Source organism: Tamandua tetradactyla, chromosome 20, assembly GCF_023851605.1.
Source record: "Tamandua tetradactyla isolate mTamTet1 chromosome 20, mTamTet1.pri, whole genome shotgun sequence".
In the NCBI taxonomy this organism is placed as follows: Eukaryota; Metazoa; Chordata; class Mammalia; order Pilosa; family Myrmecophagidae; genus Tamandua; species Tamandua tetradactyla.
In genome coordinates, this window is record NC_135346.1 from 11,410,168 (window position 1) to 11,651,079 (window position 240,912).

Consider the following 240,912-nt stretch of genomic DNA (forward strand, 5'->3'; position numbering starts at 1 on the left):
TTGAGCCCAGTTCTGGGAAGCATCGTGAGGGGCCACTGTGCAGGGACTTGGGCATCTAAGGGGACGGGGGAGGGCTTATGTTCAGTTTGGGAGTGAAGGGACGAAGCCCCTCACCAGGCACGCGTGAATCAGATTAAAACAGCAGAATGGGCATTGATGAAGAGAACTGACTTTTAATAAGATTGTGGCTCTTTGATCTAATTAGCTGAGGATATATTTAAGTTCCATTTTAAACAGTGACCATTTCTCAGTTGGTGCAGTGTTTCCATTTGGGTTGATGAAGAAGTCTTGGTAACGGACGGGTGACGGCAGCACAGCGCTGTGATCGGATGGACAGCGCTGAACGGTATAACTGAGAGCGGCTAAGGGGAAAGTTTAGGTTGTATATATGTTACCAGTATAAAAGTTTTTAAAATCCTACAGAACTGTACCAAACAAAGCGTGAGCCCTAATGTCAACTGTGACCCACAGCTAATCGCATAACTGGAGTATTGATCCATCAGTTGCAACAGAGGTGTCACTCCAGCGCAGGGAAGGCTGTGTGGACAGGGGTATATGGGAACGCTGTATTTTCTGAATGATTTTTTCTATAAACCCACCATTTCTCTAATAAAAAAAAAAACTAAATAAAAACATAAACAAAGGGAAGGGCAGGAGTCATTTCTGATACGCTGAAATAGACACACCCTGCCTCAGGTGCCCCTATTTTTAAAGAGCTCATGGACCGAGGTGGCCCATCTGATGCACCTGCCCAAAGACCCGGCCCTGGCAGAAAGGCATGCCTGAGCGCCAAGGCAAGAGGGAACTGGGGAAGAACCCCACCTCAGCATTTCCATGATCGGAGAGTTTCTAAGATGCCACCCATACTTGGAAGAAGCCAGGTTACAACACTATTCAAGTCAAACTTTCTTGATATTACTTGATCTTCCCCTAGGAGGGCTGCGCTCCGATGCGGACACCTGTGCTCTCCTCCTTCTACGCAAAGTGAAAAGCCAGCAGCAACCCCAAACTGATAAGATTAATCTAAAGAACAAATTGTGTTGTAATTTCCTATGCTGAAACTTTGTAGTCAATTTAAATAAAGGTTTCATTTTCCTATTGGTCTGATTTCACAGGAAAATTTTACCTGTTTCTGTGAGGCATTTTTTCTCCTGGAAGAGAGGCGCTGATTGGCCCCCAAAGACTGACAACCTGGTGTAACGAAAATTTCCAATGTAAACTCATTTTCCCTTGGTTTCAGCAATTTTAAATCTATATATAGAGATATCTTTGTCAGACTTGCATAGTTAACTTCTCCTGGTAAACTAGTTGTTCGCCTTGTCACTGCAAACAAAGACCTATTAATGGGTCTCACCTTCCAGCTGATCCCCACTCTGCTCTGCCTGCTGGCCTGCGCCGGCGACGGTGCTCACGGACACAGATGCGGTAACCTAAGCTTACGGGAGATCATCAGAACCCTGAACATCCTCACAGAGAAAAAGGTGAGTCACCACAACCTGCGCCCGCTCTGCAGATGCTCTGGTGACACCGGACAGCCCTCAGCCCCTGAGAAGGAGACCACCCGCAGCGGTGGGTAGGCGGTGGTTGGCGGCAGGGCAGGGCACGCTGCCGAGGCTGCCCCCGCTCCCCCGGCCCCTTTCTCTGCGGGAATGTAGGGAGTTTTCTCAGTCTGAGGGGGGCAGAGGGTTACCCTGTGCAGTGGGAGGTTAACGCTGTCTCTCGCTCTTTCGTTCCTGCCTGGGCCAAGCACACGTGCACGGAGAGGACCGTAGCAGACGCCTTTGCTGCCGGGAAGGTAAGACGTTGTCCTGTGTGTGCAGCGGCGGACGGGGGACGGGAGAGAAGAGCCATCCAGTTGAACAAGAAACTTCTTTAATGGAGAAGGAGCAGGCTCAAATCAATTCTAAGGCGTTGAATATTTTCAAAGAATGAGAATTCTGCTCTTTAATCTCAGGCGTGTTATAGTGTTTCTGTTCTCACTCAATTTAAATGTGTACTAGAACTCTTGGGTTATGTCATCCTAATTCAGCTGCCGGTCAGGAAAAGCTATTTAGGATTTTGCCCAGCCTCTGCCAAAGTACCTAGAACACAGGGAGACACTCAGCGAATACCTGTTGAATGAGAGAATTTTTCTGGCCCATACATTTCTGAAAAACCAAATACTCTCACAAAAACAGATATTGAGATTACAGGTTGAAGGAGCTTTCATTTTGTCTAGGAGACTTCCTATGGCAACAGAAAAGGGCCAGAGCCCCTCCTTTCCTACAGCCAGGTCACCTCGCAGCCCACGGGGATCCAGGAGTGTCTGCCCAGGGACCCTCAGCTTGCTCTGTCCTGAACATTCCCCCCAGCCAGGTGCGGAACCAGCCTGCGGGAGGGTCCCCACACCCCTGCTCTGGCTGCACAGCCCGCCCCTCCATCGGCAGTGGGAGGAGATAGATTTGACAGCTGATAGTGCATTTTCTCTGACAAACACATGACACTGGCCATATCAATAGCTTTGTGCACTTCAGTTCCTGTTTTCATGGAAACACACGACTGAGAATGAAAGCCCCAAAGCCTCCATTTACCAGTGGTGTCCTCACCACGTGTACTAGAGGGAGAGGACGGGGCCAGGGGTGGAGCCTGGAGGTAGGGCAGGGACACGCCCAGCACCAAGGCCAAGGGACAGGGACCGTTCCACTTGGGGAGGAAAACTGTTCTCCAGGCCTTAACCTGGGCCATCTGTTTGATCAAAGATGATTCCAGAGATCTGTACAGGATGAAATTCTGAAGGACAAAATGTTATGATACATTTTATATTATATAACACTTTTATGATATAAATATATATTGTGCTTTATATATGTATATGTATGTGTGTATAAAATCTCCAACTCCTTCTCACCCTGGCCACACTTACTAGAAGCCAGGAGGGTGCTGCTCTGCCGTCAGGGCTCTACTGAGTCCAAGGGAAGGGCCCGGCTCACTAGGAACTGGGCCGGAGGAAGTGCCTGGGATCTGGAGATCAGAGAGCACTTTGTTTTAGCCCGTTTTCCCATTAACCTGCTGTACGGTCTCTGCAAGTTCCTGCACTTCTCTGTGCCTCAGTTTCCACTTCTGAAGACATGAAAGTGATTTTGAAGTTTGGAAACCAACTCTTAAGTTAGTGGAAAGTGTTATTTTAAGAAGACACAACTCAAAAAAAAAAAGAAGAAGAAGACACAACTCTTGATTAAAGAAAAAACCTGGTGTAGAGAAGCAGTGATTTTAAGGAGGAAGGGGCTAGTGGTTGGAAATGATCAAACCTTCCAAACCCTGTGGGTGACTCCTGCTGGGCTGTCTCTAGAACAGCCAATTCCCCCATCCCTGTGGTCCCAGGCCAGGGCTCCCATACCCAGCTCACTGCTTCCCTCCCATCCTTGGCCTCCCCCTTCACTCGGCCTCACCACACATGGAAGTCTCCTGTAACAAGTCCCCACTGCCTCCTTTCACTCTTTCCTCTGTCTTGTGCCTTCCCCAGGCTGCTTCTGTTCCTCCTGAATTAACAATCTCACTCTTCCACGCTTTCCTTCCCCTCAAAGACTCAGCACTCGTTACTTTACTGAAATATTTCAGAACTAGAAAAGGTTGTTATTTTTAAATACACACACACACAAAGCTTGTATGTAGAAGGAAAAGGTACCTCTTTGTGTTCCCTAAACAGGAGCATTTTCTGAAATTCAGGTATTAACTTTATTTCTTTTGGGGGACCAAGAATTCCAGTATCTCCAAACTGTTACCCAGGATAGCAAACCGCCCTTGGCAGTCGCTGGGAGGGGCTTGCTGATCTAAATCCTGGGCTTCCTAGGTGGCACCTCCCCGGGCTTCTAGGGAATTAAGGTGTTCTGAGGAAGAGCAAGGAGGAAAGCAAACTTCATGGCTGGCCTATAAAGGATTTCTTGGGTGGACGACTAGTTGGAGGAGGCATTTCCTAGCTACCAAAAGAGACCTAAAGAGCTTAACTTTGCGGAGAGCCCTATACTGACCCTCAAAGAGTTGTTTTGTTAAAAGTAAATGATTTTTCTCAAACACAGCACTGGCTGACCAAATTTGGGCAGAACTGGAGATAAGTACGACACAAATGGAAGTGGATTTTTATTGCCCAAATTAGGCTAGTCAAGAATCATGTTAGAACTCTAAGAGTCACTGAACAGAAGAAACTTCCCAGATGGAGTTCTGCTGTTTCCTGAAATTCCAGTGAGGGGCAGCCTTCCTTCTGGCATGGGCCTGGGTCCCTCTTTTGAGTCTCTATTTCCTAAACAGTTCTGGACTGCGAGGTCCACTAGGCTGTCCAAGTGTGTGCCGAGCCACTGCTAGACACACCCAGGCAGCAAGAGCTGGGCAAGCAGAGGAAAGCAATCTGAGCAAGAGGCAAAGGGTGGTATGGAGTGGCATTCTTTTGCTGCAATATCTATGGAACCAAAATTTAAGGCCATGTACTAAAACTGCTTTTAGAATGAATTCTTAAAAGATTTTCCATTTGATGCAGACTATTCGATTTCTATTGCATCCTAATCACCTCTGGGAAGTCCTCTGAAAATGATCTTCAGAGGGTTATTCCCTCTATATTATATGCCTATATACTGCTCAAAATTAAGAGGCAGTTTAATTTTCAGGCTTCAAGTCAATGTTTCAGAAAAGTATCACTAGGCTTTGCTGGAAAAATAAGCTCTTCTCCTTTTGGCCTCCTTGAATCTCACTGCTCTCTACACAGCAACACAGGTGTACAGGCAGCATGTGCCCTCGAGTTTGTCCTCCACCTCTAACCACCCTCAACCCGAAGAGGGTGGCGATTTGCACAAGGTTTCTTTACTCTCAGGGCCCAGTGAGACAGGCACCTCTCTTAAATTTCCAACTAGAATACAGAACCAGGAGGGACTCCCAGCCACTGCATTAAGTGCCTATCTTTCTGAAGGCCCTGCCTGTGGACCACCAAGCCCCACAGGGGAAAAGGGAACACTTTTGTGGTCTGGGATTCTGATCCCTTGGCCTTGTTCTAGATCCTTCTGGAAAAGCCTTAACATATGAACTATACTTTTAGAACTTAGCCTAAAGAAATGAGATGAACACAAAGGTTTGCATGGGAGAGTAGAGAAATCACTGCAGCATTATTTACAGAAGCAAAAACTGGATGATAGACGAGTACTGAGGTAAACTGTGGTACAAATATGTGATGGGTTTCTATGAAGCTCTAAATACCTTTTTCTTAAATACTATGAAGGACTTGAAAAAATGCTTATCAAATATGTTAAATATGACAAGGTTACAAAACTGTATCTAAAGGTGGTCCCTATTTTGAAAAAAAACTATTTTAAAACCTGGGAAGATATTACCAAGGGTGCACGGGTGGTTCAGTGGTAGAATGCTTGCTTTCCATGTGGGAGACCCAGGTTCAATTCCCAGACCATGCACCCAAAAAATAGAACAAAAATATTAACGGTAGTTATCTCTGGGTGGTAGGATAAGGCATGAATTAATTTTTGTTGAATATATATTGTTTTTGTAACAAACACCTATTACCCTTGTAATAAGAAAAAAAATCTATATAAGAACTTTAAAGCTACCTGGATACTGCTTCTCACAAAGATCCCTGTGGTCTCGATTCAGTAGGAATGCGGAGGAGCCGGAGTTTCTGTATTTCTAACATGGGTGATGCCTGTGCTGCAGATTCACGGACCATACTTTGAGTAGCAAAGACTAGACATATCCCGGCAGAGGCAGGACAGCTTTCTGGGATGGTTAGGGCCCATGCACACTCAGACCATTCTCCCAGCTCCAGGTCTTTGCTCTTCAGTGGAAAATGAGAGGACACAGCGAGCCCGGTTCAAACTGAGACACCAGCCCTCTCCCAGACTCCCCAGCAAGAACTGTTCCCACTTCTGCATTTCCCCTTCCAGACCCACATCTAAGCTGCAAGAATTCCATCTCTTCATCATTTGAGACCAAAAACCATATAGAAGCCTGTCCAAGGCCAAGATCAATGACATCTTCCTGCTGAAACTTCTCCTTGGTGTCCGCAGGCCAGACTCCAAGGGCACCCTGTCCTGATCTGGGCACCCACCTCTAGCTGTAGGGGAAATGTCTCATCTCCACAGAGAGGGCTAAATGGAGAGTGCTGCCTGAAGCAGCAGTGTCCAGGCCAAAGGATGGGCATTTGCTTATTCAACAAGCATGGGTGATTTCCAAGGAAATCTGTATTTCAAAACCTTATAGGAATTAGAGAAAACAGAATCAGACTAAGCTCATGTGAGCACCTTCCATAGAAAGAATAGTAAAAAAAAAATGGACCTGAGCTTCAGAGACGTATGGTTCTGCATTCAAATCCCAACTCAGTCACTTACCTAGTTGGATGTCTTTATTCAGGTATCTTAATCTGTACCTCAGTTTTCTCACCTGTAAAACAAGGATAGTACAACCCACTGTACAGGACTATTGGCAGGTCTGAAAAAGACATGCAGGTTGAACACCTGGGATAATCCTTCACCTCTACAGAGTACATGCTACACAACTGTTAGTGCCTTTTGTCTCTGCTATCTCCAACCTGCTCCCAAATCTAGGACAAACTCATTACTGCTTTATCTAAAATTTATCACTAGTAAAGGAGAGCAAAACCTTTCACTTCCATGTTCAGAAATATATTAGAAGTGGCTAGAGCCCCTTTTGACAAAACCCTTCAAGGGAAAAGAAATTGGGAGGTTCTGAAAAGAAATTGGCAGGTTGCTACATATGCAGGTAACTGGGAGAAGTTGTTTTACAAAGGTGGGCAAACACACTTTCAACTGTCCTTCTGGAAAGAAGAATTAAAAAAGAGAAATCTCCCTCCTGTGTTTTAAACAGAGCTAGCACATGGATATCTGTGGCATTTCTCTTTCTAGAACACAACTGAGAAGGAAACCTTCTGCAGGGCTGCATCTGCGCTTCGGCAGTTTTACAGACAGCACGAGTGCTTCACCACATACCTGAGAGGACTCGACAGGAGTCTCAGCAGCATGAAAAACACGGTAAGCTGCATTATGCCGACAGCTTAACTTTGATGGACCGTAGCCTCATGCCCAAGTATACTTCCTTATTAGTTGTATTACCCTAGATTAAACAATTATTTGGTGAGGTTCTACTAAGTGCCAGGTGCTGTTCTAGGGGATATAGCATTAAAGACAAGCAGGCAGTTGCTGTTCTCATGGAATGTTCTAGTAGGGGAGTTAGAAAACCAAACAAATGCGTAATATAATGTCTAGAAGTGGTAAGTGACAAAAAAAGTCATAACATACAGGAATAAAGGATACAGGGTCATGAGGTTGGGGCTAATTACGGGGTTGGTGACATTGTCTGTATAGATATCCGAAGAAAGGAAACAGTCTTCGGGACTAACCGGGGAAGAGTATTCCAGGCAGAGGGAATGGCCACACAAAGGTCCTAAGGCTGAAAGGAGCTACTTGAGTCCAACAGCAGTAAGAGGGCCAGTGTGACTAGAGTGGAGGAAGGAGGGACAGCTCAGTAGATCAGATCACAGAGAGGCTTTGGATTCTGCCCCATGTATGGTGGGAAACACGTGGAGGGTTCTGAGCTGGGCAGAAAGTATCATCTGATTTATGTGATTTAAAATGATCACTCTAGCTGTGTGGTAAACAGACTGAAGAGGGTTAAGAATTGAAGTAAGACTGCCTGTTGGGAGGCTACCACAGTAATCTGGGTTAGAGAAGGTAGTGGTTTGGACAAGGATAAAAGCAGTTGGAGATGGTTAGATCTGGGATATAACTAAAAACAGATCTAAAAGGACTTGATGAAAGATCACATGTGAGGGGTAAGGGAAAGAGAGGTGCTGCTTATACAGATATGGAAGACCAGGGACAAAATAGGGCTGGAGATTTATGGAAGACTGGGAGTTTAATTTTATACATGATAAATTTGTGGTGCCTATGGAATATCCAAATGAAGATGTTAAGAAGGTGGTTGGAAAATCTGGAGTTTGGGGGAGAGATCAGAGCTTGTGATATAAAATGGAGAGTCCTCTTCTAGATGCTATCTAAAGTCATAGGACTGAAGAAAACAAAGATAGGAAGAAGCCTGAGCCTGGAGGCACTCTAAGAGACAAAGGCAGAAAGAGGAGGCTCTAGAAAGGAGACTGAGAAGGAGTAGCCAGTGAAGTAGGGGGTGACTCAAAAGGCAAGTGAAGAAACTCTTTTAAGGAGGGAGTGATCAACTCAGTCAAATGTACTGAAAGGTCAAGTAAGATGAAGACTGAGACTGGCCACTGGATGTGGAAGATTGAGGTCACTGGGAGTGCTGACATAAATAGTATCCCTGGAGAGGCAGGAGCTGAAAGGATGGCTGGAATGGATTCAACAGAGAACGGGGGTAGGAAGGGTAAAAAATACAGTGACAGTGGCTATAAAAACTCTTGAGGTGTTTTGCTATAAAGTTGCAGAGAAATAGAACAGTGGCTCAAGGGCACATATGGACGGAGAGTTTTTTTTTAAGGTGGGGTATATTTTCAGCATGTTAATATACCAATGGGAGTGATTGAGTAAAGAGGAGAGAATTGTTAATGTAGGAGAGATGAGAATAATTACAGGACAAAAATCGTAGATGAGAGAAGATACCTAATGACAAGTGGGGAAATTGGCCTTAAGAGAGGTGTGGGGACAGTCATCGTCTCCATAAATAACTCATAAATGCCTTATTTATGACACAACACACATTCTCTTTTAATCCTCTTAATTATCTTATAAAGTAGGCACTGTCATACCCATTTTACAAAGGGGGAAACTGAAGCTTTTATAAATTAGGTAGTTGTCCTAAGCAATACAATTAATAAATGATACAGCTGAGATCCAAACTGAAGCAGAGGTCTGTGGTGGGTATGTGGAATCCTTTCCACCTGAAATGCCACCATGCCATCATGTAGCTGTTCATGGGCAGGAGGGCAACATGACTGAATCTCTCTCTCAGCAGTCTAGGTGGCTGTGCAAACAACAGTCCAGTAAGGCAAGGGGTGGGTCTGAGCCTGAACTTTCAGGTTACTCACCCTGGGCAGCATCTAGCTATGGCATACCTCTCCAGAGACCTGGGCACCCCTGGAACACAGACAATTAGTGAGAGGTTGGTAACAATTTTAAGAATATGAGATGTATGCGCCAAAAGCTGGCAAATGCTGTTGACCCAGAGCAGTCAGATTCCCAATCAAGCTAGACAGGAGGCCCTGGCTTGTTACTCGTCCAGGTGGCAAGTACCAGGTTGGGCTTGACACAAGAAGATAGGTACAACAGCAAACCGAAATACTTACCAGTGCAACCTAATGAAATGTTTCTTTTGTAGACCTACTGCCCTATGAATGAAGCTAAGAAGTGCACGCTGAAAAACTTCTTGGAGAGGCTAAAGACAATCATGATGGAGAAATATGCAAATTGTCAAACATGAATATTTTAATTTATGAGTTTTTAATAGCTTTATTTTAAAAATATTTATATATTTATATTGCATCATAAAATAAAATATATGTAGAATCTGATAGTGTGACATCACTTTAACAAACCTTGGCTATGTTTACTTGACAAATGAAGTTATGGTTTGCAACTTTTGGGGTAATCTACTGAGACTACAATTAGTGGAAGTTCCTGGGGAACAAAAATAGGAAAGACCAACTCCCTCTCAAAATGAAAGACTCCTCCCAGCTAAAGAGGAGTTGCCTCTTTAGCTGGGGACATAATGCATGAAATAATTAAAGGATACAAGGCCACATATGATGTAAAGAGAGCTTTCAGAGTGGGTCGAGCAGTCCTACTGATCACCATATATTTCTGAATCCAAAAGGTGACAACTGAAAACTTAGAACATTTAATCCCATTGGCATCAGGGTTATCATATTAAATCTGTAGGAAAAAAAATTAATCCTAGGAAACTATCTGGCTCTGCAGTGAACAATATTTAAAGTCATAATAATGTAAATTCTATTGATTCTCCAGTATTAAAACCAACATAGACAAAGCACAGAAAACTTAATCATAGTTACAGAACAAATAACTATATCTGTGATTGTTATCAACCTGACAATAGAAAAGGTGTAAATGAAAATGGGTGGGAGGTAAAAGCAAAAGTAAAGAAGAAGAGGTAGGTAGAGCACTGAAATCCTCAGATTACATGTGGAGGGGTTCAGTTAAGCAATGGTTGATGGAGTAAGAATGAGATTTAAGGGTTTTTTTAAATGGTAAAGGTAATAGAAGAACTAAAAACAATTTACTATAAAAAATTGGAAGGGGAAGTATAAATGAACTAAGCCCTCATTTTTCAATAGGGAAATCAATAGATAATAAGTAAGGTTGATTATTCAAAAAAAAGTTGGTAAGACTGGTCGTGAGTTGATGATTGTATCTAGAATGGGTCTATGGGAGTTTACGGTACTACTTTTATATATGTTCTGGAAGTTTTCAAAACAAAAAGTGAAAAAAAGAAAAATAATAGTGAGTGAAAAAGAAATCTTTGGAATATTGACGGTAACCACCAGAAAAAATAAAAGTAAAAGAGGTAAAGTGTTTTGCTCTCGGAATGGGACTTCGGATGAGGAGGGGTGAACTTTAGGGCAGGAGATTCTGGGCTTTCCATTTGTGTGTGTTTGCACACGTGCATGTGCACATTACCATGTGCATAAATAATAAAACGTTCTTAATTTCAGGAGAATTAAAATTAAAAAGACAGACATTAACAAGTATGGCAAGGATGTGAAAAAACTGGAACACTCATATGTTGTTGTTGGGACTGTAAAATGCTGCAATCACTTTGGAAAACTATTGGATAGTTCCTCAAAAGGTTAAACATAGTTACCAAGTGATCTGGCATTTCTACTCTTCGGCATATGCCAAAGAACTGAAAACATGTGTCCACACAAAAAGCTCTATACAAATGTTCACAGTAGCATTAGTCATAACAGAAAAAAAAGCAGCAACAATCCAAATGTCCATCAACTGACGAATGGATAAACAACATGTAGTAGAGACATACAATGGAATAGTATTCATCAAAAAAGGTATGAAGTTCTAATACATGCCACAACATGGATGAGTCTTGAAAACATTATGCTAAGTGAAAGTGCTAGTCACAAAATACCACATATGGCATGATTACATTTATATGGAATGTCCAAAATAGGTAAATTTATAGAGACAGAAAGATTAGTGGTTGCCAGGGGCTGAGGGGTAGGGGAGAATGAGTATGGGGGGCTTCTTTTTGGGGAGATGAAAATATTCTGAAATTAGATAATGGTGATAGCTGCGTAAAAACTACTGAATTGTACATTTTAAAGGATGAATTTTACAGTAGGTGGGTTATATCTCAAGAAAGCTCTTTAAAAAAATTGAAGGGGGAATAAACAAAATCGTGTCAAGTCATCAAAACTTGCTTTTTGCAGAAATACATGTGCTCTGAAAGAAAATGGATTTTCTAACAGTGATTGAGTACTCTCTTTTCATCCTTCCTTACACATCTATGACAAAAATTAATACTAGTACTAAAATTACATCAAAGCATGCAACATCTTTTAATTCCTTCCAAAATACAGGAACAAATCAAAAGCTTAACATCTGTCAAAAGCTTCAAGTCTCACTCTGCCCACAGCCAGTTTCGCCCTGCCCACATAAAATACCAGCAAGCCAAGGGCAATAAGTAAGAAAGTCATGGAACCTCCTAAAGTCAATCTGAGATGATCCACACTGGAAATTTCAATTTCCTTTCTTTGATTGAGACTAATTTGCATTCAATGGCTGATGTGAGCTATTTGCCACAGGATATGGGTTCTGAGCTATAGTTCGTATAGGAGACCAGGATGGTAAAGGAAAGGCAAAAGATTTGGAATAGGCCAAAGAAAGGATATATGCAAGCCCCTGAACAAGTTCTGTCCTGAGATAAAATTGGGTGGTTAAGATGCAACTGACATTCCTATTTACTCTGGTGACAGGTGGTTCTGGGATCTGGATGGAGGCATGCAACAATAAGGAAGTGAGAGAACATAAATTGAGGAGGACTTGCATAAAAAGAGAGAAGACAGATCAGGCTAGTGGAAGCTGAGATGCTTGTCATTCTAAGGGCAACTAAAAAGGTATTCTACAGCCTGCTCATCAGGACACAGCCACAGCGAGGCCTGCCTCACGAAGCTGCCCCACACTTGCTCGTCTGCAGAGAGCAAAGCCCCCCAGCTGGAAGGCCCCCCTCCCTGAGATAGGCTATTGGTACCTTTTGCCAGTGAACAGACTGTATCTCTAACTAGCATCAAGTAGGTAACACATATTCATTGAATAAATGAGGAGTGAGAAAAAACATCTTTGGCTCAAATCTGCCTGAATGTCTTTTATCAATGCATTCTTGGGTTGGTTAGAAATGCTGGTCTCTGATGAAAATGCAACAGGGCTCTCTTATTCCTAACGGTCTGCCATGCCAGTGGTCCCACACTCAGTTTTCCTTCATCTTCCTACACAGGTCACCTCGGTTAGCCTCTGAGGGACCCTAAATCTGAGGATGTGGAATCTCAGGAGCAAAGTGCAGCACACAGGTTTCTTATGGAGCCTGGTCTATCAACATACAAGGCCAGCTTCTCAGCCCCTACCAGCTTCCACTGAGAGCAGGGCAGGCACTTTTAGCTTTGGGGCTGATTTTTAGGATCAATTTATCAGATCAAGTTGAAGTTCCAAGCCCAGGAGGAGTACTAAAATTTCCTAATTAGTCACATGTCCAGAATCTCCTAAACTGTTTTTGTTTTTTATTAGAGAAGTCATGGGTTCACAGACCACTCGTGAATAAAACACAGGATTCTCACATACCACCCTATTATTAACACCTTGCATTGCTGTGGAACATTTGCCCTAAACACCCAGACATTCTCTCCTCAGCTAAATGCCTCTCTTCAATCTAATCTGTTCTTTCTGTTAATGTCTTCCCAGTTCAACTTTCCTCAGCCTCTGAGTTGTCTGGATGGAGGCATGCAACAACAAGGAACAGAGAGAACATAAATTGAGGAGGACTTGCATAAAAAGAGAAGAAAGTTCACGTTAGTGGAAGTTGCTCCTTTTTTGTCTAAAGTTCTGAGTAAATGCCACAATGAAACAAAAGGATGCTTTGTGTGCTGACTCCACACCTGAGTACCTGCTAGGCAATTTGAGTAAAGACAGGTGAAGACACATTTGTTCTCTCAGTCTAGGCACACTCATGGGTGCAAGAGAAACAGCTCAGTAGAGAGGGAGGTTAGCTCCTCTGGTTCCTGACCATTTCTGCTCCTTATGGCACAGGTTTGTGCATGGTCTGGTTCCCAGCCATCAATTCTTGCTCCCTCCAATCTAATCCTCCCCAATCTTTCCAATATGAGTGACCCACTTACGTCCTTCCATGCCTTCCCACTGCTTTCACAATGAGATCCTGGCCTAACCCTTTTCTCTTCGGGCCACCTTCACCTCCCTCCACGCCTTGTGCCCTATTACCAATGCACATGTCGACTACACTCCCCACATTACCTTTTCAGGCTGGAATACTGCTCCCCCCTTAATGAAGTGCTTTCCCATATAGCTAAAAGAGCACTTCCTCTAAGAAGCATTTCTGGCCCTTGGGCTAGGCTGCATGTGCCAGGGACCAGGCTAGTTGCCAGGCAGAAAGCTGTGGCCTACAGTTCACCATCACCTTCTTTTACCACAGCCCCCAACGGGCTTCACTGTCATTCTCCATCGACGTGTGCCCCTCTCCCTCTTGACAGGATGCGAGCTTTGCCAGGTCTGGGTGGTTCCGTGTTGCCAAGACCCTTCTCCTCAGCACAGTGCAGTGGGGCCACCAACACAGAAGGGAGGCGCGTGGATAACCCAGGGGGCTAGAGCAGGAGAGTCACAACCAAAATAGGACACCCGGTGACTGAGCAATACAACTCACGGTGGATAGAAATCAAGACCAACATCGTATTTCTGTAATGACTCTATTCTTGTTTTAGGTTGAGTTAGGCAATATCCTCTTGCTGAGATTGGTATCAACTCTGAGAAATATTTTATTCAGTTGTAAAGCCCCAGTCAAATTCCTTTGTACAATTGGAGAAACAAAGCCTTTGGTTAAACACTAAAATTTCCCCAGCCCTCTAAAAAGGGGTGGGGGAGGGTAGCAGGTGTGGAAGAAGTCTGATCTGTCATATTCTTTAGTCAGTGCCATAGATGAGTTTGGGTAAGACAATCTGATGTTCTGATAACATTGCTGATAAAAGTAACTTGAAGATTGGGTCACAGGAAGCCCAAGATAAATACTGAGAGGAAACAGGTTCTTTTTGAAGTAGCCTCTTCATAACCATTTTCCCACACATTGTTCAACTTCCGAAGCAGGACTGAATACTTGATTTGCTTTGCAAATGAAACAGCTTAGGCAGGAGACATTCAGATGTTATAACAAAGTGTTTGGAAGGCTCCTCCCGCTGCCTTCACGTGTAGGCTGTGGCTTCAGGCCAGTGCTGACTGCTCCTGCAAGCATAGGCTACCAGTGATCTTTACTGCTTTTTTATAAACTACCTTGTTGTGAAAATGGATTCAAAGTGATTTATGGAAAAAGACTAAAACAGAAAACAGCAGCACCATTATTAGGATCAAATAAAGAAGAGTGTAGGAAAAGGCAGTCCAGAATACAGATGGGTAGGCTGCTGGATTCTATACGTTCCTGTCAGCCAAAGCAAAATGAAAACACACTCTTTTACCTAGTGCTTGTTGTCCACCATGGGGGGAAATCGTCCCATAGGCTAGTGCTTAGCTTAAGAGTGATTTCTCTTGAGGTCTTCATGAGCAGAGAGGAAGGACAAAGTCCTCAGTAGCACGCCCGACAACACAGGCAGTGGAAGGCTTCCTGAGGGATGCAGTGGGTACTGCTAGATGCAAGTGGACACCATAGCTCCAAAGCTCAACTGGAGAGGAGGGGAAGGCAGCACCGCTTACTGCCTTGCTTATGCCATAGCAGGTCTACAACATTATTTTCAAGTTCTATGCACACACATGATTTTCACATAAACCAGCAATTGGGCAAGGAAGGAAGCACGCCTTGCAAAGAACAAAGGAGTCTCTTCCCTTATGCAAAAAGCACACTTATGTCCTTGAAACTTGTTGACAAATCAAAACTTCTCACTGTCCACTGTGCAATTCCTAATGCTGTCTAGCATGGTGACTAATCAATCAGTATTTGTCCAAAGAACACATGATTAGCAATGGTCCAAGCATGTTACTGTTTCAGAGATACTTTAAGCTCATTAAAAATGTTTGAATGAGATCATGATACTATTACCATTAAGCAACATCGCTTCTTACCTTTTAGTGGGATACATTTCACATACACACGTCAAGTTACAATATGAGAATTGGTTTCTGTCTTAAATATCTAATGAGGAAGATAAGAAAACTTGAATAAAAAGATTTTTGTTGAAAAATTAATTTCATCAATGAGAAGAAGCATATTTAAAAACAAAGTATCTCTCCCAAGTTTCTGTTTCATGATGATTTCTGTTTTAAAGACCCCCCCAACATCTAGGTGTGAAATTACACAGGCCTCTCTTAATGACACGGTTGAGATGCCAAGCACAAAGAACCTGCCTGTTAATATCAGGACGGAAGGACACACCAAAATGGATAACAAAAAAAGCAGATCACTACAGGCATTAGGTAAAGAGTTTTATTTCTTATACAACCATGCTGCATGTATACAGACAATACTGATATAATACAACTTAAATACAGTTTATACATAAAATACAATGAAAATGTGGCTTTTGAAATTAATGCAACAAACTCATTGTACGATTTGTACTTTTGGCCAATCTACAGTACTGTAATGCTACTGAAGTTACTAACGATTAAATTAGTCAGACTACAGCATAAGTTCAAAGGCACTAGGAAGATCTATGATTTCTTCAGCATTCTAAGAACAAAACAGAATTAAAAAGGAAAATGAAGGTACATATTAAGAGATTGGGTAGACACTGGTGTGCTTACATGTAAATCCTACCCATTCCTTTAGTTCACAGCCTTGTAGGACAGAGAGACAGTTTCCTTAAGATAAGAATTAAGAGGAAAGAGACATAAAATAGACTAAAAAGAAAATCAGAATTATAATCTTAAACACATAGGCATAGAACTCCCTTGATTAATCTTATACTTAATGATAATCTAAACAAAACTGGGGAATACTATTTTTGATATTTTAATAATCTAAGTATTAATAAATGCAATTATAGGGTTTATTAAAGAACATATTATAAAACAATAACATTCTACCAATGCTCCTTTTAATAAATAAATATTACTTTTTAAGTTACAGGGAAAAGAGAAGAAATACCCATTCAATAAGTTCTTTCCATGTATGTGCCACTCATTTTAAATCTGCATGTTTATTTCCAATAATGAGCGAGTGTATTTATCTCTATCCTTTTATGAAATTAACACTGAAGTCACAAAACATTTCATTTGTGTACAAAGACAATAAATGTGAAGAAACCACAGAACTGTTATGATGAGTTAAATGAATAGTTTAAACATCAATGTCCAATGTTTCCATATGGATAGTCAGGGCTGGCTTTAATATCTAATTTTGGTATCTCATAAGATGAATATGTAATGTTCCCTGGTATAATCAATACTAACATAAATGCTTTTTAAAAAACTGCTAAAAACAGCCTGTTTTAAAGAATTTCTCAGTGTTTGTCTTTCCATAGATTTCTTCTTGTTACTGCAGTAGGGTGGGATAGGAAAAAAAAAATCCAACATATTGGCTTAAATTTTCTATAGCATTTTAAAGCTTAACTCAAAAGTTATTCCTTTCCTATTAATTAGATTTCTAAAGGCTAGAAAGGTGGATTAAAAAAAAAAAGAAGAAGAAGCATTAACTTTTTTTTCTACTGGTAAATAAGAATTATTAATGTTAAATGTGCATCACCAAAAATATTTTATAACTGCCAAGATATTCTGCTCAAACGAAGCTTTTACAAGACACAAATTCATCTTACGTCTTCACAGCACCAAAACAATGCTCAGAGTAAAGTTACACGTTCATTATTTTACACACTAAAAAGAAAATGCTGATAATTAAATGCAGTTTATATGATCTAGAAAATACTCACCATACACAAGACATTTATTACTCTACCTCTGGAATGTACTTTAAATTACGGGCACATTTTTACCACCACCTCACCAGTTTGCCGTCTTCACACACCCCACCCTATTCACAGCTTTGTCATTATAAACTGATATTTGACCAAACTTATTTAAATAACATTAATTTAATAAATACTAGCTATGACATCTCAAAATATTTGCAATCAAGGTGTCTCAGAACTGACTACATAATTTTAAAACTCATGAAAGACAGATTAAATGGTTTAGGAGCAGCAAAACTTTCAAAAACAGTTGTTAAAGTAGCAAGTGAAAAATAGCAGTTCTACTACAAAATAAATATAAATTTTATTTTTATAGGAATATAGTCTTAACTGGATTAGTCAATAGAAGAAATTCGAGGAAGAGTATTTTTATAGAATGTGAAAAAAAAACAACAAAGTGTTTTAAAGGCAGAGGATAAGAAGATACCTTTTTCACTTAGTTACATTTTCTGAAAAAGGAGACCTTTCTCAACTGGGAGGTCCAGAGCAATTTCCATCAAAATTTAAAATTCAGACACAAGAAAGTGTCCATTAATCACACTTAAAGTGAATTTTTAAAAAATTACACAAAAAGGCAAAGGGAAAATGACAAGCATTTAGATTCTTACTTTTCCACAACTATGGCTCCTTTTATATTCTGATACAATTCAATGTTTCAAGAGAAAATGAAACCAGAATGAAAAAAAAGTATATTTGATTTGAACTCAAAGAAGCAAAAAAGGTCATGAGAAGTTCAGATGAAACTGATTTTTAACTTTTTTTTTAAATATGTACACTTCAAAAATTGAATGCCAAATAAGAAAAATTTCTACAGAAGACCAGTAAGATCAGTCGTTTCATACTTAAAATGCAATGGATGCAGTATAAAAATTAGGATATACTTAAACAGACAGGGCAGGGTGGTGTAAGAATGGAGTCATTTCTTGGATATGCAGCCCATACATTCAAATCTAACAGTGCGACACAGGACAATTCAATCTGCTAGTTTCTGTGTGCAACACAGGACGATTTTTTTTTTCTGTCTTGAAACTCTAGTTATCTAAATATAAAGTAATTGGGTAAATAGCTATAGATCCATGTATAGTTTCAAACCACAACTCTGTAAGATGAGCAGTTTCCCCAACTTCCCTGCACAATACAAACTGAAGAGTAATATGACAATTTGAACAGTCATCAGTTGTACAATTTTAATGTTATATTAACATAATATATAGACTAAACGGTATCAGGTAAATTATTATTTTCAGTCTTACTTCATAATTTACAGCTTCCATTATTCGAAATTACACAGAAGTCTTCACTGTTTTAATTAAAGATAATTTTTACTGTGACTTTAAGTCTGTAATATTTACTGAAGTAAAGAGTCAATTACGGTTTCAGGCTTTGTGGAACGTTTTCTGTTTGGAGAAGGGAAAAAGAAAACATGAACGTTTTCCTAAAAGGCTGAAATGCAAACATCCCTATATTGTATAGTAGATAATAAAGAGAGGCCAAAGAGTCTGGAAATACAGGCCTAATGTCTGACCATGTTAAGTGATCAATTAACGTGCCATCCCCCACCCACCCCCACCCCAGCCCTGCCTTCAGGCTCAGGGAAGGTCAGCCAGAGCAGGTCAAGACGATGGCACACCACCCTCTATGCCAGAGTGATAAGGGATTGAGTGGATGATAATTTCCAAAATTTAGACAACATGGCCAGATGATAGGGCTGTACCGTTGCCAAATGAGAGTCCCTTTTTACATCCTCTAGGATATGTGAAAAGTGCAGGTTTATTGAGTGAAAATCAGAGACACAAACTATCTGAGGCAACACTCCACAGATGTCCACAGATATCTGCGTATGTGCTGGACTGATGGAAATACGACATCAATGTACTGTGTTTGTTGCAATTTTGCTCAACACAGTGAACTCTGTTCATGTGATGAGGAACATCACAATGAACATATTACATAATATAATGTAACAGCAATAAACCATTCATTGTATGTACCTGTTTATGTTTAAGACCACCCTATCATTTATTTAGGGTTTTCATGCTGCATCAGTCTACTTCTGGCACACAGAGATGCTAGGTTTGGCTCACTAATGTTGGGCCCCAATTTTTTTTTGCTTAGGTGAAAACAAAAAAGTTTATATTTTTAAATGAGCATTCTAAAAACTGTATTCTATCTGATGTTTGTTCTAGGTTCTCATAGGTTAAAAAACAAAAGCTGAGTAACAACTGAGATTTCACATAAACAATATAGATTTCTGGCTTCTCTTTAAAATGAGAAGATCCAGATTCTAGTACAAAACTAATTCGTTACAGAGCAGCAGTCAATTGCTTTAGCCAGAACTTCTCTCTAGTTTGTCCTACTCCCCACTCCTCCCTGTTCATCTCTTATACTGAAGCCAGCTGTCTTGCCATTTATCAAATTTGCATTGTTGTTTTTGTTACAGCAGAGTAAAAAGGAAAATATTTCTATCAAAGGTGGAAAGTTGAAAGATAAATCTTGAGAGACTTGTTTTTCTTATTTATTTATTTATTTATTTATTTATTTATTACATGGGAAAGCACCAGAAATCGAACCCGGGACCTCTGGCATCACAGGCAAGCATTCCTGCCTGCTGAGCCACTGTGGCCCACCCTGAGACTTGTTTTTCTTATAACTGATTTGCTTCATTCCTTAACATTATTTGTATGACTCCTGTAGACATATGAAAGTTTTTAATCCCTAGCTTAAATGTTAAAGAATGTAAAACTTTCATACTTTCAATATGCAACTTATCCCCCTACCAAGTTCAGTTATCCCAAATTATTATATTAGGTTTGTGCCTATGAGACCTGTAACACAAAAATATTAAAACCACGCAGCTTCAACTTTACATGTAACTCAAAGCCCATGTTCCCAGAACATGGAAAAAAAGCAGTTTATTTTCTACCTTTTTAGGAGTCCCAAAGCTTTACAATCAATTTAAATAAACTGAACAGTCATGATGTAAGGGAAGGGAAAAAAAGAAACAAGTCCAGTTCAGGGCTTTTGCATCCTGATTTCCCCAAACTTACGCACCCAGACTACCCAATAATCAAAACTAGGGTTCAAAGGAGGGAAACATGGCTGCAAAAGTTTTCTTCAATTGATGACTGAGGAAATTAAGGTTCTTAGGGCAATATTTAGGATAAAAAAATTAAAAGGTTCTTAGGGCAATATTTAGGATAGAAAAATTAACCAACTAAATACCTTGGGAGTCTATCTAGCAAACTAGCATCTCACTAGAGGAATTAAATGCAAGGATTAAGGAATTAAACAAGATAGTAGGTGATCCATTATATATTTGGAAAGAACAAAGTGAGCTATAAAAATAAATTTTGTTACTTAGGAAAACTAAAGAAGCTGGAAGACCTTCATTCTTTAGTGAGATTTTATTTACTCAACTGTAGCTACATAGGGACACTGAGGTTAATTCAGTGTTTCTTAAATAAGCTAATTTTAAATTTAATTTTTGCTTGAATATATATTCAAAATATTTATTATGTTAAAATAAATCTTAATTTCCTTTAAATGTATTTAATGAGAATATCTCAAAACCTTCACTTCATGGGATTCAAGGACAGTGCTTACCTTCTCCCAGTCTTTGGCCTTGCTTTCCCCTTTGAAGTCCGTGGCCTTTCTAATTTCATCAAGGACTGCCGTAGGCTCTCCTCAGTATAGGCAAGATATACATGGGAAAGGTCCACCTCAAAGGGCTAAATAAAAGAAAGAGATACAAGGTTCTCTTATAGGAAAAAGCTAAACCAGATTTGGGTGAAGATATACAATATTAAATAAATTTAAAAGCCCCAATGCATGATAAAACTATACATTTCCTTAGAGGTAAAGAAAAACAATTGTTTGCCTTAAAGCTGCTACCTCTTCTTGCTGTTCTAGGACAAAGGCAGCTTTGAAAAGCTCCATAACCTAGAAAGGTGGTAAAAAGGAACAAATTCCCCAAAATCGACTCCATGCCACTCTTCTCCCGCACACAAAAAGCTTTATTGTTCACACATGGTTCTTGGCTTGTTAGAGGGCTGCAAGGTGCTTGGTTTAAAAAGATGTCTCCTAGCAGGATGGAGGCGCTCAGGCAAAAAAGCCCGGCTGCCAGGGGAATGCATAGAGGTCCCCAAAAGGCCTGTGGGCTCCAGAGGCTCTCTGTCATGCTTGAGAGTAAACCTTTCGAAGAAATACTTGCCCAGCCCAGCTTGTAAGCAGCCTGCAGAGGTTGGTCAGGTGGTCACCCATCTTCCCAATGAGTTTCACCTCCTTATCTAGGAAACAGCTCTCCAGGAAGTCACAGAGATGAGGGTCTGTGTCGGCAGAACCCAGGGCATGCAGATCCAAAAGGACCTGGTTCAGACTCTTCACCAGGGCCATGGCAGCGTCCTTGAAACCAGAGTTTTACCCCATTCATCTTGGGACGGTACCTGTATGTCCTGGAAGAGCGTGCGGCCTAACTGCTGGTTTTGTACCTTCAAGAGATGCTCACTGTTCCGGTACACCTCGAGAACTTCACTAACTCCTAGAAGAAGTGGGCCACATCCTTCAGGGCCACATCCTCACGGGTAAGTAGACGCACAGAGAGAGGGAGGTGTAGAGGACCCACAGATGAGAGACAGTTAATGGAGCCCTCCACTTCAGCAGAATAATTCTGATGGATCTGGGAGCTCATAGTTGACTGACAATGAGGAGCTTACCCCCTAAAATGGTGTCAGCTAGTCCTAGAAGCAGGGATGGCCGAGAAGATGGCCCCAGATATTGTAACTGGAGAGGCCTTTGGAGTATATCCAAGGAGGAAGAGGTGTGGGGTGTAGTCTCTGTTCTGTTTCATCCAAACACAACTGAAGCTAGAGACAGATCCTGCGGTGCACTGTCTGCATGCCATTTTCATGGTAGAAATGATAAAGCCTACCATCACGACGAAGGTGAGCAGAACTGAAGGTAATCACCCCCTCCCAGAGCCTCTATTCCCAAAAGATGAGCCCATTTTTCTATAAAGCTGGTGAACAGAGCTAGGTTGATAACACACTTTAATGACCCACATTCCTACAGAAGAAATAACTGCATTAAAAAATAAAAAGCACTCTTACATCTTTCTCCTTTTTATCAGGTACTGGAGTCTGCTTCCTCATGTTATTTCCTGTGTAGGCAACACATTTCTCAAAAAAGAAAAAAAAGGGGAGAGAGAATTGTCCTAATTAGTAATTAATACTGCAAATAAAGCAAATTATTATGATATGGTGATGTCACACTTGTAAAACATGCTTTGCATTTTTGGAAAGGGTCCCAGAGGTCATTCAGTCCTGTGTAGCTTCTGACCTATACTTTCTCCACTGACTGTTCTGTTTGCTATATTAATTAGAAAAACATTCTATCCTCCTTACTGGATTCTGACCCTATTCATCTTTGGACCACCTTCTTCCCCATGGCAGGCAGCACAATTCCTAGCCCACAGAAAGTACTCCTTAAGTATTTCATGAGAGGATAAAGTAATACTCACTAGCTGCCATTCTCCGATGTCTTCATTCCAATGGACATAATTTTCAATCATTTCCTTTTAAAAGAGTCAAAGATAGTCTACTTTTAATATTTAACAACATTTAAAACACTGAAAAATATTCATGGAACTAAAATCTTTATAATATACTATTAAGTGAAAAAGGTAAATCTCAAAACATTATGTACTGCATGACACCCTTTTAATACATTCAAAAATAACTAGAAATTTAAAATATACACTTTTTAGGAATATGTGGAAACAATTATATTCCTTATTTCAAATATATACATATATATATATATATATATATGTATATATATATGGAAAAGAAGAAAAAGCAAGGGAGTGAGGAACACAAATTCAGGATGATGATTACCTTGGGTTGGAGAGGCAAAGGGGGGATCATTTAGATAGAAGGAGGTTACTGTCAAAGTCCAGGTTTTGTTTTAAGTGACGGGTTCACAAGTCCATCACAAAATAACTAATTAAATAAATAAAAGCAGGCCATCAAAGGACCAATAAGGACAGTCTATCATGAACCAAGGACTAAAATTTATCTAATTCTGTGCACCTGAGGTCCAAAGGTAAAAAAAAATGCTAAGGATTATCTTCATATAAATTCCATAAAGCTGTACTGAGATTCAAAACAAATTTTTTAAAACTCAGTTTGCTAAAGTTTACTAAAATGAACTGGAAAGTAGAAATTTGGGGTAAAAAAGTACAGGCTGAGATTTTAAAAGTATACTGGTATTAAGGATTGACATTCAAAGGAAGGGAGAAAAAGCACCTAGTTTTATGATAAAGGATGTTGAATGAATGAACAGGACCTATACCATGATTTTGACTTCAATAATATGAATATGAGTTCCTCCAAAGGGCTGAGAAACTGTTATTTACATACTTAGATATTCAAGCAGAAAATTATGTCTTAGGAAAAGTTAATAACTGAAGTGAAATGTGATGGTGTCAGTTCAATAAAATGTTACAGTTGGTAAATGAAATATGACTATTTACTATCAGTGAAATTGTAAATTCTATTTCCTTGATGCTTAACCCTGGCCGTGTTACATATCTAATATTTAGATCAGAGAACTTCCCTCTTACCTGATAATCTTGAGGTATAAAGTTATCAATAATGAGCATCTGAAGCCGTAGCTCCCGGCTAAGCTGTCGGATGTTCTCCAGCAGGCCTTCTATCTCTCTCTGATGTTCTTGCTGGAGATCAGCCATCTACAAGAAAGCCCATGAAAACAGTACAAACCAACCACATTGCAAATACAAAACATTCTGTTTAAATAGGGAACTCACCTAAGAAACCTGTGAGAATTTACCCTATTCTTTCACAAAAACAATGCATGGAGTTTCACTCCCTATTACCACCTATTACATGTTATCAGTTATAGAAGTAAAGAAACAATTTCAGCTTAACAGCTAAAGCTAAAAATTGCACATAAAGTGGAAATATTTTGTTTCTTTAAAATTGTAAGTACAAATTATGATTCCTTCAGGATTCTTACTCATACTTAATGAAAGTAATTTTTAAAAAAAATTCTGAGCTACACGAGTAGGTAACTTGTAAGAAACCAACCTCTGACTTTGCAGCCATCAGCATAGTCCAAACTTTCTTTAATTTCTTGGTCTTTCCCTGAGCTTCCTCTTGTAAACTGGTATATTTTTCTTCAATATCCAAGCGTTCTTGCTATGACAAAAATTGGTGAACTTCAGAATAATGCTGTTTGCTAAATCACAAATTTCATTATTTTATAAATGATATAAATGTTCAGCAACTATTATCTTTTAGAGCAATCCATCCTCTGCTTTCAAACTTCATAAAGATTACAAATATTTAGTGTCTCACTAGTAAAGTTAAATATCTTAAGCAAATGTTAAACTAAGAACAAAATATCATATTACCTCTTTTTCCTCAAGTTCTCTGCGAAGTTGCTCTGCTCTTTTCCTCCTTTCTTCCAGTTCCATATTAGATTCTTCAAGAAGTTTCTCTTGTTCCTCAGCTTTTGCTAACAAATCAACACCACCAACAATGACCTTCTTCTCCAGAGCAGATAACTTTTCCAACAAAGACTGATGCTCTTGCCTGATTAAAATGAAAATTTCTCTATATTGGTGGATATTCTACTGTTCTATACTAATATCACTTCCTAAAATTTAACAAGAATTTGGAAGCACAATGTCAAAACAGGAATATCATTATATAACACCTTTACCAAATTATACCACTATGTAGTATTATTTTACGACAATCTACAACTAATTCAAATTTACCGATTATTTTTCCTCCCACACACAGATGAAATAATCAAAACAGACCTATATTTTTAAAATATCTACAACACATTCTATCCAAAAATAGCTACAAAGGAGAAAAAAAATCAAACTATTTAATTACTATTCAATTTTCTTGCTCATACAGCCTATGAAAAATATTAAAACTTTAAATCATGATTCCACATTCATTCCATAATACTCACTGGGCCTTAAGAAGATCCTTTTCCCGTTTCTCTAATTCAGCTCTAGCCTTGTTTCTTTCTTCTTCTTCCATGTCAAGTTTTGTTTCAAGTGCTTTCCTCTCCTCGTCAATTTTTGCTTGCATTTCAACCATCTTATCTGGGGAAACTTTCTTTTTACCTAGTTGAGTTATTTAATTACAACAATCACTAAAATGAATCACACTTAAGACCTGTGTAAATTATCCTCAATACACCACTGCCTAGATTCCTCAGTAATACAAACCCAAATATAAACATGTTAAAGAAATCAAATGAATAATATACTTCACTTCTATTTATGTTCCTCAAAGAACTTTTTAACTAATTATTAAAGTCAAACTGTTGTCTAACTGTAAATTGATAACTAAGAACCAAAGTAAAAGAGAAGCAAAACAGATAAACAGGGGAAAAAAGGAAAAGATTAATAGGAAAGCAAAATAAATTTAAAAAGCAAAGATATGTGTATCTGAAAATAATATATATAGGATCAAACAAGCAGTATTATTCTTTATTTACTTTTTCTGATAAACAGGTACAAAACCAAGTAGATTTTCAAAATAGTACCTCAAAAATCCATTAAATAATGCATAAATAAGTCATATATAAGTACAAAATTTACACATAAAAATATTAGGCGGAATTTATATAAGTAAGTATTTTTCATAGTCCTAAAATTTTTATTTAGTGAAATTACTGGAAAGTATTTTATTTCACAGAATCCTTTTTTTTTCTTTTTCACAGTATTCTTTTTAAGAGAAGAAATTGTAAACTTATCATATAACAATCACATAATAATTAACCCAGCATTTTACAGTTGCTAAGCTGCCATGATACATCATCATATTCTAAAAAAACGACTGAACCAGCTCATTATCACATCATATTCAGGACCACAATAATCCGCCTAAGGTAGATGAGGCATGACAAGTGTCAAATGTAAGCAGAAATGCTATCAAATAATAAAGCTGGAAATACAGCTTCCAATTGATTGTTTTGATTATAATGCTGGTAGAGTGTTTATATACATACACTAGGTGCTCAATAAAACTTCATAGAATGAATTTATTAAGAAAAAGAAAAAAAGAGCAAATAAAAACCAGCTTATAAAACTGGTAATGAAACTAAACTAAAGACAATTCATTTCTGGTAAGACAATTTCTTTGAAACATACTTTCCTTCAGAAAACCGAACAAACTTTTCGTAGAACTGGTCTGTGGCTCTCCTGAAAGCTTTCTTAACTTCCTTCCCAAAGGACTACAGAAGAAGTGTATCAACCAGAAAAATTCATAGATTGTTAATGTTCCTACCCAAAAGCCAAACCCTCCTGGTAACAAGGAAAGAAAACTGAAAAATAATTATGATGGAGATAAATATCTATATACACTCTTTTAGGAACCATGAGACAGAGAACCATCCTCAGATTTTAATTATTTTAAGACAAAATTATATCTAAAAAACTCAAAGGTTTAAAATACATTACCCTTCAATTCTATAGAAATGTAAGTCCGAAGCAAACCTAAGCCACAAAACAAAGAAGTTGAATAAAAGATTAAATAAAAAACACTGATCCAAATTTATGCTCTGGTGTGGTGTGATTCATTGCATTCCAGAAGTCAGGATATAGACCTGATTCTATTGACATTTTTGGCACAGTCACCTGTCTTGAGCTTTCTGGATTATGCTGTATTAAAAATAATTAAAAAAAAAAAAAGTAAGTCCTATTCCCAATGAATTTCTAGAAAGGCTTGCCCATCAGTAATACTATTTCTTAGAAATTTAAACGGGAAAAGCATAAGTTGAGATATAAAGTACATGCATTAAAAAATGAGGCATTTCCTTTCCACTTCAGAATCACAAACATTTAAAGAAAAAAAATGGCAAATATGTTAAGACAAAAAAGTTTGTGTGAAGACATGGATACTAACAGAATGGAGGAAATGATCTGATCAACATATGAACATTCATACTTTTAAACTTGTAGGGTTCCAATCGCTTTGTTAATAGTTGAAAACACAGTTTCAAAACCTATCCAGAGGCAGTGAAATAAAGACAGAATTTATATGTAAAAAATTCAAAAGCATATGGCTGTTGATGGATACTACTGTGCCTGAACTGTAGTAATTCAAAATCCTCAGATAACTTTTTCAAATAGATGTTTTAGCAGCAAAAATCTTCTGTGCTCTCGTAATATTTTCATTAAGATGATCATGCATTCATTTTCATTAGGATGCTCACAGACAGGTTTGGTTTAAGAAATCTCACCTTAAGTAACATACTACTCTAGTCAGAACCATTCTGAAAAATCATTACATTTCTCTCTTAATAATTTAAAGAAAATATAAATAGGTACTAACTTTTGCAACCATGCATTTTAAAAATGTGACATCATTAAAAGTTACTTTTAAACATATTTATTTAAAAGATAACAAAACTGAATTAACCAAACCAAACCAAAAGCCTTCTAATAACGCATGATAGAGTTCAGCACAAAATTTCAGGTAAATTCATCTTTAAAAATCTGAATGCCATAAACAGTATTTAATTAAGCCAAAGAGGAGCAGTACTATTTTAAATTGCCTCTGTCTTTGCCATATGCTCTAACTAAAACTGCAATGGTGAACTCTACCAAGGGAAAGATAAAGAGAAGAATTTCAGGAAACTGTTCATTGAATGAATTTCATTTTCATTATATGAGCATCTATGGGCTTAGATAACCAGGCTCATGATTCCTGGCTACAAAAAGAAGAAAATGTTTGCATGTGAGAACATCTATATGTATCTATATTTTCAAAATTTGGTTTAAGTCTTAAAGAATTTAGGGGAAAAAAAAGCTAAGTTCTCTTTGAAGGATTTCTCGTACTAAGATGAAAACTTACCTTGGAAAAAAATCATTTAATAAAAAAAAATGTAATGCAGTTAAATAGCAAAGTTCTTTATAGGATAAATAATTGTACCATGTGGAGTGCAAATCAATCACACCAACCTGCTTGATCTTTCAATAAGAAGGTGTAAGCAAATCGTAGACAGGAAGCATGTGCACAGAGATGAGGAGGGAAAAAAAAAACAGAAAAATATTATTTTTTTTGTGAAACAAAGAAAAATGTACAATAGCATTCAGTTATAAGTATAGAAACAAATCAAATCATCATCAAAACTGAAAGAGAGTCCATGTAAAAAGAAAGTATATTCAACATGATGAGTGATATAATTTAAGCAAGGATAATCAATTTAGCCTAAGATTACAATTCAAATCTATCTCCAGAGCTCACACTGATTTCCAAACTCCTACAAATATAACAGTTCAGCACTATGAAGTTATACTAATGATAGACATGGAATTGGGAACCTGCTAAGACCTTAGAAGTCATCTAAAAGGGAAAAACAGAAATATAAGCCAATTAAAACGTTAATAAGCTAAAATTAACAAAATTCACACTGTCCATTTCCCAAATTTCCCAATTCAATGTTCCTTCTGGTGTAAGGACCAACTACAGGTGTGCCTCCCTTTAAGAAATTTTATCACAAAAATCTCAACCAACAAAATACATAAATTATAGTAATTTTCACAAATTATTTGATTAATGAAAAGATTTAATGAAGAATTTTTCTTAAACAGCAAGTTGTCCTAATGTACTTATACTGTAATTTGATTTTCCAACTTGATTTATTAGCAATTTTTTCAGAAAAATGTTATATAAAGTGAAGTATACCTGTATAATACTGAACTTACATTGAGTCTATTAGTGGGTTGTTAAGAGTAATTACAAAGATTTTATAGGAGAAAATGACTAACGATTAAAGCAAAGGATACCTAAAAAAAAAAAGGGCTATTTGTGTTTTTAATAAGGGAGAGCACATACAAGTTATAAACAGCAACCACATGCTGGGAAAACCATCTCTCTACTTTCACCAACACACCCATATTACAACAAAACAACAACATTACATGCTAGTTACACTTACAGCAATTAAAACTTTTAGCTCAAACTGAACAATTCATTTCATAACTACCTTCATATAACTAATCTTTTAAAATTAAGGTGAGTTTTAAAACAGCAAATTAAATTAAATTATAATGCCTCTCCCTCAGATATTTTTCTTGTGTTTCTCAGTTTATAATACAAAACAATACCTCTATTTTGTTTCTAAAGAAGTTTCATATAGTATTTGTAAAAATATCCTTTGAAATTAGTTGCTTTGGTAAAATGCCTGTTAATTGTCAAGAGAGAAAAAGATTTCTAACATTCATGGTCTTTTTCCTCCAGGAAGCTAAAAACATAAGAACAATAATCAATTGTTTTTATTATTAGTTTTAGAAAGGATAAGTACATAGATAATGCTTTAAAAAGACAGTAAGCTGCAAACTAGTACAAGAAAGCTTCACCCCCTTTTTTAAAAAAATAAAATGTAAATAGATAAAATTAAATAATATTTTAATTAATTATGGTTTATTAAAAACCCTTAAAATTTGGAATAAGTTCAGACAAATCCTACATAAAACTTCACTTGTAGATCTGAATTCTCTAATCACACCTTAGAAATTTCTATTAAAAAACCTATTAGGTAATTTAGAAAACAGGGATTAATGGCCATTTGAAATAATATATTACTCAATTTCTCTTTACTTGCTACACACTTTACATTTTTCTTTATTTAGAAGTTTTCTATCTTAAGCTACCCTTAAGAACAGGACACCCACCAAAGTATAAAATCCTTATAACTGTAAGACATGTTATAATGGGCACTTGTTTACTTCCAAATGTAATTTATACTTTTAGAAATTCATAAATTGTTATTACATGCTCCTTACCCTGATTAGGATTAAAAAATTATCATCAAAGCATAAAAAGGAACCATAAGAATTACTCTTATATACAGCTTACTAGCTCTCTTTACATTATCTCAACTGCAAAAGCATGAATCTCTCTTCCATTGTCTCAAACATAAGCTTAAGCATATGTTTTAACAATTATGGTTAACTGGAAGCAATGAAGAGGGGGAACAAAGTCATCACATGCTTTGGTCTACTGAGAAATCCAATGTGTATATTTCAAAACAGGGAACAGTGCAGCATTTCTCAAATGAAGTTCATGGGTTATGGAAAAGCCAAAGCTGTGTTAGAGAATTTAAGAGCTACCACTCACTAGGCAAGAACTTATCCAGAGGTTTCTCTATGACAGAACATGTGGAGTCTGAACTACTGCTGCTGCTACTGCCTGGAAGACAAAGAAATGAGCCCACAGGAACCAAAGAAAGAGGAAACAAGAATATGAACACATTCACAGAGAAAAATTCAGTTCCACAAGAAAGAATTTTGAAGGACAAACTTTGCATTAAAGAACCAAAACATTTTTCCCCTTAAAACCAGTCTTGGCAGTTTATCAAATATTCTCTACTTTATTTATAAGGTCATGCAGGGGAATTAGGAAGAGGATTTTTTAAGCATCTGCTGTAAGTAAATCCCACTACTCACCTAAAACAATAATTCAGAGGGTGGAAATAAGTATAAAAGATAAGCATACTATTTGGTGACATTTAAGCCTATTTAAACTATTTAGGTTGACAAATTGAAGGAACTGAGTTTTGAAACATAAAAATAATCATGCATGACTAAAATTATAGGAATGATAAATTATACTTCATTATACCTAGGTTAGTCTGTCTCTAATTTCACTCTCTCCCCTCCAAAATAGCAACCCAACAGATAACATATTAAATAGTAGCATTTTTATCTGTTCAAATTTTGTTTTTAACAAATCTAGTATCTGCTTCAGCTTAGTCTATGAACAAAAAAACTGGTGGGAACACAAAACTATTTCTCTAAATCAAGGGATGGAAAGCTTTTTCTGTAAAGGGTTAGAGAGTAAATTTTATAGGCTTTGCAGGCTATATGGTCTCTATTGCAAAACTAAACCTTGTCACTGCAATATGAAAACAGTCACAGCCTTTACGTTAAGCAATGAGCTTTTTATTATAGAAACAGAGGTAGGCTGTATTTGGCCTGCAGGCTGTACTTCGCAAACTCTCACTCTTAATCATGTTTTCCCTACCTTCTGAAATTATAAAATCTTTATAATTTTAAGATTTGAGACTCCTGATCAAACAGTGATGGGTTTATTTTCAGTAAGATCATTTTAATAAGACAAGCAAAATATGCACCAGCTTGAAAACAATGACCCATGTTAATGGAAGAGAGTTCTTAGATAAGTAAATATTTAGGGTGAAAAGTTTGAAATATAGGCCATTATAAAATGTCTCTCTCTCTTTTGCATGTTATTCTATATCCTTAACACAACAGTATTAATTTACACTTGCAAACAAATGCCCCCACACCAGGATGAGAATGAAAGGACATTTTCTAAAGGAAAAATCAAATTCAAAAATGGTATCTTCATATAAATTTATTATTTAAAAACATAATATTTTCTAAAGATTACTCTTGCTTGAAAAAAGCTCCACAATACATCAATTAACTAGAAATCTAGGTTTCAAACATGGAATGAAAATCCCTACATAAAATTAAAACCCTATATGAAATTTTAAAATGGTGTATGCATGCTCATAAATTTTATGATACTAAACTCTCAAATGGTATTCAGATTCCACTATGAACAGGAGAACAGAATAGGAAAACAAAATAATGCCAAATTAACCACAGTGTGGCCTATTTCCTCTGTTCCAATTGCTACCATCATTAAACATGGCAATATAAAAAAATAGGTGCTCTACTGCCTTAAGGAATGTCAAATCATCAACAGGTAGTAATCCCACTTAATTTGTATAAATTAGAACATTACAAGAAACTTACCCCTTCTTTTTTTCCTTTTCTCTCCATCTTCTCCAATCTCACCCTCTTCATCTTCATCCTCCTCTGACCCACTGATATCAGAGCCTGATATTTCTTCTCCTTGGATGGAAATTTAACACGATGAATGATTTTTATTCTGTACTGATGTCACTGGCTAGTTAAGAAATGCCCATATCAATACTATTTATTAAGTTTCTGTTGCCTCAATCAAATCTTACTTAAATACTTCTAAACAGTATATCAGATATGTTATCCCCAGAAATGGATATGATAGACAGAGATGCTTTCTTTTTAAAGTTCCTAAAGAAAAGTTAAATTCTGATCCACTTAAAATTTCAAATTCTTAGTTAAGTACAGTTCTAAATATATAAAAATTACATGCAAGAGTTATTACTTTTTTGATCATGGTGATGAATATACAACTATGTGATAACACAGTGAACCACCAATTGTACACCATATATGGAATATTTGTATGTTAAGAATGTATGGCTTGTACATTGTTGTATCAATAAAAATTAAAACAAAAAAAGAGTTAATATTTTTTAAACGTAAGCATTTTCTCCCAGTTTTTCTGTTAAGAGTTTAAATTACTCATTCAATCTGTATATTTTTATGAGCCATAAAACAACCATCTAACACAGCAATCCCATTTTTAGGACTATACTGCAAGAAATACACATTTCAAAATTGTAAAAAAGCTTATTTTATACAAATGTGATGATAGCTACATATTAACTTAAGAACAAAGCAAAAATATCCAATGAAAAGGAATGATTAAACTAATGTTCACATAGAGCAGTATTATTTTATCTTTAAAAAAGTTATTTTAAAATAACATCGTCCATATATGAAATGTCTAAGAAAATATATATACTAATCAGAACTAATAATAATTATACCTATAAATGAAGGATAGAAAGAAATCACAGAATCTTGGGAAAAGGAATTAGCTAAAAATATTTTCTTCTTTGGACCTAGAAACAACGACATGCTGGTAGCAATGAGCACACCCACTGCCCAAATGTTGGTCTCTAAATACCATTATTCAATGTAAGAAATAAACGCTCTAATGGCAGGGCAGGGAAAATACAAGATGAACCCAGAACATCTTGTGGTATCAGAAAGTAAAGAAGTGCTCAAAATAAAGATGAGAACATGTTGAAAGGACACAGGAACTACCATGAAGGAGTTCCTAAAGGACAAAGCTAGTACAATTTGAGTAACAAAATAATGATAATAATGGGTTATAACCCACAGAACAAAATAAATATCTATGAGTCAATATTAATATAAGAAAATACTTCAATAAATAAATCAATAGGAACGAAGGGATACATCCTCCTTACAAGAAAATTCCAAATAATAAACATAGAAGGAATGACAGAAATAGAAAATTACCACTGAGCAAAAGTCACAAAACTTTTGATACAGACAAGAATCATTCACAGACGCTAAAATCAGTGGGAGAAAATATGGCGAGAAACAGAACCTTTGCTTAGTCTCAAAGTATCTCCCCACAAAATACACATTAAACACAAAAGAAAAGTAAAATAGTAGCTTTACACTAAAGAAACCTGGCAGACTAATTATGAGAGAACTGTAGACAAACTCAAATTAAGGGACATTCCACGAATTGTCTGACCAATTGTCTGACTATTCAAAAGTGCCATGGTGATAAAAGATAAAAACAGGCTGAGAAATTACAGTGGTCTGGAAAGGATTAAGGAGACATGATAACTAAATGCAATGTGGAATCCCAGATTGGATCCTGGACCAGAAAAACGGCATTAGAAGGAAAACTAGAAAAATTACAATAAGGTTTGTCTATAAGCTAATAGGAACATATCAATATAAATTTCCTAATTTCAATAATTTTACTACGATTATATAAGATGTTAACAAAGCGGCAGTTGGGTACAGGAACACTACATACTATACTTTCAAGTTTTCTATAAACCTAAAATTATTTCAAAATAAAAAGTAAAAAAAAAAAAGATGTTGACAGTTTGGCGGTTCCTCAGAAAGCTAAGTATAGAGTTGCCCTACGACCTGGCAATCCCGCTACTTGGTATATACAAAGAAATGAAAGCAGGGACATGAACAGACATTTGCACACTGATGTTCACATCTGCACAGTGATGTTCACAATGGCATTATTCACAACTGCCCAAAGATGGAAACAACCCAAGTGTCCATTCACCTACAAATGGATAAACAAAATGTGGTATACATATATATATTTGATGGAATATTATTCAGCAGTAAGAAGGAAAGAAGTCCTGAAGCAAGCAACAAATGGATGAACCCTGAGGACAAGTGAAATAAGTCAGACACAAAAGGACATATATTGTATGATCTCACTAATAGGAACTAATTATAATATGCAAACTCACAGACATAGAATCTAGAATATAGACTACCAGGAGATAGAAAAAAGCTAGAGAATGGGGAGCTATTGCTTAAAATGTGCAGCATTTTTAACTGGGTTGAATTTAAATGTGTGGAAATGGACAGAGGTGATCATAGCATATTATTATGAGTATAATTAACAGTGCTGAATTGTATGTGAATGTGGTTGATAGGGGAAGTTTAGAGTCATATGTGCTGTCAGAAGGAAAGCCAGAGATTAAAACATGGACTGTATAACAGTATTATCTTGTGATGGACAATGACTGTGATTAACAGTACAAATATAGAAAGTTTCTTCCATGAACGAGAACAAATATATGAAACTATTACCGAGCTAATAATAGAGAATTAAGTAAATGGGGGAAAAAACTCACCTATTGCAGACTGTGAACTATAGTTAACTGTAATATCTTAATGTTCTTTCATCAACAGTAACAAAATATACCACATCAATGCTAGGGGTCATTGACGGCAGGGGGGGTTAAGGGGTATGGGGTGCTTTGGGTTTTCTCTTTTTGCTTTTTTTTTTGTAGTAATGAAAATGTTCTAAAATTCTGGTGATGAATGCACAATTATGTAATGGTACTGTGAGTCACTGATTGTATACTTTGGATGGATTATATGGTATGTGAATATATCAATAAAATTCCATTAAAAATACATTGTTCTTTTAACGCTTTTGTAGATTTTTATACTGTTTATATGGATCAACTGCATTAACTGGATTATAAAACTGTTAACCAGATTATAAAAACAAATGCCATAAGAGCACAAATGAAATGAACTGTGATATAAATAAAGTCAGCAAAAAAAGAGATATGAACTCAACATTAATATTTCTAAAACATGTAGTCTTTAAAACTTATTAACTATAAATACCACCTAGTGGTCACATTTAAAACAAAAAATTTCATTATGTAAGAGGCAGCTCAATTACTGCTTTTTGTTAATAACTCTTACTCAAGTTTATTGAATCAGTATCTTCTCCAAACATTACTGATATTGGCATCTCTAGATTTCACTCTCACCTACCCAGTCTCTCTGCAGACAGGAAGGGCACAGTTTCAAAGCCTTCTGTTTACCCTGGCATGCAAAGGAGCCCTGTGTCTACCAGAAAGGATCTGTTTCCAGTATGAAGGTGCCAGGAGTCACGAGGTACTTAATGATGGTTGGGAAGTTTTTCACTTCATGACTAAGGTCTGCTCTTCAAAATTGCTTTATAATTTTATTTTATTAGGAAAGAATTCCAAAATAGAATCTCATGTTCGAATTTAAGTCTGAAAATGTATTTCAAGGCCAAGCAATAATTTGTCACTTATAGTAAATTTGGTTTACCCATGACTCTCTGGTATCTTTCATTACTTGAAACAATAGTGATATAATATCTACTACAAAGCCAGGAGTCGTTGTCTCCTAAAGACATAGCTAGAGCTTGTTCTTAAAAAGAAATAAAGAAAAATTCATTATTTAACAAATGGTCATACGAAAGCTACAAAAGGTAATGGGTATGGAGATTTAAATCAAACAAATTTTTTAAAAACCACACATACATTATATAACTTTACTTGAGCTTAATAGAGAAATGCTCAAGTATATAAATACCAAGTTACCTTCTAGAAATATTCCTTTAAATATCAATGTTAAAAGCTCAGAAAAATTTTTAACAGATGACTTTGGTACAGCACTTCATAGTTCAACCAACTGAATACTTCTAGCCAATATTAAGGTTAATATTTTGAGAAAAGTTACCTTCTTCAAGCTTTTTTTTCAGTTCTTCTATTTCTTTCTGGAATTGACGAAGCAAAGCATCCTTTGGATCTTCATTAATTCTAGCTTTATTTTTAATATTTTTAGCACGGTTGGCATACCGTAATGTACTGATAGTTTCATCATAGTTATAATCTGCTGGCCCAATATTTGCACACTGTTGAATTAGGAATACAAAACAAAATATTTTATACTTGATGCAATTAAAATTGATACAACACTACAAATATATCAAAAAGAGAATTTTTAAAGCACATATGTACTCTGGCCATCTTTTAAAATAGAATGTCAACAATCTAGGTTTCCAAATTAGACACATTATAGAACTAGTACACCCAGTGCGCTAGAGAAAGAATAATTAAAAATCAAAAAAACTAAAATAATCCAGTTTAAAGAAATGTTATCCATGTTAATTATTGGCATAAATTGGAATTTTAAATTTGCCTGATGCTAACTGTATCACTGATTATGTCTTACCATCATGGTTTTTGAATTTCCTCCCAAGGAATCTTGAAGAAGACGAGTCAATTTAGAGTTACGATAAGGCACATGAGTGCTTTTTCCATCAACCAAGGCAGAAATTACATTTCCAAGGGTGGAAAGCGAAAGATTGATTTTTGTAGCTTCCTTTAGGCGTTGTCCAGTAGCTCCAGTTTTTGCTTGTCGTTCTGAACCCTAGCAATACAGAGAGAGAGAAATGAAGTGAAATACAAAAATACATAATCTTCTTATCAAGGTAAAAAAAATAATTAAAAAATATATGGTATTTGAATTTACTTCAAAATAATACAGGAGGCAAGAAATGACTGAGAGTAGAGATGAAACAAGATGGGCCATAAGTGATAAGTGTTGAAGCTGCGTCATGGGTGTCATTCTACTATTCTATTTTTGTATATGCTTGAAATTTTCCATAATAAATAAAAAGTTAAACTTACACACAAGTAAAAGCTTAAAAAGTATGTGTAAATCACACCTTTTGACTTTAACTTGTATTCATTTATAAAATAAAAAGATTTTATTTATAAAATAACATTATATATTTTATTTATAAAACAACAAGAAAGAATTACTCCTTAAGTGGTACCCTGTTACTTACAGCAAGATCTACGAGATGGAGCTTCCCCATCCGGACGTGCATGTTCCCGTCCACGCCTTTCTCACTGCACTCTATAGTGATCGTAAAGATGGCGTGGGAACGGGAACTGTGCTCATTCATATTAGTTGCACCAACAGAACCTTTTAATAAAGGAAGGGAACTCTTTAAAATGTATAACAGAGGGTGCCTTTGAATATACTTAAATATCCAGAACAGTTTAAAATATATAGTTTCACATCATAACCAAAAACCTTAGATATGACTAAACCATAAAAGCACAGCTGCATTTCATCATTATTAGAAATTTCTCTGACAATTTGTCGATAACAAAATAATTTGTAATGTTCCTCATATTAAAGAGGAAATTTTAGCACAAAATACTTAATTTCAATCCAAGTTATTACCATCTAAAAATAATAACTCACACAAAAAGCATATACGAAATAATCTGAAGAATTACTGCTAATTCAGCTATCTCTAAAGAGCATTACATTCTAAGACTCTAAAGCACAGAAATACTTGTACATTTACATGAGAAAATACAAGAATATTCAATATTCAGTTGCAGCATTGTTTGCAACAGTGAAAGACCAGAAACAACAAATAGGAGAATGGTTATTCAATTACAGTAGTAATGTTATGAATTACTAAACAGTCATGTAAAAGAATCAGGTAGATCTGCATCAAATGACAAGGAAAGATACCCATGACATGTGAACTTAAAAAAAGCAAGTTTCAGAGGAGTACATACTATGACCCCATCTTGTAACACAAAAACAAAAAGATACTAATTCAAAATATATTAAGATTTATGTTTGTAAATGTATATTTTACATGACTATATTTACATAACCAAAGAAAAAGTCTCTTTTTTTACAAGAGGCATCTATTGTTTTTTCCCTTAAATTCCAAAGTATTTTAAAAGCATCTGTTAATTTTATTCAATGTCAAAGTTATCTTTCTACTATCTTACTTTATATATATTCATGCAGAGCATGCAGGTTTCCATGTAAACCTGGATTTTAAAATTTAAACATTAAAGGAGTGTTTTTTATTAGTATATGGCCATATTAGATGTCATATAACAAGAATATAAATTACACTGAAAAAGATAAGCCCAATGAAAGAAGATAAATGAAAAATCAGTGAAAGAAAACTCAAGGAACAGACTCCATAATAAAGGCCTCAATTTTCTTTTAAATCAATTTATGAATTTAAGATTCTTTTTTCAAAAATATAAAGAACTGCTAAAGTTACATATCACTCCAAATCATCTGATCGTTCAAAATACATATACATATTTCCACAGAGTGTTAGTCTTATTTTACTTTTTTTTTCTATTATTAACATTACCTTCTATATACATTTCCCTGTAAAAACAACTTGGAAATTTTATTATAATTGATTTCACTATTCCATTACTTTGAGACATTTGGATTGTTTCCCACCTCAGGCCCTCATAACTACTAGTGATGTGAGCATCTTTGAACAGATTCTTTTCTTCCTGTTTAGGCTTATTTCCATGGGATACAGTTTTCAAACTAGAATGACCAAGTCAAAAGGTAGGAATAATTTCACAGCTAGGTCATTATCAAATCACACTGTAGCATGTTTTTCAACTTGATGTGGAAGAGAAGATGTAATTTCAAATAACCATATTATTTTAATGCCTATTGTTAAATAATGTAATACCTTATAAGTAAAGCAGGCTATTTATGATTCTGGTTTTTCTGTCTTTCTAGCTATGAAAACAAAGCAATTCAACAGAGGTGCCATTAACAGTGACCTACAGTGAACTTCACAATCCCTGGGTGAGAACAACTTGTGGCCAGTAATGGCTCCAGCCTACTGATACATATCATAATGGAAATAAAAACAAAATAAAGCAAAACAAAAAACTACTTACAACATAAAAATTGTTTCCCTCTAAAATACCACTGCTTTATTTTTTTGTCAAAATACTTATTTTGAAATAAAGAAAATAAAATTTTTAGTTTTTCAAGAAAGGATGGAAAAATGTACCCTCCAAGGCCTAAAGCATACAATGATAGTGACTAAAATGTACAAATTAAAAAATGTTTTTGCATGAGGAAGAACAAAGGAATGTCAATATTGCAGGGTGTTGAAAACAGATGGTAATTTATATTTGAAAACTTTACCTTATATGTGAGACTAAGCAAAAAATGTTTATTTGGTACAAAATTTATATTTTGACTAGTGCATTTCCTAGTATAACTTATTGGGCAGTTTAATTGAACACCATAAGTACATGAAACCTTGAATAGGGCATGAGATTTTGTAGGTTTGTCCAGAGGGATGCCCCAATAAATCCCAGAGTGATTTGAACAGTGAATAAAAAAGTGTTTGCAAAGTCCCCTGGGGGGAATAGTGAGAAAGAGGCAAAATTCAACTTCCCCAAGTGAAGAACTCCTGATATTCTCACAAGCAGCAGGGACAACAAATTCAACAGGCCAAGCCCTCAAGCCTAGGGTTTGTTCATATGAAACTTATTTCTGCAAAGGATAGACTAAGCCTACTTAAAATTAGGCCTAAGAATCATCCCCAGAGAACCTCATCTGTTGCTCAGATGTGGCCTATGTATCTCTCAGCCACTAAGGAAAGCAAACTCACTGCCCACACACTTTCTATGTGGACATGACTCCCAGGTGTGTAAACCTCCCTGACAACATGGGACAGAAATCCTAGAATGAGCTGGGACTCAACATCATGGGAATGAGAAAGGCTTCTCGACCGAAAGGGGGAAGAGAGAAATGAGACAAAATAAAGTATCAGTGGCTGAGAGATTTCAAACAGAGTTGAGAGGTTATCCTGGAGATTATGCTTATGCATTATATAAATATCTCCTTTTTAGATTAAGGTGCAGTATGTTAGAGGGAAGTGCCTGAAAATGTAGAGCTGTGTTCCAGTAGCCATGTTTCTTGAAGGTGATTGTAGAATGATATAGCTTTCACAATGTGACTGTGTGATTGTGAAAATCTTGTGTCTGATGCTCCTTTTATCTACGCTATGAACAGATGAGTAAAACATATGGATTAAAAATAAATAAATAATGGGAGAAAAATGTTAAAATTAAAAAATACATACATTGGATAGATGGAAATACTAGTAGTCAATGAGAGGGAGGGTTAAGGGGTATGGTATGTATGTTTTTTTTCTTTTTCTGGAATGATGCAAATGTTCTAAAATGTGATCATGGTGATGAATATACAACTATGTGATGTAATTGTGAGCCACTGATTGTACACCATATATGGAGTGTATATTAAGAACGTATGTGTTTGTACATTGTTGTATCAATGAAGTTAAAAAAAAATAGTAATAAGCAATTAAAAAAAAATGTATCCTACAAGTACACCTACATATATATAAATTGATGTATATACAAGAACATTTATTTCAGTAATGTTTATAATAGAAGTTAGTTCTTCTGAATGTCAATGTTTTAAAGATTGAAAACAACCCAAAAGCCCATCAATAGAAAATTGGGTAAATAAATTATGGTCATTCATCTAACAAAATGTTATATAGCCATTTAAAAATAACTCATACATGCTAATATGTGTTAAGATGGAATGATCTCCATGAAAATATTAAGTGAATAAAGCACGGTATGCTACTACCTGACTGAAACAGAAAGAGGATGAGTCTCTCTCCAAACACGCACACAAACATATTTATAACACACAGATTATATCAGAAAGGGCACATGAAAAACCTACTGGTTATAGGAAGGACGTGATTGAGACAGAGTAGGAGAGAGACTTGTTTTTTAATGTATACCTTTATGTCTTTTGAATTTTATTACGTTTATGGATTACCTATTCAACAAGGCTTTTTTTTTTTCAGAGAAAAGGATGATGGTTTAAAAGCTGAAAAATACCGCTCTGCAGAAAAATTAGCTAATTTGCAGTGATGCCCACAATGTAAATGTATCCTACTTAAATTTGCATTTTAGTTTCTAGGCAAGCTGTGTATTTATCCATGAGATGACTGACATATATTTCTTAAGTGTAAAATTAACTATTTCCGTACTAGACTACCTATACAAAGTGGGTACTAATCCTATATTTGTATCAATTTTTCATCTATTTACAATAACAGCTTTTACTGTCACACCTTCCCCCTCTAGCTTATTTTCCTCTTGATAGTCATTATATTTCAATAAGATAAAATTTGTATCTTATGTTTGAACTCATCTAACTGAAGATTTATTCTAAATATTTAATTCTTGGATTCGATCTACTTATTAATTTAAGAGTATTTTCATCTTTGCAATCTTAGGTCTTCAAATCCCTTTACCTTCATTTCATTTTTCTCATTAGAATTTTTTAGTTTTCCTTAAACAAATCTCATATACCAAGTTAAATTAATTCTCAGGTAGGTAATGGGAGGTGCTGATCACTAGTGTGAACAGAATCTTCCTGTTAAAAACTTTTAAAAATTATATAAGCAATACATGAATGCATTCCTATCATTAAAAAAAATACAAAAATATACATATACAAAAAGCACAAAGTAAAAGCTCTGCATACTCTTTTTCCCCAATTTTACTTTTCCTCTCCCTAAAGGTAACAACTGTTACCTCTGTCCTTTCATTTCGTATTTTACATCCACACACACATACATACCATGCTCAAATACATGGTTCAATGATTTGCTTTTATTTTGCTTTTACATTTATATAAATGATATCACAAAATACACACTGTTCTGTTATTTACTTTCTTTTTTCATTTAGTGGTATAGCATAAAAATCTTCCAGGTCTCTACATGTAGATTCACCTCATTGTTTTCAACAGCTTCATTACAGTCCATAATATGTTCATACCATAATTTATATAATCAGTATTCTACTGATAGTTATTTAGTTTCTAACCTTCTGCCATTAAGAATAATGTTGCAAAAATGCATATATTTTTGTTTACACTCCCATAAACCGGATATCCTTTCATCCAATCTAATGGGTGAAATATCTCTTGCTGTTTTTTTGTTTTGCATTTTCCTGACTACTTGTAAAGTCGAGCAGCCTTTCATATGCTTATTGCTAAGTACAATTATTCTGAGAATAACATATCAATGCATATCTTTTGCTCACTTTTATGTTAAGATTTGGTCTTTTTCTTTCTATATCTTGGTTTATAGGAATGTAGTGGATTTTTAAAAAAATTTTGTTTTATATTCCTTGGGTTTAATAGCTCTATACAAGTCATAAAACTTTTAAAAATTTCTTCACTTCCAGTGTTCTTATCTTTTACCTCTTTAATCTCTAACTGCTGTTAGCCCTACTATTAGTACTAGGCTCAGGCATCTGTGTCTTAAATATTGCTGAAGTTTTTTATTGTTTAACAAAAACTTGAAACAATTCCTAAAAAGAAGTCATTTTGGGTGGTACAACAGTGGCTCAGTGGCAGAATTCTCGCCTGCCATGCCAGAGAGGTGGGTTGGATTCCCGGAACCTGCCCATGCCAAAAAAAAAAAAAAAAAAAAGCCATTTTATTTAATTCTGTCTTGCTTTACTTGTTAACAAAGAAGAGGTAGAACAGTACTTGGTTAATGCATATTAATGGCCTAAGTTCAAATCCTTCTTCTGCCACTTAATTATATGACCTTGGACAAGTTACTTGAACCAAGCCTCAGTCTCTCCATCAATAAAATAGGAATTTAATAACATCACAGTCTACTGTGAGAATTAAAAGGGATCCTTCTTATAAAGCACTTAGTGCAAGGGCTTATCACACAACAAAAGTGCTTAATAAATATTACTTGTTATTATAGCTAAAAAGGGACAAACTATATGAACATTTCTGGGGGATGTCACTGTTAGTAAGTGTGGTGGATTGAAGCTATTATGTACCCAGAAAAGGCCATGTTCTTTTTTTTTTTTGATTTTATACATTTATTATTCCCCCCAGAGGGGGGTGCACTGTTCCTGGAAGTACTGCAATACCAGGTCAATGCGTGGAGTGGACGGAGCAAGCTCCTATTCCATCTCCTAATTCCAAAAATCCATTTAATATATTGTCCTCGGATAGAGGACATATCAGATATTAAACTGATAAGAACAGATACTACACTTGATCTTAGCCAAAAGCCGAGAAGCAATGGCCATGTTCTTTTAATCCATTCCCATGGGTGAAGACCCGTTGTAGCTGAGACTTTTGGGTTAGCTTACTTCAACTGAGATATGACCCAGCCCATTCAAGGTGGGTTTTAATCTTTTTTTACTGGAGTCCTTTATGAGAGAAAAATCCCAGAAAGAGTTTGGAGAGAAAAGCCCCAGAAATGTTAACAGAGGACCCACAGAGGAACCCACTGGAACCAGAAGCTGAAGGCAATGAAATCTGGGAGCAAAGGACCAGCAGACGCTAGCCATGTGCCTTCCCATTGACAGAGGCATCTTGGATGCCAGTAGACTGTCTTCCTGTTCCAGAGTCTAGGTATCACCCTATTTATGCCTTAATTGGGACGTTTTCACAGCCTAAGAATTGTAAATTGTAAGTTAATAAGTTCCCTTTGTAAAAGCCAATCTATTTCTGCTATATTGCATTCTGGCAGCTTTAGCAAACCAAAACAGTAAGAAATGAAATTCTGTCAGCATGGAAAAAAATCTGTGATGTCTTTCATTGATGTGCTCTCTACATAGTAAAGAACCAAAGGGGAGAGTCTTCAAGACATCTAAAAACCCAGTCTCTAAGGGGTGAACTGTCATCCCAGCTTTGCTTCTAAACAAGCCTACTCAACAAATAAATGTTTAACCACATTAACACATACTCACGATTTTTGTGCCCTAGTGTCATAATTCTATCCATATCATCAGCATTATTTACCACATAAGCTGATAAATCTTTGATATAAACTCCCACATCAGGCCTTTCTTTAACCTAAAAAAGGATAATAAAATACATCATTAAACTTTACACTTAGATCAATAATTTTTTCACAATTACTTATTGAGCATCTACAATGTGTTGGATACTTTGCTGATAGTGGGGATATAGTAATGAATAAGGTAGACAAAGTCCTTTCTTGTGTGGAGGCAACAATCTATGTGGAGATGATACAAACAACTGATGACACTCAATAACTATTTTATTTCAATTGTAATAATGCCATGAATAACTATAAGGCAGTATGAAAACATATATAGAGAAACCTAAGCTAGTCAAGGAAATAGGATAAGTGTCCTGAAATGATGCTTAAGCTAAGGCTTGAAGAAGAAATGCGATGGAGTCAGCCTGAGGCAGGGTAGGGAGAGAGGAGCTCAGGCAAGGATCCTGGGGTGGGAACAAACTAGGCACTTAAAAAAAAAAAAGAAAGACAGAAACAAAATAGGATGGCTGGAGAGAAAAGGAAAGAGGGAAATCTGTGGATACCCAGCTATAGAAGTTGGTAGAGGCGAAATTATGTATACCCTTTGTCTTTACCTTAATAACAATTCAAAGCTACTAGACGATTTAAAGCTTGAGTGAATAAAATACTGAGATCTATGGCATCCGTGTTAAAAACAAATGGTCGCTCTGTGAGTCACCTTATTAAAACTTTCACCAAATCTGAAGGATGAATTTAGGATAGATTGATCTAGATACAGATAAAATCATATATACAAAATTCCCTTTGAAGAGACCTAGGAGGCACCTTCACAAGCCAACAGAATAAAGTAAAACTGAGGCCGAGGCCTGGTAACTGCCAAAGGTGACAGCCATTCCACAGGCAGAAAGAATTCACAGAGAAAGCAGACAAAAGTTTGAAAAATGAGGCCAGAAGCAAAAAACGACAAGGGCAAACACTCCCAATTCCAAGTGTTGATTATTGATAGGTTTCTTTTCACTTGGACAACTATATATAATGTGTTCCAAAGTGAAGACCACCAGCAATTTATTTACTTAATGATGGTGAATGCTTCTCCCACAGAGAAACACAGAGGGGGGTTCAATTGGTATGCTAAAAACATTAACAAGCTCCTGTGAAGAAAAACAACATCCAAACACTCCTACTTAATCTATCAACTACTTGCTTGTTTTTCAGTTGTGGTAGGTGGAACTCACAGAAAATAACTCATATAGGCTGCTAGGACTATACAAATTTTAATGTGTCCTCCTACATGTATCACTCTGCCATCTCCCTCTATAGCATTCAGGCCAATGAGTGCTACTTCAGTTGGAAACTCCAGGGAGCTACAGTGTGAATATTCACACAGCTACCGGCACAGATGGGCAGGCTGCATCAAAAAGGGAACAAAGGGACTGAATCTGTTAAAAAATTTATTCTTATTTCAAGTTCAATTCGAAAGCCACATACAAAAAACAAATAAAAATATATAAATACAACTATAAAAAATACACTTTGGAAACACCGAGAATAGAGAAGCTAATGAGAACAGAAGGCATGGAAGGGTGGTGGTCAGGACAGAGGTGGATGTCATTACAAAAGGACAATATGGAGGATCTTAGCGGTGATGGAACTTTCAGTACTTGAACTGTGGCAGCGGATACAGGAGCCTACACATCAAATAAAACAGTATAGAGTACAAATGAGCATAAGTAAAACTGAGGCTGTATATCTGATTAAGACCTAAAGATTGTATCAATGTCGACATCCTGACTACGGATACTATATTATAGTTTTTAAAATGCTACCATTGAAGAAAATCATGTAAAGGGTACATGGGATCACTGTCTTTGTTCTTATAACTACACGTGAATCTATAATTATCTTAATAGTAATATCAATTAAGAAAAAAAGCAAAGTTAGAACAATGTGTACGGTATATTACCTCTGGTATAAAATAAATTTCATTTTTCCTTACCTCTAACCTCTGCGTCTGATCCTTGCCCAAAAGGTCACGAACTTCTTCATTATAGATTTCCAAATAAGACACTCGAACCAAAAATCTATGAATAAAACATTTTAGAACACACACAAGACAGTCAAATGTTTACAAAAAAAGTTTTTAAATGTGTTTACAAAATGTATACCGTATGTCTTTCCTATGCTTAGACTTCTCAACAGGAGGGGAAAAAATTCTTTTTTACCTTGTATCACCCTCTGCTTTTGCAATATGACCAAATATATGAGCAAATGAATTTGGAATGATTCCTCTAAGTTCAGGAACAGCTCGAACACCTTCCATGGTAAAAGTTTTGCCTGTTCCAGTTTGTCCATATGCAAAAATAGTCCCTGAAAAAATGATGAAGAGAATCAGATCAATGGTTCTAAAAACGAATTCTTTTTGACACTGTCATGCAATTTTTGCCCTGGATTTATAATTTATTCTAGTACAAACTTCACCTTTATTACCAACAAGTACAGTGTGTACTCTGTCCCACATGAGAAAAGCACTATAAAAGTACCAGGGTCAACAGAATATTCTTAATTAATGAATAAAAAGTATCTCAAACCTTAAAAGCAAAATCTTACGCTATAGCAAATTATAGGAACTTTCTTATAATATGTATATTATTTAATATGGACTTTAAATTGGACAAGGTAGTGTAAGTACAGAAAACAAACAAACAAAAAACAGCCTCTAGAGCCAGAAAGATCTCAATCTAAATCCATATCTGCCACTTTTTAGCCATTTTACTTGGCCAAGTTATTCATCCAGAAATTGTCTCCCCAGTGATAAAATGGGAATAACAATAACTTTCCTACATTCATAGTAAGAACCAATTGACACAATTTACTTAAAGCAGCCAATACAATGCCTAATTCAGAGAATCAATAAACGGCAGTTTTTTTCTCTTTAATCCTAAAATAAGATCACTGTTCAATTTTTTTTTCAAACAGAATAGTGCAAAATGAATTTCTTTAGAAGGAAAGACAGACAAGAAAGACTGAGATGGTATAATCTAGGAATGCCTAGAGTGTATAAAAAATGATAGTAATTAAATGTACAAACTAAAAAAGTTTTTGCATGAATAAGAACAAAGGAATGTCAATACTGCAGGGTGTTGAAAATAGATGGTAATCAAGATTTTAAAACTTTAACTTATATGTGAGACTAAAGCAAAAAATATTTGGTACAAAATTTATATTTTGACTAGTGCATTTCCTAATATAACTTATGCAGACAGCTTAATTGAACACCATAATACTTGGAACCTTGAGTAGGGCATGAGATTTTGTAGGTTTGTCCTGAGTGATGCCCCAATAAATCCCAAAGTGATTTGAACAGTGAATAAAAAAGTATTTGCAAAGTCCCCTTGGGGGAATGGGGAGAAAGGGGGATAATTCAACTTCCCAAGTGGAGAATTCTTGATATTCTCACAAGCAGTGGGGAAAACCAAAACAATAGGTTGAGCCCCCAATCTTGGGGTTTCTTCATATGAAATTTAACCCCGCAAAGGATAGGCTAGCCTACTTATAAGTAGGCCTAAGAGAACCTTTTCTGTTGCTCAGATGTGGCCTCTCTCTCTTAGCCAACACGACAAGCAAACTCACTGCCCTCCTCCTCTCTACGTGGGACATGACTCCCAGGGGTGTGGACCTTCCTGGCAATGTGGGACAGAAATCCTAGAATGAGCTGGGACTCAGCACCAAGGGACTGAGAAAACCTTCTCAACCAAAAGGGTGAAAAGTGAAATGAGACAAAATAAAGTGTCAATGGCTGAGAGATTCCAAACAGAGTCGAGAGGTTATCCTGGAGGTTATTGTTAAGTATTAAATATAGATATCACCTATTTAATTAAGGTACAATGGAGAGGTTGGAGGGAACTGTCTGAAAACATGGAGCTGTGTTCCAGTAGCCATGTTTCTTGAAGATGACTGTATAAAGATAGAGCTTTCACAATGTGACTGTGTGATTGTGAAAACCTTGTGTCTGATGCTCCTTTTATCTACCTTATCGACAGACTAGTATAACATATGGATTAAAAATAAATAAATAATAGGGGGAACAAATGTTAAAATAAATTTAGTAGACTGAAATGCTAGTGATCAATGAAAGGGAGAGGTAAGGGGTACGGTATGTATGAATTTTTTTCTGTTTTCTTTTTATTTCTTTTTCTGAATTGATGCAAATGTTCTAAGAAATGATCATGATGATGAATATACAACTATGTGATAATACTGTGAATTACTGATTAGATAACAAGAATGGAATGATCATATGGTAAGAACGTTTGTGTTTGTATGTGGTTATGCATCATAAAAAAATTTTTTTTAAAGATTTAAGATCACCTATGTGTTAAATTGTTATGTAAAAGCCATACTCTTAAGTAAAATGTAAAAAAGAAAAAAAAAAAAGAGAATAGTGCAGTAAGGAAAGGGGAAGTTAAAAAAAAGGCAACAGCAAAATTAGCACAAGTAATTAAAGCTACAATTCAAGCTTTCTAAGCACCTAAATTTGTTCACTAAACAAATATTTCCTGCATACCTGAGTCTGATATTGTGCTAGGCCACAAGGATGCAGTAACAAGTAAAAAAGATGCAATACCTCATCTTGGGGAGTTGATGCTGATATATTAACTATAAGCATGATAAGTGTCACGATGAGAAACATGGAATGCTAGGTGGGAACAAGGGGTATAATCTAGGCGGGGGAATTATGGGAGGAAGCAGGGAAGTGTGGTCAGGAAAGTTGAGATGAAAAGTGAGATTTTAAGACGAGACCCGATAAACTCACTGCCCTCCCCACTTTGTGGGACATGACTCCCAGGGGTATAAATCTCCCTGGCAATGTGGGATATGATCTGGGATGAGCCTGGGCCTGGCATCATGGGATTTTGAAAACCTTCTTGACCAAAAGGGGGAAGAGAGAAATGAGGTAAAATTAAGTTTCAGCGGCTAAGAGATTTCAAATAGAGCTGAGATGTCATCCTGAAGGTTATTCTTACGCAGTATGCAGATATCCCTCTTTAGTTTTCAGTGTGTTAGAATAGCTAGAAGAAAATATCTGAAACTGTTGAACTGTGGTCCAGTAGCCTTGATTCTTGAGAACGACTGTATAATGACATAGCTTTTACAGTGTGACCATATGATTGTGAAAACCTTATGGGCTGGCATTCCCTTTATCCAGTTTATGGAAAAACGAGTAAAAAAATAAGGACAAAAATTAAATAAATAATAGGGGGAGATAAGAGGTATGGGATGTTTATGGGTATTCTTTTAAATTTTTATTTGTATTTTTATTCTTGTTTTTTGGAGTAATGAAAATGTTCAAAAATTGACTGTGGTGATGAATATACTACTATGTGATGATACTGCAAACCACTGACCATACACTTTGGATGATTAAACGGTATGTGAATATATAGCAATAAAATTGCATTAAAAAAAAAGAGAGAGAGAGATGAGACCTGAAATACGAGTAGGGTTAGATGGGCAAAGGGTGGTCAGCAAAGAGTCAAGAAAGAGCATGGATATTTTGAGGATCTGAAATGAGATAAGAGTGAAAGAAGTAGAGATGGAAAAAAGAAGGTGGATGCAATCAGACCTGGAGAAATTGGCAGGGGCCCAGTCACACAGAGCCATGAAGATCATTGTTAGGGCTTTTAGACCTTATCCTAAGAGCAGATCAAGCCATACAAGGATTTTTCTCAGTTCGCACATGATATAACAGGCATTGTGGTTATACTGTAGACAAGAAACTGGAAGACAGTAAGGGTAGGTATAGAGAAACTAGTTAGAAGGCTAGAGTGGTTGGCCAGGTGAGAGATAGTGCTGACAACAGAGGGGAGAAAGAAAAGTGGAAGGATTTCTGAGATATTTGGCAGTCAGAAGGAAAGGGATCTGGGGAATCATTTGTTGTAGGGGGACCAGGGGAAAAGGAGAATCAAGGATGTCTTTCAATTTTCTGGCGTGAATGAGGGGGTATATGGTGATACCATATGTCATGGTTAGGGACAGGTGTCAACTTGGCCAAGTTGTGGTACCTGTTCATCTGATTGGGCAAGCGCTGACCTGTCTGTTGCAATGAGGACATTTCATAGGATTAGGTCATGATCACGTCAGCTACATCCACAGCTGATTCCATTTGTAATCAGCCAAACGGGAGTGTCTTCTGCAATTACTGATGCTAAATCCAATCATGGGAAGCCTTTTAAGGAGGACTCAGAGGAGACAGGTTCCATTCCTGCTTTGGCTGGTGAGCCTCTCCTGTGGAGTTCATCCAGGCCATCCATTGGAGTCATCAGCTTCGCAGCCTGCCCTGTGGATTTTGGACTCTGCATTCCTACGGTCACGTGAGACACTTTCATAAATTTTATATTTGCAAGTGTTCCCTGTTGATTCTGTTTCTCTAGAGAACCCTAACTAATACACCATATATTGAGATGGTGACCACTACCAAAGAAAGAACAAGACTGAAAGAAAAGACCATGAATTCAGTTTGGAACATACTGAGCTTGAACTGCCTATTGTACACCCAAATGGATGTGTCAAGCAGGCAGCTGAATATGTGATTCATTTGCTAACTGAAGCCATGGGAGCAGATGCAATCTTCTCAGAAGACAGCACAGAATAAGAAGATAGCCTAGGAAAAGACAGTATAAATGAAAAAGTTTTTCAACTACTACTACTTCAGTTAACTTTAAATGCCAATTTCATTCTCTTTTTGTGAAAATAAAATAAATTAATGCTACCAGAAGCCATTTTTTACACATGGGTATGAAAGAGTCTCAACTGTTTTCAAACTGACTAAATAGCTTAATATTCACTGTTATAAATACAACTTCTTGCATTCAGAAAGTTTATTAGTTCAGAAAACAGCATGAACTCATAAACTAAAATTGAGAGCAAATACACTGATTCATTAAATAATGAGTCTTATAAGGACAACCACCACCATTTACTGACTGTTGGCTATGTGCTACACAATGTACTTCAAGACATTCTTATTTAATTTTCACCACAATCCTAAGAGATAGGTACTATTTTTATTTTATTTCTATAAGGTACTGTTTTGATGGGTATGCCAGTTTGAATCTATTGTGTAGCCCAGAAAAGCCAAGTCTTTCATCTTCATTCAATATTGCTGTGTGGAATCTTTTTAATTGTTTCCATGGAGATGTGACACACCCAATTATGGGTTGATTATGGCTTCCATGGAGATGTGTCTCTACCCATTCAAGGTGGGACTGCTTACTGGAGTCCTTTAAGAGGGAACCATTTTGGAGAAGCTTCAGAGCCACCAGAACTAACAGGGTCAACAGAACAGACAGAGCCCCAGGGAAGCCATTGAAGAGGAAGCTAGCAGATCTTGCCATGTGCCTTTCCAGCTGAGAGAGAAACCCTGAATGTCATCAGCCTTCTTGTACCAAGGTAACTTGCCCTGGATGCCTTAAATTGGACATTTTATAGCCTTGCTTTATTTTAAACTAGCAATTTATTAAATTCCCCTTTATAAAGCTATAATGCTTTGGTATATCGCATTCTGACAGTTTGTAAACTAAAACAATGGGGAAACAGAAGCTTAGAGAAGTTAACTAACTTGCTCAATGTCATAGTAAGTGTTGGAGACAAGATCCGAACACAACCTTTCTGGCTCCCAAGCCGATACTTTTAACATTATGAAATAGCAAAAAAACAATTTTAATCTCAAAATTAATTCCTATGCAACTTTTATGAATGCAGTTTATACAGGAATATCACTAATTTTAAAAAGATCAATATTCAATTTTAGAGCTCAGAAAGGGGACCAGACATCCCCCAGAGAAGAAAATCTCATCTTATTTTCAGAGACGAGAGTTTAGAATTTCTAGTATTTAAATGTCAAAATCACACTAATGCTATATTTTCTTCAACATCAACTTCTCTCTCTTTTTTTTTTTTGTATGCTGTATGGCAGGGGTCACATTGCATTCTTTTTCCATGTGAGTTTCGCCTTACTGCAGCACCATCTGCTGAATTTTTTTGTTTGTTTTTCGCTTGTGTGCTTTGCTTATTTTTGGAAATGCACAATATCAACATCAACTTCTCTTAAAACTTTACTTTTTAAAAAAATGACCTCAGATTTTACCTAGCTCCCTCATTTCTTGAGCATGTAGGAAACTTCAAAGGGTTAGAACTAAACCACATTTAAAATAATGGAGGGTAAATGAATTACATATTATAGCAATCCTAATTTTTCTCTCCTTTGAAAATGCATTTATTTCTATTTGTCGCTATCCATAATTTTCAAAGTGAGCATATATTGGAAAATAGGTGAAAAGTTTTTTGGCATTCAAATACTACTCGGTAAAACATTTATTTCTAAAAAGTACATAATGCTAATAATTCAAAATTAAACTAGCAACACTTCCACTTCTGACCAAGACAAAGAAAGAGACCAGATTTACCTTCCTACCTGAAATGAAAAAAGAGACAAAATATGTGAACAACAGTTTTCAAGACACTGCTTAGTCAACAAAGGACTGTGATTCCTGAAAGATGGGAAATAGGTGAAGTAGGCCCTAACATTGCCTAGGTTATATCTTGAGAGAGAAGCCAATCTATGGGGCAGAGCGGGGAATCCAGGGAGAGGCCAGAGGATACTCAGGGTGGAGGAGTGGGAGCTTAGAGTCTAGAGAGACCAAAGTGGCTAGAGTTTATAGGATACGGTGCTGGAGAGAAGAGACCTATACTAGCAGAGCTCCAGAGATCTGCACAGGGTCTTCCTCATGTATTTAGCTAAGTATTGTTTAGTGCATGAGAATGAGGAAACTATAAAAATCTGTGGGGAAAACCATTCAAAGAGATTGGAAGGAACAGTGCCTGGCACTCACAAAGACCAGGAATAATACCTGTTCCCTCCAGCCAGACCAGAAAACCTCATGATTCACAGGACCTTACGCACAGTATACAAAACTGTATCAGTAGTGGGGAACAATTATCCTAGACTGAGCACTGTTTTGATCCTCCAACTAACAACCTTAAGAGAAACTGCATCCCAGAAAAAAAGCTCAATATTGGCCCTTGGCTGACATCTGGGAATATGGACTTTGGAAGGCTGCCTGTCCTGAGTTGAAATGTATCTCCCCAAAAGATATGTTCAAGTTCAAACCTCCAGTCCTGTGACTGTGACTTTATTTGGATATAGGACTTTTGAAGATGTGATTACTTAAGATGAGACCAAACTAGATTAGAGTAAGCACTAATCCAATATGACTGGTGTCCCTGAAAGAAAAGAAAATTTGGACACACAGACATAAGACACAGTGGGAGAAGGCCATATGAAGACACACACAGGCAGGGATTTTGAAGTACTACGGCTGCAAGCCAAGGAAAGCCAAAGATTGTTGGCAAAGCAAGAGAACCTAGGAAGAGGCAAGAAAGGATTCTTCCCTGCAGGTTTCAGAGGGAGCATGGCCCTGCCAACACCTTGATTTCAAATTTTAGACTCCAGAATGGTGAAACAGTAAATTTCTATTATTTCAAGGCACCAACTTTGTGGCACTATTTACAGCATCCCTAAAAAACTAATACAGTCCCCATGATTCCCTAACTGATAAAAATGGTTTACTGGGTCTAAACCATTTGTACAAAAATAGTGGTTTATGCTAAACACTTGCTTTCCTCCTTGGAATCTGGAATCACAGAGGGGGCCTCCATGACCAGACCCCAAGAAACACCATGGGCACTGAATCTCTAATGAACATCCCTGGTAGATGGCACTTCACATGTGCTGTCACAATTCGATGCTGGAGGAATTATGCCCATCTTGCATAACCACTGGGAGAGAGGACTCATGGAAGTTTGTACCTGGTTTTCTCAGGACTTCTCTCAGTGCACCTTTTCCCTTTGCTGAGTATGTGGCATCCTTTTGCTATAATAAATCAAATCTATGAGTACAAATATATTCTGAGCCCTGTGAATCCTTCTAGCTGAACAGCAAACCTGAGGGTGATCTTAGGAAACCTGGCACAGCTATTTACCAGAAATGGACTTAAAAGGATAGAAAATATATGCCATGTTAACATTAATCAGAAGAAATTTACGGTAACTATGTTAACATCAGACAAAGTAGATTACTAAGAAGAATATCATCAGGGATAAAGAGGATAAATTCATAATGAAAAATAGGTCAATTCATCAAAAGGACATAATGAACCTAAACATTTATGCACTTTTTCACCGAGTTTCAAAACACAAGAAGCAAAAAATAAAGAACTACAAGAAGAAATAGATAAATCCATAAATACAGTCAAAGAATTCAATACCCCTCTCTAAACAATTGATAAACTAAAAATCTGCAAGGATACAGAGATCTGAACAATATAATCAAAGCAATTGATCTCCACCCAACAAGAGCAAAACACACATTCTTTACAAGTATATATGAAATATTTAATAAATAAACCATGTTCTGGGTCATAAAATAAGTCTCAAAAAAACATGAAAGGATTCAAGTCAAACAAAACATATTCTCTAAGTACAAAAGAATTAAACCCTAAATCAATAACAGAAAGATCTCCAGAAAATCTCCAAATATTTGGAAATGAAATAACACATATCTAAAGAACCCAAGGATCAAAGAACAAAAAGGGAAAGTAAAAAGCATTCTGAGCTTCAAAAAATGAAAATACAGTATGTCAAAATCTGTGGGATGTCATTAAAACAGTAGTGAAGAAAAGTTAATAGCATTAAACCACTATATTAGAAAAGAAGAAAAGTCTAACATCTATGACCTCAGCTTCCACTTTAATAAAGTACAAAAAGAGCAGCAAATTAAACCCAAAGTAAGTAGGAGATAGAAAAATATAAAGTTCAGAAAACAAAAAACATGAAATAGAAAATATAAAAACAATTTAGGAAAACCAATAAAAGCCAATTCTTTCAGAAGATCAGTAAAGTTTAAAAATATCCAACCAAACTAATTAGGAAAAAAACACACACAAATTACCAATCTCAGAAATGAGCAAGGTTATACCACTAAAGATTCTAAATATTAAAAGACAAATAATGGAATATTACCAACAACTTTTGCCAATAAATTCAGCAACTTAGAATGAAATAGCCAAATTCCTTAAAAGACACAAACTACCAATACTAAGGGTCACTCAAAAATATATAATCTGAATAATTCTTGTACTAAGGTGAATACTTCGTGTCATGGTCAGGTTCATGTGTCAACTTGGCCAGGTGGTAGTACCTGTTTGTCTGGTTGGGCAAGTGCTGGCCTGTCTGTTGCTATGAGGACATTTCATAGAATTAAATCATGATCATGTCAGCTATACCTACAGCTGATTTCATTTGTAATCAGCCAAGGGGAAGGTCTTCTTTAATGAGTGATGCTTAATCTAATCACTGGAGGCCTTTTAAGGAGGATTCAGAAGAGTGAGGCTCTCTTCCTGCTTCGACTGGCAAGGCTGTCCTGTGGAGTTCAGCCAGACCCTCCATTGGAATCATCAGCTTCACAGCCTGCCCTACAGATTTTGAATTCTACATTCCCACAGTTATGTGAGACACTTTTATAAATTTTATATTTAAGAATATTTCCTGTTGATTCTGTTTTCTCTAGAGAACCCTAATCCACTTAGTCCCACAAAATTCAAGTCTACCAGAACCTGTGGACTTATTTGTAAACAGGGTCTCTGCAATTTATTTAACTTGAGATGAAGTTATACTGTATTAGGGTAGGCCCTAATCCAATGATTAGTGTCCTTATTAGAAGAGGAAAATTTGGAACAGAGATACAAAGAAGGAAGACAACCACGTGAAGACAGAGATTAGAATGATGCGAACACACACAAAGGAATATCAAAGATTGATGACAACCAACAAAAGCTAAAAGAGACAAAAGCTAAAAAAGCATAGTCCTGCTGGTACTTTGATTTTGGAACTGATTTTAGAACTTGTACCTTCAAAAACTGTGAGAGAACAAATTTCTGTTACTTTAAGCCACTTAATTTGTGGTACTTTGCTACAGTAGCCCTCAAAATCTAATATAGCTTTATATCTATTAAAGAAATGGAATCAATAATTAAAACCTTCCCACAAAGAAAATTCTAGAACCAGATGGTTTCACTGGTAATGTCTACCAAACCCTTTAGAGAAGAAATAATACCAAATCTAAATAAATTCTTCCAGATAATTGAAAAGAAAACCACACACCTATATCCTTCAGGAATATAGATGCAAAATTTTTCAACAAAAGTTTGGCAAGTCAAGCTAACTATATACAAAAAAAAAGATAATATATCATAACCAAGTGGGAATCCAGGAACACAAATTTGGTTTAACATTAAAAAGCAATATGCCACCCCAATCAAGATGGCAGAGTGAGACACACCAGGGCTTGATCCCACCACAGAAATTTAAAAAAAACAGCAAGAACTGGCAGAGATATCTTTCCCCAAATTCCCAAAAACAGTTAAATGATTTCAGTAACAAGGTGAACACTGGATTAAAAAAAAAAGGTAACTTAAAAATAGTAGGGAAACAGAGTGATTCAAACAGTGAATAAAAAAGTCCCCTTCGGGGAATGATGAAAATGGAGGAAAATTCAACTTCCCCAAGTTGAATTCTTGATATTCTCACAAGCAGTGCGGACAATCAATGCTATAGGCTGAGCCCCCAGTCTTGGGGTTTGTTCATATGAAACTTAACCCCACAAAGGATAGGTCAAGCCTACTTAAAATTAGGCCTAAGAGAACTTCTTTTGTTGCTCAGATATGGCCTCTCTCTCCAGCCAACACAACAGGAAAACTCACCACCCTCCCCCTGTCTACGTGTGACATGACTCCCAGGGGTGTGGACCTTCCTGGCAACGTGGGACAGAAATCCTAGAATGAGCTGAGACTCAACATCAAGGGATTGAGAAAACCTTCTCGGCCAAAAGGGGGAAGAGTGAAATGAGACAAATTAAGTATCAATGGCCAAGAGATTCCAAACAGAGTCAAGAGGTTATCCTGGAGGTTACTCTTACGCATTAAACAGATATCACCTTGTTAGTCAAGATGTAGTGGAGAGGCTGGAGGGAACTGCCTGAAAATGTGGAGCTGTGTTCCAGTAGCCATGTTTCTTGAAGATGATTGTATAATGATATAGCTTTCACAAAGTGACTGTGTGATTGTGAAAACCTTGTATCTGATGCTCCTTTTATCTACCTTATCAACAGATGAGTAAAACACATGGAATAAAGATGAATAATAGGGGGAACAAATGTTAAAATAAATTCAGAGGGAAATGCTGATGATCGGTGAGGGGGAGGGGTGGGGGTAATAGTATGTATGAATTTTTTTCTGTTTTCTTTTTATTTCTTTTTCTGAATAGATGAAAATGTTCCAAGAAATTATCATGATGATGAATATCCAACTATGTGATGATATTGTGAATTACTGATTATATATGTAGAACAGAATGATCAAAAGTTATGAATGTTTGCGTTCGTTTGGTGTTTTTTGGTATTTAAAAAAAAGAAAAAATGGTAGGGAAAAAAAAAAGGTAGGAAATCCAGAGTTCTGGGAAGATGGTGGAATACGACAGGTCAAGTTCAACTCTACTCCAAGGAACAGCTAGAGAAGTGACAGAAAAATAACTGGGAGAGGGATTCCAGGTGTAAGTGACCTGGGAGGGTCTTCTACACCACAACAGGGAGGCCCTGGTTGAAAAAGCAGAAGAATTGAGACGCAGAGAACCAGAAACCACCTAGCTAGTGCAAATAGCCTAATGCACTCCCTTCCAAATGGAAGCCCAGAGCCCTCAAGAGTGCACGGACAGGAAGACGGGGACTAGGAAGAAAGCCAAGCCAAATTCCTTGAACACGCTACCCTCACGCCCACGGCCCTAGCTCCTGGACCATGATTTCCCCCGTACTCCATGGAGCTGAACCCTGCCACCCACCCCTTCACTGTGCCCCAAGCACCCCCGCCGAACTTCACTCCCCATCCCACATCCCCTGCCCCCAGCCTATGTGCAAGCCTGTCCCAGCCCAACCCACTTCTCTCGCGCAAGCGCAGTCTTGCCTGCCCTTCCCTTGACCCACCACCTGCGTCCAGTCCCTCTACCTGCACCTCCCCTTCCCTGCCCCCTGTAGCATCTGGGCTACAGACACTCACCTTCATACCAGGGTCACACCCACAACCAACCCACACAGTCACTAAACCCCACCCTGCTCCCCCTGAACTCTGTGCATGCGCACATCAGCATACAGCCCCCTAGGCCCATGCACGGACATGCTCCCACTCACGTCATGCCCCCTCAGCTCTGCGCAAGCGCTGACTGTGCATCCCTGCCACATCTGCCCCCAGGCCATGCAGGCACAATCCAGCCCAGCTGCCCCTGAGTTCTGTGCACAGGCATGCCCAGGTCCTGCCCTCATACCCACCCACACTAGGGCCCCACCGAACAGAGCCACATCCCCCTGCTGGGCACCCACATATCCATGTACTGACCTCTTGACTCCTGCACTCCACCCCCCTTGCCCCAACCCCGGCACAAGTACCCCTTCTTCCACACCTGGCAGTGCTCTCATGCACATGTGTACACATAGCCCCCACCCTGCACACGTGTACCTCTACCCCAACTACCCTGTACCTGTGCACCTGTGCCAGGGTCCTGCCAACCCTACATCCCCTGCGACCTGTGCCCTGACCCTACACAATTGCAAATTAGCATCCCAGCACCCCTAGACCCCTCCCCCTGTACAAGGTCAAATCCCTGCACTGCTATCCCGTGTCCCAACTTCTGTGCCCTGTACCCCACACCATGACGCCCATGACCCACACGCTTCACTTGCCAACCCGCATACTGCCCACATACCAGCCTCAGCCACTCCATCCACCTCCACCATGCCCTATCTCTGGTTCAGCCACGCCACACCTTGCTCCTGCACTCCAAAGCCTGTCTGGGCTGGTCCTCGCCCCTGTGGCCCCAACACTGCACGTCCACAACCCCGTGACCGGCACTCCACACTCACAGGCACCAGCACAGCATCCCCTACCCATGCGTATACCTGTGCCACAACCCATCACCACACTGTTGTGGCCCTCCCCATGCCCCACATCCTGCTCCACACCCATCCCACAAATACAAAACTTAAGAATATTGAAGGAAATCAACTTCCAAAGCAACCCTGTCAAGATATATACATGCCGTGAAGACCACAGAAGATCACTAACCATATGAAGATGCAGACAGATACAGTCCAATCTAACGACCAAATTAAAACACTGAAGGAGACACAGACTTTGGAACAAACAATCAAATATGTTCATATAATATTATCACATAAAACCAGTGGGATAGCTAATGACATAAAGGAGATCAAGAAGACACTGGAAGAGCATAAGGAGGAATTTGAAAGAATATCAATAGAGATTAAAGATGCTGTAGACCAAATCAGAAATATACTAGAGACACACAAAACAGATTTGAAGAGGCAGAAGAAAGAATAAGCGAACTTTCAGAGGACAGGACAACTGATTTTGAAAACAGAAAAGAGCAAATGACAAAAAAAGATGGAAAATTTTGAATTGGATCTCAGTGAAAAGATTGACAAAACAGAGTACATAAATATAAGAATCATCATGTCCCAGAAGGAGAAGAGAAGAGTGAAGGGCTAGGAAGACTAGCAGAAAATATAATGGGGGAAGCTTCCCTACCTTTAAAAAAGACATAAATATGCAAATCAAAGAAGCCTAACAAACTCCAAATAGAATAAATCCAAATAAATCCTAAGACACATAATAATCAGTCAGTCAAATGTTGAAGAGAAGCAGAAAATCCTGAAAGCAGCAAGAGAAAATCTACTACAGACAAGGGAAAACACATAAGACTGAGTTTGGACTACTCACTAAGGAGGAAAGAAGGCAGTGGTATGATTTATTTAATAACATGAAAGACAAAGAATTCCAGCCAAGAATTCTGTACCTAGCCAAACTGTCCTTCAAAAACTGAGGGAGAGATTAAATTTTTCACACACAAAGGCTGAGAGAATATGTCAACAACAGACCAGCTCTACAAGAAATACTAAAGGGAGTTCTGCCAGCTAAAAAAGAAAGAGGGATGTCTGGAGGAGGGAACAGAATTGAAGAGTACCAGTAAGAGTAATCTAAAGGATAAAAAGAGAAAGAGAAAAGAACACATAGATCTGACAAATAAAATCCAAAGGAGGGGGTGCAAGTGGTAGAATTCTCTCCTGCCATGTGAGAGACCTGGGTTCGATTTCTGGCCCATAAACTTTCCAAAAAAACAAGTAAGCAAACAAACAAGCAAAAATTCAACAAATGCAATAAGGGAATACTCACACAGAAAAAGAATGAAATGTGACCCCATCATGCAGCAAACAAAAAAAATCCAAAGGATAAGATGGTAGATTCAAGAAATGCCTTTACACCTCTCTCTCTAAGCCAACACAGCAAGTGAACCCATTCCTCCCTCCCCCTACACGGGACATGACTTCCAGCTGTGTAAATCTCCCTGGCAATGTGGGACAGAAATCCCAGTACGAGCTGGGACCCAGCTTCAAGGGACTGAAAAAAAACCTTCTTGACCAAAAGGGGGAGGACAGAAATGGGAAAAAATAAAGTGTCAGTGGCTGAGAGATTTCAAACAGAGTCAAGAGGTTACCCTGGAGGTTATTTTTATGCATTATACATATATACCTTTTTACTTTAGGGTGTATTTGAATGGCTAAAGGGAAGTACCTGAAACTGTAGAGCTGTGTTCCAGTAGCCTTGTTTCTTGAAGATGACTGTATGAAGATACAACATTTATAATGTGACTGTGTGATGTGAAAACCTTGTGTCTGATGCATCCTTGATCTAGAGTATGGATAGATGAGCAAAAAATATGGATAAAAGATATATAAACAAATAATGGGGGAACAAAAGTTCAAATATATTGGGTAAATAGAAATATTGGTGGTCAATGAGAGGAAGGGGTCAGGGGTATTGCATGTATGAGTTTTTTCTTTTTTCATTTTATTTCCTTTTGTGGAGTGATGCAGATGTTCTAGGAAATTATCACAGTGATGAATATAAAACTATGCAATGATATTGTGAGCCACTGGCTGTACATCATGTATGGGATGTTTGTATGTTAAGAATGTTTGTGTTTGTATGTTGCTTATCAATAAAAATAAAAAAAAAAAAAGAAATGCCTTTACAGAAATAACTTCGAATGTTAATGGACGAAACCTACCAATTAAAAGATACAGATTAGCAGAGTGGATTAAGAAACATAACCCAGCTATATGCTGTTTACAAGAGACTCATTTTAGAAAAAAGGATACAAATAGATTGAAAGTGAAAGGATGTTCCACGCAAGGTGTAACCAAAAGAAACCAGGATAGCTATACTAATAGCAGACAAAAGAGATTTTAAATGTAAAGACATCAAAATAGATAAAGAAGGACACTATATACTAATTAAAGGATCAATTCACCAAGAAGATATAACAATCATAAATGTTTATGCTCCCAATCAAGGAGCTCCAAAGTACATGAGTCAGACATTGGTAAAATTGAAGGGAGCAATAGATGTTTCAACAATAATAGTAGGAGACTTCAATACATCACTCTCCTCTATAGATAGAACAACCAGACAGAAGATTAACAAGGAAATAGAGAAGTTAAATAACTTGATAAATGAATTAGACCGAACAGACATATATAGGTCATTGCCCCCAAAAGCACAAGGTTATACATTCTTCTCTAGTGCTCATGGAACATTCTTCAGGATAGATCATATGCTGGGACATAAAACAGGTCTTTTAAATTTAAAAATATTTAAATTATTCAAAGCACTTTCTCTGATCACAACGGGCTGAAGCTGGATCTCAATAACCACCAAAGAATGAGAATATTCACAAATATATGGAGATTAAATAACACACTCTTAAACAATCAGGGGGCCAAAGAAGAAATTGCTAGAGAAATCAGCAGTTATTTGGAGATGAATAAAAATGAGAATACAACTTATCAGAACTTATGGGATGCGACAAAAGCTGTGCTGAGAGGGAAATTTACTGCCCTAAATGCCTGTATTGAAAAACAAGAAAGAGCAAAAATCAAGAACTTAACAGCACACCTTCATTGAGGAACTTAAGAAAGAACAGCAAACAAACCCCAAAGCAAATAGAAGAAGAAATCAAAAATTAAAGCAGAGAGAACAAAAGAATAGAAGGACAATAAAACCAAAAGTTAATTCTTTGAGAAAATCAATAAAATTGATGGGCCACTAGCAAGACTGCCAAAGAAAAAAAGAGAGAGTATACAAATAAACAAAATCAGAAATGAGAAGGGGGGCATTACCATAGACCATGAAGAAATAAAACAAATAAGGGGCTACTCTGAACAACTATACGTCAACAAACTAGACAACTTAGATGAAATGGACAAATTCCTAGAGATATGCAAACAAGCTACACTGACTCAGGAAGAAACAGAAGATCTCAACAAAGCAATTACCAGTAAAGTGATTCAATCAATCATCAAAAATCTTCCTACAAAGAAAAGTGTAGGACCAGATGGCTTCACAGGGGAATTTTATGAAACATTCCAAAAAGAACTAACACCAATCCTGCTCAAACTTTTCCAAAAAATTGAGGAAAAAGGAATTCCACCTAACTCTTTTATGAAGCTAATATAATAATACCAAATAGTATAATTAATACCAAAACTGGGTCAAGATGCTATAAGAAAGGAAAATTTCAGGCCAATCTCCTCATGAACATAGATGCAAAAATTCTCAATAAAATATTAGCAAATCGAATCCAACAACACATTAAAAGAATTATACAACATGACCAAGTGGGGTTTATACCAGAAATGCAAGGATGATTCAACAGAAGAAAATCAATTAATGTAATACAGCATATTAACAAATCAAAAGGGGAAAATCACATGATCATCTCCAGTGATGCTAAAAAAAAGACATGTGACAAAATTCAGCATCCTTTTCTGATAAAAACACTCTAAAAGACAGAAATCAAAAGCAACTAACTCAATATGATAAAGGGAATATATGCAAAATTGATAGCCAGCATCGTATTCAATGGAGATAGACTGAAAGTCTTCCCACTAAGATCAGGAACAAGACAAGTATGTCCACTGTCACCAGTATTATTCAACATTGTGCTAGAAGTTCTAGCTAGAAGTCCTGCTAGAAGGAAGGACAAATAAAAGGCATCCAAAATGGAAAGGAAGAAGTAAAACTTTCATTATTTGTAGATCATATGATACTATACTTGGAAGATCCTGAGAAATCTACAGCAAAGTTACCTGAGCTAATAAACAAATTCAGCAAGGTGGTAGGATATAAAATGAATGTGCAAAAATCAGTAACATTTCTATACACAAGCAATAAGCTAGCCAAGGAGTCAGTTAAGGAAAAAAAATTCATTCAAAAAAGCAAATAAGAAAATCAAGTGCTTAGGAATGATTTTTACTAGGGATGTAAAGGACTTGTACATAGAAGACTACATAACACTGCTAAAAGAAATCAAAGGAGGTCTAAATAGGTGGAAAGACATTCCCTGCTCATGGATAGGAAGGTTAAATATAGTTAAGATGTCAATTCTCCCCAAATTCATCTACAGCTTCAATGCAGTACCAGTAAAAAATCCAACAACCTACTTTGAAGATGTGGAAAAGCTAATTACCAAATTCATCTGGAAGGGAAAGAGACCCTGAATAGCTGAAAGCATCCTAAAAAAGAAGAACAAAGTGGTAGGATTAACACTCCCTGACTTTAAAATGTATTATAAAGCAACAGTGGTCAAAACAGCATGGTACTGGCACAAAGACAGAAGCATTGACCAATGGAATCAAATTGAGAGTGCAGAAATAGACCACCAAATCTATGGTCAACTGATTTCTGATAAGCCCCCCAAATCCTCTGAATTGGGACAAAATAGTCTTTTCAAAACTTGGGCATGGAAGAACTGGATATCAATAGCCAAAAGTATGAAAGAGGACCCCTATCTTAAAACCCTACCCAAAAATTAACTCAAAGTGGATCAAACACCTAAACATAAGAACTAGCACCATAAAGCTTCTAGAAGAAACTGTAGAGAAACATCTTCAAGATCTAGTAATAGGAGGTAGCTTCCTAAACTTTACACCCAAAGCACAGGCAACAAAAGAGAAAATAGATAAATGGGAACTCCTCAAAATCAAATGCTTATGCACCTCAAAAAGACTTTGTCAAAAAGGTGAAGAGGCAGCCAACTCAATGGGAGAAAATATTTTGAAATCACATATCAGACAAAGGTTTGATTTCCTATATATACAAAGAAATCATACAACTCAACAACAAAAGAACAAACAACCCAATTATAAAATGGGATAAAGTTATGAATAGGCATTTTTCTGAAGAGCAAATACAGATGGCTCAAAAGCACATAAACAGATGCTCATTTTCATTGGCTATAATGGAAATGCAGATCAAGATTATAATGAGATACCACCTCACATCTATAAGAATGGCTGCTATTAAACTAGGAAACTATAAATGTTGGAGAGGATGCGGAGAAACAGGGACACTTATGCACTGCTAGTGGGAATGCATAATGGTGCAGCCACTATGGAAGACTGTTTGGTGGTTCCTCAGGAAACTAAATATCAAATTGCCTATGACCCAGCAATACCATTACTCGGTATATACCCAGAAGAACTGAAAGCAGTAACACAAACAGAGATTTGCACAGCAATGTTCATAGCTGCACTATTCACAATTGCTAAAACATGGAAACAATTCAAGTGCCCATCGTCAGACAAGTGGATTAACAAGATGTGGTAAATATATACGATGGAATATTATACAACAGTAAGACAAGATGATGTCCTGAACCACATAACAAGATAGCCTTGAGGACATAATGCTGAGTGAAACAAGTAAGACACAAAAGGACAAATACTGTATGATTCCACTTTCATGACCATAGTAAAGGTAAAACCAGAGGCTTATAATACAGAATATTGGGGACCTAGAGATACACAGAAGCTTGAGATGGGTGAACAGTTTGCTAATGAGGTTGAGCTTAATTGTAAGGGAATGGAGAGAAGTGAAGGCAGTTCACAAGTGGGTCTATAAGTAATATTACCATATTGGAGGTGAACATGATTGAAAGGGGTTGTACAGATTCATGTGTCCCACCAATTAACACTGCAAATATAAATAAGTTCTTGCATGAACTACTGCAAAGGTATGAATCTTATACAAAGAGTGTAAATTTCAGGGTATATGGGGAAAAATGCTATTGCATGCTCTAGGCAATGTCTAACAGGAAAACATCAACAACCCCTGCGGCTATACTGGGGGAAAATAATGGGGAGAGGGACAAGAGTTAGGGAGAGGCTTGGATTTTCTATTTGGTGAGAGTGTGTTTATTGGTTATCTTTCTTTTGGGAACAATAAATTATCTAAAACTGCAAGTGTTGATGGACTGCTGACTTTGGACATTATACATGAGGCCCAGTAGATAGAGGTGACTGAAAGATGCACTGACTGAGAAGTAGATTGGTAAATGACGGTGTAAACATATGATTGAACATGGTGCTGCTACAAAAAGGAATGAATTTGTGAGGCATGCAATGATTTGAATGAACCTGTGGGACATATGGTGAGGCAAAATATGCCAGAAACAAAAGCAAATATTTAGAAAATACTTATAAGAAGACTGGGGCCTAGATTGTAAGTTTTTATAGCAGTCCCACTTAGTTCAGAGTGGTAATTGTTATTTCGGGATTTTGATGGGCTGTTTTATATATGTAAACCTGGTATTTAGAGATAAGAATGAAGCCAATTGGGTCAGGATTAAGGTAATTCAGAATTCAGGAGGGTAAAGGAGATATTGCCTTTATTTTAGAACTTCACCTACTCTTTGAGACCAAAGGAAGAAAGGTTTAGCATGTCCAGAACCTAGGTTTTCTGTAGCACATAATCTAACTCAACCTTTTAAGGTGTTGTTGGATTCAATTTGCTAATATTTTACTGAGAATTTTTGCATCTATGTTCATTAGGAGATTGACCTGTAATTTTCCTTTCTTATAGCATCTTGACCCAGTTTTGGTATTAATTATATTATTTTGGTATTATTATATTAGCTTTATAAAATTAGTTAGGTGGAATTCCTTTTTCCTCAATTTTTTGGAAAAGTTTGAGCAGGATTGGTGTTAGTGGATACACCCCAGAGTATATTAAGCAGATAATCAAAAAGTACTGGCAAAGTCCCTTGAGGGATGGGAGAAAAATTATGGAACTATTAAACTTTACCATGAGGGAAACCGCGGCTACTGTGCCAAACATTAGGGATACCCAAATCAATAAGCCAAGCCCTTGATCTTAAGGCTTGTTCTTGTGAAGCTTATATATGTAGTGGAGAAGCTTAGCCTACCTATAGGTATGACCTCCGGAGGACCTCTTTTGTTGCTCAGATGTGGCATTCCTCTCTCTAAGCCCAACTCTACAAGTGAAACAACTGCCCTCCCCACATCCTTTGATGGGACATGACATCAAAGGATGAAAGTCTCCCTGGTGGCATGGGAGATGACCCCCAGGGATGAGCCTAGCCCTGGCACCATGGGATCAACAACTCCATCCTGACCAAAAGCGGGAGAAGAGTGTAACAAATAAGGTATCAGTGGCTGAGAAAGTTCAAATAGAGTTGAGAGGCTACACGAGAGGTCACTCTTACACATTTTTCAGTTAAACACTGCTACCTATCATAATTTGCCAAACCCAACCAAAACCATTCCTGCCAATCCTAAAGAGTACCTAGGACATTATATAAGATTTTATAAAGCTTTCATGCACTAGGGTAACTCTCCAAAACCCATAATCTCCAGATGGGTCCCTGGACCAGATAAGTCCTGAAATGCAGAGGGGTCGGCCTCTCTAGAACATCAACTAGCTCCATCTCCCTATCTCATATTATTGACAGCCCCTTCCAACATGAAAAAGTTAGAATGGGCTTAGCCCAAATATTCCTGAACAGTGGGAGAAAGATCAAAGGTGATGGTGGAGTTATATAGAGAAGGTCAGGTTTAACAAATGAGTATGAGTACTGAATCATTACACTGATATTTCTTTTAGCCTTCAGTACCTTAGAACAGCTAGAAATAAAAACCTAAACTTGTGGAATTGTAATGCACACCAAATTCTGAAATTTGTTCTACAACTAATTGTTGCAATGAACTTTGAAATTTATTGCTTTTATGTTCATATGTTATTTAAAGAGAAGGAGGAGTATAATAGAGAAGAGAGGATTTAACAAATGAGTATGACAGCTGAATCATTATATTGATATTTTTGGTTGGTCTCCAGTGCTTTGGAGCAGCTAGAAGAAAAACAAAAAATTATGGAACTGTAACCCATACCAAACTTTAAAATCTGCTCTATAACTACTTGCTAAACTGAACTTGGAAATTTATTGCTTTTTTGTATATATGTTATATTTTACAATTAAAAAAAAAACATTAAAAAAAAGAATGGCTGATATTAAACAAACAGGAAACTACAAATATTGGAGAGGATGCAGAGAAACTGGAACACTTATGTACTACTGGCAGGAATGTATCATGCATAGCACAGCTACTATGGAAGAGAGTTTGGCAATTCCTTAGAAAACTAAATATCAAGTTGTCCTATGACCTGGCAATACCAACACTAGGTATATACCCATTAGAGTTGGAAGTAGACACATGAACAGACATTTGAATACGGATGTTCACAGCAGCACTATTTATGACTGCCAAAAGATGGAAACAATCCAAGTGCCCATCAACCAATGAGTGGATAAACAAAATGTGGTATCTACACACAATGGAATATTATGCATCAGTTAAGACAAAATGAGGTCCTGAAGCATATGACAACAAGGATGAACCTAGAGGATACAATGCTGAGTGAAATAAGTCAGACAGAAAAAGATAGATATAGAATGATTTCACTATTATGATTCTGGCAAAGAAAGCAAACTCCAAATCATTTAGCCCAGGAAGAAAATCTGTACTTAGGTATGAACTTCACAAGCAATGGCTTTCATGTATCACATTTTTAACATTGCCCTTTCATGATAAAGATTTGATAAAACATAAAAAATAAAAAATAAATAAAAATAAATAACCATACCCTCACTTGCCAATTCTTATCTAGAAAGTCATTCATTTCTCAGCATGCCAAAATTTAAGATATTCTCTTATCCTTATATCATATCTTTCTATCTTATTACATGGACACACACACACATACACATACACCCTCAACTTAAAAGCTCCTCTCACAGAACGGGGGAAAATTCAACCTCCCCAAGTTGAATTCTTGATACTCTCACAAGCAGTGTGGACAATCAAAGCTATAGGCTGAGCCCCCAGTCTTGGGGGTTGTTCATATGAAACTTAACCCCACAAAGGATAGGTCAAGCCTACTTAAAATTAGGCCTAAGAGAACCTCTTTTGTTGATCAGATGTGGCCTCTCTCTTCAGCCAACACAACAAGCAGACTCACCACCCTCCCCCGGTCTGTGTGGGACGTGACTCCCAGGGGTGTGGACCTTCCTGGCAACGTGGGACAGAAATCCTAGAATGAGCTGAGACTCAGCATCAAGGGATTGAGAAAAACCCTAGAATGAGCTGAGACTCAGCATCAAAGGATTGAAAAAACCTTCTCAGCCAAAAGGGGAAGAGGGAAATGAGAGAAAGTGTCAATGGCTGAGAGTTTCCAGAGTCAGAAGTTATCCTGGAGGTTATTCTTACGCATTAAGTAGATATCACCTTGTTATTCAAGATGTAATGGAGAGGCTGGAGGGAACTGCCTGAAAATGTAGAGCTGTATTCCAGCAGCCATGTTTCTTGATGATGATTGTATAATGATACAGCTTTCACAATGTGACTTTGTGATTGTGCAAACCTTGTGTCTGATGCTCCTTTTATCTACCTTGTCAACAGACGAGTAGAACATATGGAATAAAAATAAGTAATAGGGGGTAACAAATGTTAAAATAAATTTAGTTTGAAATACTAGTGATCAATGAAAAGGAGGGGTAAGGGGTATGGTATGTACAATTTCTTTTTTCTGTTTTCGTTTTTTTTTCTTTTTCTGTTGTCTTTTTATTCCTTTTTCTGAATTGATACAAATGTTCTAAGAAATGATCATGATATGAATATGCAACTATGTGATGACATTGTGAATTACTGATTATATATGTAGAACAGAATGATCATATGTTAAGAATGGTTGTGTTTGTCATATTTTTTTTAATTTAAAAATTAATAAAAAAAATTTTTTTAATGATCATGACGATGAATATACAACTATATGATAAAAAAGAATGTTCATGTTGTATGTTGATTGGTTTTATTAATAAAAATTTTTTTAAAAAGTATTTGCATTCCAAAAGTAATCTGGGCAGAAGATTAAAAAGTATTTAAAAAGTATTAAAAGGTGTCTCCCTCTTTGAGAGACTGGGGAAAAAGATAGAAATATTAAACTTCCCCACCTGGGAAAGATCTGATATTCTTGCAGTATTTAGGGATTGCCAATTTGATGGGCCAGGCCTTTGATCTTGGAGTTTTCCCTTATGAAACTTATTCCTGCAAAGGAGAAGTTAAACCTACTTATAAGTACACCTAAGCGTCATCCCCAGAGAACCTCTTGCATTGTTCAGATGTGGCCTCTCTCTCTCATAAGCCAACTCAGTAGGTGAACTCACTGCCCTCGCCAATCCACCCTGGAAATACAGGACATGACATCAAGAGGTGAGCCTGGCCTTGGTATTATGGGAATGAAAGCCTTCTTGACCAAAAGGGGGAAGAGAAATGAAACAAAATGTTTCAGTGCCTGAGAGATTTCAAATAGAGTCAACAGGTCATTCTGGAGGATATTCTTACGCAGTCTATAGATATCTCTTTTCAGTTTTTGGTATATTGGAGCAGCTAAAGGGAAATATCTGAAACTGCTGAAATGTAATCTAACAGCCTTGACTCTCAAAGATGATTGAGGCGGGCCGCGGTGGCTCAGCGGGCAAGAGTGCTTGCCTGCCATGCCAGAGGACCTCGGTTCGATTCCCGGCCCCAGCCCATGTAAAAAAAACAAACAAACAAACAAAATATAATAAAATAAGAAAATGTTTAAAGATGTTTCCCTTTCTTCCTCCCTTCCTTCCTTCCTTCTCTGTCTTTCTTTCAAAAAAAAAAAAAAAAAAGATGATCGAAAAACTTGAAAAACTACAGAACTTTGAAGGTCTGATTGTGATTGTGAAAATCTTGTGATTAATACTCCCTCTATCCAATATATGGACAGATGAGTGAGGATAAACAAACAAATAAATAAATAATGGGAGTAGGTGGGATGATTTGGGTGTTCTTTTCTAGTCTTATTTTTATTTTTTTTGGAGTAATGAAAATGTTCAAAAATCAATTGTGATGATGAATGCACACTTATATGATAATACTGTGAACCAGTGATGGTATACTTTGAATTATTAGGTATGTGAATATAAAATATATCTCAATAAAATTGCATTAAAAAAAGGACATTAGGACATACGAAAAACTGGAATATAGACTATAAGCTTTACATTGATGTTAAATTTCTTAAACTTGAAAACTGCACTTAAGTTTACCTAAGTGAATATCCTTATTCTTAGGAAATATAAATGGAAGTATTAAATGCTCAAGGAGTATGATGTATACTCTTAAATGTTCAGAAATAAACAAACAAATAGACTGATAGAAAGACAGACAGATAGAATGATATGGCAAATGTGGCAAAATGTTAAAATTGGTGGATCCAGATATCTGGGGGCTTGAGAGTGTGCTGGAGTTCTCTGCATGGGGTTTGTATTATTTTCACAACTGTCCTAGTAAGTTTGAAAATATCTCAAAATAAAAAGTTTGAAAAATAAATGTAATTATCATATTAACTAGAAAAAAAAAAGATCGGTTCAATAGGTACAAAAACAGCATTACACAAAATCCAATATCCATTCCTGAAAAAAAAAACACCCAACAAATTAGGGACAGAAGTGAATTTCCTCAATCTGGAAAAAGGGTATCTACAAAAAAATCAATAGATAACAACATACTTGCTGGTGAAAAATTAAATGCTTTCTCCCTAAGAACAGGAAAAAGACAAGGATGTCCACTCTAACTTCTTCTACTCTATGTACTGGAGGGTCTAGTCGGTCCAACCAGACAACGATAAGACATAAATGGCATTAGAACAGAAAAAAAAATAAGTAAAAGCTGTTTATTTGCAGATACCTAATTGCATATATAGAAAATCCTGCAGAATTTACCTCCTCTCCCAAAAAAGCCTACCTGACTTAATAAAGCAAGTTTAGCAAGACTGCAGGATACAAAATCAATATTCAAAAATCAACTGTGAACCACACTGAGATAACACTTCATAACCACTAAAATGGCTATAATTAAAAAATGGAAAATAACAAGTGTTGTCAAGAACGTAGAAAAACTGGAACCCTCACACACTGCTGTTGGGAATGTAAAATGGGGCAGTGCTGTGGAAAACCATTTGGCTGTCCTTCAAAAGGTTAAACATAGAACTACCAAATTACCAGGCAATTCCACTCTTAGGTATATACCAAAAGAACTGAAAACATATGTTCTCACAAAAATTTGCCCAAGAATGTTCATAGCAGCATTATTCAAAATACCCAAAAAGTGGAAACAATCCAAATGTCCATCAGCTGATGAAAGATAAACAAAATGCATTGTATTCCATACAGTGGAATATTAGTCAGCAAAAAAAAGAATGAAGTGTTTATTCATGCTACAACATGGATGAATCCCTGAAAGCATTATGTTTAAGTGAACAACCCAGACACAAAAGGCCACATATGAAATGGTTCCATTTATATGAAATATCCAGAATAGGCAAATCCATAGAGAAAGAAAGAGGTTAGTGGTTTCCACAAGCCAGGGAGAGAGGAAATTGGGGACCGCCTACTAACTGGTATGGGGTTTCTTCCTGGGGTGATGGAAATGTTCTGAATTAAAGAGTGGTGATGTTGCACATTACAAACATAATGAAAATTTAAAAAAATGAAATGTTATATTTTTGAAATGGTTAAAATGGTGAATTTTATACTATATACATTTTATCTCAATTTTAAAAACATACCTAAAAAATTAATTGCATTTCTACATATTAGCAATGTACCATCTAAAAATGAAATTATGAAAATAATTCTATTCATGATAGCATAGGAAAAAATTACCCAAAACTGCAAGACCTGTACACTAAAAACTACAAAATACTGATGAGAGAAATTAAAGAGGCCCTAACTGGAGAGATAAAATATGTTCATAGATTAGAAGACTCACTATTATCAAAATAACCATTATCTCTAACCTAATCTACAGATTCAACACAATCCTATCAAAATCCCAGTGGTGGTTCGGGCCCACCCAGGGACGCCAAAAAAAGAAAAAAAAAAAAAAAAAAAATCCCAGTGGACTTTTTTGTAGAAATTGATGAGGTAATCCTAAAATTATATGGAAGTGCAATGGACTGAGATTAGCCAAAACAATTTTGATAAAGAATAGTAAAGTTAGGCAACATACCTTACCTAATTTCAAAACATTATGAAGCTACGGTTATCAAGATGGGACAGATATGGAACAGATGACAGAATCCAAAAAGAAGCCTACACATTTGTAGCCACATGGCTTTTGACAAAGATGCTAAAGATCTTCACTAGAGAAAGAATAGTCTTCTCAACAAATGGGGCTGGAACCACTGTTATATATAGGCCACAAAAAAAAAAAAAAAAAGGGAAGAATGTAGACCCTAACCTCACACTGTACATAAAAATTAACTCAAAATGGATCACATATATAAATGTTTTTAGGTATCACTATACAACTAGAAGACAACATAGGAGAAAATTTTTGTGGCCTTGGTTGAGTAAAAAATTTTTTGGTTATGTCACCAAAAGCATGATCTGTAATGGACAAATTCATTAACACTAAAAAAAAGTTCTCTCTTGAGAAAACACCATCAAGAAAATGAAAAGACAAGCACAGAGTGGGAGAAAATACGTGCAAATCATATATCTGATCAAAGACTTAAATTCAGAATAGAACAAGAACATGATTCAATAATAAGCAGATAGGCAACCCAATTTTAAAATGGACTAAATATTTTGAGACATTGCACCAAAGAAGATATACAAAGGGCTAACAAGGTACATTAAAAGATGTTCAGCATTGTCAGTCATTAGGGAAATACAAAATAATACATAGTGAGATACCACTACAGAGCCTTTAGAATGACTATAATTTAAAAGACTGACAAGCCAAATGCTGGTGAGAACGTGAAATACTATGCTGGTGGAAAATACAAAGTGGTAGAATCACCACTTTGGAAAACAGTTTAATAGTTTCTTCAAAAGACAAGCATTCATTTATTATATGACCCAGCAATTCCTAGCTACCTACCCAAGAGAAATTTTAAAACCTGTCCACACAAAGACTTAAGCATGCATGTTCAGAGCAACAACATTCATAATAGCTCCAAACTGGAAACAATCCAAACTTCTATTAACTGGTAAATGGATCACCAAAATGCAGTTTATCCATACAAAGGAATACAACTTAGCAATAAAAAGAATCAACTACTGATACACACTACAACATGGGTAAACCGCAAAAGCATGTTAAATGAAAGAAGACAGACACAAAAGACTACTGCATGACTCAATTTACAGGAAATTTTGAGAAAAGGCATAAACTACAGAGATGGAAAATGGAACAATGGATGCCTATGGGGCCTACAAACGGGCACAAGGAAACATTTTTGGGTGATGGAAGTGTTCTAAAACTGGAGGGTAGTGATAGTATCACAAACGAAATATTTACTACAACTCAGTAATCTTACAATGGATGAATGTATGAGGTGTTAATTATACCTCGATAAAACTGTTTTTTTTAAAAGTAAACTATGTGAAGTACTCACTCACCATTGTAACCTTCAAGAACAGAATCAATAATAGGCCTCGCGGTTAAGTTATAGACGTCAAGCTGTTTACTCTCTGGTCCAAAAACCGTATCAAAAGTAAAGGTCTTGGGAGGTTCATTGGAAGAATCAGTCTTATGCACAGTGATAGTTCCCCTCATCTCATCCACACCGACCGCCTGCTTGTAGCACATCAACTTCTCTCTCTCATTGAGAGGCCGGCACCTCACAACCACCTTCACATTATCACAGCTTTCCGGTTTCTCTGATTTGTTGATCTGGTGGAGAAAATACTCACAGGTAACAACAAGCACATTTACTTTTACCCTTAAAGATTAATTCATGATTTCAGAGGAGCTACCTTGCCATCTCAGTACCCTGTACATATTAAGCATGCCATAAATATCTTTTAAACGCAATTAAAGATCTTACAGATAAAAAAACATTTACAATTTTGAAAAGTGGCTTCTTTTACAAAAGAGGGGAAAGAAAATCTAATTACACATGTAGTAAACGCTGTTTAAGCAGAAAATGAACCAGTATATTAAAGATCGTCTTTCCTAAAAAAATCCCTGACATCATCTGAGTTCCTGACTGCAGGAAAATGTAAACATGGTTAGCAATTTTAATTTAAGAATATAGTATATGCTTTGAGACTTTGTTTTATTTCCTATGGTGCATGATTAAAATGTTTTTTATCATATAATATATCCGTAAATGGTTTGTCATCTCTACAGTGGACAATAATAAAGGCAGAAAAGAAAGTGTCATGGCAGAGAAAAATGTCTTCGTATGACTCTAATTATGAAAATTGTATATGTAAATTTCCAGTTTTGAAATCTGATATAATTAAGATTCATTAAAACACAGTTCCATTATCGAAGTGCAGAAGTTCAACTGTTTAGTTCAACGGATATCTGTTAAATTCCTGTTTCATCTACTCTTCTAAGCATTAGAGAAACAAATATAAACCATTGTCACTGACGCAGACTTTGTCATCGAGAAGTAACAGATTACATCGATACAACACACTTCTCATCACACTAGTCTAGGTCACTATCATCTCAGCCCTGGATTATTACAAACCTCCTCACTGTACCCCTGCACCTAATTAGGTTCCCCTCAGAATGCTCTTTACATGGCACTCAGAATCAAATAAACCTAATTATCTAATCACTCCCCTACTTAATACTTTTCAATGGTTTCCCAGAGATCATAGGATAAAAATAAAAATCCTTAAGGTCATCGAAAGATCTGGCTCCAGCCCATGCCTGCCTCTCCAGCTTTATCCCACAAGCCGCTCTACCTGGCTCCCTTGGCCACAGCCACACTGGCTTTTTAGGCCTTTTGTATTCACCCACTTTTTCTTATCACAGGCCTTTCCATATACTGTTCCTTCTGCTCAGACATTCCTCACTTCCCTCAGTTAACATCTACTTATCCTTCCAATCTCAGCTCAATAGCTGCTTCATCTGGGAAGGCTTTCCTGACTAGGCCAAATCCTCCTGTTACAGGAACTTATGGCACCCTGTACCTCTCCTTCATCAACTCGGCCAGTTACAGTTTTACTTCTGTTTTTTCCTTACTTGGTTAATGTCTGTCTTTCTTTCGTCCACTAGACAAAAAGATGCAGATGCGAAGCTAGGGGGGCTGAATTCAGGCCACAAATGTCTTTTGTTTGGTTCACAATATTTAATTTTTTTAAAATAAGTTGCTAAGATTTTAAAATTGAGAAATTTGACAAAAACAATCTCTAGATTCTCTTGAAAAATGAGATGATCTGATATTTCTAGGCCAGCATGCATTTCTACATGGCAACACCTCCCAAATCGCCAGAATCCATTAAGGTTAAGTGTCTTGTCTCTGAAAACGTGTGTAGTTTTCACCTCTGCCCAAGAAGGCAGGCTTCCCTCTTTCCAAGTTCAAGAACTGCCTGTTTTGCTCACTATCATCTCCAGTGCCTTGCATGTGGCTGGTGTTTAATATTAGATAACTTGAAAGCAATAACAATTCAATGCTAAATGTCAAGCACTTCAAGTTTTCTTGAGCATTATTTTACTTCATCCTCATAATGACCCATGAGGAAAAGTTTAAATGTGTGGGAACAAAGAGACCAGACAGATTAAATAATTGCCCAAGGCCTCATAACCGGTAATAATCGGACACAGCTCAAGCCTATACTGAATTTACAATGCCCCCTTATTATGTGCCCGCTAACGATCTGTGAAATCCTACAAGATAAGCAGTACCTCTCGCGCCTCCATCCCCACCCCCAAAGACACCAAACGGTAGCATTCTGCACTGCAAGCTAAAGCGCCACTATAGGAATGACAGCTCCAGCCCAGGGGAGTCCGGGTGAGGGGCCTGAAGGAGGGGCAGGCAGCCTTCGCCGTGTCGCCTTCCGGGACTCGGGACTCCGGGACTCGGCTCTTTGGCGCCTAAATGCCACCCGGCGCGGAGCATCCCTGGCATACCAACGCTGCTACCCCAGACCTTTCCAGCAGGCAGGGCTCGAGCGAAAATGCATCCTGGGGCGCAGCGCCTTTATGCCAAGCTGCGCAGGCCCCGCGGGATGCAGCAACGACAAAGGCGACAGAGCCTGCTCTCGGGTCCTTCCCACGGGCGGATGAACCCCCGCGGGTCCCAGGCCCATCCGCCTGACTCCAAAACCGCGTGGACCGCGGCGCTGACCCTGCCCCGCCCCACCCCGGCCACCCGCCGGCTCCGCGCCTCCATGGCAACGGCCGCGCCCCCGGGCCAGGCCGCTGGAAGAAGGAGCAACCCCAGAGGCTGACTGACTCTTCTCACCGGCATCGTGGCCCCCTCCCGTGCCCGACGGACGTTCCCGCCAGCGATGCGGCCCAACGACACAGGGTTTGCGGGAGCGACAGGCCAGAGATTACCGAACCACTTCCACCACGCTCTGGAGACTGCGGCTCTTCAAGCGAGAGCGCATAGTGCGCATGCGCACTCCAACCTCGCCCCACCCCGTCCCCAGACCAGGTTCCTTCGGCCCCTGAATACGCCTGCGCCGAGCCTTTCTGAGTCCATCTCCTAGGACGCCCCGCGGAGGCCGCGCCTGCGCAATGCGGGGAGTCTGCGGCGCTAGCAACCTCGCTTGCACTGGCCAGGGATCCCATACAGCCAAGACATGGGAGGAGGAGTCGCTCTTAGGTTGCATTTTCAGGCGATAGTAAATACTCTCATATTAAAAGCAATAATAGCAATTGTATTTTAGCCTTTATTGTGTCCAGCTCGCGAGCTAAAGAGTTTAAAAAGAGCAGCTTAACTGCTGACTTTTGTATGACTTGTCTCACCGTTAGAAGGTAAAGTCAGGGGCACACAGGTATCTCCAGAGCCTAGAGTATGGCCTGGCACAGAGTAGAATTTCACCGTGTACGGTGAAAGAACGAATTATCCATTTGCTTTCCAGTCTGAACCTCTTCCCTCAACACCAGACTCTTATCCCACTGCCTACTCAACATCTCCCTTAGGGTATATAATAAGCATGTCAAGTTCGTCCAAAATTGAAATCTTAATCTGCCTATCCTCCCCACCCCCAGCACCTGCAAAAACAAAACAAAACAAAACAAAGCACCTCCCCTCTCAGACTCCCCTCATCTCAATATAGCAGCCCCATTCTCACAGTTGGCTCAGGCCAAAAACACAATCTCCCTTCTCTCAAACCCCAAATCCAATCCTTCAGCAGAGCCTGCTGGATCTATCTTCAAAGTAGACCCAAAACCTGACCTCTTACTACCACCACCACCTCTCACCTGCATTTCTTCAACAGCTCAGAACTGGCTTGGTTGCTTCCATCTTGTCACTTTTTCAGTCTATTTTCAGCACAGAGCCAGAATGAAGGTGTTAGACATCATATCGAGTCTTTTCTCTGATTTCCCATCTCACAGAATAAAAGCTACAAGCTGGCTCCCATTTTTTACAATTCTCCCTCTTTGTCATTGTGCACCAACCCCACAGGCCTCCCTGCCTCATCCCGCATTCCAGGCATGCCTCCATGGTAGCGTGCAAGGCTTTTGCACTTGCAGTACAAACTCATGAAAATAGCTATGAAGCATTTTACTTAGTGGCAGGCATGTTCTAAGGGCTTTAAGTACTTTATATTTTTTAATTCATTTACTCCATGTGGTAACTGTTTGAATTGGGTAGTACCATTATCCCTATTTTACAGATAAAGAAACTGAAGCACAATGCAATTAGGTAACATGTTCAAGTCACACAGCCAGACACCAAACCCAGGCAGCCAGACAGCTCTTCCTTTAGATATCTGCCTGACCCACTCCCTCACTGACTTCAGAAGGTCTTTGCTCCAGCATCACCATCTCTACAAGGCCTACCCTATTTAAAATGACAACTTTTACCCCAGCTCTTCTTACCTCCACACCCTATTTTTTATTTCTTCATAGTACTTACCACCATCTAATATATACACACATATATATATGCATATACACTTTGTGCTGGTTTGAAAGGATTATGTACCCTAGAAAAGCCATATTTTAATCCTGATCCATCTTGTTGAAGCAGTCATTTTTAATCCCTATTGAGCACTGTAGGTTGGAAACTTGATTAAATTATCACCACAGAGATGCACCCAATTGTGGGTATTAACCTTTGATTAGAGGCAATTTGACCCCACCCATTCCAGGTGGGTCTTGATTAGTTCACTGGAATCCTTTAAAAGAGGAACCGTTTTGGAGAGAGCCACAAGAACCACGAGAGCCCACGCAGCCAGAGACCTTTGGAGATGGAGAAGGAAAACACCCCTAGGGCAGCTTCATGAAACAAGAAACCTAAAGAGAAAGCTAGGCAGACGTCGCCATGTTCGCCATGTGCCTTTCCAGTGGAGAGAGAAACTCTGAAGATAACAGCCTTTCTTGAGTAAAGGTAACTTCTTGTTGGTGCCTTAATTTGGACATTTTTATAGACTTTCTTTAATTGAGACATTTTCACGGCCTTGGGACTATAAACTTGCAACTTATTTATTGCATTCAGGCAGCTAGCAAACTAGAACAATCACTCCTATATACATATATAAAATGTTTTACTGAGATACAATTCACACACCACATAATTCTCCAATTGAAACAGCATATAATTTGATGGCTTTTAGAATATACACTGAGAAGTGCAACCATCATCACAATAAACTTTAGAACATTTTCATAATTGCAGAGAAGAAACAACCTATACCCATTAGCATCCACTCCCCATTTCCCCCATTTTTAAACTCCATCGCTGCCCCAGGCAACCACTAGTCTACTTTCTGTCTCTAAAGATGTCTGTTCTGGATATTTCTTATAAATGGAATCATACAGTGTGTGGTCCTTTGTGATTGGCTTCTTTCACTTAGCATAATGTTTTCAAAGTTCATACGTGTTGCAACATATATCAGTACTCTATCAATGTTTACAGTTGAATAATATTCCATTGTCTGGATATACTACATTCTGCTTATCCATTCATCAGCTGATGGACGTTAGGGTTGTCACCATATTTGGCTATTATAAATAGTGCTGTTATGAACATTTGTGTACAAGTTTATGTTTAAACATATGTTTCAGTGCTCTTGGGTATATATGTAAAAGTGCAATTACTGGGTCATTCACTAACTATAATATTTAATATTTTAAGGAAATGCCAAAATTTCCCAAAGTGGCTACATCATTTTACATTCCCATCAACAATTAAAAGAGTTTCAATTTCTTCACATTCTCAACACTTCTTATTGTGTATCATTTTTATTGTATCTATGCTAGCAATGTAAAATGATATCTCATTTTGGTTAGGATTTGCATTTCTTTGATGATCAATTATGTTGAACATCTTTTCATGTGCTTATTGGCCATTTGTATATCTTCTTTGGGAAAATGTTTATTCAAATTATTTCTCCATCTGAAAATTAAGTTGTCTTTTTATCATTTGGTTGTAAGAGTTCTTTATATATTCTGGGTAAAAATCCCTAATCAGATATATGATGTGCAAATATTTCCTTATATTCTGTGGATTATCTTTTCATGTTCTTGACAAGGTCCTTAGAAGCACAAACTATTTTAATTTTTATAAGTCCAATTTATTTTTTCATTTGCAGTTTGCATTTTTGATGTCATAGCTAAGAAAGCATTTCCTAACCTAAGTCCATGAAGATTTATTCCTAAATTTTCTTCTAAGAATTTCATAGTTTTAGCACTTTTGTTTTGATTAATGATACATTTTGAGTTATTTTTGTATAGAGCATGAGGTAGAGGTCTTTTGCTTATGTATATCTAATTATCCCAGCACCATCTATTGAGGAGATTATTCATTCCTCTGTTACATTTTCTTTGTTCTAGTCTATTCTGTCTGCTGTTAGTATAGCCAATGAAGCTTCCTTATGATTGCCATTTGCTTGATATATGTTCTTGTACCCTTTTACTTTCAACCAGCAAGCATCTTTGAATCTAAAGTGTGTCTCTGATAGATAGCACATAGTTGGATATTGCCATTTTTATCCAGTTTGAAATCTTTGCCTTTTAGTGGGATTGTGCAATCCACTCACTTTTAATGTTAGTTGTAACATAGCTGGGTTTATATCTGCCATTTTTTTTTGTTTTCTTTGTGGCTTATGTCTTTTTTCTCCCTCTGTTCTTCTTTTACCACTTTCTTTTGCATCAAGTGAATATTTTCTACCTTAATATTTTAATTCCTTTAATGATTTTTTCACTATATTTTTGAATTATTTTCTTAGTGGTTGCTTTAGGGTTTAAAATATAAATCTTAACTTATCAGGATCTACTTCAGATCAATACAGACTAACTCCAGAGTGATATAGAAATGTTAATATTTTATAGCTCTATTCCCACTTCCCCTTTTGTACTCTTATTGGTATACATATTATAGCTATAAATATTACAAACCCAATAATACGTTATTATACTTATTACATTATATAATTTTATGCCTTTAAAGAAGCTGAGAGAAGAAAGGAGAACAAGTTTATATTTACAGACTTTGCTATATTAACCTTCTTATTTAGCATTTCTGGTCCTCTTCATTTCTTCCTGTGGAGTTGAGTTATCATTTGTTGTCATTTCCCTACTGCACTACAGCTTTGCTTACATTTCCCTTCTAAGTGTTCTTATTGTTAAATATATTACCTTTCTACATGTTAGAGGTCTAATAATAACAATTATACATATTGTTTACACAATTTCTTTTAAAACTGCTAATAAAAGAAGGAGAAGAAATATGTAATTATACTGCTTTATAATTACCTACATAATTGCCTTTACCAGTTCTATTCATTTTTTGAATGGATTCAAATTTCCTTCTGGGGTAACTTGCTTTCAGCCTGAAACACTTCCTTTACTATTTCTCTTAAAGTGGTGTGTATTAGTTAGGGTTCTCTAGAGAAACAGAATCAACAGGGAACACTTGCAAATATAAAATTTATGAAAGTGTCTCACGTGACCATAGGAATGCAGAGTCCAAAATCCACAGGGCAGGCTGCGAAGCCGACGACTCCAATGGATGGCCTGGATGAACTCCACAAGAGAGGCTCACCAGCCAAAGCAGGAATGCAACCTGTCTCCTCTGAGTCCTCCTTAAAAGGCTTCCCATGATTGGATTTAGCATCACTAATTGCAGAAGACACTCCCCTTTGGCTGATTACAAATGGAATCAGCTGTGGATGTAGCTGACGTGATCATGACCTAATCCTATGAAATGTCCTCATTGCAACAGACAGGCCAGCACTTGCCCAATCAGATGAACAGGTACCACAACTTGGCCAAGTTGACACCTGTCCCTAACCATGACAGTCCACCCCTTGTCAACTTGGCATATATATATATATATATATATATATCACCTTAGACCATACTTAATTTCCAAATGAAAACAAATAAGCACACATTTTTTCTTTTACCTGACAATACTCAACTGTCCAGCATATAACTGGAAACACATTAAATCTCTCCAGAATAGGGTGCAAATCCTTGGGCAACATTCATTCTTAAACTTGATATCTTACAACTTAAATAGTATAACACAAACAAAACAGCATTACAGTCCTCGTTTCTGTAACTGATCACGTGGTCGAAGTTCATATTTATCACTACCTTCTTCCACTACCCATTCCATGTTCCCTTTCCCCTCAGCAAGCACTTCAGCTGGCCGTGGTTCTTTGCCTGGTGGGGTGACCCAAACCTTCATTCCTGAAGTCTCAGAGCCATTAGTGGTCCTGCCTGGATTGTGTTGTTGCAGTTTTCCATTGATTTTAATCACAGGGCATGGCAGTACTAATAGACGCCCCAGGGGATCTCCTATATTCCAAGAAAACTCTTCTTTACCTCCATTATGTAGTTGCAGTCCTACTTCCTTCTGATAGTCAGGGTCAATTACCCCAGACAATAATGTAATCCCCTTCTTGGTGTGTTGATCCAGAGGCATAAGTAGCCCAAAGTGGCCAGGTGGCAATCTTAACTTCCAGTTCAGTGGTATCACTGTTGTTTCTCCTGGAGAAAGCACACTCTGTTTTGGAACTAAAACCTGTAGACCAGCAGAACTCAGGGTAGCAGGGACAGGAAGCAAAAATTTTCCTAGTGGATCACTAGGAGTAATAGTGAGTGGCACCACACCCATTTCCACCCCTTGGTTCCTGGGCCCATGGATCCTGGCTATGGGAGAAACAGCACCATACAGCGGACGCTGATTCAGAGCATACACAGCTTCCTGGAGAACATTACCCCAGCCTTTCAAGTTTTTGCCACCTAGTTGGCACCGTAATTGAGTTTTCAAAAGGCCATTCCACCGTTCTATCAATCCAGCTGCTTCTGGATGATGGGGAACATGGTAAGACCAGAGAATTCCATGAGCATGTGCCCATTCCCGCACTTCATTTGCTGTGAAGTGTGTTCCTTGATCCGAAGCAATGCTATGTGGAATACCATGACGATGGATAAGGCATTCTGTAAGCCCACGGATAGTAGTTTTGGCAGAAGCATTGCGTGCAGGGAAAGCAAACCCATATCCAGAGTATGTGTCTATTCCAGTTAGAACAAATCGCTGCCCCTTCCATGAAGGGAGTGGTCCAATGTAATCAACCTGCCACCATGTAGCTGGCTGGTCACCTCGGGGAATGGTGCCATATCAGGGGCTGAGTGTGGGTCTCTGCTGCTGGCAGACTGGGCACTCAGCAGTGGCTGTAGCCAGGTCAGCCTTGGTGAGTGGAAGTCCATGTTGCTGAGCCCATGCATAACCTCCATCCCTACCACCATGACCACTTTGTTCATGAGCCCATTGGGCAATAACAGGAGTTGCTGGGGAAAGAGGCTGACTGGTATCCATAGAACGGGTCATCTTATCCACTTGATTATTAAAATCTTCCTCTGCTGAAGTCACCCTCTGGTGTGCATTCACATGGGACACAAATATCTTCATGTTTTTAGCCCATTCAGAAAGGTCTATCCACATACTTCTTCCCCAGACCTCTTTGTCACCAATTTTCCAATTATGGTCTTTCCAAGTCCCTGACCATCCAGCCAAACCATTAGCAACAGCCCATGAGTCAGTATACAAACGCACCTCTGGCCAGTTTTCCTTCCAAGCAAAATGAACAACCAGGTGCACTGCTCGAAGTTCTGCCCACTGGGAGGATTTCCCCTCACCACTGTCCTTCAAGGACACCCCAGAAAGGGGTTGTAATGCTGTAGCTATCCACTTTCGGGTGGTACCTACATATCGTGCTGAACCATCTGTAAACCAGGCCCGAGTTTTCTCTTCCTCAGTCAATTCACTGTAAGGAACACCCCAAGAGGCCATAGCTCTGGTCTGGGAAAGAGAAGGTAATGTGGCAGCAGGAGTGGAAACCATGGGCATTTGTGCCACTTCTTCATGTAACTTACTTGTGCCTTCAGGACCTGCTCTGGCTCTATCTCGTATATACCATTTCCACTTTACAATAGAGTGCTGCTGTGCACGCCCAACTTTATGGCTTGGTGGGTCAGACAACACCCAACTCATGATAGGCAACTCAGGTCTCATGGTAACTTGGTGGCCCATGGTTAAGCGTTCAGTCTCTACTAAGGCCCAGTAGCAGGCCAAAAGCTGTTTCTCAAAAGGAGAGTAGTTATCTGCAGCAGATCGTAAGGCTTTGCTCCAAAATCCTAAGGGTCTGCATTGTGATTCTCCTATAGGGGCCTGCCAAAGGCTCCAGACAGCATCTCTATTTGCCACTGACACTTCCAGCACCATTGGATCTGCTGGATCATATGGCCCAAGTGGCAGAGCAGCTTGCACAGCAGCCTGGACCTGTCGCAGAGCCTCCTCTTGTTCAGGTCCCCACTCAAAATTAGCAGCTTTTCTGGTCACTCGATAAATGGGCCGGAGTAGCACACCCAAATGAGGAATATGTTGTCGCCAAAATCCAAAAAGGCCAACTAGGCGTTGTGCCTCTTTTTTGGATGTGGGAGGGGCCAGATGCAGCAATTTATCCTTCACCTTAGAAGGGATATCTCGACATGCCCCACACCACTGGACACCTAAAAATTTTACTGAGGTGGAAGGCCCCTGTATTTTTGTTGGATTTATCTCCCATCCTCTGACACGCAAATGCCTTACCAGTAAATCTAGAGTAGTTGCTACTTCTTGCTCACTAGGTCCAATCAACATGATATCATCAATATAATGGACCAGTGTGATGTCTTGTGGGAGGGAGAAACGATCAAGTTCTCTGCGAACAAGATTGTGACATAGGGCTGGAGAGTTGATATACCCCTGAGGTAGGACAGTGAAAGTATATTGCTGACCTTGCCAGCTGAAAGCAAACTGCTTCTGGTGGTCCTTACTAATAGCTATTGAGAAAAAAGCATTTGCCAGATCAATAGCTGCATACCAGGTACCAGGGGATGTATTGATTTGCTCAAGCAATGATACTACATCTGGAACAGCAGCTGCAATTGGAGTTACCACCTGGTTGAGTTTACGATAATCCACTGTCATTCTCCAAGACCCATCTGTTTTCTGCACAGGCCAAATAGGAGAGTTGAAAGGGGATGTGGTGGGAATCACCACCCCTGCATCTTTCAAGTCCTTAAGAGTGGCAATAATCTCTGCAGTCCCTCCAGGAATACGGTATTGCTTTTGATTTACTATTTTGCTTGGTAGGGGCAGTTCTAATGGCTTCCACTTGGCCTTTCCCACCATAATAGCCCTCACTGCATGAGTTAGAGAACCAACGTGGGGATTCTGCCAGTTGCTCAGTATGTCTATGCCAATGATACATTCTGGAACTGGGGAAATAACTACAGGATGGGTCCGGGGGCCCACTGGACCCACTGTGAGACGGACCTGAGCTAAAACTCCATTGATCACCTGGCCTCCATAAGCCCCCACTCTGACTGGTGGTCCAGAGTGACGTTTTGGGTCCCCTGGAATTAATGTCACTTCTGAACCAGTGTCTAATAATCCCCAAAATATCTGATCATTTCCTTTTCCCCAATGCACAGTTACCCTGGTAAAAGGCCATCGGTCTCCTTGGGGAAGACTTAGAGGAATGTTAACAGTATAAATTTGTGGCAGTGTAACAGGTTTCTCCCCCATAGGGACCTGGCCTCCCCTTCATTCAAGGGGCTCAGGGTCTGTAAACTGTTTCAAGTCTGGAAATTGGTTAAGGGGCCATGACTCTGTGTTTTTGTAATTCAGGTTAGACTTCTGTTCCCTTGACCTAGAACTCTTTTGTTTATACAGCTCCAACAAGAATTTTGTAGACTGCCCTTCTATTGTATTTCTAGGCACCCCATGATTTACTAGCCAATGCCACAAATCTCTGCGTGTCATATAATTTTGATGCCTCCTTTGAGTTTGTTGTCTATTATAATACCCACGTCTACCCTGTCTTTGGTGATTAAGTGCTGCCACCTGGCTTCTGCCAACTCGGGATCCTGTCATCCCCATTGTGTTTAAGGATTCCAGCTCAGTGACAGCAATTCCTACAGTAATATCTGACCTACAGAGAAGTGCAACCACAGAGCTCTTGAGGGATGATGGTGCTAGTCTCACAAATTTATTTCTCACTGTTCTGGTAAAAGGTGCATCCTCTGGACATTCCTGGGGTGTAAGAGTAGGCTTTGCATGATAAATCCACTCTAACATCCCAATCTCTCTAAGCCTCTGGATCCCCTCATCTACATTATACCAGGGCAGTTCTGGCATTTCAACCTCAGGTAATGTTGGCCACCTTTTGATCCATGTTTCAACCAACCACCCAAACAAGCTGCTAACACCTTTTCTAACTGCTCTAGCCATAACATTGAATGCAGAATCTCTGCTTAGTGGGCTCATATCAATAAATTCAGCTTGATCCAGCCTTATATTCCTCCCACCATTATCCCACACTCTTAAAATCCATTGCCACACATATTCCCCTGATTTCTGTCTATATAAATTGGAAAACTCACACAGTTCTTTTGGAGTATAACGTACCTCCTCATGTGTGATACTTTGTACCTCACCTTTAGGGGCCTGTTGGGACTTTAGTCTAGTTATAGGTCTAGAAGAAATGAGGGGTGGTGGGGGTGGGTCATGAAAAGAATTAGAAATATCTTCCAAGCCATTTGCTTCAGGGCTTTCATTTGCAGTTTCATCTGGTGAAACAGGATTAATAACTCTAGGGCTAATCCCTTCAGGAGGAGGTTGGGTGGCCAATTCCTCAAGGCAGGCTGGAGGTGGGGCGGCTATGTCCTCAGGGCAGACTATTACAGGGTTATCTAAAGAAGGCTCAGCATGGTCTAGGGTTTCAACCTCACCCCCAACATCATTATCAATCCATATGTCACCATCCCATTTTTCAGGGTCCCACTCCTTTCCAATCAATGCCCTCACTTTAATGGCAGACACCATGCAAGACTGAGATTTCAGTTTACGTTGTAAAGTTGCTACTCTAACAATAAGATTCTGAGTCTGATTTTCAGAGATCTCAAGTCTACGGCTACAGGAAATAAAATTTTCCTTCAGGATACTCATAGAAACCTCTACATCTTTCAGACGGCACTTAAGCTTCTTGTTTGAAGCCTTAAGCCCATCCCTTTCACCCTTTAATGTAGACAGTGTATCTAACAACAACCAACCAACATCTCTATAACTCTTATTTCTACAAAACTCTGTAAAGGTGTCAAAAACATTATCCCCCAGAGTCTGGCTTCGTACAAGCGAAGCATTAGAAGAATCGAATGATGATATTTTGACTATCTCCTTTGCCAACTCAGTCCATGGATTGGGAGTGTCATTCTGATTATGGGAATCAGAGTCCTTAGTGTCTCTGAGCCCAGTCAGAGTAGAAAACCATTCATAAAAACCCATTTTTAAGATTCTGTTCCTTAAGAACCACTCCCGATACCAAGATGTATTAGTTAGGGTTCTCTAGAGAAACAGAATCAACAGGGAACACTTGCAAATATAAAATTTATGAAAGTGTCTCACGTGACCATAGGAATGCAGAGTCCAAAATCCACAGGGCAGGCTGCGAAGCCGACGACTCCAATGGATGGCCTGGATGAACTCCACAAGAGAGGCTCACCAGCCAAAGCAGGAATGCAACCTGTCTCCTCTGAGTCCTCCTTAAAAGGCTTCCCATGATTGGATTTAGCATCACTAATTGCAGAAGACACTCCCCTTTGGCTGATTACAAATGGAATCAGCTGTGGATGTAGCTGACGTGATCATGACCTAATCCTATGAAATGTCCTCATTGCAACAGACAGGCCAGCACTTGCCCAGTCAGATGAACAGGTACCGCAACTTGGCCAAGTTGACACCTGTCCCTAACCATGACATGGTGTATTAGTCAGTGTTCTGTAGAGAAACAGAACCAGTGGGAAATATCTGTAAATATCAGATTTATAAAAGTGTCTCATGGAACCGTGGGGATGCATGAGTCCAAAATCCATAGAGCAGGCCGTGGGGCTGGCAATTCTGATGAAGGGTCTCAATGAACTCCACAAGAGAGGCTGGCTGAAAAAGTGAATAGTCTCTCTTCTCCCTTAAAAGTCTTCAACTGATTGGATCAAATCCTACTGACTGGATTCTCTTGTTTGTGGGAGACTATGCTGTTTTGAAAGGATGTATGTCCCCTAGAAAAGCCATGTTTTAATCTAAATCCCATTTCATAAAGGCAGAATAATCCCTACTCAATACTGTATGTTTGAAACTGTAATCAGATCATCTCCCTGGAGATGTGATGTAATTGAGAGTGGATTAGGGGACAACATGTGTCCACCCATTCGGGTGGACTGAAGTCCTGTAAGAGGAGATTCAGAGAAAGCAGAGCAGAATGACATAGCCACGAGAAGCAGAGTTCACCAGCCAGTGACCTTTGGAGATGAAGAAGGAAAATGTCTCCTCGGGAGCTTCATGAAACAGGAAGCCAAGAGAAGAAGCTAGCAGATGACTCCGTGTTTACCATGTTCCCTTCCAGATGAGAGAGGAACTGTGACCGTGTTCACCATGTGCCTTTCCAGATGAGAGAGAAACTCTGACTGTGTTTGCCATGTGCCCTTCCACTTAAGAGAGAAACCCTGAACTTCAGTCAACCTTCTTGAGTCAAGGTATATTTCCCTGGATGCCTTAGATTGTACATTTCTATAGACTCACTTTAACTGGGATATTTTCTCAGCCTTAAAACTGTAAACTAGCATCTGATAAAATTCCCGTTTTTAAAAGCCATTCCATTTCTGGTATATTGCATTCCGGCAGCTAGCAGACTAGAACAGAGACACACCCTTAGTTGATCGTAGATGTAATCAGCCACAGATACAATCAACTAACTATTGATTTAATAAACCAGCCTTCTGGTTTATCAAGCAGCATGAAATATCCTTGTTGTAAAGGTTAGGCAAGTTCTTGTCTGACCAGACAACTGGGCACCATCACCTGGCCAAGTTGACACCTGAACTTAACCATCACAGTCCACCCCTTGTCAACTTGGCAGGTATACACATCACCTTAAACCATACTTAATCTCTAAATAGAACATGATAACAGACACATGTTTTGCCTAACAAAGCTTAACTGACCTGCGTAAAACCAGAAACACGTTAAATCTCCTTTAGGAGAAACATTCACTCTTAAACTTCATATCCTATAACTTAAATGCTATAACATGAACAATACAACTTCTGTCATATGATAAGAAGAAAACAAGAGATTTGTTTTATGTTCAGAAAAAAACATAGTCAAACAAGGAGGAACTATCCATACCATCATAGTACTTGTTTCTGTAACTGGTCATGTGGTTGTAATTCATATTTATCAGTGCTTTCTACTACCCATTTCAGGTTCCCTTCATGTCAGCAAGCACTTCAGCTGGCCATGGTTCTTTGTCTAGTAGAGTGACCCAAACTTTTATTCCTGAAGTTTCTGAGCCATTGGTAGTCCTGCTAGGCTTGAGTTGTTGCAGTTTTTAGTTGACTTTAATCACAGGACATGGTAGTACTAAGAGTTTTCCAGGAAAACTCTTCTTTACCTCCATTATGCAGGTGCAGTACTATTTCCCCTTGATAGTCAGGATTGATCACCTCAGCCAGTATAGTAATCCCCTTCATTGCCTGTTGATTCAAAGGCATGAGAAATCCAAAGTGGCCTGGTGGCAGTCTTCCAGTTCGGTGGAATCATTGTTGTGTCTCCTGGTAGAAGCCCTCCTCCTTTTGGAACTAGAACCTATAGACCAGCAGAGCTCAAGCTTTCAGGGACAGAAAGCAAATTTTTTTCTTGTGGATCACTAGGGGTGATAGTGAATGGTGCCACTTTCATTTCTACCCCTTGATTCCTGGACCTGTGAATCCTGGCTATCTGAGAAACAGCACCATAGAATGGATGCTTATTCAGAGCATACAAAGCCTTCTGGAGAACATTGCCCCAACCCTACAAGATATTGCCACTTAGTTGGCACCATAATTAGGTCTTCAAAAGGCCGTTCCACCATTCTATCAACCCAGCTAGCTCTGGATGATGGGGAAGATGGTAAGACGAGAGAATTCAATGAGCATCTACCCATTCCTGCACTTCATTTACTGTGAAATAGGTTCCTTGATCAGACGCAATGCTGTGTGGAATACTATGACAATGGATAAGGCATTCTGTTAAGTCCATGAGTGGTAGTTCGGGTGGAAGCATTGCATATAGGGAAGGCAAACCCATATCTAGAGTATGTATCTGTTCCAGTTAGAACAATCACTGCCTTTTCTATGATGGGAGCGGTCCAATGTAATCAGCCTGCCATCAGCTAGCAAGCTGATCACCTCTAGGTATGCAGCTATATTGGGGACTGTGTATGGACCTCTGCTGCTAGCAGATTGGGCACTCAGCAGTGGCCATAGCCAGGTTGGCCTTGGTGAGCAGAAATCCATGTTGTTGAGCCCATGCATAATCCACATCCCTATCACCATGACCACTTTATTCATGAACCATTGGGCAATGACAGGAGTGGCTGTGGAAAGAGGATAACTTGCATCCACAGAACAGGTAATTTTATCCACTTGATTATTAAAACCTTCCTCTGCTGAAGTCACCCTATGGTGAGCATTCAATTGGGACACAAATATCTTCAGAAAGGCCCATACACATACCTTTTCCCCAGGCTGCTTTGTCACTAATTTTCCAATCATGCTCCTTCCAAGTCCCTGACCATCCAGCCAAATCATTAGCAACAGCCCACGAGTATACAAATAAATCTCTCAGAGGTGCATGGGTAGTTCAGTGGTAGAGTGCTTGCCTTCTATGTGGGAGACCCAGGTGTGATTCCCAGGCCATGCACCCAAATAAAAAATAAAAATGCATCTCTGACCAGTTCTCCTTCCAAACAAAATGAACAAACAGGCCCACTGCTAGAAGTTCCACACCCTGGAAGGATTTCCCCTTACCACAGTCCTTCCCCTTACCTACATCCCAGAAACAGAATGTAGCGCTACAGCTGTCCATTTCTGGGTGGTACCTGCAATATCATGCAGAACCGTCTGTATACTAGTTCCAAGTTTTCTCTCCCTCAGTCAACTAACTGAATGTAAGGAATTCACCAAGATGCCATCATCCTGGGCTTGGAAAGAGAAGGTAATGTGGCAGGAGTGGGGGCCGTGGGCATTTGAACCCCTTCCTCATGCAATTTACTTGTGTCTTCAGGACCTGCTCAAGTTCTATCTCTTATATACCAATTCCATTTTATGATGGAGTGCTTCTGTGCACACCCCACTTTATGGCTTGGTGAGACAGACAACATCCAGCTCATGATAGGAAACTCGGGTCTCATGGTAACTAGGTGGTCCATGGCTAAGCATTCAGTCTCTACTAAGGCCCAGTAGCAGGCCAAAAGCTGTTTCTCAAAAGGACAGTAGTTATCTGCAGAGGATGGTAAGGCTTTACTTCAAAATTGTAAGGGCCTGCATTGTCATTCTCCTATAGGGGCCTGCCAGAGACTCCAGACAGCATCTCTATTTGCCATTAACACTTCTATCACCATTGGATCTGCTAGATCATATGGCCCAAGTCCACACAGCAGCCTGGACCTGTCATAGAGCCTCCTCTTGTTCTATTCCCCACCCCAAACTACCAGCGCTTCTGGTCACCCAATAAATGGGCCAAAGAAGCACACTCAAATGAGGAATATGATGTCTCCAAAATCCAAAGAGGCCAACTAGGTATTGGGTCTCTTTTTTGGTCATAGGAAAGGCCAGATGCAACAGCTTATCCTTCACCTTAGAAGGGATATCTCGACATGCCCCACACCACTGGACACCTAGAAATTTCACTGAGGCAGAAGCCCTCCTTATTTTTGTTGGATTTATCTCCCATACTCTGACACCCAAATGCCTTACCAATAAGTCTAGAGTAGTTGCTACTTCTTGCTCACTAGGTCCAATCAACATGGTATTATCAATAGAATGGACCAGTGTGATGTCTTATGAGAGGGAGAAATGATCAAGGTCCCTGTGGATAAGATTATGAAATAGGGCTAGAGAGTTGATATACCCCTGAGGTAGGACAGGGAAGGTGTATTGCTGGCCTTGCCAGCTGACTGCAAACTGTTTGTGGTGGCCCTTACTGACAGCCATTGAGAAAAAAAAGCGTTTGCCTGATCAATAGCTGCATAGCAGGTACCAGGGAATGTGTTGATTTACTGAAGCAATGATACCACATCTGGAACCTGATTAAGATTATGATAATCCACTATCATCCTCCAAGACCCATCTATTTTCCACACAGGCCAAATAGGAGGGTTGAATGGTGATGTAGTGGGAATTACCACCCTGCATCCTTCAAGACCTTAAGTGTGACACTAATCTCTGCATTCCCTCCAGAAATCCAGTATTGCTTCTTATTTTCTATTTTGCTAGGTAGGAACAGTTCTAGAGGCTTCCACTTGGCCTTTCCTACCATAATAGCCCTCACTGCACGAGTTAGAAAACCAATGTCAGGTTCTGCCAGTTGCTGAGTATGTCTATTCCAATTATGCGTTCCAAAACAGGGGAAATAACCAGAGAATGGGTCTGGGGACCTGAGCTAAAATTCCATCGATCACCTGACCTCCATAAAGCCCTACGCTGACTAGTGGACCAGAGTGACATTTGGAGTCTCTTGAAATTAGTGTCACTTCTGAGCCAGTGTTTAGTAATGCATGAAATATCTTATCATTTCCTTTTTTCCCAATGTATAGTTACCCTAGTAAAAGGCTGTAGGTCTCCTTGGGGAAGGCTGGGAGAAAAGTTAACAGTATAAATTTTGGGCAGTATAACAGGGTCCTTCCCCAAGGGTACCTGGCCCTCCCCTCATTTAAGGGGCTCTGAATCTATAAACTGTATCAAGGCTGGAAATTGTTTAAGGGGATGTGACTCTGTTGTCGTACTTAAATTAGACTTCTGTTCACTTGACGTAGATTCTTTTGCTCATACAGCTCAAACAAGAATTTAGTAGACTGCTCATCTATTGTATTTCTAGGTACTCCATGATCTACCAGCCAATGCCATAGATCTCTGTGAGACAGATTATTTTTACAGCTGCTTTGAGTCTGCTGTCCATTATGGTGGCCACACCCACCTTGTCTATGGCGATTAACTGTCACCACATGGATTCAGCCAATTCAGTATGCATTCATCGCCATTGTGTTTAAGAATTCCAGCTTAGTGACAGCAGTTCCCACAGTAATATCTGACCTACAGGGAAGGGTGACTAGAGAGCTTTCAGGGATGATGGCACTAGTCTCCCAAATTTATTCCTCACAGTCCTGACGAAAGGTGTGTCCTCTGGACATTCCTGGGGTGTATGAGCAGGTCTTCCTTGATAAACCCACTCTAACATTTCAATTTCTCTAAGCCTTTGGATTCCTTCATCTACATTATTCCAGAGCAGTTCTGGCATTTTGACCTCAGATAATATTGGGCACCTTTTGCTCCATGTTTCAGCCATCCATCCAGACAAACTGCTAATGCCCTTTCTTAACCCCTGAAACTATGACATGGAATGCAGACTCTCTGCTTAGTGGGCCCATATCAATAAATTCAGGTTAATCCAACTTTATATTCCTTCCACCATTATCCCATGCCCCTTAATGTTCATTTCTGCACATATTCCCCTGATTTCTGTCTATATAAATTGGAAAGCTCATGCAGTTCTTTTGAAGTATAGCATACCTCCTCACGGGTCTCACTTTGCACCCCACCTTTCAGGGTCTGTTGGGACTTTATTCTAGCTATAGTTCTTGAAGAAAAGAGGAGTGGTGGGGGTGGGTCATGAAAAGAAATAGAAGTGTCTTACAAGCCAATTACCTCAGGGCATTCTGTTTCAGTTTCATCCATTCAGACAGAGAAGTGAGGGCTATTTCCCCAGAGGAGTGGTTACAGGTTTAGCAAGCACTGAATGGTTAATCTCTTCAAGGAGGTTGGATGGCAGAGTCCTCAGGGCAGACCAGAGGTCAGAAGGTGTTTCCTCAAGGCTTCCATCCTCAAGATGGAAGTCACAAATCTCTTTCTGTAGGGCAGGATGGAGATTGTAGCTGTTACCTCAGGAAAAACCTTTACAGGTCTATCTAGCAAAGACTGAGAAGAATCCAGGGTTTCCGTGTCCCCACTGCCATCACTGTCAACCCATATGTCCCCACCCCAAGTTTAAGGATGCCTTTCTTTTCCAATCAAAGCTTTTTAACAGCAGACACCCTGCAAGTTTGAGAATTTAGTTTACTTTGTAAATCTGCTGCTCACACAGTGAGGCTCTGGGTCTGGTTTTCGGTGATCTCAAGTCTGTGAAATAAGATTTTCACAGAACACACGTAGCATTTAAATGGCAAATTTGAAGACTTCAGCTCATCGTTTTCTCTCATAGCTGTATCTAGTACATCTAAGAACCACCAGCCAACATCATTATACCTCTTAACTCCATGAAACTCCATTAAGGTGTTAAAAACACTCTCACCCAGAGCCTTGCCTCATATAAATGTACAATTATCAGAATCAGATGGTGATATTTTGCATATCTCTACTACCAACTCATGCCATGGATGGTCAGTGCCATCCTGATTATTGAAAATAGAGTCATTAGTGCCTTTGAGTCTAATGAGAAGAGAAGCTGTTTTGGTTTACTAAAGCTGCTGGAATGTAATATACCAGAAATGGAATGGCTTTTAACAAAGGAATTTATTATGTTACATGTTTACGGTTCTAAGGCTGTAAAAATGTCCAAACTAAAACCTTCAGAGGAAGATACCTTGATTCAAGAAAGGCCTGTGGGTTTGGAACACCTGTCAGCTGGGAACACAGGTGACTGGCATCTGCTGGGGTCTTTGGCTTCTGGTTTCAAAACAGCTTTCCTGAGGACATTTATTTTCTATACCTCCAAACATCTGGGTATCATGTTGGCTCTGTAGGCTGTGTCATTTCTGAGTTCTCTCCAAAATGTTCCCCCTTTTAAATACTCACATAAACTAGTCAATGGGTGGAGTCACAGCTCCATCTAATAAAAAAGTTGCAGCCACAATTAGGTGTACCACATCTCCATGGAAACAATCCAATCAAAGTTTCCCACCCTAAACAATAGATCTAGCCTATGATGGTTGTGTTCTGGTATCTACTTGGCCAAGCAATTATACCCAGTTTTCTGCTCAGGCAAACACTGCCTGCAAGGATATTTCATGGCTAGTTGATAAACCGAAAGGCTGATGTATGAAATCATCAGTCTTTTGCGTCTGTGGCTGATTACATCTACAATCAACTAAGGTGTGCCTCCCACAATGAAATAATCCAATCAGTTGAAGATTTTTAAGGAAGAAGAGAGACTCTTTCACTTTTTCCTTTGGCCAGCGAGCCTCTCCTGTGGAGTTTGTCCAGACTCTTCATTGGAGCCACCAGCCTGCCATATGGATTTTGGACTCTTCCATTCCCATGGTTGCGTGAAACACCTTTATAAATCTCATACTTACAGATCTCTCCTGTTGGTTTTGTTTCTCTAAAGAATACTGACTAATACATAGCCCCACAAGATTGGATCAGGATTAAAACATGGATTTTCTGGGGTACAAACCAACACAAAAGCCAATTGCAGAAACCCATTTTTAAGATTCTGTTTCTCAAGAACCACTTCCAGTACCAAACTGTATTAGTCAGGGAATGTCTTTGTCTTTATTTCAGCTTCATATTTGAAAGACAGATTTTCTGAGAATAAGATACTTTACTTCTTGACAGATTTTTTTTCCTTTCAGTGCTTGGAATATGCCATCCCACTGCCTACAGGCCTCCAGGGTTTCTCATGAGAAGTCAGCTCATTAATATGTTGGGGTTCATTTCTACATGATGAGTCATTTTTCTCTTGCTGCTTTCCAAATTTTCTTTGTTGTTGACTTTCAATATTTTCACTATAATGTGTTTGAATGTTGTTCTCGTTGCAGTTATCCTACTTGGACTTCATTGAACTTCTTGAATATGTTAATTGGTTTTCCTCAAATTTGTGACATTTTTAGATATTATTTCTTCAAAAAATTTTTTCTGTCCCTTCCAGTCTCTCTCATTTCCTTCTGGTACTCTCATTACATGTACACTGGTGAGCTTAATGGTGTTCCACAATCCTCAGAGACACTTTCCTTTTTCTTAATTCTTTCTATCTGTTCCTCACATTGAAGAATCTCTATTGCCCTATCTTCAAGTTCACTGATTCTTTCTTTTGCCAGCTCAAATCTACTATTGGACCCCTCTAGTAAAATTTTCATATTGTCTATTGGACTCATCAACTACAAATTTTCATTTGGATCTTTTTATAATTTATTTCTCCTTATTGATATTCTTTATTTGATAAGCCATTGTCAACTTTTTAAAATTTATTTAATCATGCTTTCCTTTAGTTCTTTGGACATATTTATTATAGCTGCTTTGAAGTCTTTTTGTGCTAAGTCCAACATTGGGGCCCTCTCAAAGGCAGTTTCTATTTCCTGCTTTTTTTTTCTGTACATGGGCCATGCTTTCTGTTTCATTACATGTCTCATAATGTTGTTTGAAAACTGGACATTTTAGATAATATATTGTAGCAACTCTGTATTCTGATCTCCCATCCCCCCTACTCTAAATCTCAACATTCATAAAAGAAATGCTTGTTCATTTATTTAGTGACTTAGCTGGGCTATTTCTCCCTGCAATGTATAGCCTCTGATGTCACTCTTCATAGAGCACAGCCTTTGACATGCACTCTGTTATCCTGTGATAACAGTGGTGTTAGCAGGGCTATCTTTGACTATCTCTTATCGTGATCTCTCTGTTAAGTTGTCTGCCTCTATTGGTATCACAACCAGTTGCAGCCTCTACTAAAGAGGTTTGCTCGCACTATTTTTTTTTTCCTTTGAAAAAGAGGAATTTATTAAGTTTCAAATTTACATGCTCTAAGGCTGTGAAAATGTCCAAATCAAAGCAAGGCTATAGAAATATCCAATATAAGGCATCCAGGGAAAGATACCTTGGTTCAAGAAGGCCGATGATGTTCAGAGTTTCTCTCTCAACTGGAGAGGCACATGGTGAACATGGCGACATCTGCTAGCTTTCTCCCCAGGTTTCTTGTTTCATGAAGCTCCCTGGGGGGATGTTTTCCTTCTTCATCTCCAAAGATCTCTGGCTGTGTGGGCTCTAAAGCTTTTTCCAAAATAGTTTCCTCCTAAAGGGCTCCAGTAAGCAACCCCACTTTGAATGAGTGGAGACACATCTCCATGGAAACCATCTAATCAAAAGGTACTACCCACAATTGGGTGGGTCACATCTCCATGGGGACAATCAAAAAGCTCCCACTCAACAATATTGACTGAGGATTAAAGGACATGGCTTTTCTGGGGTACACAACAGATTCAAACTGGCACAGATCTATTTATTGTCTTGTGTCCTTTCCTTTCAACCTGCAGAACTCTCTTTAGCATCACTTGTAGGGCTGGTCCAGTGGTGATGAACCCCTTCAGCTTTTGTTTATCTGAGAGTATCTTGATCTCTCTCTCACTTTAAAGAGACAGTTTTACCTGATATAGAAGTATTGGTTGGCAATTTTTTGCTTTAAGCACTTTAAATATGTCATCTCACTTGCTTTCTTGCCTTGCTGGTTTCTGTTGAAAAGTTAGCACTTAATCTTATTGAGGTTCCCTTGTATGTGATATGTTGATTCTCTCACTTTTTTTTTAGTATAAATTTTTATTTAAAGCAATTGTAGGCTTACATTAAAATCATGTTAAAGCAGCGTTCCCATATATCTTCCCTCTTATTAACACTTTGCATTAGTGTGGTACCTCTGTTACAATTGATGAAAGAATATTTTAATTGCACTATTAACTATAGTCCATAGTTTACGTTAAGGTGTACTTTTACCCATAAACCAGCCTATATTTAACACCTTGCCTTAATGTAATACATTTGTTATAATTCATGAAAGAACATTTTAATAATTGTACAGTTAACTATAATCCATCGTTTACAATATGTTTCACTGTGTCGTACAGTCTTATGTTTTATCTTTCAATTTTTATTCTAGTAACATACACACAACCTAAAATTTCCTCTTTTCACTACATTCACATATATATTTCAGTGCTTTTACATCACGAAGTTGTGCTACAATCACCACCATCCATTTCCAAAACTTTACAATCAACTTAAATAGAAATTCTGTACAATATTAAACATTGACCCACCATTCCTTACCCCAACTTAGCCCCTTGTAACCTACAATTCAGACTCCAGCTGCATGAATTTGTTTATTCCAACTATTTCATATCAGTGAGATCATACAACATTTGTCCTTTTGTGTCTGGCTAATTTCACTCAACATGATGTCTTCAAGGTTCATCCATGCTGTCACATGAACCAGAACTTCACTCCTTTCTAACGCTGAATAATATTCCATTGTATGCTTATACTACATTTTGCTTATCAATTCATTGGTTGATGGACAATTGAGTTGCTTCCATCTTTAGGGTGCCAAGAGCCCCTTCCGCTGTTAAGTAGTCTTTTTCTTGACTGGGCATGTAATCTGTTATTTCAGTCCTTTAACTGTTTCCTGGGGCTTTGAGGAAGATGCTACTGCCAGTTCTATTTTATTGCACTATTTTTTTAATATTGTGAAATATAACACACATACAAAGAAAAGAGAAAAAGCAATAATCTCCAAAGAACACTTCAACAATAGTAACAGAACAGATTCCAAAGTTTGTCATGGGTTACCAATTCACTGTTTCAGATTTTTCCTTCTAGCTGCTCCAAAAGTGGAGGCTAGAAGAAATATCAACATAGTGATTCAGCAGTCATAGTTGCTTGTTAAATCCTATTTTCTTTGTTATAACTCCTCCTTTTCCTTTGATCCTTCTCTTAGTCTATAGGGATCTTTAGGCAATGCCCATTCTGATTTATTCTTGTTGAGAAGGGATGTCTATAAAGGACAGGGGGATGGAATAAATTGGTAATCTTGGAGAGGCTGGTCTTTCTGGGTTTCAGGATTTATCTGGCCTAGGAATCCTCTGGAAATTATAGGTTCCAGGAAAGCAAAAAGTACATGGAACTTTTATGGAATCTCAGCTTCAGCTCTAGGTGTTCTTTTTTTAATTTTATTTTTTAATTTTTTCTTTTAATTTATTTTATTTATTAAACATACTAGCATAGAAACACAAACATTCTTACCATATGATCATTCCATTTTACATATATAATATATATAATCAGTAATTCACAATATCATCACATAGTTGTATATTCATCATCACGATCATTTCTTAGAACATTTGTATCAATCCAGAAAAAGAAATAAAAAGAAAACAAAAAAATTCGTACATACCATACCCCTTACCCCTTTCTTTCAATGATCACTAGCATTTCAATCTACTAAATTTATTTTAACATTTCTTCCCTCTATTATTTACTTTTATTCCGTATGTTTTACTTCTCTGTCGATAAGGTAGATAAAAGGAGCATCAGACACAAGGTTTTCACAATCACACAGTCACAATGTAAATGCTATATCATTATACAATCATCTACAAGAAGCAAGGCTACTGAAATGAGACAAAATGTTTCAGTGGCTGAGAGATTTCAAACAAAGTTGAGAGGATACATAGATATCCCTTTATAGTTTATGGTGTATTGGAACGGGTGGAGGGAAGTACCTGAAACAGGTGAGCTGTGTTCCAGTAGCATCACACTAACCTCGACAAACCAACAAGACCTCACACCCTAGTCAAGATTCCATGTACTTATGGTGTTCAACTAAACTGACCAACCAAGTTAAATTAGGTAATGTGCTACCCAAAATATAAATTTTACACCAAATAAACATCTCTCCCTTTGGTCTCACATAGAACTTGAAATTTTAAAATATGGAGGATGTCATCCATTACCCTGTATTCTGATTTACCTATCCAGATCAGTTTCATTTATATCTCTAGTCAAAGTCTGATTCATTTTCAACTTTTAAACAGTTCCTGATGGGGTACTGCTGACTTTCATAGTTTCAGAGCTCTAACTTTGGGTCTCAGGTGTCACATAAATACCCAAAGTTTCTGGGAAAGACCATGCTATATACAAACAGCTCACTATCTCAGAATTTAGAATTAACAGTTACACCTCCTGAATATATATGACTGCTGTAAGAGCTTACAATCTAGAACCCTTTATAATAATCCCTGTTCTAGTTTGCTAGCTGCTGGAATGCAATATACCAGAAACGGAATGGCTTTTAAAAAGGGGAATTTAATTTGTTCCTAGTTTACAGTTCTAAGGCTGAGAAAATGTCCCAGTTAAAGCAAGTCTATAGAAATGTCCAATCTAAGGCATCCAGTGAAATATACCTTGATTCAAGAAGGATTGATTGAAGTTCAGGGTTTCTCTCTCAGGTGGAAGGGCACAGGGCAAACACAGTCAGAGTTTCTCTCTCATCTGGAAAGGCACATAGTAAACATAGGGTTCCTCTCTCATCTGGAAGGGCACATGGTGAACGCAGAGTCATCTGCTAGCTTCTTCTCCTGGCTTCCTGTTTCATATAGCTCCCTGGGAGGCATTTTCCTTCTTCATCTCCAAAGGTAGCTGGCCAGTGGACTCTGCTTCTCGTGGCTATGTCACTGTGCCCTGCTCTCCCTGAATCACTCTCATTCTCCAAATGTTTCCTCATTTATAGAACTTCAGAAACTAATCAAGATCCACCCAAATGGGTGGAGACATGTCATCACCTAATCCAGTTTAACAACCACTCTTGATTAAATCACATCTCCGGGGAGATGATCTAATTACAGTTTCAAACATACAGCATTGAATAGGGATTAGAAGAAACGTCTGCCTTTAAAAAATGGGATTAGGATTAAAACATGGCTTTTCTAGGGTACATATATCATCTAAAACCAGCACAGGCCCCAACCTGATAACCCATGCTCTTGACTTTAATTCACCGATTTTTTTTATAATATAGTTAGTTCTTATGAGTGAGGTATAATAATATTTGTCTTTTTTGTTTCTGCCATATCATTCAACATACAGTCCTTAAGATTTATTCACCTAGTTGCTTGCTTCACAACTTCGTTCCTTCTTGCAGCCTCTCAGTAGTCTGTTGTATGTATACACCACACTTCCCCCTTCCATTCCTCAGTCGTACCCATAGGCCACCTCCATTCATTGTGAAATATGAACAACACTGCCATAAACACCAGTGTGCAAATGTGCATTTCTGTTCCCACACTCAGTTCCTCCAGTTATATACTGAGCAATGGGGCTGTAGGATCATATGGCAACCCCACCCCAGCCTCCTGTGGAACCACCACACTGCCCTCCAAGGGGCCACACCTCTCATTCCCCTACCTACAGTGAATAGATATGTCTTGTTGTCCACATTTTCTCTAGCCTGTTTCTCTCTGCCTATAGCTTTAATTGTCCGCACTGCTTGTAGAATATCAAGAATTCAATTTGGGGAAGTCGAATTTTCCCCCATTCTCATCAATCCCTGAAGGGGACTTTGCAAATACTTTTTTATTCACTGTTCAAATCACTCTGAGATTTATTGGGGCATCACTTTGGACAAACCAACAAAATCTCATGTCCTACTCAAGTTTCCATGTACTTATAGTGTTCAATTAAGCTGTCTATATAAGTTATGTTAGGAAATGCACTAGTCAAAGTATAAATCTTGTACCAAATAACATTTTTTGCTTTAAACTCACACATAAGTTAAAATTTTTAAATATTAATTACCATCTATTTTCAGCACCCTGCAATAATGACATTCCTTTGTTCTTCCTCATGCAAAAACATTTTTTTTAATTTGTACACTTAGTCACTATCATTATACACTCTAGGCATTCCTAGATTTTGCCATCTCAGTCTTTATCGTCTATCTTTCTTTCTGATTTCATTTGTGTCCCCAGCCCTCCTCCCTCTATCATTCTCACATTCAGCATCATTCAGTGTTTTAAATAACTGTATTACAGTTAGGTAGTATCGTGCTGTCTATTTCTGAGTTTTTACATTCAGTCCTGTTGTACAATCTGTATCTCTTCAGCTCCAAATTCCCAATGTTACCCTATTTCTACCTCCTGATGGTCCCTGTTACCAATGAAATTCTCCAAGTTTATTCACTAATGTCAGTTCATATCAGTTAGACCATACAGTATTTGTCCTTTTGTTTTTGGCTAATCTCACTCAGCATAATGTCCTCAAGGTCCATCCATGTTGTTACATACTTCATAAATTTATTCTGTCTTATGGCTGTATAATATTCCATCATATGTATATACCACAGTTTGTTTAGCCACTCATCTGTTGATGGACATTTTGGCTGCTTCCATCTCTTCACAATTGTAAATAACACTGCTATAAACATTGGTGTGCAAATGTCTGTTTGTGTCCTTGCCCTCATGTCCTCTGAGTAGATACCTAGCAATGGTATTACCAGGTCATATGACAATTTTATATTTAGCGTTTTGAGGAACCGCCAAACTACCTTCCACAGTGGTTGTACCATTTGACATTCCCACCAACAGTGGATAGGTGTGTCTCTTTCTCCACATCCTCTCCAGCACTTGTCGTTTTCTGTTTTTTTTTCTTCATTATGGCCATTCTGGTGGGTGTGAGATGATATCTCATTGTGGTTTTGATTTGCATTTCTCTAATAGCCAGGGAAGCTGAGCATCTCTTCATGTGCCTTTTGGCCATTTGTATTTTCTCTTCTGAGAAGTGTCTGTTCAAGCCTTTTGCCCATTTTGTAATTGGACTGGCTGTCTTTTTGTTGTTGAGTTGAACAATCTCTTTATAAATTCTGGATACTAGACCTTTATCTGATTTATCATTTCCAAATATTGGTTCCCATTGTGTGAGTTGTCTTTTTACTTTCTTGACAAAGTTGTTTGATGTGCAAAAGTATTTAATTTTGAGGAGTTCCATTTATTTATTTATTTCGTCAATGCTCTTGCTTTGGGTGTAAGGTCTATAAAACCACCTCCTAGTATAAGATTTATAAGATATTTCCCTACATTTTCTTCTAACAGTTTTATGGTCTTAGATCTAATGTTTAGGTCTTTAATCCATTTTGAATTAATTTTTGCATAGGGTGTGAGATATGGGTCCTCTTTCATTCTTTTGCATATGGATATCCAGTTCTCTAGGCACTATTTATTGAACAGACTGTTCTGTCCTAGATGAGCTGACTTGACTGCCTTATCAAAGATCAACTGTCCATAGATGAGAGGGTCTATATCTGGACACTCTGTTCTATTCCATTGGTCAGTATATCTATCTTTATGCCAGGACCATGCTGTTTTGACCACTGTAGCTTCATAATATGCCTTAAAGTCAGGTAGCGGTGATCTCGACTTCATTTTTTTTTCTCAGGATACTTTTAGCTATTTGGGGCACCCTGCCCTTCCAGAAAAATTTGGTTATTGGTTTTCTTATTTCTGAAAAGTAAGTTTTTGGGATTTTAATTGGTATTGCATTGAATCTGTAAATCAATTTAGGTAGAACTGACATCTTAACTATATTTAGGCTTCCAATCCATGAACATGGTATGCCCTTCCATCTATTTAGGTCTTCTGTGATTTCTTTTAACAATTTCTTGTAGTTTTCTTTCTAGAGGTCTTTTGTCTCTTTAGTTAAATTTATTCCTAAATATTTTATTCTTTTCATTGCAATTGTAAATGGAATTCTTTTCTTGATTGTTTTTTCCCTCAGATTGTTCATTACTAGTGTATAGAAACACTACAGATTTTTGAGTGTTGATCTTGTAACCTGCCACTCTGCTGTACTCATTTATTAGCTGTAGTAGTTTTGCTGTAGATTTTTCTGGGTTTTCGACATATAGTATCACATCATCTGCAAACAGTGAGAGTTTTACTTCTTCCTTTCCAATTTTGATGCCTTGTATTTCTTTTTCTTGTCTAATTGCTCTGGCTAGAACTTCCAACACAATGCTGAATAACAGTGGTGATAGTGGACATCCTTGTCTTGTTCCTGATCTTAGGGGGAAATTTTTAGTTTTTCCCCGTTGAGGATGATGTTAGCTGTGGGTCTTTCATATAATTCCCTTTATCATTTTGAGGAAGTTCCTTTCTATTCCTATCCTTTGAAGTGTTTTCAACAGGAAAGGATGTTGAATTTTATCAAATGCCTTTTCTACATCAATCTAGATGATCACGTGCTTTTTCTGCTTTGATTTGTTGATATAGTGAATTCATTAATTGATTTTCTTATGTTGAACCATCCTTGCATACCTGGGATGAATCCTACTTGGTCATGATGTATAATCCTTTTAATGTGTCGCTGGATTCGATTTGCTAGAATTTTGTTGAGGATTTTTTGCATCTATATTCATTAGAGAGATTGGTCTGTAGTTTTCTTTTTTTGTAATATCTTTGTCTGGCTTTGGTATGAGGGTGATGTTGGCTTCATAGAATGAGTTAGGTAGCTTTCCCTCCTCTTCAATTTTTTTGAAGTGTTTAAGCAGGATTGGTACTAATTCTTTCTGGAATGTTTGGTAGAATTCACCTGTGAAGCCATCTGATCCCAGACTTTTCTTTTTGGGAAGCTTCTTAATGACTAATTTAATTTCTTTACTTGTGATTGGTTTGTTGAGGTTGTCTATTTCTTCTTGAGTCAAAGTTGGTTGTTCATGTCCTTCTAGAACATTGTCCACTTCATCTACATTGTTGTATTTATTAGCATAAAGTTGTTCATAGTATCCTGTTATTACTTCCTTTATTTCTGTGGGGTCATTGGTTATGTCTTCTCTCCCATTTCTGATCTTATTTATTTGCAACCTCTCTCTTCTTTTTGTCAATTTTGCTAAGGGTCCATTAATCTTATTGATTTTCTCATAGAACCAGATTCTGGTTTTGTTGATTTTCTCAATTGTTTTCATATTCTCAATTTCATTTATTTCTGCTCTAATCTTCATTATTTCTTTCCTTTTGCTTGCTTTGGGGTTAGTTTGCTGTTCTTTCTCTGCTTCTTCCAAGTGGACAGTTAATTCCTTGATTTTTCCCTTTCTTGTTTTTTGATATGGGCATTTAGGGCAATAAATTTCCCTGTTAACACTGCTTTTGCTGCATCCCATAAGTTTTGATATGTTTGTTGTGTTTTCATTTTCATTTGCCTCGATATATTTACTGATTTCTCTTGTAATTTCTTCCTTGAACCACTGGTTGTTTAAGAGTGTGTTGTTGAGCCTCCACATATTTGTGAATTTTCTGGCACTCTGCCTATTATTGATTTCCAACTTCATTCCTTTATGATCTGAGAAAGTGTTTTGTATGATTTCAATCTTTTTTAATTTATTGAGACTTGCTTTGTGACCCAGCATATGGTCTATCCTTGAGAATGATCCATGAGCACTTGAGAAACAGGTGTATTCTGCTGTTGTAGGGTGTAATGTTCTATAAATGTCTGTTAAGTCTAGCTCATTTATTGTATTATTCAAATTCTCTGTTTCTTTATTTATCCTCTGTCTAGATGTTCTGTCCATTGATGAGAGTGTAGAATTGAAGTCTCCAACTATTGTGGTAGATGTGTCTATTTCTCTTTTCTATGTTTGCCTCATATATTTTGGAGGCTTCTGGCTCGGTGCATAAATATTTATGATGTTATGTCTTCTTGTTGAATTGTTCCTTTTATTAATGGATAGTGTCCTTCTTTGTCTCTTTTAACTGTTTTACAGTTAAAATTTTGAAGTCTAATACGTTGGATATTAGTATAGCTACTCCTGCTCTTTTCTGATTATTATTTGCATGAAATATCTTTTCCCAACCTTGCACTTTCAACCTATGTTTATCCTTGCTGTCACAATCTTTATCCTCTATCTTTCCTTCTGGTTTCCCATGTGCCCCCAGCCCTTCTCCTTCAATTATACTCACATTCAGCTTCACTCAGTGTACATATATTGTTATGCTACAATCAAGTAGTATTGTGCTTTCCATTTCTGAGTTTTTAGTCAGTTCTGTTGTACAGCCTGTATTCCTTCAGCACCAAAATACCCAATCTCTACCTTTTTTTCTATCTCCTGTGTTCTTAATTTCAACTCTCAAAGTTCAGTCATTAATGTTAGTTCATAATAGTAAGACCATACAGTATTTGTCTTTTTCTTACTGTCTAATTTCACTCAGCATAATGTACTCAAGTTTCATCGACATTGTTACATGCTTCATGACTTTATTCTGTCTTACAGCTGTGTAATATTCCATTGTATGTATATACTATAGCTTGCTTAGCCACTTGTCCATTAGTGGACATTTGGGCTATTTCCATCTGTTGGCAATTGTAAGTAATGCTGCTATAAACATCAGCGTGGCAAATGTCTGTTTGTGTCCTTGCCTTCATGTCCTCTGTGTATATACCTAGTAATGGGATTGCTGGATCATACGGGAATTCTATACTTAGTTTCCTGAGGAACCACCAAACTGCCTGCCACAGCGGTTAAACCATTTGACATTCCCACCAACAATGGATTGGTGTCTCTTTGTCCTCTCCAGCACTTGTCGTTTTCTGTTTTTTTTTCTTCATTATGGCCATTCTAGTGGGTGTCAGATGATAACTCATTGTGGTTTTGATTTGCATTTTCCTAATAGCCAGTGAAGTTGGGCATCTTTTCACTTGTCTTTTAGCCATTTTTATTTCCTCTTTGAGAAGTGCCTGTTCACATCTTTTGCCCATTTTTTAATCGGGTTTTTTTTTGTTGTTGTTGTTGTTGAGTTGAAGAATCTCTTAATATATTCTGTATACTAAACCCAAATCTAATATGCGATAACAAATATTGTCTCCCATTGCACAGGCTGCCTTTTTACTTTCTTTTGATGCACAAAAGTGTTTAGTTTTGAGGAGAGCCCATTTGTCTATTTCATTTTTTATTGCTCATGCTTTGGGTGTCAGGTCTAGGAAATTCCCTATTACAAAATTTATGAGCTATTTCTCTATATTTTCTTCTTTAAAAGAAAAACTTTTAAGTTTTATGGTCTTAGCTCTAATGTTTAGGTCTTTGATCTGTTTTGTGTTAATTTTTGTATAGGGTTGGAGATATGGGTCTTCCTTCATTCCTTTGCATATGCATTATTGTTTTGGGGAATAAATTGCTTCATTCTGCTTCAATTAAATTGGAGGGTCTTTGCAGGAGTTGTTTTTGAGTCTAATCTTTGAGGTTTGTTTCAACCAAAGGATAACTCTTCTTAGCTTTTGTGCTAGTTTGAAACTGTTATGTGCCCCCGGAAAAGGCCATGTTCTTTTTATCCATTCCTGTGTGCATACTTTTTGTAGGTGGGACCTTTTGGTTAGGTTTTTTAAATTGTGATGTGACCCACCCCACTCAAAGTGAGTCTTAATCTTTCTACTGGAGTCCTTTAAGAGAGATGAAACTAAGAGAAGTTCATAGAGAAAAGCCCAGAGAGTTCAGAGAAACCCCAGAGAAGCTGAGAGACAAGAACACAGCCATGGAAGCTGAAAGAAGAAGCCAATGAAGTGAGAAGCTGAACGCAATGAAACCCTGGAGAGAAGGACCAGCAGATGCCAGACATGTGCCTTCCCCATGTGACAGAGGTGCTCCAGATGCAGCAGCCTTTCTTCAGGAAGGTATCATCCTGGTGATGCCTTGATTTGGACATTTTCATGGCCTTAGAACTATATATTTGTAAGATAATAAATACCCATTGTAAAGGCCAACCCATTTCTGGTGTATAGCATTCCAGCAGCTTTAGCAAATTGAAACAGGTCTCTCTTTCCCCAGCTCTCTCCATTAAAACACAAATTGGTCTACAATCTACCTGTTGCTCTCGTGTTGCTACCAGCCTCCTCTTGATTACTAATTATCAAAATCTCCAGGTTTTTCTAAAGAGCTCCCTTAGGCTTGAACTTCTCCACGCTCTGTTCCAAGTGAAGTCAGGTTTTTTTGTGGGGTGGGGGGAACCGCAGAGCTCTTTGTTCTGCCTCTCCTCCTAGGCAAAAACCTTCTACACCACTGCTCCGGAGCTGGGGGTTGCAACAGTGGCCTGCTTCACTCAGAGTAACACCTCTGCTTTACAAGTGAGGCAGTGACAGGGCAATAGCCTCAGGTCTTTTTAGCTTGCCTCTCTCAGCATGGATTTTCTGCCCCGTGTGTAGCTGGGGCAAGGTGATCTCAGTGCAATATTCTTGGGGAGGAGTTGCTGCTCTAGGAGTGGAGGCTGGTTGGAGAAAGAGAGCCCCAAACCTCTCAGTCTTGTTGCCTAGACTAGAACTCAGAGCTGGCAGGAGGGGGAGGCGGTGAGAAATGCTGGCAGCCTGTTCCCCACCCCCACCCCTCCCCCAACTGGGAGCTGAGTAGACAGGAGTCTTCTTGGCTGCACCCACAGCAATAGAGCTTCCATCATGCTGAGCTAGGGTGTTGGGGAGCATGGAGCAGCAGGTCATCGTATGAAGTCTACAGAGTCTTCCTACTTTTACTGAAATTTAGTATATTCTCTTAAACAAATGTTTCTCTATTGCTGAATGTCCTCAGGACAATTTCCAGAGACTTTAAGTGGTTGTTTTATGGTTTTTTAAAAATAATTTCCACTGTTTTGACTGTTTCACTGAGGAGAGGGTCTGCAGAGCTCATACACCTCCATTTGACGAGTTGCCTTCATGCCATGTATTTAATGTAAAATTTTAATAAAGTATAATTTACATAAGGAAAAGAGCACTGATCGTAAGTATGCAGTTCAGTTTTCACGTGTTGAACATACCTGTGTAATGAGCATTTTATCAAGAAAGGTGACATTACCAATTCCCCAGAAATCCATGTTCCATGCCTGTCTCTACCCCCCCACAAGGGTTAGCACGATCTTGACTCTAACAGTGTATATCAGTTTATACTTGATATATATATGGACTAATACATTATGAACTCTTTTCTATATAGCTTTGAATGTTTGTGAACATTTTCCAAATTGTTCCGTATACCAGTAGGTCACTGTCACACCTTTTCACTGTGGTATAGTAATTCCATTGTGTGAATATACACAATTTGTTTATCTTATTCAATTGTTGATGGACGTTTGAGTTGTATCCAGTGTGGTCCATTACAAATAGTGTCGTTCTGAACACTGGGTGTGTTTTAGTGCACATTATCCATTTCTGTTGGGCACTTGATTAGGGGTAGAACTGTAGCGTTTCCTATACATTTTCGTTCACATTTACTGTCTGTCTCTCCTGATCACAGTGTACGTTCCACGTCTATTTTGTTCAGTGTTATAACCAGCGCCCAACGCACAGTAGGCCTGCAGCAAATGCATGCATGAATAAACTACCTGGGGTGGCAGATGTTACCACTTTTTTAGAGAAAAAACCGAAGCTCTAAGAGGTCAATTCACATGCAAGGGGACACGGCGAGGCAGCAGTGTCACACCGGCCGACTGGAGGCCGGGCACTTAATGCTCTTCTGCCGTCCTCCTGTCTTGGGTCCCCAAATCTGCACAGTGAGGTATGACGGGACCCGGAGCCGGGTGTCCTTCCCTAGGACCAGTGTGGTCGCTCTCCACCCCAGCCCCGGGAGACTCTGTGCTCGGGGTGCGGCTTTAGGGAGGGAAGGGGGTGAACAGCAGGCGGGGTGGGGGGTGGGGGATGGCCCTCACCACCTACGCACCTGCGCACGCTTCCACCTGGCGGGCCCCAGCTCCCACGCTCCCCCCGGGGCGGGCCCCACGCGCGGGAGGCAGCTCTGCGCAGGGGCTGGGAGGTGGGACCCGAGCCGCCCCGCCCCCCGGGTGTCGGCCCCAGCTGCCCCCGACCCGCCGCCCGCTTATAAAAAGCCGGGTTAAGGCAGGACCGGCACCTGCCCGGGTCACGGCCTGGTCCGCGCCATGGCGTCCGGCGCGCGACTCCCGCAGCCTCGGGCTTCGGAGGTCACAGCCGTCGGGGGCCGCGGCGAGCGGCCCGCGCAGAGTCTGGACGAAGCAGCCGTGTGCTCTCCCCTCCCGTCTCCGCCGCGGGCCCGGAGCAGCTTCCCCTGGGCCCGCCAGCCCCGGGCGGCCTCCGTCCCCGCGCGGCCCCCGGGCAGCCGCAGGAGCTCCCCGCCAGGGGCGGCCTTGTTCCCGCCAGCCCGAGACCCGGCCCCCGACGCCGCTCCCGGCCCGCAGCCTGCGGCGCGGTCTCCCCAGCCGAGCCGCCCGTGGCGGCTGTGCGCCCTGAGAGGCTTCATGGACGAGGCCCCCCTGGTCGCCCACCTGGAACTGGCCCTGGGCCGCGAGGCGCGCCTGTGGCGGGGTGGCGACCTCCAGGTAGCGTCCCCCCTACCCCGGCCTCGCGCGCCTCTTTCCCTCCCCCTCTCGCCCGCGGGAAGCCGTGGGCCCCACCTGCACTTGGGCTCAGGTGATCCCACCTCTGGAGGCTGGGACCTTTCCCAGGTGTGACCCCCGCACGAGGTGGGGTTCCTTTGCTTCACTCACTAAGGGAGTGCTTCGGAGAGGGCCTGTTTGGGGGGGGGGGGCTCCGTTTACCATGGGAAGTGGGGGTAGCCGTGGGGTGGATGGTCTGAACAGGTGAGCCCCTGCACAATCAGGCTTTAAGGTGAAGGGGCTTCTCACTGCCCTTCTGGTTACCCCAAAACGGGTGGCTCCTGCCCTTGATGGACTCGGGCTGCCCTCCCCTGCCCACCCCTAACCCCTCTCCAGCAGGTGCAGACCCGCAATGCCTTCCAGGAAGTCGTGCCATGGCTTCTGAGGCTGAACAACGTCTTTAGCTTCCACGAGACCACGTTTAACCTGGCGCTCAGCATCATGACCCGCCTCCTGGTCTCCGCTAAGGTTCGGAGGCCTCTGGGGGATGGTGGGAGAGGGAACCCACCTCTGCTCCCTGCTGCACCCTCAGAGGCAAAGCCGTCATAGGTGCTGCAGCCAAAGCTCATGAGTCAACGACTTGCCTGAAGTGGCAACCCTGGCAGCCCTCGCCTCTTTGTGTTCCTAGCATGTCTGTCTTGCCCAGGGTTGTGTGGTGGCTTGGGCTAGATGCCTGGGAAGCAGGAGAGTACCTCATTGGGAGGGGACTTCGGTGTCATCAAGTAGGATATGTTTGTCTAGACCTATCCAGTGAGGCCTGAGGTTAGAAGGGAACTGTTTTCCCTGAAAAGTACCATATTTCCCACCTCCATTTAGTCCTCTAAGAAAAAACTGGCCATCCAGGGTTCTAAAACCAGGAGCATTTCCACTGGTCAAATCCAAAGATAGCACTAACTTCCTGTCTTGTGAAGGAGTACTATCTTCAAAAAATAAAAATTTTAAAAGAAAATGCTTATTTCCTCAGAGAAAAGACCACAGAAGCTTTACAATCTGTGGATGGCATCCACATTCTGTTCAAATACGTTTGTTCCATGTTGCAGATAAAAGAGAGGTACCTCCGGTGTGCCACAATTACTTCCTTGAGACTTGCTGTAAAAATCAATGAAGAAGAGCAGGTATGCATCCCTGGAAACTCAATGGGCTGCTTTTAGGGTACAGGGGTATGACCCTGAAGCACTCAGGTTTCCTGAAGGGTTTGCGCCCTTGGGAGTGGTGGGTGTTTTGAAAAAGTCACTAACTTCTCAGGATCTCAACTGTTCCTTCCTTAGGTTTGTCAGACTGAGACCCCATAAATGGAGAATTAGAGCAGCTGAATTCTCCTAGCCCAGCCAACTGACCTCCCAGGAGATATATCTTGTCTTGTTGGTTGATGCCAGTTTCCACCTGCAGTAAACAGAGGCATTTGCTAGGAAAAGACTTCCCAGACCATGTGGCTTAATGTCTATCCTGAGAAACTACATCTAAGAAAGCTGCTTAAGACTTAAGGACTTGACTATGTCAAAGGGCCCTCCTCTGAGCTGGGCAGAAAGGCCCTGTGCTCAGGGTAGAGGAGGAGTCTTCACGGTGCTCCAGGCTTGCTGGGCCTTCTGATTTCACTGTGGCTTCTGTTCAGGAAAAACTGTTCTTCCAACATCCTTCCCGGCCTTCCTCCCCACTGCCTCTTCTCCCCCCTGGGGGTGGGGGGCCAATGCCATTTCCACCGAGTCTGTCTTGGCTGATCTCAGGATCTGAGGGGTCAGGGAAAAGCTGCTTGTTCCAAACTTTCAATAAAACTGCTTTAGCCATGGTTTCTTTCAATAGAATTTGTGCCCCCCAAAAGCTGCCTTTGTCCAACTTAAAATCAAGTAAATGAACCTTAAGTATTTCTGGAGATTATAGTAATACTTCATTTGTCTGAGTACAGTAGGGCCAACTCTCTAATGCATTTGGTACTTGAATGTTTACATGTAGATAAACCTCTTTAATCTCTCTGGGAAGAGATCATGGTTTTTCCAGAACTGAATTGCTTTCAACCAAGGTGTTTAAGGGTACATGTTTGCAGCTTGGGCGCTTTCACCAGCGAGCCTGCCTGGCTGGTACAGACCAGGAAGGCATAATTTTTCTCTCTTTCGTTCGAGCAACCATGGTAGGGATGGGGAGCAGGAATGGAGAGGGCCCACAGACCCTAGAAAGCTTTGGTAGAGTTCTCACAGCTGAGTAGAAGCCAGAGCACAGCCCCAGCCTCAAAGCGCTTTTGGGTATGAGTGCCCATGTGACATTCACTATATATATACATATATATATATGTCTCTTTTAAATACACACACACACACACACACACACATATATAGTCACTATCATGTGGCGCCTTGACAGAGAGCCGAGACCTGGCTTGAATCTTCTTTCAGAAGCATGCTCTATGGTCGGTCGCTAGAAGAACACGCTACTAGGGGTCACGAGATGCCCAGTTCCCATGGATAAGAAAACAAAAGCTACCATGACATGATGCAGCGCTTTGGCCTCTTTATTTTCTTATAACAGTTAATTCCACGCGTAAAAGATTTCATAAAGCACTATGGCTCTGCCTACACCCCGAATGAGCTGCTGAGGATGGAGCTGGCTATTCTGGACGTACTGCGGTGGGACCTCTACATCGGGACACCACTGGACTTCTTGACTATAGTGAGTACGAGGAGTTTGTGCCTTCGGATAGGCTGTTCCCAATTGGAGTCCGGCAGAGCACAGGTGTGCACATGTCCTTGCACATGCACCACACTAAAGTGACCCCTAAGGCTCACGACGTACGGAAGAGTGAACACGTATCTTAAATAGACCCAAATCTAACACCGTTCCACCAGACTCCCACTTTTACATTAAAGTAACTTTACAAAGATTTTTAGACGGCACTATTATGGCAAATTTCTCTTTTAAATACACACTGCAAAAATATTTAACTTTCCATTCTATGAATACTGTACATAAAAAAAAGCTGTCTGCTTTTGCTACACTTTACACACATTCGCTCAGCTGTCTTTAACCACCTACACACGATCCTTATTGAAGCTTTAGACCATATTGATCTGGCACTTGAAAAAAATATCATACATTAGTTTGTTTTTGTTTTTAGTTAGGGGAATGATGGTCATCCTTGAGGAAATGATTCTGTTAGTAAGGCAAAATTACGCAATGTGGAAATGTCATTTGGTCTGTTATGAAGCATGAGGATTAAATCACCCAGGGCTGTTTCATTATGAAAACTGACCCTTCCTGCCAAGTTACAGAGTTTCTTCTCGTACCAACCAGATACTTTTCTGCTACCTTAATCTTGAACAGTATGACTCTTTTTCAGAATTGAAACATTGTCATCTAGGTACTTTAGGCTCATGATGTTAATAACCACGACACAGAGCAGACTTTTTGCTCTCCAAGTTTGAAGCTCAGCTCGGCCACAGAATGGGCAGTAAGCCTCAAGCCCCTTGTGGGGCCATGGATGGGGACGAAAAGGGCTGGGCAACCTTTGATGCTCCCTGATGGAAATTTAAATTGCTTGCACTTTTGGTCACTGACATATGAAAAGTATGGGGTTTTCTGTTCTAACATTAAAAACCATGGTCTCCAGTTCCACGCCCTGGTGGTCCTGGGCTGGCCCCACGTGCTCGAGCTGCTGCCTCAGAGGAATCCTTCCCTCCACGTCGCGTCCCTGACCAAGCAGCTGCAGCACTGTATGGCGGGCCACCAGCTGCTGCAGTTCAAGGGCTCCACACTGGCCTTGGTCATCATCACCTTAGAGCTGGAGAGGCTCATGCCCGACTGGTTGACTCCTACATCTGATCTGCTAAAGAAAGCACAGGTAGACATCAGCTTTGCCCCAGACCAGACCCTCAGAGTTGTACCCCCTTAGTTGATGCATTCCGAACCCAAAAGGGTAACTGTGGTCCCTGTTGGCTCATGTGGGCTCCAGAAGATACTCTGGCCACTGGCTCTGGGAAGAGTATGTCTAAGGGCTAGGCTTTCCACGCTTGGCCATGGCCTTTGGACCTCAGGTATGGGACACATGTTCCCTTCACTGAATCAGCAGTGATGGTTTTCTCTGACAGAGATTTACCTCAGTGGCAGCCCTTGTAGCCAAGAGAATACAGGAAATGTCTGAGCTTAAGTTAGTGGGGAGTATAAATTCCAAATCCTTCACCTCCCATGGGAGAGTTTGGTGTCAGGCACCAGGGGAGGGGACACAGAATCCCTCAGGGTGAACAAGTTAGGATGGAATGCTGTTAGGCTGATGCGTTTTATTGAGGTTGGAGATGGATGTCCCTGAGATGGTGGGGTTAATGCTTTTTAAGTTACGTGACTGGACCTTTCTGAAGTTGCTTCATGCTAGTGTTATTCCTTAAAATGTAAGATGGTTTGGCTTAAGGCTGCTGTTTTAATTACAGACCGATATTGACCAGTTCAGCTACTGCAAGAAACTTGCAGAGCAGCATCTAAGAAGTTTCTAGCCATCCTCCCGCACAGACAACTTTGTTTCACTTGTCCACCAGCCTCTCTGCCCTGACTCCAGTGCCTTCAAGAGCATAATGCAGATATGTCTTTGCTTAGATTCCTCTGAGTTATTTGGCTTTACGTATCCTATATCAAACAGAGAAGACGGCATGGAAGAGCCATTGAGGAAAAAATTCCTGACTGAGTCCTTGGAAGAAAATTAGGAGTGGGAGTGGGGAACCAGTCAGGGTCACTAGAGGTATGGGTGGTCTTAACCTGACTAAACATGACCCTGCCTCCCCCTCTCTCTCCTCCCAGGCCTGGGACCAGGGAGAATGAATGCTCCTACTGCAGCTTGCTTCTCCTTCTTTCTCCAGCAAAGCTTGGTATTGGCCCATAACAGTTGGAATACGAGGCCAAAAAAAGGTGGGGTTCCCTCAGGGCTGAAGGGCTGGAGCTGGTTCAGATGACCAGTCTCTGCAGCTCTGGCCACCAGAGCTGGCCAGGTTCTTCTAGCTTCCCAGGCTTCTACCAAACACATGTGCAGTTCCTTCAGGTTCCTCCCACCCTGCCTACCACTGCGAAAATGGGACAATCGCTGCAGATACAGTTACCCTGGCTTGGCCATGACTTATGTTTCCTTTTCACAAGCTGTGAGTTAAGTGGTATGCTTTGTTCAATGTACAGAAACTTGAGCAAGTTTTGCACATATTTTTCCTTTGTTTCTCTTACAGTGGTTCAAATTATTAGTTTAATTAGGGGCATGCTTACACTAATGAATGGGAATTACTGGGTAACACGTGTGTTGGGGAGGCAGCACCAGAGCTCCAAGCTGTTTGTTGGGATGAACAGGCTCTGATGCTGCGTCCGCTCCAACCTCTGTGCCGCAGAGAGGAGGAGATGCTAGCTCAGCTGCCTCTCCGAAACCCTAATACTATAGAGCCATTCTCTGGGAGCCTCTGAGTCCAGCTGGCAGCCACACGCTCAGAGGTGGCTGGTGAAATTTCTCCTCGGCAAACAGTTTTTCTGTACATAGCATTAAGCCATGCTGGTACACGCTATTACAAGGTACGAAGGGCTGAGGACTAGATACTGTAATAATGTCTACGCTGGAATCAGCACACATCTCTACGTCTTCTTGACACAGGCTTACTTATTGTAGCTTTTGTAAAACTAAACTTTAATTACTTTCAACCCCATTTCAATCTGCTTTTACATTTATAGGATAAAGTACATTTATACTTGCTAGAGCTAAATATACTTGGAAGTTAATCTCCTGGGCTGTATCAATAACCACCTAGCCCAGCACCCATTTTACAGATTGGAGACACTTGAGGCAGTGCGCTGCTTGTGGCCACAGCTCCCATCTGCCACCGCAGCTGCCCTCTACCTTCTCCCTTCTGATGTAGGTGGACAGTATAGTGGGAGGGCCAGGGGCTCACACCGAGACCCACAGCAGCTCAGCTGGTCTTGGATTTTGGGGAACTTCTGGGAGGATCTGGACCTCATTACCAGGCAGCTGTAGGTACAAGAGCTATGTGTTCCCAGAGATCACCCACCTCTCAACATCTTAGAGAAAGCAGACCTGCAGACCCGGCCCTGGGTAGGGACAGCGTCATTGTTCCACTTTTCTGTAAACCATGTAACTTGTCTTTTGGAAAGCTAATTTCTTTGTTGCTAAGGAAACAGATGTGAGTTAAAGCCTAATGTGCTGTTCAAGTCGGCCTCTGGGTTCCAGGTCCCAGGCTACCCGCCTCTAATTGCATTTCCACCACTGAGCCTCTCCTTTCTTGCCAGAGCTGACTTTTTTTTTTTCTGCGATTAGGAGCTCAAAGCCCACCTTAGCTCAGAGATAAGGAGATCGTTGTATGAGGAAGAAATGTGGACACAACCCATCTTCCTTTTATCCCCACCTGCAGAAGGGCAGAGTTTGGCTGCCGCAATGGAGATGGGAGAAAGGTCAGAGGCTCATGCTATGGCAGCAGAAAAGGCAGACGGGTGAGAAGGGAGGTGCAGTTTAGGTGAGCATTGTGGACTTTTCCTAAACTTGTGAGCGAGTCGTGCCAAGCTGTCTCAGGCCTTTGGATGGGCCGTGCCCCGGGAAAAGAGGCCTTCCTCCCTCCAGCTCCCTGCAGCGTCTCTGTCCGTCACGGCTGGGTGAAAGCCTGCTTCCCGTGGGCAGAGGTGAGCTACACCCTGTTAGGGATGGCTGGCTGCTCGCCAGCCTCAGCGCCTCGGCTCCTTATCTCTGCCTCCCCAGAGTCCAGCCCGGTGCCCAACAGAGAAAGGTTCTCTACAAATTAACCCACGAGCTTGTCGCTTCCCAGGACCACTACCCCCCCTTCCTCAACTGCTGCCTGCCCAGCAGGGCCTCTCGCCCCCACAAACCCACCTTAGGTCCACACTGTCGGACCGCACACGGTAGCACTGAGTACACTCTACTGCTCTCAAAAAGGAAAAGCTGTAGCTCAGGAATTACAGGTACAGACTAGCACGGTCCAAACCCTAACTACTCACACAACCACCTGTCGGGCCTAGGATAGTTATTTTATCTTTCTGGGCCTCCCCTATAAATCAGGGAGAATAATGATCCCTAATTATAGGATTATCGTGGGGATGAGAAGTTAACACCTGGGAAGCACAGCACGGCACAGGGCAAGCACTCAAACGTTAGCTGTTCTGTGCAGCCTCCCCGACGAGGGTAAGCCCTCCTGGAGGGTGGGGTGTGTCTGCCCTCGGGTCCTGCACAGCACCTGCTCAACCGACCACAGGCTGCGTCTTTTCTAACCATCACTCCCCCCTCCATCCCACATGCATTCACCTGCCTCTTGCAGATGCCTGTAGCAGAATTTACTATTCAAACATAATTCCTGGAGAAGCTGATCAACCCCTAAAAGTCACAGAATAGACAAGCTGTATTTTTACCAGGTTGTAGCAGATTAACAGGCTCAGGGACTTGGTTAAATCCGAAAAGCTACTGCCCAAAAAAGACACCACAAAAACTCAAAATAAATGCAAAATTTAATGAAAATAAATGAGTACAAAGTGAATGGAAAGGAACAAAAACAGTCAATGAATGAAGGAATAAATGAATTAACGAATGAAGCAGTTTTAGAAAAGCATGTTAACGTAACAGACTAGCAAGCCACACTTCCCTCGGGCATCTTATCCAGTCACAGGAGCCCCAGTTAACAGGAAACCCGCACATATACACACACACAGACACAGATGCGGTCTCTGCACAATTACAAACCAGCTAGAGACCAGTTACCCGTAACTGGATGACCACACATCCTGGTTTGCCTGGGATGTTTCTGGTTCACGCTTGCAGACCTGGCATGGTTACTGATCCCGTTCCCTTTCACTCTCAAAAGTGTCCCAGTTTGAACAATAAATGTCATGGTGAGTCTATCCAAAACCAAGATGGCTCATGAAAGACAACATAGTAAACGCCACCATGATCCCATATAACAGTCTTAACAATGCCAACAGATGACATCATGGAGGGGGGGAAGGGTGCCCCTGCAGATGGGTCACGTTCCATGAGGGTAGCAGATTTCAAGCTCACCTGTGATTCATGTGGCCCCAGCCATAGATGACACCATTCCAAACACAACAGCAGGGGGAGAGCGTTGCAGTGAGGTTCCCTGAAGCTGACCGGACCTCTGGGGGGCACCTCGGCCCCCAGAAAATGCTGGTCTGACCAGTCTTACCAGAGATGCTGAGAAGCCTCACGGCTGCAGGCAGGCAGCCAGACACAGTGATGACCTTCCAGCATGTCCTGGGGGCAGCCCCCAGGCCGCAGTGGACGGGTGGCAGAATCTGCCCACCCCAGAGCAAGGAGTGGCACTCAATGCACTAGGAGTCCTCATTTCTCAGAGAACCAGTGACCCTGCTGGGCCACTGACCTCTTCTTCAGAAATACGTCAGCTGAGAGATGCTAGCTTAAAGGGCCTATTTTCCCAAGTGAATATATGCTTTCAGACATATAATTACTTTAAAAACAAGCCACTCGCAGTACACAGCTGTGCTAGATAGGCTGATAAACATTTTTAGATGGCTCCTCTTTCAAACTACATGCGTTGAAACATCAGTTTTCTGGAACCAGAGCTGGGTCCTGTGAAGCTGATGAAGCTTAATCCTCAGGGTCCCTTCCAAGGCCCTGTACCTCATTTCCCATTAATATTCTTGTTTCTAAAGAAGACTTTCCAAATCGTACAGGCTTCCAACCCCACAAAACCTGGATCCACCCCCAGTCATGGCATAATGCTCAGAGAATCTTCACTTTAAGGGTTAATGAAACCTGTTGCAGGCCTGGGACATGGAACCCCTAGCCTGGAAGGCTGTCTTGGCGGCAGTATCTCAGGGGAGCTTGCACAGCTCACCCCGGTGCCCAGTCTACATGGAACACCACCGAAGGATGGCAGGGGGAAGCCAGAGCATAGCCTGGGAATCAGTAACGCTAGAAAAGGCAGACAAGGGGAAACAGTGATGGGGGAAGCCTGAGGGCATGAAACACGAACCTGCAAGCCACCAGTAAGTGAGCCCAGCTTCCAAGGCTCCCAGCCAGGCCAAGCCCTAGACTGCGAGCTCCCTGGGGGCAGGAGCACCCAGTGCCGGGCGCAGGGCTGCTTCAGCATCAGCTGAGTACCTTCCTTTCATGTATTCGTTTTCTGTCACTTGTCTCATTAGGTCATCCCAGTGGCTGGCAAACCAACGGGAACATAAAAGACTCAATGAGTTAGTACGTAAAGTGTTCTCCCTTGGAGTGCAGCTGAAGGGAAAATGCTCCTTTGCTGCTAGTTTTTTTTTCTTAAATTGTTCACATACATCAGACACCTTCATATCTTTGCCAGGAAAAAGGAAACAATTTCAGGATAAAAACCTTCTCCCCTCTGAACACTCTTTGAGCTCGGAATATGCAGTGTGGGTCTGGGGTCCTAACCGGAGTTAGACATTTAACACACACACACATACACAGAGTTGGTCCTTGTGTACAGGTGGCCCCGCTGGGGGCAGCGGGCTGCTGTTCCATTTACATCCACAGTAAAGAACCTGGCCGTTCCGCTTCCATCCATAAAGAAATTCCGAACACTGTCATCGCAGGAAGTTTATTACCCACCTCTCCCTATATATGGGGTACTTTATACATAAGGAAGGTCTGGAGAAATTTTAGTTTAAAAAAAATCAGAGGGATCTGTGTTACTTATGAAAATAACGGGAGAGGATATTATCTGTCTTTATTCTCGTGCCAAAATAAAAATTTAGAAGTGTTTTAGAAGTTATTGAAATTAAGCTCTAGGTTAGAAAAATTAAAATGACAGGGACTCGGGTGAGCTCTGCAGCGCGCACAGCAGGCCGCGCCTAGAGCGCCGCGTCAGGTGCCGTCTTGACGCTGGACATTTAGGCCCAGCACCGCCGGCCGGGCCTTCGCGGGAGCGGCACATAACTGCTCCGTCAAGGGATAGTGACACTGTAAATGGAAGACCAGCCACTGGCTCTGAAAAAAATAAACCTTGTCAGTTTTGGATTCCAGCACTCATGGCTTTTTTTTACGATTGCATAGAGGGGGCGGCCCGTCGGGGCAGGGAAGCAAGTCTGCAAACACTGGCGTCTGTCCCGGCGCCCAGTCCGTCCGCACACCATGTGGGAGAAGGGCCACAGGTGTGACTCGAGCAACTTAACACATGAAAGTCTAAAGTCCGCTCTTGGCATGTAAATCTGTGTGTGCGTTAACTGAAAAATAAAAATAAAACAAACAAAAAGAAACAGACACATTAAAAGGTACACAGACCAAACCAAACAGAAGCAAAAGACAGCAAAATGGACCCGGGGAAAGGGCAGTCAGTTTGGCATTTGTGACGAGCAAAGCAGGGACTTCGCTTTGGTTTGGGGTCCCAGGCTGAGGGTCAAGATCTGCTTGGGAAGTAATTTTGCAAAAGTGGATTAAAATTTGAGGAAGAAGCACCACCAATCAAAGCCACTCAATGACACAGTCATGAAAACGGTACTCCCCACTCACCCCAGTCCCTGACCAGGCAAAGGAGGGGGTGCTCCAGGCCACCCCCCGACCCCACTCCTGGCCTCTACGGGGCCAGCACGGAAAGAGGCTTCTCTCCCAGAGGCCGAACTGACCAAAGCTTTCTGCCATGTCCAGCGAACAGGAAAGACCTATTTTCCAGGCCACGTGGGAAACGCGACCAGCCCCCACCCTGAGCCGCCCCAGTGCCCCCCGGCAGGCCAACATGGGCTCTCTGGGCACTGGCGGCCAGTCTGCGCCCCACGCCACGGACCCTCAGGCCCTGACCTGGCTACAGGCCTCGGGCTTTGGTTTCAGCTTATTCCCTACGGGATCCTGCATGCTGTTCCTTTAAGATGGCCTGAGCCAAGCTCAGGGAGCAGGGCAGGGTCGCTGCAGGTGTGGGAATGCACGTGGGCAGTGGGGTGGGGGTGGGGGGGTGAAGGGGGAGGTAGGGGGCTGACGCTCGAAGCAGGAGTCCAGGGCCACAGCTCATAGGCCTTAACCACTAGGATGCACTGCCACCACGGAAGGCAGGGCTCGGCACACACATTCCCAAACATCCTAGGAGGAAAGGGATTCCGTAGAGCTCAGGTCTGGAAGGGAATACCTACTTAGTTACGGGACTGGCAAGAGGGGGAAGGTACCTGATACAGGCGAGGGGCAGGGAGGAGCAGGGCTGGGTGAGACCCCTACGGTGTGCTGTGACGTGGGACACTGAATGAAGCAACATGGGAGAGAGAGATCCCCGGAAGCTGGGGCACGTGGACTCCAACTAAGGGGGCCGGAACAGGCTATCAGAAGACCAAGGGGACATGACACAGAGTTGCTCCTGCCTGGCCAATAAGTCCTTGAGACTGGGAAGCCTCCGTGCCATTCTCTGTCGCTCTTCCCAGAGTCTACTCTCTGGAGAAAAAACTCCCCTTCCCAGCAGGACCCACAGTGCCCCTACAGGGAGTGTCCTTCCTTCAGCCCCAAGTATACCCAAAACAGCTGGGCAGTGAATCTAGTATCCAGGGGTCAGCGCTGGCTGGGCTTGAGCCGCCACTGCTCTCAGTCACCCCCTGCCAGCCAATATGGACCCCAGGCCCACTGCCTCAGACTGCACAACTGTCTAGGCAGAAACCACAGGAGCACTTGGAATCTGCCTAGAAATGCTGACCATCCCAGGCCCTGTCTTCTCCTGGCCTGGAGGACTTTCCCTGTCTGTCCATCCATGGCCTTTCCCTGCCTGTGTGACCCAGCCTTCACCACGTGGACAGTCCCCAACAGTTGAGGGGCTGCAGGAGAACAAACGAGTGAGAGAGCAAGAGAGTGTGCACAAACACGAGAGAGAGAGTCCCAGACCGTGAGCTCCCGAGACCGCTAGTGGAAGAAAAAGAAAGGTGAGCAAGAAAGAGGTGGAAGAGCAAGTGGAAATGACAGGAGCCAGATGGCCCGCGGGCAGGAGAGCGAGTGAGAGTGAGCAAGACAAAGAGGGCCGGCGGGAGCCGACGGGCAGGGGTGTGAGTGCACACGCGAGAGCGCAGCAAGCTCGGGGTGGGGCCCACCACCTACTTCTTCTTGTCCCTGTCCCTCCTCAGGGGCTGCTGCGAGGTGGCGTGCAGCGCCTGTGACTGCAGGGCCTCCACCGCCGCCTTCCTGCGGCTGAAGGCGTTGGTCTCCTCTTCCAGTTCCCGCCGCTTTTCCTCCACCTTGCGCTTCTCCTCCTGATGGATGCGCTTCAGGTGCTCAAACTTCTCGTGGAGCTGGGAGTGCAAGGCAGGGGGAGTCGGGGCGTGGGTGGGGCGGGTGCCAGGCCCTCCCAGCTCCCAGCCGCCTCCCCAGGCCCAGCCACGCACCTCCCTTTCTTTCTCTTTCAACTCCAGCTCTGTCTCCTTCACTTTGTTGACGAACATCTGCCTCATTTCTTCCTCCTTCCTCTGTAGCTCATTCAGAAACTCCTTTCTCTTGGCCTCGTACGTCTCCTGTAGGCTGTGGAGACCAAGGGAAGAGAGGTCAAAGGCGGAGTTACGGAGGGAGTGGGTACAGGCAGAGCCAGAGAAGTAGAAGCACATGGGTGCCAGGATGGCTGGAGGCTGGAATCCCCGCGGCCCCTCTCTGGGTCACAAAACCCCAGAAGGTGTAGGGGATCTGGCTGTGGAGACGGGGTTGCGCCACACAAAAGCTTTCACCTGAAGGGCTGGCTGTCGCCGTCGCTGTCCTGGAAGCCCATCTCCTCCAGCTTGCAGCGCCGGTAGAGCTCGTAGTGCCTGCTGTGGGTCTGCTCACGGAGGTCCTCCATGTTCACGCGGATGAGCATCTCCCGGAGCTTCCCGAAGTCGCAGTGGTTCTCATTCTCCACTGAAAGCACAGGGCGGTGGAGGCTCAGCACGCCGAGGGGCACGGCGGCAGGGCCCCGGGCCAGATCACACAGGCAGATGCCAGTCAAGGCAAGTAGGCCGAAGGGGATGGGGAGTGCAGCGTCCCGGGCAGGGTGCTGAAGACAAGCTTGCAGAGGAGGGAGAGCCGGGTAGGGCAGGGGACTGAGTCCAGGGCCCCCAGCTACGGCGGCCCTGTCCCCGCACACTCACCCTGCACCACTCCCCAAGGGTACTGCCGTGCTCGGACCAGCTTGTTTCCCACCTTCACCTCCTCGGTGCTGCCAACTACCGCAAAGGGCAGGTGTGCCTGGAAAGGGGCCCAAATATGCATGAGCACTAAGCTGACACATAGGTAGATGGACAGACCCCCTCGCCACCCCCAAACTCAGGGAAGGGTTGACCTGGGGCTGCCCAGCCCAGAACAAAGGCCTGGGGCCAGATTTCCCCTCTTGGCTCTCTCTTGGATCAGTGTCATAGAACCTCTGAACAGAGGAGTAGGCTGAACCCTCGGCCTCCCTTCCTGAGTTCCTGACCCTCTAGGCTTCCTTTCAGCCCTCAGCTTTCCCAGGGGTGATTAAAAGCTCCCTCCGAGGACCTGTGGGCTTGGTCCCCTTCCAAGTTCCTAAGCCCTGGCATCATGCTTGCTTCCTCCTACAGGTTTCAGGTTCCCACCCTAAATCTAAAGCTTGTGAAACTCAAAACATGGGGAAGCTCCAGTGTAAGCCCAATGCTTCGTTCATCCCATCCCCTGTCCACAGGATGCAGGACTGGCTAGTTCCGGGCTGTCCACCCAGGAGAGACTAAGGCCAGAATTCTGGGGAACACGAATCTCTTGGGGCTGTGTCTGAGATCTGTGCCGACTCCCAGCCCTCTGGCTCCAGAGCTCTGGGCCCTTCCCCAGTGCTCACATTCATGACGGCGTTAATCTCTGCCACAGCCTCGTCATCCGTGGGGAACTGGTAGATCTGGACCCCGTTGCTGACCAGCTCACCCATGATCTTGATCTTGAACTTGTGGAGCTCACTCTTGGAGATGGTATCAGCCTTGGCGATGATGGGAATAATGTTCACCTGCCAGGTTCAGGGAGAGGGGGCGGCAGGTTGGCTGGGTATTTGGAGTAAAGCCTCCCTAACCATGGACAACCCTGGCCAGGAAACATACAGGGGAGGAAGCCAGGGAGATGCAGCTGCTCCAAAGGGTAATCCTGCCCTGAACCTACCCACCTGTGGCAGTGCTGATGGGTCATAACAATCAGCTATGGTGCTTCTTATAGCCCTAGTTCCCCAAAACCACCATCCAGCCCCAAAATTAGCCCAGCTTTGACCCAGAGTGCTCTGCAATGCTCAGCTGGCCTGGGACCTGACAGAAGCAGTGGTGGGGGCTGAGCTCCCCCTAAGCAGGTAAGATGACCCCATCAGCAGTGGTCACAGGAAGACTTCAACATCTCCCAGGCCAAGGCCATCCCATTTTTCACAGCGAAGATGAGCTCCTGAGATGCAGGAGGGCAGTCATGTGAGAGCTAACAGGTGACTTGGAGATCCAGGACCCCCTTCCTGTCCCTCTTATGAAGCTGTCCTTTCTTCTCTGCCCTCTCAATGTCGCCTCCTCATTCACACCCCAATTCTGAGGTTTACGTTTCCCCGATGGGAATGGGAGGAACCCAGGAAAATCCACAGCAGGAAGGAAGGGGGAAGTAAAGAGAGCAAAGGAACCAGGAATTGAGAGAGAGAATGAGGAGAGAAGAGCTGAGATGGGATGGAGAATATTCTGGGAAGAGGGTCGGGGTGGGGGAACCGGAGGGAGGGGGGCAGGAGGCTGGAGGCTGGCGGGGCTGAGAATGAGCACTGGTTCAGCTGCAGGAAGCAGATCAGGACCAGACTCAGGTGACAGAACTGCGGAGAAAGAGGGACGCAGAGTAGCAGGAACCTGCCAGAGCACCAGGGATGGATGCGGGAGAAAACACAGCGAGGACGAAGCCAAGGGGACGGTCTGCGAGCCCCTGACCAGGACAGCCCCAACAGCCCCAGGCACGCGTCCCACCCCGGGGAGGGCTGTGGAGCCCACGGGGCAGGGCGGGGTGGCTGCCCACAGACCTTGCTGTCCAGTTTCTTCATGGTCACCAGGTCCAGGGACTTGAGGGAGTGCCCGGTGGGAGTGATGAAGTAGAGGCAGACGTGGATCCTCGTGTCGTGGTAGTCAAAGAGGGAGCGGCGGATCTTCAGCTCTTCCTGCAGGTAGTTTTCAAACTGCGCATCGATGTAGTCGACTATGGGCCTGTAACTAGAGACGGCTCCGTCACCGAGGCGGCGGCGGCTGGGCTGCGGGCGTCGGGCTGGGCAGGCCTGCTGCACGCCCAAGCCAGGCCACCCAGTGGTCTTCTCTCCTTAGACAGCATCTGTCTGTGGATCCCTGACTGTGTCCAAGGGTCTGACCCCCCCCCGACCACCCCCAGGAGTAAGGAATCAGTTAGTGGCCACCGTGCCTCAGTTACTCCCTGAGAGGCCCCCCTGGCCCTCACGGGTGTGGGGACCCAGGGACTCTATGGGGCAGCCGGGAGTGAGCAGTGCGCAGGCAGAGGGTGGGGCCGGGAGGAGAATTCCAGGCCGCCCTGCCCGCCTCTTGCCTCTCGTCCTTGTTGATCTGATCCCCGAAGCCCACAGCGTCCACGATGGTCAGCCTGAGCTGCACGTTGCTCTCCTGGAGGTCGTAGGTCTGCGGCCGCAGGCGCACGCGCTCCTCGTGGTGGCTGGCCTCCTCGGTCTCAAACGCCGTGTTGAAGAGCGTGTTCATCAGCGTGGACTTGCCGATGCCCGTCTCCCCTGAGGGACAGGAGCACGGCGGGGGGGGGGGTGTCCGAGGCTGGAGCCCAGGGCGTCTCCAGGTGGGGCTCGGGCACCGAGGCGGAGGACAGCTCTCCCACTTGGCCCGTGCCAGTCCCACCCTGCAGGAACCATCCCCGCACAAGGGGCCTCGGGAATCTCGTGCCTCCCATCCGGGGCTGCGTGTGTCTGGATGTGTGCTGGGCCCTCGCTACACAGTACTGCAGTGATACGTACTCGGGCACGCTAGATAGTGTGTTTACCACCGTGCCCTGGGTCCACAGTGGGGATGAGTAAATGTTTTCAAAATAAACAAGCCGAGAATGATCTAAATATTTGTGATAAACACCTGAGGGTCACAAACCTGAGGGTTTCATGTGCCTCATCGCACTTACCCCTCAGGACGACTCAAGGGTTAGGCCCTGGCTCCAGCTCTGTTCTTGGCCCCGGCAGAGACCCCAACTGAGTCTTCATGCTGACCCCCCCAGTTTCACTCTCCTTGGGGAGACCCTGTGGCAACAGCCCCTTCTCCCAGAAGCCCTGCTGAGGCGCCCCCCGCCAAGCTGTGACACTCACCCACACAGAGGATGTTGAAGCTGAAGCCCTGCGTGACCGACTTACTGACCAGCTGGTCCGGGAGGCTGTCGAAGCCCACATGACCCCCCAGGGAGAGGTTCCGGGGCTCCGGCTCTGCATTCTGCCAAGAGAGGGACAGAAGGTGGCGGTGAGCCAGCTGCGAAGAGGGCCAAGTTCAGAGAAGGTCACACCTGCGTCAGCCTGGAAGCCCCTGTTTGAATTCTCAGCAAGTTGCAGGACATGCCTGTGAGTGCCCAGGGCTCCAATCCAACTCCAGGCCCAGTGCAGCCCGGGGCCTGAACCCCTTCTCGGGAAGGGCCTTTCACCCATGGCTCTGCTCCAGCGCAGCCGGCCAGGGAGGCCTGGGGCTGGGGTGCCCTGGTGCAGGTGGCCCCAGGACCTGAGGGCTCCCTTGCCCTCCTACTTATGAGGAGGCCTCAGATGGCCCCCGGATCTTAAACAAAGACTCCCATGGGCCAAGACTGGAGAGCGTGCCTGTTCCTGGGGCCAGATCTGAGAGGGGCGATGCTGTTTCCTCTCCCAGACCTCACAGACCCTTCTGTGGGAAGCAGGACTCAAGCCACAGGTGGGCCTGGCCAAACGCCCCCTCCACATTCGTGGTCGGTGGGAGGGCCTGCCCCCACAAGGCTGTGCACATGATTCCCACAGGCACGCTCTGCTCCTCACGCCCCGAGTGTGGAAAGCACACGCAGGCCCTGCTGAAGGATTCAGATGGCCAACCTCAGGTCTCAGAACCAATGCTAAGGGGGCCATGACTCTGAGGCCTACACCTCCCCCCCCCACCACACACACACACACACACACACACACACACTTCTCAGTTCTAGCCAGACACCCTAGGCTCTGGCTCATGCCACCCTCCCACCCCAACCCAGCCCTGGCTGTTCAGACAGAAGCTTCCAGATGAGAATGTGGAGGCTTGACCCTAACAGAGAAGTGGCCAGCAAGTCCCGAGTGAACGGGTCACTGGAGCTGGCCCTCAGCACTATAAAAAGAAACCACGAGGACCCGAAGCAGAGGGCCAAGGTCAGACTGCAGTTTGAGTGGACAGTTTCTCTGGCTTCCCTGGGAAGGAGGAGAAAAGTCTGCCCTCTGAAGGAAAGTTCCCAGGCTCAGCCTTCTCCAGTTTGGTCCCTCTAGAAGGACCCTCCATTCCCTGGTCCCTCTGCCTTGACTGCCAGCGAGAAAGCGCAAGGACAAGGCAGGCCAGTGGGTCTGAAGCCTTACCCTGCCCTCACTGCCCACTGCTCCAAGGGAAGGAAACATGCCCCAACTGAGCAGAGACCCAGGAGCTACTGATTAGGACCGTGGCAGCCCTTCACACACATGTGGCTCCCGCCTGGTGGGGGGCTCGGGACCAGGCGGCAGGGCCCTGTGGCCACCCTCGGAGCTCCCTGCAGACGGCTCTCCTTAGCGCCACATCGCTTCCTAACAATCTGCTGCCTCGGCCCAAACCCCTCTGAGCTTCCTGGCACTCAGACCCAGCCTTCTTTCTCCACTATTTTGCCCACCTGTATCATTGACTCCCAAGCGTGTGTTGGCAGGCTGGACCCCACATGGGCTCTCTGGGCAGTTGCACCATTCCCTCACACAGGTCAGGGTTATCTCTGGATGTGCGTGCATTCTCTACGAACTTTCTCAGTGGGAGCCTCTGTTCTTAGAGCTAACCATTTCTCCCTATCCCTTATCTCCAGAGGATCACATCCCATCCTCTCCTCTCAAGCCCAGGCTCCCCTAGGATGCACACGTAACTGGACAAAGAGGCCCTCACGGCAGCGCCTTCACTGGTGCCACATCCAAAACCGAAAGTGGAGCACAGGTGGACAGGGCCAGGTCCAAACCCCCTTACAGTCTGGGGCCATCCTCGCAAATTCTGTCCCTTCCCTGGAATCCAGAGCTGCCTCTGCCTTTTCCCTGCACCTTCTCTGACCTTGTTGCTGGGTACTTCCATTTCAGACCCCTCACTTGGGGTGGCCCCAGTTCCTTGCACTGTGATGTTTTTTTATGCATCTTGGTTCACCGACTACTCCATAAACTTCTCAAAGCTGGCTACAAAGTTGCAGGGATGGGAGAGCGGCAGCCAGGTTTTCCATCCTCCCCACCGTCCCCTCACTATGCCCAACAAAGCAAGGCACCACCAACATTTATGAAGCACTGAACACTTTCACTGCTACAGCGCCGGGTCCCAGGAGCGCCTGCCCATCTTACACAGAGCTCCGTTATTTAGTTGCTATTCCACCTGCTCATGGCAGCTTGAGGATCAAATGGAGGACAGAACAGTCAGTCTAGAGCTTTTTTCTTTTCAGGCGAGACTAAGAAGCTCCAAAATTGAAGGCGTGCTGTGCTTGCAGAGAAGGCTGTGTGTTTATTCATCCTCTTCTTCCAAGGGTGACACAATCAGGATGCGATCCAACATCCTGTACTCTGCCGCCAAAACCCACCGAGTCAGCTGTGTCTGGAAACCATGCGCATGCACGCGCGCGCGAACACACACACACACACACACACACACACACACACACACACACACACACACTGCTGCAGAGGCCTTGGGAGAGAAACAGAGGCCATCCTATTCCTGAATTTTCCACACTTCTTTACAGTTCCAGGGGACAAGAGCAGCACTCAGGGGTCTCACAGAAGCCCCCCTTATGCACGCTTAGCAACACCCTGCCAGGCCCCTCAGCACTCGGCTCTCCCTACGGCGTGTATGGAATATAGGCAGGTATTTATCCCTGGGTTGTTGCCCAGGCTGGTGTCTGCCATTCCAGGGTCCTCCTACCAGGGGCAGTGTCCACTCGGGAGCCTCAGGGGCCAGTGTAAGTGCTAGTGTGCAGCATGATGCCTACACACACACACACACACACACACACACACACACACACACACAAGAATGACCAAGGGAGGCACTGTTGATCCCAGATCTCAAGAGACTGATGTGACCTCCTGGTTTCTCTAAGGGGTCACTTTCCTGCTAATGCCAAGTTCTCTGATTACATATTTGGCACGAAGGTGTAGTGCTCGCTCCAGGGTGCCTGTCCCAAGTATCTCTACTAACCTGAGAGAGGTCACAGCCCAGGAGGAACCAGTAGCCACAGAAGCATCTATCTCCTGCACTGCTCAGCAATCACTTGACTCAGAAATAAACTTCAGGTCTTCCACTGACCATGAGTCCTGCAATTTGGTGGGTGAGAACCCAGCTCCAATTCCAGGGGTGAGTCCTAAGGGTCCTGAGCCAATAAGCATGACCCCATGATTAGTTCAGCTCAGGAAAATGACTGGGATGAGCTTTGTGACAGTCTTATGACCATTAGGGGAGCTAGGCTGAGACTGAAGTCCATTCACAGAGGATGACAGAGCCAAGAAAATCACAGTGAGGGAGCCACTGTCTGCCCCACCTCTGCGCTTTTCCCTTTATCTCTAGCCATATATCCCTTCACCCCCTTATGCCAGTAAGTAGGGTTAACCATTACTTATAACTGAAAACATCTTGACTGCTACAGTCGCTAAAATGAAACCCTTTGGATGCAGAGGGACAGGGAGAAAGCAAGGCGCACCAAGGAGAGGATACAAGGTGTGGACAACAAAACAGCTCAGTGTTTGCAACTAAAAGTAAGGCACAGATGTTGGTGATGACATCAACAGCTCCCTGAGGACGATTACATGCCGGAACTAAGCTACGTGATGCACACGCAGCCTCTCATTTGGTCCTTTCTCCACCCTGCGAGGCAGATGTCATCATTCTCCTCATTTTATAGGACAAGGTAGCTGAGTTGCACAGAAGCCAGGGATCTCACCAGGGCAGAGCAGGGATTTGAGAATGGGCCACGCCTTTGCTCCCAAATCATTCATTCAGCCACTCAACACACATGCACTGGGCACGTCTACTGCATGCCAAGTACTAGGTGGCTGCCAAGAATAAAAATACGAGCACCAGCCCTCTGACCTCAGGAGCTTTAATTCAGTCTAAACTCAAATGCCCATTGGCACCAGGCAGGTCATATAAAAGGGCGAAGGGGAGCAGTATAGTAGTAGTAGTAATAACTACATTTATTGAGAGCTACTCTCATTGAATTTCATTTAATACAGACATCAACCCTATGAGATGAGCTGTAATATTATCTCCATAGTAAAGATAAGACAGTTGAGGCACCAAGGCACCAAGTAAGTAATTTTCCCAAGATCATACTGCTCAGGAGTGTGAAGCCAGGATCTGAAAGGAGAAGCATGACTGCAAAAGCCACACTTTCAGCCACATGGCTCTGCTGCCTGGTGGATGGAAGGCAGCCGCTGACTTGGCTGAGTGTGGCATCCCACAGGGACAGGGGAACTGGGGAGGGGGACTGCTGCAGAGCCTGTGCTCCATCCAAGGCAGCCACGGTTCCATGACTTCAGCCAATAGTGGGAATGAAGGCACAGTGTTGCCAAATCTTCCAATTTTTCAAGAGGATCCACAAATCTAGACTTTTATGTGAAATCCCCTAGTCGCTAAACGTTGGCAACCAATACAAATTTAGAATACCATGAGGATCCAACACAACATGTCTGAGGGCTGGACTGAGCCCATGGCCTGACAGTCTGCAGGCTGGATCTGGTGGGAGAGGAGTGAGTGGGAAGGACAAAGCATCACTGTCTCTCTTCTCTGGGGCATGGAGACCCACAGGAGACAAGTTCGGAGGAGGAGCCTCCAGGCTGGACAACTTAACTCGGACCCTGGTGAGAGATGGACTTGCTGCTGCTGGTGCTAGCCACACACCCAGCTCCCTGGGGTACCCACTCAGGGGGCTCTAACTGTCCTCAAAGCACCAAGACAGAGTGAATTAGGAGCTCTGAGCTCTACACACACACAATGGGAGACTCCACGGGACCATTAGTCTCTCTCTAATCACCAACAAGCTTTTGACTCCTGAGCCAGGTCCAAGTCTTTGGTGTCATCATTTCTTCGGCACATCAAAGACAAAAACCAAAATAATAACTGCTGAGGCCGACCGCATTCCCTCAGGCCTGGCCGTCCAGAACAAAGCGGAGAACAGTATTTTGTTATGTAGCCCAGTGGATAACTAGGGCGTTCTTTTCCTGATCAGGAAATGCTCTGTCTGAGCTTTTGGAGCAGCCCTAATTGCTGGCCAAGAAGAGCTGCCCCTTTTACCAAGAAGCGAGATGGAATACCCCACCATAAGTGCATTTGGCACCTGAATCCTGGATATATGCAGCCCCTTACCCCAGGCATTCCAGACTTCTCTGGTGCCGGGGATTTCAGAGGCTGCTTTCCACCCAGGCTCCCACACCCAGCACAGTGCTGGCCGTGCACCCTGCCAGGCAGGCAGGAAGCCCACTCCCCAGGAGAGCTCCTGCCCTGGGGACGCCTTATTAAGTTGCTGAGCAATGGACCCAGGAGTCACTGCACCACTGGGAACCCTCCCACCCAAGTTGCTGGCACAAACCACCCAACTCCCAGTTCCAGCTACTCCAAGCAGCTTGGGCCTTAAATAGCCAGAGTAGGGGCCTCTGGCCAGACCCGAGGTCCACATCACAACTGTCCTTGAGCCCAGAGAGGAATCCTAGGAATTTTCCCAGGAAAGGCTTCGGCTCTCATCCCAGGATTCCAGAGCAAGCCTCTAAGCCCAGGTCAGAGGTTACGGGAAATAGCTAATGGGATGTGAATGAAAGGGTGGGGGTGGGGATGCTGCCACTCTGGGCTAGGAGAGAAGAATGGAGGTAAGATATACCTGTCCCATATCAAGAGGGCACCTGGGAACCGAAACATTTCTCCTAAGATGGCAACAGAAAATTTGGGAGAAGACACAGTGGGGATCAACTTTCACGATGCTGGACAATAATGGGGAGATGGCAGCTAGGCCCCAAAAGGGAGACCATCCCCACCCGATCTGGGAAGAGAAGGAACTTTGGGAGCTAAACTCCTCCCATGAGCCCAGGGCTGCCTGCCTTTCCTGATCCTGATACCCCATTCTCTCTGCCTCTCTGTCTCACTAAGAGGCAACCTGACTTCAGAGACCTGAGCCAACTTTCTCCTTCTTTCTGCCTATAGCCAGGCTACATTTTGTTAATTTGGGATGGTGTGTTTCACACTTCTCATGTCAGGTTTCCACTTATTTTGTAGCAGAGAAGCTAAGCCTATCTATAGCCAGGCCCAAGAGTTACTTCCAGAAAACCTCTTTTGTTGCTCAGATGTGGCCTCTCTCTCTCTCAGACCAACTCTGCCAGGAAAATCATTTCCCTCCACACTCTGTGGGACGTGACATACAGGGGTGAGACTCTCCCTGGCAACGTGGGACATGACTCCCACGGATAAGCCCTGACACTGTGGGATCGACAACACCTTCCTGACCAAAAGGTGGAAAAGAATTGTAACAAAATAAGGTATCAGTGGCTAAGAGAGTCCAAATTGAGTCGAGAGGCTAGTCGAGAGGCTACTCTTATGCAAGCTTCAGTTAGATATTGCTAATTACCATGGTTTGCCAAACCCCCAACCAAAACCTTTACTGTCAACCCTAAAGAATGCCTAGAGCTCTATCGGAGATCCTACAAAAGTTGTATGCATTAAGTTTACTTTTCAGAAATCTACAACCTCCAAATGGGTTCCTAGGCCAGATAAATCTTAAAACACAGAGGGGCCAGCCTCTCCAGAACTGCAGCTAGTTCCATCCCCCTGTCCCATGTTGTTGACACCCCTTTCCAACATGAAGAAGTTAGAAAGGGCAGAGCCCAAATACCCCTAAAAATTGGGAGAAGGATCAAATAAGGAGGAGGAGTTATAACAGAAGATATGATTTAAACTATGAGTATGACTATCATTATATTGATATTTTATTTAGTCTCCAGTATCTTGGAGAAGCAGCTAGAAGGAAAAATCTGAAATTGTGGAACTGTAACCCATACCAAATTCTGAAATCAGTTCTATAACTACTTGTTAGAGTGTACTTTGAAATTATTGCTTTTTGTATATGTATTTCACAATTAAAAAATGTTAAAAAATAAAATCAGGTTTCCAAGAAGCCAAGTGCATGGTTGCTTGCCTGAAGTCTAGGACACAGGCACCCTCTGGGACTCTGCTGTGGCACCTGCAAGGGAGAGGTCCAGCCCACGGTGCAGCAGATAGGAAGGCGCTCTGGGCCTTGGCAGTTACTGAAATTCCAGGCATTCAAATCTCCTCACTTGGTTTGGGGCCCCTAGCAGCAGCCACCACTGCCTTGTGGCAGCAAAAACCACAGTGGTCTGGGCCTCGTGCAGGAAGGAGGCAGCCTTTGCACACAGCAAATGAGACACTACCCTTGGAAGGGGGGAGTGGGCCCCAAAGGTGCCCCCTGTACATACCCACCTGCCTTCCCTTCAACCCCAGGATGGACGCTGGTGCTGGAAAAGAGCAGAGAAATGCACGGGCACCAGTGTGGGCTGACAGAGGCTTGGGGCAGTACTGCCATACTTCGTTGTCCACCCTATTCACCCCCTACAACAAGCAGAGTGTCAGGCTCAAACCTATGGCCCCACAGCCATGTCTGGCAAGTGGACTTGAGTCCACTGCCATGGCCCTCCTGGACCTCAGACCCAAGGTGGTCCAAGCCCAGGAGGCCCCTCAGAGACGAGCCAGCCAGCTGTGGTCTGAAGCAGGCCCTAACTCCCTCCTCCTCTGGGTCTATCTCTCTAATTTGGCCTCCAGGAGCCAATAAACACCTTGGAAGCCATGTGCTAGGAAGAAGAGAGTATATACCTTACCCCAAGAGCACTAGAGCAGCAGGAACTACAGTCAAGGTGCCCCTTGCTTCTCCCTCTGCCACCCCTCCCCAGCCGCTATTTCTTACATGAGCCCTGAGGATGCAGATGGCTCCTGAGAAAGCCAGCAAAGAGCACTCAGCTCTACTACAAAGTCATGCTGACCTTCGGAGTTGTTTCTTCCCCAGGCAGACTCCCCCTGTCCTGCATGGCTCCACATATGGCTGTCTAGCAAAACTGGTGCCTTGGGGGCCACAGTGGGGAACCCAAGACCCAAAGTGGCAGGACAGAGGCAGGAAGGCTGGGGGGGACTGCAGGGGGGCAGGCAGAGGCAGGCCAGCCTGCAGGTCTTTGCTCTGTCATCCGGCAGCTGATCACCTCTGGCCGCTGGACCCAAGCCACAGACATTCGTGGTAGTTACTGCCAAATACCCTCCTCAACTAGCCCATCCTAGGGCTTGTTGCTCACAGGGCTCCACACTCTCTGCCATCCCACGGGGTACCCTGGTACTGGAGTGTGAGTCTCACACCCAACTTTTACTGGACAGTGAACAAAATCTGCATCCTCACCCAAATGTGGGCTGTTGGCATGGACAAGGCAATGGGCACAAAGCATCCAGCGTCCTCCCTGCTATCAAAAACTTCTGACAAAAGTCAAGCCCAGGTTCCCAGCCTGCATCCATGCTCTCTTCTTGTTGGCACTGTGCTCAGTCTCCTTTGTGCCACCCTCTCTGTTCCTATCCTGGTCAGTCCCTCATCGTGCATTCCCTTGGATCACCAATACCTGCCCACCAGTCTCCTCGCTCTGACTGATCCCAGGCAAGATCCCAAGCAGACCTTCCTAAAGTCAGCACCCAGACCTGGTACAATGCCCACAAGGGCAGTAGGGAAATACAGACCTACCTCCCAAGTGGTTTTGTAGGAGGTGCACACTCAGCAACTCAACATCACCAAGCACTGAGAGATGCACAGACATCACTTGCTCATCTCTCACGTCTCCTTCAAACAGCTCAGATAGGAGGTTACTGGCCATCTTTACAGGACAGAGAGATCTCACTCTGCGGCAGAGGCCACAAACCCCAACCTGAGTGAAGGGTTGCCTTCCACATCCCTCCTAACCAGCTTGTTTCAGGGAGGGAATCATCCCGCCCCCTGGATAGCCTGCTTCTTGGGGAAGTGTCAAGATTACAGAGGTGACAACGGAAGTGACAGATGGTGCTAGGGCTAAAGTGGAGATGGGAGGAGTGCCTGGCTGGGAGGAATGCCAGGCGTGAAGCTGCCGTGCTGCACGCTTCTTTCCCCTCCCCGTCAGCCCCACTTTCCCAAGTCTAAACCATCCCTCCACGCACAGTATGAAACTGCGCCATAAGACTCAGACAGGAGAAACACAGGAGATGGTCTTTAGGAGTCAGAAGAGGTGGGGCCTCAGAATCAGGATCCCAGAAAGGAGGAGGGACAAAGCAAGAGAGGACAGGAGTCTGGCTGCCCAAGGAGGGTGAGAAGAGAAACTCCCCAGAGGCCCGTCCCAGACATGCGAGTGCAGTAGACATGGACTCCAGTCCCATGGCTGGTCTAGGGTTGAGGACTCAGCCAGGATGTAAAGGCTGCTGGATCTGTGGTGTTCACACCATACTATGTGACCAGGACAAACAGACAGACTGGTGGTGTACTGGGATACACAGGGGAGAGTCTGTGAAAGGACATGGAAACCCAACACACACTGATCTCACAGTACTGAGGGCAACTCTGTATGGACATGTGATCTCCAGGCTGGGAAAGCCCCTGGGCCCTCTGGGGCTGGTCTGACCACTGAGCTCGCCGAAGGAGCAGTGGAGACCTGCCACAGCCTCATGGCCACTGCTTCCCACTGGTCAGTGAGTGGCCCAATGCTCCCTGGAGCTGGCAAGACACCTCAGCATATCTCCAAACATGCCACAGACTGTAATTAACCTGCACACTCTTTGAAAAGCATCAGTCTGATAGTTCTTATTTTATAGCAAGGACAGATAAACCAAGGCCAAGAGAAGAAATGATGATTTTCCCCAGATGACAACCCAGGAGGGAAGAATGGAATCCAGGCCTCTAAATTCAGGCCAAACTCCACCCAAGGTCTCCACCCAAATTCAACCTTGTCCAAGTCCTCCCAGGAGAGTGATGGCCCAGAATGTGGAAGGTGTGGAAGGCGTCCATCTAACCCGGCTTCACCTGGCACAGTAGCCAAGGCCCTGCACTCGGGCTCTACGCCCTTACCTGAGTCAGTCCCCGCTCGGTGCTGCAGCCCTCTTTGGGGATAAGGCCTGTGCTCCTCACAAGAATGGTCCAAGAATGAACACAGAAGGACCCCTCCAGCCAACAGCCTGGCGGTGCAGCCGGGCCTCTCGGCCAAGTCTCTGAGGGCAACCTCTGGACATGCGAGATGGAGGCCCCGGTAGAGGGCATGGCAAAACCCTGCAAACCTACTTCTTACCCGTCTCTGTCTTTACATCCGCCACTGACACGAGGTGTCATGTGTCATTCATTGTGGTCGTCATGTGCCAGACACTGCTCTAAGCACCTGGCCTGGATTATCTCAGTGAATCTTCACAAGAACCCTATGAAGGAAGTAATGTTTTTATCCCATTATACACATGAGAAAACTGATGTATTGAACAATGTGTCTGGGATTCACCCCAGGCAGTGTGGCTCTGATTACTCTCTACACTTGCACCCACCTGCAAGACCAACTGTTAGAGCAAGCTTTGGCCACAGATGAGACCCAAACATAACTTTTTGGCCAGCTGGGCAGAGAAACTGCACCCATTTCATGCACACGCACACGCACAGATACGCATGCTCTCAGGTCTCTCAGTCGCCAGCTAATCGGAAGTTCTATTAAGATTCAAGCGCAGCCCTCCTAAGGTACATAAATTCCAATTTACAGTGCCCAAGTGAGGTGCCTCTCTGATTCACCTCACTTCTGAATCTGCTTCTCCTGTATTTAAACTTAACCAACACACAGACCCTGCCCCACTGAGACTAAAAGACTAGTCTAGAAATGATGAAACCAAGAGCTCCTGCTTTAGTAATGCATATTTCCAAATCAGACCAACGAATGTATTTTCAGATTAAAGGGAAAATTTACATATATAAATTCAGATGGCAGTATTTATAGCATTAATTACATAAGTTCTGGCTTCCTTATTTAGCCCCAGAACCAATCGCTTATCAGTCTCATATTCTGCATTCCCCTCTCTCACCACCACCCCCAACAGCCCGGGGCGCTCCCTCCCCCTCTCCCACCGACCAGGGCCTCACATGCTGGCAGGAGGACACAGTTTCCTTCACGGTCACAGCCCAGCCTCCCAGACACACCCAGCCTCAGACACCGGGGGATTTGCATACACAACCGCCAAAAGGCCTCCCTTCCTCTGAGCGAATTTTTCAAAACCTTTAGAAGTTGTTTTATTGGCCGGCTCGGGCCCAGAGAGACCCCCACAAGGGCCACAAAGGACGTCGGCCCTGCAGAGGGCAGCCCTGGACAGGGGCCCAAGCAAACGCCCGCGAGGCTAAATTTGGAATCTCTCCAGTTCCTGGGGAATGGCTGCCGCAGACCCGACCACTGAGGCCGGACCTACCTGGAGTCGCACCCAGGATCCAGGCGCCAGAGATAAAAGGGGGAAAGAAACAGGCACGGGGGCCTCAGGACCCAAAGTCCGCAACTGCCCAGAGCTCATGTGGTGGGCTCCCTGGGACCCCTCAGGCTTCACCCTCCCAGGCTGCGCCCACCCAACAGCACCTGCGCGGCTAGGCATCTCCGCAGCTGTGCAAGAAGAAATACCCCGGGGATGGGGGCCCGGAGAATCCCGCCCCCTCCTCTCCAGTCCCCGGGCCCAGTCTGTCCTCGCACCTGCCCGGAACCAGTCGGGTCTTCGCTCCTTCCCGCGAGCGGGGGTCTGTCCCCTCTGCGCCTGAGGGGAGCGACCCAAGCCAGCCGCCCAGCAAGGGCTAGCGCGGCCGAGAGCTCGCCCCGGGCGCCCGGAGCCAGTCCGGCGTCGAGGCCCGACCGCCCGGCGCTGACAGTCCGGCTCGCGCGCCCCCCGGCCAGCTGCACGGCGCCCCCGCCCCGCGCCCCCCTCGCGCGCCTCGCGGCCCGGGCGGGCCCTCACCGAGATGCGTTCCAGGTCAGTGGCCGCCATGGCAAGCTGCGCGCCGGGCGGGCGAACCAGGGCGAGCGCCGGGGCCGCGATGGGGACTCGCCGGCTGCGGGACGCACTCCGCCCGGGCGGCTGCGGCTGAATGGATCCAATATGGCCACTTCCTGGAAACTCCCCTTGGCGGCAGCGGCGGGAGAAGCCGCGGAGTCGCCCCCGCCCCCGCCCGAGGGACAGGCCTCCCCGCCCGGCCCGGCCACGCGCGCAGCCGGAGCCCGGCCACTTGGACAGCCGGGGGTCTCCGCGGCGAGACGCGAAGTGCCAGCTGCGCGGACTGCTGGGACTTGTAGTCCGCGAGTTGGGGGGTCTGGAGGGCGGTGCCCGGGGAGACGCGGGCGAAGGCCCGCCAGCTGCCGCGTGTCCCTGCGAGGCGGGGGCCGCGCCGGGGTGGTGTGTCCTGGGGCCGCGCGCTAGGACGCTCGCCCCGCGAGGTCTGGAGTGGGGCGCTGCGTGCGCCCTGGGGGCTTCCGGCACCGAGCCGCCTCTCTGCAGCCTGCAGATGCGCTGGGACCGAGTCGAATGGGGAGCACCCGAGGAAGGCCCGTCGGGTCCGGGAGAGGCCGCCTCAACCTCGTTTGCCTGCACCCTGGGCCCCACCTGATGCTCTCGCCGGAGTCAGGGCAGGAACTGGGGCGGGACCCGCGCATCCGGCCAGGCGGCCTCCCCGGGCAAGGGACCAGCTTTAGGCATCTTGCGCAACAAACATGTAGGATGCGCAGTTCAGGCCCAGATTCGTGCAAGAGAAAAGTGAAGCTCGACGGTCAAGGCATCGGACTGCAAATGACCATCACCCTGTCCACTGCAAGGACTTGGGAAAACTTCATAATGGCGTCCAGCCCTGTGCCCAGGACCGCGACTCCCAATGCGAACCCATTATTACCTTCTCTGCCGAGGACCCAGAATGTGCACAAAACTCAAAACTTACACCTCTGCCAAGTCAGAGATACAGGGGGTTCTGTATCTTTCCCACTATCCACATGAATCTAATCCCAAATTCTATAAAAATTCCCCTTTTCTTTCTCTTCTCTCTGCTTTTCTTTCTGCCCTCTCTTTCGGATTGTAGCAAGGTTTGCCCACTGGCCCTGCATTAGCCTCATCCCAGATCTGTTCACCCTCCATACCTCCCCCCAACCCCAGTATCTGCCTAAGAAACAGTCTACCCACGACCCCACTCACAAATGTGTGCTGTCTGGAGGTGCCCGAAGACCACATCTGGAGTTGGCACATGTAGCTTTAAGAGGAGCCCCCTCCCTCCCCTTCCCAGTGACTTTGCCCTTCTTTCTCTCCCAGGCAAATGTAGCTTGTCATCAAAGAGGCTGACATCCCACAGAATCTTGCTGACTTAACAATTTCACTTTGCTTCTCTCTCTATCATGGGGTTTCACATGCTGTGCTGTAGTTATCTATAAGAGAAGTGGGGCAGAGTAGTGGTTAAGGAAGCTGGATCTGTTGCAAACTGCCTGGCTTGGGATCCTGTCTCCACCCCTTGCTAGCTTGGTAACTTTCAGTTGCCAAGTAACTTACTTAATAGTGTCTCCCTTTCCTCATCCTAAAAATGAGAATAATTATGGTAACTATGTGTGATGGTTTGGTAGCTTTATGGACCCAGAAAATTATGTTCCTAAAAATTAATCCATTTCTGGGTTGCAAGGGTAGTTCAGTGGTAGAATTCTCGCATGCCATGAGGGACAGCCAGGTTCAATTCCCAGCCAGTGGACTCCTCCCACCCCCCCCCACCCCCCCACCCCCAAAAAATCCAACAAATGGTGCTGCAATAACAGGATAGTCAAATGGAAAAGGCATAAAATGTGACCCCCACCGTACAGCATACACACAAAAATCAATCCATTTCTGTGGGCGTGGACCCATCGTAAGGAGGATCTTTAGTGAGCAGGATCTTAACCCAAGATGAGACCCCACCCCATTCAGGGTGGCGCTGAATCCTTTTACTGGAGCCCTTTAAAAGAGGATGAAATTCAGAGATATGGATGAGGGAGAAAGCCGAGAGAGAAACTACTAAAGCCAGAAGCTGGAAGCAGTGAAACTGGAAGAGAAGGCAGAGACCAGTCGACACCACCATGTGCTTTGCCATCTGAGAGTCCAGGTTCGCCTGCAGCTGGTCTTCAGGAAGAAGGGATTAGCTTGATGCCTTGATTTGCACATTTTCATGGCCTCAGAACCGTACGTTTGTTAACTAATACATCCCCAATGTTAAAAGCCATCCCATTTCTGGTATATTACATTTTGGCAGCTTTAGCAAACTAAAACACATGTCACTGGATTAAATGAGATAAAATAAGTAAAGCACTTTAAACTGTTTTTGAAGTGCAGTGTTTAATAAATTACTTCTCTTGATTACAAAGGTCTGAATGGCAGAGCCAAGAGAGAGTAGCCAATCAATTTTGACTTGATCATCCCAAACCATAGCGGCTGTTTCCTTTTTGTTTTCTCATAACTGGCAAGAAATCAGTCTCAACTGACAGCCATTTTCTGCATCATTACCTTTGGAATATGCCCTAAATTATCATTACAATGGTCTTCTCTCCCTTACTTGAGCATGTCTCAAACATCCACTTCTAGCAGCCCCAACCAGCGTATGTGAGAAGGAAAAATCCAGATTAAATTTTACTTCCTTCTCTTGGGATATGCTCATTCTACTAGGAAAAATTATTCTTATTTCTGAAAACTCTAAATTTCTTTTCTCCTCCTCCTTCTTCTCCTTTTTTCAGATACTGCTGCTGATCAGAACTACTGCAGGAGTGAGTTACCTATGGGGATATAAAGGTGAATGCAACAGTCATTCTCACATCAGGCAAAGTTTTATTCCTTATGGTAACATTTCCAAGTACTCCTTTTACATCCAGGGCAAGTTTAGAGATGTTACACACAACGCACACACAGAGTGCACACAAAGAACTGTAAGGAATGCTGAGTTCCATACAGGAAAAGGTTTTTGCAGTAGTCCTCAGAGCTTTTGATAAGCTAATATGCACTGTCACTGTCTGAGAAGAAAATAGAATACACAGCTCAACCCAAACTTATTTGACCAGTGACCACCCCCACCACACAGACACACTAGATGCCACACTGAAAATGACAGGCCTTACTCCAGGGCATGCAGCCCTCCAGGCCTGTTACTTGTCTTTTATATCTTTAAAAAATAATAATTTTGAAATATTTTTAAACTACAAGACAGTTATGAAAATAATACAACTTATGAATGAAGGTTGTGCTGCTACAAAAAGGAACAATGTTGTGAAGCATGCAATGATGTGAATGAACATGTGGGACATTTAGGGAGACAAAATAAGCCAGAAACAAAAGAACAATAATGGTATGGTTATCTTTAGAAAATGCTTATAAGAAAACAGGAGCCTAGATTGCAAGCTTTTAGAGCAGACACATTAAGTCCAGAGTGGTGCTTATTAATTCTGGATTTTGAGAGGCTGTTTACATATATATATATGATATTTAGAGATAAGAATGAAGCCAAACTTGTTGGGGTTAAAGTAATTCAGAACATAGGGATAAGGAAGACAGTGTCTGTATTTTAGAACCACACATATACTAACTATTAAACCTTACCATCAGGGAATCCCCTGATACTGTCAAACTTTAGGGACACCCAAATCAATAGGCCATGCCCTCGATCAGGAGGCTTACTCTTGTGAAGCTTATGTAGGTAGTGGAGAAGCTTAGACTACCTATAGGTATGCCTAAGAGTTACTTCTAGAGGACCTCTGTTGTTGCTCAGATGTGGCCTCAGTCTCTCTAAGCCCAACTCTGCAAGTGAAATCATCGCCCTCCCCCTTACGTGGGACATGACATCCAGGCATGAAAGTCTCCCTGGTGATGTGGGAGAGGACTCCCAGGGATGAATCCAGACCTGGCACTGTGGGATCAATAATTACATCCTGACCAAAAGGAGGAAAAGAAGTATAATTAATAAAGTACCAGTTGCAGAGAGAGTTCAGATACAGTCGAGAGGCTACTCTGGAGGTTGCTCTTACACAAGCTTCAGGTAGACCTTGCTACCTATCATAACCTGCCAACCCCCAACCAGGACTATTCCAGCCAATCCTAAAGAACACCTAGGGCAAGATATAAGATTACAACAAGGGTTCCAGGTACTAGAGTAACTTTTCAAAAACCCACAACCTCCAGATGGGTCCCAGATAAGTCCTGAAACCTAGCCCAGCCTCTCCAGAACATCAGATAGTTCCGTCTCCCTACCCCATATTAGTGACAGACCCTTCCAATATCAAAAATTTAGAATTGCCATAGCTGAAACAACCCCAAAGAGAGGTATGGAAAGATCAAAGGTGGTGGTGGAGTTATACATAGAAAGGACATGGCTTTTCTAGGGTACACAACACTTTCAAACCAGCACACCATCCATCAAACTCTCAATCTATCTATCTATTTCTAATCTTTCTATCTATGTATCAACCCATTATCTGAAGACGTGAGGGTAGGTTGCATATATCACGCTCCTTGAACACTTAATACTTCCATGTACACTTCCTAAGACCAAGGATGGTCCCTTATGTAACCACCTTAAGTGCAGTTATCCAGTTCAAGAAATTTAACATTGACATGAAGCTTGTAGTCTATATTCTAATTTTTTATATGTCCCAATAATATCTTTTTGAGTCTTTTATCCTCCCTTATTAGATCCCATCCAGGACCATTCATTACACTTAATTGTCATGTCTCTTTTGTTGCTCTTTTTTTTTAAGTTCTGGGAATATATATATAAACTAAACTTTCCCTTTCCAGCCATTCCCAAACATACCGTTCAGCAGGACCACTCACATCACAATGTTGTGCCACCCTAGCCACTTTCCAGCACTACAACTTTCCCATCCCTCCAATTAGAAACCCTATACCTGTCATGCATTAACTCCCCATTTTCTGTGCCCCCACCCAACAGCCTGGACCCTCATTTCTGTCTCTATGAATTTACACAGTCTTCAGTATTTCCTTTGTAGTTACAAGGGGCTTAAATTTAGTATCCTAAATCTGTAACAATCTAGTTTGCTTTGATACCACCTTAACTTCAATCTTATGTTCAAACTGTGTTCTTCTATTTCTGTTTCCCCACCTTTATGTGGTTCTTGTCACAAATTGCATATTTACACACTGAGTCCAAAACCACTGGCTTATCATTGTATGCATTTGCCTTTTGGATCCTGTAAGAAGTAAGAAGTGGAGTTACAAGCAAAAATCCAATAGTACTGGCGTTTATCTTTACCACTGCCATTACCTGTACCAGAGACCTTTATTTCTTCATAGAGCTTCGGTCTATTGTGTCCCTCCCTCTCAACCTGCAGGGCTCTCTTTAGCAGCTCTTGTAGACCCCCTCAGCTTTTATCTGGAAATGCCTTCATTTCTTCCTTGTTTTTAAAAGACAGTTTTGCCAGGTATAGAAATCTTATTTGGCAGTTTTTTGCTTTCAGCACTTTAAATATATTATCCCATTGCCTTCTTACCTCCATGGTTTCCCATGAGAAATTAGCACTTAATCTGATTGAAGCTCCCTTTTATGTGACACATTGCTTGTTAGTTGCAGTTGTCAGAATTCTTTATCTTTGGCAGTTGACACTGTAAGTCAAAGCACTATATGTCTATTTGGGTTTATCCCATTTGGAGTTCTTTGAACATCTTAAATATATTCATGTCTTTTGCTAACTTTGGGAAATTTTCAGCCATTGTTTTTTCAGATATTCTCTCTGCCCCTTTCTCTTTCTGGAACTCCCACAATGCATACACTGATTGATGGTGTCCCAGGCTTTTTCCTCATGCTCTGGCCACTTTTCTTCATTTGTTTTTCTTTCCGCTCCTAAGATTGAATGATTTCAGCTGCCTTTTCTTCAAGTTCACTCATTCTTTCATCTGCCAGCTCCAATCTGCTTTTGAACCCCCTCTAAGGAATTAATATCTGTTACTGTTATTTTCAGTTCTGTTTGGCTGCTTTTCATAATTTCCATCTTTCTATTGATATTCTCTTTGTGTTTGACTATGTTTTTTCCTGATTTTCTTTAACTCCATGTTTCTCCTTTAGCTCTTTGAGCATATTTAGGGCCATTTTATTTTTTAAAAACAGATTTTGTTTGCTTTTGTCCCAGGTCTGGTCCTCCTCACCAGTGCTTTCTTTGCCTGGGCCACCGATTGTTTTTTTGTGTGCTTAATAATCTTTTCTTGAAACCTGGAAATTTTGATATTTTAATGTGCTATTGCTGGAATTTAGACTCTGAGACATCTGTTCCTTAAGCTTGTATCGAACTAGTGTTATAACAGAGCTTTCCCTGAATGCCAGGAGCTAACAAAAACAGGAAATAAAGAAAAAAACCTTTCCCAGTCTTTGCAGACTGATGTGTGTGAGAATTCTCCTTCAGGGCTTATCCATACAACTGGTTTAAAGAACAGCTTCAGGCAAAGCATAGGGGCCTCCTTCACTTCTCTGCACACGTCTTATCTTGGGCACGCACCTAGGAATTTCCCTTTTACACAAATACAAGTGGCCCCTCTTTCCTAGGGCACAGTTTCTTCATCGTCCCAGGCACCGCACTGTATGTCCTACCGTCAGGATTTGTAGGAGAGTTTGGGGAACTGCCTTCTATACACAGCGCAAATTCTGGGATGGAAAACCTGAGACAAGTATCCTGCTTCAGTCCCTCGGTCTGCACCAGTAAGATTATGCCAGATATAGGTGTTCCCAGGTGTGCATGAGGGCTCGTCTACTCGCTCAGGAACCAGGACTTGTCCTGGCTGTGGGGCAGCCTCTGCGGAAAGCCGAGAGGGGTTGGGGGAGGGACCAGCCAGGACACCACTAGATCCTACTGCTCTTAAGTAGCCTTTTCCTTGATTTGGCACTCACCTGTTTCTGCAAGCCTTTAGCTGTTTTCTGAAGCTTTGAGAAAGATATTTCTGCCAGTTCTCGCTGATTGTTCAAAGCTTCTGTGGGGGGACAGAGCCCGCATCTTGATCTCGTCTTTTACTTTTGTTATTTCTTTGTCATTCAGAAGTTTAAATTTTTGATGTTCTCTAATTTACCTATACTTTCCCCTTATGGTTTTCACTTTCTGTCCCCTAAAAAATCTTCCCCTACCTCAATTTGACAAAGACATTCTCTTTGTATTTAATGATAAAACTTTTAAAGATGTCTTTTCTACATTTATATCTATTTGTAATTTTTTTACGTGTGGGTGGTGAGGTAGGGGACTACTCCCCCGACTCCCTTTTGCCAAGCTAATTGCTTCATCCTTTTCCTACTGATGTCCAGCTCACAGACTAAATCTGAATATACGTGTGTGTAGGTCTGTAGATGGCTTAGGAGTGGGTTCAGTGGGGATTGACAGAAAACCCAAAATAACAGTTGCTTCAACAAGAGAGCAGTTTCCTTCTTTCTCACGTTGTCGGGTCATGTAATCTAGGGCCGATGAGACACATGACACACAACTTCTGTCTTGTTGCTTTGCTTCAAGTGGTCCTGACCTCAGGGTCCACAATGACAATATCCATATTCCAGGCGGCAGGAAGGAATGAAAAGATAAAATGAAATGAGTAAACACTCTCAAATGATTCTAGAAGCTGCCATGTGGCATTCCCGCCTGCATCCACTGGCCATAGCTGGGAAATGGGGTCTTTCTTCATATCAGTGTGTGCATAGTTAAAAAGATCATAAAATGTTACAGAGGAGAGGGAATGTCCGGTGATAGCAACAATCTCTGTCAAGTCTGTTTCTGGGCTGTTTATTTGAAAATTAAAGCATAAAAAAGCAAGAAAGTAAGCATCATTCAGAATCAACCACCAGATAATTTCTTAACCTATCACCCTTCTTTTAGAAAAATCATGTGATTTTATAAAAATGATATAGGTACACTTTAAATAATTTAAACAAAACAGAAAAGTTTAAATTACTCCATTCCTACTACCCAGAGACAACTATCATGAACGAACATTACATTTACATCATTCCAGAAATCTTTCTATGCATTTTTACAGTCAGAAGGAAAGATGATAGAAATATTTTATAAGGGTTTGACCATTATACAGATGCTATTCTAATCAAAAGTATTAAACTTAATCTTACTGGAAAATTAAAAGAAGAAAAAGAAGTTGAAACTGAAGGAAAGTTGAACCTCAAAGAATATTTCTTGACCACAAAAGATATTACTTCCTAAAAGATCCCTCTGAGGTTAGACAAAAATTGTGAAACATGTTAAGAAGTTAGAGTCATGTATTTTAAAACTACACCTTTCAATTATATATGTGTGTATTTATTGTTTTGAAAATCAGCTCCCGGGATGTCTTTCCATCCTTCGGTCTCCAGGGACCCTCCCTCCTGACTTTGTTACTTATTATTACAATTATTACATAATCCAGGTTAATAACAGTCACATTCTGTTTTGTAACCTCAATTCAATATATTCTTGATATATATTCTAGATTTAAATGAATTGATTCTCCTAACTGGCCCTTTTACCAAGGCTTTTCTCCCTTTGCAAGTTCTTTATTTCACATTGAGCCGTTTAGGGACTGAATTTCATTGTCAGGCTGTTTTTTCAAGATGCATTTTGAGTGTTTAAGAAATGTTGGCTCATGCCTTTCACTGGAAGCACACCTTGACTAGCATAATATTCCTTGCCCTGTTCCCCCTGCCCTGAAAGTGTGTTATATTTTCTATTTGGATGCTGAAAGAAGTCTGTTCTAGTTTGCTAGCTGCTGGAATGCAACACACCAGAGACGGATTGGCTTTTAATAAAAGGGGATTTATTTTGTTGGTTCTTCAGAGGAAAGGCAGCCAACTTTCCACTGAGGTTCTTTCTTACGTGGAAGGCACAGGATGGTCTCTCATTTAAGTACCAGCCAATTAAGTCAAATGTCACTCATTGCAGCAGACACGCCTCCTAGCCGACTGCAGATGTAATTGGCAACAGATGAGGTTCACATACCGTTGGCTCATGTCCGCAGCAACAAGACTAGGTATGCTCCCCTGGCCAAGTTGACAAATGAATCTAACTATCACAAAGTCACTCTTGATAATTTTTTTAGTCCAATAATTTAATTAAGCTATGTCTTAGTGTTTAATTCTGAATCAAGCTTTCCTGAAACATAGTATGTCCTTTTAACCTGCAGTTTTGGTTTCATTTTTTCTGCATTAGAGGATTTCTCTTTGGTGCTATTTTTGGTCTCTCTTCTTCAGGGATATCAATTAATCCTTATGTCAGAGCAGCATCATCTGTCTTCCATGTCTATTAATTCTAATTGCTTTAATCTCATGGCCTTGCTTAGCTACCCCACTTAAGTGGTCTGAGTTTTAGCAGGGTCCATTCTGTTTCTTGTTAGTTCTAATTTATTTGTTCTATAATGATGTTTTTGTCCTGTTTGTTTTCGTTCTGCCTTGTTCTCTTGTTTGATCATCTCCACTTTGAGCCCCTGATGTATTACATTCACATTCTCACTGCATATTTTTAAAATATGAAGCAGTCGTAAGGCATGTCCTTTTTTTTTCTCTTGCCCCACCATGAATGTTTTGCTGCCACATGTTGCCGTTATTGCTCCCCCATTTCTTTGCATCTTGCTCATGCTTTGGTTGCTCTGCCCAGACCTTCCTTCTGTGTCTCAAGCATGGTGGCATGGGAGAGGAACGTACCGCCTCCCCCGCTTGAGGGACCCATATGACGTGTAGTGTGAAGGGAAGGGGGTGGGGGCGGGGGGGGCGGGGAATGCGCACCCGAAGCTGAGAGCAGTCTGTGTTGGACTACCTGGGCCTGCTCCTGGCCTGAGGTTCTGCTCCGTCCTGCACAGCCTCCTACATGGTGGGGGCTGGAGAGGAGGGCGCTCCACCCCTTTTCCAAGCAGGCAGGGTCACCCAGGCTTTGCAGTCGCTTCCCAGTATGAATGTTGTTCTGGAGACTTCACTTCAGTTGGCCAGGCCAGCCCTGTGAACCGTGCTCGTTGTTTCCCCTCGCTCTCCCCCGGCACACTCCTTAACACTGCTCACACAGAGGGACGAGAAGATGGGGTCACAATCTACATCCGCTTCCTTTAGACTCGGGAGCACTAGGAAGAGCCTGCAGGATTCTGTCACCTCCTGGGTGCTGAGGACCGAGAGGGGAGCAGGGATGAGATGGCCACTCCTTCCACTCTGCAACCTTCCATTTTCCCTTTGACACCAGAATGATGTTTTTATATCAGGTCTTTCCTTCTTCGTTGCTGATGGTAATTTTGTCCCCCTGTTTTTATCTACTTTCTTTATTGTGTGAGGAATTGAGAAACAGAAATTCTATGAGGAAGTTCTCATCTACTCTCTGTATCTGGACATGCCCTGAACAGTTTTAAAACAGTAAGAGTTTGCTACCTCTGGTTCTTACATCTGACTTGTATCAATGATTGGTCAAGGCTTTAGAGAGCAAGAGCAGATTTGAGGAGCCTACTGGGTTGCATGGTTTCTAGGTGGCCTCTGCCTTCCAGGTCCACAGTGAGAAATGCCTGCTGCACCTGGGGACAGGAAGCCGCTTGTCAAGATTTAGGATTCCCTGCCCTCCAACAGAGCATTCGGCCTGGATGCCCTGGAGACACAGTACCAGGAGCACCTTGGGAAGCCATGGAGGTGATACCAATCAAAAGTGGTGGATTCTTTTGCCCGATGTGCACAAATGACTAATTCCTGACACATCCAGAGTTTCAGAGAGAGAAAGAGTTTATGATTAGGTGCAAAGCGGGAGATCAGATGGCCTATCAGCCTAAAAATCTGTCTCCCCGATCTACAGTAATTATTATAGTTTTATAGTATCAGAAGATGGGCAGGTTTTAGGATAATGAGCACACTGGCTCCAGATGTAACTAGAGGAGGTGATTTAATTATTGAGCATACACAGATTGATTACATGCTTAGTCACAAACATAATAAAATGGCGCCCTTGATATGATGATGGGTGTGATTTTTAGTGTTGTAATATAAAGTCTAAGCTTCTGTGCATGTCAGACAGGCCCACTTTGGTTAGATCCAGCTTTAGTGATCAAGATAACTTTGGACTTGGTGGGTTAGTGCTGAGCTGACCCAAGACCCTTGGGTCAGCTAATGTTTATTAATTAAAAACTAATGTTTATTAATGTTAATGAATATTTAATTAATAACTAATATTAATAATCTAGGGGATGTCTTTAGTGATTACAAGACTCTAAAGTCGAAAAAACGGGTAGAATGGGTACTGGTGGGGGTTTTACAATCACAAGGGCACAAGATAAGGCCAATACATTCATTATTAGAGATCAAGGCAGCTGGATTACAGTTCAGAGGTTTCAGGTATTTCCCTCTGTCTACTCTAAAATATCAGAATGTAAATAAGGAATATCTATATAATGATTCAGTATCATAGTCATTCCTAAAATCCTGACTTCTTGGTTACTGCGATAAGAGTTTCTTCCTCTATTTCACAAAAGCTCCTCCACTGGCACCTGAGTCCTTTGGTTTTCTGGGAAACCCAGTCCATGAGTCCCAGGGCTACACTCAGGTTTTGCGGGACTTGAAGCTTTATTTTTTACAATTTAGAAGTTTTTCCTAGAGAAAAAATAAAAAGTGTGAATATAAAAGTAGGTATGGAAGTAATCATTTAGAAGGAGAAAAGAACGGGACGAGGAAGGGCCCATGCAGGGGCAAGGCCTGGCGCCGTAAGCTTCGTGGGTTTCCGGGTGCCCGCCTTAAATGGACCACGGAGGCGCCCCTGGCTCCCAGTCTGCAGGGACCCCCTACGGCCACCCCCATATTCCAGAGCTGCCCTCTGGGATGAAACCCCCAAACCTAGCCTGGAGGGCCCCAGCACCTGGATCGTTACCAACTTCACAGGGGCTGCAGGAGACTTGCCAGGCGCTTCAGCCCTGCCGCAGGCGCTTGGGGACCCGGGGCCTTCCCAAGGGGGAAACATTTCTGCTTCTTCAAGGAAGCTGGACCAAAAGAATTCTCTGGGAAAGAATATTCCAGTTGTCTAATTCATCTTAGACGCTCACATCCCGAGGAGGCCGGGTGAGGGACAGCCGGTGCCCAGCCACTCTCAGCTCGGACGCAGCCCTGCAGCCCTGCGCAGTGGGGACACGGGGCGAGAGAAAGCTGGCCAAGGTGCTACAGGAAGCTATCAGGGAAGGAGACAGTTAACTGCAGAGAGGAGAATCGGCTGCCAGACTTGAGGAGGCGGGGTCTGCAGGGCAGAGGGGTTCAAGGCAGGCGCAGGGAGGCAAGCCCGTGGGGGGTGGGGGGGTCTTCCCTCTCCCCAAACGGCTCCATCTATCTGTTTAGGTGCTGGGCTTCCATGTCAGCAAAGGGTCCTTCTGCAGCTCAAAACATGTCTGAAAACCACACCTCTGCCAAGAGTTTATACAGGCAGTCAAAATGGGTCTGCAAAGCGTTGCCACCGGGAGGAATCCCGGGAAAGCGTTGTCTGAGTTTAGTTGGTGCAGAGGTAGTTTTACCTGGAACCAAGGGGTTGGTTCACATACATGGGAAGAAACAATCCAAGGGAGCTGAGAAAAGATACTCTAAGGTGAATGAGGAGCAGAATTGAAAGTAAATTACCAATAAAGAACTCAAGTCATCTGGATTTGAATTCCAGCGCCACCACTTGCCGACGGAGTGACCTCAGCTTCCTCACGTGCAAAATGAAGATGACAATTTCCACTTTATATGGCTATTATGAGGATTACCTGTGAAGTATTTTGGACCATTTCTGACTTAAAAATAAGCTCTTAATGTTAGCTGCTGTTACTGCTTGTATTATTCTTAAATCATCATCACACGATTGATTGTCACCACCCTGCTTTCCTGTTCCCAACCCTGGCCTCAGAAAAGAAAGCTTGATCATAAGACGAAGCATGATTCAGTGCCACAGACGCCAGGGCTGGGCACTGCCACCACTCAGGCGCCCATTCAACCAGGGATTTGCTGAGTTTCTATTATGGCCCAAGTAACATTTCAGATGCTGAAGACACTGCAGGGAGGAATGGGGCAAAGAGATTTTTTCTTGCATTGCTGTTGCCTTTTTTTTTTAAATATGTCTCCCTACATATATTTATTTCTGTGTCTATATATATTCACAAAGAGGTAGATATGTGGTGTGTATACAGCGTGTCTTGTTTTGTTTCATTTTGGGGGGGCGGGGGGCAGTTGCATGGACCAGGAATTGAGCCAGGTCTCCCACATGGCAGGCAAGAAATCTACCCCTGAACTACCCAAACACCCTTTGCTGTTGCCTTTTTTCCCCTTTCATTTATTATTATTATTTTTAAATAGTTTTACTGAGAAATATCCACATACATACAGGCCAGCCATATTATACAATCTATGGCTCTCAATATCATCACATGTTCTGTATTCTTCACCATAATCATTTTTAGAACATTTGCATCACTCCAGAAAAAGAAATAAAAAGAAGAAAAAAGATATCCTATACACCTTACCCTCCCTCTCATTGACCCACAGTATTTCAACCTACCGAATTTTTACCCTTATTCCTCATATTATTTATTTATTTTTTATCCTTTTTTTTTTTTACCCCGTCACCTGTCCATACCCTGGATAAAAGGAGCATCAGACACAAGGCTTTCACAATCACACAGTCGCACTGTAAAAGCTGTATAGTTATACAATCTTCTTCAAGAATCAAGGCTCCTGGAACACAGCTCAATTGCTGTTGCCTTTTAAAAAGTGTTTTAGTTTCCTAGGCTGCTCAAGCGAATACTCTGAAATGGGTCAGGTTAAACAATAGGAATTTATTTGCTCACAGTTTTGAGGCTAAAAGAAAGTCCAAATCAAAGAGTTGTCAGGCAGTGCTTTCTCCCCAAAGACTGATGTTCTGGGTCTGGCTACTGGCCACCCTTGGCAAGGCCCATGGTGGCATCTCTATCCCTTCTCTTCCGGATCCTGTTGATGTTCAACATCTGGTTTATTCCTCTTATGTGTAATTAATTCCATTTATAAAGGACTCCAGTAATAGGATTAAGACCCATCCTGATTGGGCTGCATCACACCTGAACTGAAGTAGCCTCATCAAAAGGTCCTACTGACAAGAGGCTCACACCCACAGGCATGGATTACAGCTCCAAGCCACCTCAATGAGGAAGGAAATCTTCCCCAGATGCCATCCCCTCCCCAGGGGTCTTCCTGGCCAGGACTGTCACACAGAAGTTTGACTACACAGAAGTTTCAAAAAGGTTGGCTGGACTAATATAATGTTTGTTGACTGAATTATTTAAAGACATTTCATTCTGTTGTAGGAGGCAAGCAAAACTAAAACAGTAAGCAAAATTCATGAGATGCATTAAGTTTAGATACTAACGTGGTAACTTGCAAGACGTGCTAGACATAGATAGAATAAACATATGGGTGTTGAATATATATTAACAGGGTAGAACACACAAGAGTGTTACTTACGGATAGAAAGGAATGAAAACACCAAGTCACAAGGCAAGGCGCATGCGAGTTCCAGTCTGAGAGTTGTGCCATCTGCAACACACTCCCCTGGGTGACCCCCACTGTGATCCGTGCTGGCCCTTGTATGTGCTGGCCTAGCGGCTGGCCTACCTGCCCCCATGTCTCTGTAATAGGATGTGTTTGGGCTCCCGACACCCTCCATCTGCTGAGCTACCTTATTCAACCTCAACCCTAGGTCTCATGACCAGGGCTGGAGGGAAGGATGAGGTGACAGAGACAGGACCTGTGCCCCAGGATTCGGGCACTGTGCTCCTTCTACCCTGCTTATACATACCCAAAACGGTCAGCCTGCCCCATCTCTTTCCCCTGTTTTTCACTGTGGGCTTTAAATTGAATCAAGAAGCTGTGTGATTCAAGCTGTTAAACTGTTCTATGAGAATGTCCATTCATAACCTCCAGACCACTTGCCTGAGGCTCCCGTTAACCATCAAGGTCCTTTCCCACATGACACCCAACCACAATTTCTCCTCCCCCAGCACACTGCTACTGAAAAAAAGGAGTCCTGTGAGAAAGGAAAAGGGGAGAAGTCTGGTCTTCTGATTCCTGGTCAGATACACTGAGTTCGCTTTAGGTAGGAGTCAGTTTCTCTCGTGAATTATAGGTTCAGGGGCACTCTCATCTGTGAAGTCCCCACTGGAAGGGATGGGAACGACTACCTCATTTCTTGGGCTTCTACCGACCCAGGCAATTTTGATTAGAGATCAAATTTCTATATCAAATATAGAAGTTCCTGGACTGAGTTAACACTGAGCTCATGAAGTCATCCATGAGCTGTGCATTTATTGCGTGCTGCAGGCATATGGATGAAAAAGGCATGGTTACCACGGCCTTAGTTCAGAGTTTAACAAGAGAGCAAGCATTTAAATGATCAATTACAGTACTTTGCAGTCCAACTGAGCCACCTCTTTAAGTATCTGCCCTCAGCAAAGCAAAGTGTGACTAGAATTCCATGAAAGGGCACAAACACCCAGCATGATTAAGCCAAATCCTGAACCTTCTTGTCCCAGCAACCTGACCCAGGATCGCAATGCCAACCTCGCCTTGTCCTGCCTTCCATCTGTTTCACTTGCCTAGCCTGTAGGCGGTGGCACCTACTTTGGTTTCCTGCTGCCCTCCGCAGCCCTGGGTCCTGGCTAACGCCATTGCTCCTGCTCTCCTTGGCTCAAAAAGTATCGAGTGAAGGCCGGTAGGTGCGTCCTTGCCCTCCCAGCCTGCACTCTGGGTGTGCTGGTGCCACCCAGACAAACACCAATGCTCTCTGACAGTGACTTCAGCCGCCAGGGACCCAGAGAGAGAACGGAGTGGGGGAGCAAGGGAAAAGGCTTCCCTGAGGGTGACATTTGGACTAAGGTTTAACATATGAATTAACTCTGGTCAGCAGCAGCCTCAAACACAAAGGACAAGCCCACCAATGCAAAAACACTCTCCAGGAGTGCAGCCAGGACCTTGGGGAGCTACATTAACTCTCCCAGGCCACCACTGAGAGAATGACAGCAGGTCCACTCACAATACAAAAAACCCATCTGCTTTCTCAGCATGTTCCTGAGCTGCCCAGAGTTCCATGAGAAAAAAAAAATCACAAACCCTGCTGCTTGACAACACTACATCCTGGGGGTTCCAGGTCAACAGGCCTCCCTGAGCTGCTTGGAAATTTTGCATTTGCTTTACTCACCTCCCTGACCTACTCCCCACTGCAGCTGCTCCGAATATTAATCACTTTCCCTGACTCCCTTTGGTCTGAACTGAGGCCTTCACCTCTTTTATTTTAACAAAGAAAATCCATTTATTTGGTCAACAGACATTAGCTAGTGGCCAACTAGCTAATGCTGGCACCATGGCAGTCTCTCAGGCATGGTTTTGCCCTTAGAGTAATATAGGTGTGCTGCAGGGGCAAACGGGCTCAGTGCAACTGAAGCTGGCAGGCATGGGCCCACTTCTAGACTTCTTACTTCCAAATTGTGCTGGTCTGAAAATATTATGTACCCCAGAAGAGCCATGTTCTAATCCTCATTCAATCTTGTGGAGGCAGCTGTTTCTTTTAATCCTGATTCAATAATGTAGGTTAGAATCTTTTGATTAGATTATCTCCATGGAGATGTGACACATCCAGTTGTGAGTATTAACTTTTGATTAACTGGAGATGTAACTCCACCCTCTCCAGGTAGGTCTTGATTTGTTTACTGGAATCTTTTAAAAGAGGAAACATTTGGGAGAAACTTCAGAAATGACAGAAACGACAGAAGCTTCAGAGCAGAGCTGACACAGATGTGGACAGACAGAGAACAGAGACATAGATATTTGGAGATGTTTGGGGCCCAGCAGATGTTGCCATGAAATGTTAAGCAAGACAGAACCTGGAGAGAGCCAAGGGAAGCCAAGAGATGAAAGCCAGCCCCAAAGAAGTAAAGTGAGAAAGCTCCACAGAAACAGAGGCTGAAAGCAATGGAGCCCAGGAGCACAGGACCAGTGTACCTTCCCAGCTGACAGAGGTGTTGCCGATGCATTGGCCTTCCTTGAATTAAAGTATCTCTCCCTGGATGCCTTGGTTTAGACATTTTTATCAACTTTATCAACTCTAAACAGACAAAATGTTGTACTACCATCACAGTAATTCATTACAAAAACGTTTTCGTCCTCCCAAACAGAAACTCTCTACCATTTAAGCATTAGCACCTCAATCTCTACCCCCACCTCAGTCCCTGGTAACCTCTATTCTAGTTTCTGACTCTATGAATTTGCTTATTCTAATTGTTTCTTATCAATGAGATCATACAATATTTGTCCTTCTGTGTCTGGCTTATTTCACTCAACCTGATGTCTTCAAGGTTCATCCATGTTGTCACATGTTTCATTCCTTTTTATGGCTTAGTAATAACCTATTATATATATATATACCATATTTTGTTTATCCATTCATCTGTTGGTAGACAGTTGGGTTGCTTCCATCTTTCGGCAATTGTGAATGATGCAGCTAAGATTATCAGTGTGTTCAAGTCCCTGCTTTAATTCTTCTGTTTCCACAGCACCTGCACTTTATATTTCCACCAACATGAATGACTGTTTCTATTAATTCACATCTTCGCCAACATTTATTTTCCATTTTTTCAACAGTAGCTTTTCTAATGTGTGTGAAATGGTATGTCATGATTTTTTTAAAAAAATAAGAAAAGAAAATTTACTGTTTCTTTGTCACACAAAGAAAATTTAAAGTGGTCACAAGGTATGTTAATCTATTTCCTTTCTGACATAATAAAGACATACAAAATAATGAAAACCTAGATTATGCATCTAGTTCTGGCTCAAGTTTTTCCACTTTAATTACTATCTCAGGAGGTAAAACAGCAATACTGGCTTGTTGGCTCTCTGCCCCCAACTTGGACAACACTTCCGCCTTGATTTCTCCAGGTTTATTACCAGCCTCCCCTTCTTCGTCTGAAGCCTCATCGAGCTCCCATTTGTCACTTATGTCCATCTCAAATACTCTCACATGACAGAGCTTTGAGCTTAATATACAGGACACTTTTTGAAAACCATCCTCAGCAACATACAGTGCTTTCATACTCTCCAACCATCTCCAATGCTTCTCAAACTGCATGACACGTGTGGGACTAGCACTACATTGTTCATCTAGCCTTGCAGAGAAAGTCCCACTGAACGGATAATCTGCAGCATCTTCACGTTACATACTAAAGGCAATGGCAACTGGACCAAGAGTCTGTCTCTTCCTTTACTTCCTACAGCGTCTTTAAGGACTACCATTACAGCTTCACCATCATAAAACTGTGCATCTAAACAGCTGTACGTGTGGGAAATATCAGTATGTCTCCTTAAGATACACATTTTACATGTGAATCTTCTAAAACAGTAAAAAGAAGATAATGTAGATTTGAAGTTTTCTTATTTCACAGACAAGGAAATTTGAACATTTGAAGGGTAGAGTCCACACTTCTAGCATCTTTATATAGTGGAATACAGATTGCTTGATTCATCGGTTTTCCAATTACATCTGCTGGCTTTTGCAAACAATGATTAATAATGTTCTCCGTCCGCCTTTCCACAAAATGCAATGATTTTCAAAACAGAAAAGAACTTTCTTTAAGGTGGCTGCTATTTTGAACAAAGTCGTACCACTGGTTTCCTTCTGTGTTAGGGGATGACACAAGATCATCATCTTCATCTTTCAAGTACTGTCCAAATTTTTCAACATTAAAGTATTTGCCTTTTTTATTACAAATGTCTGAAGCCTCACTGAAATATTCAGTAAGAAAGTCAGCAGCAAAGTGATATCTTTTTGAATCATCTTATTCAGCTCAGGAAGCACACGGTCTTCTGTCATTCTCAACATTGCCACATACAGCCACTGAAAAAATGCTTTGAAGTTTTTCATACTACTATCTATAACTTGAAGAAGTTCATTTGCCTTGAATATGAAAGAACCCACAGCAGTAATCGCATCTTCAATTCCTACAGCATTTAGTCCAAGAGTTTCATATTTTCGCTTTCATGATGCTATGCCTTTCAAGTCACTCAATGGTCTAATAAAGACTCTGAGCCACTCTGTAAGTGCCTTATAACCAATTTTTGTATGCTAGAACATGACGACTCTACAGACTGGCCAAGCTTTTTAAAGCCCCTTACTGTTAACTGGCTCATTAAGAGGATCTGAAGTTCAGCACTTGCTTTCCCCCACAACAGCAGGTACATGGATTCATCTTGCGCTGCGGTAGTTGTTATTTTCCTGCACAAACTTGGTGAGACGAGAATCCATCTGCATCAGTAGTTCTTACCATGCTTCACACACACATGTTAGTGACAAATTTATATACTGTAAAAGAGCTGAAATATGAGTAAATTTTCTGGCCATCCGAGTTACTTCAGGTAAGAAACCAACAGTAGATTGGTTTCAAGCTGAGAGTATGAAACTTCTGAAGCGCCATCGGTAGAAACCTCTGTCACCACTGATAATGATTTCAAATCACTTGATAAACATAATGCAAGACAAGTACCAGCAATCCCTGTGACTCGAGCAATTTTGAACAGTCCATAAGCATAAAGCTCAACAAATCCAGAGCTTCCTCCAAGAACAAGTATATTAAGCCCGACATCTCCCAGGAGCTTAACAATTTCTTCAGAATTTTCTTCACTGAATATTTTTGAGATGTTATTATAATTTTTAGCAAGGTAGATAGTTCAGGAAAGAGAAGACGTGACTCATTCTCAGCATTATAAAAGGATGTTAGGACACTGCTTTCTACAGTCACTTTCATTCAATGCAGACAAGAAACTGGAGCCTCCACAGCAAAAGAATGCAAGCTTTCAGGTTTTTCTACTTTCAGGTTTTTCTACATTACACAAAACAATTATTTTGGAGTCAGCAAGTGCAAAGATCAAAAGTTTGTCATCTGGTCTCCAAAACAGGTAGGTCACTTCTTTTACAGAATTTTCATCTGGTGGAAAAGTCCAAACCTGATGAAAACTTGCAGATCGACAAAGTAAAACCTCGCCTGCTGTATTGGCCAAAGCAATGAGACCTCGTTTGGGAGACCAGATCAAGAAAATGGTCTCCTGCGGCAGCTGCTTCTCTCCCACAAGCTGGAAGTACGGGAAACAGGTCAGAAAACGCAACATGGGGGCGGCTCTTAGTTCAAGAAGGCCGATAATGTTCAGGGTTTCTCTCTAAACTGGAAAGGCACATGGCGAACATGGTGACGTCTGCTAGCTTTCTCTCCAGGCTTCTTGCTTCATGAAGCTTCCCCAGGGGCATTTTCCTTTTTCATCTCCAAACGTTGCTGGCTGTGGGCTCTCATGGTTCTCCTCTTATGATTTTTTATGTGCATTTCCCTAATGGCTAATGATACTGAACATTTTTTCATGTACTTTTTGGCCATTTGTATACCTTCTTTGGAGAAATGTCTATTCAAGTCTTGGCCCATTTCTTTTTTTATTGGGTTTCTTTTTGTTGTTGAGTTGTAGGACTTTCTGAATATATTCAGGCTATTAAACGCCTATCAAATACAGGGTTTCCAAATATTTTCTCCCATTCTTTAGGTTTTTCCATTTTCTTGATAATGTGCAGATGCACAAAAGTTTTTTATTTTGATGAAGTTCTAATTATCTATTTTTTTCTTTTGTTTTCATGCTTTTGGTATAAAACCTAAGAAAACATTGCCTAAAATAAGGACCTGATGATGCTTCACATGTTTTCTTCTAGTTTTATAGTTTCATTTCCTATATTTAGCTTTTTTATCCATTTCAGTTAATTTTTGTACATAGTGTGAAGTAGGGTCCACCTTCATTCTTTTGTATATGGACATCCAGTTTTCCTAACACAATTTGTTGAACAGACTGTTTTTTTCCCAACTGAGTAGGCTTGGCACCCTCATCAAAAATCAGCTGGCGATGGTTAATGATGCATGCCTTGACAGTAGCAGGTGCATTGATACTATAGTTAAGAACCTGGGTTTAAATATTAACTTTTTCACTTTCTAGATGTGTGCCACTCATAAACTAAAATACAGCAAAACAAGAAAAAAAAACAATTCTGCAAAAACTCCTCTAAACAATTGAAGAGAGGGCCATTTCTAACTCATTCTATGAGGCTAACATCACCCTAATACTAAAACCACAAAAGATAAAGATACCACAAGAAAATTGTAGACCAATATCCCTTTTGAATATAGATGCAAAAATCCTCATCAAAGTGCTAAAGAACTGAATATAACAGCACATTAAAATAATTGTATACCATGATCATGCACTATTTATCCAGACATTCAAGGATGGTTCAACATAAGAAAATCACTTAATGCAATACCACATTAATTAATAAAAGGAAGAAAAACACATGTTCCTCTCAGAGAAAAAAGAAGATTGAAGTAGGAGGACTCACTATTCCAATTTTTAAACTTCCTACAAATCTACAGTGGTCAAAACAGCCTGGTGCTGAAAAAGAAAAAAAAAGGCCTCCAATAAATGTAATAATTGGAGTAATTACAAATGCCAGAAGTATTGTATTTTATTTTATGGTATGTAATTTTGCTTCTTCTTATTGGTGCTAAAATGCAAATGAATAAAAATAATCATAAATCTAAAAAAAAAAGTTTTTCTGTTTGGTTCATTTAAATTTGTATTGCATTATTGAGATTCTCATCTTGATCGCTCATTTTTCCCAGACATCCTTTACCTCCTCGAGCATATTGAGGACAAATTTTTTAAAGTCCCTGGATGGTATGTCCAAAGTCTGGTCTTCTTTGATGACTATTTCTGACCTTTTATTTTGTTCTTTGTCTGTCTTGTAATCTTTCGTTGCACATCATTTCCTGTTTCTTTTGTCTGTTCTGTAATATTCTGAAGTATTTACTCTAGGATTTAGACCCTGAGCCACTTGTTCCTTAAGTCTGTATCCAGCTAGTGGTGACAGAGGTTTTTTTGACACCTTCCACGGCCTCTGAACACCGGCTCTGTGTTGGCTAGTGCTCTCCTTCTGGGTTTCACCCTCCAGCTAAGGTCAGCCCAGAGTGATTGTGAGGTACAGGTCCATCCTTCTTGGTCTTCTCTAAGCCTGAGTCTTGTCCTGGACCTTTGCTTGTTCATGGTTTTCAGAATTCCCCTGTTAACAGGAATGCAGATGCCCTCTCTACTCACTATGAAATACACTTTCTCCCCACTTCTGGGTCCTCCACTGTATGATGTAAAGCAGTTATTCTTTGCATCAGGCCACTTTGATGTAATTGTTTCTTAAACTATGTTAGCTGTCTTCAAGGTGCTTCTGCCTGGGTCAAGTTCTGGGAGGGTAATCCCTAGATTAATCTTCTGAGTCAGTCTTTCAGGCTACCACCAGACAGAAAGGCACCAAGGTACAGGCACCCCAGTAAGCATCTAGGGTTATTCTCCAGAACAGGGCCAGAGACCCACAATGGGAGCTCAGGCTGGCTCCATACCATGCTGGGGAGGGACCAGCAAGGGCACCAACAGCTTCTCCTACTGCTTTAAAGCTGCATTCACCCAGTCACTGCAACCCATTAACAGTCTCCTGGAGTTTTGAAGAAGATGGCTCTGCAAGCTCTCACTAGTTGTCCAAAATTCAGGGGGAGAAGAGCACCCTGGAGCCACAGCCTTGGTTGACCAGAATTGTTGTACATTTTTTTACCACAATAAAACTTTTCTAAAATGAGAGGTAAACAGTCTTGTGCTGACCTCTTTCCCTCTCATGCCCCCTTCTTATCTACTTCCCTTTCCTGTCCCACCCACTTGAAAGAGCTGTCTACTTTTCAACTCACTCCTGTGTCTTCTGCCGATCTGTTTTTTATCTCTACAACTCCAATGAAAATGTTCTTCTCAAGGCCACCAATGACCTCTTTTTTTTTTATTAACGGAAAAAAAAAAAAAGAAATTAACACAACATTTAGAAATCATACCATTCTACATATGCAATCAGTAATTCTTAACATCATCACATAGATGCATAATCATCGTTTCTTAGTACATTTGCATCAGTTTAGAGGAACTAGCAACACAACAGAAAAAGATATAGAATGTTAATATAGAGAAAAGAAATAAAAGTAGTAATAATAGTAAAAAAAAAAAACAAAAAAAACCCTATAGCTCAGATGCAGCTTCATTCAGTGTTTTAACATGATTACTTTACAATTAGGTATTATTGTGCTGTCCATTTTTGAGTTTTTGTATCTAGTCCTGTTGCACAGTCTGTATCTCTTCAGCTCCAATTACCCATTATCTTACCCTGTTTCTAACTCCTGCTGGACTCTGTTACCAATGACATATTTCAAGTTTATTCTCGAATGTCCGTTCACATCAGTGGGACCATACAGTATATGTCCTTTAGTTTTTGGCTGGACTCACTCAGCATAATATTCTCTAGGTCCATCCATGTTATTACATGCTTCATAAGTTTATTTTGTCTTAAAGCTGCATAATATTCCATCGTATGTATATACCACAGTTTGTTTAGCCATTCTTCTGTTGATGGACATTTTGGCTGTTTCCATCTCTTTGCAATTGTAAATAACGCTGCTATAAACATTGGTGTGCAAATGTCCGTTTGTGTCTTTGCCCTTAAGTCCTTTGAGTAGATACCTAGCAATGGTATTGCTGGGTTGTATGGCAATTCTATATTCAGCTTTTTGAGGAACCGCCAAACTGCCTTCCACAGTGGTTGCACCATTTGACATTCCCACCAACAGTGGATAAGTGTGCCTCTTTCTCCACATCCTCTCCAGCACTTGTCATTTTCTGTTTTGTTGATAATGGCCATTCTGGTGGGTGTGAGATGATATCTCATTGTGGTTTTGATTTGCATTTCTCTAATGGCCAGGGACATTGAGCATCTCTTCATGTGCCTCTTGGCCATCCGTATTTCCTCTTCTGAGAGGTGTCTGTTCAAGTCTTTTTCCCATTTTGTAATTGGGTTGGCTGTCTTTTTGTTGTTGAGTTGAACAATCTCTTCATAAATTCTGGATACTAGACCTTTATCTGATATGTCATTTCCAAATATTGTCTCCCATTGTGTAGGCTGTCTTTCTACTTTCTTGATGAAGTTCTTTGATGCACAAAAGTGTTTAATTTTGAGGAGCTCCCATTTATTTATTTCTTTCTTCAGTGCTCTTGCTTTAGGTTTAAGGTCCATAAAACCGCCTCCAGTTGTAAGATTCGTAAGATATCTCCCTACATTTTCCTCTAACTGTTTTATGGTCTTAGACCTAATGTTTAGATCTTTGATCCATTTTGAGTTAACTTTTGTATAAGGTGTGAGATATGGGTCTTCTTTCATTCTTTTACATATGGATACTCAGTTCTCTAGGCACCATTTATTGAAGAGACTGTTCTGTCCCAGGTGAGTTGGCTTGACTGCCTTATCAAAGATCAAATGTCCATAGATGAGAGGGTCTATATCTGAGCACTCTATTCGATTCCATTGGTGGATATATTTATCTTTATGCCAATACCATGCTGTTTTGACCACTGTGGCTTCATAATATGCCTTAAAGTCCGGCATCGCAAGACCTCCAGCTTCGTTTTTTTTCCTCAAGATGTTTTTAGCAATTCGGGGCACCCTGCCCTTCCAGATAAATTTGCTTATTGGTTTTTCTAATTCTGAAAAATAAGTTGTTGGGATTTTGATTGGTATTGCATTGAATCTGTAGATCAGTTTAGGTAGGATTGACATCTTAACTATATTTAGTCTTCCAATCCATGAACACGGTATGCCCTTCCATCTGTTTAGGTCTTCTGTGATTTCTTTTAGCAGTTTTTTGTAGTTTTCTTTATATAGGTTTTTTGTCTCTTTAGTTAAATTTATTCCTAGGTATTTTATTCTTTTAGTTGTGATTGTAAATGGGATTCGTTTCTTGATTTCCCCCTCAGCTTGTTCATTGCTAGTGTATAGAAATGCTACAGATTTTTGAATGTTGATCTTGTAGCCTGCTACTTTGCTGTACTCATTTATTAGCTCTAGTAATTTTGTTGTGGATTTTTCCAGGTTTTTGACGTATAGTATCATATCGTCTGCAAACAGTGATAGTTTTACTTCTTCCTTTCCAATTTTGATGCCTTGTATTTCTTTTTCTTGTCTAATTGCTTTGGCACCAATGACCTCTTAATGGTCAAACCCAGTGGCTTCATTCCAATCTTGATCCTACTGTGCCCACAGCTGCACTAGGCTCCTATTACTTTCTCCGTAATATTGTATATATGCGCTGAGAAAAAGGGCCAACTCAGACATATACAAAAGAAAGCCTTCCATGCCACTCCCCAGGATGATGTGTGCCTTTCCAAACATTTGTCCATGCATAAACAAAGGTGGAATTCATACATATTTATTGTTTGAATTTTTACAACAAACCAGAAAAACTATATAATCCCATTCTACCAGTACCCTCCCAATACCCAATTTCCTATAGTGTCCCCTAACTTGTGAGCAGCATTTTTATCCCTAGTCACCTCACAGGAGCCAAATCTGGATGCCTGAATTACATCTTTTTTTTTTGAAACCCCTCAGGCCTGAGACTTGAATCTCAGCCTCCTACTCTGGGTTTATGATCTGTTTCTTGTCCACAGAAATGTTTTATTTTTCTAAAGAATACTTGTGACTTTCAAATTCTCTCTTTTTGAACTTTATCTATCATTACCATGGAGCATCAAAACATAAATTTTCAATGCCAAAGCTCTTGCTCAGTGAATGATTCTGTTAAAGTATAAGTCGGATTCTATCACTGCTAGCAGAGTAAGGCGGTGGGTTCCTTTGCCTGATGTATTCAAATGAGCATTCGTGAGACACCGAGATTTCAACGAGAGAAACAGTTTCCTATAGCAGGAGATCAGATGGCCTATCAGCCCAAAATCTGTCTCCCTGAACTGCAGTAATTCTTATCATTTTATTAGAGAAAAAGATGGGCAGGGTTTAAGATAATGAGCACAGTAGCCCCAGATGAAGTTATTAGAGGTGACCTGATTATTGATCATGTGCAGACTGATCACATACTTAGTTGTTGCTTCCACAGGACTGGGGCGTGAAGGATATTAAGGAATGACGAGAAAGAAAGAGACAGAGGGGATCAGGGGGTCTGAAGATCAGCCATAACAGACAATAGACAACTTTATTCTTAACCAGATCCTGCTTATATACTGCAGGGTGACAAAAGGCATGCATGCATTTCCTGAGGGAACAGAGTGCTTGTCCTTCAGTGCTCTCCTCCTTCACACTTAACATAACCATTTGGGGTAAACATTCCCTTCCTCCCAGACTGCTCTACATAACTATCTCCGCAGTTTACTGCTGCCACACCCTGACGCCAGCTGCTCCCAACAAATTCTGCAGGTCTTGTTTTAACCCTTGCTCCTACACTTAGTCAGAGAAAGTATGTAAGAAAATGGCAGAATGAGGTATAGGTGACTTGCAGGTTAAAGTCTAATTTACTGCGTTATGTCAGGCAGGCCTATTTTGGTTAGATCCAGTCTGTTATCAAGATTACTTTGGATTTGGGGTGGGTTAGTTCTGGGCTAACCCAAGACCCTTCATTAATAGATATTAGGGGCTGTCTTTAGTGATTACAAGTCTCTAAAGTTGAAAAACTGGATACATGGATTCAAATGAAGGTTAGTCACAAGGTTTTTATAATCACAGGGGCAGGAGATAAAGGCTATGCAATCATGATCAGAGATCAAGGCAGCTGGATTAGAATTTAAAGATTTCAGGTATTTCCCGCCAGTAAATTTCTGGTATATTTACTCCAATATACCAGAAAGCAAAAAGGAATATCTATATAAAGATTCGGTAATCAAAATCATCCCTTAAACCCTAATTTATCGGTTACATCACTACCACGCCCATAAGCCTGCAATGGCTCCCATTTGTCTCAGAGTAAGAGCCTAAGTCCTTACTATGGCATGTGCGTCCTTTGGGCCCCCCATTACCTCTCCGACCTCTTCTCTTGCTCTCTCTGCTCCAGCCACACTGGACTCCTTGCTGTCCCTAGAGTACTCCTGACCAATTCCTGCCCCTTCCCAAAATGCTCTTCCCCTAGATATTCGTGTGGCCCTATGTGTAATTTCAACCCTCCCGACATTTCACATTCTTCTTCCCTGCTTTATTTTTCTCCATAGCACTTGTCACTTTCTAACATGCTGTCTGTCCCTTTTAGTTATCTTATTTGTTGTCTGTCTTCTTCACTATATTGTGAGCCTCACAGGACAAGGATTTTTGTCATTTTTGCCCGCTGAGAGTCCCAAGGGCCTGAAACAGTTCCTAACAGTTGGCAGGGCCTCAATAAATATTGGTTGGATGGACAAATTTGCTTTGTTCATTTAACAAATATCATGGACTTTGCCCCTCGTCGGTCCATGCAGATCTCCTTATCTCGTGTTCTAAAGATGTCCACACTGCAGTTCACCCATATATTATTTCCTTGTTTTCTGAAACTCTTTCCTCCCACGGCTTCCCTGTCTCTCTGTGTATTCTTTCCTCTTCCCCTCCCTGGGTTGTTCCTTCATCTACCTTTTCTGTTTCCAGCTTGCAACACCTTCTCCTAGGACAGACTCACCCACAGCATCATGTCATCCACCCTCTAAGAGCTCATGACTCATGTCTCCAGGTGGTTATCTCTTGAGCCCCAGTTTGTCATTTGCAGCTATCTCCCAGGGAACTCTCACAAACACTGCAAACTTAATTTATCTAAAACTCAACTAACTCTTCCCCTTCTTTAATCTTTCCCTTCTCAACAAAAAGTAATACCCTTACTCCTTTTCACAAAAAAGAAACCATGAGGGACAACCAAATCAACTGACCAAGCCCTCGATGTTAGGATTCGTTCTTATGGAACTTATTCCTGCAAAGGATAGGCTCAGCCTACTTAAAATTAGGCCTAAGAGACGCCCCCAGAGAACCTCTTTTGTTGCTCAGATGTGGCCTCTTTCTCTAAGTCAACTCGGCAGGTGAACTCACTGCCCTTCCCCCTATGTGGGACATGACTCCCAGGGGTGTAAATCTCCCTGGCAACATGGAACTCATCCCAGGATGAGCCAGAACCCAGCACCAAAGGATTGAGCAAACCAAAAGCGGGAAGAGAAAAATAAAACAAAATAAAGTTTCAGTGGCTGAGAAATTTCAAACAGAATCGAGAGGATATCCTAGAGTTATTCTTATGCATTATATAGATATCCCTTTTTAGTTTATGGTGTGTTGGAGTGGCTGGAGGGAAGCACCTCAAACTGCTGAGCTGTGTTCCAGCAGCCTTGATTCTTGAAGACAATTGTATAAAGATATACATACTTTATGCAATGCTGTGTGATTGTGTAAACCTTGTGTCTGATGCCCCTTTTATCCAGGGTATGGACAGATGAGTAAAAAAGTATGGATAAAAAAATAAATAAATAATAGGGGGGACAAAGGGTATTGCACTCTACCCAAAATAATTTGGGTAGAGTGCAATACTAGTGATCAATGAGAGGGAGGGATGGGATATACAGGTTTTTCCCTTTTCTTTCTTTTTCTGGAATGATGTAAATGTTCTAAAAAATGATCAAGGTGATGAATACACAACTATGTGATGACACTGAGAGCCACTGATTGTACACCATGTATGGAATGTATGTGTGTGAAGACTTGTCAATAAAAATATTTTTTAAAAAACCAAAACAAAATAAGCCATAGAATCATCTCGGCATACTGTTTTCTTCATCTCCATATGAAGGATCACCAAATTCTGATAATGTCCTCAGAAAACACCTCTTTATCCAGTCTCTCTTTCCCACGCCCTCCTACCACTGCTCTCATCTCATCTAGGCCTTCCTTTCTTTTTCCGTCAGCCCTGCCCGCTCTGCACCGGGACAAAAATCAGCTATCTCCACTTTTACTCAAGGTTCAGCTGAGCTGGGGGCCTATTTTTAGTAGTCAGAATTTGTGAATTAATTCCACAGTTGGGGCTTGGTCGTGCTCAGCCCCTGCTGCTGGTTAAGTCTCTTTCCTTTCCCCTCTGGGAAGCAGCCTGTGGGGGAGGGGCGCCGGCCGCTGCGGCTTGGGGAGCTCACAGTTCTGGGGGGGCTCGCAGCTGGTCCAGCTGGTCCAGACTGGGGTACGCTGTGTGTCTGGTCACTGATGTGGCCCCAGGAGCTGTTCTGTACTGTTCCTGGTTATTTACTAGCTGCTGTGGAGGACGAACTAAATCCCACTCCTTACTAAGCCACCATCTTGGGTCTCCTCATCCAGGCCTTCTACAGCCCCTTCTTGACTTAGCAAAAGTCTCCTAACTGGTGCCCTGACCTGAGGTCTCCAGCCTATCATCCACATTGCACTAGAGAGCTTCCTAGAACGCCACATAACCATGCATCAATTCCTGACTGACCACAAACAATGTCTCTGAAGCAAGGGTATAACCCTGAGCAAGGCAGACAAGGGCTTCCTTTGAGGGCTTGGAGTCTGAAGACAGACACCAAACAAGCAGTTAGAATAGAAGGAGGCTGGTAGCGATGGGAGGAGAAAATAATACGACGGGAGCACAGATGGGGGGACCTGATGTAGCACAGGATGATGGAGACCACCTCAAGAAAGGGGCAGAGACTGGAAGATGAGCAGAAGTTAACCAGGCACAAAATCTGTGCGGGGTTGCAGGTGAAGGCGGAAAAGTAACCCAGATGAAGGAACAGAAATGGAGAAGGTCCCAAGGTAAGAGAAAGCAAGAAGACCCTTTCTGGGTCTTATTTTAACTGAAATAAGGGGAGGGGATGATCACTGAGAGACAAGGTTGGAAGCTTCCAGTTCATATTTATCTTCTCTCTCTCAAAATCTCACTAAAATTGTTGCAAGAAAAATTAAAAAGTATATTCCCTTCTGCTACACTGCAGTAAAAAGAGGAGAGAAAATGTTTGTCTCCAGATAAACAATTTCAACACATGTATAGAAGGCAGAAAGTGGAAGGACGAGTGCTCAGGGATGAAGTATGGTGGAGGAAGCCCAGAACCCTCACAGAGAGGCTGTTTCCACCCACTCGGGCACCTTCCCAAGCTCCGGACTTAGGGACTCCAGGTGCATGGAGGGCAGGCATCAGGAGAGCAGCTAAATGCCAGAGGCTGACCTTCAGAGGCTGACCTTCATGTATATTTAATTTTTCTTACCATCCACCTTCCCAACCAAGTGTGGATTAGGGTTAACTTAACAGACCAACACTTAGACATGTCACCATGAACTGCAGAACTTCAAGGATAAAGAGAACATCCTAAAAACTCCCTTAATTAAAAGTTTATTAAAAAAAAAAAAAGCAAAAGTGAAACTCAGAATGACATTAGACTCTTCCTTAGCAGCATGGTTGCTCCTAGGAAAATGGAGCAACGTTTTCAAAGTTCTCAGGAAAACTATTTCAATTCAGAATTCTATACCAAGTCAAGCTGTCAATTCAGCATAAGGGAAATAGAGAAATTGTCAGACATTTAAAAAGTGACAAAGCTTACCTCATGCAGAGTGTGGGAGACAGGAGAAATGGATGTAGACCCACAGGTAAAAACCCTTGGACCGCAATTTGATTTAGAAGTTTTAGTATGAATTCATCTCATATTTTTTCTTTAAAGAAATGCATTTCTACATCTGTCCACTGAAAAGTTCTAGAGAAATGACCAACCCAGCAACAATGAGGAAGGGTTTACTCCAGGTCTCCAGCAGGAAATGTACATGATGAACCTGGAACCTCTTATCAAGATTATCAAGGAAGATGACTATAGTAAAGGGAAGAGGCCCAGAAACCAACCCAAGGAGGCTTCCACTGGCAAAAGAAGGGACAGTGTGAGCATCGATAAGGGTAATAATTGCGATGGATTGAAACATATCAAATATGTTTAAATCTAGGAGTAAATGCTTTAAAAACCTTACAAATTGTCTTTGGAAGATACTAAGGACTTGGTATTGGTCAGTATTCTTCAGGAAAACAGAACCAACAGGAGATGTGTAAATATTACGAGATTTATTATAGGAATTGGCTCACATGACTGGGGATTAGTAAACCTGAATTCCATAGGGCAGGCCACAAGCTGGCGCTTGATGAAGGCTTTTCAAGAATTCCACGGCAGGGCTGGCTACTGTGGCTCAGCAGGCAGTGCTCTCGCCTGCCATGCTGGAGGCCTATGGTTCAATTCCCAGTGCCTGCCTCTATGCAAATAAAAAAAAAGAATTCCCCAGGGGAAGCTGGCTAGCTCCTGTTGAGATGGAAATTCTTCCTTCTGACTCCTGACATCATCACTTTTCCTTTCAAGGCCTTTAACCAATTGGATGAGACTTCTCTCATTGCTGAAGGCAACTCCTTTGATAACTGTTGATGTCATTGGCCATACACACAATCAATTGATTATTTAAATCTACAAAATAGTAACAATCAGGCCAGTGCTGGCTTGACCAAACAACTGGACACCATAACCTAGGCAAGTTGACACATAACCTTAATGATCACAGGACTCATTATTTTGGAAAATGATAAAGGGAAAGAATCAAGCATTTATCCTAATCTTCCCATAGGAACCTCAAGTTAACTAAATAGTAGATGAAGGGAAACTTCTCTCTAATATCACTTGGGTGGGTCTTGATTAGTTTCTAAAGTCCTATAAAAGAGGAAATATTTTGGAGAAAGCCAGAGATTCAGAGAGAACAGGGCGGAACGACATAGCCACAAGAAACAGAGTCCACCAACCAGCGACCTTTGGAAATGAAGAAGGTAAATGCCTCCCAGGGAGCTTCATGAAACAGTAAACCAGGAGAAGAAGCTAGCAGATGATGCATGGTCATCATGTGCCCTTCCAGATGAGAGAGGAACCCTGACCGTGTTCACCATGTGCCTTTCCAGATGAGAGAGAAACTCTGACTGTGTTTGCCATGTGCCCTTCCATTTGAGAGAGAAACCCTGAACTTCATTGGCCTTCTTGAATCAAGTTATCTTTCCTTGGATGCCTTTGATTGGACATTTCCATAGACTTGTTCTAACTGGGACATTTTCTTGGCCTTAGAACTGTAAACTAGCAACTTATTAAATTCCCCTTTTGTGGTAGTTAGATTCATTTGTCAACTTGGCCAGGTGAAGGCACCTAGTTTTGTTGCTGTGGACATGAGCCAATGGTACGTGAACCTCATCTGTTGCTGATTACGTCTGCAGTCGGCTAGGAGGCATACCTGCTGCAATGAATGATGTTTGACTTAATTGGCTGGTGCTTAAATGAGAGAGCGTAAGGTAGCACAGCACAAGCAGCTCAGCATTCCTCATCTCAGCACTCGCAGCTCAGCCCAGGCCTTTGGAGATGCAGAAAGGAATCACCCCGGGGAAACTTGGAACCCAGAGGCCTGGAGAGAAGGCCAGCAGAGATCGCCCTATGCTTTCCCACGTAAAAAAGAAACTCAGATGAAAGTTAGCTGCCTTTCCTTTTAAGAACTAACAAAATAAATCCTCTTTTATTAAAAGCCAATCCATCTCCGGTGTATTGCATTCCAGCAGCCAGCAAACTAAAACACCTTTTTAAAAGCCATTCTGTTTCTGGTATATTGCATCCTGGCAGCTAGCAAACTAGTATAGAAAGAATGATAGAATTAGAGCTATCGCTATTTTTTAATCCCTAATGAAAGGATGGATGTAAGAAAGGATCATCAATGGCCACTCACATCACAAAAGATAGACAAATAGTCATGATGTGCCTCCTTTTGTAAGCACACAATACCACCTCCGAAGGGTTCTTGCCTCCACTAAGAAAAATCCAACCTGAATTTGATCATGACTCTAGACTTAATTACCAATTCACAGGAAATACAGGAGACAAAGGACAATGTCAAATGTTAAAATAGGACAGATCTGATATATAGACATACATCAACAAAATTGAAACTGTGGGTAACTTCATAAGCAAACTAAAAAAAAAAAAGAAAAAGAAAAACTGATTTTCTTCCCTACAAATTACAAGGAGAAAAAAAGGTGAGGGAAAGCAAAGATTAAAAGAGATTCAACAGGGCCAAGGTGGCTCAACAAGCAGAGTTCTCACTTGCCATGCCAGAGACCCGAGTGTATTTCCAGGTACCGACCCATGCAAATCAAAAAAAAAAGAGAGAGAGACTCAACAGACATATTAAACAACTACAATTGGATTAAATTCAGATGAGCAAACACTTATGTATATCAGGGAAATTTAAATACTGACCAGCTATTTGTTGATGTTTAGAAATACTGTTATTTTCCTGTGTGTTAATGATAAGGCACTGTTTTGGTTTGCGAATGCTGCTGGAATGGAATATACCAGAAATGGGTTGGCTTTTATAAAGGGGATTTATTAAGTTACAAATTTACAGTTCTAAGACCATAAAAATGTCCAAACTAAGGCATCCAGAGGAAGACACCTTGACTCAAGAAAGGCCGATGATGTCAGGAATGCCTCTGTCAGCTGGGAAGGCATGCAGCTGGCATCTGCCAGTCCTTGGCTTCTGGTTTCAAATAGCTTCCCCAAGGGCATTTTCTTTCTGCATCTCCAAATGTCTCTTTCTTTGTCGGCTCTGAGCAATCTGCCTCTCCATGAGCTCTCTTAAAGACTCCCGTAGACTAGTTAAGACCCTCCTTGAATGGGCAGAGACACATCTCATCTAATCAAAAGGTCACACTCACAATTGGGTTTGTCACATCTCCATGGAAATAATCTCATCAAGAGTTCTACCCTACAATATTGAATCAGGATTAAGGAAACATGGCTTTTCTGGGATACATAACAATTTCAAACCAGCACAGACTTTTACCTTTCAAAGATACACACTGAAATATTTACTGATATATGATATCTGGAATTTGCCTCAAAAATAATATGGGAGTGATGATATGAAATAAGTTGATAGTTATTGGAGTTGGCTGATGGGTATACGAAGGGTCATTATATTGTTCTACTTTTACACATGCTTAAAGCTTTGCATAACAAAAAGTTTTAAAATAATGGTAAAATTTATCCCCCAAATACTCTTTTTTAGGAAGTTACTTGGTAACTTGCTTCAGAAGTTACCAAAAATAATAATAATAATAATAAGGAAACTAAGACAGAGAAATACATGCTTTCAGAACAATGGATCCAACTCAGGAAAGCACTTAGGGGAAGTCCCAAGATAAGAAGTGTGCAGCAAACCCCAAGAGCAGCAAACAGGCCAGATTATCTGGAGAGATCTGAGAGATGGACAGAGAGGAAGGGGGTTCAACAGAATAAGTAGTAAGACTGATGGCTTGGAAACTCAAGGATACCATAAAGACACAGAACTGAAAAAAAAAAAAAACAACGGTGGTAGGGCAGGCAATTTCATCCTCCGAAAATGAAATAAGAAAGGCCTGGCTCCAATAAGCAAACTAAAACACAGCACAGAAGTAAGCTTTGGAGAACACTAAGTGTGACGTGAGTTACTGTATGGAACATGGTGGGAACACAGCCTCAGGCACAACAGAGACTCCCAGCAAATGACCATTTATTGCTTGCTCAGCACAAAGGGTCCACAAATCAGGAGAAAAGGTCCCATCTTGGCCAGTCCTCTGGGGAAGCCAACCACTCAGGTCAGGCTTGGTGGATGGCAGCACCACATGCCTCTCTTCTTATCACAGATGAGGTTGAGAGATGGAAGATGTAGGGTGGGAGCTGTAATGTCCTCATCTTACAAAATGGTAAGTCAAAAGATACTGTCCAAGGTGGTGCAACGGTGGCTTAATGGCAAGAGTTTGCACCTGCTGAGCTGGAGACCCGGGTTCGATTTCCAGAACCTGCTCATGCGGAAAAAAAAAAACATATTGTCCAAAAAATTAAGATTAAAGAAGAGGTCTGAAGAGGAACAGAATAGGCTGGGGATGGAGAAGACAGATGGAAGGTAATACAGGTCAACCGAACCTTTATTATAATAGGATATCCAAGGATGATAAATCAAGAAACTGCAGAAGCAGCACAATGTTTCGGATACGGAGGTAACAATTGAAAGTACCAAAACTCAGAACTGACCAAAAAAGATTGCCTGGGAGAAGAAAGTCCAGGGATAGGTCAGGGCACTACCAATTTCCATTATAAGCCCTTCTGAGCATGTAGTAATTTGATCAGAAGCTATACAGTTTAGAGCTTTACACTGACAGCGGGGAGTGATCTGATTAGATCTGTGTTCTAAAAGGATCACTCTAGTCTCAGGTCGAGAATGGCCTGGAGGCAAAGCCAGACTAGAAGCAAGGAGATGGGGGGGCGGGGGGGAGTAGCAGGGAGCATTGCAGATGCCCAGGCTGGAGATGATGATGGCCTGGCCTGCATGACACAGGATGGAGAGCGCTGGATGGGTTCAGGAGGTCCTAAAGAGGGCGAGGAAGAATCGCGTCTGACTCCCAGGTCTCTGTCAGCTCACTGGGTGAGAGTCCCTTTTGTGACCTGGGAAACACCGAGGGGGGGGCAGGCGGGAAGGATAATCAGGCCGGTTTGGACCGTTCAGTTTGCATCATCGAGAATGTGCGAGGCTCTGAACAGTCTGGCCCCAGCCTTCCTCCCCAAGCTTGTTTCTGCAGTCCCCACCCCACCTTCAGCCCTGTGCTGTCACACTGACCCTCTCAGAGGCTCCAAAAGCACATACACCATCTGCCCTTGCATATGCTGATGCCTCTGCCTAGAATGCTTTTCTCTGACTTCTCAGCCTGCAGAGTTCCTGGTCATTATCAGTTCAACTCTCTTGTCTTAGAAAGTTTTCAGACTCTCCCAAGGAGCGGTGCTTCCTCCTCCAGGCGCCCCAGCCCACTAATGGTCTCTGTCTTGCCCTGAACACATCCTCCGGTGGATCTCTGCTGGCTTCCCCACCAGACCATTAGAGGATAGGGCTGCCATTTATTATTTTTGTAGTTTTGTCTTCTAGACTGGAAGGATTTTAAAGAGAGCTCATCTTGTCTCTCATCTCTATCAGCTTGGTGGTGACTACCTGGAATCCCAAGTTGAGGATGATTCCGAAGGGATACAAGCCATACAGGGTGGTGGTGGGTACCTGGGAGCGGCTGAGAGGAGAAAGTGAAATTCTGACATGGTGGAAGAGGAGACAGGGAATGAATTCGCAGAATTACCAAGAAACACCCTTCGCAAGGGCAATAAAAAGCCCCTGTTGACCTGCCATCTCATCATATAAAATACCTTGCGGCACAATGAGCCTTCCTTAGGATCTGGATACCTTTCCACTGTGCGGCAGTTTCTGCTGCCAAAATTTGATGCACACATCAGGATTCTCCAGCATGCAGCCACAGCCAGCGGCTCTGGTTGAGACATGCCTGGGCCAGATCTCCTTCGAACCTTGGGCCACCCGAGACTGGGCTTAAGGAATGACCCCGCATGGTCACACACATTTCAGGGGTTCATTTCCCCACAACTTCCATTCCAGCAAGTTCTGGATAAACGCATCGTTTCCTTCTAATCAGAAAGTGATAAATAGGATGTAGGACTTGTTAACTTGCAACATAAAAGGAGATATAAACAATGCTCTTTAACATGTTAGACTGAATAGTGAAAAAACAACACAAAGCAGCAGCAGCACAAAAGCCCAGTTCCAACCAAACCACATCAACGTGATTGTTTTTGTCCTTGCTGCCACAGCCGCACAGGAGGCTCTGCGCAGACTGTGGTCTCATTGTTTCTCCTCTGGAAAATTTCTGAGGCCCAGTATGTTGAGCTCTTAGGACACTAGAACATTGTAACATTGCGCCAAAACTTTCCACTTCAAAAAGAAGGGATTATTTTGCCCAGGAAATTCTATCATTGTTGCCTAAGAAGAGAAGGAAGAAGAGAGGAGGGAACATGGTGCCATCATGAATAGCCAAGCCACAGCCACCAGCCTCTTTCCACTGAAAGAGAAACCTTCAACCTCAATAGCTGGGCATTCGAGGCTGGGTGGTGAAGCAGAGCGTTTCCTCTTGCCAAGCACTCCCAGCATCATATGTATTTTTGCCCCTTTCTCTTGCTCCAGCTATTCTATGTGAAATTGAAGCCCTATACTGTTTGTGTAGATATCTGAGCCGCTATGTCATGTTTTACTTCCATTCAGTCAATATCTGAGAAGGTATCCAAAAGTTTACATTCAGAAAAGTTCCAGAAAAGCATCCCTCTTATGGCTCTGTTCCAAGCCTATGAAATTATGGGGCTCCTTGACCCCTTTAACCTATTGCAACATATTGAAGTTATTTACTGACTCTCACCCCAGGGACTATTTCATTTTGAAAAAGAAAAATCGAAGTGATAAGAATACTATCATGTGACAAATCATTACTGCTTCATCATTATCAATATTTATTGAACATAAGAGCTATATTCCAAGAGATGAAAATACAATATCTTCCTACCAAGAAGAATGAACCAGCTTTGGAATAGGTAGCTGAACACAAACCTATACACACCTTAGTTTTCAGTTCGCATAGCCAGTATTTCTCCATTTTAATCAAATAAAACCAGTACTGTTAATGACTCCTTCCCCAGACCACAAAGCCTCAGGGACAGACCTCATTGTCTTGTTTCTTGTTCATTGTCAATGTCAAAAATTTTTACTCTGAGGGCTGTTAATAAAACAGTTCAATATTTACTCAGCTGATAGGCTCAAGTGGCAAACAAGCAAATCTTCCGAGGACCTGAACCAGCCTTTTGGCTGCTACCCAGCCCATGCCCCACTTAATCCAGCATCCCCCACTCCAGACCTCACAGAACTCACATGACTCCTCTCCCAAACACATACCCTCCAGTCAATACATGACTTTCAATGTCAGTCTTTTATTACAACTTATTTTGAATGATTTTATTTTGAGCTCTCTGTTAAAACTTACAACCATTGAATAGGAAACTGGATGAGCCAAGGTCTAAGGATCCTTTCTATATTTACCCAAGTTGTTGAGCAGAGGGCTAGTTTAACATGGTATACTAGGGTAAGAGTTTAGGTAAGAGTTGAGCTATCTCTACCTGTCCATCTCCAAAGCCAGAATGGAAAGAATCTTGTTTCAAAGTTGAATGCTGCCGGTGGATTTCATTTGTTCCAACATTTGGTGCTGCAATTTCCAAGCCCATCTTATCAATGATAAACTTCCAAAAAGAATGGAGGTCTGGCCTCTGAGTGTCTTATTTGCCTATCCTAATTAGGGCAGAGAGGAAATGATTAAATTAATACTTTGTAGCTTTCACAAATGAGGCCCTTCCTAATTCAGGTACTCTGACCCAGGTGAAAGGAAAACCGAGTCCAAAAATGTCCCTCTGGGGGGAAAAGTAAATCTCTTAAGTCAAAACTCATATCTAAGAATGAAACAGGCCGATAAGGGATGACTAAAGGTAGCAAAAGGTAATAACTGCCCATGACCCACCAAGACATCTTTCTAAGCCTCTGTGGACCAGGTCTACAGTTCCTACCTAGCAACCAAGCAACATTATGAGAAATCAGAGAAGCAGACTGAAAAAATTAATCACAGACACAAACAGCCTACAACAGCTGAAGGATCTGATATTTGCTGCTAAGTTTTAGAAATAAAGCTCCCTTTGATCCCAGAGAAGACTCAAGTCAACAAGCCACAGGCAAGAGAAAGAAGAGGATCTTCTTGCGCCCCCTAGGCTAGTAAACAAGAACAAAACAGGATTTGTTCTGTAAATTGTGACTGTAAGAGCTTGAGATCGGGCAAAGTCCCTTTATAGCCACTCCTAGGCAGCCCATTCCCCTCACATAGCTGGAGCTCGGTGCTGGTTTGAAGCGCTTATTTACCCCAGAAAAGGCCATATTCTTTTAACCCTTTCTTGCGGGTGCAGACCTACTGTGGGTGGGACCTTCCGGTGAGGTTGTTTCAATTGAAATGTGACCCACCCAGTTCAAGATGGCTCTTAATCCTTTTTACGAGAGTCCTTTATGAGAGAGAGCAGAGAAGGGAAAGCCCCTGGAAAAGTAGCCTTTCTTCAGAGAAGGTATCCTCTTGCTGATGCCTTAATTTGGACATCTTCATGACCTTAGAATTGTAACTTGTAACCTAATAAATTCCCATTGTTAAAAGCCAATCCATTTCTGGTATATTGCATTTTGGCAGATTTAGGAAATCAAAGCAAGCTCCTACCTGCTAAGGCTCCAGACCTCCTCCTTCTCTACCAGTGATGTTTTGTGGGTGAGACTCCAGGAGCAGAGGAGGTGGACCGTGGTGGCCATGTCCAGTGGAAGGAGCCAGTTAGAGGCACTAGCCATCATGACACGGGACAAAACAATTACAAACATAAAGCATCCACTTTACACTCTGTGGGGCCCAGGTACAGGGTCCAGAGGATAATGGGGCTTGGAATAGGCAGTATAATAACATAAATAACAACATAATTCAGATTATGGAGAGGTTTTAATGTTATATTTAATAAGGCAGTTTAAAAAATATCAACTTGGGTCCAGAACAGCTACTAAAGCAGTAGAAATGGTACAGAGCAGCTCCCGGAGCCACAACAGAGACCAAAAAGACAGAGTACCCCATTCTGGAACGGCTGAACCGGCAGGGAGAATCCGCAGCAGTGAGATCACCAAGGGGCGCATGCTTTCCCGGGCCGGGGCGGCTGGCGGCCGGAGTCCCTCCCTCCCTCCTTCCGGGCCGGCTTGGAGAACTGGACAGGTGGTCTCTTCAAGCCACGGCGGCTGGCGCACACCCCCCCACGCGCGGCCCCCTGGACCGGCTGGGAGAATTGAATCGGAGGTCCCCCAAGCCACGGAGACTGGCGACCAGGGTCCCTTCCACACATGTGGCTTCCTGGTCCGGCTAGGAACGTTGGATAGGCACTCCCCCAACCCGCGGAGGCCGGCGACCATCCCCACGCACAGATTCCCGGGCTGGCTGGGAGATTTGGATTGGCACTCCCTCAAGCCATGGCGGCCGGCGCCCCCCCCGATGCGCGGATTCCCAGGCCGGCTGGGAGATTCGGATCGGCACTCCCCCAAGCCGCTTCGGCTGGCGACCCTCCCCCACAGTGAGAGTTTTCCAAAGTTAAAGGAGCCACAGCATCTTTTACTGGTGGGATCTGCAGACAGACGAGCGCCACAAGCGCCACCTACTGGGCAGGATAAGAAAAACAGAACCCAGAGATTTCACAGAAAAATATTTCAACCTGCTGGGTCCCACACCCAGGGAAATCTGATTAAATGCACAGACGCCAGCAGAAAATAACGGATCACGCTCTGAAAATTGAAGATATGGCCCAGTCAAAGAAACAAACCAATAGTTCAAATGAGATACAGGAGCTGAGACAACTAATGCTGAATATATGAACAGAAATGGAAAACCTCTTCAAAAACCAAATCAATAAATTGAGGGAGGACATGAAGAAGACATGGGCTGAACAAAAAGAAGAAAGAGAAAATGTGAAAAAACAAATCACAGAACTTATGGGAGTAAAGGACAAAGTAGAAAAGAGGTAAAAACAAAGGATACCTACAACGGTAGATTTAAAGAGACAGAAGATAGAATTAGTGATTTGGAGGATGGAACATCTGAATTCCAAAAAGAAACAGAAACTATCGGGAAAAGAATGGAAAAATTTGAGCAGGGGATCAGGGAACTGAATGACAATATGAAGCACACAAATATACATGTTGTGGGTGTCCCAGAAGGAGAAGAGAAGGGAAAAGGAGGAGAAAAACTAATGGAAGAAATTATTACTGAAAATTTCCCAACTCTTATGAAAGACCTAAAATTACAGATCCAAGAAGTGCAGCGCACCCCAAAGAAAATAGACCCAAATAGGCGTTCTCCAAGACACTTACTAGTTAGAATGTCAGAGGTCAAAGAGAAAGAGAGGATCTTGAAAGCAGCAAGAGAAAAACAATCCATCACATACAAGGGAAAACCAATAAGACTATGTGTAGATTTCTCAGCAGAAACCATGGAGGCTAGAAGACAGTGGGATGATATATTTAAATTACTAAAAGGGAAAAACTGCCAACCAAGACTCCTATATCCAGCAAAATTGTCCTTCAAAAATGAGGGAGAAATTAAAACATTCTCAGACAAAAAGTCACTGAAAGAATTTGTGACCAAGAGACCAGCTCTGCAAGAAATACTAAAGGGAGCATTAGAGTCAGATACGAAAAGACAGAAGAACGAGGTATGGAGAAGAGTGTAGAAAGAAGGAAAATCAGATATGATATATATAATACAAAAGGCAAAATGGTAGAGGAAAATATTATCCAAACAGTAATAACACTAAATGTTAATGGACTGAATTCCCCAATCAAAAGACATAGACTGGCAGAATGGATTAAAAACAGGATCCTTCTATATGCTGTCTACAGGAAACACATCTTAGACCCAAAGATAAACATAGGTTGAAAGTGAAAGGTTGGGAAAAGATATTTCATGCAAATAACAACCAGAAAAGAGCAGGAGTAGCTATACTAATATCCAACAAATTAGACTTCAAATGTAAAACAGTTAAAAGAGACAAAGAAGGACACTATATACTAATAAAAGGAACAATTAAACAGGAAGACATAACAATCATAAATATTTATGCACCGAACCAGAATGCCCCAAAATACGTGAGGAATACACTGCAAACACTGAAAAGGGAAATAGACACATATACCATAATAGTTGGAGACTTCAATTCACCACTCTCATCAATGGACAGAACATCTAGACAGAGGATCAATAAAGAAATAGAGAATCTGAATATTACTATAAATGAGCTAGACTTAACAGACATTTATAGGACATTACATCCCACAACTGCAGGATACACCTTTTTCTCAAGTGCTCATGGATCATTCTCAAAGATAGACCATATGCTGGGTCACAAAGCAAGTCTTAACAAATTTAAAAATATTGAAATCATACACAACACTTTCTCGGATCGTAAAGGAATGAAGTTGGAAGTCAATAATAGGCGGAGTGCCAGAAAATTCACAAATACGTGGAGGCTCAACAACACACTCTTAAACAACGAGCGGGTCAAGGAAGAAATTGCAAGAGAAATAAGTAAATATCTCAAGGTGAATGAAAATGAAAACACAACATATCAAAACCTATGGGACGCAGCAAGGACAGTGCTAAGAGGGAAATTTATTGCCCTAAATGCCTATATCAGAAAAGAAGAGACCAATGGAATCGAATAGAGTGCTCAGATATAGACCCTCTCATCTATGGACATTTGATCTTTGATAAGGCAGTCAAGCCAACTCACCTGGGACAGAGCAGTCTCTTCAATAAATGGTGCCTAGAGAACTGGATATCCATATGCAAAAGAATGAAAGAAGACCCATCTCTCACACCCTATACAAAAGTTAACTCAAAATGGATCAAAGATCTAAACATTAGGTCTAAGACCATAAAACAGTTAGAGGAAAATGTTGGGAGATATCTTATGGATCTTACAACTGGAGGCGGTTTTATGGACCTTAAACCTAAAGCAAGAGCACTGAAGAAGGAAATAAATAAATGGGAACTCCTCAAAATTAAACACTTTTGTGCATCAAAGAACTTCATCAAGAAAGTAGAAAGACAGCCTTCACAATGGGAGACAATATTTGGAAATGATATATCAGACAAAGGTCTAGTATCCAGAATTTATAAAGAGATTGTTCATCTCAACAACAAAAAGACAGCCAACCCAATTACAAAATGGGAAAAAGACTTGAACAGACACCTCTCAGAAGAGGAAATACGGATGGCCAAGAGGCACATGAAGAGATGCTCAATGTCCCTGGCCATTAGAGAAATGCAAATCAAAACCACAATGAGATATCATCTCACACCCACCAGAATGGCCATTATCAACAAAACAGAAAATGACAAATGCTGGAGAGGATGTGGAGAAAGAGGCACACTTATCCACTGTTGGTGGGAATGTCAAAGGGTGCAACCACTGTGGAAGGCAGTTTGGCGGTTCCTCAAAAAGCTGAATATAGAACTGCCATACGACCCAGCAATACCATTGCTAGGTATCTACTCAAAGGACTTAAGGGCAAAGACACAAACGGACATTTGCACACCAATGTTTATAGCAGCATTATTTACAATTGCAAAGAGATGGAAACAGCCAAAATCTCCATCAACAGAAGAGTGGCTAAACAAACTGTGGTATATACATACGATGGAATATTATGCAGCTTTAAGACAAGATAAACTCATGAACCATGTAATAACATGGATGGACCTAGAGAATATTATGCTGAGTGAATCCAGCCAAAAACTAAAGGACAAATACTGTATGGTCCCACTGATGTGAACGGACATTCGAGAATAAACTTGAAATATGTCATTGGTAACAGAGTTCAGCAGGAGTTAGAAACAGGGTAAGACAATGGGTAATTGAAGCTGAAGGGATACAGACTGTGCAACAGGACTAGATACAAAAACTCAAAAATGGACAGCACAATAATACCTAATTGTAAAGTAATCATGTTAAAACACTGAATGAAGCTGCATCTGAGCTATAGGTTTTTGTTTTGTTTTGTGTTGTTTTGTTTTGATTTTACTATTATTACTTTTATTTTTTTCTCTATATTAACATTCTATATCTTTTTCGGTTATGTGCTAGTTCTTCTAAACCAATGCAAATGTACTAAGAAATGATGATCATGCATCTATGTGATGATGTTAAGAATTAATGATTGCATGTGTAGAATGGTATGATCTCTAAATGTTGGGTTAATTTCTTTTTTTCCGTTAATTAAAAAAAAAAAAAAAAAAGAGAAGGGATAATTGGAGATGAAGGGATACAGACTGTACAACGGGACTGGATATAAAAACTCAGAAATGGACAGCACAATACTACCCAATTGTAATGCAATTATGTTAAAACACTGAATGAAGCTGCATGTGAGGTATAGGTTTTTTGTTTTTTTTTTTCTGTTTTTTTTTTTCTTTTTCTTTCTATTATTGTTTTAATTCTTATTCTGTTGTCTTTTTATTTCTTTTTCTAAATCGATGCAAATGTACTAAGAAATGATGAATATGCAACTATGTGATGTTATTAAGAATTACTGATTGTACATGTAGATTGGAATGACTTCTAATTGTTTTGTTAATTCTTTTTTTAATTAATAAAAAAAAAAAAAAAGAAAAGAAGAACAGGCAAAAATTCAGGAACTAACTGTCCACTTGGAAGAACTGGAGAAAGAACAGCAAACTAACCCCAAAGCAAGCAAAAGGAAAGAAATAACAGATTAGAGCAGAAATAAATGAAATTGAAAACATGAAAACAATAGAGAAAATCAATAAGACCAGAAATTGGTTCTATGAGAAAATCAATAAGATTGATGGGCCCTTAGCAAGATTGACAAAAAGAAGAAGAGAGAGGATGCAAATAAATAAGATCAGAAATGGAAGAGGAGACATAACCACTGACCTCACAGAAATAAAGGAGGTAATAACAGGATACTATGAACAACTTTACGCTAATAAATACAACAATTTAGATGAAATGGACGGGCTCCAGGAAAGGCATAAACAACCAACTTTGACTCAAGAAGAAATAGATGACCTCAACAAACCAATCACAAGTAAAGAAATTGAATCAGTCATTCAAAAGCTTCCTAAAAAGAAAAGTCCAGGACCAGACGGCTTCACATGTGAATTCTATCAAACATTCCAGAAAGAATTAGTACCAACTCTCCTCAAACTCTTCAAAAAAATCGAAGTGGAGAGGGAAAGCTACCTAATTCATTCTATGAAGCCAACATCACCCTCATACCAAAACCAGGCAAAGATATTACAAAAAAAGAAAACTACAGACCAATCTCTCTAATGAATATAGATGCAAAAATCCTCAACAAAATTCTAGCAAATCGAATCCAGTGACACATTAAAAGAATTATACATCATGACCAAGTAGGATTCATCCCAGGTATGCAAGGATGGTTCAACATAAGAAAATCAATTAATGTAATACACCATATCAACAAATCAAAGCAGAAAAATCACATGATCATCTCAATTGATGCAGAGAAGGCATTTGACAAGATTCAACATCCTTTCCTGTTGAAAACACTTCAAAAGATAGGAATACAAGGGAACTTCCTTAAAATGATAGAGGGAATATATGAAAAACCCACAGCTAATATCATCCTCAATGGGGAAAAATTGAAAACTTTCCCCCTAAGATCAGGAACAAGACAAGGATGTCCATTATCACCACAATTATTCAACATCGTATTGGAGATTCTAGCCAGAGCAATTAGACAAGAAAAAGAAATACAAGGCATCAAAATTGAAAAGGAAGAAGTAAAACTATCACTGTCTGCAGACGATATGATACTATACGTAGAAAACCCGGAAAAATCCACAACAAAATTACTAGAGCTAATAAATGAGTACAGCAAAGTAGCAGGTTACAAAATCAACATTCAAAAATCTGTAGCATTTCTATACACTAGTAATGAACAAGCTGAGGGGGAAATCAAGAAACGAATCCCATTTACAATTGCAACTAAAAGAGTAAAATACCTAGGAATAAATTTAACTAAAGAGACAAAAAACCTATACAAAGAAAACTACAAAAAACTGTTAAAAGAAATCACAGAAGACCTAAACAGATGGAAGGGCATACCGTGTTCATGGATTGGAAGACTAAATATAGTTAAGATGTCAATCCTACCTAAATTGATTTACAGATTCAATGCAATACCAATCAAAATCCCAACAACTTATTTTTCAGAAATAGAAAAACCAATAAGCAAATTTATCTGGAAGGGCAGGGTGCCCCGAATTGCTAAAAGTATCTTGAGGAAAAAAAACGAAGCTGGAGGTCTCATGCTGCCGGACTTTAAGGCATATTATGAAGCCACAGTGGTCAAAACAGCATGGTATTGGCATAAAGATAGATATATCGACCAATGGAATCGAATAGAGTGCTCAGATATAGACCCTCTCATCTATGGACATTTGATCTTTGATAAGGCAGTCAAGCCAACTCACCTGGGACAGAACAGTCTCTTCAATAAATGGTGCCTAGAGAACTGGATATCCATATGCAAAAGAATGAAAGAGGACCCGTATCTCACACCCTATACAACAGTTAACTCAAAACGGATCAAAGATCTAAACATTAGGTCTAAGACCATAAAACAGTTAGAGGAAAATGTAGGGAGATATCTTATGAAGCTTACAATTGGAGGCGCTTTTATGGACCTTAAACCTAAAGCAAGAGCACTGAAGAAAGAAAGAAATAAATGGGAGCTCCTCAAAATTAAACACTTTTGTACATCAAAGAACTTCATCAAGAAAGTAGAAAGACAGCCTACACAATGGGAGACAATATTTGGAAACGACATATCAGATAAAGGTCTAGTATCCAGAATTTATAAAGAGATTGTTCAACTCAACAACAAAAAGACAGCCAACCCAATTACAAAATGGGAAAAAGACTTGAACAGACACCTCTCAGAAGAGGAAATACAAATGGCCAAAAGGCACATGAAGAGATGCTCAATGTCCCTGGCCATTAGTGAAATGCAAATCAAAACCACAATGAGATATCATCTCACACCCACCAGAATGGCCATTATCAACAAAACAGAAAATGACAAGTGCTGGAGAGGATGCGGAGAAAGAGGCACACTTATCCACTGTTGGTGGCAATGTCAAATGGTACAACCACTGTGGAAGGCAGTTTGGCGGTTCCTCAAAAAGCTGAATATAGAATTGCCATACAACCCAGTAATACCATTGCTAGGTATCTACTCAAAGGACTTAAGGGCAAAGACAGAAACGGACATTTGCACACCAATGTTTATAGCAGCGTTATTTACAATTGCAAAGAGATGGAAACAGCCAAAATGTCCATCAACAGACGAGTGGCTAAACAAACTGTGGTATATACATACGATGGACTATTATGCAGCTTTAAGACAGAATAAACTTATGAAGCATGTAATAACATGGATGGACCTAGAGAACATTATACTGAGTGAGTCAAGCCAAAAACTAAAGGACAAATACTGTATGGTCCCACTGATGTGAATCGACATTCGAGAATAAACTTGGAATATGCCATTGGCAACAGAGACCAGCAGGAGTTAGAAACAGGGTAAGATAATGGGTAATTGGAGCTGAAGGGATACAGACTGTGCAACAGGACTAGATACAAAAACTCAAAAATGGACAGCATAATAATACCTAATTGTAATGTAATTATGTTAAAACACTGAATGAAGCTGCATCTGAGCTATAGTTTTTTGTTTGTTTGTGTCTTTTGTTTTTTTTTCCTTTTTTATATATATATATTTTTTATTATTTTTATTTTTTTCTCTATATTAACATTCTATATCTTTTTCTGTTGTTTTGCTAGTTCTTTTCCTAAATCGATGCAAATGTACTAAGAAATGATGATCATACATCTATGTGATGATATTAAGAATTACTGATTGCATATGTAGAATGGAATGATTTCTAAATGTTGTGTTAATTTCTTTTTCTTATTTAATTAATAAATATATATATATATATAAAATATATATATATCAACTTGGGCGGGCCACGGTGGCTCAGCAGGCAAGAATGCTTGCCTGCCATGCCCAAGGACCCGGGTTCAATTCCCGGTGCCTGCCCATGTAAAAAAAATATATATATATATCGACTCTTTCACCCTGATATCCTCCTAATTTAAGATCCTGAGATAAGAACAAATAGCTTTCCTATTGCTTTCTTCCATGTTCAACATGCATTAGAGAATTTTACCCTTGCTATAAATATGCATTTTATATTTGATTTTCCTAACATTCATGGGCAAATTGCTGGGTCGCTAGAAGAATTGACTAAACAGCCTCACTTGCAGCAGGGCACCAAAATGAAAATGCAGTCCAGGGAACTGGATGTCATTGGCATCCTTGCCCTAGTGCTTATTCAAATTATAAACTAATTACTTAAAATATTAAAGCAAAATATGTTCAGATACATAAGCATGAAGATTAAGCTGGATTTTTATTTGAGGAATTTTTCACTACCTTATTAAACATTCAGAACATTGCTTTTAATAATAATAGGTGAACCAGCTTTGCACACAGTAAATGAGCACAGGCTTTGGAATCAGAGTGTCTGGGGTTCAAGTTTGGGCTCAGCCAATTATTAACTATGATCTTGGGCTGGTTTCTTTCTGTAGGTCACAGGCTGAAGAGCTGTCAATAAATTTTGCTTGTACCAGTGAATCCTGTTCAATCAGCATTTAATCCCTTGTCTACTTTTAGTGATCAGTATCAAAATAAGTTCAAACCATACAAATCAATGATTTTTAATAAGCAAGTCCTTTGCTTCCCCCTCTTGGAGAAGGTGAGCAGTAATCAAATTGCAAATTAATTGATGTTTAACTACCTATGAGATCACGGAAATGATTCTTCAAGGGACCCACCAATCTACCCTAAAAAAAGTTAAGAAAATAAAATATTAAAATTTGCTGTACTGGTTTGAATCTGTTATTTACCCCAGAAAAGACTGCAGTCTTTTAATCCAGCCTTGTGGACTGTGAGTGTGACTATTTGAGTAGGTTGTTTCCATGGAGATGTGACCCACTCAATTCAAAGTGGGTCTTCATCCTTTTATTGGAGTCATCTCTGAAGAGAATAAAAGACAGAAAATCCAGAGAAAAACAGAGAGCAGAGAGATGAAATGCAGAAAGAAAATGCCCTGGAAGAAACTGAGAGAGAAAGAAACTCCCAGAGATATTTTGGAGACAGCTACTGAAAGCAGAAGCCTGGAGAGAAGGACAGCAGATGTTGCCACGAGCCCTCCCATGTAACAGAGGAACCCAGATGCCAGCAGCCTTTCCTCACAGAAGGTAGCTTCCTCTTGAGGCCTTAATTTGGACATTTTCATGGCCTTAGAGCTGTACATTTGTAACCTAATAAGCCCCCATTGAAAAAGCCAATGCACTTATGGGACACTGCATTCAGCTTTAGCAAACTGAAACAGCTGCTATTGAAATGAAAATCACAACAAAGACAACGTGGCTTAAAAAATGAAAAAAGGCAGTATAATGCAAGTTCTGCCTCTGAAACATTTTTTGTGCATCCATTATCTTTCTGCCTCAATGCTATCACCATTTCTGACAGGGACCCTGCCACACCGTCACCACAAAAGCATTGGTTACAGCAGCCAAGGAAGAACTAACGTGTAGTCTAATCCCATCTGAAGAGAATGGTACATATGGTGCATATATATCTACTCATGGACATGAAAACTACTGACAGAATGAGCCAAAAAATGTTGAGTGGCTTTCTTATGGGTAATCCAGTCTTTTTACATAATGACAAATATTGAGAATTGGGAAATCACCCTTATTACTTTTATAATCAGAAAATAAATAAAACTACAGAAAGAAAGAAGAAAGCAAGAAAGGAAGGAAGGAGGGAATGAGGAAGGAAGGGAGGAAGGAAGGAGAAGAAAAAGGGAAGGGAGGGGAAAAGAGAGGAGAGGAGAGAAAAGGATGGAAGGAAAGGAGGGAGGGAGAGAGGAAGGAAGGAAGGAAGAAAAGCTTTCAATGGCATTCTACTGCAAACAGGATAAAGTCAAAACACAAGCATTTAAGGTCCTCCACCCATGGCCCTAGATTAATTTTCCAATATTATCTTCTGTATCTCTGACACATACCCTTAAATGCAAATCTATTAGTCCAACCTTAACCCTGAACCCAACCTTCAGGACTCAACTCCCAAGCCCTGCCTACCCTGTTCTCACCATCTTCCGTCCTAAAGACTTCCCAGGGCCCGTGGGAATCACCCCCCTGGCAAGTGCTTGAAGAGTTCATTTCATTTTGCTCATCAATTGAATGTTTTTCTCTCCTCCACTAGGTGGTAAGCAACTCAAAGGCAGGCTGTATCTTCTTCCCAGAGTGTCTGGCTCACTAAAATGCCACCAAAGATACTCAGTAGATGTGTGTTGAATGAAATTAAAGAGTGCAGAGGAGGATGACACACCCGGGACAGCTGCGGGAGCTCTACAGGGGTGGGTTTTGAGCTGGATCTTAAAGCTCACCTTTAAATCAAAGCTTTCAAGATTTTAAACTTGCATTTTTAAGCTAAAAGAATACAAAATTATAATTAAAAACTAGTGGTATAAAAAATGAAAGTGTCGGGCGGTAAAACGGTGGCTCAGTGGCAGAATTCTCGCCCTGCCATGCCAGAGACCTGGGTTCAATTCCCGGAGCCTGCCCACGTCACCCCCAAAAAACAAACATTAGAAATTAAAGTGTCATCAGGAAACAAAATTAAAACACAAATGATAAATTAGAAAAATATTTACAACATAATGTAATAAAGGGCTAATGATTACATATCAATGAGAAACATATTAATAAATGAGTAAAGGAAATAGGCAGTTCACAAAAGAATAAATCCAAATAGAAATAAAGAGGAGAGGGGGAGTTTAATTTCACTAGTAATAAAATAAATGCAAATTAGAGGTACAAATTTTTGCCTTTCAAAACAGAAGATTAAAAAAAGAAAAAGATACTGCTCAGCACCAGTGAGGTAAAGATAAGGTCCTGTCACGGAGCTGTAACCTTTTTAAAAAGCGATTTGGTAATATGTTTCAAGAGTCTTAAGAAATATTAATTCCCTTTGACCTAGTAATTCCACTTATAGGATTCGACCCTAAGAAATTAATCAGAGATCTACACAAAGTTTTGTACATATACGCAGCCCCACTCATAAGAATTAAAAACTAGAAACAATATAATCAACAATGTTTCCGTTTGCTAAAGCTGCAAGAATGTACTATATAACAGATGGACTGGCCTTTATAAAAGGGATTTATTAAGGTAAAAGTTACAATTCTAAGGCTGTGAAAATGTCCAAATTAAGGTACCAACAAGAGGATACCTTCTCCAAGGAAAGGCAGCTTCTGGGCTCCTCTGTCACATGGGAGGGCACAAGGCAACATCTGCTGGCCATTCTCTCCTGGGTTGGTTTCAAAATGGCTCTCTCAGCTCCCATGGGTCCTTCTGGGTTCTGCCAGGGAAGCGGGGAGAGGGGAGCGTTCCTTCTGCACCCCCCAAACGTCTGTGTCTAAACATCTGCTCTGTATAGGCTCTGAGCTCTTTCTCCTTTAAGGACTGCAGTAAACTAACAGGACACACCATGAATGGGCAGGGCCACAACTCCATGAAAATAACCTAATCAAAAGGTCACATCCATAACTGGGTGAGTCGCATCTCCATGGAAACAGCCTAATCAAAAGATGCCAGGCTACAGTGTGTATGCCCCCATAAGATCTAATTAGAATTAAAAGAACATGGCTTTTCCAGGGTACAAAACAGTTTCAAACCAGCACAATGAAAAAATTAATGTACAATGCATTTATATGATACAATCATTAAAAATTGTATATATTTTTACAAATAGTTATGGTCATTGGGGAAATGCTCACAATATAATGCAGACTGAGGCAAAAATAAATTTAAATTGTATGTACCCTAGAGACCAGGCTGGAGAGAGAAGTTGCCTCTGGGGAGTAGGATTAGGGAAAGGGAATGCTTCGCATTTTACTGTTCTCTTTTTCTTTTCATTGAGTAATAATAATAGAATGGCTATATTAATAATAATTTGGATGTTTACTGTGAGCCAAGCACTGTTCTAGGTGCTTACTTAATCCTCACAACAAATTGATGAGGTAAGTACTATTATCATCATCCCCACTTTCAAGATAAGAAAACTGAGGCCCAAAGAGATCAAGAAACTTCCCCAAGGTAGAGGTCAGATTCAAATGAAGAATTTTGAACAGAGCCTTGCTCTCTTTACTACAATACACTGCCTCTGGTTATATCTTCGTACTGTGGATTTCACAAATTAAGAAACACATTTGTAAATTAGGAAACAGCCTTGGCTGTTTCCTCTGCTAGGAAAGCTTTTCCTCCACTTGTCTACAGAACTTCTGATCTCCTTCAAGTCCCTGCTTAATTGTCACCTTCACAAGGAGTCCCACCTTGACTACCCTGTTCAAAATGGCAACCTGTCCTCATCTCCTTTACCCGAGTCTATTTTTCCATAGCACTTACGCAGCACATTACAGTCTTCACACTCACTGTATTACTTCTGTTCCAACAGCCCCGCCTCCTGCCGGCCGTGTGAGCTCCACCATGGCAGGGATTTTTGTTCATGCGGCTCACAGACGTATACAACAGGTAGGAAAGGTCCTGGCAACACAGCAGGCACTCAAACATTTGTTAAATAAATGAAGATCGTAAGAATGAGCATGATTCCAGTTTTGCTTTCTCATGTTAAATAATAAACACATATACACGTGGGGGAGGGGGAGAAATATTTAATAACGCTAATGGTGATCTAGGTGATATTTTTCCTTCTTTGTTTCCCAGTGTTCCCCCCCCAAATTATAAGCGAAATGTATTATTTTATCAGAAAAATCCTATTTAAAATATGTTTTCTACACCTCAACTAGCACTCATTGCTACGCCCAGAGAATTTTTTGCTGTAAATTGCATGAAGCCCAGTTTTCCCATATGAAACGCAATAGGACATTGGAGAGACATCGTCTTTAAAGAATAAATTACCGCGTGTAAATCATCAGCCGGCATCTTTTGGGTGGTTAAGTGTTTCTGAAAAGAACAACACCCCTTGCCTCGCCGGTCGGCTGCGGCGTCCCCGGGGAAGACGGCCACCTAGCAACGGGGCTGACGCGCGACGCTGCGCCTTTAACTCCCGGGTGACCGGGAGGCGGGGAGTTTCCGCTCGCTGGCGTGCTCCACGGCGACTGCCACCTGCCAGGGGCGCACCGCGCACTGGGGATGGAGCCCCGCGTCCACTGGCCGGGAGGTAAAGGCAGACACCTATCCCCTGCGGCTGGGGGCCCGGCAGGGTGCGGGCGGAAGGCGCGCGCCGCGGCCCCCGCGCCTCCCGCCCGCAGACACCCCCGCCCCGCGGCGCGGGCGTGACCGAAGTCCTGCTCCGGGGACACGCCCGTCCGTCCTCGGTGGAAGCAATCCCGTGAGCACGGTGAGGCGGACACGACTCCCGGGTCCCCCGCCCGTCCCAGCGAGAGCCGCGGCGTCCCCGCGTCCCCGTGTCCCAGCGGCCGGCCCCGAGGATCAGCGGGAGGGGGCGGCCCGGCCGCGCTCCGCCGCGGGCACCGGCCATGGCCCTGGCCGCCGCCGCCGCCGCCGCGGCCGCCGGGGTGAGCCAGGCGGCAGTGCTGGGCTTCCTGCAGGAGCACGGCGGCAAGGTGCGCAACTCGGAGCTGCTGAGCCGCTTCAAGCCGCTGCTGGATGCCGGCGACCCGCACGGCCGCGCCGCCCGCAGGGACCGCTTCAAGCAGTTCATCAACGACGTGGCGGTGGTGAAGGAATTCGACGGCGTCAAGTTCGTGGTGCTGAGGAAAAGGCCGCGGCTCCCGCAGGGACCGGCGCTCCTGCCCTCCCGCACCCCCGGCGCCCGCGAGGCAGCGGCGCCGCCGTCAGAGATCACGTCTGTCTCACAGGGCGAAACCGCTGCCCCGGAACCCCCGGAGGACCCGGCCCCGCCATTGGAGCCACAGAGCGCCCCCGAGACCCCGGCCTCGCAGCCCACTCACCCGTCTGGAGAGTTGTGCTTAGGCTCGGCCCAGCAGTTCGGGGGACCCTCCGAGCCCCGGGTGCCAGCCTCTGAGCTAGCCCAGCCCGCCGAGGGGCTGTCCGCAGACGTGGCCGCACCGTCCGGGGCACCGTCGGAGGCGACCTCGCCTCAAGCACTGCCACCCCGGGATCCTGAGCCTGGGCCCGGCATGGCGAAAGGGCCGCCGCCACCGAAGCCCTGCATGCTCCCGGTGCGCTGCGTCCCGGGTCCCACTGCACTCCGGATCCGGGCCGAGGAGCAGGGCCTGCGCCGGCAGCTGTCGGAGGAGCCGAGCCCGCGGGACTCCCCGCTGCTGCGGCGGCGGCGGCTGTCGGTGGAGGAGTGCGGCCTGGGCCTGGGCCTCGGCCTGGGCCTGGGCCTGGGCCTGGGCCCGGGCCGTTCCCCGCACCTGAGGCGCCTGTCGCGCGCCGGCCCGCGCCTGCTGAGCCCCGACACCGAGGAGGTGCCCGCCGCGCCGCCGCCGTCTGCCGTGCCCCTGGAACCGGCCGAGCACGAGTGGCTGGTACGTGCGGCATGTGGCCGGTGGACCCACCAGTTGCACGGGCTGCTCCTGCGCGACCGCGCCCTGGCGGCCAAGCGCGACTTCATCTCGGGCTTCACGGCCCTGCACTGGGCCGCCAAGAGCGGCGACAGCGAGATGGCGCTGCAGCTGGTGGAGGTCGCGCGGCGTGGGGGCGCCCCCGTCGACGTGAACGCGCGCTCGCACGGCGGTTACACGCCGCTGCACCTGGCCGCGCTGCACGGCCACGAGGATGCCGCGGTGCTGCTGGTGGAGCAATTGGGCGCGCAGGTGCACGTCCGCGACCACAGCGGGCGGCGCGCCTACCAGTACCTGCGGCCCGGCGCCTCCTACGCGCTGCGCCGCCTCCTCGGAGACCCGGGCCTGCGAGGCGCATCCGAGCTAGACGGCGCTGGCGGGGGGAGCGGCAGCCTTGCGTCCAGGCGCCCGGTACAGGTGGCCGCCACTATCCTCAGCTCCACCACCAGCGCGTTTCTGGGCGTCCTGGCGGACGACCTGATGCTCCAGGACCTAGCCCGAGGCTTGAGAAAATCAGGTTCCTTCAGCAAGTTCTTGGGCGCCTCGCCCATGGCCCCGCACAAAAAGACCAAGACCCGCGGAGGCCTGCCAGCCTTCCCGGAAGTCACTCGTCGATCCATTCCACGGCCATTAGTTGGGCTGGTGCCTAACCTGCCCCCCACAACCTGACAGTCCCTAGTGCCGCGACCTGGTTGATCTAACGGGGCCCCACAGTCTGAGCCTGCCCAAGGCTGACCCTGTTTCCATCTTGGTCCGCAGCCGTCTGGCTTACCCCAGTGGGCCTGTGCCTCCAGCTTATGTCTGAGGCCTGCCTTGTCTCCTGAGATGGGCTTAGAGCTCTCAGCAAGAACCTCCTCTGAGACATTCCGGCAGTCAGTCCTGAACTCTGGAGGAAACTTGAAATTTAGGGTCAAAGGTTAAGGGGCAGCAGCTGGTCTGGCCCCTCGATGAGTTAACCTGAAGCCCGTGCATCTACACACTACCAAGCTAGAGCTAGAGCAAAGGTAGTGGGCTCTTCGAGTATTGGGTGATGTTGGGTTAGTTGTCAGCTTTTAAGATTTGCGGTGGTTTTGTAATTTGATGCTTTTATCCTGTTTTTAAAGTGAAATGAAGTGAAGCAACTTTTGGTCTAACCTTTGAAATTATATTTTTCCAGTTTTAGGTTAAATGCTCAGAGATTTTCAGTCTTTTGCTAAATATTTTGGAATTATATTTTAAAAAAATAGATAATCAAGTTATAAAGGAATTCAGTCCCAATTAAGGAAACCCTTGAAATTTATCTACCTCGATTTAGGCAATCTCTAAAATTCGGGAGAGTCCTGAAAACAGATTAAACCATTGTGGCCATTGTGAATGTAATTAAGTTAGTTGTACTGTGAATATGAAGTATTAGGAAAAAAGGAATAAAGCTGATATAACAGAGGGAAAGGGGACTTTCTGGCAAATATTTTTAACATGTTATCTTTACAGTGAAATATAAACATGTTTGGCACAAGCGGGTGACTATTTTGATTTGGCATGAATATTTAAATATGCTCTTTTTAAAAAGTGTGACTTGTCTGTGATTGCACTTTGTGCCATGCTTCTGAGTCTGTGATTCTTAAATCTGCCGGAGCTTTTCAGTGCAGTAGGTGAATATTCAAAGAAAAAAGAAGTCATAGCATTCCATCAGAAAATTAACTGGTTAAATATTAATGGTACAATTACAGAGCAACTATTTTATATGAAAGTTCTGCATAAACAAAAAGTATGTGATAGCTCTTTTAAAAAGCTGTTTGAACACAACTTCTTATTCCAAAAAAGCACAGTCAGACTGTCTTTACGCAGTGACTTTGGACAGCTGGTTTAATTTCCCTAGACCTTTGTTCCTGATCTATTAATGGAGAAGGTTTGTAGATATTACCAAGATCTCCCAGGTTCAACACCGTGTAATTTTAATGGCACTTACTCTGTTTAGAAGATGTGGAATCTATTTGCTTAACGAATCTTTTTTATATATATACCATGTTGTGATTATGTTCTGCTTTTGCAAATTGTGTTTGCATGTCATTAGTTATATCGAATGGGTTGTGTGTGTGTGTGTGTGGAGCGGGGTAGTGGGGCTTTACTTTCCCCCTTTCTATATGTATCATCGAGGCCTGCGAAATTATTTGTTAAATCCATGAAATGTTTTGTTGTAAGCATTGAAATAAACAGTTCCCCATTTTGTTCCAGCCTTTTTGATGGTGGGCTTCCCTTAGATCCTCTACAGCTTTTGCTACTGTTTTGCTTTTCATTTCTTTTCCTCTATATAAATGCTTCCTTTTTCTCTCATCCTCCTGCCTCTTCCAGGCACTCTACTGTTGGAAGCCTTTGGATTGCTCTGCAGTGTAGAGGAGTGGATCACACCCGGATGAAAGCAGGAACTGTAGTTACATAGAGGCCCTGATCTGACCCCTCCCGTCTTCCCTGCCTGGAACTCTGGCATGTGTCTGTTCAGTCTAGCTAAACTGCATACATTATTGTTAAATGCAAATTAAATCTTCTGCCTCTGCAGAAAAATTGTGGGAGGCAATAATTATAGCTATCTGAGTAGCTGAAGGTCTAGAGAGAGATTAAAATGTTAGAGATTTTCTATGGCAACAGAGGCCTGACTGAGACAGGGTGACAAAGGTCATAGATAGGTGTGACTTGCTTTGAGAAAGACAAAGTCTGAGCTAGCAAGATAGTAATAACAATAAACTGTTTATTGTACGCTTAAACTGGACGAGGGTTATTTAACTGCCAGAAGAGCCTCTGTGTTTCAAAAGGATTTCTGCAAGCTTTCCCAGTGAACTAAAACATTTGACAAGAGCCTGGGATCAATAAGACAAACTCAGATGTTAGAAACCACTGTTGCTTTTTTTTGCATATGGAAGCAAAGACTTTCTGAAACTGGAAGTTAGGTCAGTAGGAAGTTATAGTTTGATATGCATATGGAAAGTTTCCAAGAGCCATATATTGGCAAGCAGAAGGTACACCTGTAAGAAGGGTATTTCCAGCAACTGAAAAAAGTAACTGTGGGTTAAGGCAATTATCTAGTTAGAATTGTCACAGGGAGGAGAATGATTCCTTTTAATGAGGGAGAAGGCGTTAATGTAGATGTGTAAGAGTCACATCCATAGCAGGCTTTTCTAATTTTTTTTGCATGGGCAGGCACCAGGAACCAAACCCAGGTCTCTGGCATGAGCCACCGTGCCTGCCCAATAAGCTTTTAAGTAAAGTTTAACATTCCCTTTAGTGGAGGTTGTAGGCTGTCCTTGAGCATCTCACTTTCTTAATGGAGATTCAAGGTGTGTGCACTGCATACATAACCTGTGTTTACTAAGTGCCAAAGTTGTAAACACTTATCAGGCACTAACCATAATCTTATAAAGTGTGTACTATTAATATCTTGATTTTAAAGTGAGGAAATTGGTGCGTAAGGAGGTTGAAAGTAACTTATCCTGGCTTCACTGCTACTGAGAGGCAGCGCAGGATGGCACCAGGTGCTGTTCTCCACATATGCTGTCTTCTCTTGGGAAAGGAGGTTGGTCTCATCTCAACCCTTTTCTCATTTAGTAACCTTGGGCAAGTCACCTGGTTCTCCAGGTTCCAACCCCCCCGTGGGACACAAGACTGAGATAACTCTCCAGGCTGCTGGGCGGGGGAGCACATGGGCTGAGTAGGTGGAGCTCTCTGTGGACTACCCACCTGAGATGTTGTTACCAGGGATGCTGAGTGGGTCGCATGGGGGTGTCTGGCTGCATTCCAATGCCAAGCAGCACCAGTTTGTGGATTTACTTTACATGATCATCATTCTTTCACCATATTAGTATTTGTGTAGATAAATAACAGTTGATTCTACCAGGAAAATTGTATATTCACACAAAAGGGAATTTATCCTATTCTCTGATTGGTATTACTTAAAATAGAAATACCAATGTCTTAACTTGTGTCCCTTAGCACCCCTGTCCTTACCTTTGGAAGCTGGATTGCTGCCATTCAGCCAGCTGGGCTGGGAGTCCACCCCTCAACAGTTATAAAGCTGGGACCACCCAGACTCCACCTTCTCCTCACCCGCCCCCCTTTTTTTTTGCCTCTTCCTGGAAGAAATTATTTGGCCATTTAAAATAGTTTTATAATAGATCCTCTAGTCCCCACAAGATAGCTTTTTAAAAATTTTAATTAACATCTTTATTGAGACATAATTCCCCTGCCAGATAATTCACCCATTTAAAGTGTATAATACAATGGTTTTTAGTATGGTCAAAGAGTTGCATGTGTTCATCATCCCCAAAAGAAACCCCATACCATGTATATACATTGCGAGAATAAAACTTAACAAAAAAAGAACCATGGGTCAATACAACAGAAAGAGTGAACCTTACTGTAAACTACAGGGCTATAGTTAGTAATATAATACAGTGTCATCAAAATACTGTTTCATCAATTGTAACAAGCAAAATGTCAAATAATAGGGAAAACTGTATGTGTGAAAACTGTGTTCTATAAACCTAGAACTTCTCTAATAAAAAAAGAAAACCCATACCTATTGGCAACCACTCCCTATTTCCCCCAGTACCCAGCTCCTGGCAGCCACTAATCTACTTTCTGTCTCTATGGATTTATTCTAGACATTTCATAGAAATTGAATCATACAATATATGACGTTTTGCATCTGTATATGACCTTTTGCATCTTGTTTCTTTCACTTAGTGTTTCTGTTCGCTTAAGCTGCCAGAATGCAATATTACAGAAATAGATTGGCTTTTATAAAGGGGACTTATTAAGTTACAATTCTAAGGCTATGAAAATGTCAAATTAAGGCACCAACAAGAGGATACCTTCTCGGAGGAAAGGCATTGGGCACCTGTGACACCTCTAAGAGCTGGGAAGACATGTGGCAGATGTCTACTGGTCCTTTGCTCTCCACCTCTGATTCCAGCAGCTCTCTAAGCACCTGGGTGCCTCACTTAGTTTCTCCGGGGCAAACTGTTGCATCTCTTAGCTTAGCATCTACCAACTTCTATGTCTCCTGGTTTCATCTCTCTGCTCTGTGTCGACTATCTCCAGGTTCTGGCTATTTCTGTGAGTCCTTGCTTAGCACCCAGGGTTTCTCTGTCTGGATCTCCAAACATCTGTGTCTAGGCATCTGCTCTTTGTATGGGCTCTGAACTCTCTCTCATGAGCTCTTTTAAGGACTCCAGTGAACTAAGACCCACCTTGAATGGGCGGGTCACATCTCCAAAGAAATAATCTAATCAAAAGGTCCCACCCTCAACAATAGGTCTGCCCCCACAAGATGGGATTAGAAGAATGTGTCTTTACTGGGGTACATAATAGCTTCAAACCAGCACGCTTAGTATAATGTGTTCATGGTTCATTCATGTTGGAGCACATATCAGAACTTCATTCTTTTGTATGGTTGGATATTTCATTGTATGGATATACCACATTTGGGTTTTTCCATTCACCAATGGATGGACATATTTAATTATGATTAGTATTGTTCTGTACATTGGTATTTAAATTTTTTGTGTGGACATAAGTTTTTATTTTTCTTGTATATACCTGGCACACAGCTTTTTTTTTTATTAGAGAAGTTGTAGGCTTACCAAAAAATCATACAGAAAATACAGTGAGAAAAGACATATACTTCTCACAAATAGTTTTCCCTCTTATTAACACTTTGCATTAGCATGGTACCTTTGGTACAATTGGTGAAACAATATATAATTATATGAACTATAGTTACTATAGACATAATTCACATTTGGGGTCATTGTTTGTGTTGTTGTTTAATTTTTATTTAGACACTAAAATTCCCTTTTAACCACATTCGAGTATATAACTCAGCAGTGTTAACAGCATTCCCAGTGTGCCACCATCACCACCATCCATTACGGAAACCACTTCATCACCCACACAGGAACGCTGCACCAGTTTAAGTCTTAACTCCCCAATCCCCATCCCCACCCAGGCCGGGTAACCTATATTCTGACTCTATGAATTTGTTTAATTATTTCATATCAGTGAGGTCACAAAATATTTGTTCTTCTGTGTCTAGAGAGGCTTTTGCCTTGAACTTCAGTCCCAGCCTCACCCTTCTGAACTGCCACACCCTTGGACTTGAGCCTATGACCAGGGGCAGTTCCAGATACGTTTGTAGGGAAGAGGTAAGGAGCATGGGGTGGGAGGAGATATATGGCAGTGAAGGTGGGGGGGGGGGGAGAGGAGGAGAAGGAGGGAGGGAGGGAGGGAGGGACGTCCAGATCTTTCTCCCAAGGGTGTGTGTGGGGTGGGGGGGGAGGCTCCTAGTGGGAAGTGGTTGCTGATTTGCATCTCAATTCAACAGGAAAACACCCACTAGGACCAGTAGCTGGGCTGAGGCTGTCACGCTCTGGGCCCACAGGACTGCTTTGCAGCACTTGCTGCTCCCACGCCCCAAATCCCCCTTTCACCTCCTCTGTCTGCGGTCCTCATCCACATTTGACCTAAATTTCCTACTCTTTAAGCTTCTGGTTTCCGTGCACGTTCACAGCACTTCGATTTGTTCCAGCGAGGATCCCTGAGGTTGCCACCAGCCCCTCCCGGAAGTACGTTCTGTGCCGAGCAGGCTGTTGAGGCAGATTGCGCGCCGTGGGGGCAACACCGCTTCCCTGATCCCTTTCCAATGCACAGTCTGAAGGTAAAAAGTGCACCAATTAAATCCATATTCCGAGGAGCGGCGGGGGCGGCCTGAGGCGAGCGGGGGACGCGGGTTGTGGGTTCTGTTGCCCGGCAACCGCCCAGCCGAAGCCAAGCCCGCGCGGAGGCCGGCGCGTGGCACGGGGGGGAGGGGGGGCGCGGAGGCCGGGCTGCAGGCGACCCTAGGAGGTAGGGACTGAAGCCCCATTGGGGACACGTGCAGCTCTTTTTCACGGAAGGTGCCACCGGTCCCACGTCTCCAGCCTCCCTCCTCCGCACTTCCCATGAACCAACAACTTCCAGCGAAGGCCTGGTGGCAAAGGAGCGCGAGCCAGCCCTCCCCTGCCCGGCCGGCCGCAACCCTTGCGTGGCCGAAGCAAAGGGCTCAGCTCCAGCGCTCAGGCCCGACGGTGCACTGCTCAGCAGCGCGAGGGACAGCCCCGGTGGCTAGCCCAGAGGGTCTGTGACTGGGGGAGGCTGCGGGTGGTGAAGCCTGGTAGGCGCCTGCACCATAAGGGGACAGTGCCCTCTGCTGGCCGGGTCCCGGAGGGCAGCGTTCACGGACTTCAGTTCCCAAAAAGCCTTTCAGCCTGTGGCGCCAGTACTGAACAACTGTGGTGAGCGCATTCTTACCCTCTGAAGGAATGCAAGGAAAGGGCAGGAAGGAGACAGCGAGAGGCAAGATGGAGGGACAGGGGTGCAGGAGATGTGACCTACTTTTGGGGCTCTCTTGATCTTATCATGACAAGCACCGAAGCCTTCTATTTCCCCACTGAAAAACCGAACACAACCAAAATGCAGTTTCAGAGTTTGGCTTCCAGGGCTGGGGGGGGTGCTTTGTCTGAAATATGCCATTTCCACTGGCTCAGTGGAGGACGTTAGTGTGTTTTTAAGAATATCACAATGAGAGACTGCAAAGGTAACTGTACAAAAGATATGGCAAAAAATAAGTCGATTCCATCAGAGTGCGTCTATTAAGGTGAGCTGCAGCACAGGCCGAGGAGTGTGGAGCCGAGGCCAGCCCACGGTGTTCAAAGGAAAGAAGCAAAGCATAATGTTAGAACCCGCTGTGGCCTCCGCAGGAGCCCCATATGTTTTTTATAAAAGGCACAATGTGAGTATTGTTCTGTGTTCAATAGCACAACTGTTATAACTAATGCTTTTGGTATGAATAGGGCCATTTAAAATTCCCAGCCAGTTGCACTTAGTGACAATAAGCATCAGAAAACAAGCCCAAAAGCAGAGATTTCTCACTTTGGGGTCAGTTGGTTTTAAGTACACATATGCATGCCTTAATGTACCCAAGTTCCAAAATAATGATTTGCATGAACAATGTTTTTGCCCCTAGAGTTTGCAGCTACAAACACTGAAGCAGATTTTCACATGCCTATCCGAGAATCTATCATTGATTTGGTCTGTGGACACAGGGCTGGTGCAAACATGGAAGGGACTGTGCCCTCTGTTTCCTTCACTCCAGCCCACCCCAAATTAGTGTCTCTAACACACAACCAGAGCTGCCCCTCCAGGTCCTCAGCCCCTCACCCTCAGGCCTCCTCAGGCCTGGCTGACCCATTGGGGTTTCCAAAGAGGTGAATAAACTCAAAAAAGAGGAATAAAGTTCTTTCTACATCTTGGAATGAATATCCCCCAAATGCCCAAGTACACTGGACATTTGCTGGGGTTTTTAGGCAGCAGAGCATCTGGATCCATTATCAGTTTGGGGGATTCAAACTTGAATCTTAAATGGAGGGAATACCCCACTTCCACAACTGAAGTTGGAGGCTTGGGAAGGTACCAGATAAGGGGAAGTGGACTCAGCCAGTCGGAGCTAGGCTTTTGCAGGAGAGAAGCACAGTCGCAGGAAGTTAGGGATCATTTGTGGCTGTGGAGTTCACGGCCTAACATGCACCTTGCTTCCTCCTTTTTGCAGGCCTGGTTCTCCAGTCTTCCCCAAGACCCCCAGTCCTGACTGAAGTACTGCCATAAATCCCTTTTCTGCTCCATTCAGCCAGGGTTAGTGTCAGCAATTGGTCAACAGAAGCCCCCACCCCACCCCTGGCTGAGCTCTAAGTGGCGCGCGCGCGCACACACACACACACACACACACACACACACACGTCTCCTTCAATTTTTATTGGGGGGGAGGGGGAGGCCCTTTTGCATCTTAAGTAGCGCTCCTCTGGCTTTTCTCTTCTCTTCCTCCACTATGCAGGATCTCCTCTCTCATCACAAAATGGGGGAACTGCAGCTTTTTAAGATCCATAAATTAATTGCTGAATAATCCCCAAGACTTGATTAAGACCACAGACAACACTGAAGGATTATCCTAGGAAGAGAGAATAACCCTGGCCAGGGTCTGCCCCGCCGCCTAAGGTCCTGGAGCCCTCAAGGGAAAAGCACCGAGTAAACCAAGGTCACCCCAGCTGAGGAAGAGGCGGTCCTCACCCCACCACCGGCCACTAAATGAGGGGAGGAGGGAAGGGCGGTTGAGTCTGAGGACGGGTGTCCGGAGGCCAGGCCGGCCTGGGGCACAGGATGCTGTGGCCAAGGTCGCTCCTCACGGCATCGAGCTGGTCCTGCAGGAGGCGGGCCCGCTCGTCCAGGCTGCGCTGCTGGGCCAGGATGGCGGCCTTGCCGGCCAGCAGTGAGCAGTAGGCGCGCAGCCCGTCGGGGGGCAGGGCCCGCTCCAGCACCTCGCGCACCGCCCGCTCGCGCCGCGCCACGTGCTCCTTCAGCTCCTTGGCGTCCTCCTGCTGCCGCTGCAGGAGCCGGAGCCGCTGCAAAAGCGAGGCCTGAGGTCGCGGGGAGAGCGCGCCGTGAGACGGGCGGGGAGCGGCCGCTGCCGGGACGGTTCCAGCGGAGACAGAAGGCCCCTCCCCGCCCCGCCAGCCCCCACCGCCTCCCCGCTTCCCCCCAGCCTGGCTCCTTTTACCCGCTCGTCAGGGTCGCTGTCCGGTCCTGCCCGCGCCAGCGCCCGGTGCACGCGGGCCAGGCGGCTACCCAGCAGCAACAGCAGGCCCAGCACGCGCTCCAGGTCGGCCATGAACCGACTGAATCGCTCTAGTTCGCGGGGTGCACAGGCCTGGCCCACCGCCGTCTCCAGAGCCACCGCGCTCCTGGCCCACGCCTGGGCCACCCTCCGCAGATCCTCCTGCTCGGCATCAAGGTCCCGCAGCATCTTTTGGAGAAGGTCGGCCAGCTCCACCTGCAGGGAGGGCCTGGGTACTTAGGGAGGGGGGTAGGCCCCTGACTTCTCAGCCCAGATTCTAGGTGGCCCCACCTGGCCTCCAAAAGCCCCTTCACACTCACTTTCTTGGCCTGGATGCTATTGGTTGGCTCAGGACACCCCTGGCCACATTGCTGGTCAGGAACAGGGTGGGTGGTGGGGTTTTCTAACCTTGTCCCCTCCTGAGATGTTAGGTGAAGATAGGCGGAACTTAGTAGACAGGACCTGGTGACAAAGCCAGAGCTCCCTGGGTTTTACTGCCCCAGAGTTCAGGGCTTAGAATCTGGAGTCCCTGGTATCCCCCACTCACCGTGGCTCAGAAGTAACAGCAGTCTCCTTTCCAGCCCTCCCACAGGCTGGCCCCATTGCAGCCCGGACCTCGGCTAATGGAATCAGCCCATCCAGCAGGTGCAGGGGTGGTTCTGGGCTGGGGTGTGGGGCAAGGGTGTCACTCAGGGAGGGATCTAGGCTGGCCAGCTCCTGAACCAGCTCTTTGAGGTGCTGACTGGGCCATGTCGGCCTGGAACCAGGCTGGCCTGTGCCCCAGGGCAGGGCGGTGTGGTTAGGGACCCCTGGAGTATCACTGTCTGAAGGTCCCACAGCATTAACTGGGAGAAGTGTGAGAGGATCACTCTCTGCTAATGCAGGGGGATCAGTGGTCAGCTGTCCAGTGGGATCATCCATGGATGGGATGTCACCATTTGCAGCCCCAGGGAGGTTACAGCATGTGGGCCTGGAGACACCCACAGAACCGTTCACTCCCTGACCGCAGTCATCTGCCCCCGTAGTCTCTGGACACTCATGGAGGGAGTACTGCAGGGGAACTGTAGCCTGACCAGCCCTTTGGCCCAGGTTAGCTCCATGCAGGTCAGAGGCATAAGTACTGGAAGTGGAAAAGACACTAGATCAGAAAAGACCATGATCACAAACAAGTGGTGTCGGACTCCAAAGGCCACCTGCCCTTATCCCACCACCTGGACTCCCAGGGTCCAGCTATTCTTCCGTGTCCCTCCAGGATTCTGTGCAGTGTGTGATGGGGGTGTCTCACTCTGCTTGGAAGCAAGAGGGAATGCACCTGGTTGGCAGCCCCTGAGAGGCACAGGAGTCTTGAGATCTCTTTCTGACCAGAGGAGCTTCTTCCAGGAAAACTTCATCATCAGGCAGGGAGGGGAGCCGGGCAGGCACAATGCAGTTCTCTGAGACTCTCTTCTCACAGGTGGCAAAGTCGCTCTGGGGGGCCTCTGTAGGACCCACCACTGCAGCCTCCTTCTGAGTCAGGAGTCTGGAGACAGGGACCTCACAATGACCACAGTGACCAGGAAGGGAGCTCTTGATGCTGCCCCAAGGAAACAGTGTGTGTGTGCATGTGTATGCGTGTATGTGTGTGTGTGTGTGTGTGTTGGGCAAGGGGGGTGTGGTCTGAAAAAGAGTCTGAGGGCTTGGACTTAGAGCAGGGGTGCGGGTGGGGGCTCTGCTTTCTTGAGCAAGAACAATGAAAGCTGCCCCCACCCCCCAATTTTAGTCCCAAGAGTGGCTTATGTCTCTCACCTGGAAAGTCTAGTCTGACGAAATGGTCTGGGGGGTTCTACAACTTGGGGAACAGCCTGGAAAGGTGAATATGGAACAACACTTAGATGAAATGTGGTGAGTTTTCAGTGTTCCAGATGCTCCAGCGCCAACCCCCTCTCCCCGCCCCCCTGCATCCCCAATCTCTCCCATACCTGGACAACAGGCGTGGCCCCTTCTGGGCCTCCCGGGGAGCCCCGGGCATCACCTGAAGCACTCCAACTCTGACCGGCAGACCCATAGGCCTCGCCAAGTTTCAAGGACCGAGGGTCTGAGTCGGCCGGGCCCCGGGGCTGGATACTGGGCAGCCATCCAATCTGCTGCTGCGGCTCCTGGGGCTTGGGCCTGGCTAGGCCAGAGGGGAGGCCGGCCTCGCCGGAGCATTCCCCCGCCGGCCCAGCGCCCCGGCCCACGCGATCCAGCTTCCCCGGCTCCGAGAAGCACCACTTTCGCTGCTGGTTAGCCAGGGGCCCCCGGCCGCCGGTTCCTCTCGCGGGCGGCCCGGGGCGCGCCCGCTCCACCTCCCCGCCGGGGTGGCTGAGCGAGGCGGAGCGCGGGTGCGCCGCGGCGGGCCGCAGGCGGGCGGGGAGGCTCATGCGGAGCTCTTTGCGCTGGAAGGACGTCTCCCGGAGCACCCGCCGCTGCGCGCCCTGCAGCCGCTGGCGGTAGGCGGCCCGCGAGGCCGGTGGGCTGGGCGGCTCGGCGGCCCGCGCTGCGGCCTCGGCCTCGGCCGCCAGCGCGTACAGCAGCGGGGTGGCCTGCCTGCTGAGCGGCCCCGGCGGCCCGCGGACCTGCGGCGGCCGCGGCGCACTGCGAGCGGGGGGCTCGGGCCGGGGCCGCGGGGAGGCGCGCCGCACGGCGGCGGACGCGGGGGCCGGGCCGCCCCACACCACGCGCACGTAGTCCCAGTCTAGGTAAGGGAAGAGGTCGGTCCCGGGAGACGGCGTGCGAGGCTCTGGACCGGAGGCCACCGAGAGAGAGCTATAGGCCGAGTCCCGCCGCAGGTCTAGGCTGCCAGTGGACAGGGCTGGGGAGGTCCGGTCACCCCCAGGCCCCAGGGCCTCCATGCCCACACGGGTGGGCGCTAGCTGGCTCCGACAGACCTGGAGGCACATAGATGGGGGACCCGAGTTGAGGAGCTCCAGGCTGGGGTTAGGACAGCTTGCTGTCCCCTCCTCCACGCAGAGCCAAGCACTGATGTGTCCTTTCCTGGTCCCACTGCCCTGCTGGCATTCCCCCCACGCAGATTTTTAGTAGAACCACCGGGGGCTGGGGGCAGTGATGGCAAGAGCAGTAAGACAAGCCCTGGGAAGCAGATGTGGGGGTCCAGGGCCTCCCGACTAGCCCATTCTGGGCTGCCCCCCCCCCCCCCCCAGACCTGCCGCCCCGGCTTCTACCCTGGCACCTCCTTGGTACTGAGCACAAGAAACACACATGTTCCTTTCTTCTCCAGCCCCATCCCACCCCGGCTGCTTTGTGCAGTCTGTTTCCTTCTCCATGTGATCTTGCCTTCATAAACAGTAATCGAGAACATTCTGAAGTCACAGGAAAGCAAAGAAAGGATGGGGAGGAGACAAAGGTCATGGGGCAGGGGCAGCATCACAGCCTTCCTCCCTCCCCGTGTGCAGGTTATTTTCCAGGCACTTTATATAAATATTTACCTTGACCCTCACGACTGTTATCTCCGTTTTACAGATGCAGACACTGATGCTCTTGAAGGGGGTGGAATGATGTGCCAGGGACACAAAGCTGGTAAGTGGCAGAGCTCTGCCTGCATTCACTGCCGCCAGAATCAATTTCCTAGAAACAAATCCTGCTGAAAGCCTGTTTCCCCTGCCCCCACCCCCACCCTACCCATTGCCAGAAGCCCTCATTAAAGCCTAAACTCTTTTGTGGGAGGTTGTGGTGTGGCCCCACCTCCCTTCAAACAACTGGCAGGTTCCAGAATAATATGGTCCCTGCTTCTGAGACTGCCTTTGTCTAGGAATGGCTGGCTCATCTGCCTCTCTGCCCTCTACTCCTGTTCCTTCTTTGGGAATCCCTACGGGGTCCTGAACTTCCCAGTCGCAGCACTTACCACCCTGCATTGCTGACCTGCTTGTCATTCCTGCCTCCACCCACCCCTGAGCTTCCTGAAGACAGGCCCTGATTTCAGTCATCTCTGTTTCCCAGTACCTGGCACTGTGCCTGGCATGTAATCAGTGTTAAATATTTGGATAATGGCCACGGAGGGAGCAGGCTTGCAGGCAGAACCTGTGGGAGTGGTGCTAGGATAGAAGGAAGAGGACTCCCTCAGCCTCTGCTCCCCCACATCTCCCTCCCTATTGACTTATCTGGGAAAGGGGATAGAACGGGTGAACCAGTTGCCACCATGGACACTGACCATGGTGTTCATGCAGCATTAGGAACAAGCAGAGTGGGCAAGCACAGCTTCAGTCAGGACTGGCCAGAAGTCCATGCCTCCCCAGCCCTGGAGGGAGAGTGAGGGGAGGAATTGAGTCGGAGTGCAGTGCCTGGCCAGGGACCACGGCTGGGGCAGAGGTGAGGCAGCTCTGAGGCATGGAAACCGGGGCTCTCTGTGAGCTGTGCGACTTTGGGAGTAGGGGTGGGTTGCTTCCCTTGAGCTGCTTGGTAGGCAGTACAGAGTAGGGAAGACTAGGTGAGGTAGGAACTGAAAAGCAGGTTCAGCTGAGCCTTCTGGGCACTATTTGGAGCGCAGGGTCACCCTCTACTCCCTGCGGCCCAGGATGCCAGAGGTTCCTAGTCAGGACAGGTAGAGGGGTGAATGGTGAGAGGATATGGTGTTTCCTGCAAGGGAGAGAGAGGCATCAGTTTCAACATTCCCAGAAGGGGCTCTCAGCAGACCTAGTATCAGAACATCTTGGCATCACCCACCAGGAGCATTTTTATGTCCACCAAGCCTAACCCTGCAGGCCAGTCAACATACTTAAAGTTCGGGGACCTCTCTTTCTGCAGTGGGTTTCTACTCTCTGGACTTCAGAAGGTCAAGAAGAAAAGACAGCTTCTCTATGCAGCAGTCCCTGGGAGGTCAGTCACCTCCTCTAGGAAGCCCACCCTGGCTGCCCAGCCACTGGGCACTCTCTCTTCCTAGTCTTTCTGAGCCCAGCCCGGACGCACTGTATACCCTGCTTCATTCCACTCACGCCTGCCCATCTTAGCTTGCTGCACCCACAGACAGGAGTGACATTTACACACAAAGATGTTTCTCAAGAAAGATCTTGAGATACCTATTTTGGGGTTACTCTGTTGATAAAGGTTTCTGAGTTCACCAAATAAAAGCACCCTGAAGTGGGCAATAAAACTGTATACACATCTGCTTTCATATTGAGCCTAACTTGTCTGGCAGATGCCCTTGCAGTGCTAACCCCAGCAAGCTGAGGCCCTTTGCAGAACTTGCTACAGCAGATGGGCCCAGCTGCTGTTTTAGGGCCTCAGCACAACGAGCAAAGAGCCTAACTTGTTGGCTGCCCGGAGCCTCTTGTAGTCCAGCCAGCCTCTGCGTGGGGGTGGGGGGCATGCCTCAGAGACGCCCTAGTCAGGGTCAGCTATGAGCTGGGCTACGGGAGCCAATACCTGGTGTCAAACAGGAGCCCAGAGGCTGGAGCTCAAAGAACTTTGAAGACTTTTTGCCAAGCCTCTCCAGAGTCAAGGGAGCACCGTGCAATCCATGCCAGAAAACAACCAGGTGTGGGGTCCTGGGGAATATTCAATATACATTTGTCAGTGGAATGAAGGAGGGAGGAAGGAAAGGGAGACAAAGATGATTTCAGGGCTCAGAGTTGGAGGCCTGGAAGGTATGGGCGCAGTCTCAGGAAGGAGGGAGGAAGCTGGGAGGGGAGGCCCAGTGGTCAATCAGTGGACTGAGTCTGAGGACTGTGGGTTCACAGTGTCTGTGGCAAGTCTGGCACTCAGTTGGGATTTGGATCTGGAGTTCAGGAGAGGTTTGGACCAGGTAAGCAGGCAGCCCCAGGTTTTCAATGAGAGGCTGTGGGGGAAATAGAGGAGGACAGTTTCTGGTAGATAAAACTACACTAAGGCAATGGGAGGAGACAAGAGAGGTGCAGCCTCAAATGCAACCAGTGATCGGGAATTTAATGGAACGTCTCTTAAAGGCTGCCTCTGTCTGTGCAGGGGTCTCCAGGCTGCCCCTCCAGGCCGGGTCCCCCTCAGTCACACGCGGTCTCCCGGCCACACTGAGCTCGTGCGTCCTGGGCGGCGTCTTGAACCCCAGCACCCTCGTTCTGGCCGGGTGGGCGTTCCGGGGAGGTCTGAGGCTGGCCCTCTCCCCAGGGCCCCGTACTCCGCACTCACCCCGCGCAAACCGAGCTGCTGGCTTCCTGGGCTCGGGAGTGGCTCCGGTCCGGACGCGGCGTCTCCGGACAGCGTCGCTCAGGGCCGGGCGCCACCAACGCTGGGCGCCCGCGGCCGGACCACGTAGCCGGGGGGTCCAGCTCTGGGAGTGGCCGCGCGGGAGGAAGGAGGCCCAGCCCCGGGGCCCGCGGCGGGCGGCGGAGTCACGCGGTGTGGCGGGAGCGCGGGGGCCCCGGGGCCGCTGGGGGTCGGATGGCCGCCGGCCGGCGCGCCGCGCGCTCTTCCCTGCTCAGCTCCCCGCGGGCCGGAGGGCTCGGCTGGGGCAGGGGGCGGCGCTCCCCGGCGGCGGGGGGGCCCGCGAGTCTCCGCCGGCTCCGCGGCCAAGGGCGGGGGCGGGGCCGCAGAGCTCACTTAGCGCTTTGGCGGTACCGAGCGCTCCGCCAGTAGCTCCCGCAGTTGGCGCCGGGCCCGGCTGGACTCGGGGGCGCCGGGGGACCGGGCTGGGCGTGGAGCCGGGCACCTCCGGACCCAACGCACGCCCACCACCGGCGCCCGCGCCCCCGCCCGCAGGCCCCGCGACCCGCCGCGTACCTGAGGCTCCAGCCCCAGCCGCGCGCCTGGGCCGCCACGCGGTGACATCAGAGCCCCGGGCTCGGGTTCCCGTCCCCACCTCCCGGCTCCGACCGCCCCGGGGGAGGCGCCACGACCCGCCGCGGTGGGAGGGGGCGTGGGGGGGGGGCGCTGCCCCTTGGCGATGTCTGCCCGGCGGCCTGGCCCCGGGATGGGCTGGACGCTCGTTCCCCGCCAGGCACGGGCCTCTGCCGCGGGCGGGAGACGCGGCCGCCGGGAAGGGCACGAAAGGGGAGAACACGCCCGCCTTTCTCGGGGGCTGACATCCCCCCTCAGTGGGGAGGCCCAGGCCGGCCTCCCTGGGCACCACCCCCTTTCCTCTCAAGCTCGGCCAAGAAATCAGGCGTGCCCAGTTCTCCGGCCCCCACCTCTGTCCTGAGTTCAGTGTGGACGGTAACGGGCCTTGGGCAACTCTCCCTCCAGAGTCGCCATTTCCCAAAAACTCTTCAACCGTTTGACTCCTATAGCTGGCCCTCGTCTCCCCGCTAGCCTTTTCTATTCTCCAGCTACAGCAGAGTCTAGAACCTTCTGGACTAACACCTGGACCAGGTGGGGGGCCTGAGGACTTGTGTGTTCACCCCAGCTGCCCTCAGCAGGTCCTCCGAGGGCTGGACATATGCGTGTGCCCTGTGTGTGGAGCGAATTCTAGGCTGGAGTCTGTCTCTCCCGCCTTCCTGTTCAGAGACCCCGCCGTTCCCCTCAGAGGGCCCGCACCCCAGCCAGCGAAATACTCTAAAGAATGCTCTGCCTGCATCTGCCACTGTGCTCTCCTCCCAGCTGTGTCCTGAGCCTCCTCTGCCGCCATTTACTAAACCTCTTTCCTTTGACTACCAGCTCTGTGCAGAAATGCTCCATCCCTGGGAGGAGCTAGTGTTGTCTTTCCTGAGCTCCACCAGTGGGCCTCATCACCCCTGGCTGTTAAGGTTTATTGACAGTAACGACCTGGGGCCCAGATGCTGGCCGGGGGTCAAGGCTGCCATTCCCTGGGGACGCTGGGTGCCTGGGGGACTCTCTTCATGGACCTCGCGGGGTGGGGTGGTGCTCTCTTGGCTTTGATTCTTCTTCAGACCCCATCCCTGCCCAGGTAACCAGCTTTGGCTGGAGCTCTGAGCTCTAAGGCAGAGAGTGGGTCCGAACCTCTTGGCTTTGAGGCCCTTTTAAGGCCCTGATGACACGATTGGTCTCAGAGCAATGTCGCAGCAGAAAGAGTACAGCCCAGCAACCAAAAAGCAATTTCAAGATTGCTCAGGTTTTTACTTACACTTGTTGAGAACCATGAAGGGTCGCCAAGTCCACAGACATTCTTCTTAACCACCCCGCCCCCGTCCCTTCCTGTCCTCTTGCTCCTCTTGCACACACTAAAGCACACACTCAATTCTCTTCCCAAATCCAGAAAACTCCTCCTGAAATCCTGCCCACCCACTTCTCTCCCTCTGACTTCTTCTCTTCTGAGAAAGAAAAAAGCAGCCCTGGCATCAAGGAGCTGGTCTGGTACTAACAGCTGACCTTGGATTTCTCTTGTTAAACATAAAACATTGGGTGGGCCACGGTGGCTCAACAGGTAAGAGTGCTTTCCTGCCATGCTCAAGGACCCGGGTTCGATTCCCAGTGTCTGCCCATGTAAAAAAAAAAACACATAAAACATCAACATCAGACAAGGCCATTCTGTGACCATAATGGATCAAGACAAAAACATGACCACTTTATAAACATATCTGAACACAGTCAAAACCATGAACATTGTCTGAGCCACAGAAATAACCAAACATCTTTCTGTCTTGGCTAGTATGAGAGATTGCTGTTGTTTTACCCATTATAGCCTTAGCTTTGCTCTCATCTTTCCTTCTTCTACGTGAGATTTAATAATATACTAAATCATAGAATTATCCCTACTTCCTGAAAGCATCCAGAGAAAAACTTTCTCTAACACAAGGCCAAATCTTTTAAGTCCTTTCTAACACCCTCTTGCCAAGATGCCCTGTGGTTCCCCAAGCTGTGCATTCTCTCTCCCTGCAACAAGCATCCAACCCAACTAACTAGTCAACTCCGCATGTGTTCCTGGTGGTTTTTGACAAGAGGGTGTTGGTAGTTCCTATTGCTTTATTACAAAGGCCAAAGAAACTTGGAAGGGAGGGGAGGGGAAAGGAGGGGAGGGGAGGGGAGAGGAAGAAACTGCAGCAAAGCTGGAATCTTCTTTAGTGGGGGAGGAAGGAGAGCATGGAGAGGATGGAAAGATACATATATTTATAATTTTGTTCTACTACATAATAAGACAGATGCCTGTACCCCCCGTGTATCTCTGGAGGTGAAGCCTAGGATAGTTCTTTTAAAGAAGTCCCCACGTGACTAGGCTTAGCAAGGGTTAGAGCCTTTCTGCTCCCCGCCAGGCCCTTCCTCATGGAGCTGATGGCTGGGGTGGTGGTGGTGGCACCCATCTGCATGATTTGGCACTGTCATCTGTACTGCTGACACTGTGCCAGAACATCCTCCCACCAGATAAGCCCTTGTGGCTTCTCTGTTTTACTGCCCACTCTCTGTTGGATTTGGTTGATGTGATGTGACAATATTAGGGCCACTTCTTTGGTGCCAAGCAGTGTGCTTTACATATCTTTTTTAATCCTGTCATTCTGGAAAGGTAGGGATCATTACAACCTGTTTTGGTTTGCTAAAGCTACTGGAATGCAACATACCAGAAACGGAATGGCTTTTAAAAAGGGAATTTATTGCATTACAAGCTTATAGTTCTAAGGCTATGGAAATGTCCAAATTAAGGCACCAACAAATGGTTACCTTCACTCAAGAAAGGCTGATGCCTTCCAAAGCACCTCTGTCAGCTGGGAAGGCACATGGCGATACCTGCTAGCTTTCTCTCCCAGCTTCTCATTTCCTGAGGCTTCCCAGAGGGCAATTTCTGTCTGTACCTCCAAAGGTCTCTAGCTGTGTGGGCTCTGAGGCTTTTCCAAAATGATTCCCTCTTAAATGTGTCATCTTAAGATGACACATCTCCATGGAAACCACCTAATCAAAAGGTCCCACCCACAATTGTTTGGGTCACATCTCCATGGAAACAACCTAATCAAAAGATCCCACCTAGCAACAGTGAATCAGAGTTAAAGAACATGGCTTTTCTGGGGTACACAATGGTTTCAAACTAGCACACCACCCCACTTTACAAGCAAGATGAGACTTAGAGATTAAATATTCTGTCCAGGTCATGTAGCTTATAAGCCGTAGAGGCAAAATTTAACTTCATGACATCTGGCTCCAGAGGCCGTGCTCTTGTGTGAGCACCACCAGTGAAAAGAGCCACAAGATGTGGGTAACTCTTCCTGGAGGAGCAGGGCTTGGACATACGATGAGCAAGACTAGAAGCGAGTGGGAAAGTAAGTAGCAGCAAGACCCCATCAGGACTTCCTTTTCATTATGGGTCCTCAACAGACTGACTTGTACCTGGGCTAATTTTCATACACGGATTCCAGGGATTTGTTATAAAGAGCTGGTAGCTACATTTCTTTCCATAGGCAACTTTTCAAGGTGTTCTGTACCTTGGTTTTTTTTATTTGATGTAAGGTAGATCTTGGAGCTTATTCAGTATCGGTACATACAACCGTTTCATTCTTTTTAACTGGTGCATAATCATCCATTGCATGGTCATAAGTCGATTGTGTTATTTAACCCGATTCCCTCTTGATGGACATTTAGATTACTCCAGTCTTGTGCTGTTACTAATTCTATAATGAAAATCCCTGGTCACATATATTTGCTCACATATATAAATGTATTTATAGAACAAATTTCTGAAAGGAATTGGTGGGCCAAAGGGTAATGGTAGATTATACTTTCCAAAGATGGCCACAAAGGTATCTCCCATCCTATATGCTCTTCTGCAATGTGACTGTCACATTTCCACCAAGAGGTGGAGTCTATTTCTCCATCCCCTTGAATCTGAAGTTAGGGGTAACTGTGACTGCTCTGACCAACAGAATGTACCAGAAGGTATGCTGACTCAATTCTAGGTATATCTTAACTGGCCTGGCAGCTTCTGCTTCCTGCCTCTTGGCAGTGCAACTGCTTTGAGACCACAATGCCATGAGAAATGCAAGCCACATGGAGAGGCTCTGCAGTGTCAGCTAGCATGTGGGGAGAGAAAGGCGTTAGACAGGAATGTAAGTGAGTCATCCTGGAAGTGGATCTTCTAGCAGCCACCCCAGTTGACACCAAGGAGATTAGAGAAGAACCCCCCACCTGGCCCTTCCTGAATTTTTGACCCTCAAAATTACAAGCAAAATAATTATAAAATTGGATACATTAAGTTTTGGGGTCATTTGGTAGTAGATAACTGTAACAGGGTATCTGAATTTTCAGTTTTATCTTGCTTACCAAGAGGTTATACCAATTTGCATCCCCATCAATTATGTATGAGAGTGCCTATTTTCCTACACTTTTAGTAATACACTGCATTATTAACCTTTTTGATCGCTGAAAATCTAAAAAATAGTATTTCATTTTTTAATTACATTTATTTTACTACAAATGAAATTGGGTACTATTTTGTACATTTAAAAGCCACATGTATTAATTTCTATGATCTGTCCATTTCCCTTGCCTAATTTTCTATTGTATTAATGATCTTTTTTAATTTATAATACCTCTTTATATATTAAGGCAATTTCCTATATATGCTGAATATTTTGACCTTGTGGTAGCAATGTATCTATAGTCCATAGCTGGATCAAAATTTTTCTTTTACACAGCAGCTACGTATCTGCTTCAATAATTCAGAGATGATAAAGTACTGGTTAAAATATTAGAGACCAGAAATCTTTCAACAAAATAATGTTTATATTTTGAAATATAAGAAAGCAGAAATCATTGCTTATATACAAATGTACACTTAAATTATAAATGCCCCCTTCAGGCCAGTTTGTTTGTTTTTAATTGTGCACTGAATTCATCAGATTTTTCCAAAGATAGAACTTGATAGGAAGGCAGTCACAGGAATAAAATGCAGGGGTCATGGAGCTCACTCTCTCCTCGGGGGCTCCTGTAGGCAAGGCCTCTGGATGAGGCTGGGTAGGGGTTGTCCCAGGGACTGAACCAAAGTTCCTTTTCAGATCAGCAGTTCCTGGGAAGAAATACAGGCTGCCCCATTACTCCTGAGCGCACATGCACCACCTTTTCCCTACTGCCCCTGGTGACACCCCTGCCTCTGTTGGCTTTGGTCTCCAGCCCACTTCCAGGCCCCAGGCATGGGGCCCTCCCACCACCTGGTCTGCTCACATTTGGATGGGACCCACGCATCCCTGGGCAAAAGAGGACCAACAGGATAGATGGATACAGGCTTCTCTCCTCTGCTGCCAACTTGCCAAGTATGCTTTTCCACTTTCCTCTTTTGCTCTCCTGGGACCAAGAGGAAAAATATCCCTTAAAGTTCATTTTGGTTTTCAAGAATAGAAACTAACTCAGGCTCTGAAATCTCTGAACAGCATTGCCCAGAGAGGAAATGGGTGGCCCAGGGATGGGGGATGGGATGGTGTCCACAAAGCTCCTGTCCTAAAAATTCCCTTCTGTTCGAGCTAAACCTGCCAGGTCTCTGCTTGCTGGGGAATCTCCTTTTCAGCATTTGCAATGGGAGAATAACCTAAATCTAGAATTCTGGGTCCAGGAAGGCACACAGAAGCCATGTGCTAGAATTGGTGCAGGATGGGGTCACAGAATGCCATGAGCATGTGGGAGGAATTTTGACTGGCTGTTGAGACAGATAACACATGCCCTTAGCATGCATGTAGAAAATCTTGCAATTTTAACTGCTGTATCTGGTTGCTACTAATTTGGAGGAGTCTTTCAGAAGACCAGGGGTTTGCCATCATGGTCCGTACATTATGATTTCAGGACCTTGTCAGTGCTGAATGTCACACACACACACACACACATATGCAGCCTAGTTGAGTTGGCAGCTCTTTCTACTTCAAGGAATGTATGAAGGGGACTAAAATAAACCAAGATAGCAAGTACTTACAACTTTCCTAGCAAATCATCTGGTAAGAGAGTAAGATGAAGGAGGGGTGTCTTTATTATCTGGGTAAGGCCAAAGGAACTGTGGGACAAATAGTAACTGAGCAACTGCCTGGAAGGGACAGAGATGGATTCCCAGACAGGCTTATTGGTGGTCCTGTGATTTCTCACAGTGGATCAGGGGCAGAGAGGAATTCTCCAATTCAATATGTCCCAGGGCTCAGGAAGCCCATGTGGTGAGGAGGAAAGGGTGTGAATTCCGAAGCATGGCGGACCCACGATGGAATGCCCGTAGCTCTGTGACCCTGGAAATACCCTAACCCTGTTGATTCTCCGTTTCCTCATTTGAAAAACCCGGATACTATAACAAATTTGCCAGGTAAAGATTAAGTGAAATTTGACCATGTCTATTTAGGGCCAAGCTGATAGGAGGTGTCCAGTAGCTGGTGGCAGTTATTATTATCCCTTACTCACGCCACTCCTGTGGGCAAATATATTAGTCAGGGCTCTCTAAGGAAACAGAACCAACAGGATATATATGTATAATGGAAATATTATGAGATTTTTTTTTTAATGGGAATTGGCTCACCTGACTATGGGGGTGCACAAGTCCAAATTCCATAGGGCAGGCCGTAAACTGTGCAACTCTGATAAAGGGTTTCTATAAATTCCCAGGAGAAGCTGGCTGGCTGGAGCAGAGATGGAAATTCTCCCTTCTGTGATTGGCTGGGACTTCTCTCATTGCTGACGGCAGTCTCCTCAGTTGACTGCAGATGTTATGAACCACAGATGCAGTCAATTTACTGATGATTTAAATCCAGGAGATATCCTCACAGGAACAGTCAGGTCAGTGCTTCCTTGACCAAACAACTGGACACCATAACCCAGCCAACTACGCATGGACTTAACCATCACAGCCATATAGTCTTGACTAAACCTCACTCGAACTTTCTCTTTAAAGATTGCTTTATACTCCACCGTTCTCCCATAGCTATTGGTAGCTACTCTCCTAAACTTTGCTCACCACTTCCCCAAACAGGGCTAGAGTGAACATTTGAACACTTCCTTCTGGGGAGGGGGCTATTGTATAGGTCTAGGTGAGACAGAGACCCTCCTCCCACCTTAAAAGCCAGAATGGCCCATCCTTCTATCTCTGGAGTCCAGCCTGTGCACAGGCCCGAGACCTGGGCTGGACCAATCTGATGCTCCTGCCAGGACTGGGACTCTGGAGTAACAGAGAGATGTAAGGACAGGTGAAAAACAATCCGTAGCTTGGCAGTGGCAGTCTGAGCCTGTCTTCTACTCTCGCTGCCCAGCCTTTTGTTCTTGTCTATTTTCAGAGCCAGGTTCTTCTACCTTCTCACCAATTCTGTGGTGCCCTCAGACCTCTTTTCAATATATTCCTTTTTCAAACAAGCCAATCAGAGCTGATTGCTACTGCTTGAAACTAAGAAGCCTGCCTAATGCAGAGCCAAGAACTGTCGATACAGGGATGCCAGTGTTAGGCTGGAGGGAAATCTGGCCAGATTTGGGAGATCAGAGCTATGCTTTCCCTGGAAGGAGCAACCATCAGGCAGGAGGGCAAGAGAGATCTCACATAGTTGCCCTGGGGCTCAGGGGAGGCAGCCTCTGCCCCTTGATGGGGCTGGAAACCCTCTAACAAATCTTAACAACCTCAAAGCTAGTGACTCAGGAAACAGGATAAAGCAATACAGAAGAAACACAAGGCCAAAAGGTTCCTAGTTTAAAGTAATAAACATTTGCTATAAAAATGAAAACAAGATATCCTTTGAAAAACATAAAATCAAAGGCAAGAAAATTTGGTGATCAGCTGCTTTTCCTACTCCTGCTCTGAGGAGGGTTGGCCTGCATTCCATTTGGTCTTTTCACATCAGCATGGGCCAAAAGACTAAGCTGATGTCAAGCCAAAGTGGGCTTGCCTGGAGACGAGGAACTTAGGCTCCCAGCCCATAGTTGCCCCCCATACGCTGCTGGCACATGCTGGAGTTTCTTCTTTTTACCCCCTCCCCACTAGCATATATCCCATCAAAATGCAGTTACACAACCCCTGAGCCAAGTAACACCTCCTCAATGAAGCCTTCCTTGATATTTCTAGACAGAGTTAATTATTTCTTGTTCCAGCTAATGCTACATTGTAGAATACATGATCATTTATACGGCTGTGTGTGCCATTAGTCAGATTGTGAGTTCTTTGGGGGATAAAAAAAAAAAAAGGACCTTGCCCGGCATTGCCAGGGTCAGAACTAATACTGGTGTTTGTTGACTACATGCATGTGGGAGACCTGCCTCCGGTGAATGACTGTATCCCTCCTGCATTCTGTGTGTTCACAGCTGGTAGCAACACCCAAAGGATGGCCTTGGCCTCCAAGACCCAGTGATTAGCTTGTGTGTGGGTGTGTGTTATGGGGAGGTGGGAGGGAGAGTTCATACAAGCAACCTTTTAGGAACCATGTGGCCCTATGAAAAAGATTGCATGAAAGGAATCACTTAATCAGCAAGCAATTTATTGAGTTCTCATGGTACCTACCAGCCCATAGCTGAAGGGGAGAGGCAGAGGATGTGTGTTCTGCAGAGAGGAAATCTGCAGCACCAATCCTTCAGCTGAGAGCCATTGTTGGCATCCCCTCTCTACCCTGCATGAGCAGCCCTTGGAGGACCCAGCAGCTCTGCGCATGGCAGACACTGTCACACTTCACCAGGAGAGGTCTGCTGGGAGAGGAGGCACAGGCTTTCAAAGTAACATTAGATCCTTCCTAGACTGGTCATATCCTTTAAATCTCCACAATTCCTGTCTCACTTTCTCCTTTTGGTGATTTAACAAGAAGGACATGACTTACCATATCCAGAGGGGGTGCTGCTTGCAGAGCAGATTGCTTCAACCACTCACTGGGGCACAGAGCCGGGAGGTCTGGGGAGCTGCTGCCATGGGAGGAAGCAAGGGTTTCCAGGAGAGTTCATCTAGGTTTCTAAATCCTCTCCACATATTGTATGATTCCATTTATATTAAATATCCAGAATAATCAAATCCATAGTGATAGAAAGTAGATCAAGTGGTTGCCAGGGGATGGAGGGAGGAGGGAATAGGGAGTAACCGTTAATGAATATTGGATTAATTTATGGGGTAATGGATGTGTCCTGGAGTTAGACAATGTGATGGTTGCACAAATTTGTGAATATACTAAAAGCCACTGAATTGTACACTTTAAAATGGTAAATTTTATGATAAGTGAATTCTCTCTCTAGACACACACACACACACACACACACACACACCAGTTGTTGCTGACATTGGCCCATTCATGCTCAGGTTCTTCATCTGCAAAGCAAGAGATGGCCTCCAAGGGCTCCAACCACTCTGACATCTTAACTGTGTGCCCGGAAAGGCAGAAAGTTCACGCAGTCTCGCACTGCCACCCAGCCGTGCAGAGCCCTGTCTGCCCCCAGACTTAAAAGCATCTGGCAAGCGGTCTCAGGTTTATTTGTTCAGATATTCATATGCATGCAGGTCACATGGTTTTAAAAAAAATGGCTATTGAGGATAAAGTCTACTATTGAAAATAAGAAACTTTAGCAGCCGTACAAAAGGAGTTTGAAAAGCATGCAACCTAGTGCTTCCTGTTGAGCAGTTTTGCTCTAACTTGATGAAGTCAAGATGAGAATACATTGGACAGAGACAGTCAAGGAATGTCACAGCCCTGACACCACTTGCATATCTACAGCAGTTCTCAGATCCATGAGGAAAAGGTACTTTGGCAGAAGGAGGTCTAGCGTCTGCCTGGTTGGCAGAGCCTCCTGGTGCTCTGTCAGGGCCTCTCGCTGGGTAGGGCAGGTTGGGCAGCCTCTGAGCCCCATACTCCAAAGGCAGATGCAGGAAAGTAAAGCATGGTTCACATAATCGCAGTCTGCACCTCTCCCCTCAAATTGTGACTCTGCTTTTTGCCTGCAAGATACAATTCCTCTTTCACCAGTTTTTAACACAGGTTGCACTGTGCTAGGGCAGCTCAGTAGCAGGAAAGAAGTGTATCAGTATATTGTTATTCAAGAGAAAGCTATTACATGGGAGGAGGGAAATGGATTAGATCATGTAATAAACCTATGACATGTATACTTTAAAAGTCTCATAATGTCTGCCTTGGGAGCTGTGTTGGGTGGAGTTTAGCATAGAACCATATGAGGAAGGGACTGTTGTGCTATCCAATAGACATATAGTGAGAGCCATGTATATAGTTTTAAATTTTCTAATAGCCACATTAAGAAGTAAAAGGGAACAGATGAAATTAATTCATATATCTCCAAATAGGTCCAACCTAACACATATATGTATTATATACATATAATGCACATATACACACATAATATGAAAATTGAGCTATTTTACCTTCCCTTTTTTTGTACTAGTTCTTCAAAACCTCATGTGCGTTTTATACTCACAGCACATCTCAATTTGGCTTAGTCACATTAGAAAAAATATTTTTATTGACAAATCTTCAGACACATACATTCCATACATGGCGTACAATCAGTAGCTCACATAGAAAAAAGAAAAGGCTCATACATCCCATACCCTTTACCCTCCTCTCATTGACCGCTAGTATTTTCATCTACCCAATTTATTTTACCCTTTGTCCCTACTATTATTTATTTATTCTTTATCCATATATTTTTTTTACTCACCTGTCCATACTCTGGACAAAGGAGCATCACGCACAAGGTTTCCACAGTCACATTGTAAAAGTTACATGTTTTTGGAGTCGTCTTCGAGAATCAAGGGTCCTAGCCATATTTTAGGTACTCGGCAGCCACATGTGTCTAGTGACTACTGTTTGGTCAGCCCAGCTTCAGAGCATCAGGATATGGTAATAATAACAGCAACTAACCCTTATCAATAATGTCATGTGCTAGGCATTCTCATGTATTAGTGTGTCCTCACAAAACCCTTTGAAATCAGTCACTATTACCCATATTTTACAGAGGAGGAATCCCAGAGAGGTGAACTCGTTTGTACAAAATTACAGCCAGGATGTTGGAGAGCCAGGATTCAAATCCATGGTTCCAGAGCTCATGCTTATAACTTCTCCACTACCCCTCCCGGGGCCTGCATCTCCTTTCTCCTGACGAGTGACAATAAACAAGGGCTGCTCTGTTGGGAACTCTTTTCTTCATCTGCATGGCGGTTTGTTGGAGAAGGATCTGATGAAATAGGGCCATAAGCCTTCAGTTCCAAGAAGTGTTCAATGTGGTGCAGGAACTCAGTGAGTCTCCAAGATTTCCTTAATCTCCACAACCCAGATTCAGCCTCTTAGAAACATTTCACAAACTGGCAATGATTAAGGGCATAAAAACAACAAAACCTTTTGATCTAATCACTTTCTTCTCTAATCATGCAATGATTTGAAAGTTCACAGTACAAATAAGTTCTCCTGGCAAATGGAGTCATGGAAGCTGGGCACACTAACCTTTTGATTTTGATAAACTTTTATACCTGTTTTTTCCTTTTCTAAAGGTACAATTGAATTCGGTTTTCCTACATTTAGACAAAATTTCAGATTGCTTATGGGTAGGTTGTTTGGTCCTGCTAGTCGATACTATCTAATGAGGTTTTTTTTTTCACATTAAATATGGTATGCAGTCCAAATATTGGATATTTTCCTGCTTTAGGAATTCTCCCACTTTCCTTACCCCAAAAATGACTGGATAATGATGAGATGGAGAAGTTTAAGGAAGCCATTACTTAGAGAACATGTAAAAAATTCTTTGTAGATCACAAAGGGATTTCAATTTGCTATAGTCTTTTCTTAACCATTTTCTCTAAGCGAAGGGTTGGATAAGGATTTTACATGGTTCTTACAGAAGTACCTTTTTTTTGACTTGAGAACTGAACACGTACATTAATCTCTACTCCCCACATCGAACATTAGAACAAAATAAATATTAACTATACCCAGACAGACCAAAAAATAGGTGGGGAGACCACAGCAGATGTGTGTGAACAAAATTGCAGAGCTGGAAGGTAGCTGGAAGAGTGAGCAGAGCTAGGGGGAAGAAAATGAAACCTAAACCTCCTGGGGCAGAGTACCAATGAGTTGCTCGCTGAGTTTTGCCATAGAACCCTTGGAAAGCTCAGGAAAGCTCCATGTACCATGGAAAGTAGGGGAGCCAGGTTCAACTATAAGTGGGTATTGGCTGAGTAGATGGAATCTTTGAACCTCAATAGTCCCTCCCCCATCCCAATCAGCTAGGAGACTACCCTTCCCCCAACCCATTAGGAAACTGGGGGTGAATTCCGTGGAAGAGTTGAGTCAAGGAGGTGAACTCCAGGTGTGGTGGGAGCTGGAAGAGGAAGGGTAGTGTTGGAATGAAGAGGGATCAGGCCATGATGGACACTGTGAGTGCTGAGCTCCTCGCCCATTGCATGGCTGGGTTCTAAAACCACCAACAGCTCAGTGTATAGTTCCCCATCCACCCCCACCCAAGAAGATAAGAAAATCCTTCTCTGGAGAAACCTAAAGAAGCTGGTGGAGGCCTCCAGCCAAACAGCTCATTCATTAATATATCCCACCCTCTCCCTCCATGCACTGGTTCCACACAACAGCTTTCCAGGGCCTCACTCTTATATATGGACAACAGACCCTTGGAGAAAAGCCTCCAATGTGAAACGCAGAGACCAAAACAAACAGAAAACAAAACAACTGAAAAAGAGCCTCAAAGGAAACAATTATAAGAAGAAAGAAACTTCAAAAATATATACATAATTAAGAAAGCACCTCATTTTGATTGAAATATGAAGCCAGGAAATAAGATAAGTTTGATCCTTACATTTCACTGTAAGAACATAGGTTTTTTCTTATTAGGAGGTTGCCACCATACAACCTTAGAGAGATAGGCCAGAGAACAAAGAAAAGAGCCACGAAAATAAATGCTGAACATCTGGGAAGATGGCCGGCTGGAGATTAGCCCTGATCCACGAAAAGTTAGAGAAGGGGCAGGAGGGCAACTGAGGCGGTGATGCAGGAGTGCGGCTGACCTAGGAGAGCCTTCCGCACGGCATGGGGCAGCCCTGGTTGCAGAGGCCGAGGCCGAGGAACTGAGAGGCAGAAAGCTGGAGCCTGGCACAGAGGCGCAGAGCCACGGAGCCTGCGGGAGTGCACGGACAGGTACACGGGACTAGGAAGTAATCCAGGCCATGGTTCCCTGGGCGCACTACCCTCACCAGCGCAGCCCCCTGAATGGTGACTCACCCAACACCCCACACCCCACACACCTGAATCCCATCACCCACTTCCATTCCCCGAGCTCCAGGCGCCCCCACCCCACCAGCCCCCAGTGCATGTACCTGCCCCCCACCCCCACCCCAAGTGCAGCCCAACCCACCCCTCCTGCCCCCATCCCGAGCACAGTCTCCCTCTCCCTGTTCCCTGCAGACTGTTGCCAGTGCATAAAGGTTGTGGGCACGACCCTCCACACCTAGACTACCCCAGCCCCCACCCATAGTGTCGCACAGCCTCACCCCGCCTTCCCTGAGCTCAGCGCATCCCTTTATGGCACTCCCAGGCCCACACATGCGCACGGGTCGCAATCATGTCATTAGGATGTGGAAACTGAACTGTACAGCAGTCCTAGAACTGCACATGTGCACAGCAGGATCACATCTCCCCCCAGTCCACATGACACTGACCTGCTGCTGCAGCTCCTCACATGCACACAACGGGCCCCCATGCCTTAGATCAGTGCACACCAGGGTTATGCCTCCCAGACTGGTGCACTCACACAGCTACATCCTCCCTAGCCACTGGGTGCCCACGTTCACAAGCATCAGCATGACATCCCCAACCTGCGCCCATATGTGCCCTGAAACAAATCACCATATTGACTGCTCCACCCCATGCCCTGCTCCCTGCTGTACAACCATTCTGCAAACACAAGACCTTAGACTACTGAAAGAAATCAACTCCCAAAGTAAATCAAGATATTTACATGCCAAAAGACAGCAGATCACTAAACATATCACAATGCAGACAAATATAGCCCTGCCTAGTGACCAAATTAAAACACTAGAGGAGACACAGACGTTGGAACAACTAATCAGGGATGTTCATACAACTCTACTTAAAAAAATAAGTGGTACAGCAAATGACATAAAGGAGATCAAGAAGATAGTAGAAGAGCACAAAGAGGAATTTGAGAGAATAAATAGAAAAATAGCAGAAATCTCTGAGATTAAAGATAACCAAATAAAAAACATAGTAGAGGCACACAACACCAAATTTGAAGAGGCAGAAGAAAGAATAAGTGATATAAAGGACAAGATAATTGACTTTGAAGACTCAAAATAGCAAATGGAAAAAATTGAATGGGAACTCAGGGAAATGATAGACAAAACAAAGCACGCAAATTTAAGAATCACTGGGGTCCCAGTAGGAGAAGAAAGGAGTAAAGGGCTGGGAAGGACAGTTGAGGATATAATGGGGGAAAACTTCCCAACCTTCATAAAGGATATAAATATACAAGTCAAAGAAGCCCAAAGAAATCCAAAGAGAATAAATCCAAATAGGCCTTCCCTGAGGCACATACTACTAAGTCTGTCAATTATTGAAGAGAAGCAGAAAATCCTGAAAGCAGCAAGTGAAAAACAATCTACTACATACAAGGGAAACAGAATAAGACTGAGTTCAGACTACTCAACTAGCACTCTGGAGGCGAGAAGGCAGTGGTATGATACATTCAAGAACTTGAAAGAGAAAGATTTCCAGCCAAGAATTCTGTACCCAGCCAAATTGTCCTTCAAAATTGAGGGAGAGATAGAATTTTCATAGATAAAGAAGTCCTGAAATAATTTGTCAACAAGAGATCGGCCCTACAAGAAATACTAAAAGGAGTTCTGCCAGCTGAAAAAAAAAAGACAGGAGAGGGAGGTCTGGAGGAGGGCACAGAATTGAGAAGTACTTCTTAGGGTAATTTAAATAATACAAAGAGAAAGAGGGAAAAGAATACATAGATCTGACAAATAAAAAAGATAAGATGGTGGAATCAAGAAATGCCCTTTCAGCAATAACTTTGAATGTTAATAGACTAAATTTATCAATTAAAAGATACACATTCACAGAGCAGACTAAGAAACATAATCCAGCTATATGCTGCTTACAAGAGACTCATCTTAGACACAAGGATACAAATAGATTGAAAATGAAATGATGGAAAAAGATCTTCCACACAAGTTGTAACCAAAAGAAAGCAAGAGTAGCTATACTAATATCAGACAAAATAGACTTTAAATGTAAAGACATCATAAGAGACAAAGAAGGATACTATATACTAATTAAAGGGTCAATTCACCAAGAAGAAATAACAGTCATAAATGTCTATTCTCCCAATCAAGGAACTCCAAAGTACATGAGACAGACATTGGCAGAACTGAAGGGAGAAATAGATGTTTCAACAATAACAGTAGGAGACCTCAATATACCACTCTACTCTATAGATAGAACAACCAGACAGAGGATTTAAAAGGAAATAGAGAAGGTAAATAACTTGATAAATGAATTAGACTTAACAGACATATATAGGTCATTGTACCCCAAAGCACAAGGTTATACATTCTTCTCTAGTGCTCGTGGAACATTCTCCAGGATAGATCATATGCTTGGGCACAAAACAGGTCTTTATAAATTTAAAAATATTGAAATTATTCAAAGCACTTTCTCTGATCACAATGAGATGAAGCTGGATCTCAAAAACCACCAAAGAATGACAACATTCACAAATATATGGAGATTAAATAACACAGTCTTAAACAGCTGGTGGGTCAAAAAATAAATTGCTAGAGAAGTCAGTAGCTATCTGGAGGTGAATGAAAATGAGAATACAACTTATCAGAACTTATGGGATGTGGCAAAAGCTGTGCTGAGATGGAAACTTATTGCATTAAATTCCTACCTCAAAAAACAAGAAAGAGCAAAAATCGAGGACTTAACAGCAAACCTGGAGGAACTTGAGAAAGAACAGTAAACTAACTCCAAAGCAAATAGGAGAAGAGAAATAACAATCATTAAAGCAAAGATAAATGAATGGGAGAACAAAAGAACAATAGAAAAAATCAGTAAAACCAAAAGTTGGTTCTTTGAGAAAATCAATAAAATTGATAGGCCACTAGCAAGACTGACAAAGGAGAAAAGAGAGAGGATGCTGTTCTAGTTTGCTAGCTGCCGGAATGCAATATGCCAGAAACCAAATGGCTTTTAAAAGGGGAATTTAATAAGTTGCTAGTTTACAATTCTAAGGCCGAGAACATGTCCCAATTAAAACAAGTCTATAGAAATGTCCAATCTAAGGCATCCAGGGAAAGATACCTCGATTCAAGAAGGCTGTTGAAGTTCAGGGTTTCTCTTTCAAGTGGAAGGGCACATGGTGAACACAGTCAGAGTTTCTCTCTCATCTGGAAAGGTACATGGTGAACATGGTCAGGGTTTCTCCCTCATCTGGAAAGGCATGTGGCAAACACAGCATCATCTGCTAACTTTCCCTCCTGGCTTCCCTTCATAAAGTTTCCCCAGAGGTGTTTTCCTTCTTCATTTTCAAAGGTTGCTGCCAGATGGACTCTGCTTCTCATGGCTATGTTGTTCTGCTCTCTCCAAATCTCTCGCTTTCTCCAAAATATTTCCTCTTTTATAGGATTCCAGTAAACTAGTGACATGCCTCCACTTAATCCCGCTAAACAACCACTCTTGGTTAAATTATATCTCCAGGGAGATGATCTAATTAAAGTTTCAAACATACAATACTGAATAGGGATTAGAAGAACAGCTGCTTTACAAAATGGAATTAGGATTAAAACATGGCTTTTCTAGGGGACATACACCCTTTCAAACCAGCACAGATGCAAATAACCAAAATCAGAAATGAGAAGGGGTGCATTACCACAAACCCTGAAGAAATAAAATCAAAACAGCTATACACCAATAAACGAGACAACTTAGATGAAATGGACAAAAATTTCTGGAGACACACAAACAAGCTCCACTGACTCAGGAAGAAATAGAAGATCTTAAGAAACCAGTCACAAGTAAAGAGATTCAATCAGTCATCAAAAATCTTCCTACAAAGAAAAGCCCAGGGCCAGATGGTGTCACAGGGGAGATTTATAAAACATTGCATAAAGAACTAGCACCAATCCTGTTCAAATTTTTCCAAAAAATTGAGGAAAAAGGAACCCTGCCTAACTCATTTTATGAAGCTAAAATCATTTTAATACCAAAACTGGGTAAAGATGCTATAAGAAAGGAAAACTACAGGCCAATCTCTTTAACGAACATAATTACAAAAATTCTCAGTAAAATATTAGCAAATCAAATCCAACAGCACATTAAAAGAATTGTGCACCATGTCCAAGTGGGGTTTATACCAGGAATGCAAGGATGGTTCAACACAAGAAAATCAATCGAAAGGATTCAGTGGCGCTGTGGAGAGGGTGAGGTTGCCTTGGCTGGGTGTTATCCCTGTGGCCAGTGGGACGCAAGCACACCCTTGAAACCCCTGTTGCCAGCACCATGGCAATCCCAGGTTGCAACAAGGACAGTGTCAGAGCAGGATGTAAAAAATGTGGCTACTCTGACTTTTGAATGCTGCAATTTTCTCTGAGTAGACCCCAAAAGGGAAATAGTTTTGGATGTTAGCAGAACAAGCAGTGAAGATAGTGATGAAGAGAATGAGGAACTGAGTAAATTGCAGGCATTATAAAAAAGAAAAAATACTTTCTATTTTAATGGTCAAAATAATCTATTTTCGAAGTTAGCTACAACATTTGTGAAACACTTTCAAGCCATCTGCTTAATGTGAGAGGAAGGGCAAGACTTTGGAATAAATGAACAGGAGGAAAAGAAAAAAGCAAAAAATCAAGGAGAAAATCAAATTGAAAAAAAAAAAAAAAGGAAAAGTTCTTATCCATCCAGTTCCACTGATGAGGACACTTCAAAACAAAAGAAACAAATATATCAGAAGAAAGAAAAGAAAAGAAAGTAAAAAAAAGGGGAAACATCACAAAAAGGAAAAAAAGAAGAGAAAAAAGGAAAAGCATTCTTCTGGCCCTAATAGTTCTGAAATCTCCAAAAAGTAACTGACACTTTAACCTAAGCCAGTACATTTAAAAATGTGCTTTTAAAAATTGTTTGAGGGCGGGCCGCGGTGGCTCAGCGGGCAAAGTGCTTGCCTGCTATGCCGGAGGACCTCGGTTCGATTCCCGGCCCCAGCCCATGTAACGAAAACGGAGAAACAAAATACAATAAAACAAGAAAATGTTTAAAAAAGATGTTTCCCTTTCTTCCTCTCTTCCTTCCTTCTATCCTTCCTTCCTTCTCTCTGTCTTTCCTTTAAAAAAAAAAAAAAAAAAAAAAAAATTGTTTGACCTTGGAATTTGCTATATAATTATGTTTTGCAATAAATCACAGCCCTTTCCATATAGACATTTTTTCATATGTGGGACCATTATCCCTCTAGAAATACATTTTTAACATGCTATGACCAGGAAGTATTGAATCACTTGATAGTTATACCCTAATTATGGATCTTTGTACATACCAAAATGTCATTTTTGGTATTTGTGTGTGTGTATGTTTGACTAAGTTATTACTTCATAAGTTGATTATAAAATGACTTTATTACAGTCAGCACAGGTAATCTGCCTAGTAGTTCATGAATCTTGCTGACTCAAGTGTCAATCAAGGGATGAAGCTAAGTAGGGGATAAGGCTTTGCTCTTGACACTTAAAAGTCTAATAGCTTTATATACTATTATATAATATATAAAGAGAGTGAAATTCTTCACTGTTGTTTTTCAATCTAGGCTTCTTTTTTAATATTTTAGGAGATGGCACTGCTTTATTCGTCTTCAGGAGGACTTTTTAATGAATGGTGTCTGCAGAAAGATGGTGAACAAACATATTTATGACAGAGTTTCACTGTTTTATGAAATGTAGAGTTCCTAGCACCTGCCTCTTTTGTAACAATTGAAATATTTCTTCCGTGTTTGGAAAGGTAAGTGTACTTCAACATATTAGTTAGTCTCATAGAGATGATGCTGTGTTGATAAGAATGTTTATGACAGACTGTTGGATTGTTTTGCAAATGTGCCGTATTGGCATGTTTTAAATACCTCAAAACACGGAAATATTTGTTCAGGAGGACAGTGAAATCTTCATTAGAACTGATTTTTATTTTTATTGTATTCAGTATATAATTATGAAACTTGTTTCTATGAGCAATATGGAAAATTTTTATTAATATGAACATATCTGTTTGTCAGAAATAATTTATATGTAGTTTTGAATCAGGTTTCACACGGAATCTATGATTTCATAAATAACCAGATTGGAATGTTTCCAGTATTCTGCTTCGGTCACAAACCTCAGGAACAATGATAAAAATTTAGAATTAAGAGTTTTATTCTGTGCTTTTTAAAATTTAAGAGCCAGAGAGTTGCATCATGAAAGCCTTTATATAACAGTGGAAATTGTATATGGTTAAACATTTTCCAGCACATATTAGCTGGTTTAAATGTTTCTTTGATTTTAAATTTCAAAGTGATCAAGCATTACTTATTTTCCTTAGTACTTAGGTATGTATCCCTTATACCCAGTATGTTAAATACTTATTGTTTTGTAGCAGTATTGAAAATCAACTCAATATCATGATATAGCACCAAAGATTGAAAGAACCTCAGAGTAGTGCAATGAAAACTTTTCGAATTGGTAACCCACTGACAGGTCTACAGATGAGTTCATATGATGAGATCAGGTAAGTGCATATAACCTCATAGGATGGAAAAGTTTGCTGATTCTTCTTTCACCAGCTCCCTAATTGGCATGTCCTCAGTAAGACTCAGGGAGCCTCAAAACACCTTCTAATATATGCTTACCTGAAGCTCATGCTCAAATTCTCTTGCTGCCTCCACATCCCTATATTCTAGCATTAGTCATAGAAGCTCTAACACTTCTCGCTTTTCCGTAACCCAGTTTTGTTATCTGGCCTTTCAAAAAGAAATGATTTTGTTTAACCAATTTAGTCAGTTATTTTGAGAGAAATACAGTGCTCCTAGATTTTTAAGGGTTTATTTTGCCTTTGCTATTATTTTGTGAAAATACAATGCAGTAATCAAAATGAAAAGTAAATATAAAAAAAGTTTTTGTGAAAGAGTGGAAAATGGTACACACACTGGCTGATGTGGTGAAATCAGTTTCAAACTCAGAAAATCCAAAAAAAAAAAAAAAAATTGTACATACAAACGGATGGCTTCATCCAATTGAGAGTGTTACATAGTTAAAAATGATAGTAATTATAGTGAAACAAAGTTCATCCAAATATTTATAACTTTTACTTCTGTTAATTCTAGAGATGACAAGTTGACTTATTAGATTTGTGTTCTGAAGGTGACACAATGATTTAGAAAATTATATAAAATTCAGTCTTCATCAACTAATACAGTGTGCAAATTTAAAAACTTTAATGCTCAGTAATTTCCCCCTTGAGAATCTTGGAATTATTCTTAAGTAACTTTTCCTTGTTATTATTAGCACAGTTTATGAAATATTTCATTTGAAGAAAAATCCTTAATTTTACTAAAATAATTTTCTTCTTAAATGATCTTGTTAGTATTATTGGGATTGGATGCAAACCTCACTGATAATTTTTAGGAGAATATAAATGAAATCTTGTTACAGGCAGTATGTAGCGGAACGAAAACTGAATTTAATTCAAAGATCAAAAAGACCTGGCTTTTCTAACTATTTATATGACCTTCAACAAAGTTATTTAACTTCTCTGGGCCTTAGTATCGTTCATCTATAAAATGTACCAAATTATCTCTGAAATCCTTACAATCTTTAATATATATGTTTATCAATATTTTTGTAAAATTCAAATAATATTTATTTTAGAAATTATTGTATGTAATCAGCTAGTATTCTTTGTTGGTGAAGGTTGAATTTATGATTACAGCTGTTAAGAACATTCACAGTTACTCAATTCTTTAAGCAGATAATTTTTGGTTCACATCATTAACCATCCTGTGTCATTTTCACCAGAAGCAGACAGAATTTGCATTTAGATTTGCCTCAGTATGTAGATTATCTGAACACTTTGAGGCCATTGCCTTTGGACTGATTAACCTACTCTCCACACAGTTCCCCCTTTCTATTCTCCATATCATCTGTTGGCTAAAATCTCTCAGAGGTATCTTCAGTTCTTCACACTTAGTACCTCTCTATTTATATCTGGTTTTCCTGAGGCCAAAACACCAATAAACAAGGAGTAAAACAACTATCGGTTTGTATTTACTACTCACTTTACCTAAAAGTATATAACCCTAAGTCACCTTCTATTGCAAACTAGGCTGAAGAGTCTTCAATATATTACAATGCCACTGAGTCCTTTCTTCAGCAAACATTTATTGAATGCTTAGCATGTCAAGCCCAGTGCTAAGTACTGGGGTCACAGAGATAAATATGGTCCATTTATCTCCCTGAAGGAGTTCGCAGTTTAATTGGCAGGAGAAACACTAGAACAGATCATTATATAATAGCTCAACAACTGACCAGTTTATAGGAACCCAGAGGGGTAAACTAACTTAGTCTGGAGAAATTAGAAGTGGCTACCTAGAGAGGTAATGCCTAGATTGCATTTGGATTGAGGGTCAGAGTGGAGGTTATGGCAGTTCCTGGCAGAGTGGGTGCAGTGAATGAAGACCACAGATATAAAAAACAGTGCTGGATTACAAAAAAAAGAAAACTACAGACCAATCTCTCTAATGAATACAGATGCAAAAATCCTCAATAAAATTCTAGCAAATCGTATCCAACAGCACATTAAAAGAATTATACATCATGACCAAGTAGGATTCATCCCAGGTATGCAAGGATGGTTCAACATAAGAAAATCAATTAATGTAATACACCATATCAACAAATCAAAGCAGAAAAATCACATGATCATCTCAATTGATGCAGAGAAGGCATTCGACAAGATTCAACATCCTTTCCTGTTGAAAACACTTCAAAAAATAGGAATACAAGGGAACTTCCTTAAAATGATAGAGGGAATATATGAAAAACCCACAGCTAATATCATCCTCAATGGGGAAAAATTGAAAACTTTCCCCCTAAGATCAGGAACAAGACAAGGATGTCCACTATCACCACTATTATTCAACATTGTGTTGGAGGTTCTAGCCAGAGCAATTAGACAAGAAAAAGAAATACAAGGCATCAAAATTGGAAAGGAAGAAGTAAAACTATCACTGTTTGCAGACGATATGATACTATACGTCGAAAACCCGGAAAAATCCACAACAAAACTACTAGAGCTAATAAATGAGTACAGCAAAGTAGCAGGTTACAAGATCAACATTCAAAAGTCTGTAGCATTTCTATACACTAGTAATGAACAAGCTGAGGGGGAAATCAAGAAACGAATCCCATTTACAATTGCAACTAAAAGAATAAAATACCTAGGAATAAATTTAACTAAAGAGACAAAAAACCTATATAAAGAAAACTATAAAAAACTGCTAAAAGAAATCACAGAAGACCTAAATAGATGGCATACCGTGTTCATGGATTGGAAGACTAAATATAGTTAAGATGTCAATCCTACCTAAATTGATTTACAGATTCAATGCAATACCAATCAAAATCCCAACAACTTATTTTTCAGAAATAGAAAAACCAATAAGCAAATTTATCTGGAAGGGCAGGGTGCCCCGAATTGCTAAAAACATCTTGAGGAAAAAAAACGAAGCTGGAGGTCTCACGCTGCCTGACTTTAAGGCATATTATGAAGCCACAGTGGTCAAAACAGCATGGTATTGGCATAAAGATAGATATATCGACCAATGGAATCGAATAGAGTGCTCAGATATAGACCCTCTCATCTATGGACATTTGATCTTTGATAAGGCAGTCAAGCCAACTCACCTGGGACAGAGCAGTCTCTTCAATAAATGGTGCCTAGAGAACTGGATATCCATATGCAAAAGAATGAAAGAAGACCCATCTCTCACACCCTATACAAAAGTTAACTCAAAATGGATCAAAGATCTAAACATTAGGTCTAAGACCATAAAACAGTTAGAGGAAAATGTTGGGAGATATCTTATGGATCTTACAACTGGAGGCGGTTTTATGGACCTTAAACCTAAAGCAAGAGCACTGAAGAAGGAAATAAATAAATGGGAACTCCTCAAAATTAAACACTTTTGTGCATCAAAGAACTTCATCAAGAAAGTAGAAAGACAGCCTTCACAATGGGAGACAATATTTGGAAATGATATATCAGATAAAGGTCTAGTATCCAGAATTTATAAAGAGATTGTTCATCTCAACAACAAAAAGACAGCCAACCCAATTCCAAAATGGGAAAAAGACTTGAACAGACACCTCTCAGAAGAGGAAATACGGATGGCCAAGAGGCACATGAAGAGATGCTCAATGTCCCTGGCCATTAGAGAAATGCAAATCAAAACCACAATGAGATATCATCTCACACCCACCAGAATGGCCATTATCAACAAAACAGAAAATGACAAGTGCTGGAGAGGATGCGGAGAAAGAGGCACACTTATCCACTGTTGGTGGGAATGTCAAAGGGTGCAACCACTGTGGAAGGCAGTTTGGCGGTTCCTCAAAAAGCTGAATATAGAATTGCCATACGACCCAGCAATACCATTGCTAGGTATCTACTCAAAGGACTTAAGGGCAAAGACACAAACGGACATTTGCATACCAATGTTTATAGCAGCATTATTTACAATTGCAAAGAGATGGAAACAGCCAAAATCTCCATCAACAGAAGAGTGGCTAAACAAACTGTGGTATATACATACGATGGAATATTATGCAGCTTTAAGACAAGATAAACTTATGAACCATGTAATAACATGGATGGACCTAGAGAATATTATGCTGAGTGAATCCAGCCAAAAACTAAAGGACAAATACTGTATGGTCCCACTGATGTGAACGGACATTCGAGAATAAACTTGAAATATGTCATTGGTAACAGAGTTCAGCAGGAGTTAGAAACAGGGTAAGACAATGGGTAATTGAAGCTGAAGGGATACAGACTGTGCAACAGGACTAGATACAAAAACTCAAAAATGGACAGCACAATAATACCTAATTGTAAAGTAATCATGTTAAAACACTGAATGAAGCTGCATCTGAGCTATAGGTTTTTGTTTTGTTTTGTTTTGATTTTACTATTATTACTTTCATTTTTTTCTCTATATTAACATTCTATATCTTTTTCGGTTATGTTGCTAGTTCTTCTAAACCAATGCAAATGTACTAAGAAATGATGATCATGCATCTATGTGATGATGTTAAGAATTAATGATTGCATGTGTAGAATGGTATGATCTCTAAATGTTGGGTTAATTTCTTTTTTTCCGTTAATTAAAAAAAAAAAAAAAAAGAGAAGGGATAATTGGAGATGAAGGGATACAGACTGTACAACGGGACTGGATATAAAAACTCAGAAATGGACAGCACAATACTACCCAATTGTAATGCAATTATGTTAAAACACTGAATGAAGCTGCATGTGAGGTATAGGTTTTTTGTTTTTGTTTTTTTTGTTTTTTTTCTTTCTATTATTGTTTTAATTCTTATTCTGTTGTCTTTTTATTTCTTTTTCTAAATCGATGCAAATGTACTAAGAAATGATGAATATGCAACTATGTGATGTTATTAAGAATTACTGATTGTACATGTAGATTGGAATGATTTCTAATTGTTTTGTTAATTCTTTTTTTAATTAATAAAAAAAATAAAATAAAAAAAAAAAAAAAAAACAAAAAAAAACAGTGCTGGGTGCCAGGAAGTACCAACAACCTGGTGTTGCTGGTACGTCACATGAAACAAGAAGTGGTGAGAGTTGAGACCACCTTTCTAGTTTCTTGGGAACAAAAGGAGGTCTTGTGGAAGCTTGGATTTTAATCTATAAGCAATGAGATGCTGTTAAAGAGTTTTAAGGAAATATAAGGAAAAATAACTTATTGGAGCATTGTTCCTTCCATTTCATAACCCAATTTCTAAACTCCACAATTGGTAATAGGTGATATTGCTCTCATTAGAAGGCTGCATCAAAAATAATTTGGCTCCTTTATGTTCTATTATTTGAACTCTTTTTCTAAACCCATTATTTTTTTCTAAGACATGATTATGGTTACTAAAAATGACACAATAACTTAAGCCTTCTAAAAATTTTTCATCAGACCCATCTCCAGAATTACATGTATATGTGCATATTTTGAATTTTGTTTTGTTTTTCATTTTAATTTAGGTTACTTTAAACTGAATTAAAATAAAGTTATATCACTGTATTAGTATTCATTAAGTCCAAATAAATACTTAAAATATATTTTTAAATGTACAGACTGTGCCATAATTGATAAGACTTCTTGCTTTTAATATTTTGTCTCAATTGCTTCAAAGTTAGAGAAAAACATAGCAGTTGTCTGTTGGATGACCCCTGTGGCTCTCCCTCAGGTAACCTAGCAAAAAGCTGGCTCATCCGGGAGTGCGTCAAGGACCCCAGCTGACAATGGTCCTGTATTCAAACTTTGTGGGCTGCTGGCATCCAAGAAGAGGTTTCTTATGCCAGCATGACAGTAACTCCAATTGTGAAGCCCAAGATCTTCTGACCTCAATTGTTTCTTCCCTGCGCCTCTAAAATATAGGCAGGATGGCAGAATCTAAGTTCCCCACCTCCAGTGTAACCAAGATCAGGTAGGAAAAAGAAATAAAAGGCATCCAAATTTGAAAGGAAGAAGTAAAAGTCTTGTTATTTGCAGATGATATGATACTATACTTGGAAGATCCTGAGAAATCTACAGCAACGTTACTTGAGCTAATAAACAAATTCAGCAAGGTGGCAGGATATAAAATTAATGTGCAAAAATCAGTAACATTTCTATACACAAGCAATGAGCTAGCCGAGGAGTCAGTTAAGGAAAAAATTCTTCTCAAAATAGCAACTAAAAGAATCAAATACTTAGGAATGAACTTAACTAGGGATGTAAAGGACTTGTACACAGAAAACTACATAACATTGCTAAAAGAAATGAAAGGAGATCTAAACAGGTGCCAAGACATTCCCTGTTCATGGATAGAAAAGCTAAATATAGTTAAGAAGTCAATTCTCTCCCAATTGATCTACAGATTAAACACAGTACCAATCAAAATTCCAACAACCTACTTTGAAGATTTGGAAAAGCTAACCACCAAATTCATCTGGAAGGGAAGAGACCACGAATAGCTAAAAACATCCTGAAAAGGAAGAGTGAAGTGGGAGGATTAACGCTCTCTGACTTTAAAACCTATTATAAAGCCACAGTGGTCAAAACAGCATGGTACTGGCACAAAGACAGAAGCATTGACCAATGGGATCGAATTGAGAGTGCAGAAATAGACCAACAAATCTTTGGTCAACTGATTTTTGACAAGACCCTCAAATCCTCTGAACTGGGACAAAATAGTCTTTTCAATAATTGGGCTTGGAAGAGCTGGATATCAATAGCCAAGAGAATGAAAGATTTATACCTTATACCCGACACAAAAATTAACTCAAAGTGAATCAAACCCCTAAATATAAGAACTAGCATCATAAAGCTTCTAGAAGAAAATATAGGGAAACATCTTCAAGACCTAGTAATAGAAGGTAGCTTCCTAAACTTTATACCCAAAGCACAAGCAACAAAAGAAAAAATAGATAAATAGGAACTCCTCAAAATCAAATGCTTCTGCACTTCAAAAGACTTTGTCAAAAAGGTGAAAAGGCAGCCAACTCAATGGGAGAAAATATTTGAAATCCATATTGGACAAAGGTTTGATTTCCTGTATACACAAAGAAATCATACAACTCAACAACAAAAGAACAAACACAATTATAAAATGGGCTAAAGATATGATAGGCATTTTTCTGAAGAGCAAATACAGGTGGCTCAAAAGCACATGAAGAGATGCTCATTTTCACTGTCTATAAAGGAAACGCAGATCAAGACTACAATGAAATACCACCTCACACCTATAAGAATGGCTGATATGAACAAATAGGAAACTATAAATGTTGGAGAGGATGTGGAGAAACTGGGACACTTATGCACTGCTGGTGGGAATGTATAATGGTGCAGCCACTATGGAAGACTGTTTGGCAGTTCTTTAGGAAACTAAATATCAAGTTGCCCTATGACCCAGCAATAGCACTACTTGGTATATACTCAGAAGAGCTGAAAGCAATGACACAAACAGACATTTGCACACTGATGTTCACAGTAGCATTATTCACAATCGCCAAAAGATGGAAACAAACCAAATGCCTATCAACAGACAAGTGGATCAACAAAATGTGGTATATACATATGAGGGAATATTATGCAGCAGTAAGACCAAATGACGTCCTCAAGCACATGACAAGATGGGTGGGGCTTGAGTTCATAATGCTGAGCGAAATTAGCCAGACACAAAAGGATAGATACTGGTTGAGTCCACTTTTATGACCAGCATAAAGGTATAATCAGAGAAATATAATACAGAATATAGGGAACTTAGAGATACAGAGAAGCTAGAGATGGGTGAACCGTTAGCTAATGAGGTTGACCTCCAATATAAGGGAATAGAAAGGAGCAAAGGTGATTCTCTAGTGGGTCTAGAAGCAATATTATCATATTGAAGATGAACAAGATTGAAAGGGGTTGTATAGACCTACATGTCCCACTGACTCACACTAGAAATAGGAATGAGTTTGCATAAGAATTACTTCAAAGATATAATTCTTGTATAAAGTGTTTAAGTTCAGGGTACTGGGGGGAAACTGCTATTGCGTGCTATGAGCTACATTCAAACGGAAACTATCAGCACTACCACAGCAACAGCAGAGGTAAATAATGGGGTGAGGGACAAGAGTTAAGAGGTTTCGATTTCCTATTTGGTGAGTGTGTGTTTATTGGTTTTCTGTTTCTTGGGAACAATGAAATTATCTAAAATTGAGAATGTTGATGGACTGTGGACTTTGGGCCCCCTACATGATGCCCGATAAATGCAGGTAGCTAAAGAACACACTGACAGAGTAGATTGATAAATGCTGGTATATGCTTATGAATGAAGGTTTTGTGCTGCTACAAAAAGGAACAGTGTCCTGAGGCATGTAATGATGTGAATGAACATGTGGGACATTTGGTGAGACAAAATAAGCCAGAAACAAAAAAGCAACAATGGTATGCTCATCTTTAGAATCATCACCCTCCCCCTAGGTGGGACATGACATCCAGGGGTGAAAGACTCCCTGGCAATGTGGGAAAGGACTCCCAAGGATGAATCTAGACCTGGCACCATAGGATCAGGAATTACATCTTGACCAAAAAAAAAAAAAGAAGTGTAATTAATAAAGTATCAGTGGCAGAGAGAGTTCAAATAGAGTCAAGAGGCTACTCTGGAGGTTGCTCTAACGCAAGCTTCATGTAGACCTTGCTACCTATCATAACCTGCCAACCCCCAACTAGGACCATTCCAGCCAATCCTAAAGAACACCTAGGGCAATATATAAGATTCCACAAGAGTTCCAGGCACTAGAGTAACTTTCCAGAAACCTACAACCCCCAGATGGGTCCCTGGTTCAGATAAGTCCTGAAACCTAGCCCAGCCTCTCCAGAACATCAGATAGTTCCATCTCCCTACCCCATATTAGTGACAGACCCTTCCAGTATCAAAAATTTGGAATTGCCATAGTCCAAACAAACCCAAAGAGAAGTATGGAAAGATCAAAGGTGATGATGGGATGATAGGATTTAATAAATGAATATGAATGCTGAATCATTAAATTGAGATCTCTTTTACTCTCCAGTATTTTAGAGCAGCTAGAAGTAAAAATCTAAAATTGTGACATTGTAACCCACGTCAAAGTCTGAAATATGTTCTACAACTAATTGTGATGCTATGCTTTGAAATTTATAGCTTTTTTGTATATATGTTACTGTTCACAAAAAAGAAGGAAAAAAAAGTCGGTTGTGATGACCAAAATGTATTTAAGCCCTCTAGCCTCATATATTCTGGAGCAACTAGAAAGAAAAATCTGAGAGGATCGTATGGTAGCTCATGACAAACTCTGGAATCTGTCCTGTAACTACTTGTTGAAGAGTGCTTTGAAAACTGTTGCTTTTTTATTTCTTTGCTTTGTATATATGTTATATGATAAAAAAAAGTTAAAAAAATAAAAACTGAAAAAAAAAAAAAGGCAAGTGTTTCTCATTTCTCTGCAAACCCATCTCCACTGCCATCTCCCAAGTCAGTGCCATCTTGCACCTTGAGCATGGACAATCTCCCTGCTTCATGCTAGTCCCTACCAAACAATTCACAGAGCACCTACAGTGATCTTTAAAAAGAAATACCACCACCCAAAAACACAGAACATGAACTCAATCATTTTAGGCCCCTGCTTATTCTTCAGTGTCCTCTCCTCCCACTGCTCCCACATCCCACCCATTCCTTCTCCTCTCTCACAGTCCTGTCATATCCTGTCCTTTCTGAGCCTAGAACTCAAGTTCATTCTCACCTCAGGCCTCTGTCTACAGCTTCCGGTGTCTGGCGGGCTCATTTTATATAATTGTTTAATGTCTGTCTCACTCCAATGGAATGTTGGCTCAGTGAGGAAAGTATGACATCTGTCTTTGCCACAGTTACACCAGCACATATGTAACATGTGCCCAATAAATATTTGCTGAATGAATGAATATAGTTCCAAAGTTTCAGAGGTAGAGGTGAAGTGGTATAAGTTGAAAAAAAAAATGTTGACTCAATAAGTAAATCCCATTAGGGGTTATCAAAACTCCCTTGATATTATGCTTGACATTTCCTTGACTCAAATAGGTTTCGATATAAAAAATTCTAATCTATTGTATCAATGTCAATATTTTGGTTGTGATATTATTCTATAGTTTTGCAAGGTATTACCTCTGAGGGAAAAGGATCTCTCTGAAATATTTCTTACAACTGCACGTGACTCTACAATGATCTCAAAATTAAAAGTTAAACAAATTCCAGCCTGAAGGTAAAATAATTTACTATTCATTCAGCTGCTTATGTAGCACCACCCCAAAATGCATTCCTCCACAGAAAGTTCGTGGTGAGAAATGCTCACCGATTGAACTTTGGATAATAAAAGAAATCTCCATTTCTGGTAGGTGATGTATTTTCCTGGAGCTGAGAACATCAGACTCTGTTCTTGGTCACCTGCAGCACCTACCCATAGTCGGCGCTGAATAAATATTTATTCAATGAGCTCATTATTTCTGATAAAGCCAAAATGACATCCGGGCACAGGCTATTCCAGTGTGGATAGGCACAGCACCAAAGACAGGTCTATAAATGACTCTCTAAACTGTTGACAAAGCACTCATTCTTAAACAAAATGATGCCCAAAATGTAAAATTGACCTTCATCCACATATGTCTATTTACTTACTTCTTTGATACAAATTGCTTTATATAGTGAGATAGGACTGAGAAATACTCTGTTGAGCAATCTATAAAGTCTTGTTCTTTGAATGGTTGCTGAAATAGCCCTGGCTTGAAGAAATCAAGGCCCTTTCCAAAAATTGACTAGTAAATTGGTGGTTTGGGGAGGAAAGATGCATCAGGAAGTAATTAACAAAAAAAAGCCTCTACTTGACTTAACTCTGGTACAGAATGAAGTGTCTGAATCTCCTGGTTGAGTTTACCTTTTCCTTCTATGAAGACAACATTAATGGATAGAGCAGCATACTTTTCTATCGAGTTCCAGCCAATCTAAACATAGAAGAAATGTTTGGGGAACTGACATCTTCTAAAAGAAGTTGAAATATTTTAACTTCACTTCGTTTTTTATTTTATAGATTACAATGCCTCCAAAGTTACAAACTGACTACTTAATTTTTTTTATATAAACCAGCTTCTTCTATCTGAGCATTTTTCTTTATTGCTCTATATAACCACCAATCTTTCCGCCTTCACCCCTTGTAAGAGTGACTTTATTCTTCCCGCAGACCTTCTAAACTGAGCTCTAAATCAAGTGGAGCTGCTGCTGCCCTTAAAGCTGATTAGCAAAACACAAAGTAGCCAATGTAACACAGGAGTTGATTTAAACAGACAAAAGGGCAGGAAATTCAGAGCTGAAGGTAAAACCCACTCCAGATTTGCCCCATTGTTCTGTGGCATACTAGAGCACTCATCACATTAGGTGACCTATATCTCATCTGGACTAAATACCAAAGTTGAATGCATCTATTTAAGGCAGATTCAGCTTCATCCTTGAATTTCCAGATTTCAATCACTGCTGTCCTTTCTCATTTATTTTCTAAAATGGCAACTTTTCTAAGAGTAAATGAAGCAAAACTGGTTGGGTAGGGAAGGGGAAAAGACTAGTATATCCTCCTTGATTGTATTTGAGAATCTTTGAAGTTTAAATTTAGCGTATATCAGCCTGGAATATTAACAACATCCTGTGAATGAAACTAGATTGACAAAGTCCCAGAAGGACAACACTGTTTAGTTATAGTGCTTTAAGCTATCGTTACTCAACTGTAGCATCAAAAACACCGTGTAAAGGGAGTTTCTCAAGTAAATCAGTTTTAAAGCTTGCCTATAAGGGTGACGAACTATTTTCCTTCCCTAAATTCTGGAAATGACCATAATGCTTAACTTTCATTCAAATTTCCCCCTCATTTTCTTCT

The 240,912-nt window shown here is 42.4% G+C and overlaps 5 protein-coding genes, 1 long non-coding RNA gene, 1 other non-coding gene and 1 pseudogene across 22 annotated transcripts; 3 read left to right on the forward strand and 5 right to left on the reverse strand.

The window, feature by feature from the left end:
* The first annotated feature begins 1,266 nt into the window (after positions 1–1,266).
* On the forward strand, positions 1,267–9,495 carry IL4 (interleukin 4). The gene is made up of 4 exons (XM_077138404.1): positions 1,267–1,481; positions 1,748–1,795; positions 6,897–7,022; positions 9,337–9,495. The coding sequence occupies exons 1-4, from the start codon at positions 1,344–1,346 to the stop codon at positions 9,436–9,438; spliced, it is 414 nt and encodes a 137-aa protein (XP_076994519.1). The 5' UTR covers positions 1,267–1,343; the 3' UTR covers positions 9,439–9,495.
* A 2,188-nt stretch (positions 9,496–11,683) lies between these two features.
* Positions 11,684–77,113, reverse strand: KIF3A (kinesin family member 3A). Of its 2 annotated transcripts, XM_077138409.1 has the most exons (19): positions 76,941–77,113; positions 74,137–74,410; positions 46,326–46,470; positions 46,100–46,184; positions 44,069–44,174; positions 37,273–37,412; positions 36,654–36,851; positions 36,159–36,333; positions 31,998–32,096; positions 30,334–30,405; positions 28,173–28,181; positions 25,172–25,328; positions 24,597–24,777; positions 24,271–24,381; positions 23,787–23,912; positions 22,683–22,736; positions 22,273–22,341; positions 20,771–20,895; positions 11,684–18,564 (listed from the first exon to the last, which is right to left on the reverse strand). In XM_077138409.1, exons 1-19 carry the CDS (start codon positions 76,944–76,946, stop codon positions 18,516–18,518), a joined length of 2,181 nt encoding a protein of 726 aa, XP_076994524.1. In that variant the 5' UTR covers positions 76,947–77,113; the 3' UTR covers positions 11,684–18,515. The 2 variants fall into 2 exon arrangements, with proteins under 2 accessions (XP_076994524.1, XP_076994523.1); XM_077138408.1 differs by lacking the exons at positions 28,173–28,181; positions 30,334–30,405 and having other exon boundaries at positions 11,685–18,564.
* Positions 43,207–43,396, reverse strand: LOC143665113 (U2 spliceosomal RNA). Its single transcript, XR_013166784.1, has one exon. It is a non-coding gene; the product is annotated as a U2 spliceosomal RNA (small nuclear RNA).
* A 33,754-nt stretch (positions 77,114–110,867) lies between the features above and the next one.
* Positions 110,868–112,212, forward strand: LOC143664936 (uncharacterized). The gene is made up of 3 exons (XR_013166684.1): positions 110,868–110,901; positions 111,474–111,548; positions 111,702–112,212. It is a non-coding gene; the product is annotated as an uncharacterized LOC143664936 (long non-coding RNA).
* Positions 112,213–112,914: 702 nt separating this feature from the next.
* SEPTIN8 (septin 8) lies at positions 112,915–192,258 on the reverse strand. 5 transcript variants are annotated; one of them, XM_077138419.1, is made up of 10 exons: positions 192,112–192,258; positions 126,669–126,789; positions 125,897–126,092; positions 125,367–125,553; positions 124,182–124,343; positions 123,484–123,580; positions 123,085–123,253; positions 122,752–122,884; positions 122,468–122,658; positions 112,915–114,247 (listed from the first exon to the last, which is right to left on the reverse strand). In XM_077138419.1, the coding sequence occupies exons 3-10, from the start codon at positions 126,061–126,063 to the stop codon at positions 114,082–114,084; spliced, it is 1,272 nt and encodes a 423-aa protein (XP_076994534.1). In that variant the 5' UTR covers positions 126,064–126,092; positions 126,669–126,789; positions 192,112–192,258; the 3' UTR covers positions 112,915–114,081. The 5 variants fall into 5 exon arrangements, with proteins under 5 accessions (XP_076994534.1, XP_076994531.1, XP_076994530.1 ...); XM_077138416.1 differs by lacking the exon at positions 192,112–192,258 and adding an exon at positions 189,408–189,657 and having other exon boundaries at positions 125,367–125,547; XM_077138415.1 differs by lacking the exon at positions 192,112–192,258 and adding an exon at positions 189,408–189,657.
* LOC143664930 (anaphase-promoting complex subunit 4 pseudogene) lies at positions 152,723–159,235 on the reverse strand (annotated as a pseudogene).
* Positions 191,677–238,356, forward strand: SOWAHA (sosondowah ankyrin repeat domain family member A). Of its 9 annotated transcripts, XM_077138410.1 has the most exons (9): positions 191,677–193,694; positions 198,758–198,866; positions 199,206–199,378; positions 205,865–205,921; positions 214,361–214,500; positions 215,822–216,143; positions 228,023–228,192; positions 228,820–228,951; positions 234,699–238,356. In XM_077138410.1, exon 1 carries the CDS (start codon positions 191,677–191,679, stop codon positions 193,357–193,359), a length of 1,683 nt encoding a protein of 560 aa, XP_076994525.1. In that variant the 3' UTR covers positions 193,360–193,694; positions 198,758–198,866; positions 199,206–199,378; positions 205,865–205,921; positions 214,361–214,500; positions 215,822–216,143; positions 228,023–228,192; positions 228,820–228,951; positions 234,699–238,356. The 9 variants fall into 9 exon arrangements, 4 of the variants coding, with proteins under 4 accessions (XP_076994525.1, XP_076994527.1, XP_076994526.1 ...); XR_013166680.1 differs by lacking the exons at positions 191,677–193,694; positions 198,758–198,866; positions 199,206–199,378 and adding an exon at positions 202,398–204,247 and having other exon boundaries at positions 215,822–215,992; XR_013166682.1 differs by lacking the exons at positions 191,677–193,694; positions 198,758–198,866; positions 199,206–199,378; positions 214,361–214,500 and adding an exon at positions 202,403–204,247 and having other exon boundaries at positions 215,822–215,992.
* SHROOM1 (shroom family member 1) lies at positions 200,991–208,832 on the reverse strand. 3 transcript variants are annotated; one of them, XM_077138405.1, is made up of 11 exons: positions 208,502–208,832; positions 207,764–207,885; positions 206,553–206,977; positions 205,831–205,969; positions 204,325–205,272; positions 204,152–204,207; positions 203,679–203,885; positions 202,914–203,486; positions 202,687–202,828; positions 202,310–202,582; positions 200,991–202,169 (listed from the first exon to the last, which is right to left on the reverse strand). In XM_077138405.1, the coding sequence occupies exons 5-11, from the start codon at positions 205,234–205,236 to the stop codon at positions 201,837–201,839; spliced, it is 2,496 nt and encodes an 831-aa protein (XP_076994520.1). In that variant the 5' UTR covers positions 205,237–205,272; positions 205,831–205,969; positions 206,553–206,977; positions 207,764–207,885; positions 208,502–208,832; the 3' UTR covers positions 200,991–201,836. The 3 variants fall into 3 exon arrangements, with proteins under 3 accessions (XP_076994520.1, XP_076994521.1, XP_076994522.1); XM_077138406.1 differs by lacking the exon at positions 206,553–206,977; XM_077138407.1 differs by lacking the exons at positions 206,553–206,977; positions 207,764–207,885; positions 208,502–208,832 and adding an exon at positions 206,345–206,434.
* Positions 238,357–240,912: the final 2,556 nt, after the last annotated feature.

What these genes read in the sequence shown, in the direction of transcription:
- IL4 (XM_077138404.1), top strand. Translation starts at nt 1,344, where the DNA reads ATGGGTCTCACCTTCCAGCTGATCCCCACTCTGCTCTGCCTGCTGGCC. An exon ending in ACGCCTTTGCTGCCGGGAAG is followed by an intron (nt 1,796 to 6,896) that starts GTAAGACGTTGT and finishes TTCTCTTTCTAG; the next exon opens with AACACAACTGAGAAGGAAAC. An exon ending in TCAGCAGCATGAAAAACACG is followed by an intron (nt 7,023 to 9,336) that starts GTAAGCTGCATT and finishes TTTCTTTTGTAG; the next exon opens with ACCTACTGCCCTATGAATGA.
- KIF3A (XM_077138409.1), bottom strand. An exon ending in ATCAGACGCAGAGGTTAGAG is followed by an intron (nt 44,175 to 46,099) that starts GTAAGGAAAAAT and finishes ATCCTTTTTTAG; the next exon opens with GTTAAAGAAAGGCCTGATGT. An exon ending in GAAATTCAAAAACCATGATG is followed by an intron (nt 36,334 to 36,653) that starts GTAAGACATAAT and finishes CTAATTCAACAG; the next exon opens with TGTGCAAATATTGGGCCAGC.
- SEPTIN8 (XM_077138415.1), bottom strand. Translation starts at nt 189,521, where the DNA reads ATGGGAGCTGAGAGAGCCATTTTGAAACCAACCCAGGAGAGAATGGCC. An exon ending in GCTGCCTTTCCTTGGAGAAG is followed by an intron (nt 126,790 to 189,407) that starts GTATCCTCTTGT and finishes CTCTCTTGGCAG; the next exon opens with AATGCAGAGCCGGAGCCCCG. An exon ending in CAGATCAACAAGGACGAGAG is followed by an intron (nt 125,554 to 125,896) that starts GCAAGAGGCGGG and finishes AGCCGTCTCTAG; the next exon opens with TTACAGGCCCATAGTCGACT.
- SOWAHA (XM_077138410.1), top strand. Translation starts at nt 191,677, where the DNA reads ATGGCCCTGGCCGCCGCCGCCGCCGCCGCGGCCGCCGGGGTGAGCCAG.
- SHROOM1 (XM_077138406.1), bottom strand. Translation starts at nt 205,236, where the DNA reads ATGGAGGCCCTGGGGCCTGGGGGTGACCGGACCTCCCCAGCCCTGTCC. An exon ending in CGTCAGACTAGACTTTCCAG is followed by an intron (nt 203,886 to 204,151) that starts GTGAGAGACATA and finishes CCCTGTCTCCAG; the next exon opens with ACTCCTGACTCAGAAGGAGG. An exon ending in ATAGCATCCAGGCCAAGAAA is followed by an intron (nt 202,583 to 202,686) that starts GTGAGTGTGAAG and finishes CCCTCCCTGCAG; the next exon opens with GTGGAGCTGGCCGACCTTCT.